This window comes from Myiozetetes cayanensis, unplaced genomic scaffold (assembly GCF_022539395.1).
Source record: "Myiozetetes cayanensis isolate MyiCay16 unplaced genomic scaffold, myiCay2020 scf10, whole genome shotgun sequence".
NCBI classification, from domain to species: Eukaryota; Metazoa; Chordata; class Aves; order Passeriformes; family Tyrannidae; genus Myiozetetes; species Myiozetetes cayanensis.
The window spans coordinates 16,631,756-16,897,581 of record NW_026086605.1 but is presented as its reverse complement, the minus strand read 5'-3'; the positions used below and the strand labels follow the sequence as shown (position 1 = coordinate 16,897,581).

Genomic DNA, 265,826 nt, shown 5'->3' with positions numbered 1-265,826 from the left:
GTTAAGCCCAGAAAGAATCATTCTTTGCAATGTATATTTTGATCTTTCAGTTGCTTCCAAAAAAAAAGTCTAACCATCATGGACTGAATGGAACTAGCATTAGTTCCATCCTGCTGAGTGCACTTTGCCCTTTTCTTCAATTGCTCCATGCCCAGCATGGTCAGGTATGTGTCTTGTCTTCTGTTAGCAGATTACAGTAGCTTTTCCTCTTTCTACCTCCTGGTCTCTCTGGGCCTAAAAAGCTCCAATAGAAATGGAAAATAGTTTTTTCACACCCTGTTTAGAAGAGCACAGTGATGAGACCTTTAGAATTATCCAATCAGGCAGTAACAGAATCATAGAAAATGCCACAGTATCAGGCAGGGAAGGAGCTGCTTGTAGTATTTGGAGGGTGAATGCTAGCATGGGACCAGGCGTTATAGAGCAGTGGGATTGTATGCAGGCAGACTGAAATCTACAGAAAATCTATTTTGTGGATACTAGATTGCATGATGTTAGCTGCTCACCCTAAAGGTTATCAAACTCACAATGACTCCTGCTCAAAACATCCAGTTCTTCCCAGTCAAACCCTTGGGAGTGCTGAAATTCTTTGTATTTTCCATGGTAACCTGTATCAGTAGACTGAATTTATAGAGTCTTTTTCCTGGAGCAATATGCCATGAAGGGTTTTTCTCCTTTCTTACCATACATGATACCCTTGCCTAGAGTGATGGGTCTTCTGCCTCTAAAATCCTACAGCATAAAACATAATTTCATGCTAATGAGGAAAACTCCTGTTTCGCTGAAAACACACTATAGTCAAGGCTCGGAGACAGCAATGAGCATTTCTTGAAAGGAAATCATGATTTTTCTAATACAGAAACAATAGTGTCAATATCAGCGATATTAAATGGTATGAAAATTTTCCCCTGTACAGCATGCTGTTCTACCCAAGGGATATTTCTTTCATTTTGGTGGGTGTTTTGTTTGTTTTGGGTTTTGTCTATTGGTTTGGTGGGGTTTTTGTTTGGTTGGGTTGGTTTGGTTTGGTTTTGGAATGACTCTTGTGACCGGACTGCAGGGTAGCAGGCATGTTATAGCAATACTTAGGGAGAAAATGTATATTTGGAAGCATATGACTTGAGGCATTGTTTGAGCTCAGCTTGAGCCACCCCAAAATTACACATTTCAGCTTTATAAAGTAAGACATACTGAACAACAGTTGAAGCTCAACAAAGCATTTACAATTCAAATTTTGTGCCTGTCTGGCTTGCCTGTCACTGAAAGTTAGGCTTAGATTCACAAAGGGGATTGTTCAGAAGCGAAATGAAATGTTGTTTCTATAAAAAAATAAATAAATATAGTGCATATTCAGATAAGTAATTATTGTGCATTATCTGAAACCAAATGTGATGGTAGTAGTGAGTGCAGTGACCTGTGTTGCAAATAAAATCAGTTTGAATTCTCAGATATCAGCACAGCACAAAAGGCATTGTGTTTTTTCTCGATTCCCTTGTCCCTGGACTAGACCCAGCTGTGCTAAGGTGGTGCCTCTGAGGATCATCACAGCAACTTTTTACCACAGTTCAAGGAAATGGCTTCCTCTACAAATACCTTTAAAGCTACTGTGTACTTCTTCAGTACCATAAGCTGCTGGCAGTACAGTGAAAATCTACTCTCTTTTTGAAAGAAGTCTGCAGTGAACCGCAGTGTCCCCCAAGCCCTATTGTTCCCAGTAATAGCTGCTCTATGTTACTTGTGATGGTAACAGATGTATGAGGTTTTTTAAGCTCTTGAGGAGCTTTAAACTAAGTCTGGCAGCACACCAAGGAGGTATTGGTCTGGTGCTATTGTAATTCATGGCTTGGATGCACTGGTATTACAGCATTAATTACCACTATCAATTAATTTAATGTGAAAATGTATTTTGGCAGCACTAATATACTGTTATGGTCCAAAACATAAGATGCAATATCTAATTACCAGTTTGATCTCTTGAAACTCAGCTCCTTTATGTGTTTCTCTTCTTCTGTTAACAATTGTGCACCAGGAACATTTGTCGTGATGTTGTCTCTGACTATATTATTGGCTTAGGCGTTAGTAAATACTCCATGCTCTGCCTTATTTTATGCATTCATTTATTTAAACTACTGTGAAAAATTAATAGTTCTTATTCCTTTGATTATATTTTTTCTTTAATTTCCTGAAATCTAAATGGTAAGGCTAGAGAAACTTGTCAGACTCACCATCCAACAAAAGAGCAAATCCAGCTCTGGATACATAGTAAAGATCATTACCTCTTGTCAGGCTTTTAGTACGATCTCTAATTGTTACCAAAGCTATAGCTTTGTTACCAACAGCAAAAAATTGGAACCAGTTTGCACACTGGCTCATTTATTCACTGTCTGTTGCTGTCCTGAATTACTGGCTTTTTTCCCCCTGTCAGCTAGTCAGTCTAGTGAGCTTTTCCTCTTATCCTAGAGTGGGTATCTTCACTTGATCCAGTAAATCTCTCTAGACATGTTTGACTGTTTGGCCTAGATTTCCCCTGGTTGTAATAGGAGCTCAGACAACTTGTTCACGTGTTTCATGCAAAGGCATCACAGGATTTGAACCCATGAAATAGTGTGTATAAACGCCATTCAACCAGCTCAGATTTAAATATGAAAAGAGTAAAATGAAGTTATGTGTCGTCGGAGGGTGGGTGCAAAGAGGAATTTAATTAGTTAAAAATATATTAAAACGTTGAACTACAGAAAGCTCTACAAAAATGTTCTTTAAAGAAAAAGGGGAACCTAGCAACGGTTTCTGCAGATTTTACAAATGGAAATTACTTCTCACTACCTAAACTAAACTAAAACTGTCTCAAGACAAAATTCTGCTTCTCTGCCTGATGAAGATAAACCTACATTTTCCCTAGCATTTTCATTCATTTTATGCTATGTACATGTAAAAAACTCTGGGTACATGTCCACACATGGTTTATTGCTGTCAGTAGTTCCACTGATAGGCAGTTTCACGTAGCTTGTTACCTTGGAAAAATGTGAAATGGAATCATAAGCCCTGGGTTTTCTAAAATGTCTTGAATGATTAGACACAGGTAGGGACTGGGGAGGAATGCAATAAGCCCAGATCAGGACTACCAAAAGTTTTTTCAAGCCAAATAGGCTAGAAAATAAAATTTTTAACGTCTTTTTGCCTTTCTTTGTTGTAAATGCAAATTTGTTCTAAAGAAAATTAGAAATCTGAGGAATAAATCATGCCCAGGGAGTGCATCCTGCTGTATGTCTCTTTACATTAAGAAGGGCAAGAGGTTTCAGGAAAGTGAATTAAATGACTACAACGAGATAAAGTTAAGCAGAGGGAGTCTGTAACCATGGTGATGAAACCACTTTAGTATATCAGAGTCCAGGGGGACAGGACTGACAGTGCTTAACATCCAGAAAGCCACTTTAACCTCCCAAGCTAAGGGGAAAAGACAGTTTATGAAGAATAGAGAATTCTTCACAAAAGAATTTTTACTGATATTCAGCTGATTGAAATATGCTTAATATGGTGTGCGTAGGTGTATCATCTGAAATCCAACACAAGAGGCATGATTTTGGCAAAAGCAAACCAACAGATGCTTCTGACAACCAAGTTGTGTAGCAGGTTTCCTTTTTGGCTACCTAGGTCACTTGTTTTTCAGTGAAAGCCTAACTGAAATGTTAAGGCACCAGTTAAGTATCAGAGGAAGGAAAAAATTGAGGTATGATACATACATACATACACACAATTGAGGTATGATCTTGTTTTGCTTTACATTGATATTTCTACTGCATTCAGAATTTGCTAAAGTTGCACATATCTATAACCATGTGGATGAGGGTGGTTTTTTGGTTGTTTTTTGTTTGTTTGTTTGTTTTGTTTATTTTTAATTTAATTTATTTTTGTTTTGTTTTGTTAGATTGTTTTGGGGCTTTTTTACTTTATCATAAAAACTATATGTAACAGTAGATCAGAACTACTTAATTAGTTTTCCATTTGTACATATTTATATATGTAGTTTCTAAGGACACAGTGTTATTTAGTTTATATTCAATTCAGCCAAACAAACTGCAGCAATTTAGCAATATATAAAGGGAAGAGGGAAGACTAACTTTGGAAAAAGATTATTTCCTCTGATGCCTTGGAAATATACTTTGCAGTATAAAAGGACTAATACCCCTCTGCAATATCTACATGTCTGTGCATTTGTGAAGGAGAAAGAAGACAGAGAAGGTGAAAAATTTTCTTTGCAGGTAGAATACGTGGGTAGACTTCCAATATAAGAGGAGGGGAAAACTGGGAGAAAATCTAGTCTTGTTAGGTTTTGCTTATTAGGATTTTGCTAATAAGAAGTTTCTTTTAGAACATATTTTTCTGTTGTTGTGGTTTGAATTGCAGAATTGCCCTAAGGTTTTGTATTTTCTTATGACAAGTCACACATGCTTTCTTAGTCCCTTCTCATTCCTGGAACCGATATGTGTAGAAGCAGTGTTGTAGCTGTAACAAGCTTCCTTTTCAAGTCAGTGGTAATCTCTGAAATTGTGTGTGTGAGGCAAAATAAAGCCCTACGTAAATAACATGACAGGCAATAAACAGCAGAACACAAAAATCTAAACATAAGGTTGGGAATGCATGTGTGTTGCAGTTAATATTTTTAAAATATCACTTAGGAAACAAGGTGAAGCTTTGCATCAATGTTTGTTTGAGTACATCTCTGCTGTCCTACTATTGCCTCCTGCAACAGAGATTCTGCATGAGACTGGCAGCACTACCTTTGTTTTCAGAAAGTACACTCTCATGACTGATTACCAAAATGTCATCTGACACCTCTGCTGGCACCTCTGCCATACAGGGATGTGTGATCAGCCTTGGTCTTTCAATAGGAAGGAGTTCTTGTCCTTTCCCTGATGTATTTCCAGCTGCAGAGAGCCCTGCCTTGAGGTTTGTTTTCTCTGCCTTGAAGAATGCTGTTTGTTCTAGCCCAGTTGTCTTAAAGATGTGCACATGTGCCTGCCTGTCTCTGTTTATGCTTAACCTTGAAACCCAATCAAATATTTTTTAGCAACTTGACAGCAGGGAAAAGCTCTCAGCTGGACAAGCATCTCTTCAGCTACTTAATAAGGCTACAGAGACATTATCCCTATTTTTCGTGTGTGATGTAATAGTGAGAAGGACTGCTTTGGCAGCTCAGCTACTTAAGCTTGTAACTGACCACAAGAATTTTGTATTCATCTCAGTTGTGTAATAAAATAACATGACCTGTAGCTGGTTGAGAACTTCATAGACTGACAGAAGGAAAGGAGTTGGGAATTATTTGAACAGAGAAGGCATTTGGTGTACAGTATGAAAGCCCTACCATTTGTACTTTGCTGAACTGAACAGAGGTTCAGGCACTGGCTAATAAGAGTGTTTAGATAAAGTGTGAGGTTACACTGTTTTGATACCAGGGCTATTTAGAAGCTATTTTTTAGATCACTATGATGTTAATGGTATTGTAAAGGTGGTACTATTAGGCATCAAAGTAAACTGCTTTTAGTCAATCAAATACCTTACACATACTGTGGTGAATCCATAAAGAGATATGTAGATTTGATGATCTGAGTTATAAAAAGTGTGTTTGAGGAATAGCCATAGGTCTCCCTAAAATAATACCTTGTCATTTGATCCATAGGTAACAAAATGCTGCCAAGTTTTACTTCAAAAGGTGTTTCTTTTGAGTGGCTGCAATGATATAAATATGAAATAATTTCGTCTCTTTATTTCTGTTGAAGTAAACCTTGGCTTTTTAAATAATTTTAATATCTCTCATTATACTTGAACCTAACAATGCTAATTGAATCTTGTGTAATCTAACACAGCAGCTTGCCCTGTCATAAGGAAAAAAGTCAATTAAAAATCACAGTTAGTAATTACAAAAAATTATTGGGCAAAACAAATCTTTCTCATTTACTATTCACAGAAGTGGGTGGTCTGTACTATGCTTAACATTCAAGAGCCTTCCCAGCCTAGGAAAATAAAAATACACACAGTATCAATATTTATGTGTTGTTAAATCAGCAACAGCAGATGTAGTCTGAATGGCTATGTGGTGTAGCTTTCACATGAAGGACCTTCACTCATACACCATTTAAAATGAGAATAGAATTTATAATATGCAATTTCTGCAATTAATTGCAGCCTTGAAAATTACACTGCACTTACTACAATAGACTTTACAGCTGTAAACTATTGTAATGTGTGTATCATCTGCACATCAGTAATGACCATTATCAATTAGATACAAACAATTATTTCCAGCAGCATTTACAAAGAGCAACTTTAAATTGTCACTTTAAAAAAGCTTCACTAAAGACCAGCAGTTTTTCTTCAGGCACAATCTGACCTATTAATGAACCTTACTTAAACTATAGCCACAAGCACTGATACAAATAGCTTTTTCCATTCTTAATACAAATATAATTTCATAAATCAAAGCTACCATGCATTTCTGATGGTTCTTAAGAGAAAATATATATTCAAAAATATCCATTGCTTAATTTCTGGTGCCCACTCTGCCCTACAATGTTGTCATCATCATTTTGTATAGAAAGTCCAGCCTAATACCTGGGCAAGACAGCCCCCATAGGCATGGTAAATCTTGTGAGAAGGTAAATCTTTCCCTCCGTTAATTAATATCTTTTATCACTAATAATGAGACTGTACACATACTAGAAAAAAAAATTTTAAAATCTCCTGTAAATAATAATTGTGTGTGTGGCTTCAACTGCCAGAAGACTGCTTGCACATGAGATGGAAGATGTGTGGGGCAGGGACAACTAACTCTCTGAGATGGAGCCAGCTGAAGCTCTTGCAACAGAAACAGAATAACAGGCAGTGGGGGAGCCACACTTCAGGATAGTACCTTGCCAGGTGTGTCAGTATATCCCCAGGATGAATTTTAGCGTAGAGAGGGTTTGATGAGATGTCTCTTAGACCTTGAAAATATAATTTTGGGGTTTATTTTGAAGCAGGTAAGAGACTCTGACATCCTTAAAATTTGTGTTTCTGTTTTGTGTAAGAAGAAAGAAAGGTATCAAGAAAATCCTCTCACAAATTCATTGAACTTCTAACATCTGAATCCATGATCACCTAGAATGTAATCAAAGGGAATCAGAAGAAATGTACCTCTTTTAAAGAAATACTAGGTTTACTGCTCTCCAGATGAGACACTGGGGATTCTGAATGATAGCTGGTAAATGCTAAGGAAAATGGGTAACTGCTAAGAGAAAGGAAATATACCAGTGGCATCTTGAAAGTTCTCATCTGTACATTTTTTGCCTTTGAGAAAATATCTAAGGATCGTTGCATGCAAAAAAAATCAAACATCTTAAGCTCAATGTTGTCATAGTGAAGCAAGACTAGAAATTATCTAAAGAGACCATTACACTATGCCTCTGCCCCAAGACAAGATTAACAAAGTCACTGTCATATCTGACAGATGTTTACAATGTCATCTTAAAGACTTTTACTGACAGAGATGCCATAAACTTCCTAGGTCATCTACTCCAGTGCTTAATTATCCTTATTCTTAGGAAGTTTTTCTAAAGTCTCGTCTTGGTCTTTCTTACAGTTAAGCCCATTACCTGCTGTCCTGGCACAGATGGCTGTGAAGAACAGATTGCAATCACACCCAGCTATTCCTTAAGGACACATTCTGGACGAGAGCAGGATAGCAAAAGCACATTTTCCCATAAGAATGAATGATGGGGGAAATGCATACAGGGACTTAAGAATTACACATAGTTTAAAATCACAGCAAGCAGGAGCAGAATCACTGGGAGGAGAGTCCATCTTTTCTGCTGTTGTCTTTTCAGCATGGATCACTATTCTGAAAGATATCAGCTATACCATCTGTGAGACTGAATGTCCAAGAAAACTCTTACGGTGTAAGCCCTCTTGATGTCTCTATCTGGACAGTTGCATCTTCATCATCTTCCTTAGACAAATCAAGGTCAGTCAATCATAGGTGAGGGACAGAAGAAATGGATAAATGATGGTGGTTAGCAGCAGAACTCTTAAGTAGTGGACAGAGAAGCAGAGGATAGTGAGGTGCCACTGTATTCTCTTACTGTCTGCTGAACCCTTTTACACAGACAGAAATGACCATAAATTTCCCCCAGTATTTTCTCTCCTGCAAGCCATCCAACACCCATTTGCTCTGCCTTTTATTGCTCTTTATATCTGCAAGTAGTTAAATGGGTTCAGAGAGATGACCTGGTCACTTCTTATTTTGTGGGCCAGCTTGCTTTCTGGAAGGATTGGCCTGATGTAGTAGGACAAAGGAAGGATTGCAGCTGCATCAGCTGATAGCAGTTTAAATCTCTCTGGAGCTGTAGTGTTAGTTCTCAAACACCATCCTTACGTAGCTTCAGTCTAATACAATAATATATTTCTAACATTTGAGGAGGAGGAATACCCTAACTCAATTTCATTAAGACTGGATGCCAGAGTTAGACACCTGAAACTGCGTAGGGTGTCCTACATAAAAGCATTTTAATTTTCCAGGGTTTTGTGCAGTCCTTTGACTCGACATCAGATAGCAATGTTTTAACAGAGCAATATTTATTTAAGAACATAAACACAGATTCAGATGTGTGAATCCAGATACATGGCTTTGAAATAATCACAAAAGTAAAACCACAAACATTTAAGACCACGTTTATGAACATGTATGAAACCATGAGGGGGGGAAAAGGTTTTAGCAGTGAAGATAAACCTGAGATTAACTTAAGCTTGTATTATAGTGTCTCAAACTATGAGCTATTTTCATTTTGATATAATTATCTCACTATTCTTAATAAATATCTCAAGTTTGATTGAAGAGTGAGGGTGAACAAATGCATGTGAGATATCTACTGACTGTGACAGTAAAGGGTGATGGTAGCCATGGGAAGAAGTTAATATGTGTCTGCTATATGCCTCTGGAATGGATTGCAAATGCCCATCACCCCTCTGTGTTTTTTTTTCCATTCCCTCTGGAATGGGACTTTTTGTGCTGGGGCACAGGTGTAGCTTACATGGAGGCAGAGTGAACTTTCTCTGTGGAGTGCCTGTGTGTGTGAAAGCACACTTATCCCTCTGAAACAAGGCAATGGGGTCCCTCACACTGACCAAGTCCTGTACAGGGGGCAACAGTTTCCAGGGATAGCTGTGTCTTGCAATCCAGTTGCAAAATAGCTGGTACCTGACAATTCTTGAGGCTGCTCCCAGGGGCAGCCTGTGTCGGGGAAGTCACGAGTCTCTTCTCCACAGTCATCTCACTGCTGTCCTCTCCCTGAAGGCTTATGGCATGGGGAATGGGCTGTACCCAGGTGGTGACAGCAGCAGGAGGTACTGACAACGAGGCAGCTCCTTCCTTCTGGTAGGTGGTGTCATGATGATAGGAAACCAGCTCATTGCTGAAGTTGACCCTCTCCACAGTGGATTTGGGTGTGCCACAGCAGAAGCACCAGCAGCCCAAGAGGTTTCTGAAAGCCCTCCTGAAGTCTGCGTTGAAAGCATAGATCACTGGATTCAATGAAGAGTTGGCCCAGCCAAACCACACAAAGATGTTGAAGGTGGTTTGGCTAACACAGGGTGACTGTCCTTCATGGCCTTTCTCTAGCGTGGGTTGACAGAAAGGCAGCAGACAGTTGAGCAGGAAGAAGGGCAGCCAGCAGCAAACAAAGACTCCCATTATGATAGAGAGAGTCTGCAGGACCTTGGTCTCCTTGTGCAAGGAATTCCGCAAAGGGAGGTGGGCTCCTTGCTGTGAGCTGGCCACTGCCCCCCTGCTCTCTCAAGGGTGGAGATACGGCGGATCTGGGCCTGGGCAATTCGGTAGATCCTGGTATAGGTGATGATCATTATGGCCACAGGGATGTAGAAGCTGATAAGGGAGGAGGTGATGGCGTAAGTGCGGTTCAATCTGACATCACATCGGGGTGTCCCAGGCAACCAGGAACCTGGATATCCCCTGTCCTTGGCTTTATGCCAGTGCAGCTGCACTGGGATGAAGGAGATGAGGATGGAGAGGGCCCAGGCCATGGCTATCATGGCACAGGCAAGGCGCTGCGTCATCTTGCGCTCATAGCGAAAGGGGCTGGCAATGGCCCAGTACCGGTCCAGGCTGATGATGCAGAGGTGGAGGATGGAGGCGGTGGAGCACATGATGTCAAAAGCCACCCAGGTGTCACAAAAGCGGCTACCGAAGAGCCAGGAGCCTCCAGCCACCTCAGTGACCGCCTTCCAGGGCATCACCAGGAGGGCTACGCAGAGGTCCGAGATGGCCAGTGACAGCACGAACCAGTTGGTGACCTTGGCGCGCAGGTTGCGGAAGCGCAGGACAGCCAGGCACACCAGCGCATTGCCCACCAGCGTGCTCAGCACCAGGGCGCCCAGCAGGCACCCGGTGAGGACCCGCAGCACCCGCGGGCCGTCCCCCGCCCCCGAGCCCCCCATTAGGGGCGCTCCCTCGGCCGCCCCTTCTCCACCTGCGGGGCAGCGCCGGCGCCGCTACCCCGGAGGAAGGGCCGACCCCGCTGCCCCGGGACCCCCGGCCGCTCTTGCAAGCGAGACGCCGCCCGAGGGACCGGTTGTGGGAGCGGCAGCCAGCGGGGGCATCTCTGCCCGCAGCCCCCGCCCGCCCCAGTGACCCCCGCAGCGGGCCGGGCTGTGCCGGGGGTACTCACCGCTCCGGCTGCCGGGGCACGGAGGGAGGGAGGGAGGGAGGGCTGTCCCGCGGCGGGACCGGGCGGTGGCGGCCCCTCGACGGCGGAGTAGAGCGGGGCCACCGGGGACCGCAGCGCCAGGACGGAGCAGCGGCAGCTCCGAGTGCCGCCCGCGGGCGGGATGCGGCCCCCGCGCCGCCGGAGGGAGCGAGGCGCCGACCGGGAATGACGGGGAAGGTCCCTGGGATCGATCGCCCTTCCGAACAGCAGAGAGGGAGATTTCCCCACAGAATCGTCCTGGGAAGAGCCCTTTTCCAGTCCTCAGTGTGTACTTGCCGAAATGTCAGGGGCGAGGGAGGACCTGGCGCTTTCTAAGTGTCTCGTTCTTTTGGAGACCACGATGACATTTCAGGTTTGTTAAAGAAGAGGATAGCACTTCGCGTGGGATTATGTACATTGAGAATACCACTTAGGTATCAGAACCTGTGTTTTCAGCAAAACAGCACTGCGCTATTTGTTTTTTGATTTGCAATGTTATGTAAAGAAACCAAAAGCACAGAAACCTAAGATCAGTTTGAATCTGCATTTTGTCAGAAAGTTGTTCATGCATTTCCGCAGACACGGTACCCAAAAGCTGCCTCTTTTTTCAGCCAAAGGTGTTTTCTGATGTATTTTAACAGATCTTTCTGTTATGATAATATGCACGTTGTCGTATAAACGTCTTTCATACATTTACATCCTGCTTTCAGTAAAGTACCCTAATGCAAATAGAGTATAATCCTTTATTTTAAAAGAATTTATATGGTAATGCTGTCATGAGAAAAAGAAAAAAAGAGATTGGGATGTGAACAGAAAATATCAATAAGTGTAATTAATTAACATGGGAAATCAGTATTTATTTTTAAATGAGCTATTTTTTTATTTTCTCTTTGTCTCCTAATTAAAATTACTTCAGTCACTAGTGCCAATACAAATAATTTTCAAGCCAATAAGTATCTGATTTCCATTTACTATTCTGATATTCTTGGTAATTAGAATACAGAGTGGAAATTTTTTAAACAAATTTTGAACAGCAAAGCTGGCAGCTTTGCCTGTAAAAAATCAGCATATTTAAGCTAAACTAGCTGGATGGTACCAATCATAACAGATTGTTAACATTTGGTCGTGTCTTTAAGATCCTAATTTCTTTGTGCCTTTGAGACCACAGCCTCCATAATGCAGCCCACTGTTTTATTCCTGTTATGACATTGAAAATTGGAATACATTTCTAGTTAATGAGTTTCTAAGATGAACTGGTAATTCAAACAATTGATCTAGAATCTTCTCTAATGAAATATGTACTTTGTTTAAACAGCAGTAGCTGTAAAAATAACATAGGCTCCAAGATAAGAGCCAACTCCACATCTTGTCTTATTTGGAACCAACCGTAGTTCTACGTACATCAATTTTACCAACATCTGCAAACCACAACAGCTCTCTGATGTTCATTCCAATACTAAGGACTAAACCTTGGTTTGTAAGAATTATCTACATACTTGTTAATTTGACTCAAAACATTTACTTTTATTTAACAACCAGTGTAATGACCTGAAGAACAGAATATATTTGTGAAGGATTTTAAATGGGACAGTAGATGGACCTAAGGCATTACAGCATTGGAAAGGAAAGAGCAATGCTTTTGCATATTCAGCAGATAGTAGTGCTGCAGGGCTCTGTGGTGGAAGGTAGCAAGCATAATCCATATTAAACCAACTGTTTGCAGTGTCTCTGTGTACCTCCAGTTCCCAGGATTTCATTATGCTCTACTTATATCTCTGGCTCCTCTTTAGTATGCATTATAAGGGAAAATGTATGTATTGGTGCTATTTTGTGTGCATGTCTGCAAGTGCCCTACCTTAAAATTTCGTGTCTGTTGGCTAAAGTAAAATCTCACTGAGAAGTAGATACCTTAAGAAATTAATTTCCTATAGTTGTAATTAAAGTAGGCATCTGTAGTTAAAGCCAGAACCCCTACTAATAGCCTCACTGATAGGAAGGTTGCAGTGTAGACTCAACCCTTACTAAACACAAGAGAATCTGCACAGAGGGAGACATTATGAAGGCTCTACCACAAAGAAAACATCAACAGACACATTCTTCTTAGATACCAGAGGATCCAAGTGGAAAATGCAAATTCTGAGGAAACTAAAGAGTGAGTCAGTGGCAAAGACAGGAATAGAAACATTGCCCTGCTTTTATTCCTATACTGGGCATGATGGAGTGAAGTGTAAGCTTTTAGGAGAGGGAGAAAAGACAGACACAGGGGAAAACACAACACTGCATGAAAATTAGTGTATGCAGTAAGTTGAAAATGCTGTAAACTTTGAATTTAAGGGTGGTAGCTATTTCTTAAATTTATCTTGGGATAGAGCAGTAAGGTTCTAAGCAAAATAATGGAAGAAAAATCTGATGGAATAGATAAAACAGTCTCTTTTGACTCAAGAAAATTTGCAAGCTCGTTCCATCTGTGAAACAAATTAACTTGTCCAGAGAATATACATAAGACATATTGCAATGTATGTAATGTCTTGATACTGTATGGGTTTTTTTAAATGCAGTCACTTGTATTTAAAATCTCTCTCTCCAAGAAGAGAAAAAAGAGATTTATGTAAGAAACCAAAATCAGTTTTCTTCTCCCTTCCCTTTTCTTTTCCTTGTCTTACTTCTCCCTTGTAAAGTTATCTCATCCTTGACTAAGCATTCACATGTTTCTAGCACATATTACAATCAAGAGGAGATCTGATTCACAAATTAAAATTAAGCCTTTAGTGGTTTACTATGATTACAATTGGAGCTCATGCTTTCGTCTAGGTCTCTGCTGTGCTGGCTGGACAACTGAAGCAGTTTAAAACTCAGTGCTCAGCAGGATGTGATATTTCAACCCAAGCATGAAGGAGCCTCCTGGAAGGGCACTGCAGTTCTCAGGTCCTGTGAATGAGCCTCCAGCAGGTCAAGAACAGGGTCTGCTCTGCACCTGTGGGCTGTGTGCAGGCCAAGGCCAGGTCTTGCTGATGTTACGTGGTCTCATAAAGACTGAAGATTGCAGCCACATTTGTCTGGTGCCAATCACTGCTGCTTTGTCAAATGAATGTAATACCAACAGTGATTACGTAAATAGTCAATATAATTTTGAGATCTTGTCCAATTTGGGGAGGATTATTACAATCAACTTCATGAAGTGGTGTCAGTTTTTCTTATGTGATCACACTGTGTAAAGATGTACTGAGGTACTGGTAAAATGAGGTTCTGGATTAGCTGTCTTCCTTGCAGTCTGAAAAAACATTGATGGTATGTGAATTATATTAAACTGGGTTTTGTGATTAGCTTTACAGGGTTTTTACAGTCCCTTTAGGGACTGGTTTTAAAGTCTTGGAAGAAAATGCCATGAAGGCATTAATGTTACATTTGAAACCAGTATGATCATCTGTCTATCCATCTATTCATCTCTGGATAGGTAAAGAGTCTACCTGATTCTGTATGTATAGGTGTGTGTGTACACATATACTCTTGGCTTTATATGTTATATTCACGCTTTCATGCTTTCAAGGCCACACAAGTTTTGTGAACTTGATCATATACTGAGACTACTAAACTATTTGTATAGTTAATCCAGCATTTACTGTTGAAAATAAATGAGTTTTGATTGCAGAAATATGAATTAGCTGTATAAGTGAACTGGAAGTTTATGAATAATTGTTTCATAAACTGTGTAGAGAAGTTGAAGAAAGAGTAACTAAATCAACAGCTAAGAATCAAGAGGATGTTTAGTCTGCTCAGACTTAAAAGAAATAATTTGAATTTGTGTCATCCAATACAGAGTCCACTGTAGCTCTTCACATATTTTGAAGTTTATGTGTTTCTTTCAGAGATATCACTATGATTTGTTTAGCAAATCAGCTCTTGAGTTAGAGATACCTTTAAAGTTAAGTAAGGAAGAATAAAAAATATGTTATATCTAACTAAATTACTTTTCTGGGAAAAGTGCCTGGCATCTCTCACAGATAGAAAGGCCAAAGATATCAAATTCACTTTTAGGAAATGCCCTCTAAGCTTTGCTCTATGATGGCTTATGAATACCAGTCTGTGGGGATCCTGTGGCACTTCCATATGATCTAATTTGGAGAGACCCTATTTGCAGTTGGGATTTCTTGTGTGAGTGCCTTAGGAGAACAATCACTACAGGTAAATGGCTTTTCACCAACACTTGTTGGTATTACAACACAATGGGTACTCAGCAGTGAAGATGCTACCTTTTGTATGTCTGGACCAGTTAGCAGCTAAACTGATTTCATTGAGAGAGAAAGGGAAGGTGCATTGTTTTGACCCTTCGGGTCTCACACAAAAGCTGCACGTTTTTGTTAGCAGCTTAACCAGTTCATCTGTAATATTTTCAGAGTTCTTGGGTATGACACCTGGACATGATGACTCTTATGCTTTTAAAATGATATGATTGCACTGATTTATCTTGTAGATACTCTTCAGTTTCAGAGGATGCTTTCTTTTCATTACTGATAAGATCAGAACAAGAGTAGCTGTCATGTCCTCCAGTTTAGAATTGCAGTAGAGAAGATAACATTCCCCTCTGAAGGACTGCCTGAATCTTCTTTCATTATTCCCTATAACCTCTAGTGATACAGGAAATGCACAGATCCATTTAGAGCCCTTCTGATTCCTCTCTTCTTCTCTGTCTGCTGTAGTCTACTGTTTCTGAGGCTGTTATCAGTATTTGCTTTTGGAACTGGATCTCAGAATTCAAAAAGACTGCATTTTGGCTTAGCTTTGAGTAGATATCAATCATGTAGCCATCTTGGGGATTTGGCAAATTGCTTTCTTTTGTCATGTTATTATTCCTTCTACTATTCTCCAGAACCACGCATAAGTGAGCCTCTTGGATTTTCCCTTCTGGTGTTCTCTTATCAGCACCCTCTGCTCAGTTCTAGCTCGCAGCTTCCAGTAAAGCAGCTCAGATGAGAGATCAGGGCTGGCAATTTATCCTCTCTGGCCCATTGGTTTGGACCTTCCTGGGAGAATGCCAGTGATTGAACACCAGTATTTTTCACCTTCAAAGTGGGTACCCTTCCCAACTGAGGCAGGCATGAAATGCCCATTGTGACACTTAGGGACAGTCCAAAATCCAGAAGGTAAAACCAGGAGCTTTAGTGGCCAGGCAGCCCTGTGACAGTGCTCTTGACTCTTCTGATCCCAAGCACCATTCCCTTGCAGACATGGAGCACCTCTGCAAGGCAAAGCAGCACACATCTGGCCACAGTAATGGTGGGGCTGAGATGGCTCCTGACACAGCCCAGCAGAAAGATGGTTTTAGTGCAGTCTTTGTTCCCTTCTGAGCTTTTGAGTTGCACTTTATTGAACAAAGCAATGTGTCCAGCTGCTTGGGTATTTTATGACACTGGCTGCCATTTTCCAGGGCGGTAGGGCACAGTAAAGGACTTTCTGATTTTACTATTTAAATGGAAATGCAAAATGCTTTGCATTGCTATAGTAGTCAGTACCTATGTTATTTTAACTAGTGTTTAATCTAGATTAAAGTAATAAAGATAATGATAATATTAATTATGTGAAAAGAAGTCTATTATAATAAAGTGTGGACCATTTTAAAATGTTGCCTCTGTATACTTTGGGATAAAAGTGGCTTATTGACTCTTTTTGCATTTTAAAAACTAGCTTGAAAATAAAGATTAAAAAATGCAATCCACCCCGTGTTTCCAATAGAGGGCACACACAGCACTCTGCAGAAAGTAAGAACAAATTTCAAAAATCTTTCAAACTGATGTGGCAGAACTATTGTCAGATAATACTCAGATTCCTGTAGAAATTATTTATTAATTTGTCTCCACTTATGACAATACATTTTGAACATAGTACATAAATTATCTCTTTGGTTTGTTTCAGAATATGCAAATTTTAATTATTCAGATAATCAGAGAGAGTTTTTCTTACTTTTTTTGCCCATGCCTCCACAAGGTGTAAATAGTTTTTGAGAGATGATCTGTAGTATTTTCATGGGGTAGACTGCAAATGGATTTTCTGTCTATATGCAACAGTGCTCAGCTCTCAGAATTAAGAAGTCCAATTTACTCTCTAATCAAAATTTATTTTACTTTCAAGAATTTCAGACAACCACAGCATTGCTTTTTGTTTTGTTTTGTGTTTGCTTATTTCAGAGATTTAGTGAAACAGGGCCTGTCAGCAAGCTGGAAAGATGTGGTACTTGATAGCCACTGAATTTCAGGGTTTCACAAGGGTCATTTCAGTCTCTCATCTTGTTACAAGTCTCTATGCTGCCACTATTGCAGCTGGCTGTACTGCATGGTCAGACAGCACAGGCACGATGCACAGTTGTTTTTGTCCTGAAGAGAAGACCCAGCCACTGCCATCAGTAATGTTTGGTGCTCCAAAAACCTGTGTTTGAGGACTAACAGTGGTTCCGTACCCAAAATATGAGTCAGGCAGAAGTGATACCAGGAGGCAGATAAAAGCCTTTTGAAGGCTTCACAGCTCTATATTCAATCTTCTTTCTTTGATGTTCCCACATCCCTACAATCTATCCAAAATGTATTTTAGAACAATCTTTGGATTCCTCTCAAACACTCATTTGACAGCACAAACTTTCTATTACCTAAGCTAGGTTATTAACCTATACTGGCAAGCAGTGGCAAGCCTAATTTACACACTTACTGCAAGCTCATGGCTGAACTACAACATCTAAAATAACTGGGCACTTATGTTCCAGGACACTTGCTGACATGTAGGCACAACAGATAAAGTCCCACAGCCTACATAGACTACTTTGGAAATAGTTTCAGATTCAAGTTCTTATTCTTAATCTTCAAGATTTCCCCAGACTTCACGCTGATAAAAGCCATACAAAATATTCACAGTTAAGAATATGGTTAATAACTACTTGGAAATTATTCCTGGTCAGAAAAAAATCCATCCTACAGGAGCTGCTTGATTGCAATCTTTGCCCTGGAAGTTCCAACACCTCATGCACCTTGCTATCCAGTGCTCCATGTTCCTTCTCTAGCAAAAGCTGAGTAAATGTTGTGTTTGAATACAAAACAACTAAACAAAAGTCCTTATCTGCAGTATGTGCTTCTTTCCCTTTGGTAGAACATGAGAAATATTAGTTGCACTGGCTATATCATCATTGCATGATAGGTACTTTCCATGAGGCACTACTATTTAGATTTGGGACAGGTCCCTTTCCATTTTTCCTTTACTTTTCATCTATGGAAATAACTTCATTGAGAAGTGGAGGCATGATGTATGATTGGCTCTTAAGAGTGAATCAGGATAATTTATCCCCCTGGAAATGAAAAGTGAGAAGTGTCCCACTGTTCCACAGTGCAGACACAGCCATCGTCTAATGGCTGCATTTACAGCCACTGTGATGCAGTGTTGGACTGGGACACCACAGTGATAAGCAGAGCATAAAAAACTGTATAGAATAACTCATCAACACAAGCTTTCAGCACTGTCTGGAAAATAGCTCAGGATATATGTAGGATGCAACGCTGCATAATTAGAGGGTGATATTTCTGAATAGTAAATATACGCCTCTTTTTTTCCCCCCTCTCATTTTCCTCATTCCCGCCTATATCAGCAAATGCTGATGAATGTTTTTACAAACAGACAAACGTTTCTTAAAATATACTTTAAAAATGGCCTTAATAAAGAATATGCTTTAAAAGTTTCTCCCCTTTTGCACTGCCTGTGATTTAGTCCCAGTCCCACCGGCTGTGCCTGGCTGCAGCATTTCCCAAGGGACAGTCTGCCTGTTTAGTGCACCTTAAACACACAGCAGTAAAGTGAACCTTATCCTTTCCAACCACTCCCTGTTATTATTCCATTTGCCCAAGACAAGGGAGACCTGTTCTTCTAAGTATAAACTCTTATTTACTATTATCTAGGACTTGGTTCAGCATTCACAGGCAATGCTTTATAAGCTGAGGTAGGCGATTCTTGCTTCCAGCTATTTATTCCTTTATCTGCATCATCCAGCTTCATGTGCCATGAAACCAAGAGAACTGCTAGGACAGTAATGTAACTTGGCAAAAAAAGTTAAGCTATTTTTGATCCATGGGGAAGGTCAATTCACACCAACATTGCCACTGAAAACTGTTCACTTGTTTGCTCTTATACTCCCTGTGACAATTTCTTCCACTTTCTGTGAAAGGTTTGAAAGCTTCTATGTTGGTCATATCTCAAGAAAATAATTTATAAAAAATCCAATTAAAAGTTTTCATCTGCAAATAGTCCTAAGCCAAATTCAGTTCTCACTGAATTCAGGAGGAAAGACTCTTTCAAGTTTTATTTCTATTTTTTTAGTGGACTTCTCTTGCCACTGAATTTATCAGAAAGAGTTCCAGAGCACCCAGAATCTGATGCTCAGCCTTGGCAACATTTTAGAGCCACATTGTATATTTATACATAGCAACTGTAGGTTCAAGTTAGATTTAAATTACATCAACTAGATTATTCCTAAATATTTCATATGACCTTAGTTTATGAAGCAAAGAGAACATGTTTGGAGAATGCACAGACAGGTTCCTGTTCTCATAGTCCTCAATGTGTATTACAATATTTTTTTAAAAAAAGGAAAATTCTTAAGAATCCTTTTTTTTCTTTCCTTTTTTTTTTTTCTTTTTTCCCCCTGCTTTTGCTTTATCAGCCATAGGACAGATTTTATTAGTATTACTGACACAATAAGCAAACAGAGCACAGGACTGAGACAGGAATTTGCTCTAATCACCATGGGGAAGGACTAACAAATCTTTATCAACATACTGACTTTAGAAAAGTAAACACTCTCATTGCATGTTACAAGAAATGTTGGTAGGAAAAGTGCAAAGTAGAATCCCTGCACCTGAATGAGCTCCCACAAAAATATTTACTGCTGTAGGCTAAGACCTCGCTGATATCCTGCCTAAAAACTGGGAAGAGTTGAGGCTGAATATATTTGATTCAAAATGCATCTAATTAGTGGATGAAATAATTAAGGAAGAATTGCTCTTGGCCCTAAAAAAACCTCATGCAAACCCAAAAGGGGTAGGTGAGAACAACTGGCCAAAATATTCTCAGGGAAAGGAGAAAAGGGCTCAAATCTCTTCATTACAGTGTATGAATGAATTCCTTTTCATTTCATCCCAAAAATATGCCAGGGTTACTGCCTGAGCAGGTGAGGATCTCAGACTGAGGAATCTGAGATACTGTGTTGCCTGTTTACCCTTATTTCTTCCTTTTCTTCTGCTTCATCTATGGTGGTTCTCTGCCCTAGTCTTTTGGCAGATCTCAAAAGGTGGATTTGCACAAAAAGAAAAGAGAAAACTCTCAGTCTCTGTGAACACATGATGAGGTTTCTGGCAGACTTGGACAGAGCCTGGAGATCAGGTAGTTAAGTGTGTAATTGATTAGCTGGATAGAAAAAGGAAAGTAAAAGCCTTTTGGATCAGAATCAGATTTTAAATTTTTTCATTCCTCTCTTCTGTTCTACATCATCGAGAATCTGTGTGATTGCATTTCTGTTTTGTCTGTGGTAATAAGTACTTCTGTTTGTTTCTATTTTACCCTGGTTCCAGGTAAGGGTGATTTCTAGATGACTCTTTGTCTGTATGAGTTTAGTGACATTTAAACCAGGAATATTTGGATACATCAGATGCCTTTAGCATTTCTGTATCTTAATGGTGATATCCAGAGGGAAACTGAAGTCTATATGCAGGTATGTCATCTACTTTGCCCAGCAGTGGGCACCATGGAGGTTATATGGAAGGAGAGTCTTCCAGTGAACATCAGTAATCTGGAAAGCCTTCTGGCCCCTAGCAGAGCAATGGCAAATACAGCTTGTCCCACAGCAGTGCTCAGGGTGGGTTTGGCCCTGTTTGAACTACCACAGACATAACCATACACAAGCAAAGTAACACAGGCTGAATTGTCTTAATACAGGTATACAGCATGTTTGATCCACAAACAGTGTAATATAATTTTAAGATAGCAGCAGGACTGAGAGTGTGCCAAGTAGAAGCTTTCAGTGTGCAGGAGTCTACCAAATATCTTAATTAATTGTTAGTTATACTCTGAGATGAGATCTTGCCCAGAAGGCTTTGTATTAAAAGTGCAAACTGCTATTAGTGGGGTTCAAGATATTCTTACCAAAGTAACATTTCCAAAGAAGTGAGAGCCTCTGAAGTGAACTGACAGAGGTCACAACTGTGTTGCAACTGGAGTAACTTCTGAGGTTTTGGGAGCCCTAAGGTACAGCTCTTCCTATATATTGATCTGAGGAAGCCATTCCGTATTTTAATTAGAGAAGTAATGAAATAGCTCTGGGAAACCATCAGCTACATATTGGTTATGAGTGTACCTATTAAATATGTATTTCAGCTGTTAGCATTGATTGGCACAAGAGTTAAGCTGATATCTGAGTCCATGCTACGTTGTTCTTTTGGAAATGAGAACCTAATGATGGGCATTGGCTTATTAGTTGTTCCTTTGGAAATGAGAATGGCTTATTATTTGTACAGTTTGTTGTTTGGATTTTTTTTACAGAGTAGTGTTGTTTCTTAGTCTTTGGGAACAAATTATAAATTACAGTTTCCTTGTTCATAATTTCCAGAACTGCAGAGAGTGTCTGATTTGTGAGCTGCAGATGGGAACTGGAGATGAGAACTTACACAAGAACATAAGAAAAGTAATTCCCAGCAGATTAAGGGTCTTTGTATTGCAGTATCCTGCCTCTAAACCAGAGGGTTGGCTCACTTCCCACTGCTAGGAAAAGATCTGAGTCTCACTGGGAGCACAAGCAGCTCCACAGAAGTTGCCTAAATCACAAAACAGTGGATGAGAGCCCCTGAAATCTCTCTGAACAGTGGCATGCTCTGACTGATGGTGCCTTACTGGATCTGCCAGCCAAGCACTTGCTCGGTTTTCTTTTGAATCTCTGTAAATGTTTTGCATCCATAGCACCCAGCCTCCAAAACTTTCCCTTTCATTCTTTCCTAGGAGAATGTCCCTTTCTTATGTGTTACCTATGTTCTCTTTTTGCAGGCAGCACAGGTGGGACTGTGAGATTGATTTCAAGCAAGCTAACTTGCCTTTCAGAGAAGTTGTCTCTCTGTTGCCCACAGAGGGGACCTGTAGAAATGCTTAGAAATAGGGAGGATGAGTCTGGGCCTTGAACGCTCCCTCTCTTGGCCTCAGTACTGGGGTGTCCTGCAGTGTCTGCACAGCAGCTGGAAGGAAAAGTTAAGTATATCTCAGCACTGTAGGAAATTAATGACGCAGAAGAAGACCACCTGTCTCCTCAAATCATTTGCTGTCTTATTCTTGAGGAAACAAAAATACAGGTGAGAGGAAGACTGGCTGAAGCTTAGGCTACTGTATCTATTGTGATAGATAGCCCTGGGCAAAACAGTTGTCATGATTTTGGAGTCAATAAGGACATGCACTTTGTTTCTCACCACCAGACCTGAGAAGAATATAAAGAAAGTTAATTTTAAGGATTTGAGGCTTAGTACTTTCAGTAGCCATTCTGATGTTAAAATTTACTGGTTCATTAACGGTGTTTACTAATAAATTATGCTATTTCTCATGTGAATATGTCTAAAATATTGGATACTAAGGATCTCACTGCCAGATCAGAACTGTAGTACAAGTATGTAACTTTTAACAGCATCAGGCCAACAGCACAGTTACTATATTTGTGGTTAGGGTAGAATCATGTGATTTAGTTTCTTCAATATCAAGATGAAGAGCTTCCCACTCTGATCAGTCATTTCCAGTCTCCAGTCAGACACAGTTTAACTATTTTTGTGATGATTGAATTACCTGGGGGAGCTTGCCCTAAAATGAATCAGTGAAATTATGTGGGATTTTGATTTTCTGAACCAGATGACTTCCTAGATATGCTGTAATAATAGTAACATGGGAATGCTCTCTCACAAGGCTCAAAATGTGATCCTCCATCCTAGCCCTTTCAGCAACCCTGCTCTTAAAACTCCTGGATTTTATAGCTAGCTATCTGCTAGTTAGTCCCACTTCTGCCTTGTGGATTGCTGACAATGTTCTGCAGACTGCTTTGTCATCCTTGCTCATTCAAATCAGACTGAATTGAACTGGTTGAACATCTGCCTGTTGATGGGAAGCAGTGAATTAATTCCTTGTTTTGTTTTGCTTTTGTGCATGGCTTTTTTTTAACCTGTTAAACTGTCTTTATCTCAACACATGAGTTTTCTCACTTCTACACTCTCCCATCCCACTGGAAGAGTGAGCAAGTGGTTGTGTGGATCTTAGCTGCTGGCTGGGATTAAAACATAGCATTCCTATAGGTGGAAATTAATGCAAATACAATGAACCAAGTGGTCTTATTTTGTGAAAAAACCAAAACCAAACAAACCCTTGAACAATCCCTGGCACAATTTCCTACTATCCCAGCTGCATTGATTGAAATCAGCTCACCATAAGCCAATCCTGTGTTATAATCTCAGTGCCAGCCTTCATTTTGCTTAGCTTGTTTAACATCTGTTCTGCAGGTTCTGCATTAATTAAATCAAAGAAGTCTATTCAAGAGTGACACTGTCATACAGCATCCCAGGTAAATAACGAACACTTCGTTGAAAATGAGCACAAACACTCTATGGATTTGAGTGTTTCTGTAAACGTGAAATCCTCACTAGTAAAGGCAGAGAGCCTCTCTAGCACCCAAGAAGTATGTTTACTCGGTAGGCACAATGATCAGCCTCCACGTGCCTCCAGATCACAGTGGAGAACAAAAAGCCTACCATCTTAGTTACAGCAAAAATCTCAATTAAAAAGCTTCAGCTAACAAAAAAGCTTAATTAGTTCTTCTTTGTCAATGGTTTCTTTTGTTCACAGTAGTCCACAAAGTGCTCCCACAAGCAGTTCAGCTGTCACATCCAAGGGATAGGTAATCCTGAGAATATTTACTGGGCATTTTTGCAAGCAGCTGAGGCCAATGGTCCTTTATCTGGCACAGCTGTAGCTGGATGAGGCTGCATGCCTGCTGTCAAGATAGGCAAGGCAAGGCAAAACAAAATCAGATTTGTTTATTCTCCAACCTCTGAGATCCCAGTGTTGCACATCTGACCTCAAAAGTACACTTACAAGATGACAAGAAAAAAAGAAATCACAATTTTTTTTCTTTACTTAAGCAAAGCTCAAAAGACTTCATATTGCAAAGTGCTAATAAAAACTCATAACACAATGAAATGCATCAGTTTTTTATTTAGGTGAAGATTGCCAGTTTAAATCTTTAAAAAATGCTCACAATTTTTAAGAAAAAACCCCAAAACATTAAAAGAGGATGGCTGTTCCTTCCCCATGGTGGGTGAGGCCCCTGTCTGGGCATGCTCCACTTTTCTGCCTTTAAAAGCAAGGCCCTCCAGCATGCTGGAAGATCTTTGCATGTGGGGTTTTCAAATGGAGGACTTCTTTGGCCAAGGATTTCCAGGAGAATGGCACTTCCCTTGCTACCAGTTGTGAGTATTTACTGTTGGAATACAAAAGTAGTCGGTTGGGTTGAGATGTTACTTTTGGTTCTTGCCTAGGATGAGCTGTAGCCTGCTAGACCAAGACTAGGATGTGTGCTGTTACTGCCTCTCTGGAGACTTGAAGCCCCTTTGCCTTTTCTTTTATGTATGACTTGTGGCCTCGCTCCCTTGCTAGGCAGAGGGGACTGTAATACTTTGGGTTTCCTCTGAGGGATGTTGTGGGAAACACAGTTCATAGGATCTGCCTCTCCATCCACTTCCCCAGCGATAACCTGAGGAGTTACAGCATCCCATCACTGCTCAGGAGAGGATTAATCCCATGATTTCGAAGTGCCCGTCCTATTTCTCTTTTCTCTCTGTCCCCTTCTCCCCAAAGCTCAGCTTGGTCCTATCTCCTCCAAAAAGAGATGCTGCCCCGCCCACCTGCTCTTGGCTGGGCGATGACACCAGCCTGACCTCCGGCTCCGCCGCGAGTGACCAGCGGGGAAACCCATGCCGGGTGTCCCTGGACCCTCTGTCGCCCTCCTCGGAGCCCGCCCCGCTCCCGGATCCGACAGTGCCCTTCCCGGGCACGCCTTACCCCGCCGCCGCCTCCCCCGTCCCGCAGGCACTGCGGGACCTCGCAACACCCTCTCTGCTCTCACACGGCTCTTGATTACTGTGTTTTAGGGGGCGCTTTTGGTTTGCTTGGTTTTTTGTTCGGCTGGTTTGGTATTTTTAAGGAAACAATGACAGATGTGACACCACTGAAAACCCTGCCGCTCCCGTCCCGGTCCCGGTGCGGCCCCGCCGCGCAGGAGGCTGGGCGGTCCGGGGGTGCCCGGGGTGGGGCGCAGCTGTGCCGTGCGTGTGCCCGGCTACCGACCCGCGGGGCGCTGGGGCAGCCGGGGGGTCCCGTTTCATCCCAGCAGGAGCGGCGCTAGGGCAGTGAGGGAGGGAGGGAGGGAGGGATGAGCCCGCCGGGTTGTGCTTTCTCGGAGCAGTCGGCTGCGGCGCGCCGGTGGAACGCGGTACGTGCTGCGCGCCGCCAGCCTTTAGGGGCAATACGGTAGCGGCGGGGGCGTGGCCTCCACCGCACCTCCGGCGGGGAACGAGCCGGTCTAGGCGGCATCTCTATGGTTCCGGGCGCGGCCGCGCTGGGCGGGTGGTCGGGCGGGTGCTTCCTGCCCGTCTGTCTATGGTGCCTTTCCGGGGGGAAGGGCCGGCGCCGCGCGCCTGCGTGTGCCGGGCCCGCCCGCCCCCGCCGAGGCCGTGCCCGACGCGCGGAGCGGCGCGGGCTGGCAGCGCTCGCGGCGCCGCCGGTGCGGAGGAAGGCGCGCGCCCCGGCCCCCGCCGCGCCCCCGGCGGCCCCGGCGGCAAATGGTGGGGCCCGACGATGCCGGAGCTCCGGGCGGCGCAGCCGTGCTTCCCGCGGGCAGGCAGGAGGCGGCGGCGGAGGAGGAGGCGGCGGAGGAGGAGGAGGACGGGGAGCGGGATGGGAGCCGGGGCTCGAGCCGGCGGGGCGGAGGGCCCGGGCAGGAGCGGCTGCTGCAGCGGTACCTGGCGGCGCTCGGCCCCGCCGCGGCCGCGGGTGGGAAGCGCTGCCCGGAGAAGCCCGCGAACGGAGCCGCCTGCGCCGTGGGCCCCTGCGGGAGGATGACCAACGGGGACGTCGGCTTCCTGCTGCCGCCGCAGGAGCCGCCGCCGCCCCCCCGGGCGGGACGGGATGAGCCGGGGCCGGAGGAGGAGGAAGCGAAACTGCAGAACGGGGGCTTCCTCCCCTGCCCGCCCGGCCCGGCGGGCGGCCCCGCGGGAACCGCCTTGGAGGAGCCGCTGCGGAGCTGCCGGCTGCGGGGCGAGGCGGAGCGGCGCGGGGAGGCGGCCGGGAGCCCCTCGCCGCCCCGCAGCCCCGGGGGCGACGCCGGCAGCCGGGCGCTGGCCGGCTCCGGAGCGCGGACCTGCCGGGACCGGGCGGAGCCCGCGGCGCTGCCCACGGCGCCCCTCGGCTTCACGGACGTGAACCTGAACTCCCGCAACACGTACGAGGTGAGCCGCCGCCGCAGCGCCCCGGAGCACCTGCCCCACGGAGGAGGGACGGCGCCCGCAGCTCCGGCACCGCCGCCGCAGGAGCCGCCGGAGAGGGCCCGGCACCGGCTGGGCATCGCTGGCGCCGGCAGCAGCTTTGCCGAGTTCTTCACCAGGTAAAGGAGCCGGCGGCGGGGCCGGTCGGTGCCCCCGGCAGAGAGCGGGACGGGGGTTGGGGGATGCCCCGCGGGGCGAGGGCGGGCGGGTTCAGGTCTGTCTGCCGGACCGGCGGGGCTGTCTGAAGGAGCGAGTCTTGGGAGAGTGGAGAGTGTCTTACTGCGGGTCGCAGGAAGAGCGGTTCCAACCTTCATGGACTCTTTTGCCAGAAAGCAGGCACTCTTAGAGTAAGGCAGAGGCTTAGCGTTGGACGTGACGGTAATATGAGAAAGGTGCTTTTACTGCTACGAACTACATGGACTTCAATCTGGAATTTGTTTCCTGTACCAGAGCATTTTACTATCTGGATCATCACAGTTGTACTTATTAAACTGCTTGGAGAGTAAGGTTAAGGTTGTTGGTATTGGAAACTACTTTAAAATCATTGTGGAAGTTGCAAAGACCTTGCTACTTGGTGATGGTGTAGATACAGTTTACTTATTTACTTTAAAGTGTGTTGTGGAAGGCCTCAAAGACAAGGTTCAGAGTAACATCTCTTAAGTTTCTAGCACAAAATCAAAAACTACAGGTCATTCAGCTTTGTCACCTGGGAGCTCTGTAGCATTGCTTGTTCTTTAGCATACAACACAGGAGATGCAGCTTGATTATAATAGTTTATAACATATCCTATATTACTTTTGTTATGTTTGAAGTGGGGATTTCCAACAGTTTTTATTCTCCCAAACCCAGGAGTTATTGTTGCAACAGTTACTCTGAAAGCACAGGAGGTCTTTAAGTGTCTTGAGACAAAATAAGACAATAGATTAAAGCTATTAACTAAAGAACTGAGATAGGAGAGGCTTGATCTCGAGGTGGGATCCCAGACTGAGAAATGGGCTACTTCTGCTGACCCTTGGGAAACAGGGAGATGGATTCCTGTCTGAGGACAGAGATAGTGGTAGTTGCAGTGTAAGTTTGGTACATCTGCTTTGTTTCAAGGATAGATTGAGAGATGTCCCTCTCTTCCTACTATTTCCTATTAGTGTCCCTCCCATACTTCCCCCCCAAGTTATGTGAGCTGCAGTATATTACCTTCCTTTTGCCTCATTTCTTGAACATTTTGACCAGTAACATTTGTACCTTTTGATTTTTACCCCAGAGCAGTAGCTGATTGAAATTCTGGAGAATTTTCCTCTTAAGTACTGCAGTTTAACCCCAGCTGGCAACTAAGCACCACGCAACCACTGTTTTTTTAATAACCATAATTACATGGAAATTATTTTAAAAAGTGGATGCTTCTCACAGATATTTAAAGAAAATGAGAGAAAGCAAGGGAGAAGTCCTACTGCCTTCACTGTGAAAGCTTCACTGTTGCCATGACTGAACAGTTTGACTGATCAGGCAGATCTGGGTTAGGAGGCTGCTGTTTCCAATTGCTTGTTCCCAGCTCTTCAGTTATCAGACTGGCCTGCTTCATAGTCCTGTGAAATAATCCATGTTAATTGCCTGTCTTCATTTCACTGAACTGGAGGAGAAACCAATGAGGTGAGGTGGGGGCAAAAGTAAGCAGCTGTCAACAGAGGCTTCTTACCCAAAGTTTGTGACAGGAAGAATGACTGTGCCCTTGAGATAGTAATTAATAATTATTCTAAGATCCCGGGAAAGTTTGCATCAGTGATTAAAGCCTTTCTTTCAGGTAAATATTAGGTGTAATATTTTACCCTGGGATCTGAAGTTGTATTTGTGCCAAATCATTAAGCCTATCAAATCAATTCTAACTTTTAACTGAAAAATGATCAGTTTTGCTCTACTACTTCTTTCTCTTAACATGTGAAGGGGGACACCATGAGTAGATCAGGGATATGTCGAGCAGAGTGCGTGGCAAGGGAAATTGTATGACTGTGGTCACTTGTGTCCACTGTGCTACTGTTAATGTTCAGAGCATTAAGTGGATTTGTGAAAGTCACCTGTCACTGCCTTGGACTCCTGTGTTTGATTCATAGTACAGCCATATATAAGCATTGCTCTTATGGTTTGTGTTCTCACATAGCATCTTACAAGGGCAACGCTTTGTTCTTGGGTTATTGGATCGCTTTTGGGTAGCCCCAGTGGATTGCTGTTGGGTGCAGAATGGTTCAGTGAGCAGGAATGTTGTGTAGTCAGTTGAATTAAAGCCATGATGACTTGAATGATACCTTGATTGCAGTATGCTCTATCCCCCAAAGCAACCCATACAGAGCAGAACAGTTAACCAAAAATGTCAAGCAGGAGTGAGTATTCCAGGGCTGAGGTAAAGACACAGTGATTCTGCACCTCTTTAAAAGATGAGTTCTACCTCATAGTTCTACAAGTACGTACCAGACATCTTTTCAGCTTGCATAGATATTGTTTGTTTACTAGACAAATTTAGGTATCTGGTAGTGGGCAAAGCTTCTTATTCCTGGATTCAAAGCTTACTGTTGACAACAACAGTGATACTTGCTTTGTTATAGTAGAGCACCATTTTCCCAAATAGGTGTTTTCCAGTATTCATCTAACAAGATTCACAAAGAACTTAATTCCTAACTGCCACTTCTTGTAGGTCTTTGTGATGTGCTGTGAGAAATAGGTCTAAGGGGTTGTAAGAATGTATGGCTTGTTGGCACACACATGCTTATAGAAACTGTCCTTGGTCTCATCCTCCCTTCCTCACCCAGAATGGTTGTGTTTACTGGCCAGAAGTTTTGAAAAATACTCATTTGGGGAGATGATGGAAAGCTGAAGGGAGTCAGTATTTGTAGGACCAAAGAATTAAGAAATCACTGAACCTCACATCTTTTTCTGCCTCATTGTAAACACAGTCCTGTGGTTCCATAACTAGGTAGTTCTTCAAAAGCTGCTAATCTTTTTGCCTCTACAAATGCCCTTGGTACAGACTGTGGAGGGTTGAAGAGAGTTTCCCTTCCTGAGTGTTGTCACTTGTGTACATAGTAGCATCTCTAGCTCTGTAGTTTATTTCAGTTTATTACTAAGTAGCACTGGCATCTTTTTGTGCTACATAAGCGTCTACCTAGTCTAAAGATGCATCTTGTGACTGTTTAGTACCAGAATCAATGTTTTTCTTAGAGAAAAGTTCTGCATACATAAGGCAGCATGGAACTTCAGGGGATGTACCATGCATCTATGGAGAAAAAATATGTTTATCAGGCTTTTGGTCAAAAACAAGAGTCAAGTGGGAATGGGTTGTCCTAGTTGTGACAGATCTTGTAAACCTTCTGTTCATGTAAAGATAAGAGAACAGATTGATGGGGTCACTTCACAATGCTTAATTTATATTTTGCTATTGCCTGTGCCTATATCTTGGTCACATCTTACTGACATCCTGAAAAAGCTTGTGTGTTTTATTTTTTATTTTGGGGTTGTTTTATATTGTCCAGATAGAACAAATAAACCCAAACAAATACAAAAGTCCAAATATACTGTCATTTTATTGTAAAGATAATTGGAGAGAAGCTCTAAGGGAATACAACAAATCTTCCCTGCAGAAATTATTAGGGCATGCTTAACCAGTCTGTCTTTGTTGGACCCAGTTGTTTCTGCTTTCTCTAAGCAATCTTGTAACCTAAGTGAACAAGTGGATACATATAATTGTTTGGAATTAAAGCTGACTGGAGAAAGTAGGCAAGAGCACCTGGACCCAAATCTGTGAGTAACTTCAAACAGTATTCTTTTTTTGCTGTGTTAGAGACATAATTAACTTGATATAAATAAGAAATAGGATTTATGTTATTGAATTGAGAAGCTCCTGTGTAGATTATTCCTTCACTATTTGCTAAGATTGATTTATTTTATGAAGTTGTGTTGACATGTTTCTGGCTTTCAGTCATATGAATAACAAATATAATGACAACTTAAGTAAATGTAATCTCCAAAGTAAAGCAGACTCTAGCAAACATTGAAGATGAGTGCTCAGCATTATTTTTTGACTCAATTTTTTAAATAACTGTGTACATGTAAAATTTTACCCAAATTATATAAAGCTTTTATTCATAAAAAGTTAAGGAAATATCTCTGGGCACATAAAGTTTCCCTCAGGAGTGCAGATCCCACTGTAGTAAATTAAATCTAAAGGACAGCACCCTTGTTTTTATTAATGAACCAGTTCCAAGCAGTTCACAAAAATAAGCAAGTCCTCAAGATCTACAAGTTGAAAATGCCTGTCTGAGGAAGCTTCACTCCCAGGTCTCATGATACATATATTTTAAAGAGTTTTGTGTTGCTGGAAAGCATTAGCAATGGGTGCTTCACCATAGGTAAGATGCTGTGCACCCATAGAACCATTTTGCTTAGGATGTCTGTCTGGCAAACCAAAGTTAAATTTCAGGTGTGCAAGCAGAAGAGTGTTATGCTGATTTACCTCTCAATAGGTTTTGGGTTGCCATATTGCTCCAACTTCTGTCTCCAGCCAGTCTTCCCTACCCTTGCCTCCCCCTCTCCTCCCAAAAAAACCTGACTAAATAGATGTCACCTCTAAAACCTTAGAGCCATATGTATAATCTTCATCATTTTATAATACCTAAAGTATTATTAGCAATTTCTCTGCTCTCCTGGTGGACAGTGTAATATTCTACACTGGTACTTATATTTGCACTAGGAGTTTTGTAACCCTATTAAGAGTTTTTGTGAAGTAAATTCTCCTTAAACTAATGCTGTAGTTTTTGTGGTGGGGGTTGTGTGTTGGTTTTTTCAAGCCAAACAGCTGAAATTGCTGTTTAGTGTGCAGCAAACTGTTGGAGTCAAAGCTTGTTTTGCTAAGGAATGTTTTACAGGGGCATTTTAACTTAACCTGAAAGCATCTCCTCTCTCCCTTCCCCCCGGTCTCTTCCTCTCACTTTATTTTGCAGAAAGCCTTTTCATTACTTGGTCTCTTCTGCTTATTTTGTGTCACAGGATTTCTTACAAACTCAATGTATTGAGAGTAGTGTGACAAAGTGAATGGGACCTCTCTTCTGAATAGGCTATGACTAAAAGGACAGTGTTTTACATGGGAAATAACAACCAAAGAAGGTCACTTTAATCACAGCTGGCCTCTAAGAAAATGATAGTTTTATGTTTTTGCTCTCATGGCTGTTCAATTATTCATTAGGCTATTTTGTCTTGATTGCTTAAGAATAAGAAAGGAGTTTAAGGGTTTTTGGTCACGTTTCATTCACACGGATGCAAAAATGTTTATTCCTATTTTCAGTTTCTTGGAACTACTGAGATATTTATGATATAAAGTCTGTCATTTTTTATCTGTCATCGGTCTTGTTTGTTGTTCAGCTGGGAAGGACTAGGTTTGTTGGACTGGGTAGTAGGCATTGCTTTAAACTTCTCACCCTCAATGTGTGCTTGTCTTTTTTTATTGCTTTCTAAGAAAGTGAAGCTTAGTTACTGTCTCAGCTCTCTAGTACTGCAGCCTGTTACCCAGGCTCTGTCAAACCTCTGAGACTTTGAGGACTCCAACATAAAAATCCTACATATTTTTGAATGATGCCTGAACATAAGGAGAGCCTGCAAAAGAGATACTTTTCTAATGTGGCTCTGTATTTTTAGAAAGCAGTCAGCTGTGCAAGCCACCTGCAGGGCATATTGCTTCTGGCTCAGCATTGGGGTAACAGTGTGGGAGGTGCATGGATGTTATTGGGTGAACCTATGACTTCAAGTAGTAGCAAACTAGTTTTCATCATCATAGATTAGTTTATTCTTTCAGAACTTCTGAGGGCCAAACACTCAGACTAGTGTTCTTTTAAATTCGTTTCCTGATTTCTTACCTCCTGACTGAAAAGAATACCTGTAGCCTGTAGGAGTACTTTCCTGTCATTTTTGCTCTCTTCTCTAAGGTACTCCTTTATTAAGAAGAAACTATGTTCTGTTTCCATTGTTATATTACAAAGTTTTGTTTAATGTGCTCTTGGGTAAGCGAACGAGTCTTTTTTGATCATGTAGTATAATAAAAGCTTCCTCATTTGGCTTCCCTTGCCTAGGGCATTCTGTTGATCTAAACTTCTTGAAGGCCAGCTATAGGAGTAGGCAAGCTAAGTAATTGTCTAGAAGTAAAGGAGAAAAGATAGATATAGGTAGCAATGAAACATCTATAGCCCTTCTGCCTCTGTTGCTGAGGAAGATGCTGTGGGAAAAGGATGCACTTTACACATCTTACTTGTGCTCCAAAAACAGATTAATTGTTCCCAGCTCCTCTGCTTTCTATAGCAGGGGAAGCTTGACCCTAGTCAGGTCTCAGACCTTGCAAAGCTTAGTCCTGTCGATGTTGCTTCAGTTGCCTAATGCATCCGTTAATGTAGGATCACATCTATCTTGCTGCTGGGCAATAATGAGGCCGTTTGTGTGCTGGATGCCAGAATGCTTTAAAAAAACCCAAACAATCCATGTACTACCAAAAGTATTTGTATAGTTGGTAGCTGTGAAAGGGGAAGCAGTGGAGATTCCAGAGCACAAAGAATCTACTTGAGGCTGATGAGGAACTGAGGTTATTTAGTCTGGAGAAAAGGAGGCTGAAGGGCGATGTCACTCTCTACAAATACCAGAGGGGAGGTTGTGGTTAGGTGGGTGTCAGCCTCTTTTTCCAGGTATCAAGTGATAGCATGAAAGGAAACAGTCTCAAGCTGTGACAAGGAAGGCTTAGATTGGATATTAGGAAAAACATCCTCACTGAAAGGGTAATCACGCACTGTAACAGGCTGCAATGGAAGTAGTTGAGCCACTATCCCTAGAGGTATTTAAAAGGTATATATGTGTGGCACTTAGGGACATGGTTTAGAGGTGGACCTGGCAGTGCTATGTTAATGGTTGGACTCCATGATCTTGGAGGTCTTCTCCAACCTAACTCTTTCTATGATTTTAGCTTTTTGTTGCTGTAAACAGTAGATGTTTTGCAAGTTGCTTGCTGTTCCTGAAGTTCTGTAAGTAGCTGGGTGGTAGACTGGGAAATTTCTTCCTCGTTTTATAAAAAACATCAGGCAAAACTGAAAGGAGGAAGGCTTTTGCGTTCTAATATCAGCTAATAGATGAAAAATGAATTCTTGGGTTTTGCAGTATTTCTGCAATTGATCACTGAAGCAGTGACATAAAATATATTGTGAATTGCTAACCACAGCAGAAACCTGATACTCAGAGTGGCTACAAAAGTACTGCAGTAGTACTTTGTAGTACAACATTGCGCAATCAAGTAGTTGACATGCATTCTGTCTGGGACCAGAAGGGAAAAATATTAACTGAGGCTTTACCAGGTTGGGCAGAGTAGCAATCATCTCTTACTCTTGGGACAGTCTTCAAAATAAAACTCTGTCCTGTGTTTGAACTTAAAGTTCACAGACTTTTAAACTGTGTCAAAGACTGGAAGTCTTTCTCACCTTAGTTGTGCAAGCATATATTGTATACAAACATTTGAACTATAGGGATAGTGACTGCCCTGCTAAATCTGGTGAGTTTTGCCTTAACTGGAAGTGAGTCATTACTAGAACAGTTTCAGGTTGTTTGTTTAATTAGGTTGTACTTTGTGAGATATCTTGGTGAGCTGATTGAAGAATTTGCTATTGTCAGGAAACAAAGGAAATGTTTCTTCCCTGCTTCTGGTATTTATTTGATCCTCTGTGAGCTGTTGTATCTCATTAAGGGAGGGGAAAATTGTTCATGGTCTTCTGTGGGATTAGTGAGTTGAATTGACTTGCAAGGTATGGGAAGTCCTGGGATTAATGCAGCAGAAGGGAGTGTAGGACATAACTTGGGCAAGGAGGAGAAATGAACTTCCCTTTAGTGACCACTCTGTGAGAGGAAGGGGTCTTGTTCCTCTAGCACTGTTTTGCTTGGAGTATGTTGCTGGTTTGACTTGACTGGGTTAGATATTCCTGACCATGCAAGAAATAGCAGAATATCTGTAGGAAGTGGGTAGAAATTCTCCATTTTTTGTAGCTGTGATCTAGGATTTCATTTTAGATACTCTGAGCAAGTGATATTTTATTATTATAGAAGATTGACCATGTTTGATGTCAAAATAGTGGCTGAACTGCCTGACCAAATATGAAGATGACAGAATAGTCTGGCATAGAGCTCTCTTTTGCTACTTCACTCCAAAAAGTAAAGATGAGTCTGGACTGATGATCTTCTGTTCCTCATTTTGTCTTTGAGCACTCTGAAATTTAACTCTGTCTGTTACCTTGCATATGTATCTGCTTGTTTATGTAAGTTTTTGAATGCTTGAGCTGTTTGTAAAGCTGACCCGTGCAACAGCTTTTTGTTAAGAATATAATGTAGAGTGGTGAAAAACTGTTTATCAGTAAGTGTTCTGTACAGAATGTTCTGTAATACTGCTAAACACTTTCAACTCCTAAAACTCCCCAAGTGTCTGTGTGTCTGTAGTAAAACCGTTTTGCCGACAGAGTTGGTAAAGCCACTTTGGGACTGCTGTCAAATGAGAGTTTGAGCTGAAAGGTTGATGTAATTTAGTCTCTTCAATGCAGTTCCATAATAGTTCTCTTAATCTTTCTGTTCTCTCCAAGAGGCCAGAAGCCACCTCCTTCCCTACCTCTCAATCCTTAGCAGCTAGTCCTTGACAGTTCATTGAATTTCTGACATACCTAATTGTAGGTGAGGCTTTAGTTTAACTGCTAATATCAATGGAAACATCATATTTAATTAAAAAAAAAACAAACTACAGGCTTGGTCTTGCTGAAGATGCATGTTCTTCTGGTTAGGATTTTTGTTTCCTTATTTTGGTTTTTATTTGGGAGGAGGAGGAAATTAAAAACTTACTTATATGCATTAAAGACTGTAGTGTAGAGTATTACAGATGCAAACATGGAAATTCGTTTGGAGAGGGTGGTTTGGGATATTCTTTGGGTTGTCTTGATGGGGAGAGAAAGGAGATACCTTTGTACTGCTAAAAGGTGTTAAACTAGAAACCTGTAACAAATCTGCGTTTGGGGTAATAAAATTTAAAGTGAAGTTTGTGTCTAGCTGCTTCTTGTAGCAAGGTGATGGAAGACATGAACTGTGAAATTGGTGGGTCGTGTTTTCTCCCATGTAGGACAGAGCTTAGACATTTGTGCTGAGAGCAACCATATAAATGTGTCAAATCAAAATGGGCTGACATTGTTTGAAGCTATTGAAATTAAAAATGTAGAATGTTTAATTAATTTTAAGTCTTATTGTTTTGTTCTAAATCTCCATGTTAAGAGTTATAAGCTAAGCCTAAAAATACTTGCATATTAACTTAAAAATTAAGGTTGAAATGTGAGGGTAAAGGATGAATTTAAAAGTATATTTGTAAAGTAGAGGGGGTATTTGCTTTCAATATGTTTATATTCTCATCACTTTTGCAACCATAACTAATGTGAGGAAATAATTATGAGTATGTGAAACTGAGCAAATAGCTCCTGGGCAATGTCATGTAATTCAAATCTAAAATAACAGGGAAGCTGTGACAACCTGTCCTTTGGTCTAAGACGTAATTGCTGTGTGCACTCTGAACATATATTGTTAACTTTTTGGACACACTTTTTATCAGTTCCTACAAATTGTGTACTGTATATAAACAGTCTAAGATGTAGAAATAGAATCCTACTTCTGTTGCTCTGCAGGCTTTGTAAGTGGCTAACCAAAAAGGTTCTGTTTCCTTTTAATGATTCATTATTTATGCTTAGAGTTGAGTTACATTTGTTTCTGTATGTAAATTATTGAAAAGTCTTGTTTAAAGCAGAAGTGCTAATGGTGCTTAATAAAGCAATTGGGTTTTTTTCTGCTGTCGTTACTGAATTATTGCACATAAGACCTTAAAAGAATGGACAAGACTGGAGTATAAAGAAAAATTCTGTTGTGTTCTTAAGCAGCTTTGGTGTTTTATACATGGTAAAGACGTGCCAGTGTGAATTAATTAATTCTTGTTATGTACTCAGCTGTAGTAATGAAGGAATATGGCATCACAGGCTTGCAGGGATCTTCAGAATTTGTGCAGATTGTTCTGAAAGTATGGTTTTAAGCAACAACTACTCGTTTTAATGCTATACCAGTAAAAATGCATCTATAGCAATTCTTGGGACATACCTCTTCTAACTCCTTACTGATATAGCCCTCTGGATAAAGATTATTGGGTAAATAAGTAATTTCCATATCAGTTTGTCTTTCAACTAATTCGAATGCCAACAAATTCCAAATATAGACCTATCTTTTATGCCTAGGAAGCCTTTTTAAAAATTAGCATAGGGATGGAGCAAGAGCAGACTATGCACACAAGGAGAACTCTGTTCATTGTGGAGATGCAAAATCAGTTGTTTTGTAATACAAATACAGTTTTTAATGAATTTTTTGACATCATATTCCTTTTACAAATGCTTCAGTTATTGCAGAGAAATGCAACTTCCAGGGCTTTTAACTGCATTTGTGTGCATTTGTGCTTATTTGTAACTTATTCTGTGCAGGACTGCCTCTCTAAGCCTTTCTGATTCTGTGAAGAAAAGTTATGTATCGTAGAGTGAGGATGTTCTTGATGGGATCCTGATTCCTTCCTGTTTGTGCGTTGCTTCCCTGTTTTGAAATCAGACAGTTGTATTATGCAGTGTTTACTAACAGGTACTAGATGCTTAATCAGAAGGAAAATCTAATCAGCCCTCACTTCCTTTGTCAGTTCTCTTGGCTTTCAAATCTTGTTTTCTCAGTACTTCCCTCTTATCAAAGCTCTTGAAAGTTGGATGCAATGAGAAGAAATGATTGATGATGGAAAATGACAGTAGACCAGATTGGTCTGTGTGTAAAGTAAAAGAAAAATGTTTTAGGTTTTTTCCCTTAAAAAAAAAAAAAAAAAGGTAATTTTTAGTATACTAACATAACTTAAGATCTTGAACATTTTATTTGGAAAAAAATATTTCTTTGATACCATGCTGCAAATTTTGTAAGGATTGCTTTCCAGGGATGCTCACAGTTTGTTTGTTTGGGTTTTTTTTGCCTAACGTGGTGCAGCATTTTGAATTAAATTTATTTGTATATTAAAGTGAACTGTAAGGAAGCATGTTTCGTTGCTCATATATAACAGTAACGATGATCATGTGATTTATGCTCTCTCTTCTGAGACCATGTCCTTTTGTCCTTCTGTCAGTAGTTGATACCACCAGAATTTTGCCTTTTTTTTTTTTTTAAGCGCAGGATTAACAAATTGGAGAAATGCAGGGTAATTTTTTATATGCTTTATACTGATGTTCATCTTAAATGGCTCAGGTGTAAGATCCAACCTACCTGAAATCTGTATATAGATTGCCAAAAGCATCAGGATATGGGAAACTTGAGCCTTAATTCTCGAACACCAAATAAGTAGAATGAGGCTACAGCCATTCCTTAACGAAGAGGAGGCAAATCCCTTTTAGGACTCCTGACTACTTTGTTTGACTACCTTTGAGTTTGCAATGCCTTTAAAAAATCTGATTAGAACTGTGTTTCTCGACTCACTGGCTAAACTACTGGTGGCTTTCTAGGGCTCTCTAAGCTGGGGCTGCACTTAGCAGTGTTGCTGAATGTATGGGTTTAAGGGCTACAGTTTTATAGAGGGAGTGGAGAGATGAGTCAGTGTCTGTATCTTGCTTTAAAGCAAGAGAACTGAGAGCAGATATAGACTTGTGAATGCTGCTTCCAAGAGCTATTGTTAAGAATGCTGAACTCAAATGGGACTTTTAAGAAAAAATGGAAGTAAATAAAGTTGATTGCTTCCAGTAATGCCCTACTATATCTTAACAACATCAGAGCTCTGAATCATCAGAGATAAATCTTTTGGCAGGCTCCTTAGAATCTGTTATTGGAAACCTAGGGATGGGCATTTGGAATGGGAAGGAAAGCAACTTCAGGTGTTGCTGGGATGCACAAAGCAGTGGAATACAGATAGTCTGTTTGTGGCACGTAGTGGAGCTGTAAAAAGGGAAGGTCCATATGTGTGATCTTTGCAAGAACTGTAGCAAAATGATGTCTAACTTGAAACTAGAGTACAGTTTGACATTTTTGGTTGAACAAAAGACTACTGCAAGACTACTTGGTCTTGTGGAGAGGTGAATCACTCATACCTAAAGGCAGAGTGCTGGAGTTGTATCTAACCTGGTGCTTTTCCTACATGCTGATGTTCATGGTTGCTGCTATTCAAAGCACTTCAGCTTTCTTTGAGTGGCTGTTGAGCAAATACAGCAGCCCAGTTTCTAGTCTGGTTTTGGATATAATTTAAGATCAAGTTTGAAGTAACTGTCTTGTATTGTTCAGTAACTTCCTCTAAAACTTGGAAATCTGTCATCTTCTTGGACTAACATATAACTAGCTTGGAAACTGGAAAAAAAAGTTGTTTGGATTTTTTTTTTTTTCAGAAGGGAAGCCAAACCCCCAAAGTAAACAAAAAAAAATCCATTAAAACATCAAGTTCCACCTATCCTCTTCTGACACTTAATTCTAACTGTATTTCGACTTCACTAATTTATCTTAAATGGCAACAACAAAGGATTTTAAAAGCAAAAGCAGAGGAGAAACAAGCAATTGCAGTAGTAGAACATGACCATTTCTACAGGTGGCATTAACATTAACATTTCTGAATTACTGTAGCATCAGTATGATGAAACTTGCTCAGAATGCTGTGGGCACAGGCAGTAATAGTTGAAGCAACACTGTTAAAAATAAGGAGGAAACCCACCAGTCATAGCTGTCTCTACAGCTGTTGAAGTTGTGTGATCAGAGCCCCATGGATTTTTGTGCAGTGTAATCCAAACCTTGTTAGCAATACGTCTCGATGTGTGCCACTAACAGCTTCTCCTTCTGTGGCACTTCATTTAGTTTTCAAGCTCTTCAAAGCACCTACTGAAACATTTTGGAGTGTCTTTTAAGAGCGTTAATATGTGTTCTATAAAAGTAGCAGGGAAAAAGCCTGCAACTTTTCCCATGGGTTTTTGTAAACTAGAGCTTAAATCAATGGACTAATTTAATACTTCTGTCCCATGGGTCCTTACAGCAGAAAGCATTATTCAGTTCTAAAGTATAGGCTTCTTTTTAAGGAATTTTGACATTTTCAAACAGATTTTGAGATTCTGTACCAAAATGCTGTTGACTTTTCAGCCATCTCAATAGATGACTTCCTGAGATCAGTGAAGCTCATGAATATTCTAAACAGCAACAAATATATAAAATCTAGTACACTTCTGCCATTCAGTGAATGCAACTTGTAAGCATTCACAGATGCTGTTCCTTAACAAGGCTTTTGTAAGGCTTCACTGCTGTCAACAACACATCAGATGTGATACTGCTAGCTGCCAAAACAATGTATTAAGTGTCCTTCCATCTTCAGCAAAGTTTAATTGTAAACATCTCATTAATTTCTCTTGAATTAGAATTCCTGTGTGAGGTTTATTCTGACGTGAGAAAAAGTTTGAGCAGCTTTTTACCTTCACAAAAACAGCCTTCAATAAAAGTAAAATTTCTTTCCTTCCAGACTGCATTCTGGAAGGTTTGTTTTAATGTTATATTTGTTAAAAAAAAATTGAAAAATAAGATGTTGTAAAAGCCATGAACATGCCTAAGTCTTTTGTACAGAAATATTAATTAAAACCTTCTGTTTGTTTACACATTTTTCCTTTTTTAAATCTACCAACTTCCTAGTTAATCATAAACCAGCTTTAATACAGTGACAGATTGCCATCAATGTTAAAGGTATACACCTTTCAGCTTCCACAAGTGCTAGAAGCAGTGGAGCTCAACTGGTAAGTTATCCTGGTGGTGTTCCATAGTATGTGCAGACACTGGATGGTTATTGCTATCCACGAAGAACAGTACTGCAGAATGTATCTTCCTGCATATGTGCTTTTGGGTGAAAAAGTCTTTTTCAGTTCAGTTCAAATACAGCTTCTGCAGTAGTCTTGTTTTGTTGGCGATTCTTTAGACACTCTTCCTTCCCTTCTGAAGACAACCTAAAGCATTGTGTCCTGTACTTGTAAAGTGAGCCTTTGTTATTGTGTAAACTTGCAAGCGCACTTTTTTTTTTCTGTCTTAATGGGTGGACCTGTGCATTTCACTAATGGTGTGCAGTCCTGGGGTTGACTAGGACGGTCTTTTAAAGACATTGGTACCATGGCTTGGCTTTTTCATCAGCCCTTCTTTCCAGATTATGTGTTGGAAACGTGTTTGAGTGCTTACATTTCTTCTGCAGGGATGGATTAGGATATTGCAAGTTTCCCTGATGGAGGCAGAGCTGTGGGATGTGTGGGTCACAACTAATGCTTACTAGAACACCTTGTATTAATTATGCTATTATTAATAGCAACAGTTTGATTCCTTGAATGCAGTCTTTTTTTTTAGGAAGCTGTTGAGGACTGTAGTGTGTCCTCAGATAGAGTCTTGGGGTTCTGGGTTCCTTAATCTTCCTGGATTCCATAGGACCACCAATCTTGAGTTTACCGGTTCTTGTGAGGCTTCCAAGCTCTATCAGCCTCTACTTCTCCAGCTTTCTGTTTGCTGGTGGCTACATCCTCAACTACACATAAGTTTACAGACTGTATAGTCCATTCATGCAAACTTGCATGGAAGGGATTTTTGTGACAGGCATTTGCCTGTTTCCTAAATAATAAACAACATTCTGGGAACTGAAAAGATAGTTTGTATTTGAAGGCTATACAATGTTTCAGAAACACTAACAGTTCCTAATTGTAAACTATGCTGCCTCCCCAGAAACCCTGACAGCACTGGAATTTAAGAGTACTGAGGAGTTTTCAGATTGATTCAGGTGTTTGAAGCATGTTTCTTTTATCTGGGCAAGCCAAAAGACTGTTTGCTGTGCACAAATGTGACTGCATCCAGTTTGAGAAGGAATTGTATTTTAAAATACAGCAAACACTTCAAGTGCAGAATAAATCTAAGGATCTCTTTCCAGAGGAAGAGTGTGAAGTCAGGTAGTTAGCACTGCACTAAAGCATCTTTCAATAAAAGTGCTCCATATTCTGTTCACTCTGAGGTCAGCTTGTAAGCTTCCTGAGAAATAACCTTATGGACTACTGAGCTTTTAATCCCTTTGTGTTGCAAGTTTCTGGAAAGTAACTTTCCAATATTTGAAATAAATACACTTCTTTAATTTTCTAAGCACTCATACATAGCATGCTCTGTGGGAGCTTCTGATTGGAGTCAAATAGTACAGCTGAGTATCTATACAAATGGTTGCTAATATGGTCTTGTGATGGTTGGCTTTCTAAGAAGTAAGAGCAATGCAGTCATCTGCTTTTTTCAGTGTAATTGCTTTAGGCACTGGTAAAGGTTATCTGCTAAGCTAAAGCTGTGTGATTGTTCCCTGGTTTTCTAGTCCGTGTTATAAAAGTTGAAGGTGTGAAGATTGCAGAGAATGTTAGTAGAAGTAATATTTCACCATTTCTTTTTTAAATCTCCAAGTTACAGTGTTTTTCAGCTATTTTCCTTTCAGTACCAAAATAGGTTGGTAAGATGTTAAAACAAACCCCAAACAAAAATCTGAGAGCCATCTCATGCTGCTATCTTACATTTAAGAGAGTGCCTGGTATTACTAAATAAGGCTCTGATATTGCATAAAGTAGCTTTCAGAGGTAAAGCTGAGTGTTTAAAACCAAATATAAGCATCAAAGCATCTGTAATGAAAGATGCTCCATTTCAAGTTAATTATTTTCAAGTCAAAGATAAAGCTAAGGTAGCACACCATGCATTTGCTGAGCAGTAAATATCTGCAGTTCACCCCAGTGGTAAACTGCATTTAGAGAAGTGTAAGTGGGCACAATATAATTTGTTTATATGCTTATAATAAACAAAAAGAAAACCCTCCTCTCTTTTCAGAAACTTTTTCACTAAAAGGACAAAGGAACTCAAACCTGCTGTCCAAAGCGCTCCTGGTTGGAAGTTGTTTGGAAAAGTCCCACCCAGGGAAAACCTTCCGAAAGATTCCAAAATTATTCAGCAGGTGAGTAAACATCACAGAACTCTAGGTATGAAACTTTTAAAAATAACACATAGATATTGTGTTTCTCTGCTGTTATCTCCACATGGTTATACAACCATAGAGTGCTCTGAGAAGACTCTTTTGGGGCTTTATTTAAAGAATAGTAGTTACGAAGCAGTCTCAGTTTTATCAAGTACACTCTTCCAGTACATCTCAGTGCTTATAAAAAGGTGATATGTGATCAGAAAACATTGAAGCAGTTTTTGTCAAGACATCAGAACTTGTGTTAACTTCCTGTAACATTTTGTCTTACTGTCTTATTTAACCAGCACACTTATTTAATATGATATGCCACAGTCTAACTGATTTTTCCATAGTTGTTATTTCCTGGAAGGCTTCCTGTGTGGATAACTTGGGACAAATTGCTTAGAATTCTGAAACATGTCATCTTCTTTAAATGAAAGTTTTAATTTTTCTCGAGGTATTTTGTTCCAGAATAATACTGTAAATTGAACTTGGTTTGGAGCTACTGGGGTAATCCAGAAAGGTACCTCTGATTTTCTTCCTCTGACACAAAGTTGCACTTCCATATAATTGTTCTTGTGGAGTTTATTTGTTAACTTTAAAGGTGAGCAATTGATAATGTAGTAGTTACTTAATATTAACATACAAACCTGAAATGGAAAGATTTGTTGACATATGAAATGTGAATGTCCCATGTGCTTGTTAAAACAGTAACTCCAGTCTCTTGAGAGCTGCTTTCTGTCTCCTTTCTTAAATTCCATATAAGCTGATGTGTTTGGCAGGTGCAAATGGCTGTGAATGAAGCAGTGTTCAGTCATCTTCTAGAAAGAGCTTTGTGGCAAAAAGGGTCTTTTGGGAGTAACTAAAGTGAAAAACTGGGGGTTCTTTTTGAAGGACTTCGGTGTAATGGGATTTGTCACTCAATAAAATGTTGTAGGAGAATGATTACATCAAGTGCAATCTTGGGGGCTGAAACTAGATGAACTTTAAAGGTCCCTTCCAAACTAAACCATCCTGTGATTTAAACTGACTGCTTTTTTAACATTTTCAAATACAATTTTCTTATATAAATGGTTTTCCTTTTTGGATGGGAGAGAGGGCCTGTGTTCTTTGTTTAGTTGCAGATGAATGTTGTTGGCATTGTGCTATGAAAATGCTGTGGTAAAAATCTGGATGTCTTTCTCATCCTAAGAAATGGAGAATCCACACAGTGCTACCAATCATCTGCTCACTGTTTTCTAGTAATGAAGACATTTGTTCTGGAAACTGTGTTATAATCATAGAATGGTTTGGGTTGGAAGGGACCTTGAAGGTCATTTAGTTCCACCCTCCCTGCCATGGGCAGATTGCTCAAAGCTGTATCCAACCTGATGTTGGAGACTCCCAGGGATGGGGCATCCCCACCTTACCTGGACAACCTTTTGAAGATAATAATCTGAAAAAATAGTCCTATTTTCTTGTTCTGTTGTCCCTCAGTGATTGTGCTTTGTAGTGTTCCCATTTTTTTTAATTTCTCTGAAGTGGTAGAAAAGAAATGTATTACAACAATATATTATCTTTAAACATGATTGAGTTGGCCCTAGCCATGGTCACGTGGTTTGTGTTATAATGTTTGCCAGATTAAAGTCACCATTGGATTTACATATTTTTGAGTAAGGTAATAGCTAGCATTTTTAGCTTTCTATTTGGCTAAAGCATGCATGGGTTTTAGAGAAAACCTCATGAGCTAAGATAGACAGTTATCAAAGGGGGATCCAGACTGACAGTACACTCTGCACACAGTTAGATATACAATACCCAAGGCAATTTGATCTTTAATGGAGAAGTGGCTCTAATATCTCCATATTTATCATATGTCAAATGGCTTGCATGTCTGCGTAAAATTTATGATATAGCTCTTTGTGCATATGCCTTTGAAGAAAAGCCAATAGTTTCTTTTCTCAAAAAAAATGTTCGAATTTGCTAAACTGGTGATGGGTTAGAATGGATATAGGTACACTTGGTTATCAGTGGCAAATAGCATCTTCACTTTCAAATGTCTGTCTGAAGCCTCTAGACCAATTCCTCACTATGCAGGAGATGTGAGTGAAAAAAATATAGGCAAGAATTCAGTAATAAGGCCTTCAAGAAGTTGATATAAATACGATTGAAGCTTAATATGTTTTATTCATAAGTAATTCTGTGAACCTGGCAGATTACTTCATAACCTACATGGAGAGTCTCTGCAAACTTGCACTTTGACTTTCTAAATTGAAATGGAGGGATCAAATGTGATCTGAAACACAAACCCTGCATTTTTCTCCCATTTTTTTTAGCCATCTGTGGTCAGAATCATGGCTACTTACTGTTAACCAGCTTTGGTAAAATGAGCTTTAGGTGTAAGACTGCAAGTAGAAGGGGCTAAAGCTGTAGGAAAGCTGCCTGTGAGGGAGTTTATGGTAGTTTATTATTAGCAACAAATCTTGCTGTTTCTGAGCATTATTCTCAGTGATTGAACACAGTTCTCTCGCTTTACTGATGCCAGTGGCCGGCCTTGAGAGGGTGCAAATAAACCCTTGATTAAGGAAACTCAGTAATGAGTCAGCGAGAAAAATGAACTCACAACAGGAAAAACTTTGTAATTAATAGGAGGAGGAAGTCTTCTGAATAAGAATAATACTTAAAGGACTTTCCTATTAGTAAAAGAGAGAAAAATTGCAGCATTGTACATTTATAGGCAAAAGGTTGGTAGAGCTCAGGCGTCCCCTTTCCATCCTGTCTGATGGAAACCTCCTTTATCTTTGTTATGGTAAGGGTGATGTAGTAAATTGATAATTACATTTAAATGAATGCTTGTGGCTCCTAGTCACTGTCTATCAACTAGACACTGCTATGTATGCCTCCCCAGAGAAGTCAGGTAGTGATTCCAATATCTTGAATAACCTCCAAGAAAATCTGGAAACTTAATTTGGGATACTGTTTCAGACATTTTTCAGACGGCAATGCTAGCCAGCTCTGCCTTCAGAGACTGTCTAATGAATATTACTGTAAATAACTTCTTTGCCATCTTCTTAGCATATGTAGAAGAGGATAAATATTTTTGTGGTACAGCAGCCTGGGGGGCTTGCCTGCCTGGGGAACAGCAGAGTCCCTCACAGCTGTGCTGCCATCAGCCTGCTCTGGGCGAGGTGCGCTCGCTCGAACTGGGTCAGAGGTTGAAAGTTCTTGGCAGCTGCATCTCCCTTCTTGCAGCTGCTGGCACGCTCATCTCTCCTTGGATTTAGAGCTGCCCAAGCAGGATGTGATCGAGGCCAACTCTTTTGCTGGACATCTCTCTCCTCTGGGCTTCCTTCCTTCACTGTTTTTTAAAAAGGGAAAACAGCAACTCCCCAGGACTGCAAATGTCAAATGCATTTGATGCTTTTAGGAAGTGTGCCTTTTTTCATGAGTTGCAGCTAATAAAACTGGCTATTAGAAGAAGTATGTGGTCATTAATGATCAGGTTAGTAAATCCTTTTCAGTCTGTACAGAAATCTGCTTTAAATTAGACTGCTAAAATATTTTAGTGCAGAAGCATTTAAAGCAAAAACAGATTTGTGGGCTGATATATAACATTTTGGAATGTATTGACTACAGTCCAAGTTCTCTTTAAAAATGCAAGCTCAATTTCAGTTTTTGTTCTTATGGTTAAAGAAAAGAACTCTTAATCTATGTTCAAAATTATTCTGAATATCAAGTCACTGAATTTAGCTTTTTTTTAATTAAAGCAGTCTTGCATATACTTTTTATTAATTTGTTTAAAATGATATGGTTGTTTTTTTCTAATATGCTTGAATTAAACTCATAATTTGCGAATACACATTGCAAAATAAAAAAACAATGAAATGTACACCAAACTCATTTTATCAGCAGTTTTAACAATGCTGCTCTCAATGGCAGCCTTCAATGAGGTGGAAAAAGAGGCTTCTTTTCTATTTAAATCTGACGCACCATGAAAAGCTTGCAGTGATTTAGAAATGATTGCTTATTCAGAAGTGAAACCATCTTTTCCAAAATCTGTCACCTTGTGTACAAACTGGAAGGTTTTAATTTTAGACAGTCCATTAAATACTAACTTTTGATTAGGTCACTGTTGTACAGCTAACCTCTGAAAATGTGTTGGGGTGGCTCTGAAGTCTTTTAAAAAAAGAAGTACTAAAGGGCTAAAAAACTCAGTGTCTTCACTTGCATATTTTTCCAGTGTTGTTATCTCCGGTCTGAAATTTATTGGAGAAATTGCAGTCACAGATTGGGCAGAATTCCCTTGGTCTCCCAGGGACAAGGGTTTTCAGAGGCTTCTCTTCAGAGGAGCAGATGCGTTTTGAATGGGTTTTCATACGACTCAAACCTTCCAACTTGCAATATTAACTCTTCCCTCCAGTTTTGGTTGTTGCAGTCTAAAAGTGTGTGAAGCTCTTAATGCTTACAAAAATGTGTATGGTGTGTTTGTAAACAAACCTGAGGACTGTGAGGAGTTGTACAGTGCTAGGTGCTTTTTCATAGGAGCGGTTTCTAAGCAGATTGTTATTTAGAGGTCATGTTGGCTCACTTTCCACTACTACTGGAGAAAAGAGAAAGGCGAGACTTCTGCCTGTTTACCAGATATAGGGCTGAAGTACATTGGTAACATGCCTTGAAATGAGAATGGACAATAAAATTTATTTGTTTGTTTGTTTATTTATGGTGTATTGGGTCTTGAAAGGAACTTGTAACACCTGAATAACAATTTGCGCTACTAGCAGCAGTGACAAGGCTGTGATGGTTCTCTTTGTAGATGCTGTAGCAGTTCAGATTCTCAAGAAATGTACCACATAGTTCCAGAATCACATGTATAGTCAGTAAAATACCTGTTTTAGAGGTAAACCAAAGACATTTCCCAGTGTTCTAGATTTTTGCAACGTTTATCTTGTCCGCAAAGTGGAAGAGAAAGCAGTAGAACCTCTCAGAGTGACAAATGCTTTCTTTTGTTTTGCATAAAGGACATAAAATACAATTCAGCTGCTACTGCCAGAGCTTACCCAGCTGCTTTGACAAGGAAAACTCAAGGAGAAGTTTTTATTCTGTCAGTGCTATGCTGGTGGCACAAATGCATCCTTAGGGGAGTACCTTACAGTGGGGATGGGACCAGTGTTTTGAAAATAGCAGAGGTGTTGACTCTGCTGATGTGAATTCTTCTGATTGCTGTTATTTAAAAACAAAGTCTTTGAGGACAACTACTAAGGGTATTAAAGCAAAATTCTTTTTCCTAATGCTTGAAAAAGAAAACATAAGCATTGTATATATTTTCATTTCTGTTCTTGGAAGTTTGGAGTAAACAAAGAATATAAATTGAAGTAATAAAAATGATAAAACTTCTTTTACTTTGATCTGGTGGGACATGATGTTTTGGGTCTTTCTGTCATCTGGATTCTCTCTTTGATGGGATTCCTCACCCTCCATTGGGCCTTTGGACTTCTTTAGCAAAGCATGATGTATTGGGGTTTTTTCCCTCTCTTAAAGAGGTGAGCATCTGCAGGTTAAGCAGACATGGTGCTGAGCTTGAGGTGCTGACATAGGAAAATCATCACCTTGCCAGACTGTATCAAATTCCAGAAGGATAAAGAACTTAGCAAAAAGATTTAGATGATAGATCTGCTGTCTTACATGGAATTTTTTTTTTTTTAAGTTGAGGGGGTTTGTTTTTTAATGTAAACCTTATCCTTCTGAGGCTGGTATGATACTTCAATACTGAAAAGGAAAAAATAGCACGTCAAGGGATAAGAAAGCCTTTAAATTACTTTTCAATTATTCTGGGGTATGCATGGTACAGGTAACTGCAGATATGTCTGAAGTCACGATACAAAGCTTGTTTTCCTTCATCTAGGTGCTGTAATTTAGTGCCTTAAAGCAATGGCTGGGTTTGTCACCTCCCCTGCATCCTATTTTTAAGCTTTACTTTTCTTACCATTAGGAAACCATCTTTGACTTGTGAATGGAAGTGTGCAGACCTGTGGTTGTACAGGGTCTCCTCTAGCTGGCATGCTTTTACTTGATTGCCTTTCTGCGATGTGCTGTGAGGGGTTTCATTGGTGCTTAGAATCTTATGTTTAATTTAGGTGATTGTTTCTCAAAGCCTTACAAGTGCATCTCAGTTCTCAATGGTTCACCAGTAACATTTAGGTGTAGTCCACTTTTGGACTTTCAGTTTAGAAATACTGATTATAACATGGCAGGAGGAAGAAGGGACAATGTTTTGTTTCTGCTTTTTAACAGCGTGCCTTCCAAGACTGGTGTTTAAGTCTAACTTTTATGAGTCATGTGTACTAGGGGGAGACAGTGATGTCTTAGGGAATGCCTTTTGTCCTATGCCTGAGAAGTGCCATGGCAAAAGATCTCCCTTTGGGCAAAAGTGCTGATTACTGAGAATATAAACATCAATTAAACTAGAAAGATAAGCCAATCAATGTCTGTAGACAACTTGCACAAATGAGCAGTTTTTGTATGTGTGTCTATATATTTTGAGGGCCAGAGAAGGAGGAACAGACACATCTATATTTCTTCAAACATAGAAGATAAATACTCTACGTGTGACTTTAAATTTTGGCTTGCATGTTGCTATATTGTAATGGTCTTTTCCTTCATTTATTCACTAAGGCTTTGCTTCTGTTTTTCTCATTAGGATGACAGTTCTGGCAGTCTTGCGTCAATATCTGCTCTCAGTCTGTTAAACACAGGGGTATGAAATTTAATATATACTCTTTTAGTTGTATTCAATGCCATGCATGGGACTGTGTAGCACTCATTAAAATAGAAAAAACATCACATTTTCACAGTAGCATGAGTATTTTATGGCACTAACCATCAACTCATTAAATACCATTAGTAAAATAAACAAACTTCACACATGAATCTCACTAACAACTTAAAGTCATAGATTATTATTGTTTATTGTTTATATTGCATGTTGCTGAATAGTAGGAAATAGGTAATGACAGAGCTTGATAGTAACTTACTTTCTGTGTTTGCTGTGCCTTGTTGCTTTACGGTAAAAGTTGTTAAAAGGCTTCATTTCTAATATTTTTGAACAGCTTATTATATTTGAGTCTTTTTTCTGTCACTGAGTTACACAAGCCATTAGCAGTGGCACTTCAGAGCTCCAGATGCTTTTAATCACTTACTTCCAGTATGAAATTGGAAACCTAGAAAAGTGTAGCTATTGAAACTTTTGTTATGTTGTGTCATCTATCTGCTGTGACTATCCTTCTGAAATTGCTCCCATGCACTGGTCTGTTACTTTGTGAGCTTTTTTATTGAAACACGCAGTCTGTTAAAGGGGAATAGTACCTGTTGGCTCTTTAGTTTTGTGAAACTGTTGCTGTAGGCTTTGTGAAACAAAGCAGTGATGTAACTGCTAGTTGGTTTGGATGCAAATAGTTACATGGTGGGCCACTCTCAGTTCTGTCCTTGTTGGGCCCAAAGCCTGTGGCTTCTTGTGTACAAAAGAGGATGAAATTTGATGCACCTTGTTAAATATCCAACTGAGGAAAAAATAAAGTATTGAAGATGTATGGCATTACTTTGGAAGGTTGACCTAGAAACTCTTAAGTGTCAGTTTGGTTGATCCCTTGTACTATGTGAAAATTGTGTTTTCCTCCATCAATATAGGTTCTTCCTATTTCACCTGCAAATTAGGCAAGAATACACTGTTTTGCCTGTCCTGATAGCATCTGGAATAGTTCTGGGAAAATGCCTAGTTTGACTCAGAATTTTTCAGTGACATCTACTCTTGCTATAAACACTTCTTTGTTTATGATCACCTTGCAGCCACTGCTAGCCTTAGATTTTAACATTTAACTCAGAGGCAGCACACATGATGTTGTAGGATTATGCATTAGCAGAAATTCTTCTTACATGGATGCCCTCCTGTGTGATTCTGTTAATACTTCCATTCTTGAATGATCAACCCTGACTCAGAGAATCACAGAATATGCTGTGTTGGAAGGGACCCACAAGGATCATTGACTCCATCTCTTAGCCCTGCACAGGACCATCCCCCAGAGTCATACCATGTGCCTGAGAGAATCAAGTAGTAGATTCAAAAGAAGGGATACAGTTTTTCTGATGATTTTCTGATCTGATTAGCTGTACAACATCATGAAAATAATCATATGGATGGTTTATAGACCCATCTGCTCCGGAGTCACGTGTGTGTAGAGGAGAGACCATTAGCACAATATATGGTAATCTGCATTCTGTTTCCTCAACAGAATTCAGGGTTGATTGAATAAAACCTCTTTTAGTATCAGACTTAGAATTTTGGAGAAGACAGCACATTAGAAGAAACTGTCACACACAGGATGCATGTTTTGTTTAATTGGAGTATTAGTATGCTTTGATACCTACTTTAAATAGAGGCAGTCCTTAAGATAGGGGAAACTAATTCAGTCTTGGCTATCAGATCACTTTCTCCTCCAGCTTGCCTAAAACATAATTGGATCTGTGGTATTTTAGCTGCATAATTGGTACTGTGAGGACTTCTGCAATCCTTGTAATCCAAGGCTTTTAGCACTCATTTCCAGGAGTTCAGCTTTTGTTGTTGGATCATAGATCAAAACCTGTATGAGCAAGATTCATGTTAAATCTTATGGTTGGTATTTACTCCTTTACAGCTGTATAGTTTGGGCACTGTAGATGAAAGTTTGTCTTCTAAGACTGAATCACCATGTTCACATTTAGTTAAATACTTTATCCCCACAAGCATACCCTACTTAAGATCAACTAATGCTTCTGGAATGCTGCAATGCAGCTGGTTTTCCTTTTTGTAAGGGCGTTAAGGATTGGAAGAAGGAGCTATGGGGAAGTACACACTTACACAGAGCAATCCAGTAGTGTTTAGAGATATCTAAAATAACTCTCAGTGGTCTGACTGTCTCAGATGGTTCTTCAGAGAAAGGATGAAAGAAACTTCTGGTTTGTATGTTTTCCATGTAGATAGCAAAAAGGTGCAGGCAATAGACCTCTGCAGGTTTATTATTTTTCATTTATTTAGAACACCAGAAAGGTGTTTTGGTGTTCTTTGCTGTAGTGTTGTTTGTGTGTGGTTTTGGTTTGTGGGGTTTTTTTTTAGAAGATACTGTTTGGGATATCTCTGTCTTCTTAAGCACAAAGACAAAAAGACATTTTTTCCCAGCTCCAGTTACCTGCTACCTGCCTGTAGGTTAATAGGCTTATCTGTATTTCTGTGGGAATAAATACCAGAAATGCAAGTCCCTCCACATACTGAAGCACTCTTAAATATATTGTCATGGTGTTTTGCAGGAAAAACATGCTTTTAACCTGTTAATAGATTAATTATTGGCTTAGAGGATGAGAAGGTGCAGTTCCAGCCTTAATAAGGAGATAACTATTTTTGCTTTCCATTAAAGCTGAAATTTGTCTCCGCTTTGGGATTGTGAAATGTTCTGGAACTTTCAATAAATACCTGATATCTTGTAATGTTTTTTAACAACCTTCTCTAAGCTTGTGAAAACCATACATGTGACACTTCCAAAATTATTTTTTTATATATGCAGGTCTTTCATAGTCTTGAATCTTAGCTGTCAATTGTTCTGCCTTGTGGCACGTGCCCTGCATGTCAAAGACATTTGACTTTAAATTGTATTTTTACCTTGTTACAGGAAAAGTGTTAACTCACATCTGTTGAAGTGAAATTTTATGTCAGCTCAAGCTTTTTGTCCCGCACCAAGAATTTTAGATTCTGATACAAATGTAGAGTTAAGAATATTGGATATTTTACATCTAAGCATGCAAGTATCCAGAAAAAAAAGGGATATTTTAGTTGCATAAGTTCTCTATGTGTCTGATGGTTCTGGGATCTAATCTTCAAACAAATTTCCGAGCGCACAGGCTTCTTGAGGAAGAAGCATCTTCCAGTGGGAAGTTCTGATGCTTTGGGAATGTATTGCAATTTGGGGAATGTGCCACCATGACACCAATGAGACTGAAACTATTTTGATCTCTGCTTTGACTCTTTCTAGTAACACTTAGTTTTCCTTCTCTTCTTATGTGATCTTTTCTTACAAAGCCCAACTGTTCCTAACGTGGACTTACTTTCAGAAACACAGTTGGATGATAAGCTCTGCCTTTTGTGAAAATCTCTGAAGACTTTTTAGGTTTTTTTCTTTCTCTGTTGCTTTGGAAATAGTATATCTGTTCTTAGCACATGTAGTAGCCAGAAGCACTGGCATTATTCAAATGAATTGCTTGTATTAAAAAAGGTAAGAGTGGCTCATTTGTAATGTACAACTTGCAGTGCTCTTTTTTTTAATTATTTTTTAATTTTCATATAAATTCAACATGTAGGAATGTTGAAAAGGTTACCTTATCTCAGACCACTGAACGAACGATTTTGTGACTCCTGTTACAAAGAAGGATGTGAAAGTAAATTAGAACTTCTACCAAGAATAGGAGGGATGGCATCGTTACTGTACTGCAGCCTGGATGCTGATGTATGGTTGCTGTCACAAGATGCATTCCTAACTTACAAATGTACTGGAATATCCTGAGGTATACAGCATGGCAAGAGTGCTGATGTTTCTGTTTTCAGGTGGAATGACATATTACCTTAAGAATATGTATATTCATTCATACAGTGAGTGTTGATTTTCTGATTTTTCTTGTGCTTGTGTGAATTACAGCAGAACTCTACCAATCCTATATGCCTAGTTGTTCAAGATACTTGTTTGAATATGATGAATGGTGTTGGAATCACATTATTTTAAAGCAAAAACTGTCTTGGGAATTACCCTTCAGGAGAGGAAGTGTGTTCTAGGAAATTTGTATAACCACAGTTCTTGGCCGAAGACTTAGAAATATTGAGAATTAAGTTGTATTATTGTTGTAACTTTTAAGTCATTGTGTTTAAAAAGGACTGGGATTTTAGTGTGAATGTACGTTTAAATGATGATAGCAAATAGTTGATATCAAGGTATTTGGGCTTTCTTGAAGGTGGTAAAGCAACAGGTGTTCTCCTCTAGTTGAAAGAGTAAGTTGGCTGCTGCAGATTTTGGCCTATCTTTTAATTTTAGTCTTGAGATGAGATTAATGTGACATCATTGAGGTTATACTTTTGGGATCATTTAATGTATTATACCCAATGTGGAAGAACAGAAATTTTGTTAGAGATTGTTAGAAATGGACAGAGTGAGGAGGCTGTTGAGCAGAAAGCTCTAAGAGACCTTGGTGCCTTCTCTGGAAATCTAAGGTTGCATTGTGTGTGTTAATGGTCTTTTCACATTTAACTTTATGAACTGTGTACTGAACTTTTAACCTATATAATAGTTTTAAAGTTGTCAGCTGTGTTTCTACGATGCTGTCAATAAACACTGACTGTGTAAAGCTTTCTGTTTCTCCCTGACAGAACTAAGGTGTACATGAAGCTGTGTATTAGGTGTAAGATTCATTTGGGAGCAGTTTGAAGAGAAGACTCCTGTTTGATTGGGAAGATATGTGACCTAATTACTATTTGATAATTTTTTCTTATTTACTGAATTTACTTACAGAGTTATTAGAGCAGCAGATGTTTACAAAAGCAAGCTGCCTATAGATTAAAAAAAGCTTATAGGTTAGAGCTCACTTGTCTATTACTAAGAATAGAGCTGTGTGATCTGTGAAAATACATTACTAAAGTATCTTGAATTTGTTCTCAAAAAAGACAGTTTTTCAGCTCTTAGTATTGTATGTTTGAATTCCAACATGTGGAAGACTTGCAGAGAAACTAGTATTGAGCTTTCATGTGTAAGGAGAGTGTGAACCCACAAGTTAACTTGGTTTGGGAATAGGTTAAAAGTCTTGTCACAAGTACCCATTCAGCACATCTTAAAAGGTTAACTTGGCAGTAAGTGTTTATTTAGAGGCTAAAAAAGAGGGTATGTGAGATTTGAGGTTTTCACTTGGGTCTGTTTAGTCTTTTTTCTAAAGATGTATCATATTTCTGTTGAGTTGCTTTTGTGGTAAAAGGAGCGGTATTCTTTCTTCCTCAGAATCTTTGTGTGTATTAAACATTGTTAAATATTTCTAAGTGGATTGCATGTTTTAACCTCTGAGAAAGAAATTATGTGAAACAGACTTGTAATGACAAATATTGTTATATTGTCATTGAGTATAGTGTAGGGGGTTATGGTTATTATGAGTTTGAAGGTCTTGCTAAAGGCCTCAGAAATGTGAGGTGTACTGGATCTAAAGGGTGGCTATAATTGAGAGGAAGAAATGGAAACAGACACATGTTCTTTATTAGTTGTTTTTGTTGTTAGTGGTGGAGGTTTTTTATAGTCAACTCTACATGTTACTTAAATATACTTGTGCATTAACTAGGTTGGGAAGATTATGCAGATTTCCTAACTAACTGATCCTTGGATGCTCAGTTGTAATATTGAACTAGAATAGATCAAAGATTAAGTTGATGCAAGAAACTGTTTTGTGATTCATCTTCACTTAGCAGTCCTGGAAAGGTGCATTGTTGCTATCAGCAATTTTAACTTGTAGTATCTTGCTTGCTCCTATTAAATAATGTTAAAATATATAATATTAAATTATTTCAGTGTTAAGTATTGTATATTAGTAATATATATTAGTAATGCTTACTAATTATGAGTGAGGCTGAAAGCTGAAATTTAATTTTTATCAATAATGTTGTTTAGGAATATGAAGCACGGACAGGAAGAATGTATAAACCTCCAGCCCCCTCAGCAAGGCGTAAAAATATTGAATTTGAACCACTTTCAACTACTGCTTTGATTCTGGAGGATCGGCCAGCGTAAGTATGATTCTGCTGTGCAGCTGAATTTTAGATATACTTCTGATGAGCTAAACTTCACAAGTCTTATGTGATTGTTCTGTCTGAGATAACAGCCTAACAAATACCTCCAGAAGAACCTTTTAAGTATCTAATAGTCTATGTGAGGAGTTTTTTCTTACTGTAATAGAGCCATTAGTCTATTATGTACTGAATATCACAGCTGTCTGTGACAGTGTTGTGAGCATCTCTAAAGTCTTCAGGAACTCTCCTGATTGATTTCTTCACTGCATTCTCAGCATGCAATCCCTTCTCCCTGCTCCTCCCTTCCCCTGTTCTGGAAACTTAATTTCCTGGACCAGTTGAGAAGACTTAATGGTGGAAGTTGTCATTTCATCAAACTTGGACTTGTCTTACCACAGGAGTTTTTTAAAAAGGAAAAAAATTATTAGGTAATAGCAGGAGTGGGTAGAATTGCCTTGGAAACACAAGCAGTCCTTTCCTGCCACAAATGCTGAGTGCTCATTTTGTATCTGGCAGCTACAGTTCAGTGCGTTGTTGGTACCAAGATTGTAGCATTCACTGAAACTCTTCCTTTCCCCCATTCCAATTAAGTTTTCATGACTTAAAATTACAGCTGAAGGCAAGGAAACAGTAGATGAAAATGTAACAAATGTAACAGTACAAATAAGAATAGTAAGGAAAAATTTGCAATAAACTGGTCAGTGTTTTCAGCTATACAGTCTAGCAATTTGAAGGAAAGAGAAGGACCTGCTGACTATGAACACATGCTTGAGGAAAGCAAATGGAGCAATGCTTTGAAACTGCATCACGAAAAAGCTTGTGATGGCACTGTTAAATGTTTGCTCTATCCACTTCCAATTAGGAAATGGAAAACAGAACATATTAGTGTTGCTTTCAGTATTCTCTCTAGGGGTATATAATCTCATTCAGTGCTAAAACAGCAATATCCTGAGTGAAATTAGGGACTGCTAGGAGTATTTTTTTGTTAATGTATTATTTCTTTTACTGTATTGCAGAGAGTACGATAGGCATTGATTACTAATGCATGGATTACTGATGCTTTTCTTTACTGTCATACTATCGCAACTCACAAACTGCTCTGTTTTTACAAGTGACGCTTGTTTCAAATTGGAGTGCCATCCCAAGTGTCTAATGTGCTGCCACTATCCAATCCTTGAAAATATATTCTGCTCTCACTTTCACTGGAAATATTAATGTGTGATCTTGTCTGCTTGCATAAGAGGAGATGGAAAACTTTTAATACTAAAATGACAAAACTGCTTTTTATTTATTTTAAACCAAAGTAGACCAAATTGAGTAAGATGCTGAGAGCAAACATTGTGCTCTGATTTGTTTGGAAATGAGTCTTCTTGGTCACAAGGAAGCGTGTGTTTGGCAATTAGAGGATCACTATGCAGCCAAAAAGCACATTTTAAACTGGTGAACTTGTAGCACTGCAGCAAGCTTCCTTAGCTTTAGCTCTGACATAAATGGTGATCTACCCTTTCTTCCTTTGGGAAGCCTATCTTCTTTTGTGGGAGTTTTAAAGGGCTAGCTATAATGAATAAAAACCTTTACCTTTTATTGAAACTACACCATCATGGATTTCATATGAACAACTGGATATCATTATGCAGGTGTATTTAATAATTAAAATACACATGTGCAGAAATGCATTGGAATAAATAACTGTATGGTTTGTCAGCATTTCCCTTTTGTTACTTAATTTGGGCATCGTTCCAGATGTTAAACAAATTTAATAACCATACTTTAGGGGAAGCTCTTGGAGAAACCAAAAAACAGGAGCAGTAAACATCTGATAGTTCTATACAACTGTTACTGAAACACTGGTAGTGTGACAACAACCTCAGAGCTCACCTTAGAGAAAAGCCAAATTTAAACCTGTTCTGAAATGGTCCAGAATGTCACTTGTGTGTATTGAATTCAGGAACAACTTGTTTTCAGAAATCTTCCTGCCAAATCAGTGGAGGAGGCTTTACGTCACCGACAAGAATATGATGAGATGGTAGCAGAGGCAAAAAAACGAGGTATGTTAATAATCACTGTAATTCTTTTTAACTGGGCAGCAAAAATAAAGTAAATTCTGGCTTGTAGGTGAGTACAATACGTTAAAGAACTTTTTTCAACCTGTGTTGCTGCAGTTGCCACTAAGAGCCAAAGTATAATAAAGCTGACTGCTTAAAGATCTAGTTTCTTAGGAATTTGAGATCAATTTCAGTGTGAAGACAGACGAAAACTGGATTTTCTTCCAAACAGCTGTATCTGTGTGAACCTTCCTACTCCCACTAGATATGTTTAATTTAAAAAACAAATCTGTAGCATCTGGTACTGTGTCAATCTATGAATAGTTGTTGAAAGGACTTCTGCAGTCTTGTGCCTAGTATTCAGGGAATATACTATTTTAAGAATCTGTGCTGCGTGCTTTACTTGGGCTATTGTCAGAAATACAAGCTTCTGAACTGATTGATCCTTTATGGATCTGAGGCAGCTTTAACTTTGAAAGATGAAATAAGAAATCCAAGGTGTTCGACAATTCATTTCACTCTGCTCTTGTGGTGTGCATCTTGTAAGTTGTGATCTGTGGTCCATGTTCTTTAACAACTGCATCTTTGGAGGTGCAGCCGTGTGTAGTGTTTTCATGTGTGCCCTGGTTTATTACATTAACTGTTGCCACACACACAAAGCTTCAGTAAAAACTTAATGAAGCTGGTCAGCCATATCGGTTTACCAGGGATGGCATGTTTACGCTGTTGTGTCTAATCCATGCGTAAATAGAAAATGTCTAGTCACAGTGGTTCTTAGTGATGTCAAGATGGCACTGCTCTGTCCTGCCTTTAGCTTTTTTATTAAGAGGGATCTACAAATGATCCCTTTTTAGCAGAAGGCAGAACATTGTTCTCTTGTTCACCATTGTGACTTTTTGTCTCAGGTCTTTAGGTCCTGTTTCCAGAAAAGAAAATGTATGATCCTTTTAAGGTAGATGCTTCAGTAAAATTTGAATAATTTTAAAATAGATGTAGAATTGCACCTTTAAATAATAATTTTATCTATAAATACTGCTGATTAGTCCAAGTAATAAGGCTCAGAGAGAATGTGGTATGAAAATCATGACAGAAAGAACAGCTCTGATGATGTGCTTGCTTTTTAGTCATCCTGTGTACTGCAGAAGGGAGTTCTAGTCAGATTTTTGCTTGTTTAAATCACTGTATTTGAACAACTTAGCTGAACTTAAAATGTCCGGAGAAATACACCTACAATCCACAGAAATAGTACACACAACTGTAACTTACCCTTCATCTTTCAGACATCTAAATAATTGGATAATAGCTGAATTATTTACCTAATAATTTATATACACTAATACAGAATTATTAACATGTTATGCCTAACAGAAATTAAAGAAGCACATAAAAGGAAAAAAATAATGAGAGAGCGTTTCAAGCAAGAAGAGAATATCGCTAGTGCTATGGTGATTTGGGTCAATGAAATACTACCTAACTGGGAAGGCATGTAAGTAAAGTTCTACTCTGTAAATGAGGCAAGGGTGGCTTGTTTCTCCTCTGGAAACTGAGGACCCACATACCTTATTTTCCTTTTCCTTTCTGTGTTGTCAAGAAGTCGGTTTTTGTTGCTGTGATAGAATGTGAGGTCATTACAGAGCAACATGAAATGTGCTTTCTGGGAGCTTAATGTTTTGGGGTTTTTTAGTGGAGCTTTAGCATTAAGCAGAGATCATTGGATATTGGTTTGGTAAATGGTATGTTATTTTGCTTGTTAATTGCCCAGTGATTTTAGAAAAGATGTGCAACATGTACCTTCTTTTCTTTGCTTTGCTTTTTTCTTCTTTTTCTTCTCCCTGCTTCCCTATCTCAGGCGTGCTACCCGAAGAGTTCGAGAGCTGTGGTGGCAGGGATTACCCCCAAGTGTACGTGGGAAGGTTTGGAGTCTAGCTGTGGGAAACGAATTAAATATCACTCCTGGTATGTCTTAACAGATCACATTTTAGTTCAAAATTAAGTTGTTTGTTTTCAAAGAAAAATGTCAACTTGAGTTAAAAAAAAAAAAATCAGTGTATTTCTTTGTGAAGAAATTGTATTTTGCAAGGTTAGGAGCAGCTGTGTTTTACAATTAGACATCATAGCCTTATAAATTATGGTAGCTAGGTTCAAAACCTGCTTACAAAAACACTTCAATATTGTAAGAATTAAGGTGGGGCTTCCCCTCCAAAAAGAAATTTTTATGTTTAAAATTGAGAAATGTTAACTTTTTCTTAAGTGAAAAGGGGAATTGCTTTATTTCATCAATGAATGATTTTGATGCTTATTCACAAAAATAAAAGTCTGATTTATTCAAGGCATCATTTCCCTTTCATAATTTGCATGTTCACCATGGCAGAAAGCATAATACAGTGCACACTACTCCAGTCATTAGTAGTAACCATCTAGCAGATTCTTCCCCTGCCCCCAGTAACTTAAGATGAAACCAAGCAACCAAAACCAAGAATGCTTATTAGTGTGCTTTTGTCTTGGATGGGTGCTTTTCTTACTACTTCCTTTTTGTGATTGATTTTGTTTTGCTGTCTCACAGAACTTTATGAAATCTTCTTGTCGAGAGCTAAGGAACGATGGAAAAGCTTCAGTGAGACAAGTTCTGAGAATGACACAGAAGGTGAGCTCTCCTGAGTACTCAACGACCTCCTGTTCAATTTTGCAAACCGGGAAGTCTCACAATGCAATTGCACCATTAAGAACACTTGTTAGAAGTGCTCAAGTCATTCCCTACTTAAATGTTTGCTTTCTTATAACAAGTCAGTGAGCTAGGGGCTTAGCAGTATTTACTGTATCAATAAAAGATGCATTAAAATATTGCATGTGCTAGTTTACTTTCAAATGAATGTTCTCCTCTGAAATATTAGGACAGCCCTCATGAAAATGTTAGCTAAAACGTAAAAAGAAGAAATGATAGACTAAGTTACAGGATGTGCTCTTGCTTAGCTCTGCTTAGATGGTTCTTATGTCGGTATCCCTTTTGTTGGTATCCATGATTTTGGGAAAGAAAAAAGCATTCTCTCTTTTTGTTGTGGAACTGAGAGGTAAAGAAGGTATAACATGGCACGTTTCAGATGCCACTTGGGTTTCTTTGGCTGCCCAGATGGCCTTTCCTCCCAAATCTATTAAGATAGCACTGTTAGGGGATGTTAGCACTGTTCTGTGTATAATGGAGTTTTTTCACTGGCATATTGCTGTCTCATGTGGGTGTTCTTTCTATTAAAAGTAGTATCAATTATGTTTTTAAGGTTGGATATATCCTTGTTACAAACATTACTCCTTGTACTGTTAATAGATACTTTTTAAAATGCTGCCATGCGATAGTCTCTTCCATTACTGTTTTTGTTTGCACTTGCCATAGCCAGTCCTCAAGAACTGCCAACTTTTGACTGTAAATTATTTGGGTCTCCCATAGGCTGCGTCTCTGACTCATCTGAAGCTTGTCTTGAGACAAACCATTTATAAAAAATTCTGTGTGTACATAAATGTAAATATGCTTATCCTTAGAAAACAAGTTTGTAGTGCCCCTTGATTTGTGGGGTGGTGATTTGTTTGTTCTTTTGTTGTGGGGGTGTGGACTGTCCATGGGGGAAAGTTTAGGTAATTTGTGTATTTTGGAAAGGTAGTAGTTCTGGATGGGGATGATAGGGAGAAGGGTCCATCTTGATTGTGTCAGATATTAATACGTTCCCAGAATAAGGAGTAGGAGTAATAAAATTTTCGTCTATGGTTGAAAAGCAAGGAAACTGACTGTGCATATTAATCTTTGGTAGCAAAGTTTGAAAGACGAACTATCATAGTTTTAGGAGGACAGGAATGAAATGCTGTTTTTCAGGCTTCAGCAGAGCAGATTCTTTTTAGTCTATTCATCAAATTCTCTGATCATCTGCTTTCCAGATGGCTCTTGTCTGATTTAAGCCCTCTGAAAGATCCTTTTCCCCAAGTGCCTTCTGTCTTTTTCACCATTTTATCACTAGTATTTGTATCATGTCCCTATGTGGAGGATGGGACAGAGATAACTCAAGGGCCAGCCGAATTTCTGGAGGTTCTTGAGTGAATGCTGCATTCTTTCCTGCCATTTGAAGAATGCCATTCCTAAGGATACTGACAAATCAGAGTCAAATGAGAGTTAATGAGAGCTCAGAAGTAATGTAACTTCTGCAGATTGCAACTATGTGGTCAGTTCTGGAGATGTCTGTGAAGTTTCTCTATGTTTTAGTTACCTTCAGTAACAGTAGGACCTGAGAAATGCATGACTTAAAGTAATATGCTTGACTTTGCAGGTGAAGAAATGTTGGCTTCTTGTGATTACATGATAAATCTTTTTTCCTTCCTTCTACTGTACATAGTATATTTTAATGTTGTTGTTTTAAATGACATACCACGTGAGCTGATTAGGAATGGAAAATTTGAAAAGACAGGTTCCACTGGATCATGTTAAGATCAAGAGTAGTGCTCTCACTCTGTGCTCTTAAACAGACTCAGTAACTGAAATCTCAGCAGAATATAAGAAAGAAAACAAGATTTTAAGGACTGGATTGGGCACAGTTAAAATTCTAGTTAATGTAGGGTTAGTCTGGGCCCGAATAGACTTAAAAAAGAATAAGTAGACAGGTAGTAATTACTGATAGTTGACCTCACTTTTTGGAGTTGTTGGCATATACCAGATATCAGTGGGCAGTGTTAGCTTTTGAATTATAGCACTGTAGAAGTTACTTGGCTTTAATTTTTAGGGTGTAACTTTTTTCCTTATATGCTAAGTCTTTGTGCCTATGGCAGTTTTAGTTTTGAAGTTTGTAGAATTTATCAGTTTTAAGAAGTATTGGTTTTGCTTGCAGATGCAGGAGCATCTGTTGCTGATCGTGAGGCCAGTCTGGAGCTAATTAAGTTGGATATATCACGCACATTTCCATCCCTGTATATTTTCCAGAAGGTGAGATTCCTGTAACTTTACATATGACAACTTTAAAATTATGAATAGTTAAACAAGAAAAGAAACCTAACTGGCCAATTGAGGTATAGTTTTTAGAAGTTGTTAGGGTTTTTTGTCTTTTAAATGAGAATAAAGTAGAATCACTTAATGAAGGACTGTAAGGGTTTTTTTTTTCTGGATATATTGCATGATGAAACTACAGGCAGAAATGGGAATATTCCCAATGCTACAGAAGTCTTGATGCATTTCAATACAGTTTTTCAGGTTTGATTTTTATATAGATATAATATGTAAAATAGATTGCATTATTGAAATACAGTAACTTGTACCACTAAGAATTAAAATATCCACTCTCTCTCAAAGTGATAAACTGACCCTGGATATGTGCCAAATATCCTCATTTTCAGTTATGAAATCCATCAGTGGTAATCAGTACATAGAATTATTGGTCTGTTACTTTTAACATCTCAAAAGCATACATGGTAATGCTCAGAGTAAAAACTGGTATTATTCTAGATGTGAATAAGGCAATAATTCACCGGCTCACTTTCATCTTAAAATTCCTGCTTGTTACTTTCCTGTATGTATGAAGTGATTTTGGAAAAAAAAAAAAAATTTTTGTTTTCTCTTCTTCCTCCCCCCTTCCTCTTATTAGGGTGGTCCTTATCATGATCTCCTGCACAGTGTTTTAGGAGCATATACATGTTACAGACCAGATGTGGGATATGTAAGTATTTTTTGTAACAGCTTTATAACATGGCAAATAAGCTTAAGATGTCATGTAGTAGAGTGTATTCAATAAATAGGTTCTGTAAACTTTATGCTACTATCACTTAAAAAATAATTAAACTGAACAAACCAAATAAACCTAACATTTCTGTGAATGGTGTCAGCGTAGAGAAGCTTTTAAATAATGAACAGCAGCTTTTTTTTGTCTTCGTTTCTGGGGGTATCTAGGAAAATCTGTCACAAGCTCTAACGCTTCTGGGCTCAAAAACATTTGAAAAGTTCTAAGTCTCATCTGTGCAACAAAGCATTATTTAACACAGGGTGTGTCTTCCTTTCTAAATCAGATATGCTTGGGACTCTGCATAAATAACTAGTTGGGTTTTCATGTTCAAATGTTTTTAGGCCTGAATTCTGTCATCTGTGACCTCATTTTTGGAGGCTCTCCCATATTCTTTGCGATTATAAACTCTGCAGGTTCTGAGACTGCTTGTTCCCAGGGTGGAGTTTTAAAAGGCAAATGAGTAATTTTTCATGGATAAGCTTTCTCTTTTTCATTGGGAATACAGCTAGCCTGGATATTTCTCATCACACTTTTAATTGTTAATACAGCAGTAAATTTAACGTAATCTTATTTCCACAATTATTTATCCCAGAGAAATGGAAAGCTGCTGGATTGTTTCTGATGCGTATCAGTACTCTTCTCCCTAGCTGGTTAAAACGCTGAGTGCATTTTTTTTTTTTTTTTGAGAAGCAGCAGCATGAATGCTTAGAGATGGTGGAATAACGATCATTACAATTGAAATTGGTAAAATTATTTTTAGTATAATGAGTATTCAAATCATCACTTAACAACTACAAGAATCACACTGCTCACTTTTTATTGCAGGCTAAAGTGTTTTTGAGAGAATAATCATGGAAAAATGTAAACTTGCATTGTAGCTAACCACTTAGAAGTAATTTTATGTATGTGAACAAATACTGTTTGGCAAGTGGAGAGATGTGTATTGACTGTTCTGAAACAGAATTTTGACTCAGTTCCAACATATGTCTGGGTCTACACTGTCCCATATGTGAAGTTTTTCTCTGTGACTACTTTTCCCATATCTTAACAATGAATTTGAGGCCAAGCTTTGTCTCTTATGAGCTCTGCATTCAGCCTGTGTGGTTTTAACTTTCTTGCATTTCAAGTCCTGAGGACTTGTGATCATGAGACCTCTTAGAACTTCCACTGAGCCTCTAAAACCAGCATCTGAAGAAATATTTTATTTCTTGCTGAAATCAAATTGATTCACATGCATAAAAATTTATCCGTGTTGTTTCTGTTCATCTGGAAATGTTAAGCAGTGGTGTTTGATGTATTGCAGACTGTAAATGTTTCCATTTCCAAAGATATAGGATGTACTGAACCTACTCACCTATGTTTGCCTGATGCTTTTCCCACTTGAAGGTACAAGGGATGTCCTTCATTGCTGCTGTGCTCATTCTCAATCTGGAAGAGGCAGATGCTTTCATTGCCTTTGCTAACCTTCTAAACAAGCCATGCCAGCTGGCCTTTTTCCGTGTGGATCACAGCATGGTATGCACAGTTTTCTGGGTTTGAACCGTAACTTTTTTTTTTTCTTGAAGGATAGTTGATTTATTGATGACTTCCTTTTGTCCTATTAAAAAATGGAGAAATTTAACCTTGATTCTCTGCAAAATTGAGAATACCAGATACTAATCCATAAAACTCATTCTATTGTTTTGATTTTTCCTCGAGAAACATTTAATAATTTTACTTATCCTAAGAAGTCACACTGTGCTATGTTGACATCCTCAGTTCTTGGTGGGGTTTGTGTTAGTTTACAACTAAACATTCTTTTGATGATTGCTTACAAGGTGCTTTACTATCTCTACAGATGCTGAAATACTTTGCAGCTTTTGAAGTATTTTTTGAAGAAAATCTTCCCAAATTGTTTCTTCATTTCAAATCATACAGTCTTACTCCAGACATATATTTGATAGACTGGTGAGTTCATAGAACATAGCAAACCTAACCTGAGAACTGTTGGGACACTTTCTATTTTTGCTATAGGTTTTTCAACACTAGAAATCAAGCATTAAAAAAATGGCATTTGGTAGGTACCTCATCTTTCTAGGTCTTGTGAAACTGTGATGAACTGTTTTGTGCAACCACAGTTCCTCTGGCACAATTCAAATTTTATTAACTGTAATGTACTCAGTTAAAAATGAGTCATGTGGGGTCCTGTGTGTTCATTTTCTTGTTGCTGCAATTATGTGTAATGTAAGCAGGGGAGAGGAGGCTACTACACCATAGGAGTTTTATGAATGATTTTAAGTGACCTGATGGGCATAATCAGCTACTGAAGAAAGTATGACTATAGGAATAGAGACTTTAAAAGCAGAGGGAGGATGAAATTTAAGACCTGGTTTGGGAAGGGATAACCTTGAAAATACAGCGAATAATTTGAAATAACAAATGTTCTAAACCAAAGAGTACCAAACTACATTATGTGCCTGCAATGGAAGGCAGTAATGCATGCATCCTTGAAGTGTGATAGAGCTGCTCATGTATGTGTATAAGGATAAGCTTCATATAGAAACTTCTAACCCATCTAATAAGTCTGATACAGTGAATTGGGTAGGATTAAATAATATAAAAACATTGTCATCTGAACTTTGCCTATGGATGCAGCTTATCAGTAAGCACTAAGTCTCAGCAGGATCAGGCTATACAATAGCAGAGTTGAGTCAGGAGTGTGCTGCAGTCCTGAGAGCTTAGGCAGATCGAGAGAGGTATGTATAGTGCTGCTGTGCAAAGTAGTAGAACATTCTGCTTCCAGTTACTTGAGAGAAATGAAGATGGTTATTTCTATGTTTGTGTTTATATATTATTTATATTTTATATTATTATTTATATTTTTTGATATTTATACAATATATAATATATATTTAGATAGATTATTATATATTTCAAATATGACCTTGAGACAGAGCTCCCCTTATCATGGGAGAGTAGAAGAGTACTAGTATGTGATAAGGAGTGTTCTTGGGTTCATGAACCACTTCCCAATAGCAGTAATGAGGAAACAGAGAACACTGCTTTGTATCAAAGAAACCACTACAAATTCATGGGGGGAGTTCTACAATATGTTACATACAGCAGACTGAGTTCTCTGCCCATGTGTAATTAATGCCTTTTAAAAAGAAGCTTTGCAAAAAAAAAAATGCAGTTGAACTCTTCACGGTAAAAAATAGATCAGCGACTGTCTTTAGATTTTTGGGAATTTTAATGTGAATAGAAATTCAAAAATGTATCATAGAAATATAGTTACTGAAATATCATTAGTACAGTAGTGGGATGTAGCTCTCCATTGAGATGACTTGTGGCTTTAGATTTAGTTTAGGAAACAAATGATGAACAGAGCTAAAGTGTATGGCTTAAATGGTAAAGTTATATATTTATCATCTTCGCTTAAGTTCTTACCTGTATATTACACTCTGAGTATGAAGACGTTTGTAACTTCTTTAGCCAGAGCTTCCTAAGGGAGATGGTATTCAAATGGAGGATGTCCTGTGGCATAAGAAGAGACGGGTTTCAGAGTACAAGTTCTGACTTCAAAAACTGGAGACTTGGGGATTGTTGAAATATGGGAAAAATAAGAGCTTATGAAATAAGTTGTCATCTGCCTACTCTGTAATGTAACTGAGATTTGCAGGAAGCTGTATTTTCATTTTTCTGAAGTAAGTTACAGTTATAACTGTTTCTTTTGTTTTTACTCAATTGTAGGATTTTTACACTCTACAGCAAGTCATTACCACTTGATCTGGCCTGTCGTGTCTGGGACGTTTTCTGTAGAGATGGAGAAGAATTTTTGTTTAGGACAGGATTAGGAATCCTTCGGTTATATGAAGATATTCTCCTACAGATGGACTTTATTCATATAGCACAGTTTCTAACAAAACTTCCAGAAGATATTACATCAGAAAAACTTTTTAGTTGTATTGCAGCTATTCAGATGCAGAATAGTAACAAGAAATGGGCACAGGTGAGTTTCCTGTATATCTTTCTCTATATATAAAATTAGAGATGTCAGCACATGAATATATGGGGCACTTCTCTTGATGACTATTTTATGCTGCTTGTCTGACTTCTGAGTAATGGGCACTTCTTTTCTAGTGTCTCTTTCTAGAAATTAAGCTCCATGCTAATATTGTGGGGGTTAATATAGCTAGTTTTTATAAGACTGGCTTTTTTTATATTCATTAAATAATTTACTTTGCCAGGTGTTTGCCTCACTGATGAAGGACAACAAAGAAGGAGACAAGAACCATAGCCCAGCACCGAAAAACTAATCCTTGTAACGTTGAAGTCAGTTGAAAATATGGAAAACCACTTGAAGACAAAAAGCTTTCACATCACTTCTATGTGGAAAAAACACTATAGAAAATGTGAAAATGAGATGGAAAAATGACAGCTCTCAGTGGAGTAATGAACTGATGAAATCTTCACTCTTTTGCCAGTATTAGTTTTTGTCGTGGGAAGATTTGTTTTCACACAGAATACTAAAACCTATGAAACTGAGAAGCGAGGAGTTCATATTTAATACTTTAAAAGAATCAGCTCAATGCAATAAACATTTGTAATAACTTCTGTTGGTACTTAAAAAAAAAATTTTGAGGCATAACTTTTTTTACAAATACCACGAAGGCACTTTTTTGGGGGGATGAGGGAAATGCTAAATCTTAAGGCCCCAAAACTGCTATCCAAACCAAATGTTTTGGTACAAACATTACCTCCAAAATTACCAAGTTGAAAGTATTGAGGACCAAATAAGGTGGTTTGGTATGTTTATGTGCAAGACGGTTAAAATTTGGGAAAGGGTATTGTCTTGTTGTGGTTGTGTTTTATTTTTTTGGATTTTTTTTTAAGTTGCAGCTTCATTCTTCAGTCTGGGCAAATGTAATTAACTCAGGAACTGTAGAAGTATTGTGCCCAAACCTAGAGCAAAAATAATATGAATTTTAAACAGTGGTAAGAACAGGGCTGCTATTTTCACTGTACAGCTTTCAAAGTGAATGGTGTTAAGCATTTGTTTTGGTGTATTGGTTGTGGAGTAAATGGGAGTGGGTATTCTGTGAAAGGGTTTTGCCACCGGAAGTTTTATTTTGTCGAACCATTTCCAACTAACAAATACTTGTATCTAATGGTGAACACTAGGAAATGACAAAGCTAGCTGCAGACTTTGTGTTATCAAAGAAGCAGCTGCTTTTAACACTTGGGAATAATGCAGACACAGATTTGTTTTTGAAACTGTCTTTTGTTAGTGTGCAATACTGAAGTCCAAAAGGTTTAATGATACTGAATTCTTTAACATCTTTTAACTGTGAGACGTAAGGTCATATTGTATGTGTCACGACAGTTACTTTCAAACATTTCCTGTTCTCGAAGATGCTGTACAACAACCTGTGGTTGTAGGGGACAGAAATTTAATATGGATAGCACTGCAGGTGAGGAACACTTGCACTCTCTTCATCCATTTTTGCTAATATTTAATGTAAATAAACTCCTTACATGTGGGTTTTGTAACTGGTCCCTCTGGAAATCAAGTCAAAATTACCATTATGTATTTTTAAGTGCAGGAGGCTTCCAGTTGTCTGGTGTTTAAAAGCAGAGTCTGCATAATCTGGGTAAAGATTTAGTGTGGTGTAACTTACATTGCTTTCTGGTTTAAAAACTACATATATGCTACTCATAACGTTACGATTTGAAATGTAAATGTCAGATTTTTCTTAACTTATGTATTCACTACTTTAATTGGATCCAATTTGTCTTATATTTTTGTGTTATCTTGTACAGTTTTCTTACTTTTCAACTATAAATCTGTATATAACTGTAAATAGAAGGATCAAGCCTTCCTTTAAGACCACTAGTACCAACTCCTGTGTAAATAAAACTTATAGCAGATGCGTGCTGTGTTTCGTTTCCATTCCCCTGGCACGTGTGCCAAGAGCTGCTGGCCGCGGTGTTGGTGCCTCACCGAGGAGCTGCGGGTAAGCTGGCTCCGCTTCGACTCCCTCGAGCCCCACAAGGCCTGTTTTGGTGCGCGGCGGCGGCTGCGGCGTTAATTAAAATATTCACTAATTGGGGCGGGGGTGGGCCCGGCCCTCAGCGCCCCTCCGGCCTCCGCCGCCAGGGGCCGCTGTGGCGGTGGGGCCGGGCCGGGCCGCGAGCGCTTCCGCCGCCGGCAGCACGCGCCGCCGCCGCCATGAAGCCGGTAGGGGCTGAGGGGGCACCGGGGCCGGGCGGGACGGGGAGCGGAGCCCGGGGTTGCTGCGGGCCTCGCGTGGGGCTGGGCGGGATGGGGAGCCGTGCCCAGGAGCAGCCGGGCCCGCCGCGGCTCCGGCAGAGCAATGCGGGGGTGCCTAGGGCGGGTATCGGTAGTCGTCCCGGCAAAGCGCAGCCTCGTCCCGCTCCCTCGGAGGTGATTTTGACGGAACCGAGGGACGGAAGGAGGTCGGAAGTGCTCTTCGGGACACGGAGGAGCGGGACAGCCCGCGGCGTGTCCCTGGGGCTACGGGGGGCTCCGAGAGGAACCGAGCGGGGTCCGAGCTGCCCCCGGGCCGCGGCACCGCCTGTGCCCGGCACAGGCACAGCTCCAGGGCAGCCCCGTGAAGGCTTCCACGCTCGTCTTCTCTCCACAGCCCTTGCCTTCCCATGCTGTCAGTAGGTAATCCCTGCTGCGTCCATTGCCACCCCGGGCACCCTTGGGAGTGTTTTGCTGGTTTAGCGTAGGACGCCTGTGTTGTCCTGCGCCTCCGGGCTCTCCCTGAGTGAGCCCTGTTTCCTACGACCACCGTGGCTCCCTGAGCTTTGGCATCTGCAGCTCGTACACCTGCATCCTGCTGCTCTGAGGCAGGTCCGCGCAGCTGCTGCTCAGCGAGTTTCAGGCCGGAGAAAGCCGGAGCTCAGCGTAGGGAAGTGTGCTGCGGGAGAACATTTATCCGAGCCTGTGGCCTTGTACTTTACTGTGTGCTGGGGAACAAAGGCATCCTGGAGAGAGAACAGAGTGCTTGGGCGCACACAAAGAACTGCAACTTAATAACCTGTTTACCATGCTTTGAGTGTCCGTGTGTCTGAAAGTGATAGACATAGGGTTTAATAAAAAAGTTGTCAAACAGGGTTTCTGTAAAGCATTCATCATGGGTCTCTCTTCTCAAAAAATGTAACACGGTTGTGTAAATTTGAAGCTAACTGATGGTACTGTTTGGAAGAAACATGTTATTCAGCCCTAATAGAGAGAGGAACTTAATGAGATCTTAAACAGTGAAATAAATTTCACACAGGCTGTGAATATGTCAGTGACTTGTCGTTTTCTGTTTGTTTCCTAGAGAAAAAACACAAAGCGAGTTCCAAGCTTTCGCAAGTTACTGAGAACTAGTCAAATAAAGCTTGACAACAAATTAAAGAATAAACAGTACAAGCAAAAGAGTGCTGCTAAGAAGTATCGAAAAGAACAAAAGAAGCTAAGGGAGGCTGTCAGAGATGCTATTTCTAGAAAGCCTTTCCCATTGGAAGAATGCAAGAAAAAGCAAGTTGGTAAGTGTTTGCTTCGAGTTATTTTAGTAAGCAAGAAGGTATAAGTGTTACTAAATATTCTGCTGTTTTATGTTGTAAAATTCAAGAAAACAACATTCTCTGTGTCCAAATAATTGCTGTTCTTGTTGAAAGAAGGGGAGAGTTGTGAAAAATATAAAACGTAGTTGTTATGGCATCAAGATCTGGCAATTGGAGGTGGTAGAAATGTGTTTGTGGTGATCATTAATGGATGAGGAGCAGTTTCCTGGGATAAACACAAAAGACATGCATAAAGGTCAGTGTGCTCCAGGTTGAAGTAAGGTGTAAAATGGTGTCACAAGTGTAGGCACGGTTAGATTTTCATGTTTGAATATACATACAGGATCTTAATCTGTAACCATCATCTTCTAAAATAGCTAGAAAACATGAAGAAGAGGAAGAAGATGCTCTTCCACTGGACATGATGGATGAAGATGACTTAAAATTAATAGAAGATTTGGCCCAAAAAGCATCCTTTTTAACCAGAGATCTTTCTTCCAAGTGAGTGTTGTTGTGATGTCTACTTTTTTACTAATTGAGCCATGTGCAATTAATATGTAATGCAATACATCTGTCAGGAGGTCCCTTTTAGCCTGGTGTTTCTTTGCAGTTCCAGTTCAGTGTTTCCTTGGTCTGTCAGTACATTCAGTAATAATGTATTGGTGTCTATCAGTACATTCACCTGCTCTGCCTGACCTTCAGGATGCTGTTTCTGCAGTGCTCCTGCCCTTGAGGTCTCTGGCTGTGAGATGAGAAGCACTTCTGAAACTGAAAGAAATGCTTTCATCTGTAAACAGTCTTTTTTTGGGTATAGAATATTCAGGATGTTCCCTGGATTTTGGGTCTTTATACATATTGCATTGCAAGTTGCTGGGGAAAAAAAAGGGTTCTGGAATCCATGTCTGTAAACACATGCAACACCAAAACATTCATACAAAAGATTTGTCACCAGTTTTCTGGAGCAAGGTGTTGAGTAGAGTTCACAGTGAAGTATGTAGAAGGACAGTGCTCCTAGTATTAAAATTCTAAGTCTTCACAAATACCCTTCTACAGAATTCTCTGGTTACATGACTCTCTGAAAATCTTAACTTGCCTTTTCTGAGGAATGTGAAAACGACTGTATACCTAGCTGCTCTAGGGTGGTTTTAATTTGTTAATGCTGATTAATATCAGTATCAGTTACTATCATCAGTAACAGTACTGATTAACATCAATAATCAGTTACTAATTAATAATTTAGTATACTTTTGAAGGAAAGTAGTAAGTGGCTTTTCATTTCCAAAGTTACAGCTGTGCTGTACTCAACTGCAGGATTCCTTGTAGCCACATAGCAAGTTCTTGAATTGAAAGAATTTTATTTTAAACCTTTCCCTCTCCCAAACTAACTGGGTGTGACATAAGTTTAAAGTCTTGCAAAACTCCAAATTTATTGTGTGTTTTTATTTAACGACATTTTGCAAGATGTAGGTTTATGTGTTTTACATTCGTTATGCCAAAACATTTTTAGAATGGTGAGGAAACAATGGAAGTAGTTGCTCTTTTACCTGTTTTACCAGATTTTACATCCTTTCATAGTGTTCCCTTAAACTGGAGAACTTGTCTTTTCAATTTTCTTTACTCTGGTCAACTGTAATAGTTCTTAGAAACTTGTCAAATATTACATCACTTATAAATTACATGTTCATATTACACTAGATACTTATGTTCTTATCTACCAAAGTGTAGTTTAGGAACCTGCAAAAGGGGGTTACACCACACTGTGTTATTGCTGTTGTCCCTGGAGAGTGGGATGTGACATAGGCTTTCCCAGTAAGCAGAGTAGAAAAGTGGTAGTAATAGTGGTTAAAGGAAACGTGGAGTAGGGTAAATAAAAATGTTCACTGACCCACTCAGTATCACATCCTTGTTTAGACTCACCTGCAAGGTCAAGGCACAGTAAGGGAGGGAGAGGCTGTGGACATCTTAAGGAAGACTCTGGATTGTTTGTCCAGTGAGAGGATCCTCGTCCTTCATGGCAGGACTGCTGGGGGTTAAGAGTTTAATCAGCTTCAGCCCTGCCAGGGCAGCCCCTCATGCTGTCAGGGAGCACAGGGAGGGAGGAGGGGCAAGTAAAACAGCACCTTGGCCTAGATGAGGGGCAGACACTCAATCCAACCAGTTTCCAGTAGTGATGCTCTGTCGTACATGGTTCTTGTCTAATTAGGTGGCTGATACAGTTAGTTTGCCTTGTGTTTTTCAGTGAACCTGTTCATGTCAAAAAACGAAAACATGAAAGTGTGATTGAGAAATATGAGAAGGTGCCAAGACGAATGCAGACAGAGCCAGAAAAGGAACTCATCCATCTGCTCCCCATCAAAGACAAGAGTGGCATTATTCCTCAAGCTGTGGAAAAGCCAGGTAAGACACAGATTCTGGAACTGGTATAGCAGCCAGAAAGTATATAATTTATTTTTTTAAAATTTCACAGTTCTACATGCTTGACATTAGACATTTTATTTTTGCAGTTCTCAGTGTTGCACATGATGAAGAAGAGGGTACAGAAGACATGGAGGAAGGAGAGGGTAATAAAACATTATGTTTGCTTTGTGTTGGGTGTTTTTGTGTTTTGTTTTTTTTTTTCCAAATCACTGCCTTATCTGCAGAGTACTTTGCTGTTCCCTGAGGAATTTTGTAGTTGAAGTGTATTTTGTTCAGATTTTCTGGATATGCTCATTTCATCACTCATGCCATGAAAGCGTAACAGTTATTCAAAGCTTGCTTTCTTACCTGTTAGATTCTCAGGACCTGAGGAATAGCTGGCTTCAGAATCTCTTTCTTTAAAATTATTTTTATTTTTTAACCTGGAACTGATGTGTTCATGAAGTTCCTTTTATCAGTTGTGCTATCTTTGCTAATAAGAAGGAACATACTTATCTTACATGAAGGATATATGCTGTGGTTCCATTGATTACTCTGAGATCACTTTGAAGTGCAGGTCAGGACACAGACTTGTGTAGGCTCTTGGGTGTCTGTCTTTGAATTTTTTTACTTGGAACATCAGAATACCAGGAAATTGAGATTTTGATTTGCCGTTGGTTATCCAGTTAGGAGTCATTTTCAAATAACAGTTGCAGTTGTAACTTTGCCACTTCTGGGTCATTATTGTCTAAATACAATCTGAAGTTGAGGAAGGACATAACAAAATAATACTCAGAAAACAAAACCATTGTATTTTTAAAGGAAAAAGTGAATGGTGAATAGTTTGCTGCAAATTGCAGAGCACTGTGGTTTCTTGGCACAGCTGGGGTAGTGTGTTAAGTTTCTGTGTTCCCACTGTACTTCAGGAACACCATGGATAGATTCAAAAACAACCAGTCCACTTCTTTCTACAAGCAAAAGATTTTGAAGTGGAACAAAAAGTAATCTCTGGGTTAATATAAACTCTGGCAAAGTAATTTTTAAAGCTGCTTTGACTGTGGAACTTCACGTGTTACTCGTGTGGGGTTAACACGGCACCCACTGAAATGCAGTATCTTGAACTGTGGTTTGCAACATGGTATTTGTTAAGCGACTTCCCCACTGACCCTCTTTTCTAACTCTCACACCTTGTACCAGACTTTGTTGAGGAGTCCCTGCCTGTTCTCACTCCTGAGGAAATGGCTGCTCAAAGAAGACAAAAGCTGCAGGAGAGGAAGATGCACATAGCTGCCTTAGCATCTGCCATTCTCTCTGAGCCAGACAACAATGTATGTAGCATTTACTTAACAGGCATGTACGTGTGCCTCTGTCGTGTGAAATAAAGATCTGAAGTGACCAAACAGTAGCGAAGGCACAAGAATACATGGGTTGAACAAGGAAAAGGTCAGTGTTGTATCACTTGTCAGGGGCTGTCAAACTGTGAAACTGCATAGGTTCGTATAAAGGATTGGAATCAGGTGAAAATCCAGATGACTATGTTGTTGTTTTAGGAATAATACTGTCTGGGGATTTTCTGTGCAAACTACCTTTTCCTTAAGCGTGACCCTTATGTAACCCTCTGATTTCAGGGTTGTATCTGATAGTTCTTAATGCTTCAGGATATACTAATAATGTTTTGTAATTCTGTGCAAGTTTATAATAGCAGGACAGTTTGATTATTCCTAAGATTAAAGATTTTTTGGGACATGTGTCATTTCTTGGCTCTTTATGCAATGCTAAATAGAGTCTGAGTAACTGCTGAGTTAATGTACATTGTGCTTGTCCCTTGGTTTGTAGTTATCTTCAGTTGATTTTGTCTTCCTGTTTTCTTTAACCAGATTAAAAAGTTGAAGGAGCTGCGTGCCATGCTGATGGAACAGGATCCTAATGTGGCTGTGATTGTTCGGAAGCTGGTCATGGTTTCTTTGATGGAGGTATTCAAAGATATTGTGCCTTCCTACAAAATTCGGCCTCTAACTGAAGCAGAAAAGGCTACCAAGGTAAAATATCAAATTTACTTATAGGGTATTGTGAGTATTTCAGAATTTTTTCAGTTGTGCCAAATATACGAACACTGTTCTTGTTTAATATGAATTTATAGTTCTGAGCAAAGGGTGACAAATACACAAATACTTGTGGAAGGTCTGAAGCTGTGACACTTTCAGGAGCAGAGGTCTTTGTTTTGAACCTTTAATTCTTGCATACTTCCTTCAATAAGTAGGTGACATGCTGGTGGTAATGGAGAGGAAAACTAGTATGTGAAAGTAGTATACCAAACCTGGGTGACTTCCTTCATAAACCTTGGAGTAAAGTCCCACACTGAAGAGAATTAGAAAGAAAACAAGTTATGCAACATTGTCACCTAACTGGCATAGATTTCTTTGAAATATGTTCAACAATTTACTGAACAAATGCAGAGTAACTTGTTTTCTGCAGCTTGTTTTTAATCATTCTTTGGAAGATTTCTTGAATGTAGGTTTAGTGCAGTTTAGAGTCATGGTGTTAAAATAACATCTAGTTGATAATTTTGCTTCAATCTCTATAAATGAAATAGGCCTAGTTGGAAAAGGCCCTCTGAGCACAAGTGTAGAAAAATACAGAAATATTTTAGTTTTAATACATTTCTAGGAATGTCTATCTAGAAGAAACAACTACTCAGATATCTGATATTTGTTTTAAACCTTTTTTTCACTATTGGCTTATTTCAGTATTTAGCTTTCCAAATAAAATTTCATTTCTATTATGTTCACAGGTTAAAAAAGAAACTCAGAAACTGAGAGAATTTGAAGAAGGCCTTGTGAGCCAGTATAAATTTTACTTAGAAAATCTGGAACAAACAATTAAAGGTACAGTCAACACTTCCCAATTTTTGTAATAAAGGCAAAATTATTTGCAGCATCAGTTTCCCTCTGATTGAATGCTACCTGCTGTCTTCAAGATAGTACTTGCATGAAGTATGTAGGAGAATGCCTGCAATCATTAAAAATTTAAATATTTATAAACTTCCCATCATTCTGAACAGTAATCACTAAAAAAATTAATAATGTTTTGTGCAGATTGGAAGCAAAGGAAGTTGAAGAAAAGCAATGTCATCTCATTAAAGGCATATAAAGGTCTGGCAGAGGTAGCAGTGAAGTGTCTGTGTGAGCTGCTTGTGGCTCTTCCCCACTTCAACTTCCACAACAACATTATTGTTCTCATTGTTCCGCTCATGAATGATCCATCGAAAATGGTAAGTGATTTTTCTGATTAGAGAAAGAGTTCTTGTTTTGCTTGAGAAATAACCTATTTCTGAGCTTTATTCCACAACATCCAGATCTTGTGGCCGTATCTTTTCACTATTTTACAGGCTGTGTCCACTTTCTAATTAAATATCATGAGTATCATCTGCTACTAGCTGTTGTCGTGGACTTGGCTTTACAGAACAATCTGTGTGATTTGCTTTTTCAGATTTCTGAACTGTGCTTTGAGGCAGTTAAGAAGCTCTTTAAACAAGACAAGTTGGGCTATGCTTCACTTGGTGTAGTTAAGGTCATTTCTGGCCTCGTGAGGGGCAGAAATTACGATGTCAGACCCGAGGTAAGAGACTTTCTATTGTACCTCACGATACTCTTCTGTCAAAGGTTGAAAAAAAGTCTGAACGTTGAAGTCAGCATGGCTGGCTGCAGACAAGCATCCCCACTCTGTCAGACCACAGACAGTTTAGGATTAGGCTGTGCCAGAGGGTTAGAAAGAGAAGTATGGGGCAAGGGAAGGAGACTGGGAGTTCAGATCCTGACAGACGTGGGTTAAGTCAGACAGGAAGACTTGAAATGAGAGGCAAGTGGAGGAATGGACAGAAGTGGACAGCGCTGGGGAAGGAGCTGGGAGCACAGATTAGACATACAGGTATGAAGAAACAGGAGGAGAGTAAACAGAAGAACCTTTGACTAGCACTGCCCACTAGATGGAATGGAATTCAGGATATTTTGCCCTCTGTTCCTATATTGTGGATCACCTTTCATTGTATTTAATTTGTTTTTACAATAGGTGTTGAAAGTATTTCTTCACTTAAGAATTAAGGAAGTAGAATTACAGAAAGATTCCGAAGACATTGCACCAAAGAAAAAGTTCATGACTTACAAAGAGAAAAGAAAGAATCTTTCCAGAATGCAAAGAAAGGTATGCCATGTGCTTTCTTGTGCTCTACGTCTGCAACTTTATGTAGCAATTTGTTCCAGCAATGATTGCACATCTGCTGTTGTCATTGTTAACTCTCAGCATCAGTGATTAGTGTTTGCATTGTACTTGAACATTTATGAGGTTTTACAGGGAATTTAATTATCTTCCTATCTTTTTTTTCCTCTTTCCTCTGTTGATGATGCTTTTGATTGGTTGTTTCTGATAAGAATATCTAAGCTGGTTACCCAGTAGCTTCACAGGGTGACTTACGTAACTCACCAAGCATGGAAGATTTGTTCTCTGGGTATCTTTGCAACCTAGATATCCAGACTGGTTGCAAACATTTAATCTGTTGTCTTAAAACCACCTGTGTATTTTCAGTGGAAGAAAGCAGAAGAGAAACTAGAACGAGAACTCCTGGAAGCCGAAGCATCAGAAAGTAAAGAAAAAAAATTGAAGTTGGTAAGTAATTGAGAGATTATTTCCCTACTTTTGCAAAGTGGCTGTTCCTAACCCTTTTGTAATCAAGTATCTTCCCTCCCTTCCAACCTGTCAGCATTCCATATCTCCAGAGAATGTTGTCAGCTAACAAACATTTTGCTTGTACCAGAGGTCTAGGTTTTAGTAAACCAAGGTCTGTCAGTTTGCCCAGGAAGGCCAACTTAGTAATTCCTATTCCCTTCTGCACTCTGCCCAAAAAGGTATTGAATCCATTGACAGGTGTCCTCCAGGTGCCCTATTCCATAGGATACCATGTAGTGGGTGTTATCAGCCTCTCAGAGTGGCCTTTAGGCAAGGAAGGAGTTTGGCTGGCATGGACTGTTTAGCTGGGAGAGCATGAGGGGACAAAGTCAGAGGCAGGAGAGCAGGACTGGAGCTTTTCAGCATAAGAAGAGTGGAAATGGCAGAGCCAGGACTGGTTTGGAAGGCCTCAGTGCAGGCTTGGACAGAGAGAAGCATTTTCTATTAAGTGAAGTAGAAATGTCTGTTTTCCATGATTAAGTATTTAGTTTTGTTTTCTTTCCTTCAGCACACAGAAACCTTGAATGTTGTATTCCTAACTTACTTTAGAATCTTGAAGAAAGCTCAGAAGTCTCCACTGTTGCCAGCTGTGCTAGAAGGTCTTGCAAAGTAAGAACTGATTCTGCCCTCTTTTGTGTGTGTTGCAAAAGACATAAAGCACTAAAAGAATTTTTGGCTTTGAAAGGGACTTAAAAGCAGTGAGAGAAGATGGGTCCCTGACAAATTAGTTGTAAATATTTTATTTCTCTGCTGAAGTTCTCAGCTATTTCCAAAACTATTTCATTGTGATGTGAAATTTCCCATGATAGAATCTATGTGGTTCAAACCCATCAGGGTGTGATGTGATTCCATTATTTTACCTGATTACTTCCTGAAGGACATGAGCATGTCTCTAGAGCTATCAGGAAGCCATGATTAGCCACTGGCCATGATTAGCCATTAGCCACTGAATCATTCCTTCACGTGAAGACAGTAAATGTTCAGCATTTGATTTAGCTGCTTTTAATGTGTGGATTTTGGCAATTTAAATACTTTGAACTGAGTTCACAGATAACATCTTTAGCTTAAAAGTTAAAATCTCTTTGATTCAAGGTTTGCTCATCTCATAAATGTGGAATTTTTTGATGACCTGTTGATTGTCCTTCATTCTCTTATTGCATCTGGGGTAAGTTGAGTTTACTTTTACTACAGCTTTATAAAAATTACTTTCTTTTGGGTACTTGATCAGTTTTGTGTTCTTAGGGTTTAAGCTATCGTGAGAGTCTTCACTGCATTCTCAGTGCTTTTCATATACTCTCTGGTCAAGGTAAGAGATTTTTAAAACCAAACTTTTGTTTAATGTTGTCTGATAAATCAGTGGAGTAAATGTGGGTTTTTTTGGGATTATGTTAATAGGTGATGTTCTTAACATTGATCCGATGAAGTTTTACACACACCTTTACAAGACACTGTTCAGCCTACATGCAGGTAATTCCAGATTCTTGTTCTCAGTGTTTACCTAGATAATGTTTATCCTGCTTTTTTGATGTCACAGCCTTAATAGAGTGTTAATAAACGACAGTTTAGATATCTGAGTTCTGAAAAAAATTACTGTCTGGTTTAACCTACTTTTTTTCTCAAGTTGCACATTGTATTACTGCAATACAAGTACTTGAATTATTATTGCAATACATGGTAACAGGTTCTAATCATGTCATTTCATTAGGGAATGCTGAGTATGTGGTCTTGAATAAGCATCTATCCTGTCCTCAGTTTAAATATTTTTACTTCCTTATAATTGTTTCTTACAGTGGTAATTTAAAAATTCTGGGTTTTTTCTCTTAATTCTTTCTTTAATAGGGAAAGAATCTCTACTTTTTCCAATATTAAATTTAAATTATTTTTTAAATTAATTCTGTCTTCTAAAATTTATGATTTTTATATTTCTGGAATTCTAATTTTCAAATCTAATTTTTTCAATAATTCTGAGAAGTTGAATACTTTAGGAAAATGTATTTTTAGTATTTGAAACTAGCATCATTTTAATTAACTTCATAAATGTGTATTCACGAAGGAAGAAAGTTGAAAAAATATTCTGCGATTTTGGATGGGTAAAAGACTAAATCTTTGCACTATTTATTACAGTGGATGCACTTAGGATTAAAACAGCAGCTGTGTCTAATGTTTAGACACTTTTGATGGAACAAGTATTTTCTTAGAAAGGAGTGCAGAAACAATGATACATTTTTTCTGTTCAAAGCTGGAGTATTCTTACCAAAAAAGGGTGGATGCTTATGTCTGTATCCCATGAGAGCTGTGTTTGAACCACTTGGCTTTTGTGCCATTTCTCAGTTTCCAGTGTCCAGTCCATAGCAGAGTATTCAGCTGCATGTTCCACAAAACTGTTATTTACTCTTTTTCTGAAATTCTGTTTTTGAGGTGGTACCAATGAGGATATAGGGATTGTGCTCCAGTGCCTGGATGTCATGTTTGCCAAGCGGAGAAAGCAAGTTTCCCAGCAAAGAGCTCTTGCTTTCCTAAAGCGGCTTTCCACACTTGCTCTTCATGTACTTCCAAATTCCAGTGTTGGGATATTGGCAACAAACAGGGTATTCATGCAAGTAAGTTTTACTTGTTGAAATTTTTAGCTTGATGACTAAAGGTTATTGAATTTTTTGACAAATTGATTTTATGCAAAATATTTTAAGGCATCTTAAGCAAGAGTGATGAAAACAGGGTAACCTTAAATGCTGCTGAGATACTGACTTAACCATGTTATAATTGGATGTGTAATAGAAGCAACTCAGTTGTTTTTTTGTGTGTTGCAGATGTTCCCAAAGATGGACCTCTTACTAGATAATGAATCTCAAGGCAGTGGAGTTTATCTTCCAGAACTAGATGAACCAGAGCACTGCAATGCTCAGAACACAGCTCTGTGGGAGCTGCATTTACTTCAGGTTAGTAACTGAGTGAATTGGGAAGTAAAAGTCAGCAGTAAATAGCTGCTAAATGTTTATGTGCTTTACACAAATAGAGAACAGAGGTGTTCAGGCCAGTCAAATCTGGCCCACATGAGCCTATTCCATAAAAGAGGAAGAGCAACACAGTGATATGGAAGGAATGGGCTTATGATAATACTGGATCTTACTGCAGGTTGTTTAATAAGATTCCTTTGGAGTATTTTTCAATTTTTCAAGCTCCTTTTAAATCCAGCCCTTGACACCTTGATCTGTTGTTCCAGTCAGGGTTTGGGGCTTGGGGAGGGCTTCCTTGGCCCTTTCTTCCTGTTTTCTGGGAGTGGGAGTTAGAATAACTGTGGAGAGTCATGTTCACAGCATGACATACAAGTGAATAAATGTATGATTGAGTGTTCTCATTCACTTAACCCCACAAACTGAGCAATTTTGAGGTGCTTTTTCTATCTAAAACAAAAAAAGAACATTCCATCTTATAGAAATGGAAATAAATGTTAGAATCTGTAGATAAATAAATTATCCCTCATCCTTGAGTCAACTGCCTTCTTTCTTCCTTTCTTTCAGAGACATTATCATCCAATAGTGCAGAAGTTTGCAGCTCACCTTATTGCTGGAGCTCCAACTGAAGGCTCAGGAGCTCTTTCACTTGATTTCAGCCAAAGGTGAGTTATCAAAGAGATGGGGTTTTTTAAATAGTGCTTTGAAAGGAAGCTGTTGTTTATGCTTTATTAAAGGAATTCCTAAAAATAACTATCCATAAAATTAAAAGATTCTGATCTTCAAACTCTCTTTGTTCTTCTGCCAGGACAGAATGTTGGCTGCCTTTTTTTTTTTTCTTTTTCTTTTGATACTTGTTGCCAGGCTGTGACAAGGGTAAAAATCTCAAAGTGCTGTATGTTTTCTTCCCACGGAAGCAAAATATCTGCATTTCCTCAGCAGCAGCCCCGATGTGAATGTGGATCAGGATCACTGAGCTGTGGCTGCCCAGCGTAAGGAAACCCAGTTGCAGTGTAAGGTCCATACTATGTTAAAACATGAGAGCAGCCATGCTGGTTCAGACTGAGGGTCTAATTTAGCATCCTGTCTTTGGCAGTGGCTGGAAGCAGGTGCCTTGTAAAAAGTAAAAACAGGGCATACATATAAAGCAGGCTCTGAGGTCAGCTCAGTTGGTTCGAGCACCAAGGCTGTGGGTTCAATCCCTGTATAGGCCATTCACGTAAGAGTTGGACTCGATGATCCTTGTGGGTCCCTCTCAGCTCAGAATATTCTGTGATTCTGTGACATGCTCTGAGAAGTGTCCTGGCCTCTGACTGGTCTCAGCCTGGTGGATTTCCTGAACCTGATACCGTTTTCTGTTAGTACCTCTCTCTTCATGGAGTTCTTTTCAAAGCTGTTCAGTGTCCCATGAACCAAAGCACACATTTTGCAAATGCAGCACTGTTTGGTAAGGGTTCCGTGAGTCCACAGCTCCTTAGGTTAAGACCTGCTGTCTTTTGTTTTGAACCTGGTGCCAGTATGCTTCATTTAACAGCCCCTGGTTCTTGCTCAGGGAGATGAAATCAACATTTCATCTGTCTGCTCTACACTCTTTCTGGGCCTCACAGACCCTCTATCATATCATTCCTCTGTCTACTGTCTTATGGCTCAAGGGATCTCACTCAGACAGCAGCTATTCCATACTTTTCCTCATCTTTATAGCATGTTCCTGTACTTTTACCAATTTAAGCATTTCAAGATGAGGAAATTGGAGAGTCAGTTGCAATATTTGAGATGTGGATGATCTGTGGCTTTATACGCTGATGTAACTAATTTCTGTTGTGTTCTCTGTTTCTTTTCAACTCCAAACAGCATTAAGGTCACAACACTATAAAAGTATCTGTCATAACAAGAAGATTTTTTTCCTTAAGTGATAGTGGTCAGCTCAGAGCTTATTGTGTTTATGTAAAGTTGAGATTGGTTTCTTTTTCCAACACTAAATTTCATTTGCCATTTTACTGATCATCTCATACAGTCGATCTGAAGTTCTTCACATGGAGCTCATTTTTACTACCACAAATAACTTGGTACTCTCCAGCTCATCCTTGAGCATGTTGGAAAGGACAGATCCTGGAACAGACCTTGTGGAAGTCAGTAGTTTCTTTCTGCTATTGCAAAAACTGACCACAGACTGCTGTCCTCAGTTTATTCTCTTTTAACCACTTCTTTTCTCATATGATGGAATTCCCTGTTCTCCCACAGATGCTTAGTTTTCGTAAAACTCTTTGGTAAGGAACCGTTGGAAATTCTAGCAGATTGTGTCAGCTAGATAATCTTTATCCACCTTTTACTTTCCTTTATTAAATATGTACAGATTAAGCAGTGAGTGCTTGGACTCTGGCAAGCCAACTGAACAATTTTCTTGTCTCCTCCAATTAAGTATTTTAGACACATTTTACTTACTTGACTCGCATTGTTTCCCAGCTGTTGGCTTCCGATCTTTTCCAGGTGATTCTCATTACTCTGAGTTCTCTCAAAGTGTGGTGGAGGGTGAGAGTGGTGTGTGTAAGAAGCTGCCCTTAAATTGCTGATATATCAGTTGAAGATGTATCTACCTAATGCCATTTTTCTTTCACTGTGGATTTTGCTGTAGGTCTGCTACAGAACTTTTTGAGGCATACTGCATGAAAGGAATGACCTTTAATCCTCCTGTTCCATCAGTAACACCCAGAAGAAAGGTACCATCTTGTCTCTGAGTCCTTTTTTAACCACATGATGTACCAAAATAACCCGTATCTGCTGGCTCACTGTGCAGTGCCCAGGCATTGGCACACTCAGTTTGGACTGGTTTCTGTACTTTGCATGTCAAGTATTTCTTTTAACTGGCGTAAGATAGGACTGACTATAAAGAAGGAAAAGTAGCTGTATAAATAGTTCCACCCCCCACAGCTTCAGTTAATGTAGCAAGATGAATATGGTAGCTGTTATTTTGCACTTTGCAGTGGTTCAGTGCAGATTTCTTGGCCCTTTTCTGTAATGATGAACTAATGTTTGTTCAAAAAGCAGTAATAAAAAAACAGCTCTTTCCCCAGTGTGGGTACTTGGCAGGACAGCTGGATTTCCAGAGCCTTTGATTCAGTATGTAGAGGGATACTGATCCCTATTACTGTCACTGTAGCTTTAAAGTCTAAATTTGAGGGGAACAAAGAGTTCATGTATAAAGATGAGAAATGGGGGACCAGTTTTTATGTCCTCAGCACTGTTCCAGATGCCAGCCTCCATTAAATGTCCAGTGAGGAGTGTCCTTTAAAAAGTGATAATTTTCTTTCTTCCTAATGAAAACATTATAACCTTTTAACTTAGTCAGTGCTCCACTCTGTAAGAAGTCAGTAATGCCAGTTGAAGCCTTGAGAGCACTTTCTTTTTTTTTTTTCCATTTTAGAGAAGCAACTTCTGAAAATGTGTTGGTACTTACTTATTCCATTGTTTTACAATGACTTCTTGAGGTGTCTGTCCTGCTAGGGAGTTATATTAGCACCTCTGAGAGACCAAGGCTGGGAACAGCAGATAGGAGAGAGATTTGAGCTGTAGTGCTTGAATAAGGAAAAGCAAAAGCTTTTTAAGGTAGCAGAAACAAAGGAAGAGGAAAATAAGAGAGAACAAACTGTCCATAGGTGGTTATAATGGACATAACTGGGAAAATCACTCTGGGGCTTTGCCAGCTCTCTGGTTGTTGGGCTCATTTAACATTGGCAGTATCTAAGTTTTATCCTCTCCGTCCTGCATAGTCTGTGTGCAACGTTGACATTGTCAGCACCTCCCTGGTGTTGATAGAAGCTCCAAATTGGAGCCCTGTGCACTACTAAAGATCTCATTTGTCCTTGAGTGCACAATGTACTTGACTGTGTGAGTGCTAAGACTTTAATGGGAAAGTTTAAATCGTGTGTGACCATAATTCCTCATCTGAGCACCAGGAAAGAGTGGAAGGCTCCGGCTCTGGCTGGAGGCAGAAGGGTCAGGGCATTCCTTTCTGACTCACAACCTCTACTGTGAGCACTGGCCTTTTAATCAGAGATGCCTGATTTATTTATATAAGTGCTCTGATTTCTGTTTCGAAGGTGTGTTGAACAGGAAGCAGTGTGTAAGCACCTCCAGAACTGCAAGCTGTGGCTGTGTCTAGTAGGTAATATTCTAAAGCCCAGTTAACCACAAAACAAAAAAAAACCCACCAAAACCACGAGCTTATGAAGGGCTGACACATCACTTCCTTGCAAGAAAAGGGAAACTTACTGGCAGGCCAGGCAGGCGTGAGCGGCCAGTTCCATAGGTCTGGTCTAGATGACTAGGGGCATGGGAGAGGAATAGGACTGCTAATTTAAGCTATGCATGCTGGCCTCGTTTAGTAATGCAATTAATATTTTGTACTTTTCAGGATACATTCTCACAAATGGATTCATTTGTAGATGAAGAGCTAAACAAGCAGCTTCAACAACACATCAGTGAGACTGTTGTTCACAAATCCTTGGATTTTGCTAAACACTTGAAGGAAACATCTTTGTCATAAATGTACCTATTACTCAACTTCAGTTGGCTTCTTATTTGTGCAGAAAGATTGGCTGAAAAGTATTTCCACTCATCGTTAAAGGAATACAAATAGGCTTTTGTTTGAACATAGAAACACACAAAAATGTAACAGCAGTTTTTGTAACAGAGAGTTACAAGCCTGTCTGCTTAACTACAGAGCCTGTGTTTGCAGTGCTGGGGAACCACAGTGAACAGTCACATCAGTAACTTAAAAAGATACAAAAGAAGGCTATTTAAAAATTGTTTGCTACTATGCATGATTGTATTTTGTTTATATATTTTCTAATTTTTATAACAGAATGTAGACGTGTTTCTAAGAACTCACTGGTTCTGTTGATAAATTAATAAATATTTTGAAAATGTTAACAATATCGACTTCTTTGATGTCTAAATTACTTAGAGATTTGGAACATGTATTTTTTCTGTTGCATTATTTCTGTTTTTCTTCTGATGTCTTCTAACCATTTATCTCACCTTGAAATGACTTTGCATTTGGTGGGGGTTTTCCCCTCTGGTGAATCTTCGTATTGGCAAACTGAGAATATTGAATTTCAGTTCTAAACTGTCGTCATGACTGAATGCTCTATTGCAGTGTCTTCAATAAACCACTGCTCTCAAGAATGATGGACAAATACAAGGTAATATTTATCTTTTTCTTGGAAGTAATTTTCTCCTGGTTCCTCAAATATAAGTTATTGCCTGGTTGTTTTAGAATCCATTTTCAGCTGCTTGTTAGCTTTGCAAACAGTAAGTGAAATATTTAATTAATTAATTAATTAAATTAATTAAAAGGTGAGTATTATCTTTACCTGAATTCCATTCTACAGGGGAGTGTGGTGGGCTGTTCCTGGCTGACAGCTCAGCTAATGTATTTTTGTAGTGTTTATTTATTCTATGATGTGATAATGATAAATGTGTATGTTTTTCAAAGTTTTCATTCAAGTCAGAAAATAGCTTTTTCTCTAGGGTATTTAGTTCTTTATCCTGATTTACGGTTCTTAGTTTTAAAAGTAAATTTCCTTTTTTCTTTTAATACATGGTTTTAGTATTAATCACATTAATTCACCAACTTTCAAATAGTTAAACATAAATTCACTAACATTTTTAGAATAAACTTCTATGTATTAATGGGTTAGAATTAGATTAGATTAGAATTAGATTCCTATTTTACTATGTAGATTGCAAAACTGCATACATTGTACTGATGTTCATAGATGTGTTTCTCTCTGTTTAGGTTGTGATTCCCATGGCTTTTGAATAGTTCTTTTTAGTTGTTAAGTGTTCGCAAATATGGATGTGATTTAAATTCTGAAAAATTCCAAGGGGGCCATTTGCCAATACTTTGGTCAGTTTGGGAAGGCAAAAGCAAAGAGTGAACATCTTAAACCATTTATTTTTTGTACAACATATACAAATACAGGTTTATTCTTCAAGTCAGCAGAGAGAAGATAGTCCAGGTGGAAAATTTTGAAATTATTCATTTTTCATGGTTTCCAAACATATAGAGACTGGCACATAGTGATGTTGCATTGTCAGAATACTTTGACATGCTTTAAGAGGCAAAGGAAGACAACTGTACAACTAAGTCATTCTGAAAGAGCCTATACATCTATTGGAGCAAAAATCTATTTACTGCTATTTATTTTTGTGTTTAATTTGCTAACTCTGCCAAATGTCTATCACTATTTAAGTTGCAAAACATTTATCACAGACAGGAAAAAAATGCCACCATTGGTACATTGAGTGGGCTACCCTAAAAGTAAACTGAGTTTAATAGTGGAATAATAACTGACAGTGATTAAAAACCAAATGCTAATTGAAGCATTCAAAGAGCTAGAGCAGAGCAGACAGTTCAGTTTCAGAAGCTGCAGACTCAGCCTTTCACTGAAATGTAAAGCTACCAGCAAGGTCTTCTTTTCTGAAAATAAACTATGAACGTAAGAGAAAGTGTTCCTGAAATATTTAGATATTTCCATGTTGAAGTCTTTAAATCTCGAAAACGTGATTTCTAGAAGCAGACAGCTTTCTAAAAGCAGCTATTAAGACACTTCACCTTGTATTCACCTAATATTTGTAGCAAGAAAAATAATGTGGCTACTTTAAAAAAAAAAAAAACAAAACTGAGATAGTACTTTTTAGTCTTCTAACTGCTAAAATTTGGGATCAGTAAGATAGAAACAAGAAGATGCAGGCAGGAGCTGGGACTGCCCACCTTTCGTCCCATGCCATAACAAACACCACTGCAAGCAGCACGTGCTGCACAGGGAGGATTTAAGAACTTGGTAGAAGAGTAGCAGTTCTGTAAATAGCACAGAATAAAATGCTTCTGTATTTTTGCCACTAGGCAATGGAACATGAGATTTCCACCGGTAAACTGTTCAATTCCTGCTACTGCTCAGAGACAGCGTGTTTCTGGAAGGTGTTGATTATTTACATTCCTTTCTTTCAAACTTCTTTATACTGGAAACTGCTTCCTGTAAATAGTTTGTAATGTAAAAATGAATGCATTTTCCTAATTGATGTCCACGCCCAGCCAGAAGCACAGAAAAGGACAAAGTTACTTTGTCAGTCTTGTCACAGCAGGGCGTGGACAAATATTCCTGCAGAAATAAAATCCATGGCTAAGCAGAATAAATTTCCTATTAGCATAATAACTTAGCACATGGAAGCTCTTTGAGTCTTCAGAAAAGTTAACCACCCCTCAGTTTAATGCTTCAGGTGGTGGTGTATTTTCACTATTAGGAAACTTGGACCCAACAAAAGGAAGGATATTGTTATTCTTTTCCAAATTCACCCCAAAGTGTACCATGTTTCACCAATGGAAGTTTACCTGGATATTTACCAATACATAAATTTGAAATTAAGTTATATGTGAATATTAGTGAAAATACTAAAACAGGGTAATTAGCCTTACACAATTCCAGATGTCTGCTTGTCTACAAAGTTAGGGTTTTGAAATAAAAAGCTAAATACTTTGCTTTTCTCTTTCACTGTGATAAACAGCAGCAAAAGCAGCTTTTGATGAGACTAATGAGGAAGATATTCATATTAATAAACTGCTCCCACAGCTAGAAATATTCTGTATTAGCAGAAACAGTAGACAATCTGCTGATTTTAGATTGCCACCAGACTTCAGGCTAGTGTTAGACCTGTGTTAATGTGACATGGCTGCTGTTGTCCCTTGATTCCCCAAGGTTGTTTTTAATTCTTTTTAAATCTGTGTCAGAAAAGCAGTAGTGGATGACAACACGGGTATAAGAACTTTGTATATTGAATCTAATAAATTAACAAGTGTGTGGTATTTAGGTGATGGTAAGAATTTTCAGTGCTGCTAAAGATTAAAAAAACCCAACCAACCACCACCAAAAAAAAAAAAAAAGTCAGACAGGTAAGGGCAAACTACAGGAACTTAAGTATTGCTTCTAAAATGCCACAGAAACATAAAAAGAAAAATTCTACTGTGTTAAAATAACAGAGAGAATGAAGCTAACATTTAAAAACCATTAGTTGAATTGTGCAGCAGGTTGATATAAGTATTTCCCAGTAATTCCAAAGTATTCCAAAGCAAACTGCATATAAAACTATGTGTAAATTGTCACTTTTAAACATTTTACTTGGGATCAGTCTTGCTTTATGCATGTGCAGGGTTCAAGCTGGTACTGATGAGTGAAGAGGCTGAGCTGGGAGGTGGTTGGGGGTGCTGTATCAGTTCAAAAGTTTGCTTTTGTAAAAGATAAGCAGTGGGAAGTGCATGGCCTCTGTGAGGATATGCCACTGTGAAATTTGACTTTTTTGTATGCCTGTAGATATTTTTCCTGAAAGCTGGAATGACCTCAAGAGGGCAGTTTTTTGCTTTGGTAATAGTTACTTTAGAGGCATTTTCTGTAGTGTATAGTGAAAGACTTCATAGTTTCTGGTGACAGAATGCAGGTTCTGTCTCCTTGTTTATATGACAGTTAATGACTTTTCTTTCTTCTATTTCATTTTCTAATTAATAGGGTGGCATTAGTCATCATGAGACTACTGCCTGTTACTTCTTTCTCTTGTTTAGGGATTGCTCTAGTGAGACAAAAACGTATGCAGAGCAATTTGTTCACCACTTCACATGGGAGATCAAAGCAATTGCTGATTCCAGCAGTTGTTTAATTTGTGCCCCTGTAACTTGGTATGGATTGTTTTAAGTAACTAAACACATTAGTAACTCCCATGGAAATTAAAAAAAAGACTAGCACAACTAACTTCCTTACATATCCAAAGATGAATTCAGCAAACATAAAACTTCACAGCAGTGTTTCTGTGTAAACAAAAATGTCAAGAGTTATAGCGTAAAAGTTCTTTATACTCTCTTTAACAGACAAGTAAAAAGACGTTTCTGACTGTATGGAAAAATGTATTTGAATTCAAAATTTTGAAATGTTAATTACATTTATCAATGCATTGTTTTGAATTTGGTCAGTTTTGGGTATTAAACATCTTGTGCTGAAAAGAAACAACCATAAAAGTTCAAACATATTTTCCTCTAAATCCAGAAAGAGGTAAAAATCTGCATTTTTTAAAAAGTAGTATATGATAAATATATTATACAATGGCATGTACTTTGGAACATGATAATAAATATTCTTTCTTTAAACACAAGCCTGGAAAACAAGAATTTATAAGAAGAAAATGTTGTCAAAGTCTCACTACCAGTTAGGTGTATTTAGCTATTGTACATTATTTTGTTAAAGTAGATAAACCATAAATAATTTTGACTGTTTTGTGTATATTCACCAAAGTGAAACAGATATGCAAATGAAGTTACAGTATATTTAAATCTCTTTACAATCACTTAACACAGTGTTTAACAGAAATCTTCACGTAAAAGTGCGTTATTTTAAAATAATACACATAAAAGAACACTCTGGTTCTCTGCCTTCAGTTTCCTTAGAGGCAACGAGCTAAAATTATCTTTTGTTTAAAAAGGGGAGGGTGATGACACATGTTTGTTTACAACATACAGTCCAAGAAAACTTCTCCATCTGCCTATGGAGAATCTGCAGATGTGAAGATACGGGAAGAGCAGAATCTTCCGATAGCTGACAGGCACCTTTCCAATCTACAGTATCCCATTTAGGATTCGCAGATTCTGGATGTTAATCCAGGAGCATTGCCTGGATTAGGCATCTGTAACACAGGGCACACAATTGGTGACCAGTTCAGTCCACAGCAGGATCCTTCAAAGGCACTGCAGAAGGATTCAGTCATGTAAATTCCAGTTTTAAAAGAGAACAAATGCAGAAGAGGGAACCTGACTGGGCTTTTCCCATAATTTACTTTGCTTTCCTCGAATTCTGATATAGTAGCCAAGAAATAAAGTATCAAATTTATCCCTTCATATTTTAAATACCTTGCAAATGAAAACATTACTTGAACTCAGTAGTATGACAGTGCATGCCAAATAATGCTTTAATAATTAGGTTTATGTGGAAAGAAAAAGGTAGTATTAAACTGGCCATAAGTGAGATGGGATTATTAACACTGAAAAAGATTTCTTGATTTGCAATGAGCTGTAACTTCCCAGTTGCTGTCTCAGTGCTGTAGTAGCACCGTGCGAATGTCTGGTTAGTGTACATTGCTGGACAAGTTGCACTTACTATCTCCTTATAAATGAGACAGTCTTATGTTGTGTGTTTCATTTGTTTGAAGTCAAGCAAGATGGAAGAAATTGAAGAGATACAGAAAGGGTAGTATAAATGTTTAAACATTTCTGGCAAAATTCCCACAGAGAGAAATTAACACCATAAAGTTGTTTTAGCTAAAAAGGAGATGGCCAGTCCTGATGATTTTGTTACCTGCATGTAACAAAAAATAGTAAAAGCTTTACTGGTCACTTCCATTTACTTTGGCCCAGAGCAAAAGAGTAACAGAATTAATCAATTAAGCATCATTACTCATTAAAATGCATACTATAAAATCAACCAGGATGCAGCATTTTAGTTTAGTGTTGTGGGTGGAACTCCAGTCTGATTCACTGGAGCAAATGCCGTAATAAAGGACTGGAGACCTTACTGCTGTCACTGTGCCTGTGCTCATTGTTGGGTAAGGCTTTTAAGGATCTTCCTGTCCCTTGTACCTCACCCTGGTTTAATCTTGGTTTTTTTTGGGGAAAAAAAAAAAAAAATCCTCTGTAAATCACATAAATGATTGCTCAGCGCTAGGATGGGTGTGTCGTACCTGACCAGACCGCAGGCAGTGGGGTGACTACTCCACAATGTCACTGAAGGTCAAGCCGCAGGCAGCCCTTTCGTCCTTGCTCTGGGGACTGTCTGACAACACCTGCAGCGGGGGCGACATGAACCCCCGATACTGCTTACTGGACTTGGTTAACTTCTTCAGCTCACTGGTAAAGGAGATGCCTTTTCTTTTGTCATCTCGTGCTGCCTGTGAAAAAAAAAAGAAGTGGTTTAACAGCTGCTTGTTAGCTGTGAAATACAGGATTAATATGAAAACACCTAACATATTGCTAAGCAAGCCTTCCTTTTGAAATTCAGTACGGCTGTGCTTTCACAGGCAAGCACATCCTACTCTTTGTTCTGAATAAATTAATTTAAAATTACGCCTTGTCAAAGATATGTTTGGCAAATTTGGTATAAACTTGTATAAAGAGATCTGCGCTTATAATACAGTTACTTTAAAGCAACAGGTGCTGTGGATTGGTGGTGTCTGCAGGAAGGCAGAACACAGCTCCTTCTCCCAGTAGGCATGTACTTCATTCCTACCATTTTCTGAAGCCTGAGATAAAGCAACAGAACAACTTTTTCACTGGGCAGGAATAAAGGGGACTTTATTCCAGTAGCTTTTAAGCTCTGCCCATTTGAATGGTCCTTTATTATGATAGAAAGTGTGGCATGCACAGCCAGAAGATTTTGAAAAACAGAAAGCTGGTGGCAGATAAAGGTTGTCCTGGATTTGCAGGCTGTGAGGGAGTCACATTGCTGGATGTAACTGCAGTTTTGCAAAGGAAAAAAAAGTAAGGGAGGTTCAGAGAAAAGAGGAATCTGCTTTTTGCTGTAGTCTGTCTTCCCCACCTGCCCTCATGCCAGTTGTGTCTCCCATTGAAAGCAGATTCCCATTAAGCTGATCACACCGTCTACAACACCTGCTACAAACTATCACATCTTTTACCTGAACCTGTTCTTTGAGCTTCAGGATAAATTTTCCTGCTCCCTTCCATTTGCTTTGGGCCTGAAACACACACTCTTGATCAGAGAGAATCCTCTGAGATGGTTTAGATGTTGAGGACTTTTTGTTTGTTGGCTCTTTTGTCACCTCTTCCAGGAGCACATAATCACTTGGATTTGGATTGCTCAAAATGCTGTAGGAGTATTTCGCTTTGCAAAGAGTCTGTTTAAAAGCAGAGAAAAAATAAGGCAAAAAAAAGAAGGCATTCCCTCAGATTCAGGTTACCAAACCTATTCCTCAGCTAGGAATACTGAGACCAAACCCCACCTTCTATTGTGTGAAGCCAGCCTCCACCCCACATGGAGAGGTGCAGCTCACCTGCTGTATGACGTCCTGAGCCGTGCTGAAGCGGGGAGCCTTGATGACAGTGCGTGGTTGCTCTGGGGAGACATCGTGTACCTGAACAAAGAAACTGTCATCCTCGGAGCTGATGGCCGCTTCTTCCTTTGCTTCTTGAAAGACATTCCTCTCGTTTAAATTCTACAGAGAAAATAAATGAGAGCCAAATTCATCTACTTCAGAGAGGTAACTAATAGCTGGTGGTCACAAAAGGTTTTGATCACGTGGAAATTGGAGACTCTGCTGTAGCTCCAGTCCCATTTTGTTAAATGCATTACAGGAGAGTTTTGACAAGCTACTGCTGCTAATAAATACCTGTGTTTCTACAATCAGTGTCTGAAATACCTTTCCTAGTAGAGGAATGGAGATGTATGCATAGTCACTTAAATCCTTTCTTTCCTTATGCACACAAAATTATGTTTTGTCATCTAACAGTGGCAGTAAGATGGGAGATGGTGGAAAGGGTTGTTTTCTCTCCTGTCCCTGCACTAAAGCCAAAAGTATTTAGAGAGTAAGAAGTTTGAGCAAACATTTTCCTGTGGTGTAGAGCAAGAGGAAGGATGCTTGTTTGTCCCTTTTCAGGCTCTATGACTACTGCAGATTTTAAGACAGAATTCCTCCCTGCACCTTCTCTCAGAGAATGCATTTCTTTCCAACACCTTGGAGCATAAGCTTGGATTCATAAACTGTAAACATGGGCTGTGTTTCACACCCTCCAGTGGACCCACTCCTTGTGTTTCCAATCAGATTTGCAGCTTCATTTCTAGTTCCAAGCTCTGAGGTGCTGCTATTTGCAGAAGGGCTCAAAAATACAGATAATGCTTTGGGGTACTTGCATCACAGGACAAAATTACAGCATAATTTTCACATGAGCTAAGACAGATTTTAACCCCTGTTCTCTAAAAGAATGGAGCTTGGCAGTGACACGTGGGGTGGTGTGCACTGATAAAGTCAGTGTTGCAGTCAATAGAGTTTGATAGGTTACTATTTCCACAAGCAAATTCCTGCCTTTTAACTTTTCGTAATTTTTTTCACCAAATGTTAGAAATAAAGGAAGACAAAATGTGGGCTTATGTAATTTAATCGTAATTTGTCAAATTGAAGCTTTATCCAAAGTTTTATCAGAATAATCAAAAATACATTTTTTTTCACTTTAAAGTATCTCAGAGGATCTCTATCATTTGTGTATGCAAAATCTGTGTACTAAGCAAGCATTTTTGTAGGTTGAACTGACCAAAGAAAGTGTGTCCAAAAATGAGATCACTAGGTGTCTTTCTCCTGCTTTTTCTGTCTCTCACAAGCCTGGCTAGTAGCATATTTTCAAGCTGTAGATGCTTTGCTCACACTTTAAACTGAAGTAACCAGTCCATTTTCCTCCTTTAAATTAAAAGAAATCATCTATTTAATTATTTTTTGTTATAATTAATAATTTAATTATCCTTTGTGATCCTGTTAAGACTTACTCTATCCTTTTAGACTTATTCTATTAAAATTATTTCTAATTTTTCTAGACAGACAAGAAGCTGCTGATATCCAAAACTATTGATAATGGTTGTCTGGAGTTCTGTTATCTATGATCCTTTGGTATTAACTATTATCTTTCTTTATATTAATTTCCTATCATGGCATAATGTAGATTTGCATTAAATTAGAACTCTCACTAAAAACTTGAGGTAGTGGCACTGAACTGGTGACTGAGTGATAACGATTAAACATCACACAGCTGATAGTAAAGCTGAGAGAGGTCCAGTTAGTGCCACACAGGTGCACGAAGTCTAATCGTCCTTGCTCACTCAAGAGTTATGTTTGTTTTTAAACAATGTACACAGCATTGACATTATTCACCAAGCAGTGAAACAAATACTGCACCCTTTTGTTTCCTGGTCCTAAGAGCTATTTTTAGCTATCTTTGTAAATAACAATTTATCTAAAACAGACTTACTTCCTCTCGGGTTTTAAAGATAATCCTTCCAACATATCCTTCTTCTGGGAACCAACTGTTCAAAAGCTGCACTAGCCCTTCTTCAGGACCAATCACTCTCTGGAATGGTGGTTTTCTGCATTCACTCTTTTCTTTAGATATAAAACTCTTCTCTTCCATCAGAAAATAGTCTGCAGCGCATGACTCGGTGCCTTTTATGGTAGCCAAGAGCTAAGACAGACCATAATAAACACACAACAATTAGAATGCTAAATATAAACACTGCATAATTAGTAGTTATAAATGAGGATGAATATGGAAGCTCTAAGAATCGATAACTGTTCTGACAGTGCAGGCAGGCTTTCTGATGTGCTATTTATTATTCAGATATTTTACTCCAGGGTAAGGTCCTGTTCTCTTTAGCGTAGCCAAGCAGTTCAACTATCCCAGACAAGGCAGTACTATTTAAGCTTATTTCTGTCCTGTTTGGCTGGCCAGACAATTTATTCATAATCCCAGGACAGTACAGTCTTTTCCCACTGCTAGAATAACAATCCCTGTTGAGTTAACTGGTTTTTCTACTCATGAACTTGGCCCTCTAACTTTTACTCTGTATTCCTGTGGTGCTCAAGTTCAAAGAATTCTGTAGAAATGTTTGCCCTTGTTGTAAGGACAGCTCACTGCCAATGTTGGGCAAAAAGATTGTTTTTCACATCTTCATATGCCCAAATATTAAAATACTGTTAGGGAATATATTCTAAAATGATAAACCATTTCACTGATTATATTCTGTGTTTGCAATTCCACAGCAATACATTTCTAACAGCACCTCCTTGCTGTGATGGACTCCAACGACCCTGCGTGAGAGAAATGCAGGGAGACTAATGTCCAGAACGATTTTACTGTGGATTCCTGCAGTTGGATCTGCAGTTCAGCAGGAAGCTTACCTGGTGGAGCAGCTGTGCAGCCGTGGTCCCTGCACTTACACTGAAAACAGTGAAAGGCTCCGGGCCTGGAACTCCATGAACCGTCACTTTGTAAGTCACAGCAGCTTTCCTTTCGCCCAGGCTAAACAACTGTTCAGACAACATTCAACAGGTTACTGAATGTTTATACACAGGCATGTAAAAGGTTGCTTAAAAGAAACTGTACATATAAATTGTAAGGACCTCGAGAGAGCAAAGCTATCAAGGTAGTACATGGCTCTTACACTACAGATCGAGGCATTTAAAAAAACACCAACAAACCCTCCAAAAGAGTCCACCCTACCTTGAAGCTGAAGAGAAAGAAGAAAAAGGAAGTTTTCCAGTGAAGGGCAGACTTTCATCACTCATTACACATTGTAGCTGAGCTCACACTATTTAGATTCAGCATACAGGGTGAAAATCTATAGCTTTCTTTTAACCTCCAAACCATTTATGTTCTTCCTTTCTGCCCTAGTAATTCACCAAGATAGATGTTTGGCATGTATTTACAGGAGGATAATATCAGCAACACATCTGCACACAGGAGCTCAGCAGCTTTTATCTAACACTTGAGTAGTCAGCATAATGATAATACAGAAGTTTAAAGTTGCCAAAACACGAGTAACCCATACAACGTAATATTAAGGACTATTAACAAAAAAAATCACATCCATCTATGCATGCATAAATACATACATACATATTTTTAGATGTGTGTATGTATACATATTTGTACATATAAAATATGTGCACACATATATAAGTATGTGTATTTATGGAAATACAGAGTCTTCATTTTCTTGTAATAAAATTCAATTTTATTCTCATTATTCCAAAGTTGTTGATAGTTTGCATCTTTCCTTTTTTTTTTTTTTTTTTGGTCCCAAATGCTTTGCATACAAATCATGCATAAAGGAATGCAGGAGGCAGCACTGGACCTTACTGCTCAACCACACTCCTCCAGCCCAGGGGTTCTTGTGCTATACCTAAATACACCAGAGAAGCCAGACTTTGAAAAGATTTACCCTCCCACAGTTTTAGCCAGGTGGATAACCTTACTTCCATCAAAGCCAAAAAGAAGTAGGCATCAGGTACTTCTGAACAATGTGCAGGTTTAAGGTCCAACATCTTTGAACAGTCTGGCTGTTATTATGACAAGAATACAGGTAATTCACATACACACACAAAAAATTAAATTACCATAGATGCAGGCACAGTGTTTCCAGAGGGACTTTCTTCCATTCTCCGACTGTTTATGAACAAACTGGAAATCTCTAATGTTTCATTGTGCAGGTTATGGAGCTGGACATGTCTGTAGCCTAAAGAGGAAAAATCCGTAAATATTTCACCACATTCTAGGACACAGGTCTCACAAATGGAAAACTCAAATTTGCTGTATTTATAGCTGCAATTTGCCAAACAGGATTTAAGGCACTGTAATAGCACTGCACTAACACTGTACAACAGCGTAACCCAAGTGCTATGAACTGCTGAGTGGCTCATGTTTTGCCATAATATTCAATATATTCATACATAAAATATCTAAATATTAGAATATGAATGAGACAAGATCAAATTATCACTGGGAAAATGCATGTCTGGTCAGATCTCCTCATACACCAACATAGACATTTGTATGATATTACAGTGACACAAAGCACACATGAAAGAGCTCCTGACAACATGGAAACTCCCTCTCCCAGGTGTCACAGAATTAATGATGTTTTCTCATCTCTCTTGCTGTCTTTCACCCTTCCTTCAATTCTCCTCCAGCCACAGCTGCGAGAAGTGCAATCCCCCTCTGCGCAGTGTTCACCCGTTACAGCAGTTTCTTGGGCGAAGGGCAAGGCAGGGAGTGAAACCACTCCATGCTTCTTAAGGGAGCAGCCAGTCTCCAGGTGAACATAACCTCAGAAGCACAGCTCAGGGTCAGAGCAGGTGTAAGATGCCCCTGTCTCCACAACACCACAGGATCAGACTTTTTACAGCTCACTGGGGCAGCTGCCGGCTCCCAAGGAGTCTATTACATCAGCACTGTACTGCCAGGACATGGTATGTAGTCTCATATTTGCTCCCTTCCTCCTCTAGAAAAATGCAACTAGCTGATTAAAAATATCCCTCTGGACAGATTCATTCCAGCAATCTGCTGGACCATTTTGGCACAGGGTGTCACTACAAACTGTACTGTACCTCTCTTTAGCGCTTTGAGGGGAATGATTCTCTGAGCTGTCACAGCTGAGCTGTTATTTTCAACAACGGCGAAGCGGAGAAAGACCAAATCCTCAAAGTGAACCCGGAAAAGGAACTGCTCATTCCACATGGGGTTGAGAGTATTGCGATGAATGGGCTTTGTCCGGAAGTGGCAGCTGTCCAGAGGCATCCCCAGCACATCAATCTCAATGCACGGACTGCCCGTGCTGTTGCTGGGACACACGTTCTGTCCAGACACGATCTGAAGCCGAGGAGTACACAGAGAAACCAATTAGTGGAGTGATTCTTTTGCTGTCATGATTCTGCTAAATATTGTTTAGCACACTCCTAAGAACAGTTTGTTAACGTGCTGATTTAATTACGACACTCCCCTACTTTTGTAATTGCCAGGGCAGTAATTTCAGAAGCAGAGCTGCCTTAACCCCACGCCTAGCACCACTGCTATGGCATCTTTCCTCTGAGAAAAACACACTATGCATCATGAGTGCAGCCATTCACGGCATCTGAAAGCTAATCCAGAAAGAATGTACCAGTAACATAGTCAAAAAGGACCACATTTTCTTCTCCATTACTCTGGGGTGATGACACTGACGTCTGGATTGCTTTGGCATACGCAACACAAGAATTAGGTGTCTAATTACCACATCTGGGACAATTCTGATTCTTATGAATCTCACTTTTCTGACACATTTCCTGGAAGGGATTAGCTTCTGAGAATACTTTTTTTTTGGCCGCAAATCCACAAATTATATATCTTATTATATAAATTGTAAAATTATTTTCTTAAAACATTCAGTACAGCTTTTCATAGTGGCATTTTTGTGTAGCTTCTCAAGCGTTCACAAATGTGTCAAACATCAAGGTACATGTGTCATTTTACACAGTTGTGTAGTCCCAAGCAAAATTCTTTCAGGACTGAGTTTCGATGAATATTGTGAAGGAAACAATGAAAGTAACTATGGATACAAGCCAGCCAATAACATAAAATAAAATAAAATAAAATAAAATAAAGACAAATCTTTTCTCCTTCCCCCTCCAATTTCTGTTAGTTATGCTGACCTTCAGAAGTAAAAGCAACAATTAAAGGTTCAATCTTTCCATTTAGAAGCATGACTGTAATGCTGGTTAAAGACTGTAGTTATGTGTTGTCTACTTCTATCTGTTTGGCTCTATGAAATTCCCTTTTAATGTACTTACTGTTAAGGAATATATAGCTGGCTCCTTATTATCAAAATCTCTTTCCAGTGGACAAAACTGCTGGTACATTGAACAATTTTTATCCCACAGAACTGGAGGTTTCAAAACATATCCACATCCACCATTAGCCTCAAACATTGCTGCATTAAGTTGCAGAGGAAGATCTGTGAAAGTAAAGCAGCCAAAACTGACAGAGAGCAATGGTACAATGGATAAACTTAACAGTGAAGACAAAGTCATATTTTAGGTATCTTTTTAAAAATTATTTTAGTTGTGTACTGTAATTTCATTCTTGATTTTCAGAGATAGCTGGAATTTATGTATCCAATTTATCCAATAATTATACAAAACTATGAGAGCAGTTCCTTCTTTTCTATCCCTTTCCACTGTCTTTATTGAACTGTAGGGCTTGCCTACACCATTTCTCTGAGAAGTTTCTAGGTGTGTGCCCTGAACTGCAGAATGAAAAAGCACTGACCGTGGAAAAGGTGAAGGAACACAAGACAGGATAGCAAAGAGTCCAAAAATGTTTTGATCAACATTAAACCAGCATCCATGGCAGCACTTTCAAGTTAAAAATAGTTCAGTATCCATTTATATTTGAAGTTATCAGAAAGGAGTAACAGTTTCTTGAACTGGGGAGAAAAAAATAACCTTCAACAATAAAATAAAAATGGAAGGTCTTGCTGTCCAGGCACTTCTGTGTTATAGCAGGATCTGCTGCATGGGCATAAAACTCTTGAACTCTGGGATGACTCCTCCCAAGGACCAGATTGTTGTGGTATGAACCTGCTTGTGCTGGGGTGCACAGACAACTAGATCCTCTCATGACAGCAGGGACAAGCAAGCACCAAATACAAATTCACAGTTTAAGGACTTATATCGCCTTTGAATGCATTAAAACGTGTTCATGCACCCATACCATCTGTTTGGTAGTTCAGAGCCACGAGCTGTACCCCGTGGAGCCAGAAGATGAGTGGATGGGGATTTGAGGAGTCGATGCGAGTGGCAGCAGGGTAGGTCCTCAGGAGCTGGCAGGTGGTGTGCTGGATCAGCTTCTGGGAGTAGCGCCTGCACAGCCGCTTGGCAGCGTTCTCGTTCAGGGAGGAGATGTGGTAGCACTTGGGCGTCCTGATGATGGCACTGAGAGAGGCTGGGGAGTTGTAAGGAGAGCAAGGATCTTCCCAGGTTTGCCGCATCACATCCAGAGGACCTGGAAGATAAACAGTACCCTCAAATTACAGCTGCAGGGCCAGAGACTTCAAAAAGTCAATGTTTTCTAGTTGGGTATGTGCTGTAATTACAGGCAGAAAAAGGTGGTTCTGGAAAATGACACTACTCAAGGTAAATGTCACATTCCTTCTTACAGAGGAAGAGCAATCAATGAGAGGAAACATAATGTTTAAGTACTCCAGTAATACCATGATTAGATGTGATAAATAAATAAATAAATATCTTGTTAGTGCCTGCCTAAATATAATAAAGGAATAAAATTCCCTTCTTCCCATTTATACATGAGGAAGGGAGGCAAGACTGAAAGCCATCTGTTAAGTCTCCAAACAGGCAATCTGCAGAGACTGTAAGACTTAGGGGACAAAGGCAGCAAAATAGTCACATACTTGAGAATCAGGTACCAGACTTCTTCATTTTTGGGATACTGGCCTCTGAAAGGAAATCTAACCTGTCTGCTGCAGCCGTGCCCTTGGGCTGCAAGAAATGCAACACTCCCTGAGCCAGAAAATGAGTTCAAGAAAGGGTACAATTCTAACTTTCTGTTTATGGCAATCACTTGAAAGGCAGGGGATCTGGGTCTCCAGAACCTTTTCTGTACTTTCTTTGTATTTCTTGACATCTGTTCATAGGCAGAAGCACAATTTCCCGGTTTACAAACTGAATCACCTGCAGAGTCTGATTTGCACAATTACACATTTGGACTTGGCTGAATTTTAGGCAACTAAGTCCTGCTTCAGGCAATAAAAATTCTTTTCTGGATCCAGCCCAACAGTCCTGCCTTCCATTTGTACTTTCAAAATATTAATTTATACTTTTTAAAGTATAAACTTTAGGATACATCACTTAAAATGTATGTTAGTTTTGAATTGTTTATGAGCTAGGGTCATCATATTTCTGACCAAGTAATCCTATTTTAACATTCCACACTCAACACTTCAGTTATAACAGTGTTACTCTAATAGCTGCTGCACTAACAGAAAACCATTCCAAAGTTCAACATCTTACACATTGCAAAGTATTTGATCTTTAACAACTTGGTCTGGTACATGTGTTGGATTACAGAGTCATTCCACATGACTGGTGAAAGAAGATGCTAACTTTACCTTTTCCAGATGCTTTGGCAAGAGCAGCTGACTCCCCAGGGCTCAGCCTGCCAGGATTGTTGCCAAAAATGGACTTCCTGCTTTTTCTTTCTTTTCCTCTGCTAGAGCCAGATGGGTTTAGAGTTGACAAGCCTGTTCCCATAAATGTTAAATAAATGAGCCAAAAAACATGACCAAGAGGGCATGACATTTTCCATCATATTTTACATTATTTTTGAAGGCATGAATACTCCTGTTATATAGTACACAGAACAAGCAGTGTATTTTTCTCCATATTTTAATTTTAACATCCTTACATATATAGATGCCTTTATATATGTATATATTATACACGATTTTATATATAATGTATGTATATATGTGTATATAATGTATATAAAAACTCATAAGAAGCAATACCATATATGGTTCTCTCTCTGTGATGTAACTTTTCTACATTTTACTTTTTGGGCTTGAGGAATGTAGTGACTTTCTCTCAAATTACCAAATGGTCCTAATCGATACTAAAAAAATCTGCAGTAACAGTCCCATGTATTCATCCTTAGAATAATTTTTAAAAAATAAAAATATTTTCTATAGAAGCAATAAATCTAAACAGTAGTGAATATCATGGAATTCATCTGGGATAGGATACCTACATAATTAAATAAATGCAAGACTATGATTCAAAGATACAAATGAAAAAGTCCAAATGCTGTTGATAGAAGACTTAACTTCAAGATGTTTTCAGAGTTATCTTCTTCTGTTTATTAGTATTTCAATGTTGGGAAAGACAGGTGTGCAAAATCCATTACACATTCATTGGCCAATATGTACTAGAAGTGGATCTGGAAAGCTATAGTATAGCTATTATTCAAACTTGTGCATTCTAGAAACACAATCATTAAAATCACAGCCTAAATCCCTGTGAAGTAAACAGACTCAATCCCATTCAAGTTTAGTTTCTTTGTGTTGACTTGGAGAGAGCACAGGACAGACAAAATCAAAGTAAGCCAAAGTCAAAATGCACAATAGTTATTCTGCCCACAGCAGTGAGGTGTGGGATGGTCTCAGAGACCCAAGATGTATTTGTGATATAGAATATAACAGAGCAAACACTGTTATTTGCCTAACTGTGACTCCTAAAACATTCCTCATTAATTCACATCAATTCACACCTCTCTAAAGACAGTTCAAATAGTAAATCACAGAGGATACACTGGTTCCTCTTCTGCTGAAGTCTGGCCACAGCTGTAAATTTTCAGCTCTCAATCTTTATGGCATGTATAACATGTACTTAGTAAAAATATGCAGATAGTTTCAATGAAACTGCTTGGATTAGTAAAACTTAGGATATATAAAATGTTTTCAGCATTGGAGATGTATTGTCTCTTTGGGCCAAAGCATACACATAAACCACAGAAGATGGTAGAAACTGAGATGAAGGAATATGAACTGACTAGAAGAATGAAGAGTTATGAACTGTGTGCTTCCAACACTATTTAATCTCAGTTTTCAAGGGATCAAATGGATTTGGCAAGGAAGATCCAGGTTTCAAAATCTTGTTGTGGAGGCAGTCACTGAGGAAAGAAGCTAACCTCATAAATCACCAGAGTGCAGTGCAAAACCAGGGCTGACAGAACCCAACGTGATGGCCACAGGGTGAGCTGCAGTTGGGAGTTTCCTTTCAGTCTTTCCCATGGCCATGCTCTGCATGTGACACATCTCTTCCCAGAGGCAAACTCCATTTTGCACTCCAATTTAAACCTGACTCCAAAATACAGCTTCACTTCATTGTAGAATCATAAATTTGCACAATAATGGAGGTTGACAAGGATATGGAAGTAATCTGGTCCACCTCCCTGGTCAAAGTAAGACCAGGTTAGATCCCACCATACTGTACACAGATCCTACTATAACACCATGACAGATGGAATGTTTTGTATTTCTCCACAACCCCTGTGCTATGTTCTTTGACTTACAGAGGTTAGTGCCTGTCTCTCATGTTAGATATAGGCACACTGCTTTACTGCTTTTAGATTTTTTAATCCAGATGACTGCAAACTTCCCTGCCCTTCTTATTCTAATCACACAGACATAACAGGTTAAATTGTAATTCCCACCTTTTCACCACATATTTCAGACCAACAGACAGTCTCTACAGGTTTGCAGATCTTGAAAAAGATTTTACAGCATTTTTGTATGTATATAGGGTGCCCCTTTTCATACTCACTTTAATTTCTTGAAAAGTGATACTATAGGGGCAGATGGTCTGATACAATGGAGATGCTGCCTGAATTTCATGCCAGTTGGCTCAGGTGACTCCCTGCTCTCCCTACTTGATTGTGCAAATTCTGTTTTTATGTACTCAGTTTCTGTACTCATTGTGGAAGGATCCTCAGCACTAAGGCAATGAGCCATGTGCCAGTGGGTTACAGCAGTACTGTGTTCAGGTGTGCTTCACTGCCCTCATCGTGAGAGACCCCAGAGAACAGACCTTCACCCCCTCAGATAATGGTATGATGACATCCAACACACTGTAACGGTCAGAAAGCATGGAAACAACAAGAGCTGTGGTGGGTTCCTTGTTAACACAGATTTTATAAGCAAGAAATGTTATTTTCTCCACGTGATAAATTCTGTTTTGGCCAGGGAATGCTTAGGGAAGTCTGTGTTACTCAGTAGGCTAGGATAAGTGAACATAATGGTCCTTGTCCTTTTTTATAGTCACAAATCGGTGATTAACATCCAGGGACATAGGCAAGTGTAAACACAGAATAAAAATATATGAAGACAGAAGAAATAAAATATTTACACCATTGATTAGACACTGACATGAATTCTGCAGTCCCTATTTCCAAAAGTCTTGCCTTTTCTGAGTTGGTTAGGAATGCAGTCAATAGAGCTGCATAGTCATGGATCTACCAGCCCTGTTTCCATCATTAATGGACACTGTTGGGGTGGCACTGCACCGTGTCTGTGCCCTCTGGATGAGCAGAGGAATCCAATCAGTGGTACCGTGGTCATGAAAGTCTACATTACTCACAGAGCAGGCAGTATTTGCCTCAAAGGAGACAAATACTGTTGGAAAAGTAATTTCTACAGCTTCATGCGTTCATCTGTGAAAAGAGTTCATTTTCTTACTTGTTCTATTCATGACCCCTTTCAAGCAAGAGGAAGAAATCTGATAGGGAAAGCAGGTATTTTGTTTATAAACAAAATTACAAAATTACATTAAAAATGAAATATTTCAAAGTTTTCTTAGAACATCAGAACTTTTTTGTGTGACAAAATGCTTGGAACAACTCAAACTATCTCTATTTAATCTTAAATATCTTTCTTTAAAAGAAAATATTTCATTTGAAAGATATCTCATTGCAGATTTCATTAAAAAGAGTATCAGATTTGAATTTTTAGAAGTCATTATTTTTACAAGTGACACCTACAATTCTTAAAGTTACAGAGGATTATCAAAGAATGTCTGTCCATTTTTCAGCATGTTTATCTTGCCTATTTGACACTATTTTATGTTTGGTTAGCTTCTCTAATCTGATTATAGTTCTGTTTGTATAAGATCATGATTTGGCAGAATTGCTAACTTTTCCGCAGAGAACCATGCCACTAAAAAGCAGATTTTTCATTCAAAACATTAAACACATCAATAAACAATAAATTCTCAATTTAAAAGTGTTTATGTACACAGTATGAGCCAAAATATACCCAACCTCACATTTCAGTACTGAACAAGTAACTATCGGTGATCTCTTCAGTTACTCCCCCTCCTTTTCTCTGCAAACATTATTCTTCCTACTGTACAGAAGAAGACACTCCTATTTCCTTAACTCCTTCCATGAAGATTGTGTGTGAGTGAGCAATCAGCTGTTCTCAGCCACCCCACGAAAAGGCTCTTCTCCTGTCCCCTTAGGGAAGAACAGATGATGCAGTGTAGGCAAAGGTAAAACTCTAAACTGAGGTCGTTTAAAGAAATGTGACACGCTGTTCCTTCAAGGTCTTAAGGATATTTTCCTTCCTAGTTCAGTAGGTCCTTACATGGAAACTCAGAGCTCTTAAGATGAAGCTTTCTGTCATCTGGCGTTTGGCCCTGAAACAGTTGTCTAAGTTGTGAAGACTGGCAAATTTCACTTTTGTAAACATTTTAATATGACAAACAGTATCTAGGCACATAATTTATGAATACTACTTCTCAGCCAGGAGCTGTTATTATGAAGGCTACCAAATCATCAAGAACGACTACTTCAAACTAATTCAAAACATAAACATAATGTCTCCAAGAATGAGAAAGCTTAGAGCAATAAAACAGGGCAGTGTACTCACCAGGGAACTTTACAGCTTGACAGTAAATGACAAGATCTGACAGCTCTGGGGCTATTTGTCTGCTTTCCTTCTTATTTTGCGGAAGATAGAATTCTTCACCCAGCTCCATGTCGTAAACCTGAGTGACAATTCCAAGAACATAATAATAACATTACTGAACGTGGAAGAACTCTAGCATATCTTACTTACGTCTTTAAAATATTTTATCTCTTTCTCCCTACGTGGTTCGTGTCTTCACCTAACACAACTCCCTCCTGTGTGCACATCTACGCAGCAACACATGTTACTGGTTCTGCAGTAGTGTGCAAAGGCCTTAATCACAGTCAGTTCTACAAACATTTAGACAAAACATATCCATGTTCAGGAGAAACTGCAATTTATTAAACAGAAATGCACTGGTTCCATTGTCAGATGATTTAATAAGAGGTACTGTGGCTCTCTGATATCATACTGTGGTATTTTAAAGTTATTTTGATACACAAAGATGCTGAAGATTCAGACGAAACCTTCAGTTCCATCGATATTAATGGAAATTAAATATCTAAATAAGCTCCTGGATCTCGTTTCAATGAAGGTTTCCTTGAGACCAACAACAGTTAAACTTTCAGCCAAACAGCCTCTATATACAATAACATCAGGACTTCTCTTGAACAGTATGTTGAGCATTTGTGTCTTTCCATACTTTCTTCCTTAAATCACATTTTTCCTTCCATATTTGTCTTCCTTAAAGCACATTTGTCATATAATGTCTCATTTACCTAAACTGTCCAAACCCTTTTGAAGCTGGTAATATATCAAAGTGTGGTTGGGAAGAAGGGGAGAAAAAGCAGAACTACCTTTCCTTTATTACTGTATGTGGCACAATCAGCCTTCTTTAGTCGTTTGGCAGTCTCTTCATTGTATTCAAACTGCAGTTTATCACTTGACAATTTATTCTCAGGTCGGTCTTCAAGAATGTTATCTAAAAAGTAATGGGATTTTAATAAACATAAAGCCAAACAATTTCAACTGGAAATTTATTTTGAATTAACAATATTTGTGGACAGTGCTGTGAATCTTATATGAATAACCAGATGCTAAAATAATGCATTAGCTGGTCAAAGCATCATCTTCTAGTAGTAACCTTCTACCTCAAAAATTTAATGCTTGGCTCTGGTTAATACATTGGACTTCCTTTAAAGGCAATCCTTTAGTGTTCAACAGATCCTTAAAACCAAACAATCTGATGAATTAAGTTTGCCATCTGAAAACGACTGGAAGTTCTGAATGACAAAAAATGTCCAAACACAATTAACTACATTAAACATGTACACGCTTTTGTACAGTAGGTTTTGGCTTTCCTCTCCTTACTTTCACTGTGCACAAATATTTTTTCCATCTATAGAAATACCTCTTCAAAGCTACATGTTTATCAAATAATAATATACCTAATAATTTGGTCTTTGTGGACCAAAATATTGCAATTGTCACAAAAGGAATGGTTTTATTTTATTCCTGATATTCCTGATGCTTTGACCATAATCTTTTTATGCATAACCAGTGTTGCTCATGCAGCCTTCTAACAGCTCCTGACCAGTTAACAATGCCATCTAAAAACATCTGATTGCATTTACAATATGAAATAAAAACCACACATTCACACTGTCACATTGAACAGGCTGAAGATGCAATGCTGATTTCATGCAGTTAAAATGCTCAACCAAATGGCTTTTACCTTCCTGGCTGTTAGGAGCAGGAGAAGCATTAAGGACATCAGCTACAGGGAAACGAGTCAGAGAGGGAATAAGAGTAAAGGAAATTAAGATTTACAGCCAGAAAAATGAAAATTTAGTGTCAGTTGTAAAACTATTAGCCTTACTCAAAAAATAAATCAGTAAGAAAAATAAAACTGAATCTCTTTTAGAAAGTTTACAGACCATTACTTTGATTAGTTTTGCCAAAATATTAACATAATTAATGACCCCAAAAAATTATTATTGTAATAAAGTAGTAAACCATGATGCAGATTTCTTCATATATTGGAACATGTGAATGTTTCTTGCTAGCTTCAAGTTTCTCAAACATTCTCTTAACTAGAACATTGCTCAAAAGTCACTTACTGCAGTTATTTTGCAATATTTTCTTCACAAGCATGTTAGCAAAGATCTAAGTTTTCACAGCAATTTAATCTTCACTATCTCCACTCTGTCCCACACAGAGTATTCTCAAGTAGCCAGTTAGGTCAGCTTTCTAGCAAAACACAACTGAAGGCAGCACTTGCATCAAACTTATAAATTTTCATATTGGCATTAAATAATACTGCTATTCCACAAGCAGTGTCAGGTTCTGAACTGCATTCATTAATTTTGTGACTATTTTTTAAATAGTAAGTAATGTAAATAAGAGACAATCTGGGACGAAGTCCTGTGCTGCAGGACATGCTCAACCCTTACGTTTTCTCTGAACATGGCACTTAGAACTTAAACACCTCCCCACTAGACTTAAAGGTTCAGTGAGTGAAGTATATCACTGTTTACTCAGAACAGCCCCAATTCTGTCAGACCAACTGTCCACCTAGCTGAGCATTCTCTGACAGTGGCAACAGGAGATACCATTCAAAGAGAGCAACCGGCTCCACTTCCCGAGTACCACCCCAACATGCACGATTGCTGAACATTAGAGATGTTGCACTAAATATTCCTAACTACAACATTTTCTTATAAATATGTCCATGAATTTCTCCAATCATTTTTTTCAACATGCTGATGCCATTTGGCTCTGCAATTTCCCATGGCAGCATATTCCAGAAGTTTACTACCAGCTGCACAAATAAATATTTTACCTGTTTTAGACTGATCTGCCACTTGTTTTACTGACTACCTCCTAGATCTAATGAGTAACAGTTCTGTACTCCCCTTATCCATCACTTTACGATTTAGTAAATCTGCTTTCTATTCATTTTCTCAGTCCCCTTCTCTACCAGCTGGAGAATTCCAGCCTTCTCAGACTCGTGCAAGGCCACCACTGCACTTGCTTTACTTTTTTTGGCTGCCCGTCTCTCTAACTTCTTTAACCCCATCATATCCTTCTTGAAATCTAGAGGCAAAAACTGGACAGAACTCAAGTTATAACATATTAAGGTTTTATACACAAGCCAAAAGATGTTTTGTTTTCAGCACTGTCCCTGATCATCTCCATCTTTTTGGCTGTCACTGAACACCAAGATGAGCATTTCAGAGAACTTCCAGTATTTCCATGATTTCTGAAACTGATACTGCCATCGTTGATCTTAGAATTAGAATCATATAAACAAGGTTTAAAGGTTTCGCCTCAAATATCCTTACGTTTATCTACACCGAAGCACATCTGCAACTTTTTGTCCCCTTGGTCAGTTTTGTGACTCATTTACAGAGTTTAACAATGGTGCAGGGTTTAACTACCCAAAGAGCTTGGTTTCACTTGTACCATCCCTGCTGTCTTGCTGGGTAAACACACAGTGATCTACCTTGATATATTCTCTGAAAATTACTATTTAAAAAAAGCAAGTAACCCATTTAGATGCATTCAGCTTATTCAATCTGTACATGGAAGTTCTGACAAATATCCTTTGACAAAACTTGAGAGGATTAAATATTTTTTGACATTTTCTGATTCCAACTGTTTTCTCTACCTGAATCAACCAGTCCCACAGAAAAAGAAGCAAAAAGAAAAAAGGCATGACTTCAGCTCAGCTGCCTCAGCAGGGCACATTCTGTACTCATCTGTACTAGAGTCAAGCAAGTAGCAGAAGTTACTAACCGCAATATTTGTTATCACTTCTGCCATGCCAGTCATTAATCCAATCTGTAAACTGCTCCTAAAGGCGGATTTATGCTAAACTGCCAGTACCTGAAGGGTAGGAGAGCTGAAGTGTAGACAGCCCATGAACTTACAAGGCAAGTCACTGAGAGATGTCTTGCCATTTTGTCACTGAGTACTTGATGCTTCAATAAAACCAGCTTCACTGAATAAACCAAGGGCTCAGCAGCTTCTCCACCTTTGCTATGAACAGCTGATGCCTCAGGTGTAACTAGTGGGTACTTCACAGATCATGCAGATGCCAGGGCTATGCTAACTTCAGCTTTCAGGTGTCTATATAAGTAATGTCATTTATAAACACTAGAATTTAGCATACAATGCACAGTTAAAACATATAATGGTTGGACCTAAAGTCATATCCAAGTCCTCTACACAGTCAAATTAATTTCACAATATTAGAGACTACTGCACCAAAGTGCCACCAAGGACATTTAGTACATCTTCCTCTCAAAGTAAGATCAACTCACCTACCTTATTTCTGAACTAGAATATTTACATTCTTATTGCTACAGTTCTAGTAACAGTACTTTAATAAATAAATGAATAAATATTGTTACCATCAGAGAGAGATTCATAGTCATAGTCATATTCATCCTCTTCATCTTCTTCCTCTTCATTGGTAGGTGTGGGGTTGCTAGCACCATTGCTAGCCTGTGCTTGCATATGTGCCAGCTGGTGAGCCTACAACAACAGAATCACTTAGTACATTATCAGTAAGTGCTTTTAAAAAGCAAAAGGGTTTTCACCACTGTTTGCATCTTATTTTATTTATATGAAAGCACTGAATGAGAAATAAGTGAGATTGTTAAGATCAAACTAAAATATCATTTTAAGGGTGTGAAAGTAAAGAAAACCTGTATTGGAAGAAAAACACTTGATAAGATATGAAAGCTAATTAATTACAGGAAAATTTCCACTTCGCACATCAATCAGAGCAAGACTGCTTTTTTGCAGTCTGAGGTATGCTGTTCCAGAAACAGTTTAAAACTTTTTCAAAAGATGGAGCATGTCCACATACTGGTACGAATCAGTGTGATTTACTCATTCTGATACAAGAATTTAGGTCTAATGCAACTGTGTTTACATTTTCAAGGATTCAATCTAATTGCTGACTAACCATAGCCATTATTATATTGACGTTACTATAGATGCAGTCCTAATTTTTAGAAATTAAAAAAATTCTCATACAGGTATAAGCACTTATTTGAATAACAGAGTCCCCCATGAAAAGGGATTAGGGAAGAGAGTATTTGCCTGGATTGAATATGAAAAAAGAAATAAAGCAGAACTCTACCAAAAATTACTGAATATTGTAAATATACACACATACTTAATGCATATCACTATTTCTCAATAAATATGAACAGTAAATGTTATAGACTCGGAGAGAAAATTCATTTATGTTTATCATATAGGGCATGTGGTATTAATCATAATATTATGAAGTATTATAAAACTAATATACACTAAAATTTAATTATGCTGTATCTACACTTTACTATACATCTTATCTACTTATTTGAAAGCATTGCAATCCACTGTGAGTCTTCCAAGCATGAATACACATTAGATTATTCTGCTGTTCATACAGGAATAGCAGAAACTTCAAACACAAATTATTTCTAGCCAAAATTAGGTCTCACTACTTGCTATTAGGGAAAGACTTCACCTTTTGTTTCAATATATCCACTGGTGTTTGATGGGCTTTCAGCTTCTTGTTTTTAAGCAGGATTTTTCTTTTCAGTTGGCCAGGGGAAGGAAGCATGGGATCATCAGAAAAGTCACTCTCAAATAAAAACTTTGTCACCAACTTATCTCCAAATACATTCTGAAATATGAAGAACGTGATAAATTAAGAAAAATCCCAAGGCATGGGCTCAGAGTAATTTACTGCAATTTATGGCCTACCTTGAAGATCTCAGCCATCTTGCGTTGCTGAGGCAAAGAGCAGTGGTTTTCTATGGAAATGATAACTGGCATGTCGGAGGTGATGAACGCGTTGCGATCGATCGCTTCAACCACCTCCTGTGGGAAAGGAGGGCCATCGAAAGAACATGGGGTTATTTTGCAGCATTCAGTTAGTTTACTGTGAGTTGAAAGGGGAGATATCTGTTTTCCTCTCTAAGGAGAAAGGGTCCACGATTTGTTTTCAAAACAAGCCAGCATCTTGTTACAACAGGACTGGTAGTACCTACTTATGTTACTTATGTTGACAATAAAAAGACAGAAAATTACAGTATATATGTTGCAAAAACGAATTTATAAAGCATAATCTTTGGCATTGAGTAGTTCACGTCTGACAATCCATAGTTCATACTCTATTAGGATTTAGCCCATTAGGATTTGTATTCTTCTAGTTGGCAATTTTTTTCCTTTATTATAGAAAAAAGTACTTATTTTCTTCTTGTTTTTCTTGTATCTACGTGCAGTTATCAGCATACCTTAAAAGAGATCTTCGTAGTAAGAGTGTGACCATGATAAATGATAGGCATCCCGTCATCACCATCCCAGCAGTCTAATTCTACACTTCTGCAGCCTTGTAAAAGAACCTACAATGGAATTGAACAGTGTAAGCGCATCTAAGTCACAGTCTCACGCCATCAAAGCAGAAGACAAACATTGCAGAGCTGAATGAAAGCCCAGTGATTCAGCAAGAGCGCTGGAAAGAGCAATCTCTGTAAAGCAAACAGCCCACAGAAGAAAACTGCATTCCCTAACTGAAATCCTCATTTCCCATTGAAAAAAAAGGGGAAAATTAAGAAAGCATGTATGTTCTTAGGAGAATTACCATAAAGTTTTGAAATTCATGGTGTCTTACAGAATACAGAGAATCTGTTTGCAGAAGGTGGTTCCTAATGTATAGCCCAATTTTCTGAGGGAGAGAAACATTTCTACATTTCTCCCTGAAAAAGTAATAATAATAATGGCCAGTCTTCGCGAGCGAAGATCCAGGGAAGGTCTTTCCACCTTCCAGCCTGCGCATTGGATTTTTTAGGTGAGACACAGTGTGCGCGGAACTGAGCCCACCCTTTAATCCTAAGGTTCATCTGCCGGGGCCAAGCGAGCTTGGACGGTGGCAGCGAGGTCCTTAGGACGTAGGTGGGTTGCCTTTTTAAGGGCTAACGAGCCCCACCTGCCCGGGAGTGGCCCTGACCGGGAATCAGAACCCGGGTCTCCGCGGTGATAGCGCGGCGCCTTTACCACTAGACCAGCAGGGGCTCCCCCTGAAAAAAAAAAAAAAAAAAAAGTAGCGGAAAGACAACATGGCAATTTATTCCAGGTTGCTCCCATGACAGCTTATGGGGATAGCTCCAGTTTGTTTGCTGGTTCTTTTTTAGTTTTGTTTGTTTTATTAATTGTCTGAAAATGATGTCTTAAGAAACAACTTCCATGAGTATAGCTAGAATGGAAATGTGCCAGGCCATCTTAATCAATTATATTAAGCTAATTTACATCCATTTTTCATTTATTCATTTATTTATTTTAGAAAGCCCTACTTGCCAGAAAACCACTGAAGGAAGCAAAGGATGAAGGGAAAGATAAGCTAGCCCATCTGTTGACAGCCCAGCTTATTATTGCTGTCAGTATTTAGCATGCCTGTCATCTGTGCTACAATTAAATATTTTACTGAATGGAGATATCTCAACAATAAAACCCATTTCCAGCAGAAACATACAGGAACAAAGAACAAGTTACTCCTCCTACTCAAAATCTGAATAATTTGATTTCAGACAGTTGTGTCCATAGCTGGCACACCACCACTTCTGTGAGAGCCAGACACACCGAGCCAGAACAAGGTGCTCCTTCAGCTGCTGACTTGAGGGACAGGGAGAAACTTTTCTGAATCATGCAAATTTTGAAGGCAGCTGAGCCCTATGTCACTTGTCATCTATTACCAACACAATACTCACATCACCACGTAGTGCTACTACAGGAACCTCTTCAATTGCATTATTCAACGCGATCATGTTATTCAGGATTTCCTAACACAGCCTCATCCCTCTGTCTCATAACCCCAGGTGAAGGAGCACGTGGAACACCAGATGAGCCCTCTTCAATGACGAGTCATTAACATTTAAGGTAATGAAAACACTATTGACAGGAAGTTTGATGTTTTCTCTGGCATTTTGTAAATACAGACACGAAAAAATATATATACAAACAAACACAGAACCAAAAGCCCTAGGGAGAGATCGTTCTGTTCCTGCTCATCACCAATAAGGCATGAAGTCTAAAAACCTGTAGAATATTCCTAGAAGTAATGTTTTTAGAAGTTATAGTTCCATTTGAAATTCGTCTAAGCAGTGAAATGTACAGTATTTCAGTAGTGTTTTTGACATCTGAATGAACTAAAATATTAGATCAGTCTTTCCTGTGGGAAAGTCTAATTTTAGTAGGTTGGGTCAGACCGACTGGTGTCTAAATGCTACGAATCTCAAACTAAACCCATTTTTTTTTTGCCTTAGAAAAGGCATTTGAGCACAACTGTGCTTACAGGCAGCTTTCCCACACATCATGTTTTCCAACATTTTGCAAGCAGAGGTTTAGGACATTTAGATTTTCAAAGCAAAAAGGTCATGTTTCTACAACTTGCCAGTAAAACAAACAAGTTCATGTTGAAAGCTGCACAGCGATCCAATCCTGCATACCTGGCTGTAGAGCTCTACTGAGGACTCCCCTTTAAGCTGATGGCCAGTAAGGTAAGTGTTGTGTGAAGATTCTATGTAGTAATAGGAGAGAGGAAAGTGCAAGTCCTCAGCATTCTCCTGTGATTCATCATTTTTGGAGGCAAAGTTGTCTTTATCCATCAAAAATCTAGAAGTGAGAAGACGTGAGGAAATTTTATGCTGTGCTGAGCATTTTGTGACTGTCATACAAACATTCATTTACTGGTGTCATCTTGAGAGATATATATAGATATAGATATACAAATTAACACATATGTAATTACCTTGCAAATCCTTCAAAAGATAGCAGCCCTTGCTGGCACATATTCACACTGGGTTCAAATTTCTATAAGGAGGAAGAAATTTAGGAAATACATCATAAAAATTCTTAGAAATATGTCTTTGTCATGTTTTCATAGTGTAGTCTGCTCATAGCACTCATCAGTTGGTATGTAAAACCAGTCTTTGGTTAAGGATAATTATGTGCCTGTAAATTATGTTTTACAAATCAGTAAACAAGTATATTGAACTCATAATTGTAAATCATGGAATCATTCAGGTTGGAAAGGATGTTGGGAGGTCATCTATTCCAACCTCCTGTTCAAAGCAGGGTCAGCACTTAAGCTGAAATTAATAAGGGTCTATGATCAGTCATCCCACTCCTATCTACTGTGCTTAAACACAACATACCCCCATCTAAAATTAATGAGACTTGTGGTATTCTAACTTGATGTTTCTTTAGAATTTCTGTCTTTTAAACTTTGCAGTTTTATATTACATGTTGATAGTTGAAAGACGGAGTTTTCAGCCTTTGTTAACTGCCAAGTGGGGGGTTAATTTGGAAGCATATTAATTATGCATGTCTGGAGAAATAAAAAATTTTCTACATACTTCTTAAAATCTTCAGCAATTGTACAAAAGGGAATAAAATGTCAGTGTTTGCTCAGGAATTTTTTTTTATAATAAAATAAAAATATGTGGAAATGGTGCTTTTTTACGTTCCAAATTAAGAGTTAAACTCAATCAAATGTGGTCACAGACAAGGAGAAAACAACGAACGTCACAAATACTTTTCCCAAGTGATGACATCCCTTCCCTCCTAAAGCACACATAGCCAATAAAACTCTTTATCTGCATGATTTTTAAATGAATTTATTTATGGACATCCATAAAATTTTCTAGGCCAAAATAAAGAGAGTATTAAACTTCAAACTGAAGTAAACAGTAGTGGTAATATCAGTGTGAAAGGAGATATCCACACAGATGCTATTCTGACCGGCAGACAATGGCAGTGGGAAAAACGGAAGTAACAGGAGTTCAAGTAAAAAGAAATTTCAAGATATCTGCATTACAGACCTGGATAATACTGAGGATTTCATCATAGGTACAGTGTTCTCCTTGGCAATTCACTAGGAAGTCGTTCAGCTGCTGGATTCCCACTCCAAATATTCCCAGCGTTGTGCTTTCAACTCCAGTACCGTTGGTAACAATGCTGGCAGCAGCAATAGCGTCAGATATTTGCCTCTGGTTGTCTGATAGCTGCTGCCTGCTCTTAATGAACAAACCAAGGTCTGAAACATTTCTAGTCAACAAATCTTGAAAGAAAAATATGGGAATATAAACATAAGGCAAATAATGATGTGTATTATATATATTGTGTAGAATATAATGCAATATACAATGTGCACGAGTATCTGACTGAATATTTTAGCACTGATATAGTAAATTAGAACAAACCCACCTTGCTTTATTCACTTACAAAAGAACAAGAGTCCATGGGAGCAGACTATAAGCGTTCAATTATTGTGAACAAAATCCTGGAATCTTGAACATGGATCCACAGCCCCTCACACACCATCACCCAGGGCTCTCCTTCTTCCTCTCACCACCACAAACAGCCTCAAAGCCTTTTCGTCACTGTGTGCAACCCCATACCCTTCCTGTTCAATCTCTGTTTATCTTCTTCCAGTCCCCTGTGCCAATTGTTCTGCACCCTCCCCACAAGATGACTGGCAGAAAGGCTGTTTTCTTTAAATGTGGCCAAAGTTCAGACTTAGATTAGGGTAACTGGGGAATGTAAAGAGGGACAGAGGCTTCCTTCCCCTTATCCCACATAAAGCAGATCCACTAGGAAACCAGATAAGGAAAAAACAGCCCAATGAGACACAGGCCACAGCCTCCTCATTTATCCTCCCTATGGTTGCTTAGTGTTTTAGCCCTTCCAGAGCTCCTAAAACCTGTACAGATACTTGAGCTCAGCCACTCAGCAACAAGTTTTATGCCTCTGCTAGTATCAGTTACAAATATATTTGTCTAATGGAAAGCCAGAATACTTTTCCTTCCCTTCATTTCTGCCTTTCATCCTGCTTAGTGAAGGCATGGTAGCAGTCCTCTACTTAAACTTATAACTGATGGTTCTTTTCGAGACTGAGACACTTTTTATTGAGGTCAATAACCAAAGTTGCTCAGCAGTCTAACAGCTCAATTTTCCTCTTTAACAAACCTAAATCAGGCTGGAATCCACTGCTATTTTCATCAATCTTCAAGTTAGTATAAAGTGGAGCAGGGTCTAAGCCGGACCGGTTGCAAGGCACAGCATAGATATCAAAAAGGTCTTTCAGGTCCTTGCGGCTACGGACGCTGCAAAAAGAGTGGGAAAGTTCAATTTTTGCTCTTTTATAAACTTGGATGAATGAAATCAGTACAAAATAAAGATATATTTTACCTGAAAGATTTGAAGAGCTCTACAAATTCCACAAAAGTCATGTTACTATCAGACACCATGAAGTTCTGAAACCCCTTCATTCCTCCTTTAACGCGGCCGTGCCAGCTACTGCTGCTCCATGTGCTAAATCAGAAAAAGACTGCTGCAGTTTGGGTACAACTAAACTTCTACTTATGGAAACATTATGCTGTATTGCTGTAGTAATAGTTTATTTGTGCTATCCTTAATGCATTTTTTACCAATATCTGGAAGAAGCAAATAAAGTAGAATCTTGTAAGATGCATAATGACAGTTTGTATCTTCTTGTTTTATATCAACTATTCTTTTCCCTGAAGACAACTGCAAACTTTGCCAGAATTAATAATGTATATGCATGGTATTTAAAGCTTTCATGTGCAAAAGGGTCTGATGCATATGGCACAAATGAAAGCATTCTTGTTTTCCCTTTAAAGAAAACAATTTCAGTATTCTTGTAATGCGGGTTCTTTATGAAGTTCAATAAAGATTTGCTATGGAAAAAATAAAATGGAAGCAGAATTCCTTAAAGCTCTGCTGTCAAAATAAAATGCTAATATTCTGACTGGATACGCAAGAAAACGAAGTATTTTCCTTATGCACCTGGAGTTTCTTATATCTGGGAGCATTGAAGGTGCAGATTTTAAGAAGTATAACCCTTCCCCTTTCCTTGCATTCAGCTCTCATTGTTTCCCAGCCCATGAGTTTCCTTGGATACTTCCCAAGAACAGTTGGGATTGTCATCAGAGACTTCAAAGACAGGTCAAACTACAGTCCCCTTCTTCTGTTAAGATTGGACAGTAGCCCCTGGAGGGCTACTCTCCATTAGAACCAAATGAGGTTCTAATGATTTCTTCCTTTCAGCTTTGTGGATTGAGGGAAGGAAAGCAAACTGGCATTTCTTGAGAGAAAAGGCAGAAGATGATCACAAAACCAACTATCTGTTTGGTGCTATTTATTTTAATTGATTTGAGTAATACCAAGCCCAGCCAATTGCTCTAACTGCAATCACTAATCTAAGATGTGCAGCTGAATAAAGTTTTTGAAATAAAACCAGTACATTTCCAAAAGTCACTCCCCAAAATCTTCAGGCTACTACAGGATTTACACTTGTAAGTGTAGTTAGGCCCTCACTTGAGAAACATGAACAAATCCTTAGTGAATTACATGTAGTAATTTGCAATGAGGGGCTGAGCTCTCGAGCCCCCTCCTGGGCCTAAACAGCAATGAACACACACTGCAGGAATGGGATCTGCCAGCACCACCATCCTGAAAAGGGAGGGATCTAAGCAAACAACTGTCTAGTTTGAACCATAACTGCAGAAGTTATAGTATTTGTTTAAAAATATCAGACAAGGCAACTGTGTGTCAGACTTTATTGCTCTGTAACGTTATACACAAATCCATTAATCTATGAATTCTGCCATCAGGTTCAGTACAAATAGTTCCAACAGCTGCAATGGAAAAACAGGACCAGCTTGTTGTCCAGTGTTTCTGAAGTCATGCCTGCAAGCAGGTGACTTTTTACCCAAATATGCTAGATTAGAATCCTCAATTTACTCCTGGTCTGGGATGAATGCATATAACTGAAAACAGAATGTGACTTAAAAGTATAAAAAAAATCATCTACTTTAGTGGATAACAATCAATTTGTTTAACATCATTACGGCAAGTACTGACATACTGCATATAACTTTTTTTGGATTAAATAATTCCTAACATTTTTATCAAACAAGAAAAATAAATCGTGATGAGGAAAGTTTCTAGACTCCAGAAAACAGACTGGATCTGTAGAGTACCAAATGGAAGACCAACAGGAGAAGAAAATGTTCAGCATTTTACTAGATCTGATCACTAAAGACTATCTTCCAGAGTCATTCCATGGGTAATAAAAAGGCAAAAAACCCTGAAGAAAACCTCACCATCAACAACAACTATATGCACATCTGCTTTGAAAGAATGACAAAATCAGCTGCAGGTTACCTGTGTCTGGAAATCATCTGGACATTTGGATTGTACAAGGATTTATCTGAACGTAAATTATTTGTAAGGACATAAAGAATATCAAGGTTATGAGTTAGATATGTAAAAATACCATTTTTCACTCTCTACCCATAAGAATTACTATTATTTAAAATATACAATAAAGATGGTCAGGTCCTCCTGTTTTTCAACTTTTATCATTATATTTAGAGATTTTTTTCCACTTTATATTATTTTATTTTATTTAGCACTTCTCATTTAGTGGAGACATTGTTCTAATTTACTGCTCAGGTAAAATGATACACATACTAGATGCAAAAAGAACTAGAAATCTCTCTCGCTGTCCTCCTGCTACACTGCAGGACCCAGTGATCACGTGTCACTAGTTCAAGCTTTCTGTGCTGCTGGTGGGACCCTCTGCCCACTGCCCTCCTAAGCTCCAGGTTCTGTGAGGGACTGTGTGCTCACCTAACGTGCTCAAACAGGTCATGTCCAACACTGCCTCCAACTATGAAGCCTTGTCAGTGTTTGAGCCTAAATCCAGATGCTAATCTGAATTACTAAACTCTGCTCATCTCACCATTAGCTCTCATCTGTGCAGTGCTTATACAAATGTGTATAAGTACACCCAGTAGATCCTGTATTTCTGAGGTTATTTCATTATCTAGGTCATTCAAACTTTCTGTTACTTTGGGAAATGGATACTTCATTTTATCTCAAATTATAACGATACTGACAAAACCTGTAGGGTATAACTAAGTATGTAACTTGATTTGTATGAGACTGCAGAATAACAACAAAAATGGGGCAAAAGAGAAACAAAAAATGGCTGTGTTCAGCTTGTGTGGGTTCCCAAACTTCCTCTGCTTGCATATCACCAGGGTTAAGGGCAGCAGCTTCAAGTAAAAACGCTGTGCTGCTCGTAGTCTTTATGTACCACAGCTTGTGAACCGCTGCCCCTGTCTGCTCCTCCCTCACTTCTACCTGTGCTGTCACAGACACCCATTCTGCCACTGTTTCATGTTTGGTGTGTTTTATGCCTGAAACAGCTGAAATAAGCTATGGTATGTTATTGCCTGACAGGCTGCCATATATTTAATGTAACACAAAGCAGTAGGACATGCCATGACTGTGGGTGGATTGCCTGAAGGTACAAACCTTGCTGTGTCCTCCAAGACAGTTTGATGGTTTGAGACTAAGCTCTTTATCCAGATATCTAATTACAGAAGTCTCTGGAGCACCTATTCCCAGAAGAGCACCTAAATTCTAAATTGGAGGCAACAAGCTGGTTTAATGTAAAAGATATCCCAGGAGTAAATTATTACATATATAAGTGGAAGATCACAAGACTTTGGAGGAAAGCACAGAGCCAACTATTTGATAACTTGGACTCACTGATCACAATTGAGGCACATGTGAAGTTCCACACACATGAAAACTGGCAAGCACCATTCAGACCTAACAAGGGTCCACAGACTAAATGCCACAAATAAAACTCTCTCCAATGCTCCAAATCTCTTAATGGCTCACAAAAACTAGGTCAAGGTAATGGGTAAAACATGTAAGTCTGATCTGAGAAGATTTCCACAGGACAGGTGAAAGAGCCATATAACTGTATCCCCAGCAAATTTTAGCAAGAAGTGTCACAGTAAATTTAGGAGCGCTCTGCTCTACCAAGGGATGTATGGAGTTGCTGAGGAAACTTTGCCAGGGAAAACCTGTGATAACTTGGGGAGGTCCACAGTGCAAAGCTGTGCAGGGATCTGCACAGAAACCCAGGACTGAGAGGATTTAAAAGAACATTAGCTGTCCTTCCCCAGGGAACGCGAGTTCCCCGTTGAGCCTTTTAATCTCTTTTAGAGAAAAACAAGCATTTTGGCATAAAAGCAAAAAGCAGATTAGCAAAACACAGAAGCATTTTCCAGAGGCAGTAAAGCAGTATTTCTTCAGTTTAATGTAAAAGAAATCTGTTCTAATACTAAAAAAAAAACAAAAAAAAAAACCACCACCAAAAAACCCACAACCAAAGATAAAAGCTTAGAGAGACAAATCCAAGTTTGTGAATGATAGTAAGGAACAAAAAGTAAAAAACATGGTAAGAATCTCAGAAAGCAGTGCTAAGCAGTATTAAGCCAACCACATCTGTCCACTACTCACACCTGTTGCTAAATCCAACTATTTTAAGTATAAATAAAATCCCCAAGAAATACACAAAAGGAACCATTCCACAAGACACCTCTTTTCCAAAGTAATGTAATACCAACACCAGTAATCTCTTCCATTGTTCACTATTGCTCTTGTGGAACCCCGAAGATTCATATTCACAACCATATTTCAGTATTCATTCTCTTAAAAGCTACTGGAAAGCCTCTGTTGAGACTGTCTTCTTGTATGTTATAAAGTACCATCCACATCCCTGACATATTATGGTTGTTATATTATTATTATCACTGTAACCACCACATTACTATTTATACAATTAATACAATAGAGTACTATGCCACTGCACGTAACATAATGAGCTTTTACACTGCCTAAGTGACATAAAAAGGATGAATATTCAAGGAAAAGAGGCTTATAAGAAAAAGATTTCAAATCTGTTCCTCTGATTCCCAAGACAATACCGCAATCACCACCAGGAATGTTAGTAAAAGTTATTATTCCCCCAGGTAGAAATGAATTATGCTGAGAAACCTCAGAGCTTCAGTTCACACATCTAGAACATTGCTGTTGATTTTCATTATGAACATGTCTATAACTATGTTTTGGAGAAGATCTTGGGAAAGAGTTAAACTCCATATTTGTGTAGCTTTGGAACAACATTCCAATCCCCTTCTGTAACAGACATAAACTGAAGCATGCTGCTCAGGGACTTGCTACAAAGCCATCCTCAGATTCATGGTATTTCAGCTTAAATGTCCTATGTTGTCCTACAATGTGTTTTAGATGCCTACAAAAAAGCTAATGGCATTTCTGGTGTTGTTTCTGTCAGATTTTGCTAGTTTGGCACAAAATCCACACTTAATGATAAGTAACAGTAGCTTCTTTTCCTTTTAAATCAAAGCATTGATTTAAATCCTTACCTAGACTGACTCTTGCTTGAAGATATTACAGGAGACGAGACTGGTCTTGCTGGTGAAGGTGATGTAGCTCCTAAGTTTGGAGACCCAGATGCTGTCAGAGAGTGAGCTCTTCTTGATGGCAGGTTGTTAGATGGAGAAGCATTAATAATAATATTTTGATCTATGGAGAAAACAAAAGTTTTCATCTCAGTTACATCTGGCCTAAAAAAATGCTTTTGTCCAATTCATTAACACAGAGTAGGACACGAACAGCATTCTAGATTTGTCCCAAAACAGCCAAAAGAGTCCATACTGATCAACACTTGCACTTCATCTTAATGGACATACTGAACAACACTTACTTTTCACCTTAATGGAAAGGGAGTGCTACTGAAACTAAGTTAAAGAACAATCATTAACAATTACAGAAATTAATTTAAAAGCTTAAAGCATTTGGAGTGTCAACTGCAAAAGTACGTTTACATAATAAATTCATTTTTAACATAAAAAAAAAAAAGTCTGCATAAAAGACTTTGAACAAAAACCTGATGGACCTTTAAGTACTAAAGCAATATACCTACCTGCTTCTTCTTGTTCATCGATATCTTGAGGATCTGAGCCACTTCTATTACGATATTCCTTACAGCTTTTTGCCTTCCGAGTTGCCATTTCATCATCAGTGGCCTCTCCACTTTCACCCTGGAAATAATGAGCACCATAATAAACATCCCAAACCCACTACTATTTCTGTTCTTTGTAGTGCAACCTGTAACAAAAGCATGAGATAAATCAGCTACTCCTTATGAAACAGACTCCTGGTAAGGTCAATATCAGTAGAAAAGAGACAACTTACACAGGATACATAGTGAAGTGTGGGACCACTCACTGTTACCTCAGTCTGACATCACACAGAAGATGACAATGACTGAACCTCTCTAAAATGTTTCAGCTGGTTTTAAACTATTGCATTGGTGCACAGGAGCCCTAAAGAGGATGGTTCTTTTTCTTTAAGGATCTTCCCTACCTGACCAGTAGAAGAATATATAGTAGTATAGACCTGCTAGTTCCTGCATTATCCTCTCTCCTGCCTATTGCTGAAAGCAGGTGAGTCCAGGAAAAAAGAGAAGACTGCCAGACTAGGTCATGTTCCTGTCACCCACAAGACAAAACTGCATGCTAACATGAAGTGGAATAACTGTGGTAGTATTTCTGGAAACAAAATAAAAACCATTTTAAAAAGTGACATCAGCCTCCAGATGTCACTTTGCATGTTAATATTTTTATTATTACCAATATTTTACCTTTATATTGAGGCAATACCTAAAGGTTGCAAGAAGATTCTGTCCCCTTCTGCTAGCCCCAGCAGCTACACGTCCTAAGAATGCTTCAAGCATGAGAAAAGAAACCAAAACTATTGGAAAACAATAACCACAAAATCTGAAACTGCAATAAACAGTTTTAAAATTATCATCTAACTTTTTTCCTCTGGTTCAGAACACAGTTAGCCACACAGTAATGGCAAGAGGGATACAAATCAGCCAGATAAGCAACAAAATACACAAATAACAAAATATTCTACCCTTATGAGTACTTTCTTCTTTTTCTTAGCTGTGCTTATTCCCAGAGTGTTGTTTCTCTGTACATTAGGTTTGTCAGTGCTTTTGGTGAGAGATCCTGTGCTTGTGTTTCTTGCACTCCATCGTCTGCCTCCGAACAGTTCAACAGCCTGAGCCAAGGTTGGGCCTTCAAACCTTCCATCCTCCTACAAAAATTCTCAGTGTTAACAAAACAAGGAGAATAAGAACAGACACATTTTTTAAAGCAACAATACAGAAATCTCTGAAGAACCAGTGAAAGACAAAACATCGAGAGGAGGCAATTTTTAATTACTGCATGGATACCAAAGGGCTATTTTGTTTGCTGCTTTGTGGAGTTTTTTTGGCCCTAACTCTAATCACTCTGTATTTCAGCTTCCTTTTCAAGTACTGTCATTGCTTTTTCTTTAATAAAATACTTATTCCAAAATTCCAAACATATGAAGAGCTTTAGAAGAAGAAAAAAATTATCCTCAGTGTATTCAAAACTTGTAAGGTTTGACATAACATTGTTTGGAGAATCAGATCTTATTGACTTAAGCAGTGTTACAAAGTTTGAGATTTGGTGCTCATCTTTAATCTAACCTTACTTACAACAGAAACTAATTGGATTACATTAAGTTGTTGATAACTTTGAAATTTTCTTATACAGAATCACAGCATCTTTTACCTGGTAAAGGCTGACATACTGTTTCCGTAGCCACTGTAGTCTTTGATCAGGGAATTTCCTCATTTTTCTTACAGCTTTAGTCAATTCCAGCAATCCATCATACAGCATTCTGGCAGTATATTTTGGAGCAACAAAGTGCAGCAACTTATTATCAGTAGTATGAAGTCCATAAAGTAGTGTTATACCATTTTCTTCAAGGGACATATTACAAAGTTTATTTTGAACACACACAGTGTGCATATCAATGCCCGAGTGTCCCATATATACAGCCTTGGCTGAAAACAAGTCCAAAAACCCTTCCACCAGTCCAGTATTACCAAGAAACTGGTATTTACCAAGCTCAGCAGTATTACCCAGCACACTCACTTTTGCCTTAGCATTTGCAGGGCAAACTGTTGTGGGTTTTGTCCAAGTCAAAGTACTATTGTCAGGCTGAAGTTGAAGAAAGCAACGTGCTGAGAGATGTGTCTCCTGGTCATAATGAATGACGGTTGCCCCTTGTTGCATGAACTGATGGACATCAGCCCTGATAGATAACACGTACCAGGGAATGAGTTCTATCCCATGGCAGAAAGCCTTTTGTTGCTCTTCTGTTGAATTTGTGTCCCATTCCTTCAACTGCTCAAATATGTCACTTTCAGAATCTGAAAGATCTCCAATTATAAATCTGCATGTGAGCAAAGATGAGAGATTTATATTTAGTGAAACATGTGCTGATTTATGCTATGATTGATGAATACTTTTTTCTGCTGCAGTTTAAATAAATAGAATACTATCATTACCATAATTGCAACTTACAGGAACCTCTGTAGCTTTTATAATATTACAATTTATGTTACTGAAATTTTGAATTAATAGATGCTGCAGCAATATAATTATATTTTCTTAGAACTTTCCAAACTTTGCATTAACAATAAAGATATCTGATCAGTTCTTAAAGCCAAGTGATTAAAGTTTTTAAATTCACAGCATAAGATTCCTCCACTGGAAATATCAGGAACCATATGTGAAAACAGTTATCAGGATCTAGTGGACTGAAGGCAGGACTTCTAATCTCTGTTCTATTACTGATTTAATATTCAGACCTTTCACACTATAATACTCTGATTAACACTAATAAAATAGTTGTTAAAATGCATACCTTCCTTAAAAGAATGCAGGAAGAATTTTGTCAAATACTTTGCATCAGAAAATTTAATTTTACTTAATGAAAATGTTAACATGAAACTTGCATACAGCAACTGAAATGTTTGAAATATTCTGCCATAATTAGAAACAGCAGATACAGAGCAACAATACTGAACTAATAGAAGAGGCAGTTTAAATAAAACGCCTTCCCTGAAGAAGTTTCTAATGTGTATGAGTGCATAAATGTTAAATATTTTGATACTCCTTCAGTGAACATAAAAAAAGAACAAACTGTTCTGTGCACAACAGAACTAATGAAGCACACTTTCCTAAGGATATTCAGCCAATAAAATACAAACCATCTTCCTCTACATATCCTTCAAGACATCTTGTCCTAATACCCTCTGTGCTTCCCCTTCATATTGCCACAGTACGCTCAATTCCTGCCCCTGTCCTACCGACTGAGCAAAACATGATTCATGCTGTGATTTAGAACAAGTTACATACTCTATCTCCCAATGCTAAACTCTACAGATGACTATTAGTTTTCCCTAAAACTCTTCTCTACCTGGGCCACAAATTCATTTATTAATTGGTGAGGTCTCTAACTCTTCACCAAATTTATAAAAAAGGGGCCAATAGAGGATTTATTGCTTGTGGTGAGGGGACTGACAGAATAACTATTTTCTTTAAGCAATATTTCTAAAAATAAAGGCCATGCATTGTAAATGAGTTGATATAAATTGTCTTCCTATAGTCTTACAAGACATATGTAAATTGAAATATATACCTCTAATAGACAAGATTAACATTTTAAAATTAAACAAACAACTGAAGTAGCTCTTTCTCCTCCATGTCCTCAAAACAATCAAACAAGTCTCTGTAGAAATGCTAGAAAACGTATTCTGAGACAGGGTGTGGATGGCTGAAAGAGCCCAGTACAGCGGAGACAGAAATAGCAGAACTTTGTTTATGCCTTATTTTGCACTTGATAGCATGTTGCAGGGCACAGATTAAACTGTAAAGCAGCAGGTAAGCCAGGCACACACACACAGCCATGTACAGAAACAACCTCTGACAGGAGCTGCCAAAAGCGACATGGCCATCGATTACTGAGAACACACTTACAGAACTCGGTTTGAAGCAGAGGCTTTCTTTCTATGTGCTGCACTGAGATGCATGGAAATGAAAAGATAAGAAAACAGTAAGACAGGTTGCAGTTTTAGAGGAGAAAATTGTGGGGTAGGTAAAAAGAAAAAAAAAAAATTAGGTTTTCCCCTATTATTTTATAGGTTATTTACTGTAATTAGAAAAGCTTAAAAGTGAAGATGAGATCAGGCTAATAAAGCCTGATCAAAGTTTAAAGTATCTTAATAGATCAGTTGAGTAAAAATTCCAAAAAACTGTATTTTAAACTTGAAGTTTTTTGTATTTTCCTGCTTACCTTTACTTATTTGAGAACTGTCAAAACAGAGTTCTAATAAAGATTAAGGTTTGATATTTATCTGGTATGTACAGAAATTTAGGGCAATTAGATGGGTCACTGATTACAGAGTGATACAGTTTATTTGCTTACTCAACCAGGAAACTAATTATACCCCCTGCCCACTGATTTTATTAGATGCCTTTCATTTTCTTCAAATCAAATTAACCTACCAGCTTTGGTGTGTTCATGTTCCACAATGCTAATCCAAATCATCAAAAGAAAAGCTAATTGAAAATCTTTCTTGCAATTATAAAGCAATGAGGAACATGTTATGCAGTGTATTTTTCTGCCTTTATGACCACATCACTACAATTATCAGGTAATACATATTTATGATATAAGTTGGATTCTATAACACTGTATGCAAATACAACAGGTCTCACAAGAAAGAGGACTAAATTTCTTCCTTAGAACTCTTTATCTGTTTATAGAATTAAAAAAAAAAATCAAAAATCACAGCCTCCATACAAGAAGGACAACAGAACATGGACGTTCTGCCTCTGCACCAATTTGCTCCCGTGGTTTACCCAGCTCTCTGCATGCCCAGGAAAGAGATGGCAAGTGAACAAGGAATTTCTAGTCTATGAAGTACTTGAGCTAAATCAGTAATTTCAGAAGTATTCTCCTACAACTCATTTTACTGTTAAAATCAGAACTTACTGCATCATAAGTACAGATACTACCAACTGAGTATAGCTCTGAATCAGGAAACATAACCTTAAATATCTGTCTGCAGTTTTGTTCATTTGAATTTTAAACTTTCATTTCGGATACATATTGGCGCTTTTTTATTATTTAATTCCTACTTAGAGTGGAATTTACTAGATTATATTTAAATATAAAGTACAAATAATTAATTTATCAATTTACATAATTTCTTTACCAAGAAATTAATAAACACACACAAAAAAGAACTCAATTTTCTCCATACTGTTCTTTTACATTTAATTTCTATTTTGTTCATCCTAGTGAAACGCTGATTTGCCTAACTTATTCTCCATTTGAACTGTGATTGCAAGTTGATTTTAAAACATATTAGTGAACAAAAAATTATGCCTAGAAGAAAGTATTTGGACTGAAGCAAGTTAAGGGATAACATAAATGGACAGAGAAGTGGGTCTGTCTTTCTTGCCTTAATCTACTGCTCCACTTCCCAGAAGCAACTAAAGCCAGATGTGAATAATTCTATTAGAAACCATTCTTTCAGGAAATAATGATTATTTATTTGAAATGAAATTTAGAATTAGATGTTAATGAAATAAATGCATTTTAAGCAGGAAGATGGTAGTTGCTTCTCAGGCAGCCACTTATTAGATTTTTTGTTTAAGTAACTGAAATACATTGGATGGTTGTTTTTATGCAAATCCCATGTAATTTTACAGTGTTTCACCTCAGAACAGTACAGTTATGTCACTTAATTTGGCACTAGTCTAACTGTCACTTAGTTTAAAGCTGACCCACTTATGTCTACACTGGCTTTGCAATGAGACTTCATTGCAAAGCAACATTCTAGAAGATCATGTGAGGTCTTAAACTTTGCATTTACCATATATCCTGCAGGGGAATAGTACAGAATATATCAGGTCTTCAAAGTGAAACTGGAGACTACTTTTGACATGGAGTACAATGAAGTAAAATTCTTTGAAAAACAGCAGGATTACAGCAACCTGAGAATTCAAAATGTGAACTCACAAATGTTTTCTTGACAAAATTTTAAACCCTCAAAGTAACATGTCCTTAAAAGAACAGGTCTTCTGAAGGATAATAAATAACCTTTATTTTGAAGGGGGCAGAACACTGCATGAGCATGCAGAATATAATGTTCTGAGCTCTGATAACAAATATGTCCTGGTGCTATTCCTGTCACTAAAGATCAAAACTGTAATTGTAACTGTGGATTTTCAAAGTTCTATGTGTAAGACGAAAAGGATTTACCCTTATCATGAGAGGAAGTAATTACATCATGAGGGAAAATATAACTATACAGAGAGTTTCCAAGCAGTTGAGTATCAGATACTTAAGAGTAACCGCAGGGGAGAAAAGCTCTGAATTTGAAGATAAATACAAGAGGAAGCATTAAAGTTGCCCTTATTTCTAAAAGCAAGCCTTGGTATAAGGAAACTAAAAATTAAAACCAAGAAATATACAGTTGATGACAATAAATAAAATGAAACCTACTGGTACCGGTTTTTGTCCTTCAAAGAGTTTTTTCTTGAATTGCTCCCTTCACTAACATTATCTTCACCCTCCTCAGATTCCAAACTGCGATTGCAGCTCCGGATAGTTTGGAAGATACTGTTTGTTGTTGATTCCTTTTCTGGATTATTTAAACCATCTTGACCTACTCGTTGCAAGAAATTATCTTGTCCACTGTAATCTGAAACAAACTAGAGATATCTAAAAGATTAGTATAGTTATAAATAGAATCTTGTGTCATCTATTTCTCACTGTAGAAATTTTTACAACTAAGAATATTTTAGCGCTTATTTCCTATTAGCTTCCAATGGGATTTTGTGCCCACTTGCAATCCAAAATAGACCAAATCACTTCATAAATCAAGTAACGTAAATTACAGTAATTCCTGAAAACTTTTAAAAAGCCTGAGTCTTAATCTCTTCATCTAACAGGGGCATTTTTCTTTTAAAGCCAAAATGATAAAACTCAAAGGAACTGTTTCTTTCCATGGAGGAGAAGATTGATCCATTGTCCTACTAAACTGCATTTTTAAGGAACTGAAAACTTTTCAATCCACAACAGGTTAAGTGGAAGGTCAGAGCATTTAACAGAAAATAATTAAGGCTCTACATACTTACTTTACCCAAAGTATAAACATGATCCTTTGCTACTAATGCTAATTTCTCAGTATTCTGATACTGCACTACATATAAACAACCAAACCTAAATCGCTAAGTAACTACGGAAATTAAATCCAGGTCCATGTAATTCAACAGTCTCATAACTACCTGGTTTAGAAAATATGAATTAAATGATGCCTTTGTATAAAATTACATAAAATAAAGCACTGGATGGCTACAAACATAACATCTTAGAACACTTATCTCATTTACCTCTAATGTTTCTTCTTGTGAGTTATATCGTGGACAGAGTCTGATTAGGCTTGATGCTCCATCCAAAACTTCGCAAAGCTCTTTTAAAAATACACCACAGAAAGGAACAACTTTACAGCCTGGAATATTGAGTGCCCTGTTGACCACTTTCCTGTATTCAGATGATGACTCATGTTGTGCCATGGCGTCTTTCAGACTTCGCATGGTTTCAATATCAGACTGGTCCATAAATTGCCACATTTTTAAGACTTTTCTTGACCTATGGCAAAAAGAGATCACAATATATATTTTAAAAATTTTAAACAATTTACCTTCAAGTCCAATACCCACAGCATATATGTAATAGAGGAAACTATCATTGCTCAGAAATGAATGAATGAACAAATGAATGAATGAAATCAAGGTCATTATTTTTAAGATATTTCTGTCCTCAGAATTATTAAAGAACAAAGCTAAAAGGGAGACACAAGCAGTCTGATCTACTGGAGTAACAGGCCACATTTTAACAAAAGCCCAGCTGTGTAAAATATACCAGCAGGCCTTTTAACACTTCCATTATGCCATTGCCTAAAATTTCTAAGGACCTAGAAAGAAATAAGAAAAGATTAAGAAAATCACACAAAGATAAATCAGACTGTTTCTTACACATTCTTGTAATTATTTTATGAGCCATCCATAAAGTTAGCAAAAGCTGGTGTTTTTTAATCAAATGTATTTTTACAAAATTAAAATTATTTTTTTCTGTTTTGTTCACAAATTATTTATTTTCACGGAAATAAGGAAGTCAAGACCAGGTTTCAGCTCTCAGGCACCAGTGTAGAGCTGCAGCTGAAAAGAAACTCTAATTTCAAACAGAAATAGCTCCAAGAACTGTGAGTACCTCTGGGAGTTCTCTCACCATCTGAGCTGTATGTCTGTGCAATTATATGGCCTTTCTGCCCACCTCTGGCTTCAGACATATCAAAAGGTCTATAGAAATGCTCACAATAGAATGCCCTTAACCCCACTTTCTGTCCCTGTCCCAGAAACACTACTAATCAGCACTGGCCTTCCACTCCTCTCTTTCCCTTGTGCTATGCAGATGCTTTAGAGATAAAATTAAGCCCTTAATTGGCTTTGCATTTTCCCTCATAACTCACATGGCTTGCAGATTGTGGATGTAATTCTGCTGAAATGCATTCCCCACGCCTATGAGTGTTTCAAATATGTTTTATATACCAAAAATACAAACATATAGCTTATTGAGAATCCTTACTAAACCATGAGAAACAGCAATGCAAACACTTTAGAGCCTTGTTACACAAACACTATATACAAGGAGGGTTAAAGCTAAGAGGAGGGAAATCTGATCTTAACTCTTCCTCGTTTGGTCCCATTTGCTGCCCTGTGAACTGCCAGTCCTAAGGCACTGCTTTCTGGCTCACCCAGCCTTGCATGGTGAACCTGTAATTCCATAGGGAAGCAAGCAGAGACTCCTACCCCAAGTTACATTAGTTGTAGCTCACTAGATAAACCACAACTGCTTTCCCATTTTCTTTTCACATTTAATAAACTTCTATTAAAAAAAAAAAAAGAGAGAGATGTTTTCTAATGCAACATATTCAGCATGTACCATGAGAACTGGTAAGAGTCTCCAGTGCATTTTGAGAAAAAAAAGCATTTAGCATGCTTCATTTTTCCAAAAGGGATTACTAGAAAGTCACTTGAGATGATGTGATTTAGCCACAGATTTCTGTTTACTTCATTGTTCTCCAGGGACATCTGCTTAACAGAAGCTGAAGTGTAATCTATCACTGAAAAGCCATTTAAAAAAAACAGTTGCCAGTACCTTAGCCCTGCCAGAAACTCCATTACAGCATTGTAGTTGCCCATATTCCAGCAGCATTTTGCCACATGTACTAAATATGAGAAGACTTCTCGTTTCTCCTCCATAGAACCTGCAGTCAGGATCAGCCAGGTAACCCACGAGCTCACCTTGTAAAATAAACCAGACAGTACGGTCAAACAAAGCAATGTCACTTGGAGCATTCATGTATACTTGACAGATAATGTGGGGGTTTTTGTTGTTTGGTGGGTTTTTTTTTTCCATCAGGAGGTTATCAGTCAAAATTCCACCTATACACTCATGGCCAAATCACATATGCATTGCAAACACAACTTATACAGAGACATATCCACATTACAACAGCTCAATTATTAACTACTCCAGAAAAACTTCTATTAAACAAAGAACTACTGCATCTTAATATAAGATATTCTGAATATGCATTGAGGCCACAGAAGAAAATGGACAGCTTAAGCTAGAGCTGGTTTCTAAAGCTGCTGGAGAGATCTGCAGTGTAAATTCTCATTCACATGGCTTACAAATCTCAGCCTCACACTGAATAACCCTTGTTCTTTCAACATGGACAGTAAAAGTTGATAAACTGGAATTTTTTTGGTTTGGGTTAATTTCACAAAACTGGTAGATTTATTTAATGCACAAATTTGTTAATTTCTATATGCATCGAACTTTGAGATAATTCACATTATCTGTTTGTGTCATCACAAATGAAGTAAACAAAAAAAGAAAACACCTTTCTTTCTAAGTGTGACCATATGAGCAACTTCTGTTTGATGAATAATTAATGCCAGAATCAGAAATCAACTTAGTACATGACTGTGTTTGCATTTAAACAAATAAAAATCAAATCTTCATTTTATCAGTGTGCAGATTTTCTTTCCAGTTTATGTTCCCACAACAACCATAAAAAGTAGTTATATTTCACATGGAAACCTAATTTAAACCAACTGTTTCTTTTTACAATATGACTCTCTGGAGGCTTGATTTTTGTCATTGTGTAAACACTTAGGGGGCAATAAACGTGATTTGTTTACTGACACTGAGTTCCATTCTTCGGTCCTGAAGGATTCAAGTGTTTACAGACAATACCAGTGTGAGGAGATGCTTATAAAAATTAGAAAAAGCTAGTTCACCCCTCAGGAGGCATAGACTTTTGTTTTAAAAACCAAGCATGTGAAATGAAATGTAAGTGCATTAGTACTCACAGAAAAAAAAAAGCCCACTGAAAATATATAGGGTTTCCCTTTAGGCATGTCCATACAGACTCAGTGTTTTTGACCCTCCCACTCCTGAGGGAGAACAGTCAAAGAATATGAAGAATCTAAGTTACTATTTAACCTTTCTGATGCCCAAATCACTCAACAGCAATACATGAGAAATGTCCAGATGAGAAGACAAGTCATAGTTCCAATATATGCAATATATATGTCTGTACCAAAAAAAAAAAGGTCACATTTTTAGGACTGAATTCTTGGAGAAATTAATAGAAATTAATTCACTGAGGACATACTCAGGAATGAATACCACGACTATGGGGATGCTTTAATGGGATGTGCGGATAAGGGGACAACAGACTAATCACTGCAGCAGCTCAGAATGAGAATTTGAATTCAGCTGAAATTTTATTTGAAGTGTTCAATTGTTATTCCTAAAATACAAAAACTGCATCAACAAAGAAGTGTATACCTGAAGAGCATGAAGGTATGGAAAAATATAAAAAAAACCAAAACAACCAGAGCACTGCATGACAAGGGGGTCAAATAAGGGCAAAACCAGAACAAAAGGTAATAAAATAAATCCATTAGAAATCAGAAATCATGAAACAAAACAGTCAGGTCTGTAATTCAGGGTTGGCACAGATTTGTTTGTGTATGCTGGAATAAAATTACATGTTGTTTTTGGATATTATTCCCATTTTCCAGAAATGGTTCTGTTAGGGAATGCAAATGCTAAACATGCAATCTCACAGAAAAAATCCAATACTTGTTTGGTATGAAATACCAAGTGTGGTAATGACAGTTTGATTAATATGATTCTAAACATTTTAAAGAATAACATAATTTTAAACACATATGTTTTAATCTAAGGTGGTAAAGATATAATGATCAGGAGAAAACAGTCTCAAAACTGAGAAAGAATGTCTAAATAGGCAACTGACTTCAGACTCCCCACTAAGAGGAAACCTTGAAACTAGGGCAACCACTTGTTGAAATTTTATTTAATAGAGAGTTCAGGACTGCTATAAACAGTTATGATGAACTCTTACAAACAATCTGTAAAAGCAAACAAAAAATGATAAATGACAGCATGAACAAGCCTTTGCAGCCTCCAGATACCGTATGTACATGTACAAGCACAAAAAGGGTACAAAAGGCACCATGAAGTTTATGCTCACTCCCCTTGCAGGACAACAATAGACTTACTGGAAGAATAGAAAATATTTAAAGAATCTTCTGCTAAACAAGAAAGAAAAATAAAGTGTCTGAATCTCTAAATTTTAAAACAGAACGGGCAAAGGCAGACATAGGAGTTTGGGCAGAATCAGGGGAGGAACTGAGCATCTGAAAATACAATCCACTCCTGAAAACTCGCCTGCTTTAGAAACTTCCGTATTTTCATTTTTCCTGGAGATCAGGGTAAGTGTGAGGAGTAGATAATGAAAAATTTCATTCATGTTGTTTCACATGTTGAATTTAGGAATGGAACAGAATGGTTCCTGTACATATGCTACAGACTGTTTTGACTTTTATAGAGTATCGAGCAGTAGCCAGGAGTATAAATTGACCTCACTGGTGGTTCAGAAGAGCATAAAGTCTCTATAAAGCTTTTCTATGAAATATTCAGAGACTGCTGATTGATTCTGAATGTATCATACAGACCCTAGAAAAGGGGATTATGGGCTTCTCAAAACATGTATTAGCCTTGTACCCCAAAACTGATTTCTTGGGAGAATTCATCAGCAAGATTAGAACAGAGATGATTAAAATGCAGCAGTACTGTCAGAAAGGAGGGAGCAGAGGAAAGGAGCTGTGCACAAATGTCATCCCTTTTCATTCAGTGAGGTTCCTGCTGAGTGCTGTGCCTAACATCTGCAACAGTTTTCTACTCCTAGTTTTTTTAGTGAAGACAGATGGAAAGGGAAAAGAGTTCAGTCAGATAACAGCACAGTGGAGGTCTTTCCCAAAAGTTAAAGCCCAGTTAGGAAACAAACACAAAATTAATAAGCAGAACTATCAGTTATCCACTTAAAATGCCTGGGGGATTTTACTTATAGAAATTTTGAAAGTGGGAGATCTGGTTGAATCAATAGGCTTGAAAGGTGCAGAAAATCAAAGCTGAATCTCAGCTGGCTCAGATCACTTCCCAGCTCTGAACTCCCTGAAGATTTTATTCTGCCCTGGCAGACTGAAATGATGGACCCAAGAACTTTATCGTGAAGAACAATATTCAAAAGCTCTTCAATAAATGCATACTGGAATAGTTTGGCATTAATTTGAGGCGTTTACTCATAATGGCCACAGTCAAAATGACTGATGTACAAACAACATTGAAGGTGTTGTTACAACTCACTGCAGGTGAGTTGAAAGGATCGCAATCTTCAGGAAAAACCATGAATGACAGCTCAGAGGAATCACAACTGTATCAATTAAAATATACTCTTTAATTTTGTGATTTACTGATAAATATGTGAGGAATGTACAGTATATCCTCAAAGGTATGCCTCCATCATCACTGACATTCTCAAATGTCTCTGTAGTTGCCACTTGATCCCCAAAATACCTGACAATGCATACACTAAATTTTTGCTGCCTGGGAGGCATAAGTTTCTTCTGCACTGACAGTATTCAAGAAATAACAAATTTGTCATGATCTTCATTCAAATGGAAGTTCAGAAGTGGGACTCCTCAGATGCTGTCCATGTACACCTGAGCTAGATGCACCTCACACAGAAGAAAAGTGGAGGACAACTCTGCATAGGTACTTATTTCTTGGTGGCTATGGAATTAATCTGAAAGTTGAATTCAGAATCCTGTTTTCTCCACTTAGACAAGCAAATATCACAGACAGTATTTTGAAGTGGCACAATTTCTCTGTCACCAAAATCAGGGGGTTTCTAGCAGGGGGAAGGGAGCAAAGGGAAGCTCCACGCTGGCAGGCTCTGATTTCTGGACACTTCAGCCAGCTGGATACAGAACACTACACTACCTCCTCTTCCAGCAGCTCCCTCTTGGTTGGCTTGCAGAGTTTCCTCCCCAGCTGCATCACACCTGAGGAACACCTCAGCTGAGGATGAAGCCCCACCAGGTAGCCAGCTGCCTGGTTATCAAGCTTCCACTACACTACACTGCTGCTACACAACTCAGGCAGTGCCGGGACCACAGACAGCACATCCCAGCCAAAAGAGTGCACAGTGTTAGCCTTGCCAAGGAGACCGAAATACACTGCAAGTATTTCTCAGACTGAGCAGTAAAGCTTTTTGGACCACATTTTTGTGTTAGACAGCACTTTAACATCAGATCACAATGTATATATCAACACAGTAATCATTATTTCCTTAGTTTACTTTTTTTCACACTTGACTTACATAGTTCTGTTTACGTAACTCATTTTAAACTCCCTTCAGAACAGAAGTCACCACAGCAAACCTATAATTAGATTTCCGCTGCACTGATGATGAGCCTGAAAAGTATGAGAAAATGTATCCTGGCTTTGTTACTATAATCCACATGATTACAAGACACGAGAAATGTAATAAATTAAAACACGATCCACTCAAACAAGTTGATAGCAACATCAGTCTTTTCATTCAGATGGATAAAAATGAGTGTCCCTCAGGATTACTGCATAGTAATGTTAAGTACTAAACAAGCAAAATCCAACCAAATACATACTTAGTTAAGATTTAAATATTTTCCAGTGCCCTAATACAGAAAAGCACTGAGAACATTGTGCCAAAATCATTTCAGACATATAGTAAAGTAGCCTTATTTGCAAATTTTCAGAATTACAGGAGTCTCCTTCAAATCTGAATCTGAGCTCACAGGACCTGCACCAGATGTCTGTACTGAGCAAGTACAGTAGGACAAAAAGATCTGTACAGTTTCACGTTATCTGAAATTATCTTTTTATATCATCCCTTACTATTTTAACTGCACTAAAAATTATTCTTTTCAATGATTTTTTAAAACATTTTTAGGTTTTTCTTACTTTGATCAAAAATTTCAAATAAATTCAAGTTAGATATTGCTAATGCATTTGGAAAGGCATATTATAACTTAGTGTTAATTTTTTTTTACTTTTAAACATGGGAAATCTACACCTGTGATTAAAAAAATAATATGAGCCTATGTTTTTGATTACCTAATCACTGAACTAAGTCTCCATGATTAAGTCTCCATGAAGGCAAAAATCTCCCAGTTTGTCAGAGGCAGGACAGACTTTATTACTGACACTTTTATGAATAAAATCTGAAGGATGTAAAAGAGACTCCCATGATGGAACTTGATCCTCAAGTTATGGCACATGACCTTAAAGTCTTTTTAAGTGTACCCTACAGGACTCTACAGGAGCCCTGCTACATGTATGACAGAGGACGGAACAGCGTTTAACACATGTTGAATTATTAACTCTATTCCTAAATTTGTCATGGATTTTATTTACTCATTCTCTTATTTTATTCTTCTAATACTCAAGATTGTACTAATTCACATATATGTACATATATATAATTCTTTACTATCCTTTATACAGTTGCTAGAGAATGTATTATATGATTTTTTTTTTAAATGGGAATGAATTTATTGTTTATATTTTATCGGAATGTAAACGCGGTGGGGATAGGCATTGAGGCGGAAAATTATTAACAATCTCCACCTACAAAGCGTAGCATTTTGTCATTTGTAGTGTTTTACACTCATTTCTCAAGTGCTTACGTTTTTAAGGCTTTTACAGCAATTCCCAAGCTACATACTTCAGTGGGTGATGCTACGTAGAAGAAATAATGACTTCTATTTTTATATTACATTTTTAGGAACTTCAAAATACTTGAGAGATGCAGCTTTCAGAGGTGAAATTAGCTAACACAGATCTCTGCCTGAAGTTTAACACCACTGCTAGCAAACAAAATCATTTGCTTTACCACGAAGTAAGATTACAGTACACACCTTCTCAACACCTAACATGAAAATTAGCCATAATATCTTTCTATAATAAACTGTAGCTGATTTAACTACTGTCTACATTGGAGCAAGAAAGGAAGAAATTTTGATACTGATGAAGTGAAGTCTGTGTGTGAAAAGACTCTGAATACAAAACAAGATGATGATTTTTCAGGTGTCCAAAGGATAAGCATAGCAATCTAACCCATTTAATCAAATCATTCTGCTTTTAATAACTTTGTTTGATAAAAAGCACGAAATTTAAGTAAAATCTGAAGAACATGAAAAATCCATGTAAAAAAATAACCCTCATCAGATATCATGTGGTATTTATGGCAGAGGGAAAAGCATCCATTACCTTGCTTAAAAGCAAAATTCTCAGTGTATCAGTGTACTCCAATTTCTCTCTTTAAAAAAATACTTTAAACCCACTAGCAGCATGCAGCATTAGCACTGACTGCTGCCTGTAATAAGTTCCCTTGCATTGCTAACTGTGCACAAACCTACCAGTGCTTACAGATGAATATAAGGATCACAGTGCATAACACAGAACTGGAGTTTTTTATGTGGATTTCATTGAAGTTTAATTACTAAAATCTTTTTGGCTTTTGGTATAATACGTAGAATAATTTTCAGGTGCATTTTTAAAATGTGAGTATTTTAAATTGCATCTCTTATGCACAGATGGTTTACATGCTTGAGTGAAATTATATAACCTTACAGAGAACATTTACCATTTTAAATCTGATTAAACACAATTCCAAACAAGGACTGGAAACAGTTTGATATTTGTACAAACACAGTCTTTTTAAAAGCATTATGCAAACCCATTTAGGCATTGCAAAAAAATGCTGAACTGAGAGACAGAGTGCAATATTTATTTACATTCCATTATTTCAGTAAAATGATATGTCTCTGTTTTGCTAGTGAGGTTTGATTTTGTGTTTTGAATGAACAATGAAAAAAACCTTACAAAATGAAACTATTAAAAATAAAACTAGCATCTCTAAGTGTCCTAAATAGCCATATTTTTAATTAACTTTACTGAATATAAGAATCACTTAACCCAGCCCCATAGCAGTGCTATACTGGAGTGATTCTAACTTTTTTACCTTCTTAGCTTATTTTATAGCAATCATATCTTTAAAAAAAATCACCTTACATATTCAACTTCTTATTTTGCATTTTTAGTTCAGTAGTGGGACTACCTTCAGTCAGATGTTTGAATGATCTTTCAGTCTGGTGCAGCTTTCCATCTATGACATCACATTTGATTTGTATGCGTATCTCAGCATGGAAAATGAAATGTTTCATTTTGGTTTAAGTTTTATTCCTTTTCTGTTACTTGAAGATGTAGCCAGAAAGATCAACTTAAAAGAGACTCCTCTCGTGTTTATATAAAGCAACGATTGAAATTATTTTAAATGTTTACATAAACATTTACAACATGTCCATTGGACTTGTGTTTCTGTAGTTGTTTTGCTGGTGAGAGGCAGAAGAGTGGAAGTAAAAGCCAGAAAGGTGCAAGAGTCTGGGAAGGTAAAGATACAGGAAAAGAAACAGAATCCCAGGAAAACTGTGGCATATGATACTGAGTAAGGACCACATCACTCAAGGTAAAGCAGGGTGAACTCATGTCACACAGGAATCAGAGAAAAGAACTAAATGAAGAAGAGAAACTCAAAGTAGGCCACAAGGAGAGATGGAAAAAAGTAAGTTACAGTTCTCAGGGTCCCAAAACACACTTAGGTACCATTTTCCTAATTTGTTCCCAGCTACCAAGGCTCTGCTAACTGCAGAATCTCCCTAACACTTTCTTCCCACAGTTTTACATCCAAGGAAACTGAACTTCTGGTAGTCAGGGCTCTATCAGAGCAGAAAAATATATTACTATTAAGTGCACAGTCTTAGAGAATGCAAAAGCCAATACTTTTGTAAAGGTAGATGTCACTATATTTCACTTCAATCCTCCCACACAGGCCACTAATTCAGAATCAGCTTTTAATTACATTAAGTAAAGGAAAGAATATTTGTCCTTAGCTTGGTCTACTGTCTTGCTCTAATAAGACTCTATGATCAATTTGATATTATTAGCAGCAAATGAAGCATCAGCTGTGACTCACCAAAAAGTATGTGGTGTGCCCAAGTCTCCACTATCATGCAACTACAGTTTTAATGAAGCTTTAAACACTACAGACTTTATTTACAGTTGGTGATATTGAATGCATGTAGCCCAAAATCTTCATGATATACTGACCGACATTTTAAACAAGTGTTATAAAGTGTTCCTCATTAACATATACTGTCAGAAAAAAATACTAAAAAGCATAATGCTTTTTGAAAAATCCTCAAATAATTTAACTACTATTTAACAGAATAATGGCATGGAATTGTTTTTTCCCCATTACGTATCAGAAGCCTGTCATCCTAAAAGTAATTTTGGCTCCCACATTATAAATATACTTCAGTATTTCTATAGGCAATGCCAAAAAAAATCAGCAAATGCTCACTGACTTTAGCCAACAAAATCATGACTCTTTGCACAAGAATTTTCTTGCCATTTATAAACAAAGACATTTTGAAAGTTCACACTGGTGATTGGCTCTGGCAACTGATATACTCCACCACAAGATAAAGCATATAGCAAAACAGTGATTTATTACAAGCAGTAAGTATTGTACAATAACTCCATTTAAACATATAACATCTATATTTTAAAGAAGCTATTCCAGATTTTATTTAAAATAATCTATTTCTCTAAATACCATAGAATCTATGCACTGAATATTTAGGAATTAATTCAAATTACATAAAAAACTATCCTGTAGCATTATCAAACAAGTAATGACAGACTACAAAAACTGTAAAGTCACAAACCTTTAAGGGTAAAAGATAATGCTGGCTATTTTATCAAAAGGCAACTCTAATGCTAAAATTCTCATCGGTATGGAACAGACCACACATTTCTGACAAGACTTCTTCACCACCTACTTACTCTTCAACCCTGTGATTCCTCAATGTCAGAACACAATGATGGCCCATCTAATTGGTACAGCAACTACAGCTTGTCCTCTAGAACTGCTCTGGCAGTGGTGCCTCACCAGGTCAGACCTGAGCTTGGCCACTGCTCCTCTTTTCCACCGGCCTCACTCTGGTGATCACCGTAAGAGAAGCACCACAGGAAGGACAGTCCTAGCTGGGTTAGCAGCTAGACTCCTCCCCAGCTGTGCACCAGCCACAGTGTTTTCTTAAATACTCTAACTAGAGCTAATTTAAACTATTTTTAGGTTCTAAGACTGAATATTGTAGTTGCAACTTTTATGTAGGTGAGAGAAGACAATGTATTTACACTATTTTAGTTGTTAAATCTTAATAATGTGTAAGAGTCAGGAACACTTCAAAACATGCTAAATATTCACTCACTGATTCTTCTTTGCCCAGGAATCAGGAAGTTCACTGGGAATTAATACACATTCTTTTCCATCTACAAAATTTTATGCTGTTTTTTTTTTTGCTACCTGCACAATTTCATCCCCTATTAAACCATAAGAATGCAGTGAATAGCAAACTATAGAGCATTAAGTCAACTTTATCTTCATTTTATTGCACTTCTATGAATCTAGAAACTCCTAACATTGCACATGATTAACACCAAAAAAAAAAAAAAAAAAAAAAAAATTGTTCCATGTTTCTGCAGCTAAAATCTGAGATTTTATTTAGTTGGTTTTGTTTTGGTTTGGGTAGATTTTTTTTTTTTACAGTTTTCTGAATCCTCAATCAATTACCTATTATTTCTATTTCTCATCAGAAGATCAGCTTACTAAAAATAAATTAAAATCTTAATAAAGAACTGAAGATTTGGCTTGTGAAAATGTGTCCTGCCAAGTGACACTTCTTTGTATAACAACATTCACAAAGGCACACACAGTGATTAAATAAATAAATAGTGCAGATTAGTGTACTTATATTACAGAGAACACAGAAATTTCTAGTTTATAATACTTCTGTGCTGACTCCTAAGTCATGCTTAGTCTACAAAAACCCAAAACAAATAAATAGAACTCCAGCTCCTAAACAAAATAATAAACTGACTGAAACTGTACCCCATACTGTCAGTATAAATACAAAGAAGTAGAAGTCTGTAATTTTTTCTTCGTGTTTACTTTACCACGTGCAAGAAAAGGTTGGGCTGCCGTTTTCCAAACTCACTGAGTAAATCGGTCACAGAACTCCTATTAAATTCAGTGTAAGTTATTTAGCTAAATCCCTGGTCATCTTAACTTATATTTTAAAAACCTGTCACTACAGCTAAATGCAGCACTGAGAGATAAAGGAAATAACTAACCACACATCAGGTAAGAACCCTTACCTCATTAAACCTTGTCACAAGATCTTCTACAGCATTACGTTCACCATTGGGAGAAGAAAGAATAGTAGCAGATATGGAAGCCTTAACAGATGGCAGCTTGCTTTGACATGCAGCATTACCCAAATCCCTGGTTAAAAAGCAGAGGTAGTCAATGGGTAAGACTTTCCGGTAGAGCTCCTGCTCCTGCTCGGTCAGAATGCTGGCAACCTCCTCTGGGAACTGGATGAGGTGCTGCAGCTCGATCAGCTCTCTGCTGATCCCAGCCACGCTGGAGGGAAGGACGCTGGAGCCAGCCATAGATGTACACGCTTGACGTTCTAAAACAAAATAAAAGAAAAAATTTATTAGGTTTTGCCTTTAACTCTTGGACTGTGCTGTGCAAAAGCAAGACAACTTGTTATTTTGGTTTTGTTAAACGGCTCCTTCATTTAGCCAGCAATACACTATATCCCGGAGCCCCTGGTGGTCTAGTGGTAAGGGCGCGGCGCTGTCACTGCCGAGGCCCGGGTTCGATTCCCGGTCAGGGCCACTCCCGGGCTGATGGAGCTCGTTAACCCTTAAAAAGGCAATCCATCTACGTCCTAAGGACCTCGCTGCCACCATCCAAGCTCGCTAGGCCCCGGCAGATGAACCTTAGGATTAAAGGGTGGGCTCAGTTCCGCGCACACTGTGTCTCACCTAAAAAATCCAATGCGCAGGCTGGAAGGTGTAAAGACCTTCCCCGGATCTTCGCTCGCGAAGACTGGCCATTATTATTACACTATATCCACTACTTTCTTTATATTTAAAAAAACTAATATGTTCTTTTATTTGGGGTTTTTCTGCATATCTCTATATCTGGTATTAGCTAGATAGATGGCAACTGGGGCTTGAGAGATTGTTAAGCCACCTGCCAAAACATGCTTCCTGACATATCCAAACACCTGCTTTAGGCACCTGTGGCCTTGTCAAAACCTCAGACAAAAGGGTCACCTGGGCAGAGTTGCCTCTGGTTTGCCTCCATATTAGACTGACGGTGCAAAGCAGTTTGAGGCCTGGACTGGGGCACCGAGACTCCACTGCCACAAGAAATAATGTATATGTCCAAAGTTACAAAACGTTTTTCATTCCTCTCGGAATATGCATCTACTTGGGAGCATGCATGTTTTAGCCAACGATACAAAACATTCATGGTAGTTTTATAATATCCTAGCAGTGATATCTCTTGAAAAATAAAACTTTTCCTAAGAAGGAAGAAGCCAAACTTTGTAAGATTGTGTGGGAAGCATGAAACATCAACACAATGATTCCAAAACAGTGAGTATGAGTCTTCTTACTAGATAAGTTTAGAATGGGTTCTTTGAACAATTTTTCAAGAATTACTTAAATGTATAAACAGACTTAGTACTCTAAATTAAATAGTACAGTAAATTATGTACTCTTCCTCATTCTCAGAAAAAGGAGTTTATTTTTTTGCATTGCTCCACAATGCAAAAAATTCAGAGATTTTTTTCAAACATAATAGAGGTACACTCTAGATCTATCTTTCACCTAATTTTTTTAATATATATATATATAAACTCTCATTTCATAGAGGGAGCAAATATCCTTTCCTTTCTCTAAAAAACCTCAAGTTCATAATGACTGATTACAATTCAATCTCTTATAATAAACACAAAATATACTACATGAGGTTCCCCCTGTTTCATTCATTTTACGTAAACTATTATTAATCAGTGGGAAATTAAAGAGATAGAAAATGGCCTTTTCTTAATATATTCTATTAAAAGTCAAAAGATAAATTATAGTAGCCTTAAATAAAGTCTTTGGGCTAACAGAACCTATTGAGAAATGGTCAAATAAAGAAGAAGCTTCTGAAAGAGCAAAGACAAATTTCTTCTCTGTCTAGACTAGCAAGCAAAAAAACTAGTGCACTTAATTTGCAACAAGCAACATCTTGGTTATATAGTGAGGAACACGTGCAACTTCAATGACAGCAAAGAAGTGCTGCACAATATCTGTGAATATCCAGAAATCTCTGTCACTGAAATGCCTGCAAGAAAGATCAGGGAGAAAAAGACAGTTAAGAACACCACACTGACACGTCACTGCTGGTTTGGGCAGCAGGTGAAGTGCAGTGAGCTTCCGGCTTCCTTTCAGTCTTGTTTGCTTCAGTTCTACATGAAACTCCAGTTCTGATCTCCTACTTCAATCTGCACAGCACAATTCTGAAATATTTCATAATAAAAAGCTCTTAAAGCTCGTGTGCACTATTCTTGACAACAGAACATAAGCTTATGCCAAAATAAAACCAATGCAGAATATAATGTTCCTTTTATATTACAAAGATTATGTATTTACACAGTGCTTTACATATATGGGCTGAACTGTCACTGTCACAAGCTGCATTATCTTGCAAAGGGGAAGATATGGAAGGCATGACACAAACATTCACTACCACCCATCTGCTCCCTCAAAATGCCTTGCTGACTCCCCATGCATGACACCTCTTCTCACTCCAGGCAGAGAAAGTACAGCCTGTGTCGGCCTCTCCTGTGTTTCACCACTGAAGCAGAGGGTGTATTGGTTGTGTTTATGTTGTAAATTTATTTTAGATCACAAATGCACTTCTGAAGTGAATCTCCCAAACATCCTCCCTCACTGTGCTTTAGTTTAGTCCTTGAGCAAATGAAGTGGGCCCTTTTCAAACGAAACTGCACCAGAAGATGCACTTCCAGAAGGCAACTAACACATCCCAATTGGTAAAAAGCTGTAGCTGTCAGTGGCATCCAATCTCTGGAGCAGGCACTGAGGTCAGGAATGGACAGTTGACCAGACAGCTCAGATCACGGCTCGGTTGCAGGTGAACATGTACCACAGGAGACAGACAGCAAGTACCACGGACAATGCACTGCCAGATCAACACTGGTGCTTTGCAGATTCAACATTACTTGGTAATTACAGTTATAAACACCTTATATATATCAATATTACAGGAAAGGAAGGCATAACTCCATAAGGAGTGCCTATTCAAGGAGTAACTAATGGAACAGAGATAACACGTGAGTGAAGATGTGGTGTTCCTTGAGGCACTGCTTGCTGACAAGATTTAGAGGTGCATTTGTAGTAACTCACCTTCTCTTTTACAATACCAACTACAAAACCCATCCACATTCCCACTTTCCACAGTCTCAGAACTCCAGCTTTGCTCGAAGACCTCTAAATCTGGCAAAGATTGACACGGAATCTGCAAAGGATCATGATCCTTTGAACATTGCAAGTATAATTACCCTTCAGGCTCCACTTAGTATAATCTCTCACATCTAAAAGCAAGGCTCAACACACTGAGATGACCAGAGTTAGGAGGCTGGCTCCAAAGCATGTCTCCATACTGCCAGAAACTACTAGGAATATCTCATTAGAATTTGATTTCACTAGACTGCCCATTGATCAAGTCCAGCAGAAAGCTAATGCATGATTTTGAAAGCCTTTAATGAAACTATCTTTAATGAAACCATCATCTTCTATAATGAAGGCTTCACAACCCAGCTTCACTCTTCTGGAAAAATGAAACTGTCAAAATGAAAATCTTTCCATAGAAACTAAGCTAAGATGATTCAAAATCAGCCACTTGTGTTGCTGGATTTGGAATAAGAAAATAAATAAAACACTTTCTGATTCAAAACACTGAATTTCCAACTAGTATTTCTCAAGTCTTCATTAAACTGGAAGAACTTTATGTAAATTCTTTCTGTAAAGTACCAGTCAATGCAACAGGCTGCTGCAGCAAAAATGCAGCTGATATCCAATGACAGGCACACAGGGCAAACAGAAATCTGAAGCCTCAGAGCTCATGGCTAAAGTATGGCTATAAATACTGAAGAAGTAGAAATGTAACTTATTTCTGTTGACTATTTCTACACCTACAATTATTTATTTCTTCCATAATTCACATCTTTTCAAGTCTTGGATGTTGTTACCTCTCCAGATTCAGATTTTTTTATCTTTTCTCATTCCAGTTTTCTGTGTTTTATCACAGATAATCCAGGATCTCGATTCTCAGTTTCACTGCCCTCCATGATTTACACTGCACAAAAGTCTACTCCTTTTTCTGTCTCTTTGCCTGTACTAAACTATCCTTTTTCCTGGAGTATCTTTTCATCTTTTATTTTTTTAATATGCCTAAGACTTTTACCATTTTTCACTCCAGGAACTGATCTGCACTTCTCTGTTTCTGCTATAAATCTCTCTATCCAGTCTCATACACAAGTCCTCCAGCTTTGTGTTGTCAGTTTATGTCCTTCAAGACATAAACTCAGGACATAGGATCTTTCTGTGCTTCAAAGAAAGATTAACTTGCAGAATGGAACTGCTTTCAGGCCAAAATCACAGTAGGTTTTTTTACAGTTAGGGAAGGACACAATCCTCACTAAAATTAGCTGCTGCTGCAGTAAATGATATTGTTCTTTAGGCTCTACCACATCAAGTTAATGCTAAAACTACAAGAAAATGAGGATCATGAGTATTCATTTGCAAGTTGTCTTAAGATGAAATTGATAGCTTTGCTTATCCTGCTGATAAACAGCTGCAGCAGATAATCTTTTAAATAGAAAGCATTGCTTTTATTAATCAAAACAAGATAACCTTTGCCAAGCTTTAAAAAAGGATTCATGAGTTGACTTGAGCATTGCTGATGCACGTGGGAACAAAAAGGTCTCATCTTCTCTAACAAAAGAGTAATCCATGTAAGAATGGGAGAAAAATACAGAATATCTGCTTCAGGTTATTACTCAGCCTAGGCTCACCATAAACACCCTGTCTGAAGAACAATGTATTTTTATTATTTTTAAAGGTTTTCTACAAGGTTTAAAGGAGATCTTCTATCAACAGAGTAACTTAAAATTAACTCAGCCTTTATTACTATGCATCTTGGATAGGGTCTAAAAAAGCTGAAAAAATGAATTTCAAGTACATAAGTATGTAAGAACCGTGTGTGCATTTTTGTGCATGTATACAGAAGAGTTTCAAGCCAGTCTAAGGAAACTGGGGGATTTTTAAAGTGTTTTTCTCTTTGAACCATATTATATTTGTTCGTTATATTAGCAAGAGTATTGCTTGATTCAGTACCTTTTTAATTTGAAAACCAGGAATGTCCACTTTAAAGAGAAAGGCAAAGAAACTTTTCTAAATAAAACAATGAAAAATACTGCTAGAAAAGCTAGTGATCATTATCTATAACCACAGAATTTTTCTACATTTGTATGTTCTACTAAACACAGTAGTTATGTGACAAGTGACATACCCTAACAAAAAAGCAAAATTATCAGTATGTTTACCAGGTCTCTTGTAAAGCTAAAAGGTGTTTATTTTTAAAATTTTATTTCATCATGCCCTCAGATAATTTATTAATACATAATATGATATAAAAGTGGGACTGCTCCCATCAATTTTCTATAAGCAGAAATTCAGGATTTGGTCTGAGCACAGTTAGTGGAACTTATACAACAACAGAAGGGCAATAAATACAACCCTGACAGTAATCAAACCAATGTCAAAAGTGCTAATCCTATGTTAAATTAATCACCAACCATGCAATTTGTACTTTGATAAAATCACATCCCCTTCCATATGAACTGTGTTCCATGTAAACAAATGAGTAAGTAAGGACAGTGGCAAAGAATTACTTTTATCTTAAACACAACAAGTCTTACATTTGTTACTTGTAGAAATGTGCTATGCATATGGGAGCTCATCCAGGGAAAAGACACCTCATTTTTTAGATGAGCACAATCTCAATAGAATAAACAGGCCTAGAATATGAAAATTTACTTTCAACAAAGTTTGATGAACTGAAAAATTGAATAACTGGATTTCTGTCTTAGTTTTATCTCTAGGTTCTTTTCTTTCTACACTTAACTTTGATTAAAAAAGGTATTTGCTCTATACACTCCAAAAAACAGCAGTTTGAAAGCAGTAAAGTGAAAATTACTATCACTAACAATGTGTTCACTCTCTAGAAGGCTACTGGGGAAGAACCTGTGATTATGACAAACTGTGTGTTCTAAAGCAAAAGACAGATTTCAATAGCTGCAAGAATAGAAGTAATTATTCAATCTATTATAACATCTTATAACTTAGCTTCTTTTTTGATAACAGACTTTGCTTCCATGATATTATACTATTGTGACTGAAATTACAAGATTATTTTTCTCAGCTGGTTTTACAATGTAGTGCAACAAATGGATTATAATAGATGCCTTTTTAACAAGCCATGCTACAGATATCATCTAAACTGTTCATATGCTTTAAGAGAACATATGTATTACATTTACTGTGAGAAAACAAAAACAGACCATAAAAATAAAAAAAACCCCAAATGCAAAAACCAACAGTCACAGGTGAAGAGCTGTCGATATATAAAATGTAGAAATGTTCTGTTCAAAAAAGAGGAAAAATACAATAAAAAACCTCTCCAAAACAGAAGACACTTTTGCAATATATGGCAGTTTAATTGAACACCAGTCTCTGATACAGATCAGCATAACTGGGGTAGTGATGTTTTGCTGTCCCTTGGATGCAACATATATCAGTTCCATAATAACCAAACCAACAAGCTTTTGTTAATTTCCTGTTCCTCTTCTATCTAATTAAAAACATACCTCTCTCTCTTTTAATGGACATGAATTCACCATTATCAGTTTTGACTGCAAACAACTCACTCCAATATCAAAGGGCACAGAACAGGATGAAGTTCAAGTTTAATTTCACTGCAGAAACAAATGAAATTAATAGATCCATTTCTTCCTCAAATTTGCTTATCAAAGAATCAGAAGACGCACAGGTTCTCTCTCCATATACCTAAATCTAGCAATATGGGCTACCTCTTAAAACTGCCTATCAGCATGCACTGTAAATTATTAGCAGGGGAGCTCTGGATCTACAGGGTACTTGCACTAAATAAAACTGGAGTTCAGTAGGACCTGAGCATTGGTAAGCAGAAGACATTACTCTGAGATGACTTGAAGAAAAGATTAGCTAGGGTCTGTATGGAAAATAACTTTTTATTAGTTCAAGTAATACTATAGGCACAGTCTGAGGGCACAGGATCTTTCTCAAGTATAGAATAGAAACAGCAAACTTCACCACTAGTTCAAGAATACCTGCTTTGAATTTAATTCAATCATGGTAATGGCAAGACTTTGGAGAAGGTGATCTTCTCTTGGGGAGCAGCAGGGCCAGCTGAAAAAAACCAATAGTTTCTACAATACAAAGGGGAAAAAGTAGAAATCACCTGTAGAACAGAATTTCTCTAAAAATAGTTTCACTGTGAAACTATACACAGATATTTCTACCGAGGTTGATATTTTATTATTGAATAGAGTTATCAAACCTCTGCAGAGGATTTTTAAAAAAGGCAACTAGCATGTTGAAGTGTAAGTGAATTAAATTAAAATTATGTACCACAAAATCCTGACTCGTGAACTGACTAGCATAAGAGAATTCAGCAAAAAGAAAGATATGCAGTATTTTAACAGCCACTTACTCCTAAAATCACTTCTTGCTTTAGAAACTGACAAGGAGTTCAGTTCTCAAAAACAGACTCTGAACATGCTTCTTATTTTTCAAATTATAGAATCAATGAAATAAAATTCCAGGAAAAAAATGGAAGGTACTGGACAGTTAGAGATACAACCTGCCTATATAATTTCTAAATTAAAGCCAAATTAAGTTGTCTAAACAAATGACATAACTATCAGGACAATTGAGATGTACATGCATGGGAAAGAATTTTATTTTTTTTTAGCCACAGAAGCTGTGGACAAACATCCTCACAGGGTAAAATCTATGCACAGAGAAACATTCATTCAGATTTTAAAGTCAAGTTAAAGAAGATCAGCATGAAGTATTTATTCATATCTTAACATTAAATTAACAATTTCATAGCAATCCTTACATTTTTCAGAAGTTCCTACTCAGAAGTATGAACTTGAAAACCTAAACTCTGCTTATGACTGGATTAGAAGATCCTGGTTGTAAGCTACATATAGGAGCACTGACATAATATATGAAAGGAATTCAAAGTACCACCATGATTTCACCACACCTGAACTGCCATGCCTGCCTTGCATCATCCTCAGTGTACAATTACACACTGCCCTGTGTAATTACATCCCCACTGCTGCTCAGATTTCTGGAAGTGTATCCCAGGGCTTTTACCACTCCACTAGCCTGAGTCATTCATGGAAATATTTTGCAGTGTACAAGGGAACTTGGCTGCTTGTCTCTGAATCACACCCTACTGTCAACACATTTAACCAACCATTTCCTCTCTGTGTGCAGGTTGGCTGGTACTGGCTACAGCTGATAGAAACAATCACAGACTTGTCCATAGTAAATGGATCCACCGTGTTTTCTTCTGGTTGTAAAGTCACAAGAAAAAAGATGAAGACATAGCAGTGTAACAGTAATTTTGACTTTGCAAAATCAGCAGCAGATGTGCCCAGTGTGCCCAGGTGGCCAAGGAGGTGAATGGCATCCTAGCCTGGATCAGGAACAGTGTGGCCAGCAGAAGCAGGGAAGTGATCCTTCCCCTGTCCTCAGCACTGGTGAGGCCACACCTGGAGTATTGTGTTCAGCTCTGGGCCCCTCAGCTCAGGAAGGATATTGAGGTGCTGGAGCGGGTCCAGAGAAGAGCAACCGGGTTGGTGAAGGGACTCGACCACAAGTCCTATGAGGAGAGGCTGAGGGAACTGGGGTTGTTTAGCCTGGAGAAGAGGAGGCTCAGGGGTGACCTCATCACTCTCTACAACTCCCTGAAAGGAGGTTGTAGCCAGGTGGGGGTCAGTCTCTTTTCCCAGGCAGCTCTCAGTAAGACAAGAGGGCACGGTCTCAAGCTCTGCCAGGGGAGGTTTAGGTTGGATATTAGGAAGAAATTCTTTACGGAGAGGGTAATCAGGCATTGGAATGGGCTGCCTAGGGAGGTGATGGATTCTCCATCCTTGGAGATATTTAAGAAGAGACTGGATGTGGCACTTAGTGCCATAGTCTAGTAACTGTGGTGGTAGTGGATCAAGGGTTGGACTTGATGATTTCCAAGGTCCTTTCCAACCCATCTGATTCTATGATTCTATGATCTCAGGACAAAATTTATCCCATTTGATGCTGATTTTTCATTTCCTCTCCACTTCAGGGCAATTAGCAAAGAGCTGAGACTGCATCCCCACGCAGAAAAGAATGACTAGCCATGCTTCCAGAATATCTGCATAAGAATCAATGTGATATTGTGGGTTAACTCCAGACAGTAAACATTTCTTCTGCACCTGAAGCAATAGGCTTTGAAGGCAGTGCTCTTACAAATGACCCTGAGGCTAACGGGGTAGCAAAGGGATAGCTCAGCTCCAAAGGGCACCTGGTGTTACGCAAGGTTTGGCTGAACACAGATGTGCTTACAGATATTAAGGAGTGACGAATCAGCAGTGAGTACTGCCAGAAGTCTGAAGAGATCCACCATCTACGTGTTTCATCAGAAAGCAGCTTTATTGCTTCCAGTCAACAAGTATGGCAACGGGCCACCTGGGACCTGCTATTTTAGGGGACCTTCACCTACTGCCATCATTCATTAAACTATATCCTGATTTCAGAACACCTGCCACAGGAAGGTTTAGTTCTACATTTGGTAGATAGATTATGAGTGTCTGTTTGGCTGGCTGAAAACTAGATCTCCAAAGCTGTTTGATATCAACATGCCACCTGCCTTGCTATGGCACGCTGCAGCACGCACTGTGCAAGGCCAGATATGGGATTTCATTGCTTCAGAGGCAACTGTCTCATGAAGGCTGGGGAAGGGATTGTAGGCAATAAGGACTGACTTCTAAATCTACACCTTTATATCACAGAGTAACAGATCTGTGAAAAGGCCATAAAGAGACTCATACGACACCACCACACTTGCTCTTGAACTGTTTTAGGTTTTTCACTATTTTCCTGCAATGAAATCCCATCTCATGAATTCCCTCCTCTGCAAAAACTCCTGAAAATGTTTTCAGAAATATTTGACTTCCACATACATTTCACAAATCTTTCTCCTAAACGTTGTCACAGTGGTAGTTCAACAGGATTTTGACTTGAGCAACACAGCAGCAGGAGGATTCTCTATGCAGCATCTGTATTCAAGACCTTTTAAAATACTGGATATAAATACAGCATAGCATATGGAATGTTAAGTTCAGATGCTAAATAAATGCACCTATAAATTAACAGATAAATTCCAGCCCATAGGAATGAAAGGGTCAAAAGGGAAGATTTATGAGTTTACTTTGGAAGAAAAGAGTATTCTAGAAAAAGAACTGTACAATTCTCACTGAAAAAAGAACTAGTTACTGCTTGAGTTAAAGCAGAACCCAGTCTTTAACCTCATATCCCAAAATTGATAAAAAGCATGTTCAAAATCAAAGCAGGAGTTGTTGTTCAATGACCGAACAAAATTAAATTAAAATGCATACAACTTTGAGTTAACTCTGCAATCGAGAGATATCCAGTGGTTAAACAGACTGCAAGAATCTCAGATCAGGTTCCAATATTTGAATATTTTGCTCAAGAAAGTAAAAATTAAATTTTACTCTTTTTCCATTTACATAAAGCAGAAGTTAATCCATTTTTCAATTTTAAAAATAAAAGAACTCTGTTATAAATCAGTAAGAATGAGAGAAAACGCAAACAAAAATGTAATTTGAGAATATATATACACTACAGAAAACCAGAGTGTTAAGAATAACATATATATAAAATTAGGTACTCATTAAAGCAGAGGTTCATGACACTGATTTTTTATATTTTCTCTTTTTGTTGTTGTTGTTTTAGGAACTTTTTAAACTTGAAAGACTATACCAACTAAAATATAGCATTCATAATGTAAATAACTGCAACATTTTCAGTGTTTCAGAGCCTCAGCCTCAAATCATTCCTTTGTAGCCTGAGTGCAGTTGTCTTCAACATCAGCAATCCCTGCATTTCATTAATCACCTGTTGAAGTTTGTGCCTTGGCTGTACAACTTTCAACAACTACCACAAACTCAAAGTGCATTTTTTGCTTTAAGATTCTCAGAAACACATGTTGTAAAAAGCATCATCTTCACTACTTTGGTCTTATCCTGAGCACATGTGACAGAGACTCTTCACGGATAGGTGGGAAAGAGGAATGTCTGTTCCCATTTGGTCCAGTTACACAAATACTGCACAGGAATGCCTGTATTCAAATAACTATTTAAATGAAAATAGATTAATTTGGAAAACTAATCAGTAAATATAGTCCTTCAAGGTAAAAACAATGAGAATGTTTACTATGGCTTCAGTGTCACACCAAGTGAAACAAATAGTAAAACTGCCATCAGCATTAGTGGTATAAGATGAAGACTAGATGCCAATCCAAGAAATTAATTTTAAGTACAATTATGTCAAGGAATAATGTGAGAATTAAGTAAGATCTGATAAGTGTAAAATTCTTATGATTCGTTATTCTTGCCTTCATATAAAAGACAACTTGTGCATGATAGATGCTATCAGATTTTCCACATAAACAAAAGGGAAATCTGCTGCATAGGGTATTTTGCTTATTATTATTACTGATCAGTGGAACAAAATTAATCCAAGTTACATCCAATAGAAACAACAACACTTGATTAGATGTTCCTGGTTTAAGCCCTGAAGTTTAGCAGCAGAAGAATTTTAAAGGAACGTAATACACTTGAAAAATGTTTGATCAGTTCAGAGGTTTCATCCTTCTGGTCTGCTTTCAGCAGTTATCTAAACAGAATCTGATCATAACACTGGTTTGTTTGAGACCTGTCCTCTACATAATTATTTCAAATTAAAAAGAGAGAGATCAGAACCATTAACAGCAGATACTGTTGATTGTTGCGTGATCTGCTAAGGAACCTTTTTCACTTATTTTACATTACACTTTGAATAATACAAATTCAATTTGCACATAACTGTAGCACCTACAGAATCTAGCCCTTCGCCACTTAGCTGTGGGAAGGATTCCATTACTCACTCTACTGCATGCTCTGAATATTTTCTGATGATGAGAACATTTTGTGAATAGGAGAATTATTGTATGAGCAGTAATTTGATTTGATATCCAAGGTTTTTGGAGTTCAAACAAAAATAAAATCCAGAAAATATATCTGTATTTAAACAAAAACATACGCATTGAAATGCCCTGAGACACATCAGGGAAAACAGCATGAGGTACTAAGGCATCAGTCAAAAACCCATATTGGAACATCACAAAACTATTGGGATAATATTTTTATATTCTTTTTGTCAGCAATGTACAGCAGGAAGAACCAACCAAGAACAATATGGCCTTTCAAAGTGCTGGTATTTAGATTGCACCAGAATTTAGAAAAATACTTAACAAGGAGTTAATAAGCATAGTACTGCTACAAAGAAATACTGCAGTGATTCTATCTCCAAGCTCAAAATTCACAATGTAGAGGAAAATACGAAAAGATTCTCTCACACAAGAATAAATGAAGGATAAAACAAGGACACTAATTTAAAATGATGCCAAAAATGGAGAAAAATTATGAACTGGAAATACATTGATGGATTTCCTAACCGGGCAAAGGGCAAAGCTAATACTCATAACTCACAACTATTTAGCACTTGCATTCCATTATTAAAGAGATGGCTTAAAAGTATTTTAAGACATACTAAGAGAGTATTCATTGGAACTAGTCAAAAAGAGAGGGGGATGTTTAAGAAGTGAAAATGAATACATGATTAACTTATGATGACCCAATCAGTAACCTGGCTGCAGCCACAAAATCCACTGGGAATGCTGTGCAGCAAATCCATGGCTCTTCTCAGATGTCCTACAGACATGGTGGTCAGCTACCTCTACTCTACCCACACACATCCAGAGCCGTGCTACTCCCACTTAGGTTTCTGCATTCAAAATATCATTTGATCTGTCTCCTGTTTAGACTGCACAAAAACAGAGGTAAAATCATAGACAATGCCTTTGCTGTAATCCTTATGTGTATTCCTGGATAAAAACAGGTGCAGTTGCTTAAATTTAAATTAAAAGAATTAAGGGTAGCTATTGCAGTTGCATAGATGATCTTGTAGGTCCCTTCCAACTGAACTATTTTGAACTACTCTATTCTACGTATTATTTACATTTTTTTCTTGTAGTTGGAATTAAATGTGGACTCCCTTCAAAGTTAGTATTAATATAGTCACATTTATCAACTACCATGAAACAACATTAGACTATATAGGCATAGTGTCAAGTTGAGCAGGATAAAAGGTACTTTGACTTTAAAATTAGTCTAATAACTTATAAATGTCTTCAACATTTATTGGTTGTGAGAGGTCATAATGAATACAACACAACGAATATAAGGTGAAGACAAGAAACTAGAAATGGAGTTTCCTCTTTCTTGGACAAATACCATGGGCTAAGTATCACGGGCCGAGTGCTCTCAGGACAAAAAGTATGTTACTTAACAAATACTTTAAAAGAAAAATATAAAAATATCACAGTAACGTAAGATGTTTCTTCCACATAGATCCTAAAGTATCAAAGAAACAAGCAGTTGGAGATGCACACCAGATGAAAACTGTGAGAATCTCTAAAAGTGTCTGCCAATGGAGGCAGCCAAGGTCACCTGGAGAGCATTTCATGTATAAAACTACAATACACAACATGCAAAGGGATCTGTGCAGGGAAAACACAGACTGTTTCCAAATGCATGTTTACTGTTTATTTTGGGGTGGATTAGTGTATGTTCTTTTCCTCTTCTCCAGACACAGTCTTTTCTCCAAGCTCATTGATGAATATATACTGTAAATATACAAAATGTCAAAGTAGCATTTTTCACGCAGGCTTAAACTACAACCCTGAAAGCCAGCCTGAGGAAAGGAAAGTCCATAACTACAGAGGAATAAAATAAAATCATCGCCATACTGGTTTCATCAGAAGGGAAGTAATTCAGCTTCCTCTTCTGTAAAGCACTCTCTTCTGGCTTGGAAAAGGTAAACCCAATCTCTCTGACCAGAATAGCAGCAGCCCCCCAGTCTCAAATTTTTTCCTAAATTGCAATTTGAATGCAAGTTTCCAGTGTAGTACGATACCCCTTTGGTAAAGTCCAATCACCATAGCTAAATTTACTGACTAAAGAAAAGGATTATGTAATGAGTTTACAAAACTAAATGAAAGAAGCTATTCCTCATTTTAGAATTCAATTTCCACATTTTAAAAGGTAATTTCGAAAGGTATCTTTCAATGCAAACATCTAATTACACCAATTACCAGAAAATTTTCAAAGGGGTTATAACAGCAGGCATCCTTAAGGAGCTCATTTTTCTCATGAGGAAGCTGATGAGAAGCTAAAGGAAATTCATACACTATTTTTATAAGGGGTTATAAATTTACAACTTCCCATCATAGAAAGTCATGTTTGTGATGTTATATAAGTATTATATCTTGCCAGTTTTTCTTTTAAGAAAGAATTGCTACCAGGCAGCTATTCTTAGTAAGGTTTCTGGAATCACAAAGACTGTGCCAGAAGCTCAACTCGAAGGATGCTTAGAGGCATTGTAAAAGGAAAAAGAGAAAAAAACCCAGCAAAACCCAGGTCAATATGATCAAAGTCCTTCCACTGACACCCAGAACACATCAAATGCATGGTGACATACTTTCAGTGGCTATACCAATGACTGAATGACCTACACATCTTGGGCTACCTCACCCAGGAAGAGCCACAACTGCCGTGCAGCACAGGCACAGCCAGGTGAGCTGCCAGGCACCCATGGAATTTACTGAGAGCAACCCACAATTCAGTCTGAATTGTAATATTACAGACAAGAAGCAGTTTATCTGGGATAACATCACTGACCTAGTGATTTGTCAGGTCAAAGGGAAAGTTTGCACATATGTTTTAATAACAGATTTTCAAGTTCAACAACTATGATAGAAAGGACATCCATCAAATTAAATACTTTTTTTGACAGTACAACCAAGAAGTCCAGAAATGGAAACATAGCTAATATTAAGAAAATGTGTTATCCTTTGGGATTATAACTGGTCAAAAGGATTATAACCTATATTCTGTAGAAAATTAAAGCTCTTAGCATACATTTAAAATACGTCTAGGAGAAATAATCAGCATATAATTAGTATATTAGTATTCCAAACAAGTAACTAAAAAAAAAACAACCCAAAAAAACCCAAACCCAAAAACCAAAACACCCAGACAATTTTTGCCCAGTAAAAAGTTAGTTTCTACAAAATTCTAATATTTTTCTTCATAATACCATGTGGTTTGAGCATCCACATGTTGTATATAATACATTTTTCCCTCTTAAGATCCTTCCATACATCTTCCTGGTGAGCTATCAAAACAGCTTTCTCTACTATATCCAGTGAAAAAAAGTCAGCAAACGTATACCATTCATGTGAAGGTCAGTTTTCACAAATTCACATGGGAAATTACTGCAATCAAAAGGAAAAATCACCTCTTTATATAAGTCAGCAAATGCTAGAGTATCTTTTAACTTCCATGAAATACTGTGGGGAACCTAAGTTTAAGCTTACTAGAAATCCCTGAAACTTTTGCTACTCCTATACCAAAAGGTAAACCTCACTAATTGAAAAAACACATTTGTATGAACAAACTCATGGCTAGGTTTCGCGAATGAAGATTTGAGAAGGGCTCTACTCACGCTTGCTACAAGCGCGCTGATGGCTAAAAACGTCAATGCGAGATAGACAAGTCCGGACTTGTATGAACAAACTAGAACATTTAAAAATTACCAGAAAGCAAAGAACTTATTGACACAATAAATATACAATTTTATATGAATTTATAAAATTTCCATTTAAGGAAATCCTAAAATTCCTGTAGATTATAGCAATCAATAAAATACGTATAAGATTCTCAGCTCCTCCAAATGACCTTAAGTATCCACTTATATAAAGGATTCATAATGGAAAGCAGAACATAAACCACCAAATCATTCTTCTGGACACTACTTCTTAGACTACTTAAAATTCAGATCCAGTAAATTTAATTTCTTTGGTTAAGTTATTTCTATGTCTATACATCAGTGTGTAAAAACCGATCTGCAAAAACAGCTAAAACATATTTCAAGCTCAATTATTTGTTGAACTGTACGGTCAGATGTCTTTAAATGACAGGGGGAAGCCTGTGTGATTTAGCCTTAGAATGGAAATCTGTTCTACGACGCAGGAGTTTAAGCCATATAGGGATTAGTGGAATACAGCAGTCAGTAGAGAACAGGTCAGGCACATGTCTGTAAAGTCAAAAGTAAAGTAAAAAAATAGACTACATAAAGTATTAAACCACCCTTAACTTCCTAACAGAGATTTCAACATCTATGACTTGCCTCAATATAAGTCCCTTCTTCCTACCTCAGATATAAATGCTTCAAGTACTTATTTATCCATGTAAGATTTTTACAGCCTCACTAGTGAATTGCCCTAGTTCTGCTTAAACTAAACCCTGCTATAAGCAACTACTTTCTGTAATTGTTTTTGTTCAGTTCGTGTCATTTGGGAATCAGTGTAAGCTAAATTAAAGATAAGGTTATACAAGATTGTGTTCATGTAAACAGAGGATAGCTACATTGCTGTAATTAGTTATCTTGTAAAAAATGAAAGTATTTAGTTCATTTGGCTTTCACAGGATTAATACATTTGCTACATAAAAGCTGTTCTAAACTGTCATAAGACTTTTTAATGAATTGTGTCTTTGTCATCAGCTTTAGCAGATTATACTGGAAAGGGTGTTTGCAGTCCTTTCCTAACCTGAAAACTTTCGAAGTTAGTGATTTTGCTATCCAAAAACAAACTCAAAACTAGTACCTTCCTCAGATTTTCATGAAATCTCCCTTAACCTGGAGACTTGAAATGCAATTAATTCCTTCTCTAAAAGTACATAGAAAAAAATTAACACTTCTCTTTCTGTTCCTTCCTGCATTGCTACCTGTACTGCAGTTCAGGTTTAAATGGAGTTAGGGACAACCTTGTCAACCATACTGTTCAATATAGTAAGAAAATAAAACAATTAGGAAAATAAATCAGTCTTGCTTTGTGTAGAGTTGGACTAGCTGACCAGCAAAGCCCCTTCCAATGCAAATGATTCCAGAATTTTTACAGAGCAGTTCAGCATTCTACATTACAAGTCTCAGTTAAGCAGTGAAATAACTAGTCAGCGTTAGTGTACACACTGTATATCTATTGGAAAGAGGAGGTATTCCAGACAAAAGAATTGCAAATCCTGTGTATGGAATGGAGTTTTGCTTTCCTAAGGGCAATGGCTCTGAAAAAATAAGACATAACATTAAAACTAAATGTTTTCTTTTAGGAGGCAGAGGTGGCAAAAAAGGAGGTGGCAAAAACAGGTCCTCCCACATAAATCAGAGTACAATCATCTTTTCACTATTTTTAAAGACACAAACAAACCACAGAGCATGCAAAGAGAGCTATAAAATTATTCCAGGCTTTAACACTGAGACCCAGATAAAGATTTAGATCAGAAATGCATAACTTTAGTTCGATAAAGTGAAATTGAGAGGAGACTTTACTGTAGTAGATTATATAAGCATCTACAACAGGGGAAATACATCAGATTTTAAATACTTTAATCCAGCAGAAAAATGCATAACAAGAACAAACAGTTGGTCCTTGATGACAGACAAACCCAAACTAGAAATGTCACCCTTCTTTGACTCGGAGCGTCACTGACCACTGGAAAAAGCTGTGCATGTGGATGATAGTTCTAAGGCAGCCTCTGAAGGCTGTACGGTAGCACTGCAGCCTTTCAACAACCGAATTTAGAATAGAGACAACTGGGTGTAGGAAAATGACATCCTAAAAGAATGTCAGCCCAGCTGAAGGTCTCCACTGACTTTGCAATTCTATGAGCTGTCTTACTTTCCCAAACGACACGCTCTTATTGCCCTCCTATTTTAAAATTTGATATGCCATCATCAATGCAATCACTAAACTTTTTTTCCTCTCAAGATTTTAAAATATTTTTGGAAATTATTCTGTCTGTGTTCAGCCAAATGCATGTCCTTTCTCATCACCTTTGCTGCTTCTGTCCTACTAGTCATGGCAGCCAACACCACCTGTGTCCATTTTCTTCAAGTGACATCTGAAAGAAGTCCTTCAGTTTGACTGGACCCCTCCTCTGTCAAATCTCCCTTCCCTTGCAATACCTATGGTGAAGTGCTTGCTGTTCAGATCCATTTTTGTCCCACTCCCAGAAGACTTAAAGGACAACTGATTATTTTCTCTTTACAGTAATTATTATCTGTCTGAAGATTAGCTCCTGAATATTTCTCTATAGAAAGTGCTCAAAGCTGGGCATTCAACAATGACAAGGCTCAGAGGACTATATTGCACAGCTTTAACGTATGAGATACTTAATTTTGCCTCCCAGTAAATCAGCAAATGTATCATCACAACCTAGCACTCCTACCAGCAGACAGCTTGTGATGCCCTGTAACCAACAAGTGCTTTTTTCAGGCTGTTTCTCACCAGTCCTCCCACGCTGACATAAAAAGTGATAACATTTTCTGCCAAGTAGAATCAAAAAACTGTTACCTTCATAACTCCATAAATTTTGATACTGTGCCTATTATTAAGAAATAAAATATTCTAATACTAAGCTTATTCTACCATCAAACAAGTGGCTGTAACTTCCATTCATTGTGGTCACCAAAAGTAACGCAACAAGAGTAATCTTGTTTTCCTTTATAAAAAATGTAGTGTATTTCCAAAATATGCAAATATTGGTTTGTTTTGTTTGTGACACTCAACACACTTGCAGTGTTTTAACTTTCAGTATAAGAGAGAGAGAGAGAGACCAAATATGTAGGAACACAGTCTGCAAGAGTCTGTTGCAAGTCAAATAAAACAGAAAAGGTTAAACTGCCATTTTCACACTTTTTACACAGCTCATGGAAAGCACAAAGAAAAAAGTATGTTTTTTAAAAGATATAGCATTTTAAACATAAGAAGTATTTTTTAAAAATAACATTTTTGCAAAAGTGAGCATGTCAAACACCAATTCTCTGCACAAAATTTTGGATAAAATTATTTTATATTCGTGTGACTAAAATGCTTATGATAGTTTTTGCATAAATTATATTTTCAAACTAAAAATTATCAACTTTTCATACTAAAGTTGATCTATATTTGTTCTTTTCAAATTTTTTTTTTTTTTTTTTAATGTTCAAGAGAAATTTCGGTTTTTGAAGGATCTGGCTGTTTCTTTTGCACAAAAAAGAAAAAAAAAGTCTCATATTTTAGGAGTCTGGGAGCACACAGAAATCCTAGTTATTGACATGCTAGTTGTTCTAATTCTACTCCAGTTCTATCTCTGCAAACAAGAATTCTAAATATATTTTCATTTCTCTCTGTTGTCTTTTCTAGAGCAATTCACTCTATATATGGTTACAGAAAATACCTGAATACAATAAGCTTGTATGCAAATCCTACCACTATCTTCAAGACAATCAGTACCTCTTCCTTTTTTGTGTTCAATGCACATATTTGAATGGTTTGTTGATAGCTGTTAGGAGGTTTACATTCACAAATTCTGTACCTATAAGGTAAATATGAACTATGTGATCTAATTTGATCCCTTCTACTTCATGGCAGTTACAGAACTGCATATTATGAAGACCTACAACCTAGAAGAAAATTCTACTTTTAAGGTTCATTTTCTCTGTCAGATTGAAGACACTGTTAAATTTAAATAATAACAAAGCTATTTCATGGTGCTTTAAAGCAGACACCACATTTAAGTTCCCTAAATGTTAATTACATTTTCTCAGTCAAGTGCCTACACCAATACAAACCCAGAACTAACTCTTCTCAGCAAATATTGCAAAAGCATTCTTTTCTGACCATATGAACCATTTTTAAAATATTTTAAAGTTTAAATTAGTTACTGCACTGGTTTCCTAGCTTGAATTATTAATGCCATAATGGTTTATTGCAGTTCTGCTAACACTATATTTTTTAAATTTATCCACCAATAAAAACAATGCTTTAGAGATCTCTAAAAAGATATATCAAGTTTTTTAACCTACAAATTCTACCATGACCTTGTGCAGCTCAGGATTGTTGGGCACCTGAAAATAGACTATGACATTTGGCACGTTTTGCCCTTCTGAGTCTCAATAGTACCAGTGGCTGCAGTTCCATAGCTGGAGGTAGAAGGAAATGGTAATGTTCCTCCTGAACACAAAGTTCAGCAGAAAAAAACCCCACGTTTAAAGGCTTTAGGTATAGCTATTTTTGGGATCAAGTCCCAAAGACTAACAGTGTTTCAAATCTGAATTCTTCTGAATTCCAATTTAAAACTTTTAGAAACTCAGAAGAAGAGCAATTTATTTGAAAAAAAAATCTTATAAGACTTTTTAGAATAAGTCACGCATATTTACGATACTTCAATAACTACTCCGCTTTTAAAAGGAAATATTCATGTTAAATTTTTGCCCCATTTCTCTGAAGAGATCCATAAGTTTGAACAGGTGAATAACTACAGACCAAGTCTTTTCCAAATCTAACAGGAACATAATACAAGGCATTTGAAGCAACAGTTTTTCCAGACTGAGAATTCATTTTCCACCTCAAAGAAAAGCTCTCTCAAAGGACACCACTCCTGCCCGTGGATTGCAGCAAAGACAGGAGACCTAATGCAACAGCATCAGATCTATACCTAGAAGACCTCAACACTTTATAACACTTTATAAAGAAAGCTGAAAATGTGCATGAAATCTGTTGTACCAAGTCCACAGGAAATGCAGCATACAAATATATAACTGCTGCACAATTGTGCAGAACCCTTAAAATTGTTGCTTTGAAATATTTTCAATTAGTGCTTGATAAATCTCACTAGCAAATCACTTATTTCAGAATCATTAAAATGCGTAGCAATGATTCTTTTATACGTAACTATTATTTTCAAAGTAAATATTTAAACATTAGAAAACTATGCCAATATGTAGCCCCTTAAATAAAAACTAAACCAATTATGCTCTAAGCAAAATCCTCATATCATCTTCTATTTTAGAAATATGCTTACACCATTCTATCTCAAACCAAAGCTGAAAACATTACAAAACAGCCTATCAAAAGCAGGCTCTGAGTTGAAATTAATTAAAATAAGTTTCCCTTCCTTTCTTGTACTATTATGAGGTATCTCAGATTTGTTATCACTGACTGAATAAACAGATTAAAACCACCATTATTTTGCAATTGATGCAGATACACTTGATATCAGGGCACTTTTTCCTTCTGTGCTGTCCAAATCACTGAGGTGAAAATAACAGTGTTGACAACCAAGACAACCTTTCCATTAGAATGGGATGATATCACTTTGAATGGCGAATGTTTGTCATAGCCTTTAGTTAACAGCCAGATTAGGGAAACGGGAGTGTTTCCACATAAAAGACATTCCTTTCACAGAGTAAAATATTATGAACATTCATTCAAGTTACACATGTCAGTTTAAAAAAAAAAAAAAAAAAAGGCAAATTTCTTTATGACCAATTAGTAGCAAAGCATTGCTTTTGCATGCTGCTATGCACTCATGTCATTCAGAAAGGGAAAAAATTTAACTGCCTTAAGCAACCACAAAAGACAAATTGGTTGCAAGTTATAAACTTGTATCTGAAAGATCTAGGAAGAAGAGCCCAAGAAAGAAAAAAGCAGCAGTGGATTTACATTCAAAAACACATTACTAACTTATAACATTTGAGTCATTTATAAACTTAAGGAAAAAAAAATAATTACCTGGTTCCAGTACTTTTAAAAGTATTGGCATTTATATTTTGTCCAGCATTTTTTATAATAGTCACTTGTTTTTTGTGAAATAAGAAACAAAGGAATGTCTCACAACATAATTTAATATTGAAATAGTTGCAGTGTGAATCAAATAAATGTAAAGCATTTTACCTAATTTACTTAAAATATTTACATCGCATTTCATTTCAAGCAAGTTGAAATACAAAATACACACTTAAGACATTATTTCATATCATTTGTATTAAATTCTTACTTCTTTTTTCACCTAGAAACAGTTCTGTGTCCTTAAAGCACTGTTATTGAACACAGCCATTATAGATCTAACATTAGATTAGAAAACCGTCCCCTAATTTTTACTTCTAACTCTGGAAATAAAACTAACACTTTGATTTAAATATCTACATATAATCAGAACTGTGTGCTACAGGCCACAGAAAGGCAAATCTTACCAGCAAACGTGCCTTCCATTGAATCTTAGATTCCTCCTCAAATGCCAGAAGAGCAGGTACTTCCAGTACCACAAAAAGTCTGCACGCTGCACTTGTCCAAACTAACAGTCAGGCAACAGCTGCTCAGTTTAAAGCTACAAACTGTGGCAAAATGCATAACTGACATGCCTTGTGTAAGCCATGAAGAAGACATGCATTTGGCTGGCTCACTGAAAGGTCAGGTTACCCACCTCCCAGATAAAAGCTGAAACACTAGGATTCGAATGGAAGGAAGTTTAGAAATTAAGGATGAGCATACATCCTGCTAAGACTAAAAGCATTTGATTTTGACAGCACGGTTATAAACAAGAATGATTTTAATTCTGCGGGATTCTTGTCTTTATATATATTAAGAAATAAGTTAGTCTGCACTCAACTTTTGTTCCAGTTATATTTGTATCAGTGTTGTTTAAACAGGCCAAAAGTAATAAACGGAATTACTTTTGTTTTAGGAAACTTCAGCTGAAGCATTACAAAAACCATGACACCGGTTACTTTATTAGCAAATGCCCTACCTTTACAGCTATTATGCTCTCTGCACTAGTGACTCTAATAAAAGGCAACAGCATTAGCTTTAATGGGACAATGGGTATGACTTAGGCAACCATCCAAAAAACTTTCTTTGAGAGACAAAGAAGAAGAAGAAAAACTCCCTGAGGCTTCCAGAAGTGTGATTAACCGTAAAGAAATTACAAATGGGGGAATTAAAAAGACAGCATAGCCTTCAGACTATAAAGTAACTCTGCCTTGATCCCACAGTCATTATCTAGCATTTTTACGCCTTCTTTTCTTCCTTCTAACCTTGGCCTTGTCTACACACAATTTACATCGCTTGTACAAGCAGCAGGACTGCATCAGTGAAAAGTTTGTTATGAAATTTGCTAGAGTACACAAGACTGAAAAACAATATACTGCCACAAGGAACCTTTCTCCATTTCCCCAGGAAGTGTGAGAGAGCGATCTGTGCAGAACTGGAATGTGAGCAGTACACTCAGAGACACTTTGTTTATACGGTGGAATATACGTCTTGTCTGAAAAATCTCTACTGGAGGAATGATCATGGAACCTGGCCAACACACCATTATTTTTTCATTGACAATACAAGCATATTCTTTCTTAATTGGAAGAATGACCATTTAGTGTTGTTTCCAACTTCCAGCTGAAAACCAGTACATTTAGATTTCCGAAAAACTCCTGTTAAATATGACAATATAAAGATGCCCATGGGGATACAATACTGAACTTTTAAATTAATTTTATTTATAAATATAAATTTTATTAAAGCTATCTGGTTACAAATAAACCATCAAATTAAACATTTCTCATCATTATAGAGTCAATACTAAAGAATTTTTCACTAATTATAAAAGCAAATATCTGAAAACCTAAAGAAAAAAATCAGAATGTTTTCAATTCTGCAAAGAAAACTGTACAGTATAATATAAAATTTAACAAAAAAAAATGTGTCTGGAGAGAAATAAAACAGCATTATCCTACTAAAGTTGATTTTTCTCCTAATTTGTTTCCTAGAAACAAAACTTCAAGGGAATCTTTGAGATGACTATTGAGTCATCTTAATGCCTGAGTCCCTGGGGTTTTATGCTCATGATTGACATGTTAACATAAACATACCGAAAAAGTTCCATTCTACACTTTAAAAGTTCCCATGGACACTACTTTTACAAGGCCCATTCAAACAAATGTTCAGACCTTTAAAATAATAAACAATAATAAGCAGTTCAGGGATTAACTTTCTGCACTTAGAATCCCATTTCATTTTTTCTAAAGACTAATTAGTCCTCATTAAAAAAAAAAAAAGAAAGAAATTTGATTTTAAACCAAACATCACTCTGCACAAATTTCTGCTCTCTCAGCCTTCATCCTCAGACCTTAGCATGTCCTTATTTCCCTTCCTCACAACAAGCCTCCAATAACACAGACTTATTCGATGTATTTCAACTCTTTACTTTCTTGTGGTAGAAATAACAGCTATAGACTATCAGCAAAAATATTGCTGTAAACTGAGATCCAGAGGCACAAGTTAAAGGATCATCAACGTACCAAAACTGCCACATGGTACTACTGAAACTGAAATCTACACAAGATCGCCTGAAACTCAGTTCTGTTTCTTAACGGTTTAGCTTTACACATAGGTTAGGATATCCAGATCCATACAGACATGTGCCTTCCTGTACCCTGAGTATGATACCTGTTATGCCCAAAAGATGAAAATATTTTCAGTTCTTTTACTTAGATTACTTATACTGGTTAACTTCAATCTACTGCCTGATTCAGTAATACGCCTATCTTGCAGTAATACACCCTTCTGAACCCAGAAAGAGGACTATAAGGGCAAGACAAGCTATGCTGGCAGAACTTAAATCTTTGTCCCTATAATATATTAAACACGATAGATTCAAGGAAGTTTTTATTAAACTAATATTGGCAAGGATCCTCCTTAAGTCTTTCTCTACTACCCTTGTGACCAATCTGGCTGCAACCAGGCCTGGCCAGACAGTGACAGATCCAGAAGACTGACTGCAGTGACCTTTCTCTTCTGCCAGTTTACAGAGACAATCATCATAGCCAGCTCCAGACAGTCCCAAATGTCCCTAGACTTACAGCTGTCCTCCAAAATCTTTCTCCTCCATCCCGCCATCTCAGCCTTGATCAGTGCTTCCTGCCATGTTCCTCTTCATTCTCTTCCTAAACAGTCGATCTGCACATGTTCCTGCTCTTCTTGACCTACATTTTGGAGGCAACACAGCAGACATGACATACTTGTCACCTGACTCACACTCTTGCCTCAGGCCACATTATCTACATACTGCCTGATCCATCTCCTGTATTTGATTTCCTCTCCTACAGTGTATTGCATGACTCATATTCTTGCCATAGATTCTGAGCTTAAGACACATTTTGTCTTTTCAGGTCTTAATTTCAGCTCATTTTGATTTATCCCTCACTCTAGTGTCTTAACCTTTGTGTCCAAACACACAGACCAGCAAAATCATGCTGGCCTTTCTAAATCTGTTTACATCAAGCTTGTTATCACCCATGACTGACATACAGCTATCAGACAACTGCCCCAACTTTTGGGACCTTGGAATTTCCCCAATACTGTAACAATACACCTCGTGCAAAGGATACAAAAAACAGCAGTGGGAAAAGTTCCAGAGACTTGGGCACCTGTTTGCTGATGGCAAAGTCTGATTACAGAAAAGGGGCAATCTCTAAATTCTGTGGGATGAATTAAGTATGTTTTCTTAAGATCAATGCAGTCTGCCTCCATGTTCATGACAAATTAGTTTACTTCCATTCTTGGTCAAAAAACACTGTTGTGTATTTAACAAGTACTATTGAGCTTTCTCTGGAAGATGAACAACAACCAAACACCTAGTCTGATTTATATCAAAGAAAGTGGCATTGGACTTGAACAGCTTTGAAAGGTGCTGAAATGAAAAGAACATTGACACAAAATGATTGCAGTCTGCTCCATCCTCAGACACCTCTTTCTATTTCCCTTCCCTTTATCTTAGATTACAAACACAAGTTATTGGGGGTGCAGGGGAGGGAAGAGTACAAGTTTCTTTCCAACTATGACTCCAGATTTAGGTATCAAATGTAAAGCACAAACATTTTCACATACTATAGTTCCTTCTTTAAGAAAGACATAAACCTTTTTTTTTACTTTCTGCATAAAAATGTCAACACCACAAACTGTGATAATGACTGTCCCTTCAAATACGATTCCAGTGAAAGTTCTGGCCCATTCACAACTATGAGCAAACTTCTGTAACAATCAATTTTTAAGAAATAGAACAGGCTGAGAAACAGGATTTCCTTCCTACAGGAAAAAAAACTCTGGTTTCAATCCAAATCCCATTGAAAGACACTCTCAAAACTTTTTTCTAGTCAAAAATTCCGAGTTACACATAGAGGTACTAAAAGAGTGTAGCCTAAATATCTTCAGTATTCATATGTGAAAATTATGTTCTCTGTAGCAACAAAGATGCTGACAAGGATGTGAATGTCACTGACCAGCTGTGGGAACTCCAGGCATCTGTGGTTCCCGGGAGTCCACTCTCAGACTGTCCCTGTGCTACCGGGACCAGAGTCGCAGCTCCTCAGTCGGGAGCCTGACAGCTCTGTGAGCCATCTGACAGCAGGGCTTGCAGGCTCACAGCTCCAGGCCCAAGAGATGAGTCTCCTACACGGCAGGCACTATATGAGTTTTTAAAGACTCTCAGTCTCACATCCATGTGACTGGGAATTCTAGCTTAGGAGGTCTGGTATGTTTGGAAGCCTTCTGTGGAACTAACACTGGCTGATCTGCCCACAAAACCATCCTAGCCCTGGGGACTCAGAGCGTTTAAGGTCCTTAGCTACCGAGCAAAACCTTGCAACAGTATTCCCTGGAGCTGGACTGCTTGTGACTGTAAGGTTCATTGCACAGGTCACTAAGTAACTCCTGAAGGACCAAACACAATGTGCTTGGTGCTGGGGAGGCACAAATGCAGAAGGCTATCCCAGTATTAGGGATTTGCTGTTTGTTGGGTCCCTATTTTCAGGGTAGATGTTACATAAAAGTCCTAACTACAGAGAGTACAAAGGTTTTGAGAAGTTTTCCTTTTAAATCACAAAGGCACTTCTCATTAAAGTTATGGGTTCCTTTTTCTTTAAACAGACTGTGCAAGAGAGTGCTGAACTTCACCTCGAGAAATTGCAAACATATTGAAAGGAAAGTAGTGAAATGTCTCTCATGTGGTCTCATATTGCACATCTCTGGCACAAGACTGGATATGCTGCCACACACCCTGTACATGGGCTGCCCCTTAGAGCAGTTCAGTGGAATTCAGTAGTCCACCCACTCTATGTCCCCTCTGCATCAGAACCTAAGTTATGGTCAGGGCTGTAATTTACTACATGGTTTGTGACCTTCTCACCCCAAAACCTTCATTCTCCCTCATAGTGGTGTACTCGTGATCAACACAGGTGCACAAACTAGATTTTCTTTTTCTTACTGGCAATAGAAAAGGAAGACGTTTTGGATTTGTGACCAAAACATTGTTGATAACACAGGGATGTTTCAGCTATCACTGGACAGTGCTTACACAGCTTCAGCCTTTTCTGTTTCTCAGACAGGACAGTTGATGTCAACTGACCAAAGGGATATTCTGTACCATATGCATATACATGTATATTCTACACCATGCATCATGCTCAGCAACAAAAGCTGGGGGAAATGGTAGGAAGGGCATTTGTAGTTACAGTCTCTGCCTTCCCGAGAAGCCATTACACATGATGGAGCCCTGCTTTCACAGAAAGGGTTAAACACCAACCTGCTGATTGGAAGTAGTGAATTAATTCCTTATTTTGCTTTGTTCATGCATACGACTTTTCCTTTATCTACTAAACTGTCTGCAGCTCAATCTATGCATTTTTGCACTGTTACCTTTCTGATTCTCTCCTTCATCCCATTGTGGGGGAGTGAGTGGCAGCATGGTGCTACTTATCAGAGTTAAACCACAAAAACTGTTTAACCACAACAACTGTTAAACTGCACCAGAATCAATATATTCCATTTTTGATGCCTCCAAACAACTACTAGCTTATGGGTGAGGTTTAATTCAGTCACCTGAGGATGTTGGACAGATACAAATAACCTTCTTATCAATCTATATGGACAGGACAATTTCTTTCTTAGAGGGTACACACCCATGGATGATAACTGCAATTCTGAATTCAGAATACAGTTGGGTTCCTTGCTAATGTTAATGGCTCAGATAGTAACATCATCAAGTAACACTCCATAAAAGTTTTTAGAGAGGACTCTATCATTTTTCAGGTATTTAAATCACCACAATATAACTGAACATGAACCTTCCACATCAGAAAACTTCAATATCCTGCAGCATATCTCTTCAACAGAGACCAGTACAGTAAATCATGCCTAGACCACTACAGTAAATACAACCTCTACTATCTACACAGGTTGCCAGTGGAATTGCAATTCAAGTTCCAGACCTCAGCTTTTTCTCTAATGTCTCACAACCTTTGGCTCAGAATCCAACAACAAAAATGTACACCATTTAACACTGCCACCACAGAGATCCCCAAAGCGTGCAGTGCAAAGTGTGCTGGTACACAGAGCACTCATGTGCAGCCACTAGCCCAGCCTCCATAAAAAGATGCAGCCATATCAGCAGATCAGGGAGTCTGCTGCTGCTTCCAGTTTCAAAGCTCAGTTCTGAAGCCCGACTCAGTTCTTTTAACCTTGCTTTCCGGCTGTCACAGGAATGCACATGTTTATTCTTCTAAAGCACTCATCTGCCCAGAACAAATAAAACCCAAACAAAATAAAAAGGAAAACCCTACCAAAATAGGACACTGTACTGGATATATCTCTGTCTCCCACAGACAACGAGTGGATGCAAAGCTTAGCAACGTTGCTCAACGTACTACTGAAACTTACTCAGATGCTACAGTTTGCCATCTATACCTGTCCTTCTTACAATGTTTTACTGTCTCTCTCTGCCATTTGATTCACCTAAAGAGAGACTAATTAAAACTAGAAAGGGACATTCTTGCGGATAAAAATAAGACAACCATATCCAAGCATAAACTATACCATTATTGGTAAAAATTAGGACAGTATCTGCACTATTTAAGCAACTACACTGAGAATTATGCACTAATTTGGTCATATTCCTGTTAAAGTTGGGCAAACCATAATATCCACAAGCATCACTTCTACCATTGTATGACTGAGACACAACATCCTTTTGTTAGGGTGTATAAGATGATGATAAATCTCCAAATCCTTGAGTAACTTATGAAATATTCTAGGCATTAATTAAAAATTAATCAATAATATAGGTACCGTTCTGTGCAAAACCATCTTTTATTGCAATGTATTTGTACCAAGAATTGCTTTTATCTGTTTAACTTCCAAAACTGATCGAACTAAATCACATATGGGTATTCTTACTACACAGAAAGATGATCAGCACGGAAATTTAGTATGAAACATCCATCCTCCAACAGGTATTTTTCAAATACACAATACCCACATTATTTGAAATGATCCAATGACGGATCCAAAAAAAGACCAACAATAAATCAATAACGAATTGTACATACTTAACCACACAGTGCTATGCTGACAGCTAGCTGCATAATGACAACAATAATAACCACACAGAGTATATACTCCTTTCTCAGGTCCTGAACTACATCAGCCTGCGAGCAGAAGCACTTGGTAAATGAGGAACACCCTAAAAACAATTGCTTAGGCATTAAATTTGGATGCAGGAAGAACAGATTCCAACAAGAAAAAAACCCTGAAAAAATATTTGGTTTGTAATAAGACTCTTTTCAGTTTAGCATGCATTTTAGTTTATTAAACTAACACAGATAGTTATCATGACACATAGTGATTGCAAAGGAAAATATCTGAAAACATGAAAACCTTTTTTATCTGAACTTTATATATAAACTACAAAATATTATATAGTATTAATAATTTTGCAATTCACACTATACTTAAAGTGGATAGGGGTCCAAAAAAAAATCTTCTTACCTTTAAGCATTGTTCTTCCAGTTGATCCTCCAAAGATATTTAAAAGCCCACTTCTTGCTCCTAATGATGTAGTTGCTTCTAGTAAAGCACCAGTTATATAGTTAGAGAGTGAAGTCCTCTGTAAAGTGGCACGATATTGACAGTGAGCATCCGCTACACATGGTTTTACACAAAACCCATCATCTTTGCAAATATAGACTTTAACAAACGTTGGGAGCTTTCTCAGAAGATGAGGAATATATTCAAAAATATCTTCTGCTCCTTCCTCTTCTTCTCTCACTGTACTGAAGATCTGTGAAGAATGTAAAAGCATGGACTGTTAGTTCATTTGCTTAAGATAATACACAGAACACCAAAAAATTCAAATGACCATGAATTCTTGTAAAATTCAGTAACTTGCAATATCTATGTATCCAAAACTGATTTGTTAGGATTTTGAGTTGGGCTCCCAAAAAGGGTATTTGAATAAGATGTCATTTTGGCTTTCAATCTATGGTTACAATCATTCTAATGAAAACCAATTTTAAGGATAACCATTAGACTTAAAAAAGGCCACATCAATATACCTGGTCAATATTTAAAATAAAGAATATGCACAAAATTGTTTATAAGACTATTAAATCTATTGTACTTCCAGAAAACTCTTAGAGATATCAGTAGCAGAAAAAACAGATCAACTCAGGGTTGGCACTTTTTCTTGCTGAGTGGGGTGGGGTTTTGCAAACAGAAATGGTTTTAAGCACTCTGAGCCCTCTTTCAAAATGTTCTGGTGTCACGTTCATTGCGTTACTTCCAGCCTACGCACAGGTCCTCTATCTAATATTGGTTTAGTACTCTTTTTCCAATATTTGTGATAACACACTAATGAGCTTCAGCCTGTGGCTTAGCAACTAAGTAATGTTTGCTTATTTAAAAGAGTCTAATGATCAAAGCAAGAATCTGGAAGAAATCTTTTCATTTAGTATACAAGGAAAGCCTTGATTCTTTTCATTCTTGTATGCTGACTTACTGATTAACATTAATAATTTGTTTCAATGATCTGTGCTTTGTAATTACAAAGTGCAAACTACCAAACTAAAAATTAGCACAGGGAAAGGTCATTATAGCTGTCACTAGGACAGGTGCTACGACAGTTTTGATGAGGTTGTTCCCCATCAGTTCTTACACATGCAGAAGAAACAAGCTGATGACTTCATGACACTTTTTTGTAATTAATGCCTTGTTTCTCGTTGCCATCCTTTCCCACACATAAACAAATTACAGCTATTCATCAACATGGCAGGAACAGCAAAACAGCATCCAGTCCTACAAAGCAAGCACACATGTGCTCAGTCAGATGATAAGAAACTGTTTGCACAGTCCGTGCACGCCACGTGTCAGAGGCACTGGAGCCTCACCACAGGACACACACGTGCCCAGCCACGTATCCAAGGAGTGAAGTGGCTCCCAGGACAGGGATCTGCACATCTATCCACTTCTGCCCTGAGACTGGGATCTACTCTGCCATGTAAATGATGAGGGTTCAAATGCTCCCACAAGAGATCTGACCCTCCAGTAACAGAAGCTGTGAACAATGATGTAATTCTTTCATTCAGGTAAACAAATTGCAGAAAATCAAATACAATCCAGTATATTAAAGCACATATTTGTTATCTGAGCTTTAATTTTTGTATTAACCATTTCTTGGGGAAACAGTAAAATTTTATATTGAAAATATAATTATTAACTAGTAATGTAATTCAATTTTTTGAAAAAGAACACTGACATATTTACTAACACAAAATAAAAAACAAAAACTTCCACATGTTGACTATGGCTGTGTAACTCTATTCCATTAAAATATGGCTTTTGCCCTCTCCCTGAAAATATTCCAGAACTTGTTTGGTCTGAGGCTTCTAGAAATATCGCACCTCTGCTTGAGCATCTTCCTTTTTTTTGGTATATAAATTTTATGGACTCAGACTGTCAGCAAGTACACATCTCTACCTTTATTCAGAAAGAAAGTGCACTCAAAGTGGATGGGATACATGCAGACCTTTTAGTCAGTTAAGTGTCTGCAAGGAACAGCACCATTCCAAAAGGTGTACTGTGAAACAGTAAACCTGCCTTGTGCCTGGATTATGAGTGTGTCACGCACAGCAGACATAATTAGTCTTTTTAGCTTGTTTAAAAAAATATTTAGTTAATGAATATAATTTAACTTCTCAAAACTGCAGTTACCATCCAAAATATTTTCAAAATTGGGTTCTGCAACTTATAAAGGCATGTTCTGTTGCCTACACAACTAAAATTTCTTTCAGCTGCCAAAGCAAAGAAACCATTTGTTGACAGAAGTAGGCGACAGTGTTTTGCTGGAGAGATTATACATAGAATAATGGTGTTAATCTCTTCTGTATAAAGTAGACTTCAGGGCACTAGCTGTCTCAAAAGATAACATTTTCAAATTCTGTTTGTTTTCATATATTAAAGTTCTACATGTGTTACCTCTGCTGCACACCGATGAGGTTACGGAAAAAATACAGAAAAAATACAATGTGTATACTTGTCAGCCACTGCAAAGAACTGAAACAATCAGGATTGCAACATATCCCTCAGGTAAACTAATAGGGGAAATCGCCTTTCAGAAAGATTGCAGCAGGCAATTGGGGAAACTTAATCTTGCCCGGGAGACAGAGAAGTTTATTCCAAGCCAGGGCTTATAGTCCATCCTTGCAGATGGCTTAATATTGCTCCACATCACTACCAAAGAATGGCTAATGTAACTAAACATGAACGTGAACCAAAAAGGAGTGAAACACAGCACTAAACTGACAGCTACCTGTCAAAAAGCAAAGGTTCACAAGGGCATATCACTCCTGATTCATTTTTGCCTTACATATCAAATTAAAGATTTCAAAGCCATCTGCAGTCTGATGCTGCCATGTCTCACCTACTACATATCAAGCAGTACCTCAGAAGAAATTTGGGACAGTATCTGAATCTAAAAATGTTGTGATATTAAATGTACCGTAATGAGCACACATGTAAAGGGTAACATTTATATGCAACTCTGGCAATTCAAGATTTACTTTTGACAATAAAAATTATGCCTTCTAACACTTTTTCTTTTCTCTTTTTTTCCCCAAAGTACTTTTAAAATAAGAAATCAGCTGAAACAGGAAACTCCACATACCAATACAACAGTATTCCAACGAAAGTATACTATGGCTTCAATAGATTTTTACTTTTTTCTATTTTTTAGGTAGATTTTAATGGTAAGTAAAAGGAAAATGAAAATTATTTTCAACATAAAATTTTTCATACTACTACAGAAAAAAAATGCCCTTGAATTCAAAACCAAAAATTAGCATTAAAATAAAGATTAAATTCAGGTAGAATTCCATCCTACAACCAAGTCCATATTTGGAAAACAAATGGAAAAATAGATTTTTCAGCTCTTAATAATATATGCAATAAATCATCAAAACTTAACTTTAAAAAAAAAACCCTAGTTTTGCTTGTAGCAACTTAAAATGGTATCTGCAAGTTAACTGATTGATAACCTTCAGGCAATAAAACTTTCTTACAGTGACAACAGACATATTTTGTCAAGATATTAAAAATAACGTTAAAAATAACTATAAGAACATGGTGGCCTTGAAACTATTCCTTACTTTTCTCTTACTTGTTTCCTATTTAATCATAACTGCAACTGCAAATTGCAATACGTCCTTTCCTCCATACACATAAGCTTACTATGTAGAAATGGCAGAAACCTGAACACCATCGCCCCTTATTGCCCTACAGTTTATGACAGATATTCCCCCACAATTTAGCTGCTGTAGTGCAAATATTGGATATGGCAGTTCATAAAAAATAATTGTTCTGATTTCTTATTTAAACATACATCTTTCTTACTTAAACATGCATCTTTTATGGTGATGTTTTCTTTCTCTTGTCATATTTTTTCAGCCTCAGGTATTTAGCTTAAAACTTGGAGGCACGTTATCATATTGCCAAACATCAAGCACCTGCTTAGTGCATATGAAACCCAGAAACTAGAATTATTCCCACCAAAAATTCCCATTATAAGGAAGCAAGCTTAATTTCTCTAACTTTATAATAATAGCAAAGAATACGTGTACCCAAGAAGTTCATCGCAAAGAACAGTCATAAAAAATTATGCTAATTGATACACTATAAAAATAAGAGAAAATAGGGAATAATGGGGCTTTAATACTTTACTGCATCTGTCCAAATTGTCTCTTAAAAACATCTGTCCTAAATATATATCTATCCTACATGACCAAAATGAAGTACTGAAATGCAGGTGTATGCTCAGTTGGTACTACACATCTCAGTCTGATTTCCTGCCTGTTCACCTACAGAGCGTTGTTGTGATGGAGGGCTGCTGACAGCCCATGCACAGCCTTCCTGCAACACAAACGCTTCCCTTGTTGCATGTTTTTAAAGATATTTTAAATGCCTGTAAACCAGAATGGTATATTAACAAGTAATAACACTCATGACAGTATGTCTTGAAGATCACTTAAATATCTTCTTTGAAAACACAAAGGTTTTACAGAATATACAAGTCTAAACACAATTAGCATCACAGGAAATGCTGCTCTTTCCAAATTTGTTCTGTTCCAAGAAAAATTACATTAAAATGAGGAAATTCTGATGGTGATTTTTCATTTTGTCTCTGCAGGTTTTTCAGAAGAAAACCCTTATTAATATTGACCAAATGAAGTTAACAATGATCTCTTGGAAGATATGACCAAGGACCATTTCAATTGCTTTTATATGTATTAATTCTACTATGTAATTCAAACATCTATAGCATGGAATAAAAGAGCAGTCTGTTATGAAAAAAGCACTTTTGGCAGAAAGAAACTAAAGTGTCAGGTGAACTTGCATGGAGGGGAGAGGGCTGAAAGGAGAAACACACATACCAGAATTTGCTCAGAACAAAAGAATGAGGCATTAATGCACAGTTGATCAATACTTCAGTTTTATGTCTTACAAGATGGCACTTCAGCATCACACTTTGGAGCATTTACTAATAAAATTTTAAAAAGAGGTGATGGTGACAGTCAAATTTTTGAAGTATTGGGTTTTCTCAGCTTTATCTCGTTCATGTTATGACCATACCCACAATGACTAGCCCATGACATTTCAATATCACTTCTAAAGTACAGATTCATAATACATGACGAAATGCTTTTTTGTAATGTTGTTGCCTACGCAGAGACAGCACTTGTCAGTGGCCAGTTCTTTCTAAGGATATTGGGATATTGTGGGGTAGGTTTTTTTTAAACAAAAATGAAAGTATTCTTTCATTCTCCTATTACTCCTTAATATTAGCAACTTTTGGAAAAAAAAAAGGTACTAAAAGTGGAAATAAACAAATTTTGTAACAACTTTCCTATTAATAAATTACTTTCCCCAACATTCTTACCTGCAATATTGCTCATCTAAATAAACTAAAAGCACCACCCAACATTATTCTGCTTAAACAAGAGTGAGGCTAGTAGTCCAAGGAACATTTCATTTAGTTACAAATACAAAAGCCACTTTGGACATGAATATTTTCAACATTTATCTTCGAGCTAGTTCATCATGAGAGAATCACTCATTTAAATACTCCCTGAATAATGTTGTTAACCACATGATTTTCACAGATGCTGGAACAAACAACTGTCAATTGGGATCTGCAGAAATGATGAAATGTATGAAAAAAAGTCTGCCACTGATCTGGGATTTAAAGGCAAGTCTTGAGAACCCATACCGATTTCTAGTCCAAAAGAGAATAATTACTGCCCTTGTTTTTAATCTAGTTCAGTAGTTTCAAAAATAAGTCTTGCTGTGCAAAAATAGAAATTAATCACACTATTTAGTACAGCAAATACTCCACTCTTCATTTACAGTTATCTAGTCTGAGTAATCATTCCACGTACAAATACACTTGGACATCCGGGAAAAGCACTGTGGCTTTCCATCTTAAAGTAGTTCCAAACAAATTTCCCATTTCACAGCACTGCCTAAGCCAGAGATCCCATTTCTGAGAAGGTTTACTTGCTTGTGTGCACTTTTGCTTACAGCACTACTGAAACTAGTTACAGTGCTTCCTTCACCAGCTTCCCTTCTGCACTCTCACAAAGCTCAGGAGCCTCTGCAGCGAAACTCACAACAAAATTTAGTTCAGAAGACAGAAAGAGACCAGATTCTGTACAGATGGGTGTCTGCAATGTCAAGGGAAAAAGTAATCTCTTCATAAAAGAACACTTTAAAATCTACAGCAAAAGCAGTTGTATCCTGTCTTCCATTGCTACTGCTAAAGCCACTAACTAAAATTTTGAAAATTATTTTACTTCAACTGCAACAAAACATAAATGAAAGATGTACCTAAAAGGAAAAATATTTTATATTAAACAGCAAGTTAACAAACATCTGCAAGCAACTTCATTCCAATTCAAACTTTCTCTGCAAAAAGTCAACTCTTCGGCAAAATTACAAATATATATAAACAACTTTTGTAAAAAAAAAAAAAAGTGATAAATGTAATTTTTTTTTTTTTTTGACAATTTTACAACATCTTTTAGTTTCAGGACAGTTAATCTGTTCCAGGCCAGAAGCTGAATGTTATTACACATTAAGTATGGGTTCAAAAGCTTCCAGCTACAAAATTACATTTTAAAAAAGTGAAGAAAGTAACAGCAGGAGACACTGGACATGACCAAGTATAGGGTTCAATTGTGTCTCACTACAAATGTTCTGCACTCAAAAAGATCAAAGATTGACGACTCCTACATGACTTTCATGGAAGAAAAAGAAAGGGGTACCACAATTTTAGTGTGTATACTTCTCTGATTTTCAGGAAAAAAGACATCTTTAATTCCTGGGCTTTCTAATACATGAATCTCTTGTGACAATTTCTGATTATGTATCAATTACAAGAACTGAAATATAAACACTGAATGCATTTTCTGTTATGCCTAGAATAACGTATACACTTGTCTTTCTTTCTGTTGTGTTTCTATTATCAAGAAGACATGGCCAGAGCCCCATATCTAAAATGGTTGTGCAGGTTGTTCAAAGCCAAGGGGATATTACTGTGTTTGACAAAGATGATTTTGTAACAGCAGAAAGGTCTGTTCTGGTGGCACTATTTCTTAGTTCACTGAGAACTCTTGTTCACTGAGAACTCTGTAGGTGAAGCCCTCAGAAATCCTTTCAAGAAATTGAACATTTTGGTAAACATTTTTCAGTGTTTGGACTACAAAAGCCTAGACATTTAGACTCTTAGAACATTATCTTCTTCACGGTATTTAGCTGCCTGTGACCAAATAAGCACAAGCCAAGAGATCTGATCAAATCTCTGGCTATGCATCTCACTGAGTTCTGGTATTTCTGTAAAAGATTTCTGTTCTTATGAACAAGTAGGGCTACAGATAAAACCTGTGGTCAACTAAATTCAATTCCTAACTTACTATTCAAGATGAAGTAGATGATGACAAACAGTCATCCACAAGCTTTGTGGATTGTACCATTGTACAATGGTACCATCACTGAAATTTGCAAGAGATTCACTACCTATCTCAAGCTTCTCTGATTTCTTGTTTGTCATGACACTCCATTGCAGTGTATCCCTAGGTGCACTGCAGCAAATGTGGAAACAGCTATCTGGAAGCAACTGCAGTTTTGCAAGTTGGCGTCAAACTCAAATATTCCCAGATATCCTCTCCCAGCATCTCATGATCCAACTTCTGTGGCTAACGGGCAACATTCTTGAAGTATGAACAGTCATAAAATAAAATGAAATGTTACAAAGACTTCTCCATACACGTGTTCTTCATACTCAACAGTTTTTAGAGATGTATTTGAATGACACCCGTCAGGTGGCTTTGCAAGCCAACACCTGCGCCCACAAAGCAGAACTGACAGCAGTTTCAGCAATGGTACTTGCCATCCAACCTGCCTGCAGCTTTACCAACAGGAGAAAAAGAACTGTCATCACCTGAAGTAACTCTTGCCAAAATACAGCCATTTGGTGCAGGTTTGCATTTGTGTTCAAGAAACAGAAGTAAAGGGTTCTTTGACAACTGATCAGCAAGAAAGACGGAGCTACGAACACATATTTACAGTGAAATATATGCAATTCAGTAAACACTGTTCAGAATCTCAGGGGTTAACAGTGTTCTCTACATCTTAACTTGCTCATGTCTTGCCCTCCAAATGTATTTTCACATGGTGCTTAAACAGAATATCTCGACTGCTGAGATGTTACTTTTTGTAATGGAAAAATTCCTTAAAATATCCCTAGTCTGCTGAAATGTTGAAAAAACTGCCAAGAAAATAAAAGAATACAGTGCCATGGTACAATCTGAATACTAGATATAGTATTAGATACTAGAAATACTGTGTTGTCTTGGGGCACAGGGAGCAGAGGCAGGGAGAAAGCCTTCCTCGAAATACATACACACATTAATCAATACCACTACAGTTTTGCCCAGTACTTGACAAATGCAGTATTTATTATAAGGTGGTTCAGGCATGTTTGAGGTGCTGTTGTTCATCTTTTGCCTGGGACACTATAACAAGGAATGGAACTATAACGCACTAGCATGGAAGCATCAGGAAAGACAAAGGGCAACATTTCTGAGTAGATAGCTGAAACTTGAGCATGGTTGCATTAAGGATGCTGAAGATACTGAAAGGCCTAGAGAAAAAGTCATACGAGGAGTGGCTGAGGTCACTTGGCATGTTCACCTCATCATAGTCTACAACTTCCTTGTGAGAGAAAGAGGAGATGCAAACACTGATCTCTCCTCTCTGGTGACCAGTGACAGGACCTGAGGGGATGGCATGAAGCTGTCAGGGGAGGTTTAGGTTTGATATCAGGAAAAGGTTCTTCACACAGAGGGTGGTTGGGCACTGGAACAGGTTCCCCAGGGAAGTGGTCACAGCACTAAGCTTGACAGAGTTCAAGAAGTGTTTAGACAATGCTCTAAGTCACATGGTGTGATTCTTGGGGATGGTCCTGTGCAGGGCCAGGAGGTGGACTACGATGATCCTTGTGGGTCCCTTCCAACTCTGGATATTCTACAATTCTATGCTTTGAATGCAGTCAACAGGAGTCGGAAAAAAAGAAAGAAAGGAAATAGAGTAAAGTTAACTATGGTGGAGTTTTCCTTAAGTTTTTCGTTGGGTTTGGGGACTTTTTTTTTTTTTTTTTTGCATTATGTTTTATTATTATCTTTTTTTTTCAATGCATTTAACAAGACTGTGATTTTACAAAAAAGATCTGTCTTCGCATAATTTGCAATTGTGGGCATTGAATAAAAGCATACTCTGTATTTTTATGCCCTCACTTCCCAGCAACTGGTGAGGAGGATAGGAGAGGACATGATGCCAAGATACAGTCTAGCATATACTAGCACTTTCTGCTTACAATAGGAATAAATCCACTGAGTCAAAAGGAAGTTGCTCTCTCTGGGGCAGGGTGTGTACAACTGGTGGGGGAGGTGTGTGTATCAGAGTCTGCCCAGTTCCCTTACACATCTGAAGGAAAGAACATATCACAGGAAAGAAATAATGGTCTTCAGGCACCTCTTCATCATAGGGGTCAATGCTTGTCCCAGCATAATCATAATTCACTCATGGCTTTTCTAATAATGTCCAGTGTTACAGAGGGACTGTCACTGTGGGAGACCCAGATATTTTCCTTTGCTTTTCTGTCCTCCCTGGGTACCCTTCCAGCAGTTGTATTATCAATATCCTTGTTGCACTGTCTGTTCTCAAAGACTTTTCAAACTTTCACGCGCTCTTCAAGGGTGAGGGAGATGAAGATCTTTACAATGTCAGGACAGAGTGCAAGACAACACTACTGTGTTACAGAGCAGTAATGCTCACTTACTCAACAGCAATTTTTGCTGTGTATTAAATTCTAGACAGGAAGTTGTAACTGGGCAAAATGGCACAGAGCAGCAGAGGACACACGGGCCAACAGAGGAGCTGACCCTGGTAACATGGGGAGCTGTGTCCCGGTTGCCAAAAGACCGAACCAGCACAGATGTGCCCAGATACTAATATGCATTTACTGATGTTCTTTGAACTTTGTACAGCTTCAACTGCAATTACAGAATGTGCATTACATCACCAGCCAATATTTCTTATGAATTGCATCCTGTTAAGGATGAAATAATTTCAAGGAGCAGAAACTGAATTTAATGAGGATGAAACCATCTTGCACAGGCAATCCTTAAACACAGTTCATCATTCTTCAGAAATAATATCAGCCAGCCCTATTCAGCTCTGTTACATGACCATTGTCTTCAGCAGGGAATTTTTTTCATTTGCTATCATACAAAAATGATGATGCAGTTTTTAAAAACGTATTTGAGAGCTGGATTTATTTATGACCAGAAACTAAAACAGCAGGTCCAGACTTCCAACAAGTCATCATCTTCACTTTTGATAAAACTTGGTTGCTATTACTTACTAATTTTCTATTTCTGTAAGGTAATGTTACTAATTTTAACAGCCCTTACCAAAGGAAAGATGGACTTTACAGATTTGAAAGACAGAAAAGGCAGTTTGGTCTAATGGGAACTCATATTTAACACAGCATCTCCAAGCCCAGAGAGTCCTGCTTTTAAAGAATCATGCCAGGGAATATACTTCAGATCCAAATAACTACTAAAAAGAATCAAGATATAAAACAGAGGCTGAGACAAGGCATTATTACCTGTCAGTTCAAAGATTTTCCATACTACTTGAAATTTCAATTTGATTAAGGACAAAATGAAAGGATGACACCAAACACAACATAGAAGCTCTTCACATCACTTTCCAGCAATGTGAAACAATGCCCTTGCCAGTGAGACCTCTGTAATCTTACCCAGAAAAGGACAAAAATATCACTTTCTGGTCAGACAGGTCAGCAATTTATACTTCTGTTCGTACAAAAGTGTATGTGAAAAAATATATCTCTTAATAATTATTAATTATTTTATTACTAAGTTCGCTTGTTAACTTTTTCATTTTAAATCATAACATCTATATTTTTGTAGTACTTCTCAGTTTATTTGGAGTTAAACTTCTGTTTACTGTTTTACCCTTATCAATTCTTCATATTGCCAGTATTCTTTTTATTTCCTGAGTGCTTATTTACTTCCTCCAAACTTCCAACAAAAAATTCACTTACAAACAATATGCTGTCTTAGTAACTAAATAAATTAAATTAATCTATTCAAACATCTCTGTTATTTCCACATAACTAAAGTACACCGCGGGATTTTTAATGAAAAGCTGATAGTTTTACTAGTCTGATGTGGATCACATCTTTTAACACCTGATCATGTGGATTGGAATTTCTCGAGTTAGCAGCTTTCAAAATTGCCTATTGCGTGTTTAATACAAAAGTATATGCCCCACACATTAACACTTCTTAAAAATATATTTTAATAATAACTTTTGATATGTCCTACTGATGAAAAAAATATCATTAATATAAAACTTCACAGGTGTCTTATATAAAGTATTTAGAACAAGAAAAAGACTTGCAGGTTGACTTTTCAATTCAGCATAGAAGTTTTACTGTAGCTAAGTACATTATATAAAATAGACTAATTAGGATTAAAACTCCTTGTCAGAAAGCAGACTGAAATAATTCACAGTCCAACCACATAGACATTAGAATATTAAATGTGTCATGATTCAACAATTTCAACTTAAGAGAGATGCAAATTTTCATTGTGAATTCTGCCTTTCACCGCACACCTTCGGTACTTCAAACTGTAATGGGATGCTACATTACAATGGATCACTGAGCTTTCCAAATGCAAGCAAAAAATAGTACGAAAATCTAGCAGAAGCCACGAAAACCCTCTATTTAACACACCCTTGGAGGTGTACTTCTTCAAAGGTAGAAAAAAATTATTTCAACTAGGTCATTAAAAATTTCAAACAGGCACCGTGGTCATATTTTTCATTTCCAAAATACTGACGGTGTGATAGGTGCATTCAAGACAGGTGAACACCGAGCAATCAAAGTAGAGGAACCCAACAGCCACCTTCCCACATCTTTTTTTTTAAACTATTATTCTATATGTGGAGGGATAGCAAGTCTAGATTTCCTCAAAGAAACGAACAAAAAAGCTCCATTCACATCAGGTACAAGCAGAAATCTCTGTGGTTTTGTACCTTAGTAACAACTTCCCATTTGAGGAAAGGCTTCCACAGAACTCATACTTTTATAAATAGCTGCATTCCCACTCATGTGAAGTGATTATTTAAACAACTTTGAAAGATGAGCTTCCTGAATTACAAACTGACAATAAGTATGAGGAGTAACACACAGTACAAAAAAAAAAAAAAAAAAAAAAAAAAAAAAAAAAAAAAAAAAAAAAAAAAAACAAAAAAAAAAACCACTTAAGAGATCTCCTGTCAGTGTGACCATCTTAAAAACAAAGAACCAAAAAGAAAACCTAAAAATTCTGGCTGTTGAAGACCATGCCTCACCACCCCTTATATGTTTGGTTTCTCATCTTCTTTCTAGAATCTTATCTATTTGTCAAAGTTCACTATACCTAGTTCAAAAAAACTCTGGCTTTACTTGTTCTTTAAAAGTAATACTTTAATACATATACCTAAATAACTGATTCAGAAAGCATACAGTCTGCTCCATTCCTGTGTAACTCATATTAAAATTCATAAGATAATCAATGGTAAGGGTTAAAGTTCACAGCACTGGTTAATTGTTTTTACACAGTGCAATGTTGTACCCCTGTGACTAAAGGAATTGCTTATGAAGGTCTCCAGCTCAGAGTAAACCTGCCAAAGCTCAAACACAAAGTACATGTAATAAAACCATCTTTGTAGTTATACAATCACTGTTACTATTTGTATCATAAAAGGCTCATATTGAGATTTTATTGTACTCTACATTTTGGATTTACATTGAAAAGTGGATGTTTTCAAATCTATCAGAAACACTCCACAGTTCTACAGTCAGAAACCTAAGTATTCCATAAATATAAAGTGCAACAGAACCTTGCTATATCTCTAAATATGTTCATTTATAACCAATTGTAAGTGATATTGTTGTAAAAGACTGGTAGGCAGATTATTACAGCTGTAAAATTTATGCATCCTATCCATGGCATATAGCTAATAACAGCAACTTTCCTTAGCACAGGAAACTTAGTTCTCATTTTCTAATTTTGTAGACACTGAATCCATGCCTATTTGTTTGCTTGTACTTCAGCTGCTGGGTTCATAGGGTCACATGAATAATTATAAGATTATTTTGGATAGTACTTAGGGGCCAGGAAATTCTCAGAGTTTTCATGACTGAATTGTTTAATAGACTTTTAGGTCAGGCTACAGAACATGATTTCATGAAACAAAATAACTTTGTTCTATAAAGAGGCATTTTCCACTTTAAGGTTTTTTTAAATTATCCAGGAATAGAAAAGGCACCACTGCTTGCCTAAAGTAACAGAATATTGATACTTTGAACTTAATTTTTAAATTATGTGTTTAATTCTACTTTACTGATATGAGTCTTCATTCATCACTGTTCACAATGAACACTTAAAGACAACCCCACAAAAAATAAAAAAGGGCTACCTTGTAAACGTCTTGAATAAAATTTTTAGCTAAAACTAAGCAATCACAATAATATATCACACTACAATGAAGTATGTTGGTATCTTGAATCAGAAGTACCTTCAACATTATGCATCTTGCTTAGTCACTAGCTGCTAAGGAAGATTGTGCTGTATCTACAGAAACTTCCTAAAGTTTAAGAAAGCTGAAAATATGAAGACGGTGTGAACAACTAATACACAGTGCAGTAAGCTAAAGAAATAACTTCCTGTTTTCCTTGTTTCCAGATGGTGTGTTCAACTACTGCCTTAAACTTAATAACTGTCCTGCAGAACACAGTACATTCAATTTTCACATCATATTTTAATTTATGATACAAGTTTGATAATAGATACCTAATATACACCAATAGCCATACTTACATTAGGACAACTCTACACTAGAATAAAACTGTATCTACCAAAGTAAATGTCACTGAAGGAGTTTCTGAGTATCACCTGAATCTGCTAAAAAGATGAAAGGATGGTAACACTATGATGAAGTTAAAATTGATGATGTCTCCAAATAGAGTTTTGGAAGCCAATTCCAAGATCTAAACACAGGACACTGATTCATTAATTGCATTTCCAGTTCAGTTCTACTTGCCTGAAAATCACAAAATAAATAATCGAATATTCTGCAATTTTCAAAAGTTCCAATTCCTTCATCACATGTAAACCATGCTTTTTAAAGTAAATATGCTTGTTCTAAGAGAAGAGAATGATTGAGCAAAAGAGAGTGACGGAACAAGGGATTAGGAATGAGAGCGCATTAGTTCTGCATTTAAATTACACTTTATAATTGTTGATGAAGTAAGTTTCTGCAGGACCACAGTATATGTTCTCCTTTCTTTTCCCACTGGAATGGAATGTCACTGGAGGCTTCATTTTCAGAATTTAAGGCATCTGGCTTAAGACCAGAAGAACAAAAATATTTTAAATTAACTTTCCTTATTCTCTGGGGATTGTTACAGACCCAGGGACTACAGTTTAGTCATCCATGAGATTTATTTTGCTTTAGCATTAGCTTCAACTAAACTTTGTATATACAAGAGCTTCCTTACGAAAATTCAGAGCCACTCCGCTCACTGTAATCATTTTTATAAATTGCAATTATATTACACTGAATTACATGCGTAAGTGACCTGTGTGTAAGCTTAACCTCTCAAAATGAAGGATAAAACTTAGATTCCTCTTATAAGCTTCTCTTTCATACTATCACACCACTGTTGAGAAAACTTCAACTCATTTATCTATAAGTACACATACCCATTTTGGGATTCTTTAAACTTTTACAAAAGCTTCACCTTGGTGAGAAATAACAGCTTTGGGAGGGCTGAGTACAGATTTGTTTTGAATTGACTGCAGTAAGTTTTCATGTACATAATAAAGTATTCATGTACTTGAGGGAGGAAAATTTGTACCAAGCAAAAAACTGTTGTTTGCTCTCATTTTAAATAATTATCAAAGAAGGATGGAAAAATGTTGTAAGTATTGTATGTTTCCATGAAAGTCTAGTAGTAGCACAACATTGTACTGAAGTCCCAAATACTTACAACTTGACAAGTACACTCTAAAGATCTTTAGAGAGCATTTTTGTCACACTATCATCATTCTGAGAATAAGCAGGAAGAATTTTTGTTCAAATAGTGCTACTATAAGAACTTCAGGGAACAAAGAAAAAAATAACAACAGAAGAAAATACTGTTATAAAGGTTATATTTACTGTAGCAGAGAATAAACAAGCAGAGATAATTTTTGGACCCTTATTTTCTCAGAGTGACATCAAGGACAACTATTCCATTGAGGGTAAAGTTTACATACATTTTTTGTAACAGAGGTCTCATCAAACCCCAAATCTACATTAAATATATAAACTATTATAATACTAGCATAGAAAAGGGCAATCCTGTCGTGAAAAAAAAGTAATTTCCATCTGAGACACATAATTCTAAAACCTATTTTAAAATTGAGTCTTTATATTCCAAAAATTATTTTATCAATTGTACTAATACATTCTTCTACAATGAAACATGTCTATGAAGATTTATCTATCAAAGACCACATGAAAACACAAAATGAAGCAATGATGGAGGTTTCGTTGCTTATGAAAATTTAAGATGTAAATCTTGGGCACTAGTTTAGCTTTATTAAAATGACTGATACAAAAAACACACTTGCTGAGAGTCATGACCCCTCTCTAAATTTATGGAGCAGTACGAACGAGTCAAGATGGTAACAAATACAATTCAACAAACTAAGTTAGGATGGTTTTGATAACTGAATATGTCCTTGACAAATGTGTGACTGTAATTCAATATTTTAGTCTAGTCATTCTTTTTTTTTTTTAATCTTCTGGCTGGCTAACTATGTATTTACTTTATTCATTTACTTAATTCACAGGGCATTACTTCTCTGGACTTAGTAATACATCAGCAAAAGCCCATATTCACATACATGCTACTTATCAATATGGTAATTTAATAAACTGTTGTATCTGTATATCCCACAGCTCACCTTTTTTATCACTGCTTACACACTTTAAAACAGTAACTTTATCTTCCTATGCAATTATTCTGCTCCTTGGAAAATAAGTACCACAGCTTAACGGTGCCAGACATTATCACAGTATATGTGACTTTTAACATTATTTATAACTTATCAGCCTTCCGTTCCCCTTTGTTTTATCCCTGTGTAGCAGCACAAAGAAACAATACACATTTCAACCCTTTACTCAAGACTCAAAGCTTTGTCATAATGTTCCCAGGTTATTTGCTTTTAACATCATAAAGCTGCAACACTAAACTACAAAGGTATCAGAGAGAAAAACTCCCCCTGCTACTTCAGTGAAAATAAGACAAGTTGTCACAGAGATACAGAGTTTGTGTTCATTAAGTGTAACCACCACAACTTACTACTTATCAGAGTTTACCTACAAAAAACCCCATTATTGTGTTAATTTTAGAAGTAGGTACTTCTTAAGTTAGTAGTTGGTACTTGATTAACCAACCTACAGAATAAATTGCTTGCACTAAGTCAAAAGCACTGTTCATAGTTTAAATTCCTGAAACATAGTACTTTACTGGAAGACTAATCCAGTACATTTAAACATAAGACAATTTCCAAGTTTTTTAGACTATTTAAAAGTACAACATATGTTTAAGAAAAGGGAACAGTTCTCTCAGTATCATCACTGTTGTGTAGTAAGCTGCCTGTAATTTTAGCTTCACATGCACATGATGGGAAAATAAGACACGAGTATTTTAGCATTTATAAAAACATACATACTAATCAAATGTCATCCTGATCGTACTTCTACTGAACATTTTTCTATTGATTACACTAGGTATAAAATTTGCTTTCATTTATATTCTACCAAGTATTCAAAAAACAAAGTCTTATACATTCCCTTTATGATTTCAATATACTTTACTAAAAAATAGGAAGTGTTTTCTATAAATCCTTGCTGTGCATGCAATATTTCTTCACCAAGTCACAGTACGAATCAGGTATTCACTGGGGGTGTTTAATGCCAATTTCATTAACTGTATCTAAGTATTTTATCAAAACAACAAGGTAAGAAAAAGAAAAGCCTATAATTATATTACTTTATTTATAGAGTTAGAACCCAATACTCAGCATTCAAGTAGACTTTTATAACTTCAAGTACTAAAATTCTACAAGTGGCTTTACAATCAATTAAACACAACAAGCTAGTAAACAATCACATGCAGTATGCCTATTTTAAATAAAAAAAAAGAAAACATAGACTTTTCATAAACACTAATTGGTTACACCTGCAGGGTAAGTATTGACTGAAAAAGAAACGTTCCAGAAAGAAATATCTTGCTTAATCAAGAATATATTTTTCTCCAGCACTATATTCTTCTTTCTGATGAAGGAAAGCTTTCCTGTTATTCCTCCAGTAAGAAAAACTATTTTATACTTTATATTACACGAACCATACCTTTTCCCCTTGCGTTTCACCATATCCATATCATATCAACTTGTAGGAAAAATGACAGAATTGTATAGAAACTGAAACAAGTAGACAAGCAGAAAGTGCAAGTTAGCTTCCAGCAATACAAGATGACAGTCTGTTCTCGTCTACAGAGGCTGCTTAAGAGCCTGGAGAGAAAAGAAGTGCGCTGCCAAATCTTAATCCCGTTGCTGCATTTCACATGGTGCTGCCTCACCTCTGCAGCTCCTACAAGTGTACTTTCCCAACAGTCAATGGAAATCTGTTCCTTGTAAAAACTCCATAAGCATTTCAGTTTAATCACAGACACACAGATAATAAAATCTGAAACATTTAGTATTTAATTTTGCTGACCTACTGGAGCTTGTGTTTACATTACTGCAAATGAAATGATGCAATGCTAAATTTATCTGAAAGTACCATCTTAGACTCTTATTATTGTATGAATTTATAGAAAAAAACCTACTTTACAGTGCCAGCAATTAAGCAATCCCTAAAATGTATTTATAAATACAGAAAATAATGTCACTGGCATAATGTAAACTCACCGTAAGTAAAAGCACAATAATTCTTCCCACATTAGACTTCTCATCTCTAAGCTACTAATACAGTTATATTACTGCAGAAAATATACAGATTAATAAGAAAAAAACTTTGAGACAAATTATATAAACACAAGAGGATTATTTCTAATTACAGTTCTCTTGAGTCAGTTCCCAAGCACACTGCTGAGGCTGCCACACTGCTCTGCTGTAACGCTGCAATGTCCTCTCCTATCGACCCACCACATTTCTTCACAAGGGGGCACAATTTAGAAAGGAAAGGCCTGTTTCCCAAGTAATTTCTTCAAATCTAAAAATTCCAAGGGCAACTGTATGCTACATTAAGAGGGTCACAGAGAAACACAAAGTGGAACAAAAGGTAATTTTTCCTACTGCAGGAACTGAAATAAGCAGTTTTACAAATTTGTTTTCTTGGTGATGAAAGTATACATGAAGGAGCCAATATGAAAGTACTGCAGTGCACTGGGTGCTTTGTGGCTTCACAGTCTTACACTCCTCAGAAAGGGTCCTTAAAGTGGGTCACACTTCAAATAAACATGAACAAATCCATATCTGGTAACCTGGGTAACTTTATCTCAGAAGGAGGCCTTGTTACTATTTAGTTTACCCTCAAATAATGCTCTTCAGTAACTTCATCTGTGGACAAACGCTGATTGAAAAATGACGATAGGTGAGAATAAGAAGTCATGCAAGGGGAAAAAAAGGAAATGTGTGATAAAGGTGATGATAAAAAGGTAAAAGTAGGAAAGCCACTGACTAGCAGAAGCTTTGAAGTAAAAGTGACAGTTGTATATCTTCTGAAGACATTTTAAACAACATGACACACCACTTACTGACTTTAAGATACCTTACCTTAGTTATGGAAACACTAATACAGAAGAAAAACTCTGAAAAGATATGCTACAGTTGCATGCTAGAGTGCTGGAAAAGTAAGCAACATGCAAAACATCCAGTTTTATCAGTAAAACCTGATAGCTTCCTCTGTGTTCTCTTACAATAATTAACAGACAGCAACAAGTACAGAGAAAGGGTACGTGGCAGAGAGTATTGTTCATGTCCACAGAAAACACATACAGTGATTTCTGAAAAAAACTAGAACAAGTGTTTTAATATTACTGTACTTATCAGGACTATATATTAAATATAACATGCCATCTAGGCAAGTAGTGCAAAAATAGCAGGAAATAGCTGAGGTTGTATAAAAACATTTAACAAAACTTCACAACACCTTGTCATTAAACATCCTAAAGAACATTAGAGCCATTTTAAGTACTGTAGGCTCTGGCATTACAGTACAGATTTCTCACTGTTCCAAAACTGAAGCAAGGACAATTTCATATGTATGCTTTTGTTGAATAAGACCTAGAATATGTTGTATCTATTTTTCTCCAGAATTCTTCCTTTCACTAAAAATAATGAAACATCATACAACAACAACACGTGAAGAACTTTTCTTCAGAAAAAATAATTTGTCTAACTTAAATCACTGATTTTCTGGTATTGCCTTGATATTATAACACCTGCTTTAGTACCTAAATTCCCTAATACCAATTTGTTGCTTATTTTCTCAAGTGCTGGAAGCCAGCACTTAATATCTTGGCTGTTATATTCAGGGAAAATGTACTTTTGATTGACAAAGCATGACTTCAAGTTATTCTACAATTTGGTTCATTTTTCCTATACAGGTTTGTGTCTACAAGACAACCTCTTGGAATTACCAAGCGTGAGAAGAACAGGGTAAATATCTCTTTCACATACACCAATTTCATCACATCATTTGGAAACAGAAATAAATCAATTACATTTAAGCAAAAGGGCAACAGAAAAAGCAGGCTGGAAGGCGAGTCCATATGGGTAATCAGTGAGAGGAATAGCTGCAGTCCCTTCCTGCCTATTTTATGCCCAATAACAAGAGTGTTTCTATACAGAATAACAATGTAGTAGGTACATACACTCTGCTTTCTGTTTTCTTGCTACTTGTTACCTCTTGTTGAAATGCATCTGTCAAAAATCAAGAATCTTTGATAGACATCTCCCCTATAGAAAACATGTTGGATACAACTTCTAACCATGCTGAGGTTTGCAGTGCAGATTAGCTCCTCAAAGAAATCCCCTACACATTTTGCAACTACAAGTTACAAAACCCAGCTATTGTTCCTTCACTGGCCTGCCAAATTCCTCTCTGTTTTACTGGAAACAGAGAGGAACATCAACAGATGTTCTACCTGCTAATATTTTGAAAATGGACATCTTATATGACAAACCTGTTCCTTCATTTCAGCAAAACCACTTTCTTCAGAATGGGTAACCTCACTTTTACTGGGAGATTATTAATGAAAAGATACCTTACTATAATCATTCCAGTCCCAGTGGTAGCTTCTATTTCCACTGTAAATAAGGGAATAACCATTGTTCTGAATAAAGAAAACCTAATATAATGAACGAACATAAAATTCAGACAAGTAGTTTTAATTGTTTTTCTTAATCACAATAACATTTATTTCAAGATTAACCTGAAGTTTACTGGAAGGCATCTATGGGCATTTAGTTAATAAAGTATTGACATTTTCAAGTCTATGGACATTAATAGTTTCTTGGTAAAATGGTTTTGAAAGAAGGCAACTGATAAGAAACACAAGTCAAAAAAAAAAAGTTTAAAAAACATGCAGTGGATTTAGCTAAGTAGCCCTAAGATCTGCAGCTTTACCTATATCCTGTATGCTGCTACGGTTCACATTCTTTCATAGCTACTACTCTAAATATGCTGCAAAAGAGTTTTTTGAGAATCTAGAACAAAGCACCTGAACCAAAGATATAATTTGAACTAAAAATTCCTAACCCCTGGGATCCATAATAAAATCTTCACTCTAAGTGCCTATGACCACATCATTATCCAAACCAGTGTGAACCCTGATACCATCTAGCACAGAAACTGCTTTACTCTTTTAAGCTTCTTTCATGTGCAGCATGATCCACTATGCAAAGAAATACTTCAAGACAGCCAATCTGTTCTTGGCAGTTCCAACAAAACAACAATCTAACAGATTTATTCAAAAACAATTTAAGTGCACTTCTGGCAGATAAACAATGAAATTCCTCTTTGGGGACTTAGAGTTTGTGTAGAAGAACAAAACACTATCTAAATTCCCACTATCTAAATTCCATGTATAGTTTGGTAATGCTCTCTATCAGTTGAATTTAAGATCATCAGGTCCCTATGGTCCTGAACATATTCTTTTCTACACAAACAGGCTTGTCAAACTAACTAAACTGACAGCACCCTAAAAGTGTCTCCCTACAAACACACACATAAGAAAAAGAAAAAAAAAGGAAAGACTGAGAGGAGACAGCTGACAAATTTATGTTCATTTAAGTTGTCAGGCCTGAGTCGTTTCTAAGATCTCATCAGAAATTCTGGTATCACATGCAGGAAATGAGGTAAGTATTGATATGCCTAAACCAGTCAGGAGTCAGGCATCAGTAAGACATCCTTGCTCCCTTTGTCTTAGCACAGGGTCATTAAGAAAACCAAATGCTTTTCCTGTCAAATACGCTTTTTGTGTATTTTTCAGTGCCACAACATATGGACCTAATAGCATGTGAGGATTTACAAGAGATTCCACTCATCTGTGGAATCCAGCAGATGAACAACACGGTTCCCTCCAACCCACATCAACAGCTTTTTTGTTGTTTGTTGTTCTTCCAGTCCAAGGAAGAAAAGCTATGTTTTCCCAATAATGTCAAGGAATTTTAGATAAACAAACAACTGCAAAATGCCTGAAGGATGAGAGTTTAGAGTTTATTGTGCCGGCACAAGGCCTAAATGGTGCAACCTGCTTTTGTAGAAGGTGACATTGTCCCCAGCTGCAGCGTTTTCTTGACAAAAAGGTGAAGGTGCACTATGATTCAGCTTTGTTTTGCTTCCAAAGAGAACAAACCATCTCTGCAGAAGACTGACTAAATGACCTCTTAATTAAGAGTCTGTCAATTCTAAAATAGCTTTAATTTCACAGTGACCTTCTTTGACACTGCAAAGAGCCGAAACTTTGTGCTATGGTACAGAAGCAAACTCCGTATTCCTTACTAATCCTTAAATACATCTCTCATTAGCTTTCTACTTCTCCGTCTGAGTGGAACTGGAGAGAGCACATATCTGCAAGGAATCGTATTACAGAATACAGCCTGGAGGAAAAAAAAAAAAACATTTAGGAAGACCATCCAACATATCCCCCTTTGGTCTACTTGCCAAGTCTGTCCCAAAGCAGAAAAACCCAGGTGCAGAACTCGGGTGTTACAAGTTCTCCCACATACATTTCATGAAATTTGTCTGTGTAGGTTTGTCTCAAAGGGCTCCAGTTTCTTAGACATTTTGGAACCCGTGTCTGTACCAAGTCATGCATTTGCAATACATTAAGTGCTCCAGTGCTTTCACTGAGAAAGTGTGAGTTGCAGTTTGAGCTCCAGTAAGTTATGCTTTTCATCACAAATATTCTGTACGATTTGATCCAAACCATCCCTGGAAAGCTTCTCCTCAGTGAAAGGAGAAAAACATTCCCATGAAAAATTATTTCCTCCAAGAACATAAATGGGAACTCTCCAGCTCATAAAATTACACCAGTAAAGAAGGAAGGAAGACAAAAATTCAGGAGGCCATTTTAGTAGAATTCAGAAAAACAAACTGAAGCCTAACTTACACTTTTTAAAGATGACAAAGACCAACTGGGAAGTCTGTACTGTCCATCAGTAAAGACCTTAATGTTTTCTTTCCTGTATATTTCCTAATTTCTAAAGCTTATTGGAAAGTTTTACAAGTAATAGATGGGTAAATTTTTTTCTCTTACTTTCCAAAATGCCCAGGAGGAGAACAAACTATACCCCAAAATCAGTACATAATACCACTAGTTTTACAAATACAGCAGACATGGAGAAAGTAGGCATGTAAATAACATTTCCAAAATGAAAACTATTCAGAGGAAGAGACTGAAGGAAAATCAGTAACTTGTAACTTCAGTGTCTTGCTCTTCGCTGAACAACTCCCCTTCACCTGCCACAATTACAAGGTTGGACTGAATTTTTGTCTGCTGCCTGACCATTCCAAGGGATTACCTTCATTTTCCAGTGAGTCGAGATGAACTGGTGTATGAAACAGTCACTCTTGGACTGAGTCTTGTGCATAAACTCAGATTTTTCAGAGGAGACACATATCTATGACAATCCTGCTACCTTAATTATACACAAAATTTAAAAAGAGTGTATAAGCAAAGAGTGTATAACAAAATTAACACTGCCAAAACTTCACACACATAATGTACACCTTTATTCCCTTTTTTCCTATGAAGGCTTCCAAGATATATAAAAGAAATTACAGTGCCAACTTTCTTCCTAAGAGATCTGAGAATAAATCTAATACAAAAAATTTCAAAATATTATGAGAATTATTTTCTAAAATAATGTTTACAAAGCCCAACTGTTCCTGGTTTTGGCATCATAATTTTTTTTTGTATCAGACAGATCAGTATTTGTAGTTTGAAGATTTTAATTCTAAACTTCTACGGAAAAGTTATGCAGAAGAAACTACCTATGAAAAGCTATGGATATTAATGAATAACAGAATTTTCCTCCACTCAGGCAGTGCAAAAAACCCAACATGACTGTAAGAAGACATCAAGGAGAAAGTTTTAGTTTGAGGGTGGTAAACATCATGTAAGAAGAGAACATTTTTAACCTACTCAGGAGTACTCTTCAAAAGTGCACATAAAGAACCAGTGTCAAAATTATACTACTCTTAAATATAAACACTGACTTTCTGCTGATCTAATTTGTATTCTTATGAGCTAAATGGTTTTTAGCAAGTTGCTATTATTTGTGAACTTCAAAACTGGAGCCACTCAGATGATTTCCTTCAGCTGGATCAGAAAATACAGCTGGCTACATGCTGTGTTTAAAAGTTAAGATTTTCATCTGATTCCACCTACTGGTAGGAAAATTGTTTTCTATAGCCATGACAATAGTATAAACAAGCAAAAAAGCTTCGCCCACAATCTTATTCAACTGGTGGAAAGTAAAATGGGCAAATGAGGCTTTTACAACAAGCAATCTGACTAAAAAATGCACTAGTGTAGACATTAAGGAGAGATATTCCTTTTAAATCTCCTTTTAAATTCAAAGGCTGTATTAAGGCTTGACTAACTTTAAAACCTAAACTTGCTTGAAATGCATAGCAGTAAAGACTGGAAAAAAAGTGAATTTCATTTTATATTGTTCTTTAATACAATCTATTTAGTGTTTGAACTGTTCTTTACATGAAAAGATGTTTCTTCTCATCATTTTGCCAAGAGGAATATTTTAATAAGCACAGATTTTTAAATGTTTTTCAAACATATATGTGAACACAGAGGAGATTTTAATCACAACACAAAGCAAATTGAATAAATCTTTTATATTCAGATAATTTGCTCAGAATAAAACTTCTTTTTGTTTATATTCATAGAAACATAACTGTCATGACATAAGACTATCCAAGAGAAAATATCATCTCTGTTCAAGCCATATTAGAACAAAAAGCAAGGGAGGTTGGCTCCATGATGGGTAAACTCACCTCAGGAAAAGATTATTTTGTCTGGCTTGTAGAAGAAAGTCAGCAAAACAGCAAAACCCAACTTTAAAGCATTCTGGGAGGATTCCCAAGCTGGTGAAGGGGTGGATCCTAGAAAAGGTATGTCATATACATCATGGACCTTATTCTCCTAAATAAAAAGTGGTTTCTAGGCCAATTGACCTACATGACATCACAAAGCCTGTGTTTTGGTCCCATAGGGTGGAAAAAGACCTCTCTAACTGTGCTCTTAAGACAATTTCTGCCCAGTTCTACAATTAAAGTGGAGGAAGATTTCACCACAAATTGCCTGAAGTAATCTTTGAATGCCTTTTAAATACCATGAAAACACTCTCCCCAACAAACATTAGGAAAATATATCTACACATGCACCCTTCTATTTTTTTTTAATCACTTAATTGAATTGCCTGTTTTGGGGCCAGAATTCACTTATATTTCTCCTTTGGCTGACCATAATTCAAACAGATTGGGAAAAATATATATTTTTTTCCCTAATATAATATGATAGGAGTCATTCAGCATTTCATGGGAAGAAAACAGCAGCATGTGGAAAATGCTTAAAAAATTTATGAGAAAGGATCTTTTTAAAGTAACTTTAGACGCCAGTGTTTGTTGAACCTTTTGAAGTGCTGTGGGCTTTTTGAGAGTAAATAATCATATCAAACATTTTATTGTTTATTTGAATCATACCAAACAGTAAGATACATAGCACAAACCTGAGAACATTTACTCCCAATGTAGCATAAATATGTTTCTACAAGGACCATGTGAAGAAGCACAAACCTGTGGACATTTTGGCAATGTTCTACTGAACATGCATTTCCTGGTCAGTGAAATAGCTAAAAGGAGGGTGAACTTGCAAATGCTCTTCCTTTGTGTAATATTTGACACAAAAAAGTGCCAAAGCAGCTTAGTTCAGAAAAAGCTCTGTTATAACATGGTGCAAACACATTTCAACGCCAATTTTTGCAAATAACGTGAATGCTTGTTCTTCTGTATTTTTAAACATTATCTAACTTTGACTGCTGAAAAATAAATTAGTTACAAGAAGAATAACAGAGCCAGGAAGTATGCAGTCACATACAATAAGTCTGTTGAGTCTACTGTAAGTAAATTTACTGTCAAGAAGAATCTTTAAAAATATTTCTAAAGTAGTCAGTTGCTTCCAGTAATAAAACAAACCATGAATGCTTCCATGTGCAATTAAATATCCCTCTTCTTTGTGCACCGTGACAGAATAAACCTTCAGAACTGGGAATGTGGTGCAGCACAGTGCAGAGAGCTGAACTAGCTCTGTGAAATCAGGAGCATGTGGAAGCAATAGTATTACCTGTTTTTTCCATTGTGTTGTATTTCAGCTCTTTCCTTGCCTTTTCTTTAGCTAATGGAACAGTGACATAACGTGGTGATGACAATTCCATTTCACACATGCACTGATTATAATGTATTTGAATAATTTGTTCCTTTTCAGAATATAAGCACAAACTTGCTTTTATTTGATCCAATCTGTAGTACATCACAGTATGACACACATTATGAAGTACTTTTTCAATTATTTTCTAATATACTAAGTTTAGAAAAAAAATAGTTCTGTATATTTGGGCTGATCGGTCTAAAGATAAAATGAGGGAGTTGTACTATCAGTCTTCCAGTTGATAACACGATGTTCGATTCCTTCATGTCCACAAAAGGGCAAAGAATAAAAACTATTCACCTATATAACAGAAATTCTCTATCAGAATCTGCTCCACTTGTTATCCCATACTTTGTCTACCCTGTAAACTGTTCTGAAATGTGCATCATGAAGCCATGCACCCGTGCAGCACTGTGTGAAAAGGAAAATATTTATTACTGGCCACACTCATTACTGTATCTGCCTAATCTAGTCTGTAAAATACCCAAATCACATCTCCACTTGCATCTGTTAGCAGTCTAACGTTTTTAAAAGCACGGGTTTCTGAACAAAATGGTACTTAATGATAACTGTGCTCCAAATGGTTGGTAAAATGTAAGGCAAAGGCACCTGAACCTGCTGTATGACAGGAGCCTGTGGGCTCTCAGAGGCTGCTCCAGCCTCACCAGCCACGCCAGTGCAAAGGTGGAGCAATATCCAACCTACCCAACCTGTCGTGGAGTGACATCCAACAAGTCAAACAGATCATCATTTGCAATGAGGCAGAGGCTTGAGAAATCTCCATCCTGAGAAATCTCCATCCGACAAGATCTTTGACTAATTGGTATACAATTTTAAATCTCCAGAATTAATATTTGAAGTGAGGGAAAATAGTTACCTTTCCATTTGGGTTTTGGGGTTTTTCTTCCAAGCATCTAGTTGTCTAACCAAACACCAAGGCCAAGTTTGGAATTCCATTCTGCCTTGAATTCAGTTTTGTGATTTTTTTCCCTTTACTTCTGAATAAAGAATTATCCACCAATGCCAATTAAAAGAGATAACGTGGTAAAGAAAAGGATGTAAAACATTAATAGAAGCCTCTTGTTAAATATATCAAGATTACCAATAAACCTGTATGAATAGTTTTATCCACCAGATGGCATGTGCCTCACATTTTACTTCAAATATAGTCAAACTTCAGTAACAGACATGAATATCAGATTTTTCCTGCTTGTTTTTCTTCTAATGTAAAAATATCAATAATAATTTAGAACTTACATAGTTTCAACATATGAAAATATATGAGCTGTAACCATGGTATGGAAAAATTAATGAATTTCTGCACTTTAAATACATATAGTCATCTATGAGCTGTTTTAAAACCTCAGCCTTTGCTCTCCTAGCAAGGAGATGCCATTATAGTTCTACCAGGAAAGTTATACCTGTAAAACTATCCTTGCAAAGATCTGAGTCAGTATAAATATAGCAGAAGGATTTTCTTTAAAGAAGTTTTATTGTCAAAAGAACTCTAGCAAGACAACAATTTTATCATTATTGGTATCATACCCCATATTCACAGTTACTTAGGATTATGAAGTATGTTTCTGCATGTATGTGTGTATACAGAACAAGTCTAAGTGGAAATCAGTGATGACAGTTATGCAGAAGCCCTGTCAACACTTTCAGAGAATGTTTCAGTGGACCTCTAGCCCAAATTTTCAAATTGGACTCCCAAAATCAAGCCTGTAAACCCTAAGACTTCTAAATGTTGCTGGTCTGACTATGAGAAACACAAGGCATGGCACGCCTTAGAAATCATAGTCTTATCCAATCACGAATTTTTGGTGTCTAATTTAAATACCTGCATTTAAAAATTTTAGCTACAACTTTTTTGAATAATATGAAAGCATGAATTCTATCTTCAGAAAAGTATAATGGGAATTACTGTATAAACAAAGCTTTCTCAGATCATCTCCCTCCTGTTTTGGGGGATCAACTCTGACAAAGAGTAACTCACTTCTTCATGCTTTGACAGATGCCAGTCAGACAAATTGTATCTGTCCATGGTATCCCACTAAGTCAAAGGCACCATGCTGGACCACATGACAACAGCTGGCTGGGCAGCAGCAACTTGCATCAGTTAGCAAATAGGCCAGCCTTTGAACCAGGGAATGTGCAGAGGTTCATGGTCCTAGAGCCACTTGATACAAGCAAATCCTATGATCAAATATGGCTCAGGTAGAACACACAAAATATAACTGATTGTATGCCCTTCATTGCTACCGAAATCTTGTGTTAATAAATGCAGAGGATCAACAGCTGGACCACGTGTTAATGGACATACTAATAAGGAGATCCTCTAACTACAGAAGACCAAATGAAAGATTCAATCAGGTAAAGTAGTTCAGTAAGGTACTTTTTTCCTAGAGAAAAACAGGTATTAGTGACTTGCTTATAGTGCTTTCTTGCTTATGTAACTTAAAAATTAAAAGGTACAAAAATTTAAACTGCAGAATGTTCAGCAGCAACAACACTGCCTTCTTTCAAAAACAGTGTGGTTTCAAATTTCCAGCTAATATCTTGTCAGTGTTTAATCAATTTTACGGACCTTTCTTCTTGTGAAAAAAAAATTACAATGAGGCAAGTATCTAGAAGAAAAAAACAATATGGTTTTCCATGTCACACAATAATGATGAATCTATTCTAGACAGATATACTCCGAACAAATTATTATCCCACAGTGCTAATCTTGACAAGTCATTAAGAAGTTTTTCCCAGTCCTAAGGAGTCTTGAAGACTTTATATCTCAACATTTAGCAAAAAAAACATGGTAAAGGATTTTTTAAAAATTAAATATCTGGAAACCTTGAACTTGCTTTACTATCCTGCAGGCATGATGAGCCATCCAGCCCCTGCTCACCCAGCAACTGCAGGTGCTCCAGGTCCATGCCAGCTGTGGGATACCCTCCTAAGCAGCTGGAGCTGACAGAGGCACAAAGAGGAGCTCTATCACGTGATTCAGGACAAGCCTGAGAGATAAGGTATGGTAACGGGAAGAACAGTGTCTTCCCTCCCTTTAAATCTGAACATCAAATGGTGGATGTGGAAGGTGTGCAAGGAAAACTCTGCAACAACTCTGCCCAGTGAACCACAGTTTTAGTGGCACTGGGCTCTGGGCTTCAATGCCCTCAGGCCACTCACACTGTGGAAAGTCACAGTGCCTGACAAAAGGACCACAGTGAAGGCAGCAGCAGTTAAAAATCTGACATTGAAAGAAACCTACACTGCAGATCATTGGGCAGAGGAGAGGGAGGCAAGGAAAAAGGGTGAAATGGACATGGCTGGAGCAAAGCCATAAGTTAGACTGCAGAATGATGATGCAATGCTTACAGGGCTTTTCATTTTAATTTCTTTTTTAAAATTACTATCAATTTTTCTTCTGTTCTCCAAAAATGAGAACAACTTATGGTCTAGGTTGTCTTTATGGGGGCCAACACAGTATTTACCAGCAGAACACAAAGCAAATAATCTTGTCTCAGTCAAAAACTACAAAATTTCATCCATCCAAGTGGTAGATTCAGTCATGGTTTTCCAAGCTGTGGTGCATACACTATTAATGATATACAGATGTCACCTAAGCAACCAAAAACTTTTCTTGTATGTGCATGTTAAATACTGCTGCTACCATGATAATGGTAATGAGCAAGAAAAATTTGGGAGCTCTGTTCCTCCTCTCTGGTTAAAGTCTAAGTCTCTGGAAAGCACAGAGACTCAAGGTATCAGCAGCAATGTCAAATTTTCTGATATGCCTCATCTTAGTCTTGTAAGGAACTTCGTCATTCTAAGCTTTCAAAAATTACGTTTCATTTTATTTCATTATTTAATCTCATTTGTTGACCAGATAAGAATTTGAAATCGATTTTTAATCAAACTTGAGATTCAGTAACTCTACTTGCAAGTCTGAATTTTTTTAAACTAAGAACCATTAAAAAAGAAAAAAAAAAGGCAGCATGTTATTTTCATCAGATACTTTCCATAGCAGAAAATATTGTTGCAGAAAAAAAAACAACTATAAAACATTATCTAATTAAAACTCCAATAAGCTAGTAAAACTGCCCAACTACTGAGCCTTGCCACACATGCCTGACCTTGTCACACCAAGTCTTGCCAGCGTGTCTCAGTTCACAACGATTTAGAAATCAAATGATGACAAATAACTCCCTTCCAAATTCTATCAATTTTGTTTATATTTCTACTTGAAAGTGTAGCCTTTGTATATAACCATCGTGATAGCACTAACACAGGTTTACATATGTCTTGGTTCCACAGAAAACCAGCAAAACTGTTGATTCTGGTTAGGTTTGGAAATAAGATTTTGTTGGGTTTTCCTCTCTATATTTTTCAAGTCCCAAAACTCAAAGGACTCTTTGTCAACTATCTCTTTTATTTTCCTTCCAAGTTTTTCATAGAACACTGGCTCCTTTTCATTAGTTCTTTCAGTTAACTACCTTTCATATCTCATTAGCAAATTCTGCCCACCACTGTTAAATCAATTTCCACGTCTTTTACTTCACAAAAAAGGGGTTTTTCAGTTTTTGTTCTCTCGGATTCACTGAGTCACAACCACATGGGTATGTCCTGCGAATCTGCTTTCATCTTGGCTGTTGTTTTCCTTGTGGTTTTTTGCAGACTGAAGAAATTTAAATTCAGCAAGGATCAGAGGAATCTGGTCATTAATGCCTAATATAAATACTACTTAGCAAATACTTCTTTTTTTATCCCGATGAGTGCAGTAGAAAAAAACCTTACAAATATACTACCCTCCATGATAGTTCGATGAAACAGGCATTAAACTTCAGCCAAAAATACCAGCTCTTTTGGAAAGCCAACTGCAGTCTAAAAGTGTAATAGTACAACCATTTGCATATCAATTACCCAATCTAAAGTTTGAAGGCTGTTTACTAACCTTCACAGGAAGAAAAAAAGATCCCCCCAAAAAATGGAAAGAGGACCAACAAAAAGTTAAAATTGAAATATAATAGCTATAAGTGGTATAGATGCTGCACGTGAATTTACATGAGCTCAACAATGCTGGACTTAAAACCATAGAAGCAGGATTGCTGATTAAGACCACACAATTGCACAAAGAAGGAATTTCAGCCCTAACTATTAGACTCAGCTGAAGAGTAGATTATGAATACTATGAAAAAATCCTATCTAGTAGTTGAAAGCTAAAGGGAAATATATTCGGAAGCTTTTTCTCTACATAAAAGATTGAAGGATAAAGGAGACTCCAAAAAGACCACTAGCCTAGGGAATAGCAAGCAAGCTCAGGGTAAGTTCAAGAACGGCACTAGGAGACAAGAACAAACAGCTGCTTGATAGGCTTGAAATAAAAAGAGCAAAACCAGTTAGGAGGAGTTATAAATAATTAATGTTTTCAAGGGAGAGAGGAGAATGCTTCCCCTGTCCCATCACTACTTTTAATGAGAATCCCCATGGAGACTTCCAAGGTCAGGAAGCCTAGAAAGAGAGAGCAGATCTTGGAGTCATCCATAAAAAGGGACCTGGGGAGAAGGAGCCTGGAAAAACCATAGGGAAATGAAGTGAGTGCAAGGGGCAGGGGTGAGTCGTTTCAAATGGCAACAGCTGGATCATATCCAGAGGAAAATGCTGTTAAGCCTGGCATTTGTAGAAGATTGCAGAGCCCTTAAAATGGTATGGGATAAGGCCTATAAATGGGTAAAAATAATAATTAAAAAAAAAAAATAAAAGGAGGGATACAGTACCTTGTCCATGGGAGCAAATGTATTCTCTGAGGTTCTGGAGCTGGGACCTTTACTGTAAACAAAGCCCCAGCTCTTCCTCTGTTACTCACTGGTAAGATGCTCAGTGACCTAACAGGTAAGGAATATTTCAAGCCCTCAATCCACTGGCCACAGGAGTTGGCATGCTATCAACTGTCTTTGTGTGCTTTTCTATTGTGCCAGAGGGTGCAGACTAAATAAAATCTGAACATTTAGGTCACAGAGAGGGCTAAAGCAGAGCAATGGACAGGTGAGGCTGGATGACACAGAACAGCTTGCTACAAAAATAAGAAGGAGCAACAAGTGATCCTTCCACAATCCTACACAGTGATGACCTCAAATCTGAAGACAGAGGGCATTACTTTCATTACTATCTATATAAACACCTTCTGAGTTAATAACTAACTTCTTAAAAGGTTCTGAAAAAAAGATACCTGAAGTCAGGACAAAACACAGCTGCTGTCTGTGTGGATATGGAGTAACCTCACCATGAACATAAAAGAAACAAAGTGTACTGCACAAGCCAGTCCTAATAGGACTTGCCTGATACACCTGCCCTGCTTTATTCTGAAAGAATACATATACAAACTCAGTTCTAAAATTCAAAAACATATCCTCTATCCAAAGCAGTCCAAAAACTGGGGGTGAGGGGGAAGCAGAACAGGACAAATATGATGTAATGATCAGGTCTTTATACAGATCCTGTATCAAATAAACCAAAATATTCTCACGTGAACACAAGAACTTGGAACTGCTTGAAAAATTTCATCGCACACACCCAAATTCCCCACACAAAGCTTCACCCTGATGTTTCCGATGGTGGATTTATTTTTCTGTATCAAGTGAGCTCCCTGTGTAGCAAAAGCTTCATAACATATGAAACCTCTAGGTACAGCACACAAGACTTCATCTTTTGAATTTCAGCATAACTTGACTTGTAATGGTGTCTAACTTATTTGGTTTTACTCTTTCATAATTTTACAAAGGTAATTTTAATTCTGAAACTAACCATTGATGCATTTATCTCCTCCTCAGCAGCAGAACCACTGGGTGGGAAAACAGGAAACAGCTGGTCAAAGCTAAAGTGTGATGAAAAATGTATTCAAAACTAAAAAAAAATGACTCAAAACTGATCATCATTTACAGCGGCTGAATTTGCAGTTTTTACAAACTAATGGCAACGAAACACTGTGCAAGCTAAATCACATATGCAGTGATTCACAAATGCCTGCTGAAGATGAAAAGAACTCTGCTGCTCAAAAGAAGCATTCAAAGTATTATAAAAGTCCATCCACAATCTGTTGGTTAAAGGAAAACAAAATTAAAAAAAAGAAACAAACCCCTCTATTTCTGGACTACCAGAGAGTAAGAAAACTAATACACTGCTGTTTTAAACATGATCTATGTTACACTTCATGCTTGTTGATAGCCTCTACCTATCTCTTCTACAGCCTTGTTGAGTGACTTGTTGTGTATAGACCAAACCCTCCTTTATGCTGATGGCAAATCACTACATCTCAATGAAATGTTTATGTAGGAAAAGGTTTTGCACTCCTGTAGTTCTCCCTGATTGTATTTTAAGTAAGGCAAGTTTCAAAAGGACTCACAGGTAAGCCAGAATACAAGTTAGTTTCCTAAAAGGAAAATATTCTGAACACTCATGAAATAACATTTTTTCCCTTTAAAATATATACATTTACATACAGAAGCCACCTCGTGCAGTCCAAAGATTGTAAACAACAGACAGAAGTCCAATGTTACAGTTCCCATGGCAAGGGTAATGTGCTTATATAACGTAAAAAATGTTATGCACAGGGTCAGAACTATAATGGCCTCAAGCGTGCTGCAGGATGCTCTAAGTCTGTAAAGTTACTCAAGATAAATTCCTAATTTAAAACAGAGAATACTGAGGACAATTTTCTCTCAGGAGTCTTTATCAGATTCGTAATCACATTTGGAACAACTCTCCATGGTTTAGATACATTCTTACGGTTTTGCTGAAAGATGAACTATTCAGAATTATCATTCAAGCCTTGTATTCAGCCTGGAAGTATTTCAGTGTTGATTGGCTTAAGAAGACATATATTTTTCTTAAACACTTGTTTTTTCTTTGCTCTTATGCACATAACTCTAAAATTCTCTAATAATAACATTAAGAACTGTTGGTAAGTTTGATGAGGGGTTTCCCCCCCCACCTAGAAAGTTAAGATGTCTCTTCTGCAGACTACAGCACAGCACACAACTACTAAGCTTGCTGAGATAAAAGAAAATCTAGCCACAGCATATGGAGAGTGTTTGAGAGAAGTTTATCTTCTCCAAACTCTGAGTGAGCTCACTAACAACTAACTGCCTTTAAGTCTAGAGAACAGATGAGATCATCCCTTGTGTGTAAAACATCTAGGATACAGCTAGGATTCAGAAGCAGGGCTTCCAAGAAGTGTGGTAACATGAACAGTAAATAACAGCACATGAAGCTGAAACGTACTGAGGGAAGTTTTATTTATTAATGATCCCACCCGAGTTGTATTAAAATGCATCATGCAATTTGGTATAAATATTTTTAGTTTAAAACTACAGTTTTAAAACTGCTTAAATTTGGCACGTGTCTGTCTCTTAAAATGTTTGATGTGAAATTATTGTTCCCATATAGCCAACAGCTCCATTCTGTACACGCTTCTTTTTTTCCCTCCAAGTAACATTATCCCAATAGGAGATTTTAAACAGATTACACTATGACCAGGATTTCACCCATTCTCTAATACTTGAAGGGAATTCCTAAACACTTTAAGAACTAAAACTGATGTAACATGAAACTAGAGCAGCTAATAATACATCCTTTGTTTTGCCCACAACTTACTAATGAAGGTCTGTATCAGTTGTGATTGCTTGAAAACAACTTTTACAGTGTCAGGAGAAGAGTATAAAAATAACTAGTACATAAGAATCACTTTTATTCACCTTAAAAGAAACTCCCATTATTTTGCTGGGGATTCAAAGTCCAAATGGTAGCAACACTCAACAGGCATTACAGTTACTGGAAAAGCTAAGGGAAAAAAACCCAACCTATTTTCACAAGAGTCAATTAGAGTATTCAGAGTCCTGCAACAAGTGCATGCACTGATTGCAAGATAAAAATATATTTTTTATTACTGTTGCCTGTTTCCCTGCTATGAGAGCACACTTCTCTGTAGGTCTCCATCTTTGGGTATTTGCTATACCAAGGAAATCTTAAGTTTTTACATATTATAAGTGTTATAACTCCAGAGATGAAAAGACTCTTTCAAACTTCAAGCAAATGGGAAGACAAGAATATTATCTGTAAGTAAGAATGACCACAAGTCAATCCAACATTGTTTTCTCTCTCATGCTCAGTGGGGGATTGATGAGTGTATCTCAAAAGTGAGTCTTCAATCTCAGTTCAAAAATTTTTGTATCTGGTCACAGTTAAATATTAAACAAATAGTTGTTGTCACACAATTTGCAGGACAATACAAGTACTGTCTGATACATGTGTTTTACACTTAAGTAATAGCTTCTAAATATATAATTTTCTAGTAAAATTATTAGAAGAATAAAAAATTTTAAAAAAGAAGAAAACAGTTACAAATGCCAGAGTTAAATGTTTCTGTTTCCAGCACTGCCCCACTTCCGACATTCCTGATGAAGGCTGTATGCTGTCACACTGCCCTGAGTCACGCTGGTTCCAACTGCAGCACTGATGTAATTAGCTTTGGTTGGTGTGGGAGCACCCCAAGAGCTCCCCTGTCACTTGATACTCCAGCTCAGATGTACTTGGACAGCACCTAACAGCTGTGTTATGTTCAATTGTTATTCCTTTTTTTAGGCTGCCACCAGTTTGTATTTTCAAGAAAATTTCATGACCAGAGGACTTATAACCGTACTGTATCAAACCACTTTTCACAAATAGAGAAACCAAATAGCCTCACATCTCATGGAGGATGCCTTAGATATTGTGGCAAGCATAATTTTACAGTAGAGATTTTTCCTCTAAGTCCTTGAAATTTCATACTGGTAAGATATCTGCCTACCAATTACTGTCAAGCCAAGCTCATTCCATCTTAGAAAAGTTTCTTTTTAAAAGATCTGGAAAGATCGTAGAAAAGTAAGATAAATCAAAATGTACATGAAATCTCATAAATTCAGATTTTAGTTATTCACTCACCTACAGAGTGATCTTTATACGGCACAGTTTTTACTCACTTATACCAGAGTAAACAACCCAACTTTTCAACAGGTCAAACAGTAATGGAGATAACTTAGTTTCAACTGAGAAAGAATTTAGAAAAGTGTCCAACTCTAACACTCTAAAATGAACTCTTTAATGTGCTGCAGGGAGATTTTCTAGACCAGACCATGCTTCTTTACAGTTAATGAACAGTCACTAGAAGGAAAGTCAGAAAATGTGGAAAAACTGAAGGCATAATATATTGCTCTTGCCAAGACTCCCACACTATTGGCTCTAAATACCTAAGTGTGCTCACAGCTAAAACTTATTGTTCATAATTTGGCCCAGTATTGTTAAAGGTATAAGGCAACTACAAAATAATACAAAGTATTAAGAGATTTAACTCAAACTCTATCTCACAATATGGTAGTAAAACTGATTTCTTCTACAGACAGAAGGTAAATTTTCTATTTTTAAAGCTAGCCTTAAAACCTGGAGTAACTCAACCCAAAGCAAATATAAGTATAGAGCTTCATTTAAAAAATTTCAATTTATTTTTACAGCACTTACTGAAGGGAAAACATAATTTCATGCCTATTTGGCTTCTCTCTTGCTTCCCTGATTTTTTTTCCAAATAGTCAATTTTGCTCATGAACTATTTACTTTAAACAAAGAAACAACAAACATAGAGTCCAGGTAGAATAAAAACAAGCTTGTTCATACCTACCAACTACTTTAACATAAGAGCATAAACCTTTATGTCTAAAAAACACAGTAACACTAGTAATTGGCAAAATACTCATGCACAGTCAGATAAAAAAAACCTGCTAGAGTGGAGGAACACGCCAACCACTTGCAAATTATTTGCTTTATGTCATTTTTTTCCTTTCAGCATGTTGGACTAGAAATTTTATTTCAGAATGGAAAACCAAAAAATCTCAAAGCCAAATCTGTTTGTAATCTACAATATAGAATCACAAACTAGCCTTTTTTTTGGTTAAATAAAAGTACAAGTACAGCATAAACTTTAGCATAAAGAACAGTATTACATTTTAGGTATACATGCAAAACTCTATGGGAAGAGTGGAAAACTCCATTTAAAGGATTCCATCTTTTAAAGATATGTAGCAAGAAGGAAAAACTGTGGGAAGAGCACGTAATCCTAACAAAAACATGGCGTGACAACAAACCCAGACCTGAAATTCCTACAGAAACAATTAAAAAGAACCAAGAAGTGAAAGCCAGTAGCAATTTAATTTTTTAGGCTGCTTTGCGGGTTGTGAATCTCACAGTGTGGCAGAACAAATTCACTACTGAGACTCCTATGGCCAGGTGATTTCACGTGGACACTCCACAAACTTTGTGTCTACTAAATCAGCAGTCATCTGAGTGAAAGAGCATATACACAAGGACTCCTATGCTGCTTATTCTTATTAGCAAAGAGGGTCAGATGCTTTCAAGCTTTTGTTTCATCTCCTAAGAATCAACATAGGCCTCTTCATTATATAAATTATGCTTTGGATACACTGGAAAAGAGTATCTTCCAAGATACTAGTAGATAAAAAAGGTTATACTGATTCATTCTGACAAAATATTGAAAATTAAGGTTCCAATTAACATCTGAGAAAAACAACCAAAAAATGTTCTTCTGAACATACAGCATTACTAACCCTTCCTTTGTTCATAAATGTGTTAGCATTTGACATAACATGTTTCTTGAAACAGTCTAAGCAGACATTATTTCCATGACTGACAGTGAAATACTCAATCTATCTACACTTTCCTGCAGAAAAGCATGCAGCAAAGATACACTGACTTGAATTGCTCATACAACTCTGGCAGGGAGGTGGACTGCAGGGGGAGGAAACTGAGCTCTCCACAGGTTCAGAATTAAAATTAGTATTTTTGTATGTTTTTTTTAATTACAAAATATCTATTTTACTTCTGAATTTATTCAGAATTAATAATCAGTTTTAAACAGAAAAAAAATACTCAAATACTATCTATTAAACAGAAAATAACTTGTGCCTGGCTCTATTTATTTAAAAATGTTATCCAAGATTATTGTTTTAGATATCACACTAACAAAATGGAATAGTAAAAATTGTTTACGTCCAGATCTTTTTTCTCCCCTTAACTTCTCGTTAATAGATACCACCAACTTACTATAGCTCAACATTAGGGAAATAAAGAAATCATAATACAGGACTCCTTACATTAGCCATGCATAACCAAAAATCCTTGCATTACATTGATTTTATACAGGAATCATAAAAACACCATGGACACTACATGGAAAAAAACACAACAACCTGATGTTAACAAATGTTGAAGTACTATACCACATCACTAAATTAACTATGAAATGCTCCTACAAGAAAAATCTATAATAAAATTATTAGTCTTGAAACAGATGTGGGGTATTTAATATTTTTTTAATTGTTGCCTTATTAGTATTTGGCATTTCAGTAGTGCCTTAGAAACTATGACGAGTGGCAGATGTACTCAAGTGCTAACTTCTATCTGAGCAGAACTAAGAAAGTCAGCAGAGTTCTTGCTTCCTAAAGCTCAAACTACTGGCACCAGGAATGTAATGACACAGCAAAGATAATACTGACACCTACAAAATAAGCTTAACTAAAGAATTCAGCTATTATGCACTGCATACTATGTTGTTGCAGCTGCCATCCAGAAATCTCAAAGTCACTTACCTGGCTTGAGAGAATCACGCTGCATTAGTCTACTGAGCTGCCCAAATTTGGTATCTTAGTCAACAGTGGACCTGGTTCCTTTAGTTGTATTACATTGCCACTACGGCAGAAACACCATCTCCTCAGGAAAAGCAGAGGTGTTCTTGAACACTGTGAACCTAAGGTCTCACAGATTCCTGAAACTCTGACTTTGGCAATTAGTCAGATTGCTAACACAACACAGCTGAGCTGAACCCAAGTAATGGCCCAAGCAAAGCCAACACCAAAGCTTGCACTCTCATTAGCTGTTTGTATGGCAGATTCATTGCACCTGCCACTTCTTTAATATGTACTAATGTGAGGGGCTTGCACTGTTATAGCACAGACAAGGAAATGTCTCATGAGCAGCCACGTTACACACACCCATCTGATAAGTGCTATGCTGCATATAGCTACAAAAACTGTGTGCAAGATTGGAAAAAAAGTTCAACATAAAAATCTCTCTTCATACAACATATCCAGAGCAGAGCAAAGGAATCTAAATCTCATACAAACTAATAATATGCTACATGGAAAAAGTTATAACTTCATGTGTTTTCTATACAGTGCAAAGCCTCACGCCCATCTCCCTATGTAGGGGAAGAAAAAAGAAAAAATCATTCAGCAAGACGACAGCTCAGTGCCTTTCCTTTATTAGCATTAGAATTTTTATGTAAGGGATATGCACAAATGAGACCCACATTTTCCTACTTAAAACATAAAGGTCTCTATTGTTCCATGTTACACCAGTCCTGCTATGAAAACTTAATTTCTCCAACTTTTTTTTCCTCTGGAAGAACAGAACTACTGTTCACTTAGCTGTTCCAAACAGAATGCATGCTCTAAGGGTGAGATAAGGGGAAAGGAAGAACAAATTACCACATTCATTTACTACTTTTTCCTTCTTCCTTTGATTATTAGCATGAAAGCTTCCTACTAATGCTCATAATTCATTAAATTATTTTAACCCAGTGCATATGTTCAACAGGTTCTTATATTTGTCACATCCTCTAAGTTAATTTCTATGTTTGTGTAAATCCATCTATAATGCTCATAATATAAACCATAAACACATAGAAATATTATTACAGAAGCAATATTTGGCACTAAAATAACAGAAAAACTGTTAAGAGTGCTTGATGTATGTTGTACATAAAGAGACTAAATACACGGGTTGATAGAAAGAAAAATTGTTTTAGTGTCCATTTGGAAGAAAAAACAAACATAGTTTTAAAGCTTTTTCTGACCACATGAAAACATTCTGTGCATTGTTATTATGCAGAGTGCTTTACAATGCCTGATTATCTTTGCTCACTTGTAGACAGACCTTTTCCTATTTGAATAATTATTCGGTGAGTACTTATTACATTTATTTCTGAGCTTACATATATATGCACTATAAAAAAATGCTCAAATTAAAGCCCTCACCCCCCAAAATGCTGTATGTTCAGTATTATACAGTAGTGGTAGAAAGTAAGGAAACAGCCATGCATGACAGAAGCTAAGGAGCTCATGTCAAATTGGAAATGTCCAGTGAAGAAACCTAAACACATCCTTCACCAACCTCGGCTACAAAACGTTTTCCCTTCTGTCCCCTCCCCCAAACTTGTAATGATACAAATGTACCAAGCATACACCATGTTACCTAAACCACACAGAATCAGATTCACCCCTTTGTGGGAGCGTGACCATGCATGACCAGCAGTACACCTGCTCTACCAGCACTTCCACTGACAAATATAGCCAATTTCACAGTAATGAACAGTACCACAAAGCCTTGCAGCATGACAAAAACATGTCATACATATGTTTATAGAACTCTCCAATCAACTATTTAAGTGCAAAAATGCTAGTTTCTTGAAGTATAAGTAAACCACCAAGTCCCCTCCTCCCTTACCACTGACAAAATTTCATATAATCCATTTGATCAGTTTTACAGTAGGATTCAGTGATCTTAGAACTTTTCCAATCTAAATGAATCCATGATTCTATACAAGTAAGTTTTCCTCCGTTTCAGTTCTAGTGAGGTTGTTGAAGTGTTTGAGCACTAACTACTAAAAATTTCTTCCAACAGAAGGGATTTACATTTATTCAGGACCAGATCATAAGTATAGCTTATCTGACCACACACTCCTTTACCTTGATTCTTTTCCCCTCCCAAGAGCTTATTCAAACATTTTAACATGTAGATGGTGTAGATCTATAATATATATTAATATATATATTTTATATATATGCAAAAATATATATGTATAACATATACATTTTCAATTTAAAGTATAAATATAAAAATGCATATAGATTTTAATCTCTATATAGATTTATATATGTGTTATATTCTTATATTTAGCAAGTAATATTTAGCAAGATTTAAATTCATACATCCATCTATGTATAAATATGTACCTATACACATTTGATATAGAGATATATGTATGTATATATATACATATACAGTTTGTACACATATAAATTTATTCTTTTTATCCCATGTCATTTTAAACCAAAAGATTTCTGAAGGATGACAATACATTTTTCTAAAAAACAGTGTTCAGCATAAGGTTGCTCATTGTGCTTAAGTGAAATATCCTGTTCAGTGTTCCTAAGTGTTTACTAGTTGAAGGTGCTTTTTTAATGGAAAGGTCATCAGGTTACCAAAATTTAAAAATAAAAACAAAACAAATAAAAAAACACTATGAAAAGCTTACCTCATACCATAAAGACTTCTCAAGACAGGAATTAAACTTCCATTTTATTAAGGACTGAATTATAGTTAGCTGTTCTGTTGTAATCCTAGAAAGCTTCAAGCCACCATTGTTTCTCCTTTGCTCAACATAATTCCAAGCAACAGTTCCTATGTGCCCTGAAGGTGAAGTCCTAACAATTGCTCTCGTTCCAGTATAAACTGATTTTTTAACCTCCTTATCATTTTTACAGAAACGCCTTACTAATAGAGTAGAACGTTCCTTTTTGTTTCGAAAAAAATCCTCTTCCAACTCATCTTCACAGTTATCATTGCAGTCTTCAAAATGGCTCAGAAAGGGCTTTGAGGGCATTCTTCCAGTAAAGTTATTTCCACAGAAGTTGTGACCTGAGCACGCCACTTTAACCTTTCGTGGTGCTCTTTCCAGACATAAATACTTATCCCTTAAAGCATCGTCATACAGCTGCTGCCCATTTTCATTCTCAGAATTATTTGTCAACTCCATTACGCTGCAAGTGCAGGCTGAGGAACCAGAGGTGTTACCATCACCAACGCTCAGGGGCTGCAAGCAGTCATCCAGAATGAAGCTGTTGTGTAAACCGCACAAAGCCTTAGATATATTCCTTTCACCGGCACAATGTAAGTGAAAAAAAGGTACTTTGTCAGGATCACTGCTGTCATTCTTATTTACTGCTGTCTGGCTTCTTAATGAAGGTCCATTCATTTTCAACTGAATTTCAGCAAGCATGGCTCTTTCCAGTGAAACAGGAATTCCAGTTTCCAGGCGTGCCTCTCCCCCAGCTAAAGGATCACACGATTGATACAACTGGCTGCAGGGGATATTGCTCTTGTAGTTTTTCTGTACAATGTTACAGTTAATGTTAAGAAATTCGACTGGATCAGGGATAGAGCTGCTCCTCTCCCAGAAGTTTTCATTACTCTTGACATTAGTCAGTTGTTCTTTCGCCAGAGAGAATATTTTGGGCACTGAGCCCTGAAGACTTTCTTCTTCCAGTCTGTGTAAGTATGACAGAGCGCGTGTGGTTTGCCTTCCCGAACTGGCAGTATGTCTTTTTATAACACTGGTGGCCAAAGCACTTTCAGTATTTTCATCTCCAGCTGACTGAGCAGGTATCACTTTACCCCGTACCACAGAGAGGAGAACAGACCCTGTCATCTCCTCAGAGGTCATCCTGACACAGTCTTTAGTTGCCAGATGAATGCTGGGGATGGCGGGCGGGGGACGCTGTTCACCAATCCTCACACCATGATTTCAGTGTAATAAAAGATTTAGTGCTAAATAATCAGGGAACACATGGTGAAATATATATTGACTGCTTGTTCTTTTTGAACAGGCTTTTACAGAAAAGTAATTCTTCTGACTGTTGGGTTACTGGGCTTTCCCAACCTTGCATTAGTGGCATGAAACACTAACATTTTTAAACCAATTTCTTATTGTGATGTAGCCATTCAGCCGGTCTCTTTCCACAGTTAATTCTTCTGTTATATATAGCACAGACACTGTTGCCTCAGATTGAAGATGACCAAACACATGCTCCATGTCAAAGGTGCATCTCCCCATAGGGCATCCAAAAAGTTAGTTTTCTGTAAAGAAAAGAAACATATATACACATTTTATATTGAAATATATACAGAGAAATTTCTTTTGTGTAAAAAGAATGACCACACAAAGTAAGTTAGTTATATTGAAACCTAGAGAATTCCAAAATACACATTTAAATCCATCTTAAAATCTCACTTAACAATTTTGGAAAATTACAGTCACATTTTACATACTTTAATAGCTGTCCTCACTTCACTGTGGAAAGCCACATGACTGCAGAGAACTAATTTTACTGAAGCCGTAGCACTGAAATTGAACACAAAAGATAAATACAAAGGGAAAAAAGAAAATGTCTTTTCCATGCATTTTTGTAGCAAAGATACGTTAAAATAATTTTTAAACCTACACTGTCTTCTTAAAATATTATTTTCCTATTCAGAACTACAACTAAAATTGTTTGGGTTGTTACGTGGTTTTTGCTTTCATTACACTTTCTGTTGATACCGCAAAATCATGAAGAAAACACAGTATTTTTGCCTCAAGTTTAATATTAACCTGCCCTTCTATATTGCCATTAATTCTCAGCTTCTTTCCTGCAAACTGCATGGTAGAGGTAAAACTTGGAATCAGAATATATGAGGTTACAGATAGCTCAACAGAGGAATCAGAAGAATAAAAGAGACACACATAGATAAATCACAGTGAATTAAAAAAATATGCTCTTACAATTTCAATTTTTCATATTTACCATTGAAAAACCTAAAGTGTATTATTAAAAATATGGAAAATGCAGAAAGTTATATTACAAGCTACATTTACTAGAACAGTCTAAATTCAATATAAACAAGCAAAAAAACGCCAACTTTGAAACTTCAGCAGCAAAAAGTATCACAAAACTGAGGCAAATGATGAAATCACTAGTTCAGCTAAATATAATAATTAAATTATGTATAGTGGATAAAACACCTAGGGATAAGAGAGGGATAAAAATCAGGAAAGCTCAACAAAGAAAGAAATTTCAAGTGTAAAATCTATTTTGATACTCTTATCGAGTGGGATAAATGAACTATTTTATTTTAATCCATATTAGACTGTCAGGTTTAATTTTTCTTGATTACTAACCCTCATCCAAAACCAGCCTGGCACAAATTAAAAGGTGAAACACACTCATTAGGTAACAGGATATTTGAAATTACATAGTCTCACACAATTAATTGTGAAAGTGTAACTAAATGTATCATTTGCTGGTGTAGGGAAGGGATCACATAAAAGGGCAGTCCTAATTCATTCAAACTTTCCAAAAAGTTACATTTTGCTACAAATCTGTGGCTTCAAAGTTTACTAGGCGGGGAAACAACACTGATTCTTCAGACAGTAGCTAGCATGGGGGAAAACTGCAATTTAACACTTCAATCAAGAGTTCAATTTTACTGGTTTAACAACTGGGAGGGTTGCAAAGGAAAGTGACGGAGATAGAACAAAGAGCCACAAGTTTCACATTCTCGACCCATGACACAATGCACGTGCATGCCAGATCAGCCAGGGGAGAGTCAGGATGGGAAACTCAGATCCTGTACGAGAGAGATTTAGCACCAGAAAGGAAAATAACAGCTACAGTTCATAGAAAAGTTGTGTAGAGGGAGATAGCAGTAGCCAGATAGAGTGATGGGGATGGGACTTTAAAACTAGAGTCATGTTACCAACACAGCTGACAGACCACCCTATGAAATACTGCAACGGCACAGCTGTAGAGGTTGGGCAATGAACAGCAACACTCAAGCAATTCTTAAAGTCTACATTCCCTGGTAGTCCCTATATCTTTAAATTGTACCCTTAAATTAATTTTCATCCACTTCCTTCAATCTTACCTGTTTCACTTTAAAAAAACCCAACAAACCAACAACAACCCCACACATGCACACAAAAAAGGAAAGCACTTCAGCAATTTTCTTATTCTACCATTTCCTATCCCTCTTCAAATCCCCAGATAACAGCTTACATAACTTTTCACCACTACACACTTGACAAAAACTGCAAGCAATCCATCTAGAAATGACCCCATCTTATTTCTTCTGGCAACCATCCCATGCCTTTCAGTCCAAATCTACATATGCTGATCAATGGAGAAAGATCTAGGAAGGAGAAGCTGCTGCTCTTGATCTCTGAAGTTTCTTTCTTTCTAGATCAATAAAAATAATTATTTGTAAAAGGTATAAGACATGTATATGTGTTAGTAATGCTCTTCAATACTGATTTTTTAAGGAATTCTGGGATCTATCAAAATGTCTCAATCTACTGATTTATTTTTCCGGTTTGCATTAGAACACAGATTTCCAGTCAATCAAATGAAAATAAAAACCATCTATATATAGTCATAAATGTACTCCCTGTAATATTGCTAAACCAGAATAAAAATTAATGGACTGGATTGTCACTGCAAATATTGTACCTCTAATTACGCTGTTTGCCAAATGAAATTCTTACAAAACACTACTTCATTAGGCGAAAAGACAACATTAACATGCAACTTTAACATCACATGATGATTTTGAGATCATGAAACTGACCATGCATGTTAATTTGAATTTTTTTACCAAAAAATTTTTTTGCTAAAACCAGAAGCCCATTTACATCCCACATTATCCACAAAGCTCCTTCAGAGGCTAGGACTGGTCTTTCACAGTCCTCCTTCCTTCCACATAACATAATTTTCTCATCTCTCTCTTATGCCAAAGCTCTTCAACACATGTCCTCCCCAAACAGCTTCTCTCAGACCTTTTCCTTTTCCCTAGAAACTATCTCAAATCTTCCCCAGTATTGGTCACCTCTCTCCTCAACCCCTGAGGCTATATGCCTGCCCATTTCTCTCTTCTCAATCTATTCCTGCCTGTTTGAAATTCAACTCATCATAATAATGTCTGCTTAAGAAGCTCCCACTGCATGTCCAGCTGCTCCCATCCTGTTGTGACCACTGCAATGTGATAGGGAACTGATCCATCTCAAGAATCTTTTACTCAGGTTACTCCACAGCTAGAACATTTTCCCAATCCGGTTCATAGTGTGGTTGTACTAACACGCACAAGGGAGAAAATGAGCAGCATAGGGAAGGGAGGAAAACACTGCTTAAGGTGATTTACACAATTCTGCAATTTGCAAATGTAATTTGGTATTTCAGCTATGTCAACCTAGCAGGCAGCTGCCACCAAAGCTGGCAGACTTGCTCCTCCCCTCACTCTTCACCTTTTGTTCCCACTTCCCCCATCTCACTCATCCAGAGATCAGGAGTCCACAGAGTTAATTCAGCTGGTTGATTTGTCACAAAACTATTCTTTTCATCCAAACAAAACTGACTGACCTTGTGGTCACATGATCACTATATCCCACAAAAAGAGAATATTAGGAATGCCTGGTAGGGACCACACGACTCACTAGAAGCTTCAGTTTAGATCATGTTTCCTAGGATGTCTAAATGTACCCTGAACTTTTCTTTTAGTCTGTTATGTCTAGTGTACAAGCATGTAAACCCTCATGAAACAGCAAGTAAGAACCATGATGGTAGAGCTGCTGATCTACAGACAACTGCAAAAATATCTGAAGCTGCGGCTCTGCTGAACAGATGACAAGGGTTTCATGTGTCCCACATTATACTCTTCTCAGTCTCTGCTTTCCACTGCAATCAACAGATTTCAATTTACTGTGCCCAGCAAATTCCTGAAACTGATGGAATTCATTAGACATGTTATGAAGTGTGTTAACACAGTTTTATAAATGCTATCAAGTGTATAACTCACAAGCTCAACCAATAAAACTGTATTTTGTATTTTACTGTAAAATTGCAGAATTGTCACTCCCTGTGGCTTCCCTCACTTGCCTATTTCCATATGGGTGGCCAAAGCCTAGATCTTCATATAAAATCCTCATACAAACATATACATGCACGTGCATATAAAAACATTCAAATGTTTTTATATCTATTTATAATTTTGAAATTATTAAAAACTATATTCTTCCTGTTGTACATTCAACCCAAAACACACTGATTTACAGTTAAATCTGAATATAAAAGCACGCAAAGTAGACAGCAAAGCCTGCACTGTACTCAATACGTGCTGGCATTTTCTAAAGCCACCAGATTAGCTGATGAAATCCATTAATAACTACACCGGTTCATTTTACAAGGCCTAAGTTATGTCAGAAATGCAGTGTGCTCCTTCTATCAGTAAAGGAAAGTAAAAATATAAGCAACTAGATCCAGCACTAGTGAATCATTGTGGATGCAGAGGTCAGCCAACAAAGACAAATGAATAATTAAAGTAAACTGTCTGGCAACCACTCAGCGCACACACATTCACAAAATGTATTAAGTCTGAAAACATGTGACAAAAACTAATTTGTCTACCTTTTTTCCTTTATTTACACTGACTGCATACACTTTAAAACTTAAAGTGCACACTGGTTCTAGTTAGAATTAATAATAATTAATGATAATATTTAATGATTTCTTATTCCCCAGACATCTGGAATTAAAGTCTATAACAGCCTAGGTAAAACATTTCATTACAGTGTTTTATCTGGGAGATGAGCAGGAGATACTAGTACAAGAACAGAGCACCAATGTGTCATCACCGCTTTTCTAAACCCCTCTTCTGCCCAGGGAACCACGGGGAAACAGCAAGGAGGAAATAGCTAGACTCTTAAGAATCACTCAAGATGTGCAAAATCCTATTTGAACAGTTGGAAGCAAGTTATAACAACATTTTATTTGGCATACAGCATCATGTGGAACCTCAGATTTACAACCAGCGTTTGCATTTCCACAACAAGAAAGAAGAACTACAGTATTTATATACCCTGTCGTTACAGTCTTTTTTCTCATTTCTAGAATACTTATCTAAACATGATCAAGTATTAGATGTCTCAAACTATGCAAATGTCTGCCAGATGGTGAACCCTCTCAATTGCCTCATCATTCATCACTGCATCAGGCAGAATCTGAAGCTTCTGCCAGATAACAGCTTCACTCTTCATTTCTTTACAGAAATTCCTTTTCTGCATGAAGAGATGCACTGAGAGAACCCAAAATTGCATTTATCTTACTGCCAGGGTCAGTTCTGTATTTCTTTTTAGATCTGATCTGCAATAAGCTGTTTAAATAAACTTTCTGTTCAGTGGTTACTTGAATTTCATGATAAGTGACCTTATCTGAAAGCTGTAATTTCATCATCGACACTTGGATGAACAAGTCCTTCTATCTGAGATGCGTAAGATAGAAGGCAGGATTATTCTTCATCTTTGAACAAGTGATTCTGGAATAAATTTCTTAATGTTTCAGGGAACTGTGAACAGTCTTAAATGCTCAAAAAACACTTTTGAGCAGTCTCACACTTGTAGGAAAAGGGAGTGCAGGAGAATTTAAAACAAAAATATTCAAAACACAGAACAACAAAACTTGTCACTATTAAGTAGATTTCTTAGAAAGATAAAATATAACAGAAAACAAAAGAACTGACAGTTGATAAAATATATGAAGGACAAGGATAAATAATGATTATGCAGAAGAAAAACAGGAAATACAGTGAGAAATAAAATAAAAATTAAAAAAAAAAAAAAGGGCAGGTAAAAGACAAATTGACCAGTGCATCAAGATTTATTTTAAGACCTGAACATTTAAGAAGTAATTACACAAACAATGTAAAAAAAAATAAACATGATTAAAAATCAGGTTTAAGGTTTAAGCCAACCTACTGGTACGCTCTAGCCAAAGTAGCTGATCCCTCGTGCCCTGTCACTTTCAGTGAGGTATTTTCACCATCTCCTGAACAGGAACTCCTGCAGGGAGGAGAATCAACTAATCCAGAGAAAAATTAGCCCAGGAAGAATAGAAGAGAGTCTTCAGGCAGAATTACCTCATGTCTCTCACAACTCAATCGTGTCAATTGACAGAGACGGCGTAAGCATAAAGGAGGAGGCAGACTGAGGGAGAATCCAAGACCAGAGTAGAAATGTATCTGCAGCATCTCACATTGAGACAGCTTTAATAAATCACCAAAATACGTCCTAAAAATCAATCTATAGGAACAAAGACATGTAAGTATAAAAATCTGAGAGGTTCAGGCAACACAAGTTACAACTAACAAATTTGATAAACCACAACAAAACAAAGGCAAGTTCCACTACTTGAATATAATAAGAAACAGTAAGATTGGTACCAGCTGAAGTGTTCAGAATTCAGATGTTGTCCTCTGCTTCACTGGAATTACATAATCTGCAGTGAACAGCAAGTAACACGTTCACAGCACTGCCCACATGTTCTGTGCATATTTGAGCACCAACAATCAGGCATTCAGATCCCTTAAAACACCTAGAGCTTCAAACTGGGAAATAATTTGGCCATCATCCCATTTCAAGGCTTTGTCTACCTTTGAAGACTTTATGGTTCCCCTGAATTCAATGCTACCATTCACATCTTCATTTTATCCTTTCACAAATTCTCAAGTTCTACAGACACACATCCCTTCTTTTACGTGGTTTCTCTTTAGTCAAATTATGCCATTTCTCCTAAATTGATAAAGCATGGTAAGTTCCTTCATTAAGGCCATCTGGTATTAAATATGCTGGAAATTAAAGGAAGCTCTTCTGCTGACTGGGGCTCTAAGTAAAGTCCATCAACCAAAAGCAAAGAAGCAGAAGTGGAGGTGTTTTGTGTACAATGAATCTCAATTACAAATTACTTTTTAAATATAGCAAATGGTGTATCTGTTAAAATATGGATGAAAATAATTGTTGTCATCAAAATAAAATTAATAAATACAGGGGAAATGATTGTATGTACTTCCCGTCACTTGCCAATCACTTCTGTGGCCTTAAAACAAAATGGAGTGCTTACATAACAAACATTACTGTTCTGAGAACTTGGTTATCACATTCAAAATCTGCTACTTGGAAATATTAACCATTTAAAACTCTAAAAAGTCAACAGTAACCTGGGACTACATACTAATGTTACTTGTAAACATGGTTATACCTCCTCCATTCTAGCTTTTATCAAACTCCTTCTCCAAAGAGTCATTAGCACATACGACCTCAGTATGTGAGCAGGAAAAATTAGATAAATTGAAAGCCAGATCACTTCCTGAACGTAAAGGAAGAGTAAGTAGGAAATTGATAGCAGGCGTTCACTTGCAAAAAAACACCCAACCACAGATTCACAATGGCACACCAGTGACAGAACTGGGTGTTTCCATGCTCTGATCCCATTCTTTTCCTACTACACCTGGGAAAGATGCTTTCAGAGATGCTGCCTTGACCAAAGGATAACATTTGTCCAAGTCAGTTGCTCCAAGCCTTCAGAGGTTACTGCCTTGGTCAGCCAGCCATCAGCCAAGCCCTGCAGTGGGCTGACCCTTTCAGAGTAGTGACAGAGTAGGTTTCAGATATCACAGCATGCCAATCAAACTCCACACCCTGCCTGGAGCACCACCTGTGCCTCCCAGCAAAGTTGCTCTCCCTGCTGTGGGATCCAAGTCCAGCACATCAGTTTCTACAGCAGTAGGTTTACTTGCCTGGACACTGGTAACAGAGTGACAATTCAGCTTTGAGGGAAAGAACGCTCTACCAAATATCCTAACACCTTGGATGTCTCTCATCTTCCCTGTTCCTAAAGCAGCACCAGAGAGGTCTGCATCACAAAGCAAAAACTCATGCCCCTCCAACAGGAATCTTCAACCCTGGCAATCCTTTCTTATCTAGTTCTGGTCAACAACAAAGTGCCACTGATAGTAGTCTTCCTGTCTGAGCTCATTAGCATTTTTACCCAATGTGAAACCATGCCTTTAAGGTACTTAAAATGGCACACAGACATATATTTCAATAAACAGCAACTGCACCTTGTCATAAGAAACTGTCACCCTGCCAGAGTTTTAAAATTACTCCAGTCCAGGCGACACAATAAGCAACAAGAACATTTCAAGTTCTTTGTCTTGTTCATTCTCTTACAGCATTTTTCTCATGTGAGCACTCAAGTCTTCTTTCATTTCCCTCTCTCTCACTGTCACATATTAGCTGTAATTCTAGCCACTCTGGTGAGAACAGAACAAACCTGTAATAAAAACATTTCTGAGAACTAAAATGTCTGAGGGTATGTTAAAGGCGCATTTATCACTACAGTTTATCTTCTGTAAACCCAAGCTAACACTTTTACTCACAGTATGCTAAGCCACAGTAGTCTTATTTAAAACATTACTTGAATAATAATCTATATGTTATTGCTCAGCTGTCATAACTGCAACAAGAGTGAGTCTGAAGCCCCAGTATATGTTTCAAATAAAAACTAAACGCTAATCCGTGTGTGGAAAAAAGTATAACCATTTGTCAACTTATGCACTTACACCATAGTTCTAGAAAAGAAAAGAAAAATATTTCGAATGCTGAAGACTAACATTATTAAATTACTGAACTACTCTTCCACTTTCTCAAAATACATTTTCTTTGTATATCATTCCTGACCTATTCATGTCATTCATTCAGGAATCATAATATTTGGTCTCTTATTCTTTCTCTTTTGAACATCTGCTATTTCATCTGCATATTATTATCTCAAGAGAGAAAATAAGAGTAAAAAACAGGGTAAGGGGAAACAAGCCAAGAGCAAACAAACTGTTTGCTTAGAAGGGAATTAATTATCTGCTTTAGAAAGATGTACTTTTCAGAAGACTATTGATTCAGCATCCCTGAAAATACATGAAACAATTTCTGTACTACTGTTACTGTTCTAATATTCCCAGATATTAAGTACTGAAATGAACCACTGAAAACAGCACTACTCTAGCAAACAATATTTGCTCAGCAAATCAACACTACATTTGTTTTTTTGCCTACGATGGTTTTATCAATCACATCATTCTCTGGGAGAAAGCCCACCCTGACATCTGACTACATCAAGCCAAGTAATCTCTAAGATGTTGGCTCTTGCCAAAATTAACTTGCAAGCAGCAGGTCAGCACACAACTGCAAATTGTTTTTTCAGGATGTTGCAAGATGTTTATTATACTAACATAAAACTGATTATGTTGCTAATGACCTCTTAAGTGATCACGTTAAATTAAATGTTTTAATATTTTAAAACTCCTGTAGGCATCACTGTAATTCACATTATAAATGTGAATCTACTACTTACCTGATCTTAGTCAATAAATAAACAGGACAGAAAGACGCCCAGAATCAAAGTTAGGAGGTTTGTTTTGTAATATACAGTCACACCTTTCAAGATAAAATGAACCAGACACAGAGAACATACACAGCAAATTCCATGTTCCTCAAGCTCCACTTGTATTTTTTAACAGCTTGACCTCTTTGAAGGAGAATCATGGCTTAAGATCAACATAGGATGTCTTCATATATGATTGTGACACATTTAGGTGATCCTTTATTTGAGGATCTTTAAAATCATTGAATGTCTACATCCTTGCTAAGGAAATAGAGATTTATTTGCTTTTCCAGGTTATCTTTCAGAGAGTCTACAAAAGTAGTCCACTAAGTATTTCTGACTACTGGTGAGACCTGTATTTACAATCTCTAGTTTAAAAATGTGCATTTGTACTTCACCCATTATTTTGGGATAAAAAGATAATCTTCAGCAAGTATTCAACTTAAGTTCAGTCATCATAAAACAGCTCACTCCTGAGCTCCTTGCTTCAAGAATAGTAAGAATTTGGAATTCTAAATATGAAAATCTGCTCCCTTGATAAGATGGGACTTTATGCCAGATTTTTAGTCTACCTCAGTCTTCACAATATAATTAACTGGGATAAGAATGTGTGGCAAAAGCTAATTCTACACTTATTTAATGTAAACAGTCACTTGTTCAAAGTTTCTTACATTTCTTAAAAGTTCTTGTATTTTCAGCTGAATAGAGGTAATTTTAACAGTGAAGTTGTTGGTAAAATTAATGGACACGTATTTCAGAGGATATTTAATGTTCATGCAGAGTAGCTAAAGGTAAAATCTAAAACAAAAGAACACACAATAACCAAGCATTATACTTGCTTCTAGAAGTAATGAATAGGGAATAATCATGATGTCTAAAGAAATGCCACTTGCAACTGAAGCTTTTCTTATAGCTGTGGTAGTACTAGAGACTTTCTTCTATATGAACCATGCACTAATGTGTGAACTCTCAGAGCAACTTCTTCACAGCCGGAGTGCTCTGCAGAACTTCTCTTCTGCACCTGAGTAACATTTGCATGAAATTCATTGAGTCTTCCACGTTTCTGAGATCTGCACTTTGTAATAAACCCAAATGTTACAGGCCTAGTTAAAAGTTGGAAGAAAATATATACAGACATACAGCGTGACTTTGCAAAGTCATTTCCATAAGAAACTAGGCGCAAAACTGCAATCATAATTTGGAAAGTTACACTTCCTTCTCTGGAACACCCTTTTTTACTTAACTGTCAATATGTGCCCAGAGACTCTCTTAGTATCCAACAAAACTGCTTCATTAAAATCTGAAAATGCTACTAGGAAATCTTGCTGGGTTTTTTAACCCTAGACATACATTCCAATATTCATACGCCTCAGTAATAACATATTATGTAAAAATGAGCGTTACATATATACTTTCTCAGTCAAGCAGAAAGATTTGTTTGCATCCCTTTGACTGTGAATCCCTGCTGCTGACACATTACTTAACATTTAGGTCAAAAAAGTCCTGGAAGGGAGGAGGCACGTACATATCCCTGAGGTATGCCCTAAGCCTGAACAGAGAAGGGAGAGGAAACGCGCAGTGCCGCAGCTAAACAAGCCAAAGAACACGACCACAACAGGACTGTAAAAGATAAGGAGCCAGCGAACGCGTGCTGGAACACTCAAGGTTATTTCTGCTGTAACAGTTAAAGAAGATGAAATTACTCCATTTTCTGTAACGTACTTAGGCATGGTAACGACACACCAGTGCTGCAACCAGCACAACACTGCACGATGTTAGCCGAGGATGGGATCAATGCAGATGTCTATCAGAGGGACTGTCAAGGCTGCGAGAACACCAAGTCCTTAAATGTCATAACTGGCCCCACCTGTGATGCCCCACAACAGGCCCAGGAGCCATTTCAGCTCAAGACTGTCCCCCAGCTCTGGGTTGAGCTCTGTTGCTGGCATCTCTAGGCTCAGACCCTGCTCTCTGCAGCTCCTGACCTTTTGACCAGACTTACCAGATCAACATCAGGACCCAATTCACCTGCTGGTGCCTGTCTTGATACAGGTGGACTGCGGCAGAGCCTCAGCCAGCAACTCGTCCTCCCACTGACACCTCCTGCAGCTCCCCAGCAAGGGAGGTCATTGGCCTCCCCAGCAGGCACAACCATGTGCTCACCACAAATGATAAAAAAGAAGTTGGGGAAAATTAATGATCAAGTAACTCTCAAACAGCACAATGAATAACTTCTCTATGTCGCCAAGAGCAGGGATGAGAAGGTTACTCTGAAACGCTGAATCAAACACTATCGGGCCAGTACTGAGGCAGCAAACTGAAAGATAAGGAGCAGCCCAAGGCCCTGTAATCAGGCTTCTCTTGGGCAAGATGACAACAATGACTTCATCCCACTGAGGGGAAAACCCTGCAGACCAGTGCAGGAGGAGGCTCACCTGCAGGACAGACTATTCAAACCAGTGATGACCCTACCAGGCGGCTGAGTGTGTTATGAAGTAATAACTGGCACGAGAAAAGATCCCTGAGGGGAGGCAAAGCAGCAATGAAAACTAATGATCTGTGCAGTCTACACACTTTCAAACAAAACAAGGGCCTATGCTGGCAACAGTGCTCTGCATGCAACAAAACCCTATGTAATATTTCAAAACAGTGTAAAAACAAAAAACTGTTTCAAGACAGTTTCCAAGGCAAAGCCTATCAGTGGCTTGTCACAACTGCTCAAGTTCACTGACGATATGAAGAGAAAGTGCTCACAAAAGGTAACTCAGAGTACCACTCCTCACAAGGTGCAACAGGCAGACTGAAGCTCTCCCTTTTCACAATTAATATTTTGCATACTGTATGTGGTTCTTTGCTTAAATAATAACAGTTTATAATGTGGATGGTATTACTTTCCTCTTTGATACTTTCTCCCTGTTAGGAAGACAAGAAGGAAAAATAAGGTCCTGTGAGGAATGTGGTGAGGAGGAAAAGAAATACAGTGCCTGTACATCTAGAATAATAGATCTACAACTAGAATAGTAGATGACCTACGAAAAAAGAACATATAAAACCAGCATACATAAATGAATGCAGACTAACCTGTCCTTTGAGATTTCAAATTAAATATTGTTCATCTGCCTTTGTAGGAATGCTACTGCCACACCTCAAAAGTTTCCTGCTCCTGCAGACCTATTTCCTTTCCGTCTTTTCCAAATCAATTGGCAACCTTTAAGTTCTAGGGCTTTTTCTTCCCTTTTTTTAATGTGGTGTTTGTGTTTTTTTTTAATCAGTAGTCCTCTTATTTTACTATGAGTTTATCTTGCAATCTATGAAGTGCCTCCTTAGACCTGTTTCTGTTAATCTAGAGGGGGACCATGTCACACTCAGACCCACTATATATTCAGGACACTTTTTTATTCATTTCCAAAACTATCTGCCTTCCCATTTTACTTACCTTTAAGAAAAATTAAATCAGCAGAATGAAATTCAGTTTAGGAAAGACAAGCTCTAACTTCAAAATCTACCTTAGCCCTCTCAAAGTGTTTCACAAACTTAGTTCATGAGAGTAATTTGAGAACAGGTTAAATTGGAAACAGACAGCACAGTCCTCACACTAAGTCTTCACAGGTTCTGTATAGGTTTCTGGCTTATTACCTGTTCATTAATGCTGGCTGGTTTTATTTAAGCATTTTAATGCATTTATAAAAGCAGAAACAGCTATGGAAGGAATATTGCTAATAGTACTACAACATTTCAACACATTTTTGAAATTACAATATATACATTTCATCACTTCTGATTTTACATGTGACCTCTCTGAAGAATAAAGAATATATCCACTACAGAAAATATGCTATAACTATAGAGAAAGAGCCAACAGTCAGGTGTACATTACTGATACAACTGTGTAACAGTTGTACATAATCTAGGTGTGCATAATTATTGCCTGTAATGACGATAAAAACCAAAACTCTTGCTTAGTTTTAATGATTCCCTCATCAGAAAAAATTACATAGCAACCTTTTCACAGCCTTAGGTACAGTTATGATATAAAGAATGTGCAAACGGTATTATTACTGTACTACTTCTAAACTCCACATTCTGATTTTTAATACTTTAAGTTCAAATATTTGACAAAAATTAATTAAATATTTTTGGACCATACCTGAACATATTAAAAATAAGCCTAAATTTTTTAGATAATCTCCTTCATAATATTCTTATTTCATATAGTCACACATCATTCAACAGATTGTCAGATTATCTGAACACTGGAAGTTTTAAAGCACTGTATAGGAGAGAACTAAGTACTGGAGGTGCCTACACCCAAACACACACTAAACAGTATGATAACAGCCTCTATGCTTTTTTAATTGCACACTCATTTGTACATCAATTTTTTTTTTTAAATAAGGTCTTTAGATTTAGTGGAATGAAAGACAAGCCACATGCATGAAAACTGTAATTCTCTAGAGATGGGATTTCTTTTTGATATTGAAAACTGCAAATGGAAAAAAAAATTACCATCAAACAAAGACAGGGTTGACCTATACAAGTTCACTGTAAATTAGAGATCTTTTCCTGGGGGCTTTGAGCCACATCTAGCAAGCAAGAGACAGACAAGTCCTACCAAGAATGCATCAGGGACTCAATAGTTGCAAAAATCTGTATGCAGAAAGATCAGAGCTTCCCTTTTTCTTTAACAGAGGAGAGGCCCCAGCTTTCATGCTTTTCTGGCAAGTAGAGGGAACGTGGCCAACTTTCTTTGCATTTGCTGGCCAAAAGCTGAGACAGTCTCTGTCTCAATTCAAACTTTAAACCTTTATTGGGATGCATATGGTTGCTCACAGAATAGAGCTTTGTAAGCAAGATGGGTAAGGCAGGAAAACCAGGAGACAAAAGCTATATATATATTATTTTTTTAATTATCCATTGATATCTTTGAATTAAATGCACCTAAAATGTATGCTAAGAGAGTTTTGCTAAGTGTAAATTTAAGCACGAAGAAGCAAGTGAAGGGTTTGTTGGCTTTTTTTTTTTTTTTGTTCAGAACTTTCTGCTCTTCTAAACAGTGTCCTCAGAGCTCTAGTGCTGTCATACCAAACAATTTTCACTGCTTTAAATCTGTGCACACACCTTCCTCAAATATTTTTACAGCTCTCCCACTAACTCGTAAGTCAACCCTATGCAGCTTTCTATAAAGCACCATGGTTGAAATGAAGTTCAGGGGTGCACTGAAGCTGCTGTACAGGATAATACTGTGCTGTACCTTTGTATCTGTGGTATGTTTTCTTTTGTCCTCAGAAATTTTAGCCTCAAAACCACCTTTATGTACCTAGCCAAGAGGACAACTGACTGTTAAGGATAAACACTTTTGTTATCAACTTGCATAACAGAATAAAGAGGATATGGAACAAAATGAGGGATGACACAAACATGGAGGTAAGCTTTGGGTCAAGTAGAATGACATTTGCAAATTGAAAGAGAATACATAAACTTGCCTCTTGTGGAAGGGTGGAAGTGAAGACCTTCAGAAAACCCTTTGCTGTCTATGCTTCTCTACCATTACTATGCATATCAGGTAATGGAACTCCAAATAGATGTTATAATCTGAATCCTGAAAGAGAATTCAGGCAGGGATAGTAGTCTAGTACACAGACATTTGAAAGATGTTACTGCATACTTTAACACTGACCTGTTTTATAGCCTGCTGTCTAGGGAACTGTCTATTTCTACAAACCACTACTGAACCTGGCGTGCAAATCTAGAATCACAGTTTGAATAGTATGGAGAATTAATTTCTAAAGAGCCCTCACAGTATTGCTAATTCTTACAGTCGTGTACTCAGAAAGGCTCTGTTTTTTTAGAAGCCCCTAGTTGTACTATTATATAATTGCTCATAATCTCAGCTCTAAAAACAGATCCTTTAGTTTTAAAAACAAGATGAAAATGGGAACAATAAAGGTTTAAGGATTTTAAGGCAAAAAAGGAAGATCCCACATTTATTACTTTTTAGCCATACCAATCACAGAAGGGGAAGGATAATTAGGATTTGGTACTTGATGCTCTGAACAGTTGGTGCTGACAATGCAGTTTTCATAATAAAATCAGTTTGCTGGTATGCCCCCATGGATCTGAATGACTAGGAAAAAACAGTGAAAATACATTTCAGTTGTATATATTATCCATTTATTAATACAACATATTACCCGTTCTTTTTTTCCAATTCTACCAAAGATGATCTGAAGTTTTACTATTTCCTTATCTTGGTAAAGTAGAAGGACCATTTACAAACCCAAAATTTTATCGATTTCTCAAGTTATTCCTATTCCTTTATACAAATGAATCTACACAATTTTAAACAAGGGTCCCTATTTTCCCTGAGCTCAAGTAATTATATCTCTTATTACAAAGAAATAGGAAGTTTTAAGACAGAGTTCCAGAATTTGCTTCACTAATACAATCACAGCAAGCAAAACATTCTTCCAAAAAGCGTTCATAATTGAGTGACACAGGAATCCAGGTAAAACATTTGCCATAGCTCAGAATTTGTTGGAACAAGAAAAAATTTCAGCTGATCATTAAGAACCAAAAAAAGGTATTGAATAATTTAAGAGACTCATAAAACCCCTCTTGCTCATTGGCCTAAACTAACATTTTAAAAGAATATTCTTTCCTTATAGCAACTCCAAAATATTTCCATTACTATATATAAACAAATTTAATCTGTGCTAATAGATTGGCAGTTGACAATATCTGCTGAACACAAACAAGAAAGGACAATATTAGCATTATATTCTTTTTCTACAGTAAAAGTAGCTACTAAAGCTAGCTTTTTAATGACTGCAACATTCTTTTACCAGGGTACTATATATATACTTAACTTCTATTTTATTTCAGAAAAGCTAGATGAGAATGGAAACAACTGAACACTGCATTTTGGGATTCAACTGTATTTCCAAATAAGTTTAAACTCTAGATCTTCACCTCAAAATGTTTTCTGGTTAAGTACCAAGAAGGTTAGTTTGGCTTAGTTAAAAAAAACATTTTCCTCTTCAACCTATTAAAAACCCCAAATAATTAAAAAATAAATAAACAATTCTGTTTCATGCTGCAACCATGTAGTGGAATCTTGCTATACAGTCTCTGAAATCTGTTTTCATTAGGGGCCTAAAAGGCATAAGTATCACAATGAAAACAACAGCACCCAATGTTACATGGATTTGGGCTAAGCTAATATAATTTCATGAGGTTCTGAAACTGATAGTTACTGTCTAAATTTTTCCTACAAAAATAAAAGTTTAAAAAGCTATAATTGTACTTAAATATTTAAATTACCCAGGCTAATGATATTAGGAATGCCTCTAAATGGGATTGTCATGGAGGTTTAGTAAATGACACCCATGTGAAATCATCCATTTTTATAACATTTCTCCATATTTCATTTCTATGTCTACTGAGTGAAAACCACCACTGTAGCGGAATTTCTTGCTTATACTTTGCTGAATTAAAGCACAAAATAAGAGCAGATGTGTATTCAAATATATTATAACAGTGACATTTTGAGTGGTTGTTAAGACAAAAATATTGCCAACATAAGCAGGTGTCCAACTTGACTTTATTGTTTCTATTTTTGTTGTCTATTCCATAAACAGACTATTAAGAAAAGCAAAACCAAAACAAACAAGAAGGTGTAATCAAAACAAAACAAAGGTAATTATGCAATACTCAACCCTTTTTGTATGTCCACTTAGTTCTTTTGAGGGAAAAAATGCAAACAACAGACTATCTATGCTACACCAAAAAACTTCAAGGGTTCTAAAGGAACATATCAAGAAATATTCTTCATCTAAAAAACGCAGGAAGTACTGTAATAATGCAGAAGTACCATAAAACAAAAGACTTCAAGAAGCATTATCTGCCTAGTACCGTTGGACACCTTTGCCACTCAATATATGGAAAGCAGCCTGCAGTATAGCTGAAAACGTAAATTACAGAACCAAACGGGGAGGCAGGCTGTTGTCAGCCTCTCCTGCAGGCAGAAATCTAGGGGTTCTAGCCTTGCATAGATATTCTTCTACATTTACTGCTCCCCATAAGCTTGTTGAACTAAAACAGGTCCACATTGATCAGAAACTTAAAGCTTTCACAAGAAATATCTGCAGAGAGATTATTTTCCCACAGCTTTCAGCAGAAACAATGCATGTACTCAGAGAACATCTGACACGCTCAGAAGTCACCGAAAGTTTGACTTTTTCTAGAAAAAGTTAGTTAGAAAAATACTAAGCAATTATTAGAAATCTCTGCCCACCAATGCAACTATCTGATTATAAATGCATTTTAACATACTTGACCAAAACTGAACAATAATTGGTTGAAAATCTATCTCTGAAAAATGTCAGAGTATGAAAATTACCTAAAATTACAACAGAAGCAAAATACCATCTTGAAAACACAATTCAGCCTGGCTACTAAAACAGCCTTTCTTCTTCCCTTGCAATTTTGTACATAGCTGAAATCCAAAACAACTGTAGCAACCCTAAAGGAACTAAAAAGGAGGCATTCCTGCCAAGAAAGAAATCTACAGGTTGTTCTTTGATGTGAACTGTTGGTAGTGCACAAAGCAGTAGCTGCTCTGCTATGACCCCTTTTTCTCTTGCTAAATTCCAAAGGGAAACCAAGTTGGTTTTCCCTGAAACACTGCTGAAAGGTATTTGTGCCACTACAGAAAGAAATTAACCTAATCCAAGCAACAAAGTTTTGTATTAGGAGTAAAGGAATGCATCATGACAATGTTTGAAAGAAGATGCAGTGTAACAAAAACCTCAAATACCAAAGATCACTGCAGCAGCATTCTTGCTGCATGCTGTAGCACAGACAGAGAAAAATACTGTGGGAGGAGAGGTCTCACATTGTCTGAAACAGCAGACAGCAAGGTCCTGCTACACAAGGCAAGGTCAGTGCAACTGGAGAGTCATCTGTTTAAGAAAACACACTATTATTAGATGCAAGTTATGCAGCACTTGTGCATACTAATAGAATAAAACCATTATCCCAAAAATAAATGTTTTCAAATGGTAGCTTCGACTTTGCTCTCAGTATTTCTATTTTTTGTGTCGCATTTAAAACACTGAAACGAGCAACATAAAGAATACTGAAAATACCTGAGCATTTAATTTTTTAATTACTTATGAAATGTTACAACTGGCAAGTACAATAATATATTCAATCTAATAAGGAGGCTCCACTGAAAATGTTTTAACAAATTATTAAACTTTACTGATAGCAACATAGAATAAAAAGTAGGCCAGAGTTGACAGCCTATTTAAACTATTATGATGTGCCTCAGAGTACACTGAATAAACATTACAGTAAATATACTGGCCCATAGATTAGACTTCCTTGTACAACACTCAAGCCTGCAACGTCTCCATACTCAAAAGCTACACCAATACATACCAGTTTTGGATGTAAAGAATGCAGAAGACAGCTCCATGGAGCACCTCACACAGGCCATAAGGTGTGTGTGTCCCTGCTGCTTTAAATCATTTACTGAAAGAGCTGGTATTACCTGCGGCACCATCAGTGACACTTGACAAACTGGAGCAATGTAGTGGGCTCTGACAGAAGGATAATTCTGGTGGAGAGTTGAGGTCATTCCTTCTAGCTCTTATAGCTCACCAGTTTTCAGTAAGTGATGGTACATATAGCTGTTGTTTGAACATGTTGGATTGTTTATTATGAATGACTGGGCAGTTAAGAGAGTACTGTGGATGGCCTAGTTTAAAATCAGTGACATTAATTATGTCTTGCACAGAGATGTCAGCATGACTGAGTATATGAAACCAGAGGATCAGTCTTGGATCCCACAGCAATATATTTACAAATTAACTTTGCTGTTTCAAATAAAACCAAAATTCTGTGCCTCAAAACAGAAGAAAAATATTCATAGGAAATTCATAGAAAAAACGTTACCACTTTATCCCCAGGTCCTAACCACGAGTCTCACTTCAGTAGATGAACATTTTGCTCAAAAAAATCAAAGAGTGAAATACGACCAATATCTGGCAGAACCAGGACTACGGAAAACCCCACCCACAAGCAGATATATGTATAGGTTTGCCAAGACAAATAAAGCAGTGTGCAGAGTAAGCTGGACTGCTCTCACATAATATGTACTCAGTCATGTAGGTCCTCAAGTACACGTGCAACAACTCTCTTCTAAATGATTAAGAAGGCTCAAGAAGGGACAGAGTTAATCTAAGGAAAAATGTGGATTTCATGTTAGCACGCTAATAGCTTTCTCAAAGACAGACGTGTTGAAAAGTATTATTTACAAATTAATCAGATTGCATATTAAAGGTACAGACAGCCATTAACCTGCTGTCTGCATAATCAAACGATAGTCATTGCTCAAATGAAACCATCAATGGCTGCGTTGTGAACAAGCATCAGAGTAAGTCTGTCCATGCTGGAGCTGTATGATTTATTCCAATGTTTCAGTTACTGATATTTTCATGAAGTATATAAAACAAGAAAATAAGTAAATTATTACTAATAACACTTACCATTGTAATTTATAAAGTTTAAGAGTCATAGTCATGACCTAAAATCCATTTTGTGGTAAGTGCTGCAAAAACATTAAACAAAATGACAAACCTTGTTCTCAACTGTGGTCTTCAGTGTTTTAAAAGAAGACACTCTTCAAGAAATACTTCTGTAATCATGCAGGTAAATTAAACTGATCACTAAAAAAAAACCTTAATTTCAACACTTGATGAAAAAAATCCCTATGTAAATCATGGACTTCTAATGAAATAATAGATCAATTACTTTTTGCCTCCTTTATAACTGAAGAGTTTTTTAACTTATTCTCATTTCAAATCCAAAAACTATTGCTAAATTACACCTGCTCTTCTCCAAAAAAAAAAAAAAAGAGGGGCTGGTAACTTGAGCAAGATGTTTCCAGTGGCTGTAAATCTACAACCCTTCATGAACAGTCATCAGTGTCATTTTTCAATAAGTGCCTTGGATTTTGGTGCAGGTTCTAGTCACTGGTGGATCTTAACCTGCATATTTCTCTTGACTAAAACAGCCCTTTTGATACAAGAAATACTCTTTTCTATAGGTACTTACAAATAGAGCTCAGATTTTTTCATTAAGTTCTTTTGGATAACTTAAATATAGAGAATTTATTTTTCTCATATTAAAAATTTCCAAATCTCAAATTGTCATCTCTTATTAACTTGTTCTATGATCTCCAGTAAACAGAGCTTTCAGAAATTTTTTATTCTGCTGTAGGGCTTTCATGTTTCTTGATCTAAAAGTTTTACTTTGTGGGGGATTTTTTTTCCTTGTTAAGGTGTTGGAACTCTAGTTTGAACACCACACTTTCATTGTACAAGATGGATCACATGAAATCTGTGTTAACCGAGAGGACAGGAACTGCACTGCCTGGTTTGCAATCACAGTCTTAATAAAAAATTTCTTACCATGTATGAAAACAGGAATGAACACATTACAGAATCTGAGATTAATACCTCAGTGTGGCAAAATAAGAATGAAATCTACTTCAATGAATGACTAAGAAAGAAAGATTTTTAGTAATCCTCTGCCAATTTATGTAGATTGGACATGCTTTTTTATGTCTAGGGAATTTCTCCGTCAAGCACTTCCTAATACACAAAATGTTGTGTCTGTTTCTCGTTTCTCTTCGTCTCACTGCTCACAGATTTGTTTAGGTGTTTTTGTAATGATCACAAACACTGGTTGTTTGCTATTGACTTTTCAGGGGATGAGATACCACAGATCAAAGATGATTATTTGTAGATGGAAGCATATGCCTTTTTAAACTACATAATGATCGCTGCTTTGCAATGATTATTAAATGGTTTCTTCATAATTGGCAGGTTCTCTGATCTCCTTTCAAATATACAAACATAAAGGATTGAAATATTTAGCAAACACTTGTCATACAAACAGAGGATTCAAGTATTTAGTAAACTTTTTGTCAAACTTTCAACAAACTAAATACAACAGCAAGACCAATTCTGCTTCTCACACTATAAAACAAAACATTTTACTGTTTCCTGAAGTACAGTCGATCCTTCAGGCATTTCTCTAGCACTCTTAACCCTGGTCTTAAACTTCCTTTATCAGAAGCCCAGTTTGCAGTCACCTGTCTAGGCTCTCCTCTGTATCACCTGTGCTGGTGGCGTCCCAAGAGCGTGCAGCAGAACGGACAAGCATCGCACCCAGACACCTTGGTCCTGATTCTACAAACACTTCAGTGGAACTACTTCTGCAAGTGTTTGCATACTTTGAGTCATTGTAACTCAACGACACTTCACCAAGTGGGGCAAAGAGAAGTCTGGAGCTGGAAGGAATGCATTCGCGCCTTCATGCCTGGGCGCCAGGGCCTGCAGCACCTGCAAGGAGTGCTTAGAGCCCGCAAGAGGAGCTTGCTGAGACCCACTGAGTGCACCCTTGTCACTTATAGCCACAGGGTCCTTCCAACACCACCTCTCCAATGAATTGCACTACTTTTGGACTACAATTTGCCAAGGTTCAAGGTAAAAAATTGTTTTTACAATCGCAGTGGAAGAGAGAAAGCAAGTAGAAGAGAGCATGCAGGATAAAGGCAACCCACCCGAAACCCCTTTGCTTTTGCGTTTGGGATTTTCTTGAACCCTCGCGGAGGAAGGCGGGGAGCCCTGCAGCCGAAGGTCAGGCGAGGAGGGCGCGGGCAGCGGGTCCTGCCGGCGCTGCCGAACATGGCCGAAAGCAGAGCCCCCGCCCGCCCCCGGGCTCGGCCGCACCGGGCAGTCCTCCGCAACCCCCGCCGGGGCCAGCGGGGCCGGGCGTGCCGGGACCCTGCCCCGGGGAGCCCCCGGAGGAGAGCCAGCCTCACTCGGCAGTCGGGGAAAGAGCCTGGGAAAGCGGGCGGGGGCGAACATGGGACGCACCTTTCAGCGTCCCCCCGGCATCTTCTCCTTCTCCTTCTCCTTCTCCTCCTCCGGTCGGCCGGTGACTCCAGCGGTGGCGGTGCCTCGGTGGCGGAGCGGTCTGCGGGACGGAGCCGCCCCCGCCTCGCCGGGGCTCCACGGCCGCCGCTGCCCGGGGCGGCGAAGCGAGCGAGGCGCCTTCCCCGGCGGGCCGGGGGCGGGGGCTGCGGGCGCGGACCGCCCCGCCGGGCCCGGCAGGGACGGGGGGAGCCGGGGAGGGGCAGGGGCAGCGCTGCTGGCTGAGTCAGCCGCGCTCGGAGGGCGCGGGGCCGCCCGCTAGGGTTGCCCCGGGACCGCCCCTCCTCGGTGCTGGGGAGCGCGGTTGTCCCGCCGGGCAGCTGTCCCCGGGACGGGTCGCTGGGATCATTCCCCGCACACGCGGCAGGCGGGATGCCGCAGCTCCTCCTTGTCCTGCCCTGGGCAGCCCCGCGCTCCCACAGGCACCGCGGCGAGGCGGGCGGCTCTGCAGCCCCGCGGCAGCGCCGCCGCTCCGCTGCCTCGGGGGCTGCGCGGTCCGGGGCAGCTCCGCTCGCTCCGGGCGGCGTGTGGAGCGCTCCCCGTCCGGCAAGTGCGGCAGCAGGGAAGCGGAATCGCTCCCTCCGGCTCCCAGTGCGCGCCACTGCTCATAAAGGACCGGGCGGCGCCCGCTGATGGGGATCCCTGAAGCCCGGGAGCGCCCCGTGTCCCGTCCCGCCGCGGGGCACTCCCCCGCTGGAGCCCGCGGAAGAGCTCCCTCCTGCCTCCCGCAGACGGGGCCGCCGGCCGAGCGCCGCTCCCCGCGACCCCGCGGGGCTGGACGCGCTCCAGCGCCATCGCCATCGCCATCGCCGTGCGCGCCCCCCGAGCGGGGGCGGGCCGGGCCGGGGCTGTGTCACCGCATCGGAATGTCGGCCCGCGCCCCCCGTCCTGCTCGTCCCCCGCAGCGGAGCGGAGCGGAGCGGAGCGCGGGAACCGCGGCCGGGCTCGAGGAGCATCATCTCCGCGGAGAGCGCGGAGCCTGGGCAAGGGGAGGGGAACGCGGCGTGGGTTCCATCGGCGCTGCGGAAAAACCGCAGTTTGGTAGAACCCAGTAGTGCATTTTTGCCTACGAGCTTTTCCACAAGGAGTACAAGAAGTAAAAGAGGCTCGTAAACTCTCAGTTTAAAGGAAGCATTCTCATTTTTTAAACTGGTGAGAGTTGATCAGAGATAACACGGGTTTATTTAGGACATTTTTACATGAAGGGCAACGATTCTCATAACAAAGGTAAAACTTACAGTTCATTGACTTCATTCTCTTCCAGTGCAAGGAATTCATCGTACTATTTTCTATACGACCACTTGAAAGTCAGATTTATCTCTACCTATTCTGTTACCTCAGCAAACACTCAGCACCTCATTGCAATGGACTTGTGACCATAATACACGAGTATCGATGCCCTGTAGATAATGATGATAGCAGAGAAAGTCTATTAGCAAATAGTCTATTCAACAAATACATTAAAAAAGCCAGTGAAATTATCCAGTGGTAAATTATGTATTTTCAAAAAGTTTATATGTTGTTATTTGGATTTTTTAAACTAATTAGGATGTATATAGTGTGTTATATATTGTATTTATTCACTTACTATTTCCTGGCTTTACATTTGTTATCTATTCTGATTCTTTCCACGGTTTACAGGTTCTGATTATTAGAATAGGGAGCACAAATGCATTCACTATGGTAAAACACCTTGATATTTTTAGCAGTGTAACATCTAAATCTTTTATTAAGAAACATGAGACATGGCCAGTCTGAACTAATTCAGGTAATTAACTCATAATATTGAGCATTCTACACTGAAATACAGGACAGATTGGATAAAATCCAGGTCTGTGGAAAATTTAATATTCCCTTTGCCTCCAGCATGGCCTGGATTTCATTCACTACATATAGTACCCAAAAAATGCCACAATACAATATTTTGCAAAAAGTAAAATTTGAGTAGTGAATCTTTTCCAATTCATGTTCTGTGTGATCTGTATATTTTTCAGTACTTTCATATATTTAGATACTGAATACTGGCCCAATATACATTTAGTTAATAATACTCTAGTGTACTCTACAATTTATTAGTGTCAGTTGCTTCATAACAAAGCTTGGCAATAGGTTTTCAGCTCTACAATACTGACAATAAACTATCCTCTAAACACACAGGCAACAAGAACCTTTCCATGGAAGCTTTTTCCAGTTTCTCTCTGCTTTTCCATTTTTTTAAAGAGTGCAGGAAAGTTACCACTGCATTATTCCAAGGGAAAATATATATAATTTGTCCTTTACAATGTGTTCACACTTTATTTTTTTCAACCTGCAAAACTCCAACAATAAAAGATATCCCATATTAAAAAGAAAGTGATACTTTTTACAGAAAGGAAAATTTGGAAAAAGCACCATATTCTTGACTTGTCAAAAGATTAAGGCATCTGTCAAACTTCAGGCGCACATCAATGGGCCAACTGAGATCCAGCTCCTGACCTGGAAATTGAAGACTTCCTCACTTCACTGGAAGATTATTTAACAGTAAGATTTTTGAACATTGTGAAAGAGACAAGTTGGATACAAGTGGCAGGTGATATCTACAGAATAATTAGATGCTCATTCCCTCCAGGATGACATTTGCTTCTGTGAATACTGTAGGAAAGAAGAAATTACCAGTATAAAAAAGCTTCAGCACTGCTCTCTTTCTAAAATGTATTTATGCAATTAAGAGTTCAAAAATTGCATCCCTATAAAGCACTCCAGGATGAGAAAAATTTGAATATGAAGTAATAACGGTGCTTAGAAATATCTAATAAAGTAAGATGCTACTTAAAATTTTAACGTGACTTCCTTCTTTAAAAACAAGTCAAAAATTACACACAGATGATGAGAAGGATGAAATTGCATCCCAGCTACACATCTGCAGTTGAGACAAGGCATCTTCTTTCCATTCCAAGAGAAGTACATGATCCTTTGGGATGCTGCAAGCAGATTTACTTTGGAAAAAGCTCATTTCCTTGGTGACAGGTTAGAAAGCTGCCTGTTAGGATAGTCAACCCAGGTAACCTGTTTGCCTTCATTATGGTGAGATTCACTGGGTTTGGACCTCTCTCCCTGGTTGTACACACAACAGAAATAATTCCCCTCAGCCAAAGTCACTGACCTTTTTTCAAAATTAATTTGTTCCCAAGGTGGGAGAACTTTGCAGGCACCCAGACCTCCACTTTCTGTGGGGAATCCCATGCCCAAACTTTACAGAAGTGGATTTTGAGCAGGCCTGGCAACCTCAGTGCTATACAGATGAAGAAAATATTTTTTTGCTGAACTTGACTCATGGGTCACAGTTTCTTTTTAACGTTCTCAGCCAAGCAGAGAGTGCCTTAAGAATGCTTCAGTTTTCTCTCTCATTGTCCATCAGTGTCTTCCCTGTTTTCATGAGAACTCGCTGTTAATCATCACACTGTACCACTACTCCATCAGGCTTGACAATATAGAAAGACAACACATCCAGCTCAAATACAGTATTTGTAGGCAGAGAAAAATACAGGACTTTCAGAAAACAACAATGTGTCTTTTAGCTCTTTTATCTGCTAATAGTCTTCTACCGACCATGTATTTCGGAGTCTGGGTTACAAAACTGAGTGAGAGATGAACTTCAAAGTGATGCATAAATATTGAATTCCACACATTCCTGTGAGATGGTAAGTATTATTCACATTATACAGATGGGGAAACTAAAGCAATGTGAGTTTACTTGGGCAATTTTCCCATCAGGAAAAAAAAAAGTAACTACAGCGGTAGCATCAGTAGTCAAGAATACCTGGCTTTTTTCTGCACTCACTCTGAACTGCACATCACTTGTCTAAAGCCTGCAACAAAGGGTTTATAAACCTATAAAGGAATATTTTGTTTTCAATCGTGATATTATATAGCAATATTTTCAATTTATTTAACAAATTACATAAAACACTTAAAATATGCTTTTAATTAAAAAAAAAATAGCCAAAAGGTTTTTCCTTGGGCTTTCCTCCAAAAGTCACCCTTCAGCTAGGACTAAAGAAAAGCATGCATGCTTGCACACATGCAAACAGAAATTCTAAAAGAAAATTAGAAACACATGAAAATAAGGACTGAGAATGTTTTCTTAACTGCACTCTGGTTTCAATACAGCAAAATTTTCATTGATTTACTAATGGATAGAATTTTCCTTGTGAAGTAACACACAGGCCTTATCTGCAATTAATTCCTTGCTTCCATTAAACCAATTATCATCCTAGAGAAGCACAGCCCACAGAGGCAGGGTAATGACTGCTCTGTCAGGGCAGCTGAGCTCTCTCTACAAAGCACAACCCTACTGAAGTCATAAGGTGATTCCGTCCTATGGGAAGAGTTTTTACAGAAAGAGTTTCAGTTAAGACAATTATTATGTTAGTAAGAGCTAGATTTTTGAGGCTATTATTGCTAGATAAATAATCACAACAAGTTGTGTTCTATACTGATTCTCAAAATAATAAATAAATAATACAAACTACTTGAATTTCAGAAATTGTTTTTAAATTATTAACTCTGGACTGGAGGTTTCTTATGAAGCCTGCTATTCTATGAATATTACAGCTTTGTAACTACATTACAGACTTAATGTTACTTTACATGATGTAATGTGAGGTTCTTGCCTATCTGACCATTAAAGCCATCATCAGTCATGGAGGCAATTCTGAAAGTTTAATGAACTTGCTCAATGACTTTCTGACATTTCAATTAGGAAGAAAAAAATGTAACCAGATAAACCAAATAACTGTTAAAAAAGACTGAAACAACGAGCTTTGGAACTGACATCAGCTGTTTGACTTTCAAATCATTAGTAAAGTCATCCTCCAATTAGTCTTTGGAAGGGATACAAAAGGTTTTGTAGCAAACATGGAAAAAACGCACATATTATTTTCAAGTATCTCTGAAATAGAACATTTCTGATAAGGATAATTAATTATACATATGGAATAATTGCATTATCACTTTTTTGGCTATTCAAGTTTTAGTCTGAGAAATTAATTATTGCAGTGGAGTTACTCCTAATATAGATGAAATTAAAGCCTTTCTATGCCTTAATTGTATTCCCATTGTATAACTTAGCTATATTTTTAGTATGCCATTATTTTATGGCAACATAAAATATGACAGTTTTTTAAAAGTTAGATACTACATTAGAATGCAGGTCTTCAAAACATTGAAGCAATAACTCTTGTTTACTTCATATTACAGTTCAAGGACAATGGAAGTCAAATTATTAATACTAGTAGTTGAATAAATTTAATAAATTTAATAAAATTGAACACTATACCATAATTTTCTGTTAATTCTCCCTAGGAAAAAAAACCAATAAAACCCCAGAAGATGGAAAATGCATAGCTATTAATTAATCTGTGAGAGTTTAGGGGTCACTAATAATACATAAATATTAGTGACATTTAAATGGCAAGTAATAAACACATCCCAGATCATATTATACAGTCATGATGAAAATGTATTGAGAAGCCTGTTTTATTACTTTCCTTATATAACGTTCCTCAAATACACAGTAAAGTCTTTAATATATTTATAATGATAAAATGTATTGTTGCTTGCATGAAATTACATGGTCCAACCAGGATATTGTCCTGAGCACCTAAACAATAAAGTCTGATTTATGTAATCTATTACATGTACCTGTCCCTGTATAAGGCCATTAACTGTTTAAGTTCACCTGATTAATCCTGTTGAACAGTATTTCTAGGCTTGTTTCTCCCGACTGACATTTTCAAGGAAGCTTCACCAAAGGGTAGTTCTTCTATTGCCTCATTATTGTGCCTTTAGTTTTGAATACCAAATTATTGTTCTACTCATGGATTCACTTCATCTGCAAAACAACAAATGAGCTGACTTGCCTGTGCTCTGTCATCCCTTTAAACAAGCAGCCAGGACAATGAGTTATTAATGTAATAAATTATAAAATCTGTATTGTCTTTAACACTCATATCTAAACAACAATCGCTCTACAGGTGAATTTAATATTAACCCCATTCAGTTCCTTTACTGGCAACCTGCCATAGCACACATTTGACCAAATTCAAGAACCAACACAGGAATTTGTTTAGGTAACCAACCAGAATGCTTAAAGCCATAAGATATTTTAACGGTTTATTTCTAATAGCTGAAAAATCTGGGTGCTAACACAGTGGGCAATGATATTAGAAAACATGTAATTATCCAGTGTGTTAGTATTTTTGCTCTTCTTAATGCTAAGATACTTTATGTTGGATGATTCCAAGTACCCTCTATGTAAAAAGTTTAACTCAAAATCTTGTAGTGTTTTTCCTGTGTAGTATAATTCTAATGTAGTATTACACTAACAGTCTCATTGAAAAGGAAAATAAAGTGAGAAAAATGTTTTAGCCCTGGAACAGCACCCATGTTTTAGCCTGGTGAGCACTTCAGTGCATTGCTGAAATCTGTAAAAATAAGTAAATAATAATCTAGTGTTTTCTACAAAGTCAGGCTGGCTGATTAGGTGTTGAAAATGTGAGAGCACGGGAATGCTTGTGGTTAATAGTTATTCAGGAATGAGCATATATGACCAGGACTTTCCATGGGAGAAGCCAGACAATCAGACTGCAAAAAACGTAATAATTACTTTGGTCCTTGCTCATGAAATTATAAAAAGGATATTAACTTTGCAAGATCTATTACAGCCTTCTCCCCCTAAAAGGAACATTATTAAATTTACTGCAAATTCTAAAAATACGTATTTTACAATCAACATGTAAAATTCTAGGATTAAATAAAGGAAAAAAAATTGCCTTGTTCCATTGTCACATCAGTGCATAGTTTCACAGCTAGTCCTGAACAACTCAATTTTATGTAACCTTAAATACAACAGAACCTTAGCAAAATGTTTTTTCTTTTATAATAAAACCAAAATAAACTTCAGCTTCTGTTTTATATGCCAGTTGAGATTCTTTGCAGTAATTCCTTCCACATCTGCTCTGCAGCTTTCAGATTTATAAAAGCAGTATCTACCAATTTCCTTTCATCAAAATATCCAAATGCTGTGTTTTATAGACATGTTGGTAGAGTTTAACACTGAGTCACTAATTACAACTTGGAGTCATATATATGCTAAGGCTAAGAAAATAAATACATGTGGCTATGAGGAATTTAATATCGAAAATCCCAAACAACCTAGTCAAAAATTCTTCAAAGTGTGATAACGTACCAATAAAGGTACACCTGAAATTATCACAGAAGTTGTAAAAATATAATTGAGAATTAAAGAAAAAGTAAATAATAAAACTAAACACAAGTACCACCAGATTCTAAATTAATGACCTAAGATCATGTGCAGAAAAGTTGCCAACCAGATTGTAACAGCAAAACTGTTGCTTAAGAATGGTCTGGGAAAGAGGCTGGTATGGGAAGATCTTCATAAACCGTTTGTCCAAAACATAAATTCCTAGGATTTCTGAAGGCAGTACAGTATTGGTATCTCCCAATTTCAAGTTTGTCGGTTGCCAGTGTATTGTAAATGCCATTGGCTTTCCAGTGAACAGCCCATCGATGTGAGCATTCGAGGGGACAGAGAGCATAACATGGACAATCTCAAATCACATTAATCTTTACAATATACAGGATTAGGAGTTTTGCATTGTCCTCACTGATCTCTAGTGCCCTTTTCTGTGCACTGTCACTGCACACCCAATATCTGAGGAAATATGTTTTGTCACAAAAAATTATCAGTAAAGACTGCAAAACCAAAGCTTTTAATCCTGAAATGACATTCTAAATATCCAAGAAAATGAGACAAAAGGCAAAAGAGAAAAACATGCTACAGAAACATCTGTGGGCATCATATAACTTGGAAAGACAAGAGTTCTCCACAAAATTTAAAAGAGCAGATCAAATTGGCAAGTATATTTCTCTCAAGGAAACAGCATATAAATTTGTTGATCAAAACTGACATCTAGAGTGCTACAGGCTGGCTAACATAAAGTATCATCCACTACCCCAAGGCCAAGGTTTCCAGATTTTAATAAAGGTATACTAAAGAATCAGAAATGTGGCTATAACTCCAGTTTTCCTATTTTCTTTCATGCTAATCCTGGGATACAGGCTGTAATCTGAAGCAAGCAACATGCTCTTAAGGGTATTCTTATATAATCAGCAGAGAACAAACTGTTCCTTCTCTTCCTTAAATCTGTACCCAACCACACAAACAGGGTTCACTGGGACAGCTTTGCTGCAGAGTACTTGCCAGAGAGAGAACAAAGATTATCCCCCAGACTTTTCCTTTCCCTTTTCTGTCCCCTCCCTCCTAATTCCAAGAGAACGGCAGATACAAGGGGCTGTTCTCTAAAGCTGAGTCAAGATGATTTATGATAGACACTGACATTAAAATTTAAAAGTCCTATTGATGCAGAAAATATGGTTAAACTGTAAAGTTTACAGGCTTTATATCTATATATGTATATACAGATACAGGTATATAGATATGTTTCACACCTTCCTTCCTTCCTTCCTTGAAAAAACAACATAGCCTAACTGTGCTGATAATATCATAAATTGAAATCAGCCACCTTTACTGCAAATTAAGAACTAATGAACTGCAAAGGAAATAAGCTACATGGTTCTGGCAGATAAAGCAGGAAAGGGAGATGAATCACATGAGCAAACGAGGCTTCCCGGGTAGAAAAGGCTACCTGGCTATTTGCAGTGCTCCCATGGGAGATTTCAAATTTTTAATAATGAAGAAATTGTTTTGTCATACGGCAAGGTTAAAGAACATCAGCTAAGTGTTTTCGTATGGACCCCCTACATACACTACTACAAACAGTAGAACATAGGATCTTGTTCATATTACATAAAGATGACGTTTAATGAAGAAATTGAATACACATCTATTACAAGGCTTTAGTTGGCATGAAATATTTCTGGTAAAGTGGAAAAAAAACCCAACAAAATCAGGGTTACTTTTTAAAAGCAACAGCTTTTCCCTTCGCTTCTTGATCAAACCTCAGTAATGACTGAACAGTTTTCATGGTAATATAAAGGAATATTTGTTTTAAGACATAAAGTGCAAATGGGAAAGTAGAAAGTAAATATTATTATCTGATTCACAGTGCACTGTGGGGATTTTTTATGAAATAAAATGGATCTGCCACGTAGCCTTTCCAAATAATATTAAAAAGGTGTTTCTCTAACATTACTTAGCTTCCAAAAGCTGTCCACTACTTCCTATTAAGTAGAACAACACCTACCAGTGCCAGTTAACACCAGCAAAAAATCCTCCGGCCAACCTTCCAATGGAAAACATTTTGACAAGTATTTTTTCTAGCTCACTGTAGTACTTAACTGTGTCACCTCCTCCCTTTCTAACATTCCTCCCCCTTAAATTAAGTTGGAACCCCTTTCTCAACTCTGCCAGGCTTTAGGCACAGCATGATGCATCTGTGCTCAAGAGCTTGCACGACTTCCCAGTTAAATCAACTGCTCTGACTGAAGAGGCTCTTCCAGCACACCTGGTCCTGTCCATAGCCCTGTGCTGTGCTGAACAGAGCAAGAGAGTTACCAGGAAACTCTGGTATTGGAAATATTTGGCAGCAGGGCCCTGGGAATAAGGTACTGGATTAGGTATAGGGCCTCCCTGCCACAGCACTTGCACCAAGAACCTGCTCAAGAACTATGTAGGGGTCTCACCCCAACCCCAATATAAAAATCTGATGTGGAACAGAAATGGGTTTTTTTAAAGTCCCTCAGCCAAATAGGAGAAAACAGGGGGCAACAGTTACAACCTGCTGACAACTGCTCAGACAGCACATGTGCTCTCTATCTGTGCAAAATTAGAACTAGTAACCTAAATTCATCCTAGCTCATCACTTTGATTCTTGCCCCAAAGAATTTAATAGCAAGAATGTACTTGTTATCCCTCCCTTTTTCCTTTTTTTTTTTAATAAAAAGAATGCTTAGGACATATGCTACATATACAGGTTGTTTCATACCCAGCAACATCATTACCAATGAGATGTCCAATTTCACTACCTGCTAATTTATTGACGTTCACATGAAGGGACAAGGTCCACACTCTCCTGCTCCCCAGAATTTCAGAGAGTTGCCAAAGTTCTTCTGTACCCTCTAGTACCTTTTGCTCTGAGAGGGTGGATGATACTATTTAAAACATCAGAAATTATACTCTGTTTAGTCATTCAAATGCTTTAATGGTACTTGGACTCCTATTTAAATGGAACATTTACAGTGTGTACATCACACTGTATTGAAACTTTTATTGTCTAGAGCTGTGGATTTGGATTTTTAAGAAGGTTTAAGTTTATGCACTAAGGAATAAATAAGAAAAACAGCCCCACCTGCCGACAGAACAGTCACAGTACAGAGTGAAAGTTGAAGAACTTCATACTCCCCGAACAGAAAACACGGGTCTTCTTTCCACCTCTTCCACAGAGACCCAGCATCGCCTCATTTAGCAGAGCAAGAACTCAAATCTCCCTTTTCCATTGCTCAGTACGTAAATTCAGATGACAAATTAGTTTCTTATTATCCTTTCCAGAATCCACTGCTCCTCGACAGGATAACATACGAACTTCATTCAGTTCCATAAAAGCTAATTGAAGAGTAAAAAGTATCAACTGAAACCTATTTGAACAATTCATCTGCACATCCTATCTCATGTACTACTTCCTGTGCTCAGGACTGGGAGAACACTTTACCAAATCAATAAGGGGATAACACACAGTGCTCTTTTTCTTTTGAGTTTGTGGGGTTTGGGGTTTTGGTGGTGTTTTGTTTGGTTGGTTGGTTTGGTTTTTAGGGTTTTTTTGTGAATAGACATAATTCTAGAAATTTGTTTCAAGAGATTTATTATCTAGCAATAGATAATAGCTCTCATCTCTCATGCTACATCACCTACCGTTTGTAAATAAGGAAGATTTCAATATTACCTATCCAAAAATCTTTTCCCCTTTCCCTTAAAGCTTAAATTTCTATCTATTACATATTTTTAGCTGTTTGGAGAACCTACAGAGCTGCCACGAGAATGTGGCAAAGCTTCTTTGACAATTACTCTTCCCCTGCCTATGCCTGGCACAGCAAGTTCTCTTGAAGTACCTTGTTCTTTTCTTTACTTTAGAGCCTGTGAAACAGATGGTGTCAAGTTGTCCTACAATGAGTTAATTTTTGAGCCTACTAAGTGAAGAAGGGGGTGCTGGATAGACAGGCTAACACTGCTAGTTATTCCCCACTATGCAACTCTTCATTTCCCATCTATTTTTCCCTCTCTAATGTTAAGTCACACCCAGAAATAAAATTTGTTACATGCATAAAGCTCTCAAGTGTAAGCTTCAGAAATCCGCTGACACTGTAGGAAGAAGCACTTACCAGGATAATAAAAAAAAAGTACTCCAATATTTTTGTAATATTTAGCGATGATGATGGTTTTACACATAAGGGTTTTTTCCCTTGCTTTTTCCTCCTTAGTGAAAAGTTAATTATTGACACACCAGGATGAATTAAGTTATCACCTTGTGACAAGAAAGATAAGACTTGAATTCAAATCATGATATACAGAAATAAAATAAAACAAAACAAAAAAATACACAGAAACAAATCACTACTTGCACACAGGAAAATTTAACTTTACTGATCTGTCAATGTCACAGTGTTTCCAGTCAAGAAACTGCTGTATGGAAGCTGATGGAGCTTCTTTTTTTCTCTAAGTAGTTGCAAAGCATAAAAAGTGACATAGCATGACAGTATTAGCAGAATTTGAGGCATATGCTCATGTTTAACAGGGGCTGTTTGATTAACATCTCTTTCATAAAGCTTTTACAATCACTACATTCAGTTATGTTCCACTAATCAATGCAAAACCAGAGACTAATTCTTCAGGATCATTTTATTAGCAATGATGAATATAAATCTCTTATGAAAATATTCTTAACATTTCAATATATAAGAATTGTCTATAAAAATATACTACTACATAACAAAGCCAGTAACTTCTACAAAACATATAATTCAACATATATTTAACAATATATACGATATAGTAAAAATGCTTTAATTAATGCTGAGGGTATTTTTACCCCCTTTTTGTCATACAGTAACTCATATAACATAGGAAATTACTCATTCTGATATACAGAAGTGTTATCACCATAGAAGTCTATGTATGTTCCACCCTGAAGTCACCTGCATCCGCAGGAATATAAAGCCAAAATTTTCTTTGGATGGACAGGCAGTTAGGACCACAAAAACATTCTGCTGGTAGCTGCAATGTCCTGCTGAAGTCAGTGTTGCACATCTGCTGTCAGTACTGCCAACCCTGAACCCACGTAGGGGCAGAGATCATGTTCCCACTGCCTTTGTGGGACTGATGCCACAGATGAGCCTCCCATGGCTAGATAGGAAACAGACTCTTCCTGGTTAACTGCTGCTAGTTAGCAAGAAAATAACTTCTAAAGAGGCTACCTCTCTAGAAATAAACCTTCTTCCAACAGACAGCTTGAAAAAAAGCTCAAGGAAGAGAAAATACCGTGGGGGTGTTTATTCTAAATGATGATCAGGGTAGTAGTATTCATCTTGTCATTACCAATCACAGGAGGCACCATCGTGGTGTTTTGGAATTGGGAAAGAGAATAGTTTCAAGTTTCAGAATAAAAAATGACACATTGAACTAGTTATTTTACCAATGCTGATAAGGTGAGGCTACTTCATGCCTGGTGTTAGGCAAACGCAGGAAATCCACTTTAATTATGCAGACTGCCCTTGCCTACACAATGAGCTTGTCAAATTCTTGGTGTATTCAAAGGGCTTTTAGATCATACTTTGACAACCACCTTAACCTGAAAGAAACTGGCTGCTGCACAGTGACAGTACATAGCTTTTTCTGCCAACAGCTTTCTATAGAAGAGTTGGGTACATAAGGCTTTAAGGCTATAAAGTCCCACTGAAGACCACAGACAACTACAGTGTCTTGCATAGTAAAGAACATAAGAACCATGCATGTGATGCATCAGTAACAACTAAATCTGTTGACCCTATGTTTATGTGCAAAACAATCAATAATTAATTATTACTCTTTCTACTCAGATTCATTGAAATCAGTACATTGAATGAATATGTTGAAATTCAAGAGAAACTTAACTTTATAACACAGCAACTGCAATGCAACAATATTCCATTGTATTACAAAGGAAGAAGTTTCTATTAGAAAAGTATGTTTATCAAACTTTAAAGTAAAGATCACAACAGGACACTACTGATGACGAACATGAATATATTTCTGACTCAAAGCTCAGAAAAATAACTTTTGACCCTGAGAAACTTGCTGTATTAAAACTTTAAAGCTAAAAAAGATCAGAATCTGAAAGAATCAAGGCTCAGCCAGTTACATTTCAGATTCTCAAACTGTTAAGATTTGAAGAAAAGTTTTACCATCTTAACAGAAATTTTAAGAAGTATTTTCCATTAAAAACCCCCCATCATTTCATAGTACCCCTAATTTTACAGTTTCTTTATCTTCAAGGGTTACAGCTAATATTTAGGTTTTAAACCTATATTTGAGAGAGAGAAAAAATTTAAAATTGAGGCAGTTGAAAAACTTATAGCTTAAATGTCTTCAATGCCCAATACCATCTAGAAAAGCTAGTTACAGGATCTAGCTTGTCATGCTTTATGACTAGAGAAGCCCTAGTCAAGTCCTTCATTCTCATACCAGTTAAAAAATTCTCTAAAAGATGGATCAAAATCAAAATAATGTTCCAACACATATAATGTTCTCCAACATAGGATCTTGTTTAGATAGTTATTTTAACAACTTAAATATTTAAGAAGGTTTGGGAAAAGCAAGAGGAAATAAGCAGATGGAGCCAAAAGGAGATCCTATAGGTTTGAACAAAGAAAAAAAAACAAACAGTCATCTGGGTTTTTTGGCACTACAGGTATGAAAATATATCAAGAGTTTCTGCAAGAACTTGAGACAAAAATTACCAGCCACTATATCTGGATGCTGATTTCAGATCAGCTTATTTTCTAGATTTATTTATATGCTAAGGGTAAGAAAACAATCCTTTCTTCAATAGCCTGTTCTTTTCTATCAAATGTAAAAAAGATTCATTGAAATCGTATGAGCAAAAGAGTTTTTGATGTAAGCTTCCACATTATTTTTATTCTGTACTGACATAGCAGCATTCATATGCTGTAATTTGAAGTATTATCTAATTCCCCTTCCTACTGTTTTTATAGTGTCATTGAGTTCAGGCTACACTGGTCTTGCTCTTTCCAACAACCTTACTAAAAAGATATGTAGCTGGATCAGCTCCCAGGTCTAGCTCATCACATAACCTCATAAGCACAAGCACTGAGCCAAAAGGGGGGAGCAGGGCTAGCTGACAATCCAAGTTTACATCAATCTGAACTGCTCTGGAACCACACCTTTATAAGTGGCAATTCAAACACATGCATATTAAACATGAACTGAAGCAGTAAAAAATGCAGTCTGTTCTCCTTCCCTCCCTGAAAGCTATTGCTCAATGGCAGCGATGGCTGAGCAGCAGAAAAACAATCCCAGTTCACAGTTCCAAGTATTAAGCAAAATAGGTGCCAAACTGGAATTTTATTACATGAGGTTCTAAAGACATAGGAGAGCAGTTTCATGCTACTCCTGACCCCTTTGGGAGTAGCTGAACTTCAGCCTTGAGGAGAAGCAGAAAACACACAGCTATGAGCAGGACTGACTCTATCACTCAAGTGGAATCTGCTCATACCCATAAACACATATGGATTCAGGGTGCTGGTTTACATACAGAAACTTGCAGAAAGAGGCTCCTCACATCCAGATACATCCCAAAGTACTACATGCATTCCAGTCCTTCGGGACTGGAGTCCCTAGATCTGCCCTGACAGGATTCAATGCTTATTGACAAGGAAAAGACATGTGACTAGACATCTACAAATCAAAATAAGGAAACATCCACCACCTTCAGTGATTTTGAAACAAATGTATATCAAGTGTATAGAACACTGCATTTTCCTTTAGAAAAACATTAGAGTGAGTAAAAAACTGAAAACTTCCTCATGATACAAATGACCAAATAAAGATCGACTTAAAATTTTCTTTAAACTCTACTGAGACAAGACCTGAAAGTACATAAGTCTCAATCTGGGAAAATCCCACTTCCTGATACTAAACATTTGGTCCTCCTCAAACATGAAGGACACCAAGATCAGTAACACAAGTATTTTTTCTTAGTATTTGCTGCTCTCAAGACAAAGCCTATAAAAGTGAGATGTGCGAGAAAAGTGACAAGCGTAGATTTAAAAGCGCCGGCTGCAGAAAAGGGGCTGAAGTTGCCCACTAGCACTGCCTGATGTAGTGTGGATGCTTGAATGTGATGTGTATGCATAGCTCTACCCTTCCACCAAGCTCTCCTCAAACCTCTCCTGTAGAATCTCTATGGCCTCGGCCAACCTGCATTTTCTGTGAAACTGCAACTACCTGCACTCTTGTACATTCTTAGAAAGTAGGCAAAAGCTTTATTGTAAATGCTCCTAACTTTATGAAGGCCAAGGAGACTTAAACTTGGTCTCACAAAGAACTTTAGTACAAAAGAATCTAAACAAAAGGATCATAAGCAGCATTAAAAATAACCTATATTAAATACCTAAAAAATATCATCTTTTGCATAGAATAAAGAAAAGTGCAGCTACAGAGTAACATTCCATACCACAAGAAATGGCTAATTTAAGAGCAGTATACAATTAAACATTGTCTTTCATCACTGAGAGTTCAGCAACTAAAGACATGTTTATTGAGAAAATCGCATTTGGGGAAAAAAAAGGGGATTAGGTTGTTTCACTGTGTCTGTAAAGCAAATACACACACTTAACATTCTTTTTAAAAGAAAGTAAAGCTGATAGATAATTTTCGTAAGTTAATTTTCTCTTTATATTATTTGGAAAGATGAAATAGCTTTTGTTCTTTTAAAATCCAAATTAAAAACAAATCCCCATTTGGCATCCGTTTGGTGCAAAAAAAAAAAAATACAAAGCTTGTAAATGTGCAAGCTTTACGTGTTCTATAAAAGTTGGTTGTTTAAAGATTACTAGCTCTTCATTCCCTTCTAACTTTTGTACTGCAATCCCTCTGGTAATCAAGCATGGAATAGTATTAAATAAGCCTGGGAGACTATTTTCACTGCTCTGAAGAATAAAGAAAGGGTTTAAGAAGTAGAGAGTCAAGAACTTCAGGAAAATAAATATTCATAGAATCACAGAATATGCAGAGCTGGAAGGGATCCATCAGGACCATCATGTCCAACTCCTGGCCCTGCACAGGACACCCTAAGAATCACACCATGTGCCTGAGAGCATTGTCCACTTCTGATAGAAAGCAACAACTTTAAAGTATCTTTCCACTGCTCAGGTCTAAATATGAAAAAGAAAAGCATATACCTAATCAATTACTAAAACATCTTCAATTCTGGTTTAAAATAAAAAAAAAAAAAAAATTATTTTATTGGATATAATTCGGTACTACAATTTGGTAAATGCGATATTTAAAATAAATAAAAATAAATATTATGTATATATATATCTCAAGATTGCTTGTTTCTGCAATGAATTAGTTTCTATACTCTTAGATTTCACTTTGTTTAGCTTTTTTCACGCTTTGTCGCCACTTGCGAATGGCGGTTCCAATACTACTGGCTAATACACACAGGGCACCACCCACAGTCCACCAAGTTGGCAGATGATTGAGAAAAAGAATTTGCAAAATAAAAGCAAAAACCACATCCATTGTTCTCATTATGGATACAGGTCCAGCTTTCTCTATCTGTAATGCTTTTGTGAGAAATACCTGACCCCCTAAACCTAACAAGCCTATTAAAACTAGAAAAACCCTGTCTTTACCACACTGTGGTAAACGCCATTCATTCAAAACAAACAATGCTATAACACACCCAATTAAACCAATGACTGCATAATACCAAATTGACAAAAAATAATGCACAGATTTTCCCACCTTCCTTAGTATAACAATAGTCGAAGCTGCAGATGCTGTGCTTGCAATTGCTGCTATAGTTCCTTTAAGGTGATCTGTGTAACTTCCTTCAATCCCCATATCACGTGACCCAAACAGAAATGGTGGTCTGGCAATAAGAATCACTCCAGTGATTGCAAAGAGGGTAAACAGAAGATCCCAAAGACTGTATTTCTCTTTGAGAAAGATCCATGCCAGCAATGACGTAAAAACAGGACTGCTAAAAGTTATAACAGTGGCATCGGCCAGTGGCATGACTTGGTAAGCGTAGTAGAGAAGAACCATTGCAGTAGAGCCAAGGAATCCTCGGAAGAAAAGAAAAATTCTTTTACCTTTTGGTCCCAAAAACCCTGTTCTGAAAAACAGAAATGTCACATTAATTGCTTATTTCATGACTAACATTCAAACACATTTAGATGTACACACCCATCTAGATGGCACACACCCTTCTACAAGAGGGACTTCAATATCCAAATATTTTTAACTGTTTAATCACAGAACAATTTATTTTCATCATGATCCACAATCACATTCAGAGTTCAGAACCTGTTCTTGCTATTAATGTTTTGCATGCAAAGTAAGGCAAGAGTATCTACAAACTACCCTCTGTTTTTTTAAGATCACCACTTCATGGAAGATCAAAGCATTTGACAAGATAATCCTTGTAGAAACCTCTACAATTCAGGGAGCCAAAGATTTTCAGTTTTCTGAATCATATTAAGAAACTACCAACTAATCCAAAACAATGCAGTTATGCAGCTGAAGTTCAAATTAAAATAATATTGCAATCTGATTTAAGTGATAATTGGAGATCTACTTTTAAGAAATAACTTAAAATTTAAACATTTGCTATACTTACTTGTAGTATATTAAACCAGGAAGAACAAATGCCATTTGGAAAACACATCGAAATGCACTCACTTCCACTGAATGTAGATCTTCTATTTTTTTAAGAAATAAAGAGGCCACTGAGAAAAGGAAGGCAGACAGTACGGTATAAAACAGACCAAGTCCTGGACATGTAGTTTTCTTCTTTGTTCCTGCAACAGATATTTCTACAGTTAATAAGGATCTATTAGAAGACTTCTCTGATCAGGTAGTTCTCCACTGCAGTGCTCCATACATCTGTAGCGATTCTTGTGATAGGGGAATCAAAGAAACATATGCAAATATTACATGTATTTATCAGACCTACCTTGAAAATATTTTTCACTGACCACCACGGGTCTCTTTTTTTTCTTAAAACAGGGTGTAAGAGATGAACTCTAACACCTGGGATACAAAAGTTCTCACAGTTCTACACAAGTTAGCTTTACTTCTTGTGGCTATCAGACTAGTATGGGTGATTTTCTATAGCGATTAGTTATGATTCTGCCTGAGGACCAGTAAATATAACTGACTACGAAATGGCCCATGGTCAAATTCTGAAACTTATTACCTTGGGAATCATCTGCTTATGAACCTTAGTTAAATCAGGTTCACAAGCAAATATTTAATTTCCTTTTCTCACCAATCCACACATATAAAATTTGTGTACAGAACATCACTTTTGTTATACCTCATGTTTACTCTGTAGCTAAATCACCCTAAATATGACCTAGACCTACAGAATTTTCATATAACATTTTTATCTTGCTATAAAAATTCAAATATGTTCTTCAAATAGGCATCAAATATACATTTTTAAACAGAATAAATTCAAGTGACTAATAGTAAAGCATCATAGGCCTGATGTCTATCATAATTCCATGAAGACTGTAGTTTATGCTTATTTATCACACTTTTCTTTCCTGAAATAGTGTCAAGCTTCCTCATTGCCTCGGGATCTCTTCAGCAACACATTCTTCCTCGTTCCACTCATTTTCTCCACCTTTGACTATTAAACAAACAAACAAAAAAAAGCAAAACAGAAGGAGAAAAGGAGAACTGCTGCTGCTGCTGACCTCAACACCATCTCCAAAGAAATTAGCCTTTTTTGTTAATTGCTTTGTTTCGTAAAAGTAACAGCCTTTCCACTGAACCTAGAGGTGAACACCATGAAAAAAAGAGAACCCATCTAACAATCTGAGTGGGATGTTACCTCACTGTCTCTTTTTCTCTGTCTGCATAAAACATTAGGAGTTACCTTTTCTTCTACAACACTCTCTAAAGATAGGAGTGAGAACTCCATGTCCCAGAGACAGTGTTTTGATAAAAGGGTGCCTCATCTCACATTAGTGTGGCAGCCTGTGAGCCTTATGGATCCTCTAAAACATAACCAGCAGGGTACTGCTGTGAGTTGCTTAGCAACTAAATATGGTTTTGAGAGGCTTTTTTTGCTTTGTTTTGGGTGTGTGGTTGTTTTTTTTTTATATTAACAAAACTTGTTACAAACCACTTTGATCCTCCTGGAGATCAGTACTCATGGCTGAGAAACTGCATCTTACTACCTAAGAGCTGAGACTGTGGGCTGACACAGTTCTAGAGGCTCGGGCATTAAAACAGATCCAAAGTAGGCAAAAGGCCTGCTTCTCAAGGGATCCTGCCACGCTGCAACTGAAAGTGAGTTACAGCTTCTACTAGAAATATTTCTATTTAGCAACAACCACTTACATAAAAGGGACTATAAAAACTACCACCAACCAACACTGGACCGGGACATCTACCAACTATGAAACAGTGGATTTCAAAAATGTTCATGAATTATGTAATGTCCTAATCCACATAGTCACGCAACAGAACTACAAAATCAACAACGTCTCAATATTAAAGCAAGAGGAATCAAACTGGCCTGTAACTGAAATGGGAAATCCAAACCCATGGTGGCTTATGGATGAACACAGCACAAACAGAACTATTAACTTTTATTTCAGGCATGATAGCTTGTCCGATTACTACAGAACAAAGCCAATCTAAATAATGGAAGTGTTGAAATGGAAAACCAATCCAATTAAAACAAAATATGCTGAGAGGATCTTATACCCAGAACTAAGCCTTGCACTGGCAAGAACAAAGAAAAAGCAGAAGGAACTCATTTCTGTAAGCTACCCAATATACCAAGCCTACCAGAAACAGAATCTTTTAATACTAGAATTTAAACCATCAACATCTTGCATTGCCAAGGCACGTACTCAGTGCAATGAGAAAGTGTTTTATTTCCTTTTAAAAATAAAATGGTACAAGTTCTTCCACCAAAAACAAGAAGTGCAGTTCTGAAGAGTACTTATTTCAAAGTAAGTTGCAAGGAGAAGTTAGATTAAGATAACAATCCCACCCCACAAAATCTTAAGCCTCTAAATACTAGCCCAATGCCATCAAAACATTCAAGCACTCATGCTTTTTTAAGACTGTAGGAGCCTGGAAATAAAAAAGTTTCAAGCAGTACCTAAGTCCTCTTTTTTGAGTGGCTACAGATTTGGTTTTCCAATTTTATTCCCTGGCCAACTCCAACCTTTCAAACAATTTTCCACTCCTGTTTTAAGTCCTAGGCAAATGCCTCCCACTGCATGTCGTTCCATGTGTAAATTTTGTTGTTTTAATGCCGTGCTTTGTTCTAAAAAGTTTTTATACCAGCAAAATGCATACAGTGAGGAAAATCACATTTCTCACATATATGCACCTTAAGAATAGTAGCAGAGACAGAAGAGTACTGGTTATTGCAAAGGTGGTCAGCAGGATGATTCTCCCAGACTTTCAGGAAAGGCAGATGACTGTGATCCATTCTTCACATTATAAAAAGCAGAACAGCTCTCCTACAGTCTTCTGTTAAGTGCCAGGAGCACAACAGCCTGCATATGAACTAATCATGGTCATGCAAACAGGATCTAGGGGTGATTCATAAAGTTCAGTCATAGACTCTGTCAAAAATTTTGCCAGACAGACTACTCAAAACCAAAGTACTTTTCTTGGTGAGTTAATACAAGTTCCTCAGGAGTTCAAACACTGGTTGCTTTCCACTCCCTCAGCTTTGCCTCAAAAGTGACACTAATGTGAATTTCACTGGTCAAGTACGCTCTTCTATTCTGATCTCTCCGCAGCACATTATCAAATCTATATTTCACTAGAAAGTCAATTACAGTCAATTTAGTGACAAATACATTTTCAGTGATATTGTTTAGAAACTACACATGCTAAAGTACTTTAGATAACAACCTCAGAAGTTATTTTAAGATGGCATTTATGTTTTAAAAAGACTCCATGTAAAACTTACATATGTTGAGTATTTCACAGGAAGTTTGTGGCTTTAACAATTGAAAATGACCAAGAAGCGAAGCACAGATTAAGACAAAACAAAGACTACACTCACACTAAAGCATGAAAAGAATTGCCCAGGGAATCACAGCCACAAGTCCGTGAACCTGGTGAACTGCACTCGTGCCCCTGCTCAAACGTATTTAACAGTGCCAGAAGTTCACACTGCCAGAAGGTGCCTCTATTTACCCAGAACTGTCAGGTCTTTCTTCAAAACTTTGACAACAGGAAGTACTGTTTCCCGAGGGATAATCGCTCCCGAAGCGCTCTCAGGAGGCGACAGAGGAGCCGCCCACCCGTGGGGATGAGCGGCCCCAGCGCTCTGCCCGCTCCCGGGGCCATGGAGGGCGAGGGGCACGGAAGAAGTTCCGCCTGCCTGTTCCCATGCACTTCTCCGCCGGGGCCGGCGTGCCCGGGGAAGAGGAGCGGGAAGGATCGGGCGAGGCCGAGCCCGCCCCGGGTGACCCGGCGGGCACCAGGTGTGACCCGGCTCGGCAGCGGCGGGGAGGGCGCGGGTTCGGGGCGCCCTCTGCGGCCGCCCGGCCCCGCTCCGCTCCGCGCCCGCCGCCACGTGCGGACAGCCCGCTGCCCTCGGGCTGCTGCCCGGCCCCCGCGCCGGCAATGTCACCCCGACAGCGGGCAGGATGCTGCCCTCCCTGACCCACTCCCCTTCCTCACCAGCTGCCTCGCAGCAGCGCGGCCAGGGCAAGCCCGAGCTGCAGTCACAAGCGCGGCGCTCCTCGGCGCCCGCCGCCTCGATGCCGGGCGCCGGGCACAGGCACTGCTGCCCCGCACCCGCCCCGTCCTCCTGGCCCGGCTGCACCTCCTGCTGCTGCCCGCCCGCCGCCGGAGCAGCGGCGCCCTCGTCGCCCTGACCCGGCACCATGAGGACGCGGGGCTGCCGCGATGCTGCCGGCGCTGCTCGGCTGCCGGCGGCACCTGCCCTCCTGCGCATGCGGCGTGGCCGCCCAGCGCCGCCCGCCGCCCTCCCTCGGCCCGCCCGCAGCGCCGGGCACCCGCGGGGCGGGGCGGCTGCCACCGGGGCCCGGCTCCGCCACCGCCCCCAGGGCCCGCCTGGAGCCAGCGGGGCAGCCGTCTCGTCCTGCGGGCGTACCTGTCTGGGCAGCCTGGCGGCCGCCGAGCACCCCTCCCGAGGCAGAAGGCAGCGCCCCGCCGCTTCCTCCCCGGCGGCCCCCCGAGAGGGACCCGGCGCGGGCAGCGGGGGCTGTGCCGGGGAGGAGAGAGGCTGCGGTGCCTCGGGAGGGGGAGCTCTGAGCCCGCCGCAGAGCCGAGGGGGCGGCACAGGCCGCGGCTGTCGCGAGCAGAGGAGGCAAAACACTGGAAAACGGCGGCGCGAAGTTGTTTTAGGGGCGTTGTTGCGTCGTGTGCGCGCCCGGAATGAAATTGTCTCGCTGCTCCTGAAAGTGTCCCTTGTGAGGGACTGACCCCTCGCAGCGGGAGCTCCTCAGCCCGCAGGGGCTCATCAGCCCAGGCAGCACCTGCCACGGCCTCTGCGGGTGTCACGGTGTGGTCCCGCCCGACCACGTTCCACCCCCATGGGAACAGCCGGGCTGAGTCTCGGTGGGCCCGTCGGCGCTGCCGTGTCAGTGAGCAGGGGCAGAGCATCGCTCCATCGCTCCCTGGAACACCTGCTGCCTGCGCCGGCTGCGCTCAGGGGTCTAGGTGGAGATGGGAGCCTGGCGCGCCACCCGGTCGGGATTGTTGGTAGCGTACAGAAATCATTTAACCACCTTCCCGTGCTGTATTCTCCTTAAGGAAACAATGCCGCCTATGTCTTTGGGTGGGGGAATCGCAAAGGATGTAAAGAAATATAGAATAGCCATTTTTCCTTACTGATCAAAACGTGCAGAGTAAAAGAAGCAGAATAAATTTCAAAGGCTGAAATATTTCCCTTTCGAGCAAGTCGAGCTGTTTTCAATAATTAAATTTCTATTCAAAGAAGAGATTTATGTTCACACTAATTTCTTAACTGCATAAATTAATCTGTGTTTATCTCTTTATTCTTAACAATGTGAAATGTAATATATAGCTTTAGCAAAATCAATATTAAATGGTAAATACAAACTATTTCACAGAAACTATTTTAAGTTTTCCCTCCAGCTACCTCATAACAGCTATTTCAAGCTTTCCTTGCCGCTAATTTAGCACTTTTTATAGTCCATGCTAACCCACCATAAGTATTTCATTATAAGCCATAAGTATTTCATTATCTTGGAGCTAGCATTTGATTAATATGACCAGAATTATTTCACAAATTACTCTTAGCTAAAAATTAGATGTGCTATATCAATTATTAAAATAAGATAAATCAATTAATAAGGTTGTATTTAAATCAGAACTATTTCTAAATATTTACATTATCTGGTCTCTTAGTGCTATAAACCGAAAAAATAAGTAACTATATTGTACACTAGTTATAAATATCTTTTGTTAAAGCTCTTAGCAGCATAGCCCTCTACAAAGTCTATTTTGAAAGCTTTACTAAATCTTTCCTCTGGAGATGCAATGGCAGCTGCTTGTCCCACAGAGGGGACAAGCAGGCCAGCAAAATTTTCCAAACAGCCTTAATTAAGAAGTTTTTTTTTCTTAATGCACTTCCCTGTCCCTCGGAGCTTGGTTTAATTTAGAGAGGGAGGTGCAAATAAACCTGGCAGCCTGCTACTTTCTCTAGAAACTTAAACTTCTCTGTATTCCAAGGCAGCTTTTACATGTCAGTATTCCATGAATTGCAAACGCAAAGTTAGAGCTGGCCTTGCCCAGACAAGTTTTGGTGAAAGAGCAGTGGAGATTCTGTTTCTCAGCAGCCATCCCAGGGTGGCAATCCCACAGGTCTCTCAGAGGAAGACCTGGCACATTCCCTGCCCAGCAAGGGTGAAACTGGCTGGCAGAGCACACCACACAGATTTTTGTGGCCTATCGCCACAGTCAGTAGGTGAGTTACCTCTGTAGGCAGCAACAGCAGGAGCAGCTGGCTAACTTGAGTCTTCAGTGAAGAAAACCAGAGCCAAAACATAGCCCACAGTACAGACACAGAACAAAATATAGTGAGCACTTACAATTTCTGGCTGTTTGTCTGTAAACTTTGTTAAAATATGCAGATTATGTATTTATTTTATAATACTGCCACTATGAAATCCAAAGTAATATTTTTTAAGTGCCACAGTGCCAAGTAGGGAGTTTCAAAGAGACTGCAACAGCCCCCTCCGTACCCCTCCACGTCTGGATTTGAAAGGGACCATCTAAGGGCACTCTTTGTTTATACCAAGATACATAAAGTGTTCTGTTTGCTCCTGGTCAAACTGCCAGGCTTGTCTCAGCTTGAGAGCTTCCAAGTTCTCCTTGTAAAGTACAGCCCTCTTCTCTGAGCAAAGAGTCAGAGCAGTTGCAGCTGCCCAGACTAACCAGCAGGCAAATGTAATTTGCAGTCGTGATGCCCTAGATTGGAAAATTAAGTAGGTGCATAAATGTGACAGGTCAATGTTTTATGTAGCCCTTTCAAGTACAGATTAAGCCTTGTCTGTGTAATACTGTGCTCAGAACTAGCTGTTCCTTCTCCAGCACATCACCAGCTCGACAGAGTAAAAGAGTAAGGACCTCCTATAGTCTCTTCTCTGAGTTCAAAGTCTATAAGAAAAAGCTTTATTAAACTTGGGCAATTTGATCATTGAAAGTTAAACTACAGCACCAAGCTAAAATGGCATTTATTTGGTTTCCAAAATACCATAAGTGCAGAAAGGGAGATACCTCCTGCATAGTCACCACTCTCCCCAAAGGGAGCTTTCTTGGGTTACTCTTTTCCAAAGGAAGAATATTACCATCTCATCCAAACTTTAGGCAGACAGTTTTTGTCATTATGTATGCCAGGAACAAGCCAGTACTTCACTGCATGTTGAGATACAAACCTGACAGGTACTTTAAAGTACTGCAGCGAGTCACTGGTCTGGGTCTGTGTGTCTGGTGAGGGACTCTTTTAGTGTTCTGTTTTCATCTCCCTGCCTGCAAATGCTGTCTCTGACTCCTCAGAGTGGCTTTTCAGAAACTTTACCGAGCACAAATGACAAAGCAATTAAGTGAGTTTTGTGGAGAACCGTGGGAGTTTTCTGTGAGATTATAAGAACTTTATCCACTATCACGTCACTTCTTTTATCCACCGCTGAGATACCCTAATAAGCTTTTTGAACCACTGCTGCTCTTGGAGGTTTAGTGAGAACTAAATAATATAAACTGAGGGAGCCCTGGAACTGACCTAGCCCTCATTCACCTCACTTAAGGGCAGCACTCGGTGCTTTGCAGAGCTCCAGCGAAAAAGATGGCAGGATGGATTCCTGGTACTGCACGTGGAAAACCCTGGTGACATCTATCTCAGTTTGATCTGAACATAGCTGTGTCAGCACAGTTATGTACTGCTTAAGCTATAAAAGTAGTGGAAGATTTAAATCAAAACAGCAGTCTGTATTGATGGCTTTTATTCTGTAAAAATGCTAATTTTGTAAAACCACTTTTAAGATCTTAATTTGGGATTTAAGTTGTCTAGCAATAAATTTATTAAAACTATCATAGACTAATGAAAAGGAAGTAACAATAAATAATGAACTTGCATTTTTTTATTTCCTTCTGAAAAGGTTGAACAAAAAATAGATAAGAATTACTTTATCAGCTTCTGAAATGGATCCAACTTTTAAGTGCATTGTAATAACCATTTACCTCTGCACTTGAGTGCCATAAAACAGATGATTGCTGTAGCACCAAGGAGTTTCATAGTCCTGATTATTCATTCAAACTCCTGGCCAACCCAGAGTTGTTTGGGAATCATAGAATAGCTGAGGTTGATGGTCACGTGGTGCCTTGAAAGGTCATCTAGCCCAACCCCGCCTGCTAAAGGCAGGTTCAGCTAGAGTTCAAGAGTCTTTCTCTTGGGTATTTGAATATCTCCAAGGATGGAGACTGCACCACCTCCCTGTGTGACATGCTCCTGTGTTCAGTCTCACATTAAAAAAAAAAAAAAAAGTTATGTGTAAAATGAATGAACACTTGTAGTCTTTCAGCCCAGTGAAAATGTGGTCCATATGAGCTCCTGCCTCTCCATCAAATTTCCAGTGCCTGTCTTAGTGGGCTTTATTTCCATCTTATGTGTTAGAAGACACCCATATTTTTCAGCTTCCCTGTTAAGGTGGATGGTGTATGATTCTCAGTTTTGCCATCACCACGAATTGTTTCCACATGTATATATAGGACTGTCGCACAAACATTTGATCTTGTGCCACAGTATGTTCAGAGTATCACAGTCTTCTTTTCCCTGAGCTTGTGGTTGTACTGAATAGTGCTATAAAACAGGAGATGGGGTGGATCATTGTAATAATCTTCTTCCTTCTTCATGGCACTCAGCACTGTGGAGAGAAGAGAAAGAAAAATAATAAATCATGTAACTTCATGGGGACTTTCCAGAGATTTCTGTCAGGCAGTGCAGTACAAAACTCAGAGAGCAGAAGTACAACTTGAGTGCCATTGAGTGTCAGAGCTCCCAAGAAAGAACAGAGGAAAGTGGGAGTTGCTCAAAGTTGCTATTTTCACTTGTCTTGTTTTGTTCTGTTCTATAATGGTCTTTGTGACTGTTAAAAGAAGATAATTTGTTCAATTATATTTTTTCACTGTCACTTTAACTGACTTTTTACAGCAGTAGAGATGGCTGAATGTATAGTTTCTCTTCGCGGAAAGGGAGAGAACTATTTCAATCAGCTGCATTTCTTGGCACTTGCACAGTATGTTTCCTATTCTGTAAGCTATCTGCCTGGGCCTGCTCTGCAGGGCAGGAAGGGGAAAACTTCCTTACTTGCAACTCCTATGAATTATTAAGCATTTGTTTACATGCCTTACTTGAAGGAAATTATTGTTCCTTAGCTTCTACTTTTCCCCAGAACAAAAATTACAGACAACGTGCATAACCTTGTCCCAGGTGATGGGTCAGTGTTACTGTATTGGAACTCTATCATACCTTTATATCTTGTATATAAGTATATAAAACATTATACAACATATATATAAATATATAAACCACTATATATTATATAAAAGGCTAACATGATTCAGCCTGTGCACCTCTCACCTTGTTCCAACAAGCTAGTGCAATGCTTACTCCTCTCAGTTTGCTTGTACTAGTATGTTGAAAGGGGAGTGATCTGAAACTCAACTCCAACTGTTTTTATGTAAAGAAAACCTTGCAACATAGGTTTAAAATCCTTTCCCTTTGTCACAGACATAAGTGGGGGTGCTTTTTTTTTAACCATTTCTTAATTGAGTCAGTGCTCCTTCATTACTTCCAAGAGCCGCAGTGCAGAAGAGCATTCCTTGTTATAGCAAAAAACCCTGCTGCTGCCATGCATGTGGAATGTATCTATTCCAGGCATTTTGCTGTCCACAAGAATACCCCCTTAAGGCAAAAAGCGTGGTTTCTTTTCCTTCCTTACTGGAGGCAGAGAGGGTATCCTGGGAAATCATTCTGCTGTAATTCCCATACTGATGGGGCTTTTTTTTAAGCATCACTTCCAAGTAGGCAAGACATTGGAGCACATGAACCCAGGTCTAACTCCAGTGGTTATTTTAGTCCATGTAACCTCAGCTAGCTTAGATCCTGTGAGCAGTGCCAGAGTGGCATCCCCTCAGGAATGAGCTGACCAAGCTTTTGCAGAGTGTGCTGATCTCTGCAATCTGTTCCTGGCTCCCCAGCAAGTGGACACTAAGTGAGCTTGGGTTTGATGACACACACAAGCTGATTACTCCCTCTGAAATGCCAACAAAACTGGGAATGTTCTGACATGCAAGAACTGGTGCCCTCAAGACCTTGCTGAGTTGTCCTTGTCACTGGGAGGAATGCCTCTGGTCTGGGGATGTACTTCCAGGAAACTGTCGCTGTCTAGGCTTGCATGGAGCTTGTTTCCTTC

At 37.9% G+C, this 265,826-nt stretch overlaps 5 protein-coding genes across 13 annotated transcripts; 2 read left to right on the top strand and 3 right to left on the bottom strand.

Annotated features, from left to right (window-relative positions):
• Positions 1-6,132: 6,132 nt before the first annotated feature.
• On the bottom strand, positions 6,133-10,485 carry LOC126634777 (D(1)-like dopamine receptor). The gene is given in 2 exon segments (XM_050305441.1): positions 6,133-9,777; positions 9,780-10,485. Coding segments are annotated over 2 exon segments (1,368 nt in total). The 3' UTR covers positions 6,133-9,115.
• Positions 10,486-25,550: 15,065 nt separating this feature from the next.
• On the top strand, positions 25,551-68,899 carry TBC1D12 (TBC1 domain family member 12). 2 transcript variants are annotated; one of them, XM_050305842.1, is made up of 14 exons: positions 25,551-26,439; positions 42,260-42,383; positions 49,063-49,119; positions 55,082-55,197; positions 57,166-57,248; positions 58,614-58,731; positions 59,095-59,201; positions 59,809-59,889; positions 62,108-62,202; positions 62,858-62,929; positions 64,379-64,507; positions 64,830-64,939; positions 66,722-66,980; positions 67,219-68,899. In XM_050305842.1, the coding sequence occupies exons 1-14, from the start codon at positions 25,619-25,621 to the stop codon at positions 67,285-67,287; spliced, it is 2,241 nt and encodes a 746-aa protein (XP_050161799.1). In that variant the 5' UTR covers positions 25,551-25,618; the 3' UTR covers positions 67,288-68,899. The 2 variants fall into 2 exon arrangements, with proteins under 2 accessions (XP_050161799.1, XP_050161800.1); XM_050305843.1 differs by lacking the exon at positions 49,063-49,119.
• On the top strand, positions 68,874-85,551 carry NOC3L (NOC3 like DNA replication regulator). Of its 2 annotated transcripts, none has more exons than XM_050305840.1 (21): positions 68,874-68,985; positions 70,324-70,531; positions 70,927-71,050; positions 72,789-72,946; positions 73,054-73,110; positions 74,144-74,274; positions 74,824-74,985; positions 75,738-75,831; positions 76,042-76,217; positions 76,436-76,564; positions 77,015-77,146; positions 77,528-77,608; positions 78,177-78,277; positions 78,761-78,833; positions 78,911-78,974; positions 79,064-79,135; positions 80,087-80,268; positions 80,476-80,604; positions 81,187-81,284; positions 83,252-83,336; positions 85,031-85,551. In XM_050305840.1, exons 1-21 carry the CDS (start codon positions 68,899-68,901, stop codon positions 85,160-85,162), a joined length of 2,475 nt encoding a protein of 824 aa, XP_050161797.1. In that variant the 5' UTR covers positions 68,874-68,898; the 3' UTR covers positions 85,163-85,551. The 2 variants fall into 2 exon arrangements, with proteins under 2 accessions (XP_050161797.1, XP_050161798.1); XM_050305841.1 differs by lacking the exon at positions 68,874-68,985 and adding an exon at positions 69,151-69,209.
• Positions 85,552-86,344: 793 nt separating this feature from the next.
• Positions 86,345-237,666, bottom strand: PLCE1 (phospholipase C epsilon 1). Of its 7 annotated transcripts, none has more exons than XM_050305833.1 (35): positions 237,519-237,666; positions 213,807-215,407; positions 172,195-172,486; positions 142,293-142,609; positions 131,751-131,896; positions 129,923-130,181; positions 129,033-129,241; positions 126,497-126,538; positions 124,241-124,907; positions 123,555-123,737; positions 122,557-122,674; positions 121,997-122,156; positions 116,916-117,038; positions 116,694-116,830; positions 115,547-115,785; positions 114,475-114,536; positions 114,173-114,338; positions 111,965-112,072; positions 111,432-111,548; positions 111,193-111,351; positions 110,081-110,204; positions 107,401-107,442; positions 106,523-106,647; positions 105,687-105,804; positions 101,373-101,504; positions 99,959-100,249; positions 99,037-99,200; positions 97,819-98,080; positions 96,829-96,947; positions 95,611-95,739; positions 94,685-94,894; positions 92,722-92,883; positions 92,347-92,565; positions 91,396-91,602; positions 86,345-90,406 (listed from the first exon to the last, which is right to left on the bottom strand). In XM_050305833.1, the coding sequence occupies exons 2-34, from the start codon at positions 214,992-214,994 to the stop codon at positions 91,423-91,425; spliced, it is 6,969 nt and encodes a 2,322-aa protein (XP_050161790.1). In that variant the 5' UTR covers positions 214,995-215,407; positions 237,519-237,666; the 3' UTR covers positions 86,345-90,406; positions 91,396-91,422. The 7 variants fall into 7 exon arrangements, with proteins under 7 accessions (XP_050161790.1, XP_050161791.1, XP_050161793.1 ...); XM_050305834.1 differs by lacking the exon at positions 237,519-237,666 and adding an exon at positions 237,203-237,222; XM_050305836.1 differs by lacking the exon at positions 107,401-107,442 and having other exon boundaries at positions 86,346-90,406.
• Positions 237,667-249,474: 11,808 nt separating this feature from the next.
• Positions 249,475-259,762, bottom strand: SLC35G1 (solute carrier family 35 member G1). Its single transcript, XM_050305328.1, has 3 exons — positions 259,546-259,762; positions 255,497-255,677; positions 249,475-254,992 (listed from the first exon to the last, which is right to left on the bottom strand). The coding sequence occupies exons 1-3, from the start codon at positions 259,751-259,753 to the stop codon at positions 254,233-254,235; spliced, it is 1,149 nt and encodes a 382-aa protein (XP_050161285.1). The 5' UTR covers positions 259,754-259,762; the 3' UTR covers positions 249,475-254,232.
• Positions 259,763-265,826: the final 6,064 nt, after the last annotated feature.

Excerpts from the sequence above, each read along its gene's own strand:
- SLC35G1 (XM_050305328.1), bottom strand. The coding sequence starts at position 259,753 with ATGGTGCCGGGTCAGGGCGACGAGGGCGCCGCTGCTCCGGCGGCGGGC. Across the intron at positions 255,678-259,545 it reads GCGCTGCTGCGAGGCAGCTG|GAACAAAGAAGAAAACTACA; the intron begins GTGAGGAAGGGG and ends TATCTGTTGCAG. Across the intron at positions 254,993-255,496 it reads CCTGGTTTAATATACTACAA|AACAGGGTTTTTGGGACCAA; the intron begins GTAAGTATAGCA and ends TCTGTTTTTCAG.
- NOC3L (XM_050305840.1), top strand. The coding sequence starts at position 68,899 with ATGCGTGCTGTGTTTCGTTTCCATTCCCCTGGCACGTGTGCCAAGAGC. Across the intron at positions 78,278-78,760 it reads GTGCTAGAAGGTCTTGCAAA|GTTTGCTCATCTCATAAATG; the intron begins GTAAGAACTGAT and ends CTTTGATTCAAG. Across the intron at positions 80,269-80,475 it reads CAAACAGGGTATTCATGCAA|ATGTTCCCAAAGATGGACCT; the intron begins GTAAGTTTTACT and ends TGTGTGTTGCAG.
- TBC1D12 (XM_050305842.1), top strand. The coding sequence starts at position 25,619 with ATGGTGGGGCCCGACGATGCCGGAGCTCCGGGCGGCGCAGCCGTGCTT. Across the intron at positions 59,890-62,107 it reads TTCTGAGAATGACACAGAAG|ATGCAGGAGCATCTGTTGCT; the intron begins GTGAGCTCTCCT and ends TTTTGCTTGCAG. Across the intron at positions 64,508-64,829 it reads TCCGTGTGGATCACAGCATG|ATGCTGAAATACTTTGCAGC; the intron begins GTATGCACAGTT and ends CTATCTCTACAG.
- PLCE1 (XM_050305833.1), bottom strand. The coding sequence starts at position 214,994 with ATGACCTCTGAGGAGATGACAGGGTCTGTTCTCCTCTCTGTGGTACGG. Across the intron at positions 130,182-131,750 it reads GAGTTTCTGGCAGGGCTAAG|GTCAAGAAAAGTCTTAAAAA; the intron begins GTACTGGCAACT and ends TTTTTGCCATAG. Across the intron at positions 122,157-122,556 it reads CGATGAACAAGAAGAAGCAG|ATCAAAATATTATTATTAAT; the intron begins GTAGGTATATTG and ends TTTTCTCCATAG.